The sequence below is a fragment of the Apus apus genome, chromosome 3, assembly GCF_020740795.1.
Source record: "Apus apus isolate bApuApu2 chromosome 3, bApuApu2.pri.cur, whole genome shotgun sequence".
NCBI classification, from domain to species: Eukaryota; Metazoa; Chordata; class Aves; order Apodiformes; family Apodidae; genus Apus; species Apus apus.
In genome coordinates this window covers 63,271,528-63,559,885 of record NC_067284.1, presented here as the reverse complement: position 1 = coordinate 63,559,885, position 288,358 = coordinate 63,271,528, and the positions used below count along the sequence as shown (strand labels likewise).

Below are 288,358 nucleotides of genomic sequence, written 5' to 3'. Positions count from 1 at the left end.
GTCTTGAAGGAACTGGCTGATGCAGTTGCCAAGCCACTCTCCATGATATCTGAAAACTCATGGCAGTCAGGTGAAGTCCCTAGTGACCAGAAAAAGGGAAACATTATGCCCGTTTTTAAAAAGGGTAGAAAGGAGGACCATGGGAACTACCAACTTTTCAGCCTCACTTATGTGCCTGGGAAGATCCTGGAACAGATGCTTCTAGAAGACAAGGAGGACAGGGAGGTGATTCAGTACAGCCATCATGGCTTTACCAGGGGCAAATCCTGCCTGACCAACCTAGTGTCTTTCTACAATGAAGTGACTGCATCAGTGGGCAAGGGAACACCTGTGGATGTCATCTGTCTGGACTTCTGACATGGCCCCCATAACATCCTTCTCTCTAAGTTGAAGAGATATGGGTTTGTAGGGTAGATTGTGGAGTGGGTAGGGAATTGGTTGCATGAGGGTAGTGGTCAATGGCTTGATGTCCAGATGGAAAACGGTGACAAATGGTGTTCCTCAGAAGTCCATACTGGGACCAGTGTTGTTTAATACCTTCACACCCTCAGCAAGTTTACTGATGACACCAAGCTGGGTGGTGCAGTCAATATGCCAGAGGGACGGGATACCATCCTGAGGGACATGGGCAAGTTGGAGAAGTGGGCCTAGGTGAACCTCATGAGGTTCAGCAAGGCCAAGTGCAGGGTCCTGCACCTGGGCAACCAGAGATATCAATACAGGCTTGGGGAAGACATGCTAGACAGCAGCCTTGTGGAAAAAGACCTGGTAGTACTAGTGGATAAAAAGCTGGTCATGAGCCACCCATGTGCAATTGCAGCCCAGAAGGCCAACTCCATCCTGGGCTGTGTCAAGAGAAGTGTGGCCAGCAGATCGAGAGAGCTGCTTCTGCCCATCTACTGTGCCCTGGTGAGACCCCACCTGGAGTGCTGCATCCAGCTCTGGAGCCCCCAACACAAGAAGGATGTGAACTTGTTGGACTGTGTTGAAAGGAGGGGAATGAAAATGATCAGAGGGCTGAAGCACCTCTCTTATGAAGACAGGCTGAGGGAACTGGGGTTGCTCAGCCTGAAGAAGAGAAGGCTACAGGGGGACCTTATAGTGACCTTCCAATATCTGAAAAGGACCTATAAGAAGGCTGGGAAGACATGTTCACAAGGACGTGTAATGACAGGACAAGGGATAATGGTTTTAAGCTAGAAAAGGGTAGATTTAGATTGGACATTAGGGAGAAGTACTTAAATATGAGGGTTTTGGATCAGTGGAACAGGTTGCCTAGAGGTGGTGGAGGCCCCATCCCTGGAGACAAGGTCAGGCTTGATGGGGCTCTGAGTAGTCTGGTCCTTTTGGAGATGTCCCTGCTTATTGTAGGGGTGTTGGACTAGAGGACCTTTAGCGGTCCCTTCCAACCCAAGACAATATATGATTCTATGACACTATGATTCTTTACCCTAAAACTTCTGGTGGCCCAGCTCCCACCACACTGTAGCTCTGTGAACAATTCCACAGGCTCCCTAATACACCTCTTTCTCCCTCGTCTACTCCATTGTATGCTGCTTCCTTTCACAGCATCACTCAGCCATGGGATTTATCCCACTCACTCTCTGTAATGCTAATGTTTTTGATTGCACATAAAAATGCTCAGGTCCTGCTGCAAGAGGCAATGAAATTTATGGGGGGGGGGGCAGAAATAGCATTTCTGGAACAAACTCTAAACAAGCTATCTACTCTAGGAGTTCAAAATAGGGTTTTTAGGAGCCAGAACATTTTTGAGCCATATGATCTCTAGAGGTCCCTTCCAAGTCTGACAATTCTCTGCTCCTGATTTTACTCCACGAAACCTCCTATAAAACAGTACATAAGGTGCTTTCTTCCTTTTTATGTTTCCCTACCTGTATTGTTTAAGCCATTCACATTCTTTTCTTCACTAATGAGCAGATTTGTCAAAATTACATTGACAAGTAATTTTAATTTCAGTAAGAGGTTGTTTTATTAAATTAAACCTTACTTTCCACTCCATTTTAACCCTGAAAAATGTGAGAAGCAAAAGCTTTAAAACCCTCATTGTCCTTCCATCTGACGTAACCAAAAACAGCAGTGATTTAGAAAAAAATATATATTGAGACAAACTAGGTAAGCAACTGTTAACTTTTAAAGGAAAAAAAGAGCTAAAGGTGTTAAAGCTGATGCTTGGTGTAACTACCTTTGCCCTCCTTTCCCATAATTATTTTATCTTATTTTAAATTAACTCCCCCTTACATGTGTTCACACCTGATGTCAGCCTCTAGGCACACTTCCCCAGGAGCATACAAGGACTGCCAGTTACAAAGCTTTGGGTATAAAGCATTAGTAACACATTCATTTTAAAAGAAAAAGGTGGTGCTTGTCTTGGAGGAGGTGGTCTTTAGTTCCCATGGTGTCTCATCAACAGAACCAGTGAGGTTTGCTGCCACCTCAAAGGAGACACCGCACACCTCAGACCACCAAGGTCACAACTACATTTTCAAAGGTAATTTCAAAGTACCTTTTCAGCATCCTCCTGCAAGTCTTGGTGCCACCAACAGTACTGACACAGCACCTCTCCTCTGCTGTACCAAGTGGACCTTCCATGCCTCTTCCCTCAGCAAATTTTACAGCTAATAACAGTGTTTCTAGGAAAGAAAAAGGATAAACCGAAATGGAAATGCTATGGAGTAAAGGATAGCAGGGTGAACACAGGCACTCAACCAGGAGTCTCTGAGTCCCTGTAGCACTCCTGGGACAGCACAGCCCTGTCGTCCTTGTTCCTGAGCAGGGAGCTTCAGTAGGGGTCACAGGCTGGGCCTGCTGTCAGTAAATCCTTGCATTAACTGCATTGTAGGACCCTAGGTTAGGAGATTCTGGAGCACTCACTAGTACCTGCTGAGCCTGGACAGATTTTTTTAAGCTCTATCTGGTGGGCAAATAAGCTGCTTCTGGGCCACGACCACTCACTTCCTTTTGTCAACAGTTACTGCTCTCATGAGAAAAAGAGATTATTAAGTGTGACTGTCTTCATTAATGTTTGCTTCTACTGTGAAAAACTCAGTTTATAAAGAGAAAAACACTGCTGGCTAGGATTATTTCCTGCACATCTCTTTCTATTTCCACATATTTCAGTTACAGAGAAGTGTTTACTTTCACAGGTCCCAGACGACTGAGACAACAGTCCTAAAAAACAGCATGTATTTACAATCAACACTCCTGGGACTCGAAGTACCCTGGTGATAGCAATCATCAAGCAATTCATTAGCAACTTCTAGGCAGAAATGGAACAAACACACAATTCCTACAAGTCCACTGCGGTTGCTACTGTGCATAACCACCGTGGAGTACCTCAGCTCCATTTCTTCAGTCATTACCCATGGGGTTCTTTCTGCTTGGAAAAGTGGAAGAAGTTATAAATTGCACCCCCAACTGCACACGTTTCCTCAATGGAAACCTTACCTAGCTGTTCCCCAGCAAGATGGACAAGAAGTAAATTAAATATAACAGGAGCTCATAACAAAGGATTCAGCAACTCTTTGAATTTGTCCTTGTCCTCACATTTAAAAAAGAATAAACATTACACATGAAAAGATTCCATGGTCCAATGAAAGGCAGGAGGCTATAATACATGGCTCCAGTTAAATTCATGATGGATTTCATTTGTTCATCCCCCTGACAGGCATTGGAATAATTTTTCAATGTGTTGTCTGTCAGATTTTTATACTTCAGAAACAACAGAGGTCTATTAATTGAACTAAGGAACAAGACAGTCCCAGCCATTTTGTCTATGCACCCAGCTAATGACAGAAGCAAAAAGAAAATATCTAGTTAAGTGTCTTTGTCTGCAAGCTGGATGCAAACCAAAGACATTAATAGCTCTCTTTAAGACAGACATATGGACTAAAGCCCAAGATTGTATCTCTGTAATTGTCACTACAATAGGTTTCTAGTCACTGAAATATTTGTCCCAGTTTAACAAGGTCCCTACTGTCACTATTTTTTTGCTCAAGTTAAATTCTGCACTCTCCATTTCTGATTTGAAAAGAAACAATCCTAATAGTGTTACTATGGCCATTTCAATATTAGTGTTCCTCTTTATCCTTTTTATTACATTTGAGCTAATTTATTACAAGAAAATAGTATTTCTCCATCTCACAACCATCCACTTGCAATAGCAATTGAATGGCATTAATTCCTGTATCAACTTACTTCATTTAATGCTGAGCAAAAATGGTTTCCTAACAAGCAAATCTCCTCCTTCTTAGGTTATATTTAGTAATTATAATTATCAAAATGCATTTTTATTTTTTAAATTCCTGAAGATGCAGGCTTAGCCCATTTTAGAATTGTCATAGCGAATCATTTTATAAAGGAAGATATTATCCCTATTGTACAAGCGATGGGGTAGCTGTGGCACAAAGAGATGAAGTATGTCACCCCTGGAACTGAAAATAGGAATCAAAACCAGCTCTGTGGACTTATGCAGTACTATACCCCATGATGTAATGTAGATACTTAATGGACTAAACTGCTAAAGATGCTTGCTATACCATGTAAAAGCCTATCAGTTTGCAAAGGCTTCTACTGGCAGCTCTGCAAAAAGAACAGATTCCGCTACAATTTTGCTTGAGCTCACACAGGGTGGACACCCTCCTGGAAAAAAAAGAGGATGCTTTGCTCTTACTCGCTCACTAAATGACACACAGCTGTTTACTGTCCATGGTATCTACATTTCTCAGAGGAGACAGACTGCCTAATATGCAGATATGTACTCATACATGAACAGTGGTGATGAGTCACATAATGAAATTTTACTTGTCTAACCTAATTGAATCCATCCCAGACAGTCATAACACTAAAAAAAAAAAAAAAAAAAAAAAGGAGGAATTTCAGAGCCTCTGTTCCCTTTCCCTTTTTCGTAAAACGCTTAGCTCTGAACATAATACACCAGGGCAATATTTGAATGCTACAGTGCACAGATGCAGTCACACAGAAAATTAGAACTGCTAAAAAAAAAAAAAAAAGCTAGTACATAGCTGCGTCAGTACCAGCTCAACAGTGGAAAAGTACCTCATCTGCTCAGCCTCCTTTCTTTGTACTCTGTCGGTGACGTCAGTCAGCCACTAATGAAAGCCCAATTAGCATATCACCTTGTGTGTTTGAATGTACAAGTGAGGCAGCTGATGAGTCTCTTCTGAGATTTTAAATAACCACCAAAGCTGAGCCAGAGCTGCTGCTTGGTAGGAAAGATTTAGCTTCATAACATACTCAGTTCCCTATGCAACACAAACAAACAAATGTGCCAACGGAAGCAAAAAACTCCAACCCAGAACAGATGCATTTCTCTGAGGAAAGGAACACAAACCAGCTTTGATTTTGAACAGCATTCATTTGGCCTTTATTCCAGAATAAAGGTTTTAATTCCTAACTGAGTTTGTAAACTACATTGACTATTGGCTCAAAAAAATCAGGGTACAGACCTTGGTTACCTTTAGGAAAGCCAACACCCTTGCTAATTCCCTGGCAATTTTTCAAATGACAGTGACTGAGAAAGCAAACAGCCATGGAACAGAAAGTGCATCTTTCTGCTGTAAAAGAGCACACTGCTGTCACCCAATATAGAAAAGAAAGGTAATTCACAGAGCATTTAACTTCAGACATTGACTGACGGTTTTGGTGGGGACTTAGTTAGGGGTCTATCACTCCCCATGGTCTACGTTTAGCCACCAGGGCCCAAGAAAGGATAGCAATGTAGGACTCTTCCCCCACCCTTCTTCCCTGAGCACCTGCACCCAGCTATTTGTGCACAGATGTGAGTGCCACCATCCAGGGAGCCACAAGTCATTTTCAGTACAGCGATGTATCAATAATTGGCACCAGATTTCAGTCCTGATCGAAATGAACAGTGGGGAAGGAGGTGAGAGGTGAGGTCAAAGAGATACCCACTGAGGCAATGTAATATTGACAGAAAAGAGTGAAAAAATTGAAAGGCCTAAACCTGCAGCAAGGAGTTCTCTATTTAGACTCCCTCTCTGTACATGGCCTGAAAGAAGGACCAGAGGCTGCTGCCAGACCTTATAGGAATCCTAAAGGGCACCACTGTTTTGCATCATTTGGGGGCTAGAAACTAGAAAATCTGTCTTTGTCAAGTCTGGAAAGCACAAGCATTGTGCAGTGCTCTGAACATCAATCCTGACCTAGATAAAGACTATCTAAAAGTACCAGGAATTCAAGCCCAGCTGTACTTCCTTGGAGTCTCTGTTAAAGTCACAAGGCTACTTAGGAGGTTCAACTCGTTTTGTAAAGTGCTAGTGCTGATCATTCAGCTGAAATGGACAGCTTCTGTGGAAATCAAATTCCAAACACAACAGAATATACTAAGAGAAACCCTTCAATTCCCCTACACCCGCAAAGAGCTTCTGCTGAGTCTTCCTGTCTGACCATGTCAGTCTTTGGACACAAAACAATCTGTAACCATCAGTGAATGCTTCACAAGCAGGGAGAACTAGAGCAGTTTTAAAAAAGGTTATGTGCCAAATCAGAATCATAGAAGTCCAGGTTGGAAGGGACCTCAAGGATCACCTGGACCAAGCTTTCTTGGTAAAAAGCAGTCTGGACAAGATGACCCAGCATCTTGCTCAGCTAAGTCTTTAAAGTGTCCAATGCTGGGGAATCCAGCACTTCCCTGGGAAGAGTATTTCATTGGCTGATTGTTCTTGTGGTAAAAATTTTCATCTTCTGTCCAATCAGAATCTCTCCAGGAGTAACTTTGACATGCTAAATGACCTCATGTCATTAACTGATTTTTAGCCTCAATCCACACTCTTCCTCATAGTCAATCACCTCAACAGATGCCAGGTTTTGCAGGAAAAAAAAAAAAAAAAAAAAGGCAAAATGCTAATAAGTCAAACAGAAAGATGATACAGCATTTTTATGGTTCTGCAAACCTTTTAATGGCCAAACACTACAGCAGTAATATTTATAGGTAATTCATTGTGGGACAATGGGAATCATGTTCAAGGTGCCTTTTCTTAGCATCATCTTGTATTTTCTTGCTGGGGGTGGGGAAACTACCAGTTAGTGAGAATTAAAGAGCAGGCCCCATTCCAGAGTGCAAAAGAAGAACATAGACTCGATATTGTGGCCCATTCCAAGTGGGGATTTATCTTCTAAGGGATCTATGGAAAAAGAGGCACTACTGAAAAAAACTTTAAAACCGGAGCGAGCTACTTCTTGCCATATTATATATTTCATCTCATCACTTTCACAACAGATATGATTTTGCTAATTATGTCTAATGATTTTTTATGGTAGAAGTTTTCCAGAAGATTTTACAATTATTCTCACAGCACTGAAAATAACTGATCATGTTGATCTAAGCACATATTTAAACTTTGTAGTAAAGAGGGCACAAATACATTTAAAAAAAAAATTCACAGATCAACAGACATGTTTTGTTTTCAGTTCTGCAAAAAAACAAATCTTTGTTTTCTTTTGAAAACTTCCTTCCACTGCACCATAAAGTAAAGCAGGCCAGAAATATGAGTTGAGCTGACCCATTTTAGCATTCAATAAACTCAGAAAAAAAACCACAAAACAAACAACACACAAAAATCAGAAAAGGAATACCAGCTGCATAAACAACAAAGAGTAATGTTGACATCTAATGCTATTTATTTGAATACTTGAGATAGCTTCCAAGATCAGCATTTTTAAACAATCAGTAATTTAGAATACAGGAGTGTCTCCTTATAGTATTCCAACAGTGGAGAGGAAATTAATAGATCAGTTTGCAAATCAGTTCTGCCAAAATGTTATTTGAACACAGCAGCAACTGCAACTCGATTGGATTTTTGGAAAAGTTTTCTTCCCAAACATCCTTACAGTCTCAAAATCCACCAGAAATACCTAGACAAGAGCAAAAGCAACATCAATAATACAACTGAGACAAACATCAATAGATTTACTCCCCAGTGATTTAGAACTTCAAAAGAGGTTTAGAAGTGTTTTTGTCCATTTCCAAGTCATTAACACCTGCACAGAGTGGGAGTGAAGTGCTACCACATCCAAAGGGAATGGTTTATATTGACTTTCCTTATGCATCAGTGGCTCCAACTAAACTTCCAGAATGTGTCATGTTTGCCTGTCCCTAATATGCCCTGCTACAACACATAGCCAGCTATATCCTCCCTTATTCTACAGGGGAAAAATTATTTCCAATACAGCCTTTAGTTCCACCCAAGTAAAGTGAAAAGAGAAATTAGCTTCTCCCTTCAAAATTGACTACTTGATTTGCAAGCTGTAATGGACAGTTCCTGCTTCCCCTTCCTGGGGGCTGGATAATGCATCTGCACACATTATATCTATGAATCTGTAAGTACTCACTTCTCACAGACCACTACTTAAAATTAGTAATCTGAATCAATAATATGGACACAACTGATTATTTGCTTCCAGTGGTTGCCCTTGTCACCTTACAGGGTACTTCATTTCTAAAATCATAGTGTTCCTTCTTTGCTTCCAGAGAAAACACTTATTCCATATCATCTTGCCTCCACAAAGTTATTTTTCAATTTTCTTCAGTAAGTGCTATGCCTGCAGGAATGTCTGATTATCCATAAAATGTCTTCTGACAGCTCAGATTCATTTCTAAATTACCACATTTAAAATTTTCATGTGCACAGGGCAATTAATTTTATGAATGACTGCCAGCAACATTTCACTAAATCTGAATGAATTTTTAAAGGATTCTAATTGCCACTTAGATACCCCTATAACTCGTTTTAAAGGTTTTAATTTCTTCTAGTCATAGAGTTACCTGTGTTCAACGCAAATGTGTTCCCCTTCACATTTTATCTCACTGAAAATCATTCAGATCAGAAACAAAGAAATATTAAACTGGCGGTGCTACATAAGCAGTTGAACTGCACAGTAGAAATAATTTATAGCCAGTCTTGAGCATGAATAATTATCTGTAACCCTCATTCGGAGCCCTTTCATCAAGTTATATTATTCATTTGGATTTTGGCAGGAGAAAATTAATTAATGCAGACTTGACAGATACCTAAAAAAAACCCTAATTTTTTCAAGTAGTTGAGTCAAATTAAAACTTTCATATGTCCAGTAAAAGAAAAAGGGGAGGTGCAAAGGATTCTTTTTTACCCCTGAAATAAAAAAGAAAACCAAACACAGATATAAATAAGTGTTCAGAGAGAACAGGTGAGCTTTTAATTACACCACTAAGATGGGTTTGAGCTCTGACATCTTCCAGTGGAGTGTCATCAGGAAATCTAATTAACACAGTCATATTTTTTATGGCAAGGTTGTTAATGCAAGTGATAAACAAGATCAGAAATAAACTAATCATTGATTAACTCCTCCAATAAACTCCAGCTAGACTGATGTTTCTCTCTGAAGTGCCACATTTTGTGTCACATTCTTCATCCAAGTATTTGCCCACTTCGGAGATTTTTTTATTTCTCTTTCCATTACCCGTGTGCCCTATTAGTTTGTAGAGAGGCATCAAATCAACTGCTCCCTTGAAAGCCAGCTGGATTAGTGCTCCTTTATTTCTCTTATCTAGAAAGTCAAAGATCATATTAACAGGAAAGAAACAAGAACTTACATCTATAGTGCCTTCTGAAAGCTGTCCTGAATTTGGTCTTGGTTTTGTCACTGGCTGACTGCAGAAATGTGGGCCATTCAGTGACCTTCCCATTTCTCTGCTTCAATTTTTATCTGGGAGGGAGTGGGGGAAAAGGTGGCATATCCACTTCCATAAAGATTTTGAAATCTGCAGATTAATGTTCTGCAAGTAATTTTTAAGCAATATTAATCTTCTGCAACAGCAACCTCTTTCACTGTGACCTTCAACAAAGGCCAGAACCTCTGAGGGATGGTTGCCAGCAGTAACTTACACTTCAGTATTTAACCTTGCACAGGATTCAAGAGGGGTTTTCATCTGCATTCAACTCTAATTAGCAGCTCTCTTAAAGCTGCATTAGATAACTTTATTCCAACATTAAATATCAGCCTTCAATACTCTTCCCTGTGTGTTACTGTCCAAAATAAACAGCTACAGCTGAAGACTTTCTTGAAAAAGGCAATTCCAGCAAAACCTGCCATCTGTGAGAAACACTCCGTTGTAACAGAGACAATGACAGGTCAAACCTAGTTGAAGCTAAGCCAAGGGAGCAGTAAACTGCCAATGCTATTCCCTGCTTCCCAGTGACATTCGTCTCCATGCAGCTCTCTGATCTCCAGAGATTTACCCCAACTTCCAGAATCTGTACTCCAGCCAGGATCTTCACCACCATCTTTCCAGGTCTCCTTCTTTTCAAGACCACTAAATAGCGGTTCTTTTTGTGAAGCCACCTTTTGGGCTTCCCAAGCATCTAGTTTTCCCAAGAAACACAACATGTGATCAGCCTCCTCATTTTCGGTTCTTTCTCAGGCCTCTTATTAATTGGGGGATTTGGGATGTGCCACTACTTTTGAGTTCACATCAAAATTTACAAGTGGGCCATACTAATCACAACTAGCAAGTTGCAGGCTCCTGCTGTAGATTTCAAAAGCTTGGTATCAGACACATGAAACACATGCACACCCAAATTATCTGCCAGCTGCGTATATATGCTCACAGTTCAAGTTATTTTTTCACCTAAGACACAGACAAGTGTGCCAGCCATGCTGAGACAAACTGAAATCTGCAGATCATTTCTACATAAGAGCCATCTCTCCCAAGAGACAAACACGGTACGAAACTAAGTAATGTGTCATCCTCTAGTCTCAGTTCACTCCCCACACATGTTCTGGAATCAGTTCAAAAGAAAGTGAATTGCCTTCACCCAATACACTGAGGACCTTGGATGGAGTTCTCTACTGAGAACAACCGGAGCAGGCCCCTGTCTCGGGCTGTCATACTGCTTGTGCTTTTTTCTGGCCTGTTCAAAGTGCAGCCACAGCAAAGTACTGGCATGGCAGCACAAAACCATAAGCCCCAATTAATCTTGATTTTTCACATCTCATTAGGAAAGAAGCAATTAAAAATATCATAAGAATATTTCCAAGTAGATTTTTTTAAAGTTTTGAGGCTGGTTAAATGTTTTTTTCAAAGCTGACAATGGTTATTCTTAATAGCTCAGGGTAGGAAGATTTGATGGCTTATGTAAGACCAAATTACATAGTCAGAAAAAACAAGAAATGCTTTAGGCTTTCTACAGGATCTATTTTGTTCTAGCTAGATCAGTGGACCTAATAAAACTTTATCTGCCTCATATCCTTAGGCTATCGAAGCTATAAGAACACTATATTTTTAATAGCTTAGCATCTTACCAACACTGAGAATCTGACTTCATGAATGTGTTTCCTTTTAGAAAGGAGATATAAACAGAGGGAACCTGGAAGCTCTTTAAAAGACTTTAAGGAAGCTCTTAAGAAGACTTAATATGCCATTTATACTTCAGGAAAGATATTTTTTTCCCTGGGACCTCAGGGTGACCAAATAGTATTGTTTGAAATAAGTGCAATTTTGAAGTTCTCAAACATGACAATAATATAGCTGGTTTAACTGTTTTTCCCCATGAGATTAGAAGAGTTAATCCGTTGAGTTTATAAGTAACAGAAATTCTGTTAACACACAAATAACTGCATATTATATGCACACTCAGAGAAGAGTCCACTTTTCCAGCTTCCGACTGTCACCATCCCAGCAGTACAATAGCCAAGCAGCTCTCTGAATATAATTCACCTCCTTGAGACTGGGGATATACCATCCTACCTAGTTTGCAGGACAGACATTTACGCAGAGAGATGACTCTTCAGCGGAGAGACACCTGATGTTTACGGAACTACTGTAATTTGAACTTCATTCACCTGTGCCCTGTGCTGATGGTTCTCTGTACTGAACAGTCCCTCCTGTGGGATGGATCATTATTCTCCATGGTTCAGTTCAGCAGGCCCGGTTCCTACACTGGTGACAGAACTATTACCCATCACATTATCAGCACTCTGTTCATGAAGAACTGAAGAAGCAATCTTCAGAACTAAAATCCCCCAAACATAGCCATATATATCATGGACAGTCTCAGCTGATGGCCTTGACACTAGGACAAACAAGACACTACATTAACAAAGTTGAAAAAAAAAATTATCCTCCGTTCAGCAATGCACTGTTATCTCCTTTTTTTAAATAGCACATCCCTGTCTTTTTAATTACATCAGGCAGGATGTGAACAGATGCTTACTGCACCCAGCAGCCCAATGATTCAGGCAAACTTTTAGTTATTAGCAAATCCTTTAGATAGTTGGTTCAGGCAAACAAGATGTGCAGATTCCCCCACATGATTAACCGCTGGGTTTGCACAAGCTTGGCTCATTGACCACAGCTGTTGGGAGATATAAATGTCCTCAGCTGACAGCCCTGTTCTCAATTTCATCATTATTTTGGGTTGAAAACAAAAATGTCAGCATTCACTGACATATTGTCTGGAGTTAGGGCAAAATAACCCAAATCAGAAGGTAAGGTATTCCTGCACAAAATTAATCACAGGTTCCAATTATTCAAATCATGAAAAAAAAAAAAAGCAGAGAACAAGATACTGGTTACAGTGATACCCAGACTGCAGTTCTCAAGATAAATCTGATGGATTTATGTGCTGCTTACAGACATCTCAGTTACGAGGCCTGGCTCTGTAAAAACCTCCTAAGGAAACAAAATCCACACAGATTTTCAATTATATACAAACAGCATGTGAATTCCATTTCTTCAATAATTAATCCTAAGTCCCCAGCAGTTTCTACTGTTGTGTCCATTTCTAGCTTTTACAAGCACTTTAGCAGTCTCTGCTTCCAGAGCTGTCACACAACACATCCATTGGCTACTGCTGTGAAAACATCTCCAGTTTCACATCTTCAGGAAGGAAGATCCTCCAACAATCTTGTGCTACAATATGCAAGTGCCACTTGACAGCCTCTCCAGCACAAAGTAGGCACAGTTCTAGAAAATCAGAACTCGCCTTGTAATTTTTCATCTCTCATTATGTCTGTGTCCATTCCTGCCACATCTTTTACTCTGTGTTATGGTTTGGGCCTAACGCGACAAAAAAGAACCAGCCCCATGGCTGGTCACTCAACTCCCCCCCTCACACACACACTTTGGCCTGAGGAGGACAAAGCACAACAGCACAGAAACAGCCACATGGCTGCTCGGTCAACTTTCTCACCCACCCACATACACACACTCTGGGATGGGGAGGACAAAGCCCAACTAGAAGCACATGGGTCAAGACAAAAGACAAGGAGGGTTTTTCACCGATTAAGGTCCCAGACAAAACAGACTCAACTTGGGGAAAAATAATAATTTTAATTTCACACTCATCAAACACACACAGGACACAGACAACACACAGAGCAGGGCTTGCATATGTTACCCCACCCCTCCCTTCTTTCCAGGCCCAAATCACTTTGTTCCCAGTTTCTCTCCCTCCTTCCCCCCAGCGGCACAGGGGGACAGGGGATGGGGTTTAGAGTCAGTTCACAGGCTGGTGCTTCCTGCTTCTTCCTCCTCCTGCTGCTGCTTCCCCATGGGGTCCCTCCCATGGGAGAGTCCTCCATGAACCTCTCCTTCATGAGTCCTTCCCACGAGGTCTGGAGCTGCTCCAGCCTGGGCTTCTCACAGAGTCACTGGCTGCTTCGGGAACAAAATCCCCTGGCACAAGGGTCTTCCAAAGCTGCGTAATCAGAGTCCATTGGCTACAAATCCGAGTCCGCTGTCCACAAAATCCAAGTCCACTGGCCAAGTTCAACCCTCCTGGTGCCTTCAGGGAATGTTCCACCACATTCCTCCATGAGTGCAGAGGGACAGCCTGACATCTCACTATAGGTTGCAGGGAAACTTCTGCTTGGGCACCTTCCTCCCCTTCTTCCTCACCAACCACCAGGATCTTCACCCCAGCACTGCCTTTCATCTCTCCAGCTCAGCTCTCCTTCTCTTCTTCCTAACTGCTTGCTCTGCTCAGGTCTTATCTCAGTTCTTTCATATGTCAATTGCTGAGGAGCATTTATTGTCCCTCTAATGGCTCCTTGGCTGGGTTTGGAGCAGGGGGAGCTTCTCAGCTTCTTACAGGAGCCACTCCTGGGGCCCTTCCTCCAATACCAAAAATCTCACCAAACCAAACCAGCACACTCTGTCTTTTCCCTCTACAGCCTCTGATCTCTGATATGGGGAAAACAAGTTGCAGGATCAGGCCCTAAGAATGGTAGCACAATCATAGAATGCCAGACTGAAAGATTATCTAAGACATCTCTTCCAATAGGCATAGTAAATAGGCTTTAGATCAGCTTGAGGAGCCAAGGAGTGCAGAAACCCCTTCCCTCAAAATATATACTTGCAATCTAACATTTTGGTAAAAATGTCATCTGAGATTTTGCTCCAATCAAGTATAAAGTCCCATGGCCTTAAAGGCATTTGTGAGTCACTTAAGCTAAAGAGTCTGTGTAGTTCAGTTCATGGAAGAATAAACATTTGCTCCTGTTAATGAAAAGAAAGGAAAGGGCAGGAGTGTAAGTGGGAAGAAAACCTCTTTCCTACGAGACAATCACTCTAGTGACAGGAGTAAAAGACAAAACTCTATTGCTAGTCAGCCTCTCAAAAAAAATTAAAAAAAAATTATCTTGCATATGCAAATACAGAGACTGGCAGTCACTTTTCAGATTAGCAGATTGCAGGATCACTACACCCACTTATCAATTAGCCTTCAAATTTTCCAGGTCCCAGGAAACCAGAGCACAGAGTTATCATCAGTGCCCAGCACTAATACAGCGTTTCAACACCGAATATTTAACAGGAGAAATTATATAAATAATTATAAGAACGCTACACATTGTTAGCCTTGCTAAAATAAACAGCAATATATGCTATCCTATTTGAATACAAAGACTTGGAATTTTGTTGTTGTTTTTTTTTTTTCTGGTGCTATTTTCCCCTCTTAATGACCCTGAGGTCAGGTGGGAATGGAGAAAAAGAACCTTCTAAGATGCTAAATCTACAGGAGCTGAAGATGCTGAGCACTCCACAGAGTGCAGACAAATGACAATAAAATAAACTCAGACCGAGTTACTGTATTTTTTGGATTTTCACCACAAAAGCCTCTGCATTTTCACCACAAAGCCTGTGCAAAGGCATACAAGGATTTGCTCCTGAAAAATCCCAGAATTTGCAGTGTAACAACTCAGTCCCAGACAAACCTCACTGTGCTAAGTCCTATACAAATACAGAAGAAATAGTTCCCATCTCAAAAAAGAACTGGATACACGAATACGACATACAGAAAGGGAAGGAATTAAGTCTGTATTGGCAGGATGCAGTGGCCTGGCTTGACCACTGGAGACACCAGTGAAGAAAGAAAGTTTTAAGGAAGGTTATGAAGGGACGTTTACAAACAGCTTCTCCCAAACATCAGTGTTAGCATGAGTCTGACCACCAAGATGGGGATGGTGAGTGAAGTCCAGCCTAAGTGTACAGCAATCCTGTCATCTCAGTAATGAATGAGAGAGGAAAGATGAGTGGTATTAGGCTAGGATGGGCCTTCGAATTGAAGGTGAACAATCTAATGTTTAACCCAATGGGCAGTGCAGGGAGAAACACAAAGATAGAAGTAACATAGCCAAAGGGACAGACTAGGAATGTTTGTTTGACAGCAAAACTTAAATGAAGAAAACAGGGAGGAAAAAAAAAAAAAAAAGGGCCAAAGAATGTAAATAACCAATAATTATGGAGCTGTGTGGTTCGGTAGGACTGTGCTGGAGATAATGCGCAGACAGAACCACGGCTTAGATGCAGAGCTGTCTTGTTTGTCACACTCAGGCTGAGCAGAAGTCATTCTGCTTACAAATCTAGCTGACAAAGAGAAAGAAGCACAGGGATCAAACCTAAAGCAGGACTCAGGCTGAAGAGCTGAAGATAAAAAGCTCCACATAAATAAAGTTCAACTTGAGGTAGTGATGCCTTGTATCCCTGGTAGGGTGACCAAAACTGCAGTTTCAATAGACAAAGATGAGTGCAGAGGTAGGTCTGTGAAATCAGAAAACTCACTACTTCTGGAATTTTGGGGGTTTTTGCCACATACAGCAATAAAAGAGAAAGTGGGAGAGAGCAAACAACTATGGGACTTACCCACAAATGCAGAGTGTGTGGCAGAAGAATAATTCGCTCACACTGTCCTGTAACTAAAGAACAGAAATCTTCAGTAAAGATGGAAATGTGTCCAAGCAACAGCATCTCTGCACAACCGAAAAGCACTAACCCAGAAGCAAACAAGGTTTGAAATGTTTTTGTTTATCAGCTTTGACCACAGCATCATTCCTGAGAAAAAGATGAGTATGTTAAGAATCTGAATCTAGCCACCTCTTCCCTAGTTATGTTCCCAGCCAGCAGCAGAGAGAAGATGGTCACACAGACACTATCACAGAAGCTCTGCACCATTTGCTGCAGAATGGCAATTCTCGGTAGCCGGAGATCCCTGAAGCAGTAGGATGTTTTGTCTGCCATGCATCACTAGCATCCTGAGAGTCTGGGCTAAACTTCGCCCAGCTGTCTCGCTCTGAACACCTCCACAGCCCCAGGGCATCCAAAACCAGACACAATCATGTTGGTAGAGAAAGTGAAAAGCACTAAATGAAACAGTTTTAATTGATCCTGTAACCAATGTGAGTGCTATTAGAGAGAGTTGCACATTGGGAAGACCCAGGGAACTACAGGCCGGTCAGTCTCACCTCTGTGCATGGCAAGGTCATGGAGCAGATCCTCCTGGAAAGTCTGCTAAGGCACATGGAAAATAAGAAGGTGATTGGTGACAGCCAACATGGCTTCACTAAGGGCAAGTCATGCCTAACCAATCTGGTGGCCTTCTACAACAAGGCTACAGAGATGGTGGATGGTGGCAGAGCAACTGATGTCATCTACCTTGATTTGTGCAAGGCCTTTGACACTGTCCTACATGACATCCTGGTCTCCAAACTGACAAGGCATGGATTTGACAGATGGACCACTCAGTGGATAAGAAATTGGCTGGATGGCTGCACCCAGAGAGTTGTGGTCAACGGCTCAATGTCCAAATGGAGGCAGGTGACGAGTGGTGTCCCTCAGGGGTCGGTATTGGGACCAGTGCTGTTCAACATCTTTGTTGGAGACATGGACAGTGGGATTGAGTGTATCCTCAGCAAGTTTGCTGATGATACCAAGCTGTGTGGTGTGGTTGACACCCAAGCAAGAAGGGATGCCATCCAGAGGGACCTTGACAGGCTGGAGAGGTGGCCCAGTGCCAACCTCATGAAGTTCAACAAGGCCAAGTGCAAGGTCCTGCACCTGGGTCAGCACAAATACAGGCTGTGGGGAGAATGGCTGGAGAGCAGTCCTGAGGAGAAGGACTTGGAGGTGGTAGTTTATGAGAAGCTCAACATGAGCCACCAGTGTGTGATGGAGCCAGAGAGCCAACTGCATCCTGGGCTGCATCAAAAGAAGTGTGGCCAGCAGGGCCAGGGAGTTGATTCTGCCCCTCTACTCTGCTCTGGTCAGACCCCACCTGGAATGCTGTGTACAGTTCTGGTACCCTCAGCACAAGAAAGATACAGACCTGCTGGAGACGGTCCAGAGAAGGGCCACCAAGATGATCAAAGGCCTGGAGCACCTCTGCTATGAAGACAGGCTGAGAGGATTGGTGCTGTTCAGCCTAGAAAAGAGAAGGCTCTGGGGAGACCTTGTAGCAGCCTTCCAGTGCTTGAAAGGGGCCTACAGGAAAGCTGGGGAGGGGCTTTTCATCAGAGAAGATAGTGATAGGACAAGGGGTAATGGTTTTAAACTGAGAGAGGGGAGATTTAGGTTGGATATTAGGAAGAAATTCTTCACTATAAGGGTGGTGAGGAACTGGAATGGGGTGCCCAGGGAGGTTGTTGATGCCCCATCCCTGGAGGTTTTTAAGGCCAAGTTGGATGAGGTTTTGTGCAACCTGATCTAGTGGTTGGGTTCCCTGCTCATGGCAGGGGGGTTGGAACTTGATGATCTTTAAGGTCCCTTCCAACTTTAATGATTCTATGATTCTGTGATTGGTCTTCGGTATTTATATGGGCTGTTGTATTTGATAATTGTTTTATAAATGGTTTCCATCAGTATGTATGACTCACTGATTACAGGGAAGGCTATTTCACTGCATCAGGCTATTTCCCATAATATATTCCCTATAAATTACCTTCTTGTGAGATATAGGAGTTTTTCCCCTTTCCCTTTTTTTTACAAAAATGAAGTTTTAAAGTGTATCATCAACTTGTGACATTCGTCAAGACACACCTACAAAGATATTCTTAAGCTAAGGGTTAAAAAAAATTAGAAGTAGACAGTTATGAGGAAGAGCAGCCTTCACAGTTATCCAAAAGGTTGTATGTTAATCACCAGCTGGAATCAACAGAGATCTGTCACACACATATTTTCAACTCATTGTAACACTACCTAGAAAGCTGTTTCTCCAATGCTGTATGATTCCTCAGCTTCCACTGTAGTAAGTCCTTAGCGACATATGCTCATGATATTTTAGTAATTTTGTGTTATTAAATATTTTCATTATTTCAAGCTCAGTAAGAATTAATGACCTACTCAGTTTCAGTCTCAGGATTTCTGAATTTGCAATTTCTTACTGAGTTTGGAGTCCTGAGTCACCCAGTGCTCCAAATAATGTCAAAGAATAAACATTTAAGATCTTTTTGCACACATATTTATTACAGATTATAAAACATACTAGGACCTTGTGCTCAGGAGAAAAGAACTGCTTGTCTAACACTACCAAGAGAAAAACCTACGTTGCCCAGGCTAAACTAGACATGAAAATAAATTTATCTTGAATGGGTAGATGCTCTGCTCTCAGGGTTATACACAAGACAGAGCTCAAAGTGGGCAAACGGCAACTTAATTTTCTCAGGTAATCACACTCAGGCAGTGAATAGTAGGTTTTTCAGATATGTGTTTATCTTCTTATCTCAGCCTGCACTGGGAAATGAACTTTGTATTTTCTTCCCTTTTTTTTTTTTTTTTTTTTTTTTTATATTCTTCTGTATGGCCATAGTGAAGAGATTTCAAGATAGATCTCACAAAAGGATCGTATGAAGGCATGACAGCCTTGAAGCTATCTGCATTTATGCATCAACATTTAATCTGAGTAAATGTCAAGACTTTTTTTTCTTGCCTCCATGGCAGATAGGTCCAAAACACCAGTATGCAAGTTCAGATATGGATTCACTGCTTGAATTTAATCATCATCTTTATTTCTTTTACTGTTCCAAAGAACTCGCTATTCCAGAAGGAGGATGTCATGACTATTTTTGGTGGTAACAGTATGAAATTCTGTCATTTTTGGTTTCTTATACTCTATTCACATATCTAATGTCGGAGTGCCATAGAGTAGTGCCCTGAGTGCTGGCATGATGGTCATTGTCATGAGCTGGTTTATCCCTCCTTCACTTTCTATGGGAAAGGATCATGCAGAATAGAGTGCACTGCTCAGGAGAGCAGTCTTCAAAGTGGAAGGAGACAGTCTTGCTCGCAAATCAGTTGAAGCAGAATAATATGCATGTATTTTAAAGCACGCTGCTATACTAATAACAGAATCACAAAAAAAGTGCAGCTGGGAACAACCTCAAGAGATCCTATAATCCACAATCTGTCCCAAGGAAGATTCAGCTGCACCTTTGTCCTTTCTGACAAAGCTTTGTCTAATAAGTGTTCATTGTCTTCCAATAGTCCCACACTGCCTCTTCATGCAGTATCTGCTTGCTCCATTTCCTTGGTTATCTAGTAGCTGTCCTAAATCTTTCTTATTGCAGATTAACCCCACTGATTTAGAGAAGAGATTATTGCTTTCTTCTTCTGAGAGTGTATTTCCTCATTACATGGATGGCTCATACTCTCCCTTCATCCCTTTCTCAACAGATGTCTGGATAGCTCGAATACTCCAACCCTATGATTCAGAGGATTTTCATCATTGTTCAAAAAACTCAAGTCTCCTTCTGTCTCATCTGTCTGACAGTGTGGTGAACTGGAGTAGGTCCTCATCACAAAGTTGTCCATACCCATGAGTCTAACTCCGTTCATATTTTGGATTTCAAAGCTAGTATACAAAGTGTTGATAAAAGGAGAAAACCATACTCTTTTGTCACATCTCAATTCTCTGAGCAAGTGATGTTCCCTTCTAGCCCAATTGAAATATTTAAAAAGACCTCCCAAGAGGTCTCAGTTAGGCAGGTAAGTCATAATGCTGTTTATCATATATCAAAACTTCCAGTGCCTTTTATTTATTCCCTCATTTCTGTATAGTCTTCATCTAAGAGACTATTTTTTGTAGACATTATTCCTAGGGTATGACATACTAATAGAAATTTTCCCTTGGGATCTTCAAACTTCCATCTTTTAAAGAGCCTTCATTTTATGTGACTTGGTTCAGAGAAAGACAAAGGTTTAAAAGTTCTGCCTTGGTAAAACATGCTCACCTCCAGCCCACCCTACATAAGCAGTAAGTTATAAAAAGCCTAACTTACAGACAGTATTTTTGTCCACCTGTTCAATGTCATTATAACATTAACACTGCTGTTGAAAGGCAGGTGTTGCCAGCAATAGGCTAAGTGGAGACATTAATGTGACAGTTTATTAATCAATTCCATCTCACAGTCACTAATGTAACAAAAAGAAGCATAAATAAATGCCTGATCTGTTAAAGTAATATATAGCCTTCACACTGAGACACAGGCCTACGTTACAACTTCTTGGCAGTTTTAGCTCAGGCTGCTAACACTTTGGAGGATAATGTACTAGCTAAATGCATTAATGGCCTAAGTTTGATTCTGTTTGCATTTGATTTTCAGTGAAGTTCAGTACTTTTGAAAGGCGCTGGATCAATAGTGCTGGTTTTGAGCATATTTATCTTAAACTTTCCCCTGTGGCCTTAACCAGCTCTCAGCTGCTAAAAAAGGATCCAGCTTAGCTGGTACTTAGCAATTACTAGTTTTTCAACTTCTGAGGACCATCTCTAATTAAAAAATAATGTGAAAGGCACGAGGCATGAGAGAGCCTGTTGACGACAGAGAAAGCTTCCAAAGTAATTGCTGAGCTTGCATCTTGCAATATTTTCAGCTCTGCCCCGTGGCCCCAGCTATCCATCCTCGCTCCTGTGCTGCCCCTTCCCTTGGGCTGACAGAAGAGCTTGTGCCTGCACGTGGGGAACCAGAGGGGCGAACTGCATTAAAACAAACCTGTTCATCGCACTCACACTGCCACAAGGCAGGGGCGTGCGTGGGAAGGAATGATGGGGAGGAGTCCAGATGTTTCCTTCAGTACTTGTGCTGGCTTCCTCCCTGGTTAAAGCACTTGTGAAACACTAATGCCCATTTACTGCCTAAAAGCAGACAGGATTAATCCAGATTACCCTCATTTTTTCCTCTCTTGTACATAGACTGAAAAGGAATGGAACTGTTCGGCTTGGACATTTTCGCATGGGGTGAAAGAGAACTCAACAAGATAAAGCCTGTCACATTCCTTATAATTGCATACAGATGTTCCAGATTAAAGACTAATATTTACTAAAATACTTTCAAAGTTGCATCAGAGGTACTCAGAGTGTGTTAAAAATAAGCACATGCAAAATATTACATTTAGCTGGGAGCCAGATTCCTTCACCAAAACTACAGTTTCTTTGCTAGTATTATGAGACAAATCAATCCCCTTCATGTGAACACCTCTGCACTCTGGGACTGGTTTTATCTGAAACTGTGTTTGGCCAAAGGATTGCTACCCTCCAGTGACCACATACAAAAAGTTCACTGCATGATCCGTTTATTACAGGAAAAATGCAATAAACTGTGATTAAATTTAGTAGGCTCAGACGAGATTGTCTGCTTGTTCAATGGAACAAACTCTCAGCCTCATTCACAGAGATCCAAAATTCTCCCACTACACACACCATATGGCCTCAGCAATTTGTTAATAAATATTTGTTTCCTCTAATAATGATAAGTAACAATGATAATAATAAAACAGCACATGTGGTTCTGGTAAGAATGAGCTAAATAGGATGGCCTTAAATTCCTATATGATTAAGAAACCATCATATGACAAATCCAGCAGAATCAAGTATCTGCCTGAAAACCAGGGAAAAGTGCTTGATTTACAGCTCTAAGTGGATGTCTGCCATGATTTTTACATGCTTTGCTATCTTGGCTGACCTCTCCCAGACTTACTTTCTGCACACCAACAGATTTCACATGTTTTTAAATATGTTGACAACTGGGAATTCATAAATAATATATCTCCACTGAAATATAACTGCCATGTCTAAGCAGTTCCGGCTCCAGGCTTCATCTGCAGCAAATGCCAGACAGCCGAAGTTTATAGCAGCTCTCCCCATTCTGCAGCTACACTATTAAAATTACTCCACTTGTACTCAGCCACCCAGACATAGACAGCTCAAGGTAATTGTACCTAAACACAAGTATGAAATCTTGTCTCTTGTCAGGAAAAGTTACAGTCATGCATGACAAATTTAGGTAGGTAAAACCGCAGAAAAAAGTCCATCAGATAAAGTGTGTAAATGAACACCTTATTTCAAAAACCAAATATGAACGTGTCAAATTTCTGCGTGCTTTGTCAATAGATGTCTTCAGTGTCAGTCATGTCCATCACAGAGGAATGTCAAACAGTATTCATGGACTGGAATGTCACTTCACTCCTGCAACCCAGGTCATGTTTCCTTCACTCCTTACACAATATTATAGGGAAAGCAAATCACAGATGTATCACTTTCAAAGGGACTACTGATTTTCAGTTTGGGTGTTAAAATACAAAAGTCTGGCCTGCTGGCAATCCCTTTGTTCTTTCTTGCCTCTCTAATTGCCTGAACTGCTCTCCTGGATCAGAAATTCTAGGAACAACAGGATTTGCTCTAGACTCCAAAATTGCAATTGTAGTCTTCAATATGAAAAAGAAATAAGAAATAACGAACATAGAGAAAACAAAACACAAAACTCCACAAAACCACAGCCCAAAAAAGCCCACAACACAACCTACAATATCAGCCACTAGAGCATACCCCGAAATTCCTTATCTACACATTTCTTAAATGCATCCACCACCTCCCTGGGCAGGCTGTTCCAGTGCCTGACCACTGTCTCAGTAAAGAAATTATTCCTAATATCCAATCTAAACCTCCCCTGCTGCAACTTCAGGCCATTTCCTCTGGTCCTGTCATTATTCACTTGGGGAAAGAGGCCACCACCCACCTCCCTACAACCTTTCAGGTAATTACACAGAGCAATGAAGTCTCCCCTCAGCCTCCTCTTCTTCCAACTAAACAACCCTAGTTCCCTCAGCCGCTCCTCGTATGACTTGTTCTCTAGACCCTTCATATATACATATATATATATGAATCTTCACAGAGGCAAGTACACATTAATAGGTATTTTGGTTTTCTGACCATCTTCTCTAATCTATTTTCATTATTTTTTTCTATTTTTTTTCTACTTTTCCTGAGCATCTACACTAAAGACACAGTAAGCTGCTTGGGACACCTCAAAAGGTTTATCCAGCAATGACCAGTCACAGACTGTCTGATGCTAAAAACCTCTTCCTCTGCCTTACATGCCCCCTCCCGCCCCCCCCCAAATCATCAGAAGCTACCATGTTCTGCCTGATTACAAGCATAAGGCACCATCTGAGACAGTGACTGAGACCAGACTCCCTTGTAACTCATCCCAGATTTAACAGATTTGCAAATACAAAAAAGTTCCATCTCTCTGCCCCATAAAACACATGACTTAGCTCACAGGAGGAAAGCTGCTCAAAATGCTAAAACACTGCCCTTCTAACAGCCACATGAAGTAAGACTTCTAAGTATGCATGAAAATCTTATCACCTTAAGAATCTCAGATGCTCAGAGCAATATCTAAACTTACTTAAAATATTCCATGTAGTTACCCACACACAGGTGATTTATATCTGTCCTAAAAGTTTTTAAAATACTTTTTAAAAAGTTAAATGCAGCCAGCCAGGTGCCTTCACATGCAAGAGCCTTGTATTCTGTGGGTGTGAGAACCACAGAAGGCATCCAAGACCTTGGCACAGAGAAAGGGAGTCCTGTTACTCTCTTCAAATGTACAGTCCTCGAAATGAGAGATGGGAAAGTCCCCGTCCATCTCCCAGTCTAACAAGGATTATTCCCCTGGGTTTATACATCCATCACTTTCCAATTAATCAAGTGATTAATGCTTCTACCTCATGTGCTGGGAAAGTATCTGTTGGTGTAATGAAACTCACAGGTACACAAATTTCCTACTTGCTCAGCCAATGTTTCCTTTCTTTTGTCTCTTTCCATTACTCCTGAACATTACTCTCCAAACATCTTCTTCTGTGAGAATTTGTAGACTCCCCTTCTATGCCTTCTAAACATGACATTTGCATTTCTAATTAATCACGTGGTTCTTTCCTACTTTTATTGTTGTACTTTGGCCATTTTAATCTTCCCTTGCTATTACCAATGATGTGATCTCCAAATCCAGCCAGGGTGGAAATGGGGTGGAGAAAACTTTGTAAGAAAAAGGAGAAAAATAGTCCCCAGGTTGCTGGTTCCCAGCCAGGGTGAATTATGCTGCCTTCTGAGAACTTTGCAATGAAAGAATACATTCTTCTAAGCCTCAGAAAAATCCTAGCTAACAGACACTGAGAGACACAGTCAGTGACCATCTCTCAAATGTCTCTCTCTCTTCAAGGGTCTTCTGTCTGCTGCATGCTTATGCTCCAGGTAAAGAAGAAGCTGCTTCCAGCACCTGCTCTCAGCCTCTTGAATCCTTCCCAAAGTACCACTGGACTGGCTTTAATGTTCCCCAGAAGACTGTATCTGAGCAATTCAAGATACCTTTTCCACAGGTTCACCGAGACATTTGGTCTACAGCAATCTTAGTGTGCTGGCTCTACAACAGCCTTTGTCCTGGCTTAACTACACTGGCATTGTGATAGAATTTGGCTACAGCACAAGGGCTATAGCATCTCAGCCCTTTCTTGCTAATGACAACTTCTCTCTCCTGTGGTTTGTCCTTTCATCCTGCTCCAGGAAGAACCATGATACAGGAGGCAGCCTTGTTTTGGTAGAGCTAATGGTCTTGTTTCTTTTAATGTGCCTCTTGTCATGGATATGTATGAGTCAAGGAAATGTATGTTGGACTAGGGAGCAAGCTGGTTTGTAAGAGTTATGCAGACAATCAGGGACGTCATCAGATGGAGGGTTAGCATAGACCTGTGAAATCCAAGGCAAGGCCAGACACAGGGAGTGAGTGACAAGACACGCACTCTTCTAGGCTCACAGGCTGGCAGAGTTCACTTTGAGCGCTCTCTTTCCTGTGGAGAGCTGGGACAACTCATGATGATGTATGAATGGCCCAGCACTAGTGCAGACACATCCACCTACTCCACTGAGCTAAGGACAGCTCAGATGGTGCAACCATGTGACTGGCCGAGTGCAGTTAAGTGCTTGCTCATCCCCTATGCAGGCACTGGGAACTGTAATGGCTCTTTGTGAGACATTTTCCAGATACTGCCTGACTCTTCCACAGAGTAGGCAGCTCTTACTAACATTTTAATAAACTGAGTCAATAACTGCAGCAAAAGCCTCAATGCTGATATAGTGCTAAGCTGAAAAGGGACAGGGAACAGCACTTGTCTGGAGGGAAACATGTATGAAGTTTTTATAAACTACTGCATTCCACAGAATAACATTTTTCTTCTTTTTTTAATATAGGTAAACATTTAAACTTTTTTAATCTGTTCTTCATATGCAAATCTCTTGCTTCTTCTCTTTATTGCTTCTTCTGTTTTCTCTCTGTTTTCAGGCTTAAATTCTTCTGTAAAGAAAATAACTGGTGGGTTTTTTTTAAGATAGAGTGGTCCAATTCTACGGGAGGCTATTCTAGAAGTGTAGAAAGGAGGACACCAAACCATTTAAAAGTATTAAAAGCTGAGATCTAGACTTGTACCTGCAAGGCTCCCTATCAAACTATGAAACAATTTCGCCTATTGCTCAGACTATCAAACATCTCCTCTCTGTAGCATCTCCTCTCTTCAGGTTACAGAAATCATCAGAATCAGACACAGCTGTAAATTTAGAAGATTTCCATTAATATCTCCATGTAAGTGGTAGCAGAGTTCAAACTCTCTGAAGCAACAACTAAAAAACCTAAAAAGAACATCCCTCGTACCAAAAATGTCGCTTTCTAAGTGCACATAGTGAAAAATGCTTCAGAAAAAGTAGCAGTAAATGTGACATCTAATAAGGTAACTCCTCCTTCAGGTAAACAGTTTTGAAAAATTCATGCTGTTCAACATGTTGAGTATTTTCCTTGCACTTCATAACACTGTGATAAAATTCGTTTTTGACAAAAGCAAAGGCATCCTTTGAAGAAATTCACTCCTTCCTCCAGGAATAAAACCTAGCATCCACAGGTGTGTCTATGGTGGATTTTCACCATCAGAGACTGGTAACTATTTGCCCTGAAATGGAATTCTGACTTGGAGGTTTGAGTTTAAAAAAAGGCTTTCCTCTCTGCAACAAAAAGTGGACAAATATAAATACATGCAATTTACCGAAGCAATGTACAGCAATGCTTATTGCATTTTACTTTCACATAAGCTAGTTATTGTGCTAGGGCCAAAAGGGAAAGATAGATTGAAGACCTCTGAAAGTATCAATGACAACGATAAAAAATACCACAGCTAATGGTGATGAAAACGTCATATTAAAAAAAAAAAAAAAAGAAAAAGAAAAAAAAAAGGAACAACAAAACCAAATGTTTTCACTAAAGCAATGTCGTAATTTTCTTTTTTATTGACAGCTTACCAGAACTGGGTCCAAATCCAATTCTGGTTTTATTTGAGTGCTTTTTAATGATAAGGAGCAACTGCTAAAACAATGTAATATAAAAGACATTCATATTCATTACTGTTGGGTTACTGCCAAACTCAGATCCAGTTTTGGACTCCAAACGTGCCAAAGTTACACAAAGTGAGTGTTGTTTTTTCTATTCATTCTAATTTTAATAAAATTATTCCTAACTTCTATTCTGTTTCTGGCTTCTGCTGGGAAGTGGAAAAATATATCTCAAAATAGGCATATGCTGTACCGTCCATTTATGCACTTCAACAGGAAGGGAAAATACTAAACTCTGCAATGTGCAACAGGCCCATGAGTCAGAACTGCAACTGGAACCTGAATTTTGTACTTCCGGAGCTTTAGCTATTTTAAACCTGCAACCTTAACATTGAGTTGGCATGAGATTTTTCATTTCTAATATATAACAAGTGCTCAGTACTCAAACACAACTCTATTTTCAGAAACTGTATAAGGAAGCAAAAGCTTTCCTGTAGCTTTGCTACCACTACCTACCCGTATTTGTTTTGAGGGCAGCTAAGTAAGAGATGTCTGACCAGTGGAGTAGCCATGCACTGCAAAATGAAGAAAGCAGGTGAGAAGGTAAGAAAACGAGGCTTCAGGCTTGTCTTCTAATTTAATAAATACTTCCATGAAAGTCTGTCTCTCTCACCTTTTCTTCTCCTTTCACCTTTTGTTTGCTTTTGGAAAGAGAACAAACAGGCCCTCTTCTCCTCAGGGGCTCTGTATTGGCCTCCTCGTGAAGTAAAACCCATCTTTTGCATAGGAGACCCTTTTCAGCTGGGGCTTTTGCTCTCAGCCCTTCTTGACCTACGCTGCAGCAGCATGACAGCCATGCCATGCCCATGCCTGGCCACGTAGCCCACTGATCTGGACCCTAACACTACTCTGCACACTTGATTTCCCAGGTTAACCTTGCACATGCCTTGCCACTGTGGACACGGCCGGAAATCTGTGTCTGACCCCAGTTACTGTTCTGACCTAATCCTGGCCCTGACTTGCTGGCTGACTCCTTGGAGCTCAATCCACAGACCTGCCTCAACACTGTACTCATCCACCAGTCTGGGCTCCTGCCTGACCTTGGCTGTGATCACTGGGCCTCTCAGCTTGCATCATAGCAACGCTGGAGGGCTGCACCCCTGCTAGCATGGATCCCTGCATCTACCAGCCATGTCACTGTGCTTCCCCTGCTGCTCTCTTGCACTGTTTATGGCCCTGTATGGCAGTCCCATGGCTTTCCATCAGAGTTCTGACCCCAGATAACCCCATAAAATGTACAGGGTCTAACATGATCTCACCAAAACAGCAATGTGGCTCAGGAGTTGTCTCTTCACCCATTAGTATTTTCCCAGGGATTCACTTTCTCTCCATGTAATGAGAAAGGAGGAATAATGCAGCTGTGGCAAACAAGACTGTCAGATCTCTTCTTCACCTAAATTACCACTGCACTGATATCTAGAGCTGAAAATCTCTCCTTTCCTGTCTAGAACACTGCAAGTTCTCTTTTCTACTACTGTTGCTTAATAGGTTCCCTAAATGGGCAAACTAACTATAAGTACAGATGATAAAAACACATTCAGCAAGAACACCTCATATGACTTCCCTCTCCCTGTTGGCATTACAACAACAATATGCAGTGTTTTGAGGACTAAAAACAATTAATCAAAAATCCCAAGCACATTCATTTCACATCTCATTTCCATAATGCATTCATAGTTTTTAAGCAAGATCACATCAGTAGCCGATTACAATCCACTTTAAGACACCAGTAGGGCACACTCTTCAAAACCAAAGAGGAAAAACTCTTACTTTTCAAATATATGTTTCTCACTAGACCCCTAACTACACCAGACTAGGGTAAGAGGCATGAGCAGTCAGAAGGCAAGGCAACCAGTATCTCATGACATGCAGCAGACACTCATCCCTGTTTGCTGGGATCCTTTACATCCACCAAAATGGTGTCTAGCTGACAAGGATTGCAAAGAGGCAACAATGACCTAAACAACTGGGACTGTTGCAAATCCATCTAGGACCTCCCTTCTGAGACATCTGTTGGCATACTGAAACATGGATTATTTGTAAGGAGCTGGCAGTGTCCACGGTGCTACACAGGCTGTAGGAAAATCTAAACAAACTGATACAAGTTAGCATAAAAGCTATTGTATTGTATTGCATTGCATTGCATTGTATTGCATTGTATTGTATTGTATTGGCTGAAAATTGGTCCCAAAGATTTTGTTACCAAAACGACCAAAGGAAGCTAATTCTTCTACTACCATAGGAATGAATAAGATAGAGCTCTTTTTGAAGTCTCAACTTAATAAACATTTTCATTTTAGGGTTTATGAATTATTTGGACCTCTCCATAATGAGCTGAATTATATCTGCCTTAACCCTTATTTCTTTTCTGACAATTTCTCCAGGCATACTAAGCAAAGTAAGACATTTGGTGCTCTAAGTGGGCACAAACAACCCCATGGCTAAAGCACTACCAGCATTGGTCTGTATCAAATTTCTCCATGTTCTTTCAGACACACATAGCTGACAGGATGCTTGTTTAAACACACTTTGCAGTGATAAAGTGTAGAGATGCGGCTCTGAAATCATGGCAACAAACCCAGGCTACCCCTAGGACAGGTGTTTCTGCTCATTGGTTCTGCTGCAATGGAGAAAGAGGAGGCTGGATTCCTCTAACTGGCTGTACTTAGAGCTGTCAATACAGATACTGCTCCCCAGGTACAGTTCTCAGGGATGCCTACCCCACAGAATAAGCTGCCAGGACTAACAGATGTGTCCATGACTATTCTTTCTCCCGTCTCTAACACTGACCAATACAGGAATCAATTCTGCATGTTCAACAGCACTAAAATTCAGCCAAGTAAACAGGGTAATTCTTCAACTTCTGCATTGCACGAGAGAGGAGCAAAAGGCAGAGGAAGACAAGGGAGGCCAAATCTTGGCTTTATAAAATATACATGGGATTCTTAAAGTTCATAGCACACCCTGTTTTGAAACAATCACCATTCATTCTTCCACAAAGTCAACTGTGCAACTGAGTTTCAAGGAGTTACCCTTGAATTTTCCATGAGTTCACAGGAAACTCACATCTGGAGACAGGAACAGAAAAGACTGGACTGGTTGTCCCGTAAGCATTATCTGATCTAAATGTATGTCTTTGTAAGGCACTGCCACTGCCTTTGGCAGGACCTGAACAGAACAGCAAAGAATCCAGCAACAGGTCTAAAACAAACCATCTTTAGGCCAGCTGAGAGTTCTGTGGGAGCTGTGTGAGAGTTTTGGAAGGACATTCCCCATTTCAGCTAGAAAGGACATACTCCCACTATCCTGGATAAAGAACAAGGGAAAAAATATTTATAAATGAGTGACACTTCAGTCACTTGCATGCTTATTTCTGTGGGAGAAAGCAATTAGACCCTTGATATTTAGGTCAGCAAGCCATTTCCTCCTTCTTTCACTTGAGTCAATGCATTGTAAGTATTCCAGCAATCTCCTCATGAGGTTAAGGAAAAAACTACAAAATCTAGTACTTGGAACAAAAATACAGGAAAATACTAGAAGTAAAATTGTTCATGGGTCTAAGTGGAAAATTACAAGTTTTTCATCCTTCCAGTCCAGCAATGTGTCTAACTACTTACTGTACTTACACAAACAAAATTATAAACAAGAAAATAGAGAGGCTGTCAGAGTAGCACAGTAACTGCTAGGAAACTGTTTCAAGCGGTGGATATCCTTTGCTATAGTGTTTACACCTTGGACAAGCAGCTTTGCTGTAGAGAAGGGCATGAACAATATGCTCGCAGGCCACAGGAGAGCACCCTTACATAGTCCTTAACCTGCTGGGAAAGGTCTGTGCTAATTAATGTGGGGTAAAGGGAGAGACAACTATCATCCCTTGCTGTGAAGGGGAAAATCACTGTTTGGGTAAGGCCAATATGTGCATTAATGAAGCATCAAGGCTATTAAAACAAAAAAAGTTGTCTGGAACATCAGCTCATCTTGCAGGCTGTTCCTGTAATCCAGTAGGAAACCTAGAGCAACTTTGAGGTGCCTTTACATGATATCCCTCAGCTATGGGATTGCAACAGATGAGTTTTCACTCCCTTATGTCCATGACATGCAGATGTCTAGATCTCTATAATGAGAGGGGTTCAATGTACCACTTAATCAGGTTAGTGCTGATACTTCACATTCAGACAGGATGTTCTACTCAGAGACCCACACCACACTGCATTAACATGAAGTGCAGAACCCCCCCACATGCCTCTGTAATGGAAAATTCCTTTTATCGCACAAAACTATATGGGCCTGAGTGAAGGAAAACCCAGTTATAAATAATTCACCCAAATAATGAAGCAATCTTAAGACCCAAGTAGAATGCTTCATGTGCAGTTCTTTTAATGAAAAGTGGTCTCTTTTTTCTTTTCTTTGCAACTCAGAGGCTTTTCTTCTTAAAGCAATGCCATACTTTCTGTCAAAATGCCCCCAGAAAATTCTTGACAGCCAGATTATTTTCTTAACCAACAAAAATGCTAAATATTTTGAAGGAAATGGTCCACATAAACAAAATCTTTGGCTGACTTTCCTGAAAACCTTTGAAGAACGTGTTTGCTCTCTAGCTCATCCAATTAAGGAATGGTGGGCAGCTCAGTAAAGTATCCTTTCCTTCCTCTCTCCAGCTTCCCACCCCTGTTATTGCTGCACTGGGACACACAGCAACTCCTTAGTTCTATGCTGAGCTGGCCAAACTCAGAGGAAATCAAAGTGTAGCTGGAATGCCTCCATGCTGCTTTTTGACATGACTGGACAGACAGCAAAGCTTGCCTCTAATATATTCAAATTCGGGTTCTGTGACACTGAGGTTCATAGACCCTTGCAACGCACCAATGAAATAATATAAGCATTTTAAAGAACTGAGACCCACTTCAGCCTTCACACACTGCTCCAGCAATACAGCAGCAGCTACAGAGAAGCACAGGGCCTGCATATATTTGTACAGTGCAACCATTTCTGTCCTTGGCACAGGGGCAATGTCAGGGATGAAAGTGTGACTGAGGCACTCTGTGCTCCAGAAACAGAAGCAGCTGGGTAAAGTGTCTGCAAGAGCACCCACGGGGGCTGCTCTAATTTAAACTGGCCCCTGAGCAGCTGAGAAGCTGAGGAATAGAAGCAGAGATGGCCTCAAGCCACTGTTGTACTCTCTTCCTAAAACTGCACCTTCTGAAGCACAGGAGAAAATAACAGCAGATTGTAAGTGAGCCAGGAATGAAGCTGGGCAGAACAAGTCTCTTCACTCAACAATTATTTTAGCCAGCCACCAAAAACACCCCAGAATTGCAGCCCTGCTGCCAGCTAGCATTGATTGCTGTGTCACCTAAATAAGGATGAGGAAGATGGAAATGGCTCAGCTTTTGATCATGTTTATCCCAGCTCTAGTACTGAATAATGTAATTTCACTTCCACAGCATTGCTTTTGAATTACCCCTAGGAAGCCAGGAGCAGTCAGCCCCTCTTAGCATGGAGAACTGATAAAAATTTGCGTTTTGAACTTGGGATAATCCCAGATGGTCAGAGCAATCACTTTGGGACTCTTCCTAATCAGAAGAGGGTTAAAGGGGTAACAAGCAAAGAACTGTACTGTCTTACAATTAATGAATCTTACTCAAGCACAGTGCACTGACAGCAGATTGTATTGGTTGCATAAATGAAACTCTCTTCCCTAATGCCATATGCTCTCGGGGGGAAGAGCTGGGAAAGGGGTAAAAGGTGCAGGGGGGGAATGGGGCAAAGGGGAAGGAAAAAAGCAAATATCCCACAGCATGGTCACCATACAGAAGATGAAGCAGGAAGCTAGGAAGTCTCCCATGTCCCACACAAGCTGTAAGATGGCCTCCTGGACACTCAGCCCAGCCAGTGAAAAACTTTGGCAAAGGTGGAGGGGAGAAAAGCATTCCCTTCTGCCACTGCTGGATGCTCTACATCTGACAGTGGGGCACAAGTTCTAGCTTAACAGAGTTAATTTCCCATTTGGACTCAATTATTTCATATCTAAGAATTGGGAGAAACGGGATGGCCTCCAGATAGGTCTCCAGGCACAATTCGGGTTTGAGGATGTGGAGAGTTCAGGATTTTATATCAGTGGAGAGTTCAGAATTTTATTTTAAACAAAATCAAAGTTAGGCTTCACCATCCCTGGAGGCATTCAAAAGGCATAGCACTTCAGGACATGCTCTAGTGGGCATGGTGGTTTGTTCTGGGTTGACAGTCGGACTCTGTGATCTTAGAAGTCTTTTCCAACCATGATGATTTTGTGATTCTCCTGTAAATTTAAATGTGATTCTCTGAAGATTCAGGCCTGTAGGGCCTTCTGTGATCCACAGCATTTCTGGAGAATACCAGGTATTCTTGGGCCTAATTATTGACAGCTTCTAGCACACAAATAGATCTCTACTCTCCAAATAATTTTAAATAGGAATGCTTGGTTTATTGGACAAAAATAATCTTGAAAACCGAGTCTGCAGTGGCCGCAGTATGCCACTGAAATAACTGCCTCTCTTTCCTTTTGTTGGTCAGTGTTGGTCACCCTGCTTGCCCTTGCCAACACTGAAGACAGATCACTACAAAGGAGGATGAAAACCTAGTGCTCAGCTTTCCCATATGGAAAGCCAGTATCCTCAGCCCTCCGGGCTGGCCAGCACAAGGCACATCAACCTCATGATGAGAGGGCATTAATAACTTCCCCATTGAAAGATAAGCTTTTCTGAGCCCACCACACACCACATCTGCACAGTTGACCTGGGAACAAAAGGGGCCTTGTGGCACCAGAACTTCCCCCGGGAATCTCTTAGGAAGTTATTTACAGAGTTCCTCTGTGTCAGGGAAAGAGAGTGAGCACACAGGAACCAGCAGGCATGAAACCAGCACTAAAGTGGCTTTCATGCAGCTGATATGGTCCTCAGTGAAAGTCACCTTCTCCTACATGAGTATTTCTCTGTACATCCTCCTGTTGCTACCATGAAGTTAACCATATTCTTTGCTCACATGGGTGTTGCAAGAGGATGTGCATCAAAGCTTCTAAGTGCTGTTCATACTTACTACTGGTAATCGAGTAAATATGTTTTAACTACCTAAAAGACAAAAAGAATTTGTTTTCAAAGCAGAGTGGGTTTTGTAGATTTAGAATAACAAATAAAAAACCTACTAAAATAACAATGCAAATGTTTACAGTTTGGACTTGTAAGGGGGTAACTAGTAACTTTTGCAAAGACAAGAAAGGCAAGAAAGTTGTATTTTTAGCCTGATTAATCAAAACTAATGAGCTCCTAACACCTTATGTTTCTCTCAATCAGCATACTGTCAGCAGTGACACTATACTAGCCTTTCCTCATCAAAGAGCAGCCCAGGGGCCATCTAATGACATTCCAGTGTGAGTGACTCAGAGTTACTCCATAAAGTAAAGCTTGCCTAAATTTCCAGACCAGATGGTGGAACTGTGAGACAATCAGTCAGATGGCTCTGAAATGTTTAATGCAATTAAGGATATGCAACCTGTAAATGCCCTGAGCTCAGGCAATTTGTCCACAGATTTCTGTAAAGCTTTCAGAAACATATCTGCACAGTCTTCTTCTGAACAAGCTTAATGATTTCTTAGCCAACAGCAAGGGAATTGGCCATTAAAGAAAGTAAACCAAACCCATTGCTAACGCCTTCTCACCCCTGTAATAGGCAAGATATCAAAGGAACAGAATATCAATTGCTGACAAACACCATGAAATATGATCAGTTTCTCAACAGCAAACACACTGTGCATATACTACTTTTCACCCAAGCAATGGAAACATAATTCTCTCTACAATCCTCAAAGACTTGGAATTATACCTATTGTGAAGATAGAAAAACTGAGACACACGACTACATTGCTTATCTCCATCCAGGAGATGGTGGGAGAACAACACATACTGGGCCTTCCTGTCTTTTCCTCTTTACTCCCCCTTTTCTCCCTTTCTTTGCTTTCCATCTGCACCACCATCAGCCTAACGAAGCAGCTCCCAAACCCTTAACAATTTCCCAAGCTCAGGCAGACAGCTTGTCTTTGATACCAGGAGAGACAGAGGACTCTCACTGGAGAGCACAAGCTCAAGCTTCTCACTTCCAAAGAGCAGAGCTGAGTGAAGAGTGACTGTGAACAGAACCACACCAATACATGGTCCTAACTACTCTGTTATCAAGCATCACACCAAAAAGGAGTATCTCAGTACCAGTAACAGAAGTATCTAGTAGCAACCATCCCATATGCAACACCTCTCTACTGTGGAGTGAAGGCAGGGACTTACTGCCCAAAGCATATGCACACAGAAACAGGAGGAAAGGAAATGGATGGAGGAGAAGCAAAATGAGGCTGAGCTGCTGCAGCAAAAAGCTAAAAAGGGCAAGAGGGAGAGGATCACACCACCTTAGTAGAGTAAGTCAAATCCACTCCAGGCAAAGGATTCATCCTGTTTGATCCTCAAACATAAATACATTAAGAGCTTGACAGTGCTTACCAATAACTTGAGGTACACTGTAGATAAAGTAGTGAAAATCCAAAATATTCAATTTAAAGAAATATAACTGTGTTAGATCTGGAAGACACAGTTCATAATTGCATGGCTACAACTGAAACTGATGAGTGCCAAGGGTCATAAGCTGTGGTTCCATGACTACTTTAAGCCAACGTAACGACAAGCCACTGCCAAAAAACAATTCTCCCATTTCCCAGTCCTGTCATTCTTTCCCATTCTCATCAGCAGCTGGGAACTGCATTAAGCTGTATTGGCTTATGAATGCTTGTGCCAACACTGGCAGTAGGATTGGAGAAGCAGAGGTGGGAGTAAAAGACTGGAAGTGACTGTGGTGTTGTCATCCCAAAATAAATTAATCTGCCTTTAAAAGATACGTGACTTCTTTTCCTACCCCTCACACTGACCTCGCGGCCCACAGCTCTGACTCTTTCTGCCAAAATGGTGCATGCCACACTGCTTCAGCCAAGCCATCCCATTTGCTCATGTCCTCACCATGGTTGCGCAGAGTAAACCACAGAGACCTTCCTGTTTGGTTCCACCCAACCTGAACTGGTCTCCTAAGAGGGCCTCTGTTTCTAATGGCTGTTACATGGATCCATTCAGGAGAGGAATAGGTGTCTTTCTCCCTCTCCAGTCTGGATACCCTCTCACCCAGTGTGTCCCATTCCTGAGCCATTTTTTCCATAGCTGAGACCTGAGCATTTAGGGGGTTAGAGATATTGTCCACATACTGCCTTAGCTGGTTAGAAAATACATCAACAGCTGGTGGTGTTTCGCCATCTCCTGCAAAGACCCTTCCTCCCCAAATGGTGGAGTACATAGGAGGAGCACACTGTGCAAGCTTCTTTAACATCATCTCACTGCATGGCAGCTCATCAGGGCCTTCAGGTGTGTCCCCATTACCATAGCTGACCTCCTAGACTGCCAGCTCTCTCAGATAAGCAATCCCTCTATCTACAGTGTCCCATCTACTGGGTCAGCATTCCATGTCCTCTCTGTGGGGATATCAGCTTTTGACAGCCATTAAAAAGTGGTGCCAGAGACTATGAGTACCGTCTTTCCTCCCAGTCATCTTATTGATGCCTGAATCTCTGGCTATCGATCCCAACTGCCAGCCTTCCTGCCCTCCAGGTCTATCCCATCAGCTCCCAAGTCATAACACCGCAACAGCCATGAAATCAGTGGCTCATCCTCCCTACGAGTATAACTCTTTCTTATGCCCCTTAACTCTTTCACGGACATAGACATAACAATTATCTCAGGGTCTGAGTCGCTATCGTGTTGTTCCTGCCTCAGCCCGACCCTCTCTGTGCCCAACGTCTGCCCCTTCCCCTGTGTTCGAGTTCTCATCACTAACGTGGTGGTCGGACTTCTTTAGATGTTTCCTCCTAGTTGTCACAGGAGCGACCCAGACCAGTTTGGGCTGGGGGGGGTTGGTACTGCTCGTTACCGCGGGCACCGCCGGAGCAGCCCCGCAGGCGGCTGCAGCTAGCAGCCATGTTCCTGTACCAGTTTTTAACTACACCCCACCCCTGGTAGACATTCAGGCACACCGATACTACCAAAAACAAGTAACAAAAAACATTCCCGGAGCTTCCAGACTCTGGCATGGTGAAATTGCCAGAGAAAGGAATGGAGTAATTTTCCGAGACACTAGAGAAAAGAACATGAATTCTGCATGACAGCAAAAATCATAAAATGGCTCCTGAACGCCTTAAGCCGATCTGCAGCCCTACTCCACCAAGCAGCAAGTAATGCTTGACCACAGTAAAGAAGTAAGAAACCAGGTACACACAACAAAAAACCCAGAATCTCCATCACAACGAAAGCCATGCCTACGTGAAAAATCATCTCTCTAAATCCACATGAGAATCGCCATTTCAAAATAAATGTTCATTTTTCAGTTTCAATTTCCAAACTTACAAACATTCAAAATAAAACCTAGATCTCATGCCCCATGCTGGGCACCAATTATTCTGTCTTGGTTTAAATATTAAAAGGTGAATCCCAAAAAAACCAAAGGACAGAACTGATCTCTGTTATCCCCCTCCTCCTCTACCCTCCCAAGGGGAGACAGAAGGGGAATAAGGAAGAGAGACTTAAACTTTGGAAATTGAAACTAGAAACAAATTTACTACAACACAAGGTAAAAGAGTAGAACGTGGGGGAAGGACAGGTAAGTATTTATATACAAAACCAATCTCGATGATGGCAGGGATATGGGAAGGGCAGGGCCTTTTCCAGGGCATGTGGGAAACCGAAGGAATCAGCAGCTGCCTTGGCAGTGAGAAAGGAGCAGAAAGGGAGACAGGCCCGGCTCCGGACTCTCCGGGCTTTTACAGATTGTGACAGGAAGTGTGCAGGAATACTGACCCCTTCCAGTCTTCCAGGGTCCTAAGGACCCTCTCTATAGGTGCTCCACATTCTCACTTCTCTGCCAAAAGAACCTACACACTCAGGTCCACTCTCAACCTGTCATACTCCCTCTGCCCTCAAGTTCATGAAAAACACTTTCCCTTGGCAGCTGCTTCAGGTAAATTCTAGCCTACAGATGCTTTGATAAACAGCCTGTAATATTAGAAAGATGTATGTAATTAGGTTGCGTAACTGGTAATGCTGAGGTAGATTAATCATAGAATGGTTTGAGTTGGAAGGGACCTTAAAGATCATCTAGTTCCACCCCTCCTACATGGACAGCAACACCTCCCACTAGATCAGGTTGCTCAAAGCCCCATCTAGCCTGCACTTGAACACTTCCAGGGATGAGGCATCCACAACTTCCCTGGGCAGCCTGTGCCAGTATCTCACCACCCTCACACTAAAGAATTTCTTCCTAATGTCTAAGCTAAATCTCCCCTCCTCCACTTTTAATCCATTACTCCTTGTCCTTTCACTAAAAACTCTTGTTAAAAGTTCTCCCCAGCTTTCTTGTAGGCCCCCTTCAGGTACTGGAAGGCCACTATGAGGTCTCCTCAGAGCCTTCTCTTCTTCAGGCTGAATAACCCGTTCTCTCAGCCTTTCTTCACAGGAGAGGTGCTCCAGCCCTCTGATCATCTTCATGGCTCTCCTCTGGACTTTCTCCAGGAGTCCCATGTTCTTCTTATGTTGGGGGCTCCAGAATTGGACAGAGTACTCCAGGTGGGGTCTCACATGAGCTGAGTAAAGGAGGGGAGAATGACTTCCCTCAGCCTTCTGGCCACACTTCTTTTGATGCAGCCCAGGACATGGTTGGCTTTCTAGGCTGCAAGCACACATTGCTGGCTCACATTGAGCTTCTCATTCACCATCACCCCCAAGTCCTTCTCCTCAAGGCTGTTTTCAATCCATTCTCCACCTAGCCTGTATTTGTGCTTGGGATTGCCCCAGAACCTTGCACTCGGCCTGGTTGAGCTTCATGCAGTTTGCACGAGCCCACTTCTCAAGCCTGTCCAGGTCCCTCTGGTACATTTCCATAACATTTTCTTACTGCTATTATTCAGCAGAACTACTGATGAAAGTCAGTGGGATGAAGAAAATAAATAGTGAAAGGCAAATAAAGTCTTCATGCATTGTGCCATGGTCTTTCCTTCAAAGACAGAGAGCAACCTGCAACATGCTGAGCTTCATACTGAATGTGACCCAGTGGATTAGCTGTCTGGCCCAGGCTAGAGTGTCAGAGAAAGGCAGCTGGGAAAAGACTTATTTGGCCCCTGTGAGTAGTATGTAGGTTGGCAAATCACTTCATCCTGCTCTAAATCTGCAAGGTGAGACATTTTGGCTGACAAAGATATCTCCTGTATTTTCTTTTTGATAGCAACTCTGGACACACAGTCAAATGTGCAGTTTTACATATTCCAACTCAGATGGTTTCAGATTATGTCCTTTCCTGCACAACAAGGTCATTTTCAAATTCAGTGTATAATTGAGATCTCATAATTTCATTGGGCAATTGCAGATAAGAGCTCTGAAAAGGTCTCACTTTCTTGCTTCTGCTTCTGAGGCAAAAATGAAAACCAGAGAGGAGCACTCAATTAAGATTTTGCAGATGGGATCACCTACAGTCTTCTCTGTTGGTACTGATCACAGCTTATAAATTCAGACAAAAAGAACTGGTGGACATGCACTCTTGCAAGCACTGTTCCAGCCTCTGAGGCTGTATTTGTGTACTATGTACCAGAAGATCTACACATCATTCCAGCCTGGGCCACAACACACTGATCCATAGAAATAATATCAGTCTCATTGATACTCCCTTTTCCAAACAATGCTTAAAGAGAACATGAGCTTCAGGCTTCCTTCTATTGCACCACAAGAGATGCTAAAATGGAAACTAGGAGAATGAGCCTGGAGAAGGCATTTAAGGGAATAATCCTAGGTCAGAAGGGTAAGATAAAGATTTTCAGGCTCTTCCAATTCATCAACACTGTGGTCAGGGCCCAAGGGATTTTCATCTACGTAATCTTTAAATTTATTAGACTGGCAAGTTTGCAGGTTTTTTTCTCTTGGCTAAAGTGTATTTGTAAAATGAGAATTATTACAACTATGGTGGGAAAAAAGTGGTCCCTTACTTCTTCCCCCAGATACACAGAGGACACTACATGCACATGGCAGCAGCCAGTAGCTGGTGTCATTGATCTTTCTTAAACTGTCCCCCAGCAGGTCAGGTGGAAAGGGTCACTCTGGGGTTTCTTCAGCTGAAGTTGGATTGATCAGGTCTTGCTGAACTAAATGTTTCTGTAAGTGCTTCTGTAAACAAACTAATTAACAAACCCCTTCTATACTGTATTTAGTTTACAAATTTAACAGTGGCATTTGCACCAACTAAATCAGACTGGATCAAGCACATCTACCTCTGCTACAGTATCTAGTGGAGAAAGCATATTACAGTTCTTTTTGTTCACAGTTTTTTATCCTTTCTGTCAAATACAGCATCCCTCTGTGACAAAGATTTATAGAAAAAGGGGGTCATCGCAGACCAAGGAAGCGTAAATTAAAACGGAAGAGATATTTGGAGTTTAGTTTAAACCAAGATTCATGTTGTACAATTATCACTGTAAATTCTGGAGTTCAGAGGAGACAGCAACATGCTATTACTTCTCACTAAGCATGTCAGAGTGATTTAGAACAAATGACCATTGGTTCAGCTAGAAACAACAACTTGGTATTTAAATTACCTTGACTTGCTGCTTTAAACATGAGATCTGACAATCCACCTTCCAGTCTGCAACTCTTAATTCTCATGAGGAAATACAGCAAGATCTGAGATTTTCAACATGATATCTGTAAAAACATCTCTTTGCAGGAACTGCTGAGGAACATTCACTGGGGAAAGAAAAAGGAGAAATTAATACCAAAGAACAGAAAGTCTCTTTGCATTGATTTATTCTCCAGTTCACATTCTTAGGCACCAAATTATCCATCTTCCATATAGAATGATGTATTTATTATTATCTGTTTTCCAGACATCCCACAATATACATCAAGAATTATCCTTACAGAGAACTTTTAGTACAAGGATATATCTAAGGAGATGGGTACAAGCAAACCTTTCTTCCTCAGCTTAAGGACAATGGGGGTCTCTATTCTTCTTTCACAGACATGTCCAAGGACACCAAATATTAAACATGTATGTGAGGCATAAAAATGGTTTAGGTCTGACTGTGTGCTCCCCACACTAATGCAAAAGCATCTGGTGGACTGGATATTAAACTAGTGCTTCTGCATTACCACTGCTTCTTTTTCTACTCTCCAAAGGACTTCTTCTGGGAAGAATCAAAAAAAGTTTAATTCACTTGTCCTATAAAACCACAATAGCAGAGTCAGTCTTTAAAAACATTCCTCTTTTTAGTGTTGTTTCCTTCATATGGTATTTGTTTATTTACTTGCTTACCATAAACAGGAATGGATCAATTTTTATTTTCCTGAAGATGTGACCATTTTTTTCCAGAACTGTTTGAAATTTCCCAAGCGTAATCTCTCACACCATATTAATGGGCACTAATGCCTTCAACCTCGAAGCAATTCTGCTTCAACTGCAGAACTAAATTAAAAGTTAATTAACATGTTTTTACAGAAAAACAGCAATACACCACTGGCCAGATTTATTCCACTGCCAGAATTGCTTCCACCAGAAGAACAGCCAATTAAGTGAAAGGTAACTGTAATTTTCAGCAAGTTTTTGCCTAGCATTGCACTGATGGAAAGGTCAGCAGGGCCAGGTCCTTTGTAGGTAAGGCATCTCATCCTTTCTTTTGGCATTTTTCTGGAACACTGATACAGAGCTGTTCCACTATGCGGAGGAAATGCCAGCAGGAAATCAATAATGCCTCATAAACACACCCACAACACAATCCCACAATCCAGCAATGTCTTACCTGGGAGACTAAGAACATTTCATAGATAAGCTGCTAAATTATTCACTACTTTGTAAGGTAAGATGTGTTTGATAGCCTAGAATGTATAATGCCACTATAAGACCCAACAAATACCAGGCAAAGACTATTACATGTAATCTGTATTTGAATTGCCCTGCTGATAAGGAATGTGGTCTTAACATGCTGGGTTTCATACTCTGGGTCACAGCAGATGACCCGACTCTGTTTCACAGCCTGTATTTTAGTGAACGAAGTGACCCTTTGTTCCTCTTCTCACTCTCAGTGGGATGACTGTGGAGAAGAAAGAGAGAAAGAGAGAAAGAGAGAAAGAGAGAAAGAGAGAGAAAGAGAGAGAGAGAGAGAGAGAGAGAAAGAAAGAAAGAAAGAAAGAAAGAAAGAAAGAAAGAAAGAAAGAAAGAAAGAAAGAAAGAAAGAAAGAAAGAAAGAAAGAAAGAAAGAAAGAAAGAAAGAAAGAAAGAAAGAAAGAAAGAAAGAAAGAAAGAACAACAAACAGTGCAACAACAAACAAGGCTTCCTGAAGAGCAGCAACACATCATGTATCTCAAATGAAGATATACTAGAAGGCACAAAAAAGGACTGTGGAGTGGTACGAGCCAGACATTTCAGCACACTTCTGAATGCCACTGGAAGTTAATATTTTAAATATTAAATATTTTGCTGATTTGAGATCTAAACAGGCTCCGATTCATATACATAAACTGCTCACAGAATCAGAATCATATGGGTTGGAATGGACCTCTAAAGGTCACCTAGCCCAACCCCCTCTGCAATGAGCAAGGACATCTTCAGCTAGATTGGGTTGCTCATCACCTCCTTTCAATCCCACTGGACATTTAAGTCCTGTGTTTACCAACATAACATGTGGACTGATTTGATCATTTATTTGGCAGAAGTGCCTCTGCATCCTGACCTTGATCACTTCCTGCTTCTGACTAGACAGAAATATTGACCCAGTATTTCCACAGGGGTTGAATCAGTTCCACTTCACATTGCAGAAATCATGGGCTTGATAAATCCACTGCCCTTCTGCCAGACCAGGCTGGAGGTTACAAACAAGTAATTTCTAAATATGCTCACCTAATAGCAAAGTAAATTGTGATGAGTATTTCTCAACACACTAAAAGCATTAATACATCAGTTACCCAAGCGAATTAAGATGATTAAGGTATCTTCTCTACCCTGTAGCAGGTTGAAACATCCTTCAATTAAATTTTCGTTAGGAGAAGAATTACTAGGCATGTACAAGCTTTGAAAGAGATCTGTCATGTACTAAGAGCAGCTGCTGATATTTATGCCCTACAGAAATGCTCACTGGGAGTTTGATTACAATAGTCTGGTGTTCTGATTTGAGAATTACACTCGAGAACAATTTACCCCCTTATGCAGATGCAATCTAACCTCCTCAGTCCTGTTTCACATTATCAGTGGTGCTTTTAAAGCTTTTGGGCACATTTGATCATAAAGTCAGCTTGACAATTCTGCTTGAGGGGATTTGCCAAAGCCATTAAAGTGCAGATTGGATGCCAGTGTCTGAAGAATATTAGAATCACCTGCATTAGTCTTCATTAGCTAGCAGGACCTCAGTGGTAGACACATCTGCACTATCATATAGTCAGTTAACTTAAAAGGGAAAAGCATCAAACAAAAAACTTTACACAAAGCTTAATCCAAACCCTCAAGATTCAAAACATTTTCATGCATTCTCTTCCCATTCATTTTCAGCTCTGCGTGACGCACCACATTTGGGAAAGGCGAAGAAAACAGCACTCTCAGTATTTCCAACCCAATCAAAAGCAGGAAAAATTGTGAAGGAGACACAAACTCAATCACAAAGCTGAACTGTGGGTCCAAGCTTACTCAAAAGCTTACTTCCTTCAGAAGGAAAAGGATTTTGAAACAGTCAATTACTCACCACTTTGAAAACTTGACAATACTTCTCCAGCAAGAGCGTACTATGAAAGAGTAGCACCTGCCTAAAAGGTGAAGGGGGTGAGATTTTCCATGCTCAGTGGGCAGGCTTATGGAAATTGTGTCAGAAGAGGAGCTGATCACTCAGTAGCTTACCTTCAAACCTTTTAAAAATGTGGTTCAGAAAAGCTTTACAGCAGCAACTTTGGAAGAAGGTGGTTCTATCAATTGCTAGCTTAAGGCTGGGAGCAGAATGACAGCTTCCCAGCATTCAGGACCGGTCACTTCTCAGATTTTTTTCTGGCTCATTTCTATCAGATCTGAGAAAAGGACAGTCAACTGATTTACTATTCTAAAACAAAGGCGTTGTTAGATTTTATGCAGTGAGGCTGCAGTATATCTACATACTAGTTGCTATTCTCGTTCACCTCATAAATCATAGATATTCATAACTTGGTGTACATAGGATCCTCAGCAGTTTGGCAGCTGAAGACAACAGAACTAGAGTACAGAGAACTGCAGCTGCCTGCACAATCCATGTTCAAAACCTCAACCAGCAATGGAAACCAAGGGCCTGGATTGCAGGGGAGGGCTTCAATACAACACAAAAAGTCACAAGTGTAAAAGTATATCGAAACCTTCCATCCAAGGTTTTTTTCATTTCAGTTTGTTCTGTGGCACATGTTGGTCCAGTCCAATAACTGGTGGGCTGGTCTTGGCTGGGATACTGTTAATTTTCTTCATAGTAGCCAGTATAGTGCTGTGCTTTGGATTTAGTATTAGAACAACGTTGATAACACACTGATGTTTTAGTTGAGGCAAAGTAGTTCTTACACTAGTCAAGGAATTTTCAGCTTCTCATTTGCTGCCAGTGAGAAGCTGGGAGGGGACAAAGCCAGGACAACTGACCCCAGCTGACCAAAGGGATATTCCATACCATATGATATCACGCTCAGCATATAAAGCTTGGGGAAGAAGGAAGACTGGGGACATGTCCAGAGTGATGGTGCTTTGTCTTCCCAAGTAACTGTTACGTGTGATGGAGCCTGGCTGCCCTGGAGATGGCTGAACACCTGCCTGCCGATGGGAAGCAGTGAATGAATTCCTTGCTTTGCTTTGCTTCTGTGTGCAGCTTTTGCTGTCTTTATCTCAACTCCTGAGTTTTCTCACTTTCACTCTTCTGATTCTCTCTCCCATCCCATTGCAGGGGGGGAGCAAGCAGCTGTGTGGGGCATAGTTGCCAGCTGGGGTTAAACCATGACAATCTGGGAAGATGAATGTATTATCCTGAGAGAGAATAGCAGAGCTGCTGAGCTACACATTTCATTCACAGAACAACTGATAGACCTGTATTTAGACAGAACCATGCAAGTCCATCCAGCTTAACTCTAAAAACAGAGAAGAGAATCTTTAAATTCCCATTCTCATTTGGTGTTCAGGGACCAACAACCCTACCTGGGGGGTCCAACACCTGCTCCCAGTCAGTTCTCCAGAGCACATTTCTGCTTTAGCAGGAACATCCCAGGCTGGTAATCCCAGGGTGGTGACGAGAGGTCTTCAAACAACCTGAGCACAAAGCATGACTCTCCCCAGGCACACGAGGAAATGGGGACAGGATATTCCAAGCTAGCTGTACAGAAGAATAACACATGGCCACTTCTGTGACGCTAACCCACAAACTGTTGTCTCTAGCAGCAAACATACTGCAAAATCAGAAACAGAGCTGGGAACAAAACCAGATTTTCAGTTCATTTACTTCTCCCAGGAGGAAAAAATACAAATCACCTAGCTCCAGTTATCACGGCCAGTCCTTAAGCAACGGTTGGGTTTTCACAGTATATATATATCATTTATTATACATGCATTTTTCCTCCATCTACCTTAAGAGATCTCCATACCAAAGAACAATTTGTTCCTCAATCAGCATAGAGACTGTCTGCCTTTGGGACTCAGATGTGTTTCTCAGGAAAGGAAATGTGAGCACTTGAGCTAGTTGAGCAACCTGCTAGTTGTGACAGGTCTTTCATTTTACCTTTCCCAGTAACTGGAAACCAGAGCAGACCCACACAGTTGTGTCTTGCTTGGGTAGCTACATCCTTGGTTGAGCCAAATATTCAAACCCTTGCAAACAGACCATGGCTGACACAACCACCTCCCATCTACAACAGTGCTGGCCACATTGGGACACATTCCCATTTCCTACTGAGTCGTAAGAGGAACTTAGTACCTACAGACTTAGAGCTACTAGGAAGAAACCATCACAAAAAAGTTAATTTAAAACAAGGATTCTTATCTTATTAAGAAGATTTCTTCCCTGTGTCTAAAAACAGCAACAAAAAATTAACCCGTTCATATTTCTTTTCAGAGGCAGGGAGTTTGGGACAATCTTGTTACTACATATTTATTCCATTACAGCCAACTTGAAATACTTTGAGTCTATTTTTACACTGATAATAACAAGATTTTGCATTTATAGAACATGCAACAAATTAATGCATCTGCCACCCCTTTAGTAGGCTGGGAGGGAAGTGCTGGACAGCTATGGAAACAGGGCACAGAGTTAAGCAGCAGAGTCCATAAGGGACACTGGATCTCCTGGTTCTTCTGCCTCATGCTCATTCCTGAATTGTCTGTTTTCCAAAAATTTTTAAAGGCTTGCTTGGAAAATGTGATCAGTACAGCTTTAGCTTGGTTTTCCTTGGAAAAAGGTTCATGTAACCACAGTGGTTGCCAATCTCTCTCCCAAGTAACTTTCAAATCTGTTAACTGGTTTCAGCCAAATTTGAGAGGATTAAAGGCCTCAAAGATAGTCCTGTATTCCTGCACTTTTTGGAAAACCACAGTTTAACAGAGGCCTTCAAGCTCTCCCTCTGGAGATGGAGAACACAGCTGCTCTACACTCTGCTTGGCAGCACAAACTCACATGCGTGTGTACATATGAGACATATACAGGTTTTGTGACAGATCAACCAGCACATGCACAGCTATGGGTCAGCTGTTTCCTGCTACATGGACTTCTACAGGGGACATGAGAGGACAAGAAGCTGGGTGATGACAGCAGACAGCTTTCAATGGGCTGTGTCTTTTGGGCAGCTGAGGGGCCAGGGCTCAGGGGCACCATGCAGCCACGCTTCCTCTGCAGGGAGCGCTGGGTAGGTTCAATGCAGCTGGGAGGGTGAAAAGCACACACAGCTTCAGAGGACAGAGCATGCAGCTTCACTGGTCAGAACGCAGCGAGACATGTGGATGTTACAGCACTTTCTTCACCCACCCACTCAAAGACAGGCAGTACCTCCAGTGGCTCCAGAAGGTTTGGAAACCCTCGTGCTGTCCCAGTGAGGTGAAGCGCTGGGTGATCTCTCTCTGTTCTTCCCCAGGAATGTCAGAGTCTTCACAGCAAAGGCCAGGCATGGTCCAGTCCTTTTCTGCACTTTGAAGAACACTGTTCTTCAGGTAAGACACAGGCCTCCTGAATGTTTTCAACAAGGAGGAGATCTTTTTGATAGCAGCACAAATAGACACAACTTATTTTTAACCCAGAGCAGGAAAGAAGATACTTTATAGCTCTTTCTCCACCTAAATAACTGTCAGGAAAACATCTTTCACTTGCAGCCAGTTCACCTTGATTTTTCAAACCTGTGGGGATAACCAGCTTCCTTATTATCACAATCAGAAACACTTTACTATATTGAATAGTTTCAAATCTGATCTGGAACAGAGAAATAACTTTGAAGCAAATAAAATTAGATTACTCTCTTCTTGTTTCAGGAAGATCAAATCATAAAGTATCAGAAGGCAATATTTCTTCTGCTTGGATCCCTCACATTAAGAAAAATACATAAGATGCATGTTAGCTTTAAGAAAAAAAAATATTTCATGTTCCACAAGAGAGCACAATGAAGCAGCAACAGAACTGTTACTCTGGAGTATGAATTGAGGATAGTGATGACTTCTCCACAGGATAGTACTAACGCTCAAATATGAGTGATGAGCAAAACAACAACCATTACATGAGCTGGCCTATAAGCAACTTGCAATCCGTGTAATAAGCCCAGTTTTACATTTCCTTTGTGTGCTATATCACCTTTCTGAAGGGAAAAAAAAAAAAAAAAGAGAGAGAGAACTGAGTTTTCATAGACACATTAATCCCTGGCTCCTCTTTAGAGCTGCACAAAACTCTGTTAAAAAGGCAAGGAATTTTTTTTGCATGTGATAATGGTTGTTTGTCCAAAAAATATTGAGACTTCCAAAGTAATTTTGAAAGGTCGCTATATCTGTTGCAAGTTTGAATTTCTTTCCTAGGGAAAGCACAGTGCCAGACAAGGGGAAGGGTGCACACCAGTATCTCATGCTAGGATGGATGAGGAATGCAAGCAGCGCACAAGCTCAAACTTGGAAACAGCCTTCACAGTACCTTATCCAGCCTCTGTTATAAATTGTAATGTTGGTGGAAAAAAACACAGCAGGTTATTTTTGGTCATTTTTTATCTAGCTCATGTTTTGTATCCAATGCTTCAAGGCCAAGTCGATCATTCCTGTGTTATTTGAAGAACAATGTATTTTAAAACGATCTTTTTGGGTCAAAACTGCAGAACAATAGGACACTTCCTCCGGTGTATCTCAATCAAACAGGACTTAAAGCTTCACATGCAGAAGCGAACGCAGGTCACAACCACATGCTGAAATCCTTCAATGCCTAAAATACCCCAAGGACCAGGTCAAAAGCCACCCAAATTCAGCAGGAAGTGTTCCCCTGATTTTAATAACTTTTTACTCAAAAAAACCTTTGCATTTGTACGAGATAGAGTAATCCATCAGCACTTGCCAGTTAAAATTAATACATTCAACTCACACACCTTTAGGTTACTACAGAATTTCTTTAAGAAACAAACCCAACAGTGCTGGACCTGTCAAAAAATTAAAACCCACAGAACATCCTGTTTCATAAACAGATTGGAGCTGGGCTGCAAGTCCTTTCTTACAGGGGCTGACAAGGAAAGGCAAGCATGCCAGTTTTGCTGATCTGTCCCAGGTGCACCAGGCTGCCCCCAGGCCACAGAAAATCAGATGAGAAGACAACAAAGGTAGGCAAGCCACCACAACCTGTTAGAAGACACGCCACATCTGCAGAGGATACTGTCACTGCTATTTATTCCCTACTGCTGCACCCCAAGGCTGGGAGTGGGTTTGTGCGACAAAGAACTGAATCCTGCAAAACACCAGTAAAACGGAATTCAGCGGGGAACTGGATGGCAATCTGGGAAAGGGGTTTGGAAAAGTGGATGCTGTGGGATGAGAGAATTTCTAGGGATAATTAATGAACCAGCTGTCTGAAGAGTCATTCCTTTAGTTTACTTCTCCTATTAGCATTCGAATGTAAGATAAAGCCATAAGATCACATGGCATACACACGAGATTAGCTCACAGCTCTTAATGAGAAGGTTGTAAATTCACAGCAACACAGCTGACATCCGTGGAGCGACAGCAGCTTTACGCACTGTTACACACATATTTGCTCAGCAGGGCTGTTAGGGACAGTCAGGGAGCTAATCAGGAAAAACTAAGTAATTTTTTAGTAAAAGCCCTGGTCCAGACCCTGTGCAAGTCTACATCTATTCTTACACTAGCCACCCTATTTTTTAACTTGATGCCTATCCTTGGTGTAGACAAGGTCTAGGATACATCTTTCAAAACCTGCTCCTGAGCTTTCCTCAGGAAGGAGAAAGTTTTCTGCGTGCTGCTCCCAATAACCTTCAGCATTCCTCCCTACCTCAGGGGTTGAAAGTATATATGAAAGAAAAAGCCAAATGTGTTTGCAAAGGCCATCCTGCCTGCTTGCTTGCTTTCACAGGGCTTGTATTAAACAGCTGCCATTAGCCCTCCACTTTTATCAGCATTAATTCACTGGGTCAGATTAAAATAATGCACTCTTGGGAAAGCCCTGATTTAGCAAGGGGGACACACAACATAAATTTAATCTTATTGCAAATCAGCATAAATTTTATAGAGCATATATAAATGTGAATCTTTACATGTCTGGCACATCTTTAAAGGTAAATCGTCCTACAGATTTATTTTCTTAAAAAAAACCCTCTATGTGGTAAAAATTCGCTCTTTTCAGCATTTGAAGTCTGTTAAAATAGTTTCTTAATCTTTTCACACAGTACTTAGGTTCCACCTAGTGGTTTTCAGCAGCAACAAACAAAAGACCAGACCTGTTTTATTGCCTAAGTGCTTAAGTTTCAAAATCTGTGTGTTTACTTGCAGAAATAGTCAGTCTTCTTTAAACAGATAATTTATCTTGCCATGTCCCTAAAAATTCCCTCGGTCCTCTGACAGGAGTTTTCCAGCTACAGTGACTCTAGTTCAAACATCTAAAGCAAAAGGGTATTAAATTCAACAAAATCTTATTCCTATGCAAACAAGACTGAGAGAATGGGCTGGCTAAGAGCACCAGCAGTTTGCAGGCAGGAGCTTTGGAGGTGCTGCTGCGCCTGCTAAATAAAGCAGCTGTTGTGTCCCTCCCCAGCCAGGTCTCGGCATCTGATCACTAGCAGCACAGAGTCGGTACCAAACTCATGCCCAGCAAGATGTGTCTCACTTAACTGCTGACATGTTCAGCATTGACTCCCTTCACAGTGAACTGAGGAACAAGGATTTCTAGACCATTCAGGTAACTTATTTTAGAGGTGTACCTTCAGGTGAGATGAACTGCATCTTTTAAGTGTCTTATTTCCTCATTTCCCTTACAAAGAGAAGCTAGAGCTTGATACCTCCATCACACATCTAGAATCCCACCCAGAGTATCTAAATAGGACTGTCTGCTACACAGCATTTGGAGTGTAGCCCACCTTGCAGTGAACTCTAAGCAGACAGCAAAAGGAGTCTGGAAGCAGGGCTACCACAGCAGTTACAGACTTTGCACCTAGATTTTTTAAAAATACAATGACAATACTACCACAAAAATAATTGAATTCAACACTGTTCTGGAGTATGTCTCACCAGGCTGCTCAAGTCTGTTAGACTGATGAAGGTAGGTTTGTCTTACAATAGGGAAAGTGTAAGACAGTTCTGCACCTGCCTAGTTTAAAGTTACAAACCAAGCTATGCTTATAATTTCAGTTCCTCAGGACATTATCAGAACACTCACCATAGACATTTTACCCCTCTTTAGAAGAGCTTTACCAACTCTATAGTGTCACTATCATCAAAGGGAAGTAAAAAAAAAACCATCAAAGAAATGTGAAGCTTCACAAATTTATCAGCTGTCACATTAGAGGTCAAAAGCAGGTATTTTAAAGTAATTTTAGTGTCTCACATAAACAACAAGACAGAGTTCACCAGAACTGGTCTCATTTGTCTGCAGAGATCACATCCATTTAAAGGGAAGGTGAAACAAAACCAAAAAAGAAAAGAAAAAAAAGGAAGTTGACCCAGTTTATGATTTGTGGGGTGTGGGATGGATAAAAGATCTTTAATTCCTTAATGCAGCTTTTTCTGTCTATTCTCATTTCAAGGAGCTTTGCTTTTGGTCATAGACAGTTTGACACTTACACCCAGCAAATCATGTCTGCTTTTCTAGAATGTGACTCCAGCATGCAGCAGAACTGCTCAGATTTATTACTCCATAATGGTGTCTCTCAGTTTCCTCTCCGCAGAGTTTACCTTTTCACCTTCACCTAAATTTTGATGGAGGAGAGCTGCATGCAATGTTGTCCCAAAAGCAGGGTCTGTTACCAGTGTGCAAGAAACCAATCCACACACAGAGTCAAGATACTTGCTTTAATATCCAGCTCTGCACAGAAGAAGGAGCAGGGTGGTATTCCACACAGCAAGCTCAGCTTCCTGAAACACAAGTGCTACTTTTATACCCAAAAATGTGAGAAAGAACTTTATCTCCAACATTATTCTATCACTGGCACACACGATTGGTCAACTAATCCCTCACTTCCATTTGAAGAGTCAATGCTCAGGAATTTCACTGCACATGCTCGAAGAGTAAGGGGCTTGTTGTTAGTAGGGGTCCCTCTAGCCTGTCAGCGTGTACCTTAGTATGCTAATGGCTCATTCCTATATTAATATGGTGATTTCAATTACTCAGTGTGGTTTTCCCCCAGTGCTCAAGGCTGTAACCAAGGTAAGCTGTGGCGAGTGCTCCTTTCCATCCCTTCCATCTGTCCAGCAGGTGTCCTGCAGGCCTGTCTCGAGGCTGGGCTGGTGACCTCTTGGGGAGTGTTTTTCTCTAACTGGAATCTGCTTGTGTCCAGTTCTTACTGTTTCACTGTTATCTAGGCCCTGTTTTTATTCTGCATGTCCCTTATGTTCTCTTTTATGTGTTGTTTCCCCAAACGTGGTTTTCCCCCAAATTTTACTTATTTCAATTAACAACTGACATGAGCAACTGACTGGCTCTTTAATGCAGAGAAAAGGAGAAAATCTTCAGTAGTTCCAAAACTCCTTGCTCAGTAAAGATGAAGAGAGAAACTAAGGCTACACAACGACTGTCTCGCCCGTGGGTTTGTATCCTCATCAACCTAGACCTGTGGTTTATTCGCAAGATAATTAAACCCGGTTTTCTGTAACAGTTGTTTTACGAAACCTGAGATTGACGACGCCAAGTTGTTTGTGATCTCACCAATTCAATCGACTCCTTTTCCTTCTCTCGCGCCGCACAGCCCCGCACGCCGCACAGCACCGCACGCGGCACAGCCCCGCACGCGGCACAGCACCGCACACTGCACAGCCCCGCACGCCGCGCAGAACCGCACGCGGCACAGCCCCGCACGCGGCTCAGCCCGCGATGCCGCACAGAACTGCACGCCACACAGCGCCGCACGCGGCACAGCCCCGCACGCGGAACAGCACCGCACGCCGCACAGAACCGCACGCGGCACAGCCCTGCACACCGCACAGAACCGCACGCGGCACAGCCCCGCACGCCGCACAGCCCCGCACGCCGCACAGCCCCGCACGCGGCACTGCCTTCCCTCCCAAAACCTGAGATCCGCCCCCCCACGTGGCACAGCCGCTCCCTCCTGCCCCGCGCGTCAGGGGCGCTGCCGGACGGGTGGGCGCGGGGCCGCAGGGCAATGACCGCCCAAGTCGTCGCGCCACACGCCTCAGCCGGCAGCGAAACGCCGCCGCGGCAGCTCCAGGCTGAGCTTGCGGCAGGCGCGCCCGCCGGCTGAGGGCGGCGGGGAGGCAGCCTCGGGGACGTTCAGGCAACGCCGGACAGGCGGGGCTCGGGATTCACGCACGCTTCCACCGCGGGCAGGGCTCCGCCAGGCAGGAGAGAGGCGCGGGGCGGTGCCAGGGGCCCGGCCTGCCCGCCCTGTGCTGCCGGGCGCGGGGGAAACCCCTGCTGAGGCTTCCTCGGCGTCTCCCCCGCTCGCCCTGGCGGCGGGTCCCGGCAGCGGGGCGGGCTGAAGGGCAGAGCGCCTCGACAGGAGCGGTACTGATAGGTGGCTCCATAGCTCAGTGGTTAGAGCACTGGTCTTGTAAACCAGGGGTCGCGAGTTCGATCCTCGCTGGGGCCTTCTCGGCTTTTCTTGGGGCGTGTTTTGTTTTGTTTTTTTTTCTTTCCTTGCCAGGACCAAGCCGGGAGTTTCGCTCCGCAGCTGCGGAGGGAACGGCGAGCAGCTCAGCCAGGCTGGGTGGGCGGTTCCCCGCGGGCTGAGGTGCCGCGGCAGCAGGTGGTACCGCGTGCCTCCCGCAACGCCGCGTCCGGGGGGCGGCGGGGACGGGGGTGACGGCGGCAGCGCCACGTCCCGGCGTGTGCCCGGGGTCCCTGCGAGGCCTGGCTCAGCTCCCACCTCGGTCAGGCAGCCCCCCGGCCCCTCCCTGCGGCTCCCTGCCGAAGGGAATTCCAGCGTGCGGGAAAGAGCACCGCCAGGCCGGCGGAGACCCCCGCACCCCTCCGGCTCAGCTCCAAATGCTCCCGGGGAAGAGGAGAGGCCCGGCCAGGGAGAGCTGCAGCCACTCACCAGCCCCTACCTGCTACAGCCAGCGGGTGCCTTCGGGCAGGAGCCAGGTGGTTCCATCCAAGTGTTCAGCTGTAACTGGGAGTCTTGAGGGTCTTGCTTTAATTTTGTTTGGGGTTTTTTTTTTTTAAGATTTACTGAACGTTTCCAACCCTTATGGAATCCTTGGGAGCCTTCAGGTGATTCATCCCTTGAAAAAATACTGCTTAAAACAAAAAACACCTTAATTTCACTGTCTGGAAGACAACTACTCTTAAAATACACTTTTCACTGCATTTCAGTTAAAGGACAAAAAAAACTACAAGAGAGGGGTGAGGTCATTGACATGTCTGTTTCATACTATTAGATAAAAGATGGAAGTCCTGAAGGCTGGAGGCACTTGGATTTATTATTTTACAGGGATACCCAGCCAAATTGTACCAGTGAATGTCCATCAGAGAGACTCGCATAACTACTTATGTCAGAAAAGGGCATCACAGCAGAATTTGCCAAGAAAGTTAATATTAGGAGGCTGTTAAAGTTTAATAACATCTATACAGAAACAGCTAACACTGACAATGGAGGCACATGTGGGAGCACTGGCATAACAAGTCAGCTGATTATTTTTTATTTGGTCATTATTCAAAACATTTGTTTCACCATTTTATAAGTGACTTGCTTATTCTGGGACATCTCTGAGCTTCAAAAGCTGCTTCTTAATCTACTCTCCTTCCTCTTCTCCAGTTTTTCCTAGTGCTTCTTTCTTTGGAGGAAGTTTCTTGCTTCTGGTTAGGTGGAAGCTCTTATTTTTTTACAAAGGTGGTGCTGGTGTAGCTGTGGAAATATGTGCAATCTTCTCTTCCTGCTTTGGCTTGTGAGGTCTAGCCTCAGCTTTGTTTTTCTGTCTTCTTTTATCAGACAGAGCTGTTTTCACTGTTGATGCTTTTATTTTCATGGATAGGGTCTTTTTTGCTTTCTTAGAAGAAACTGTTGGGATGGCTGCAGTGGGGGTAGAAGAATTTTTCGGAGGCCGGGTTGTTGAAGGTGCGTTAAGCAGCTCAAGAACGGTCTCTGAGAAAAGTAATTTAACATGTTTCAGCAAACCTACTTTAAGGCAAAAGATTAATTCAGAGATATCACTGATAGAAACCCTTATTAGAGCCACCGCTGATTTTCTGAAAGAAACAATACACCTTATATAAACCTCTTCCATCAAAAGAGCCTTGGGTTTCTTGGAAATAAAATGTGCTTAATTTTAGAAATGGTGAATATATATTTAAGGAAAACAAATCCAGACAGAACATGGTGGGAAGTTGCACACTTCTTTAGCAGACTTAATAAGAAGAAATTTTCACGTTACGCTAATATCTGGACATCCCAGATGAGATAATCTGAACTTGCTAAACACTGTTTCTGCTCAATAACAGGATGTAACCCCTGCCCTAGCTGCATGAGACATAGGACAGAAAAAGGCCAGGAGAAAGAAAGATTGACTCCCCTAGATTTACAGAGAAAGGATTATTTGACTCAAGGGGCTCATCGCAGAGCCTGGGATGAGCACTCATAACTTCCCAGGCCAAATCCAATGCCTGAATCAAAGCCATCAGGTCACTTGTAATGGCCGTTTACACTATCACTTGGCAATGCTTAGAAAATTTAAAAGAAAAGAAAAAAGAAAATCAGAGACTGGGTTTAAGAAAAGGCATGGAATCTAGCAGATGACAGAAGCACACATTCAACACGATAATCTAACTTCCAGATTGCTCCTGTTCAATGCTTTTGCTTTTATGCTTGCTAAGTATTTCAATCACATGCCTGTAAGAGGGTTATATGTTTTCCTTCTCAGTAAAACTAAAGCTTAACAACTTACTTGCACGTGGAACAAATGGTATCTGTTTACTCTTTGTTTTCAACAAACAGGCTTGTATTTGCACTTCCCTGGTGGAACTGTCCTTGAAAAACAGAAAGCCATATGCAGATATCTGAGAGACTGTTAAGGAAACTTACTTATTCCAGAGACACATAAATTCTCCATTGTTGTTTGCCTCTGCTGGAAGAGGCATGAAAGGACTTCAGGCACCTTGAGGGCAACATAGGTGGGATTTAATAATCTAACTCAGGCTGCAAGCCATAAAATACCTGACTAAACAGCACTTATAGCAGGAAGGCTGTGGTTTATCACCATTTTGGTCAACTTTCTGCCCTCAGGCAGTCTGAACTGTCTTTTGTGGAGAATAGCCATGGGAAAAGAAAAAGGGCCTCCTCTATCTGTAAAGAAGTAGACAAAACAATATAAGAGCAGCTAAAGGCCAGGGCTTGCTGTGAGCAGCACTGTGAATGTTGACAAAAATCAGAACACTGGTGTGTGGTTGGCTACATCCTGGGAGCCCAAGGTCTGTGTTTGTGCCAAGGAGCAGGTGTGAGTGCTGTTTACACTCTGTGTACCTGGTTGCTTATTCTCATTTCCCACTGTAAAAGTATAAAAGGGAGCATTTTCTCATAATAAACAATTTCATTGCTTCTCACCCTACAGTCTGTGTCTTAACCACCACAGTCTTTATCCAACATGGGTAGCTGGTATGTTTGTGTGGGATGCTAGCCAGCATTGTAGCCCACCACTGAATTCAAGGGTGCTGAATTGGTGTGTTCAGCTGTACATCCTGCCATGGAGGCACAGCACAGCACTATTTCTACAAGCCTAGTCGATACTTCTACAAGTCTGGTTGCACTTCAGACTATAAGTCACTTTGGGTTGTCCTCACCAATACTAGCTCCTGCATCCCACCTTGAAGTGGAGGAGTCTCATTCGTGCACATAAGGGTTATCAGTGGCAGTGCTTTCCACTTGCTCCTGGTGCAGCATGAGGGTCTCTGTGCCTGCAGCAGAATATTCCCACACAGTCCCATGGAAGTTAGTCAGACCTTCCAAGGGCGCTGCTTCAGGCACAACATAGGGCTGCAGCAAGAGGGGTGAGAAAAGGCAGGACTAGGCAAGGAGGGAGGAAGCTACAACTGCAAAGAAGATACATCTGTATTCCTCTCCCTCTGTTCCCTGACAACTTCCCCACAGTACAAAAGCACCCCAATAAAAGCACATTTCCCCTGAGATAAAGCTGTCATGTTAAGTGGCAGGAAGGAAGTACAAAGAAGAGAACAGACTTGTGTTTTCTGTTCCCCACAAAGGAAACTGCTGTAGGACAACTAAGAACAGGCTATTTCAGTCTGGCATGCTTGACAACATGGAGCAAAGCATGACCTAAGGCATCACATTTTCTTGTGATCAGCGTTCTCCTTCAGACACGGGCAAGAGCCAAGTGCTTCCTCCACACCATTTCAATTAAAAAAAAAAAAAAGTTACTGAATTAGGCTGAAGGCAATGCTTGTGGGAGGGTTTTGGGGGTCAATGTGGGGTTTTTTTCCTCTCTAACAGCATTTTCTAAGACCTCTTCCCTCTGTTTCTGACTGCGAGGATTTGGTGCCAATACAGGCAGGGGCACGCCAGCTGCTCTGCCTGTGTCCAAGAGCACTGCTAGAGAGGCAAGCTGAAATGGGGACACGAGGCACTGCTGCCATCCATTTTGCAGGGAGGTTCCTAGGGAAGTTTGAGTTTCCCTCAGGTGGACAGCAGTGGCCCTGCCAAGGTTGTGGAGCAGGTGTTTGCGTGTCTTGCTGCCCTTGCCCGCATGCTTGCTGGAGTGCACGCAGGCAGCAGGGAGGATCTGGGCTGGACAGACTGGGACTGCACACACCAGAGAAGCCAGTTATTCCAGCTATGACTCACAGTGGAATGGAAACAGAACAATCCTATACACGGCATTAAAATGCAAAGGAGAAAGGAAACATCTCCACTCATACAATCAAGACAGGGCCAGAGTACACAGAATTATTCTGGTTAGAAAATACCTCTGAGATCATTGGGTCCAGCCATAACTTAACTCTACTGACTCTAGTGCTAAACTGTATTCCTAAACACCACATCTGCACATCTTTTAAATGCTTCCAGAGGTGGTGACTCAACCACCTCCCTGGGCAGACTATTCCAGTGTTTAATTATCCTTTCAGTGAAGAAGTTTCTTCTAATATCCAATCTAAACCATGCCTGGCACAACTTGAGACGACTTCCTCTTGTTCTATTGCTGGTTACTTGGGGGAAGAGACCCACACCCACCTGGCCACACCCTCCCTCAGGCAGCTGTAGAGAGCCAGGTCTCCCTCCTCAGCCTCCTTTCTCCAGGCTGAACTCCCCCTGCTCCCTCAGCCTCTTCTCGTAGGACTTGTGCTCTAGATTCTTCACCATGCTCCAGCCCCTCAATGTCCTTCTTGCAGTGAGGGTCCCAGAACTGAAAACAGTGCTCAGGATGCAGCCTCACCAGTGCCAAGCACAGGGAAACAATCACTTCCCTGGTCCTGCTGGCCATGCTATTTCTGATACAAGCCTGGAGGCTGCTGGCCTTCATGGCACACTGCTGGCTCATATTCAGTACAACCCAGGATCCTGAGGTGTTAGGACTCACTGCTCCTTTGCCAGGCAAGCTCAGCCTCCAGAAGAGCAGTTGGTACTTTGCACACCTGGACAAGCTTGCAAAGCACTTGTGCAAGCAGACAAGGACAAAGCTGAGCAGAGCAGTGTCCTGGATAAGGTAAACAAGGGGAATAAGAATTCCAAAGAGCCAAGGGATTAAGTGCCTGGTCCTGCTCTAGAAGTGACGGATATGAATCTCTGAAAGCACAGGGAAGAGCTGGCTGCTTCCCCGAAAGCCCTTCTGAGCAGTGAAACCATCACACTCCTGGCAGGGGCTTGCTGCCCCTTGTGGAGTCATCACAACATGATGCAACACTGCCCACCAGACTTCTTCAGGTAGGCAGCCTTCCTGAAAGGCTCCTGCAGGCTACTTGGGAAGCAGAAAGCTGCATTTCTCCTTTTACAGTGAGAAAGAGAAGAGGATTTGTCATCTTTATGGTCTTCATGGCACATTAAGGTGTGGTGTAGGCACTGCAGGGTCCTTTTTTTTGTGAAACAGGGCATGCTTGAACTCTCAATGTTTATGTTGGCTCACAAATACTTTTTTTTTTTTTTTTTTTTAAGTTGAAACTGTTACACTTTCTTCAGCCACAGTTAATGCAGTTTAAAAGCTTCCTGGCAGACAATAAGCTGTTAAGGAATCTCCTCAATAGTTAGAGCAAGTAAATGACTCAAGTTCCCATTCCCATCACCTTGGCACAGAGCTTGAGTTAACTATCTAACTTTAGATTTAACTTCCCAGGAAAACATAACTTGTTTTCCTCATTTTGTTAGTGTCCAAAATCTTAGCAACAGCACAGACACATTAGTATTGTACCTACTTTACAGGGTGATTTGAAACTCACATAATGCTTTTTAGCAAGACCCAAAAGCTTGAGAGGGGAAAAATTACATAAGCATGCTTATTATTGTAAAAGCAGGCTTTAGTAGGGGTAACTGCGTAATGGGTTCAAAAAATATCCTCAGGTTCAGGCTCCAACTACTGTTTGAACACTGCATCATCCACTATGACTGCTGCAGTCACCAAACCCAGTTTCCTCTGCATAACCTCCAGCACAGGACTCATCAACATACCAGGTAGGTGGGAGAGGGGGAAAGAAAAAATAATTTTAAAAAATGTCCATTTTTTACTGAAAGAACAGCTAACTGAATAAGCTGGTTTTTCACAACATACCACTACTACTCTGAGCTCCCCAGAGGTGTGAAATAATGCTGGTTTTGCTAGATCAGAGTGACCACTCATAATTTAGGTTTATCAATAAGCACCTACACCCCTTTCTAGAAATTTGTTTTGTTCAAAAGAGAAAAGCTAGAAATATTGTTTTGTCTATAATTTCTTCTGAGCCTAATCTTTACATTCCAAGTTCCATACAAATGTTTTCAATAGAAGTACTTGTTACCAGCAGCAGTTTATCTGAAGTCCTGCCGTACATAGCAGAAATAAGCACTTGGCACAATTGTGATCATATACATGCATCTGATTTTGGTATTTGATGTGGCACTAAGTACATGACAACATTTCACTGGTAGTGACTACATACTGTCAGGATACTGTGGGGGTGGCAAAATGGAGATGTAATAGTTGTTCATCCCTTTCACGTGAGCTCATCAGTAACAATTTGATCCAGCAAAGTGACAGAACTAAAGCAAAACCATTTGGTAGATCTTTTCTCCTCCACTAATTCAACAACCAAATAACATTTGCCAGAGAACCCAATCTTATTTCCACAGTTGTCACTAACTTGAACAAGAAGAGCAATAAAAGAACTGCAACTTCCACCCCAAGGATTTAAACTGCAATCTTACTCTAAAATATATGAAAAGCATAAAAGCTTATTACTTTGAAAATATATAAGAAAATATATGGGGTGTGTTTGTTTTTTTGCTACAACATACACTTACAACAAATGCAAAATTAAATTATGGCCTGCAGAATGAGAAATCAAAGAGGAAACACACGTTTATACTGTTTTTCCTACCTACAACATGTAGAAAAATCTTCATAACACCAGTATCAGTGGTTCTGCTAGGGAATGTAATACATGCCCTTTCGGCTTTACCAATCGTAAAATAACAGACAACCCTGATGCTACATTTTTTCAGCCCTAGTGCTAACAGGGTGTGTCCCCATCCCAAGGAGATGCCAGAATTCTGCCAGCATCCAAAAAAGTGGAAACATTTTGGCACACAGATATTATTTTAGGGCTAAAGATATATTAAAGAGAACAGCTTTATACGTTGTTAGTAAGACTAAGAGTGTCTTTTGGCAGGCAGTAAGTTAGCTTTGCATGACAAACAGTTGTTAAAAAGGCAGGTCAGACAGGGGAGACAGGGTGGGGGTGTTGCCCTCTGTGTCAAAGACCAGCTGGAGTGCATGGACCTCTCCCTAGGGATGGATAAGGAGCCAACAGAGAGCTTATGGGTTAAAATTAAGGGGAAGAAAGGCCAAGGCGACATCACAGTGGGGGTTTGCTACAGGCTGCCTGAGCAGGGGGATAACACAGACAGAAAGGAGCAGCTTCACATTCACATGCCACGGTCCTCATGGGAGACTTCAACCACCCTGACATCTGTTGGAAGAACAATTCTGCTAAATGCAAGCAATCCAGGAAGTTCCTAGAGTGCAAGGATGACAACTTCCTTTTCCAAGTAATTGAGGAACCAACAAGGAGAGGTGTATGCTAGACCTTGTCCTCACCAACAAGGAAGGGCTGGTGAGGGATGCTAAGCTCAAGAGCAGCCTTGGTTGTAGTGACCATGAAATGGTGGAGTTCAAGATCCTTAGGGCAGCAAGGAGGGCTCACAGCAAGCTTAGTATCCTTGACTTCAGGAGGGCAGATTTCCGCCTTTTCAGGGATCTGCTTGAGAGAGTTTCTTGGGATAACGTCCTGGAGGGAAGAGGGCCCCATGAAAGCTGGCTGATACCTAAGGATCACCTTCTCCAGGCCCAAGAGCACTGCATCCCATCTAAGAGAAAGTCAGGTAAAAACTCCAGGAGGCCAGTGTGGATGACCAAGCAGCTGCTAGAAAAGCTGAAACTTAAGAAGGAAGCCCACAGAGGGTGGAAGCTAGGGCAGGTACCCTGGGAGGGTTACAGAGAAGTTGTCCAAGCAGCAAGGGATCAGGTTAGGAGAGCCAAATCCCTGCCAGAATTAAATCACACCAGGGATGTTAAGAACAATAAGAAAAGCTTCTTTAGGTATGCTGGGGAGAAAAGGACAACCAAGGAGAGTGCAGGCCCTCTCCTGAAGGAAACAGGTGAGGTAGCAACACAGAATATTGAGAAGGCTGAGGTCCTCAATGATTTCTTTGCTTCAGTCTTCTCTGGCAAGTGCTCCAACCTCAACACAAAGGCCACAGAAGGTGAAAGCAGGGACTGGGAGAATGAATTACCCCCCACCATAGGTGCAGAGCAGGTTTGTGACCATCTAAAGAACCTGAAGGTGCATAAATCTATGGGACCTGATGGGATTGACCCACAGGTCCTGAGGGAGCTGGTGGATGCAGTTGCTAAGCCTCTGTCCATCATATTTGAGAGGTCATGGCAGTCTGGTGAGATTTCTGCTGATTGGAAAAAAAAAAAGGGAACATAGCCCCTGTTTTTAAAAAGGGGGAAAAAGGAAGCCCCAGGGAACTACAGGCCAGTCAGTCTCACCTCTGTGTGTGGCAAGGTCATGGAACAGATCCTCCTTGAAACTCTGCTAAGGCACATGGAAAATAAAGAGGCTGACAGCCAACGTGGCTTCATTAAGGGCAAGTCATGCCTGACCCATCTGGTGGCCTTCTACAACAAGGCTACAGAGATGGTGGATGGTGGCAGAGCAACTGACGTCATCTACCTGGGTTTGTGCAAGGTGTCTGACACTGTTGTACATGACATCCTGGTCTCCAAACTGACAAGGCATGGATTTGACAGATGGACCACTCAGTGGATAAGAAATTGGCTGGATGGCTGCACCCAGAGAGTTGTGGTCAATGGCTCAGTGTCCAAATGGAGGCAAGTGACAAGTGGTGTCCCTCAGGGGTCAGTATTGGGACCGGTGCTGTTCAACATCTTTTTATTGGAGACATGGACAGTGGGATTGAGTGTAACCTCAGCAAGTTTGCTGATGATACCAAGCTGTGTGGTGTGGTTGACACCCAAGAGGGAAGGGACGCCATCCAGAGGGACCTTGACAGGCTGGAGAGGGGGGCCAGTGCCAACCTCATAAAGTTCAACAAGGCCAAGTGCAGGGTCCTGCACCTGGGTCGGTACAACCCCAGGCACAAATACAGGCTGGGGGGAGAATGGCTGGAGAGCAGCCCTGAGGAGAAGGACCTGGGGGGCCAGTTGATGAGAAGGTTGACATGAGCTGCCAGTGTGCGCTGGAGCCCAGAGAGCCAACTGCATCCTGGGCTGCATCTAAAGAAGTGTGGCCAGCAGGGCCAGGGAGGTGATTCTGCCCCTCTAGTCTGCTCTGGTCAGACCCCACCTGGAATGCTGTGTACAGTTCTGGTACCCTCAGCACAGGAAAGATAGACACCTGTTGGAAAGGGTCCAGAGAAGGGCCACCAAGATGATCAAAGGCCTGGAGCATCTCTGCTATGAAGACAGGCTGAGAGAGTTGGGGCTGTTCAGCCTAGAGAAGAGAAGGCTCTGGGGAGACCTTGTAGCAGCCTTCCAGTGCTTGAAAGGGGCCTACAGGAAAGCTGGGGAGGGGCTTTTCATCAGAGAAGATAATGATAGGACAAGGGGTAATGGTTTTAAAGAGAGAGAGGGGAGATTTAGGTTAGATATTAGGAAGAATTCTTCACTATAAGGGTGGTGAGGAACTAGAATAGGTTGCCCAGGGGGGTTGTTGATGCCCCATCCCTGGATGTTTTTAAGGCCAGGTTGGACGAGGTTTTGTGTAACCTGATCTAGTGGTAGGGGTCCCTGCTCATGGCAGGGGGGTTGGAACTTGATGATCTTTAAGGTCCCTTCCAACCTTAATGATCTTATGATTCTACCCTCTAATTACAGGGAGGGGAGAAGCTCAGGAAGAACACTGCCTTTGGTCTTTTCCATGAGCCAAGTGGACAGTGGGCAGACAGCACTGATGAAAACACAGTGATAAAAGCCTCAGGACCCTGAAGCAGCTGTTTGAATCCACTGCCTATTAAATTTTGTTCTACTTTAACAGCCACACCATTTGGAGCATCCTCAGCAGGAACACAATCAAAACATCCTTCATGGGGTCCAGGGGTCCAAACAGCCTTGTAATTGCCATATAATTTTATCTTGTAGAATTTTTAGTCTAGCACCTAGCAGCTGCAAGCAGAAAATAAATATTGATCTGGAACTCTTCCCTTCATTATGAGAAAATTAGCAGAGCAGCAGGATTCCCATCATCATCCAAGTTGGACAATGTTTCAGAAATAGCTACTGCTGGCAAATGTCAGTATATGTTGCCAGATACCACAGTGATGCACCTTACACAAAACACTTCCCCAAAATGCACACTGAGGATTAGGTACCATTTCTCTGTCAGCCCACTTTCCCCCTGCTCTCTTTCCACAGCAATACAGCCAACTACAAGAGACTATCAGAACCACAGCTGACACCCAAGTCGGGCCAAAGCAAAGGATACAGATAATATTTTTCTGCCCTACCTGACACAGGATATCTTTGATATAAATTCGACACAGTTTATGCCCCTGGGGATCAATGTAATCCATGATGATCCAGTATTTTGCTGCGATGCTGTTGTCCCTTTTCTGGTCACAGCAGCCAAAATTTTCATAGGCAGAGAAGAATTCCAAGCGAAAAGCAGGATGGAAAGGTGGCCCATAGTCCAGACACTGAGGACGCCCCAGCACACTGCCTATCAGGCACAACAAGAAGAGACACATGGGCAAGAAAACTTGAGAGCTGCTGCTGCTCTTTCCAGTGTATGGCCAAATATTCACATCCTTCAGTGTAGGTTTCTTGAGGTCAGATGTATAGAAATCCTGGATGACTTTGTAGTATGGTTCATTTAATCCTCTCTACTTCATTAATTGCCAGCTACAGAGCTCAGCATTCACTCAGGTTTGCTTACATTCCCCCTGCCTTTGTCTCTCTCTGAAGTTTACTACTTGGCAGGACAGAAACCCTCCAGGCTGCCTCTTTGGTATTTCACACATCGCATCGCTGAACCCTCCCCCTCTGGACATTCTCACGGCCCTTAGCAGCACTCACAAATCTAATCCCTACATTTTAGTTTCAGTTGGCTGAGGAATCCTTCACCAAGAAATATGAGTAACACAAATATGAGATGATACCTATATAAAGAACTCAATAATCTCTCCCATTTACAAAACACAAGTTAATAATTTTCAGTTCCTAACTACCATTTTACTCAGCTTTTAAAATGCATCAAACTTGAATATGGTTTCACAAAGACTGAACAGAAGTCATAAAATACAAACATATTAAGGCAGCAGTTACTCATAGGCACAAGTAATTTCAGGACAAAAAGTTTTAGAGATATTGCTGTTACCCACAGAACTAGGTATACAACTAGATAGCTCTCCTCTCCACAAATCCTAGGAGAAACTATTACGGCTAATGCACAGATACCCTGTCTGCTGCTTCTAGCAGCTTCCTACATAGCAGAGAGTGGGGAAAGGGAAGCTGCAGGGAGAAGCTCACACACAGGGGCACCTTCACTAATGCGAAACTCTTCCCCCTCTCCTCACACACCACCATTTACTCCCAGGATTCATCTGTATGTAGCTCATGGAGAAGTCAAAGCTCTCAGACCTAGCTTCTCAACACAGCAACCAGTGTGACATGACAGCTGAGAATATTCTGTGATCATGGATCTCCCCAGGGTCTTTATTAGGAAATGGTTGTAAACAACCTCTGAGTTTTTAACCTTCACCTGTTTTGCTGTGGTTCTAACTTGAGGCACCTTGACTCTCCAAGCAGCATGCCAATTATCCTGTCTCTGCTGAGACTTAAATGAACTGCAAATGGACCAATCACAAGATTCAGCACTGTGAGGCAAAAAAACATTTTAAATCCAAGTATTTAAACCTGTTCAAGTATCAGCTTATCTCAGCCATTGCTGTGATATTTTGTAGACACTCACTGAAATTAAGGCCTACTTTGGTGTCCTGGCAATTGTCTTATTTTGAAACCACAATAGCCACCAAGGGTGAGGATATTTATGTAGTCTTCATTTGTATCCTCAGCCTACGAGTTACCTATGCTTTTAATTCCTCCAGCATTACTGACATCTTTGGGGTAACTAACACTATTCACCATTAAGAGAACGTAAACACCTCTGTCCCTTTCCTCAGATGCCACTTGCAGATAAAAACTCAGAATGTTTACCCATGTGCAGGATGGCCCTTCCTGGTTACTCCATACTTTGAGTAGGAGGCAACAACACTCCTTACTGCTCCCTGTGGAAGGCACACAAGATAGAATAGCTTTGCTCTCATTTGAGCAAGGAGAGAAAGCATAACCTCCCACAGAGCTCACTGCTCACAATACACAAGGACTCTTTGCAGTGAGTAAACAGTCTTTTTTCTTCAGCCAACATACCACCTCCAGCATTCCTTAAATTTCCATTTACCACTGCAGATAAGAACATCAATTACAGAAAGCCCGGACGAATAGTAAATCCAAACCAGTACACATCAACCCTCTGATTCTGCAGGGACTACTCCAGTGATAAGGGAAATGCACTTGTTTAGTGCTGACAATATGCTTGCACTGCTCTGAAAGCCAAGGCGAGTCCTGCCAAAGCTTCCAGCATGAGACAGCTGCTCAGAATACAGAGAACCTGGTGGGGGAAAAAAGGGAGTAAGAACACATGGGGTTGACCTGGTTTAAAAAGCAGCTGACATTTCATTAGCTTGCTTTGCTTGAACTTTAATAAGACCTTAAAACAGGAAAGCACAAGCAGGAATATAAAAAAAACCTGAGTGGAATGGGGAAAGAAGAGGCTAGACACAAAAAGATTTGTAATTTTGTGTTGTTATTATGTTAGGTTTTAATATGAAAAATATAAAGTGCTCTTCTCCACTTCAGTGTTCAAGTGCAGAGGGATGACACAGTCCATAGCCAGAAGACATGGATTCCCTGAACAAGTTCCTTGCCTCTGCATAAAGGAGATCAGCAAAGAAGAGACGAGCTATTTGTTTCACAGAAGGAAAAAAAGAAATAAAAACCTTACAGACGTTTTGCACACAGGATGAAGATGCCAAGTCATAAGAAAATAAAATCTAGACCACAGAACTCAGAGGCAAAGCAGAATATTCAAATACACTGGGAGTTATATTCAAAGTACAATACACAAGTTTCAAAACACAGTATGCACCAAGTAACTTCCACAGGAAATTCCACTCAGGACTTGTGCCCTACAGGTTTGTCATAGGTGTAAGTACTATGGTGTCAGGAAATAGCCAGTTTCTTGCACGACATGAAGGAGCAATCAATGCTTGAGATAGTTACATGAAAGATGGGGCTGTGCTGCTCTTCTGCTTGCAGATGGCAGCATGGTAGTCCTAGCACCAGGGCAGAACATGATGCCTGGCGGCAACTCTGCTTCCAGAGGTCTTAGGAGAAAGCTGTGAGCACAATGGATTAACAGATCTTTCAAAGACATCAGAGCTCCTCTTTGTTCTTCTTACCTCCACCCCAACCTTTGCTGCTTTGTTTCACATTTCTTCCTCAATGAAGTGATGGTTTCTCAGCTGCTGAAATGCAAACATATCCCACAGGAAGCTAGGGTGACAGAAGGAAAATTATTTGGGAATTCTCAACAAGCAGCAAGGGCTCTAGCACTCAATTTTCACTCTGTTTTGCGTTAGATTATATAAAAGCTCCTCTGCACCCCCCCAAAGGAGCACAGAGAGACAATGGAAGTGGGAAGCTCAAATAATACCCTGCTGGGATGCTCCCAAGCCCATCACAGGAGAGGAACCAGCCCATCAAAGGCCCATCTTTGCAAATCCTGAAGAGCAAGAGGGGCACAATGGCAGGCAGGAAGCCAAAATAAGGACTCCAGGGAAGGCTCACCCTCTCCAATTGCCTCTAAGGGCTGTCCCAGGACAGCCTTAGCTCCATTGTCCCATCAAGATGAGTCACTGGGGGCAACTTTCTTACCACCTTTCAGACTAAGGGGAGGTTGTTTCCCAGAGGTGTGGGACATCTTGTGGAACACAGGGGAAGAGCATTTTGAAACCTCACAATAGTCATAACTCAGTTGAAGATCTCCAATCAAAAAAATTTACTATTACAGCAGCATTCTTAGGGAGTCAGAACTAAACCAGTACACAGGCTGAGAACGACAATTCCCTTTTTTCATGATAAAATGTACAATTACAGCAAGTAGCTCACTTAATAATTAGGACACCTTAAGGCACATATCACAAGACCCAGATTAACCCAGACCAAATTTCCAGATAAACACTCAGCTTTAAAAGCACAGCTGTACTTAGCTATATACTACCATGCTAAAGACATCTTTATTTCATTTCCAGAGGTAGTGCAAGCAGTTCATCCAGCAGAATTCTACAGACTTGTCATTAAAACAGAACTAGTATTTGGAAATAATTTTCTTGTTGTTTTCAAGCAAACTGGAAAGCTAGTTTGTGACAACATTTGCTTTCCAAACACAGAACAGTGTATATTTCAACTCACAGGCAAGGCTGCAAAAAGATTCTAGAAAGTCTCTTCCACAGGGTAGAGAAGTTTTCAGTAGTTCTGTGCCTTTGCTCTCTCAAAGCACTGCAACACCAATTTCCCTCTCCAGCCACACAGCTGCAGCAACCTTTCACTGTCTTACCAATGATGTGAAAACTATCCCTCAGATGGACACACAACCCATAAGTATCACATGTGGGAAACTGCCTTTGGATATGTTGAAGTGCATAAACTATTTGAATAAGCCACAGTAGTTCTTCACATCCTATAATTTTTCTCAATATGCAATGCAAAAAATGTATTCAAGATGTACTTGAAATCACTGCTATTTGCATTTCACACAGAAATATAGGACTAACATTAAAGAAATTCCTCAACCTCATCAGTTGATTTATATTAATTTTATTATAAAATAAATACAAACCAAAGTGTTTTTACAAAAATACTTTTAGAAGTCTAGTACTGAGTTGATAGGGCTTGCCTGGACATTTTAGAATAGCACCAATACAGAAGATAAGTTTCACAGACAATTAAAAATACAGCAAGAACCTTATGGGCACCTTCTAATTAAGGTTGTACAGAACAGTCTGAAGCACCAGAGATTCTCAGGTAGACAGGATTATGCTTATTCACAAATTTCTTCAGTAGCTGAAACCTTTTCACCTGAGCTTTGCAGCCTTGGTGTGATACATACTTAAAGTACTTGCAATCTGAGGACAAAAAAATAAAAAAGAAAAAAAAAGAAAAAAAAAGTATTGTAACTTATACCACCATACAAGGAAACAGAAAAGGATAGAAAATTATTTCACTGTTTAAATAACAGGCAAACATCTAAAAAAGTTTTCAGTAATGAAAGGTAATAAAATATTCCAAGACATGCAACACTAGAGACATAACTGCAGCATCAAATAATCTATCCTCAGCTGATCCTTAAAACATTCTACATGTATGTAACTGTACAGCATATTGCAAAATATTCTCTTTTGGTTTTACTTCTCTAATAGATTAGAAAGTAAAATTTCAAGAAGTAAAATTTCAAAAAGCCTTGATTTCGTACATAAACTTTGTGTGTTGGACGAGAGGTTCATGTTAACCCTAATACACACAGAAACTTAAAGAAAATTAGAGCTGGAACAATTTTATTAGCCATCTGAAAATAAAAGCTAGGAAACATTTGATAAAAACTTACTGCAAGCAAAAAAAAGAGACCTTTAATATGAGAAAGTTTTATCAAGTCCAGAAGATAAATTTATAGAAAAGCTGACAAAGAACAAGTTGCCTTTCAACCAAAGTCTGAACTGGCACACAAGCCATGGTCTCCATGCCATAGACTCATTCTCAGTTTTGCAGCTGCTGCTTGGCCTGACACTCTACTTGCTTTTGGCAGCATTTCAAAGAATACTACTGAAGAGATCACGATCTTCACCTTCTTACCAAACTGCTGATGGTTTTCACTCAAGACCCCATCCCCCCTTCTCCTTCCTGTATTACAAAACTCCCATGGTCCTTAAGGATCAGCTGCTCCCCAGTATTTGCTGATACACTGCCTAGACCGGCATCCAGCAAGCAAACTCTCTGCAGCCCTCTCAAGATTCACTCAGAAGCATGTTGTGCATATTTGAAATTGTGGTTTGAAGGTTAAGCAAGATAAATAGTATTGTGACTGCTTAACAAGGCCAGATAAAACAGAACTCTAGGCCAGAATATGACAAGTTATGCAAAATATGCCTCACTGTCAAATATCAAACAATTTAAATGTTTTTTCTCATATGCAGCTTCAAAGAAAACAACCTTTACTAGAAGGTAAATTGGGGCTAGAACTAGACATTATTTCTGTTCTATGCAGTAAAGAGGAAAGAACATTTAGTATTACCTTTTCCTAGCAAGATTCCAGCCACCAGAGCTTTTTCATATGAAAGGCTTTCATTTTCCTTCCAATTCCTTTTTGCCAAGTAACGGCTAAAATGGAAGACTGGCCACCAGTCCTTTCTGGAGTTCCACTCTTGCTTGATCCAGTCAAGATGCTTCTCAGACCTGGAAAAAGTTACAAAAAAGCTTAAATTGAGATGAAGAGATGCTTAGAAGGCACTGAATTTTATGATCACCTTGCTAGAAGTCTCAAATTGCTAGCATAGACACACTAAGCTTACACTGCAAGACTGAAACACTAATCTAAACAGAAATAACCTTTTTTTTTTAATCCCTGGCAACACTAGTGAGGCAGAAGGTAAACTCCAACAGTCTTATTCAGACTTGGCAATAATAGGCTATGCTGTGAAATGAAGCAGGCCTTTCACTTGTGTGCCAGCTTGTCAATAATAATAAGAAAGTTCCCTCATGCTTGCCGACAAATTAGTAGTATGAAGGGGCTTGGTTTTAGAAAAGGTTTGTGTTACTCTATGCATACTAGAAAACTAACTTATCCCACATACTTATTCCAATAACTGTTATGCAATAAAGACCTTAAATCAAGCACTTCAGAAACAGAAACCACCTACAACAGGGAAGTGATCTTCCCATAAAATGACCAGTGTATTTCAAGATACTCTGACGTTGTCTTCAAATACAAGGCAAAGTTAGAGTATCATACCATTCTTACTGACTCTACACAATGACACCGCTAGGTTTAACCTACTAGCTTCTGGACCTTAGCAGCAGATGTTGTGTAGGTGGAGGTGGCAATTAAACAGCAAAATAGGTCACATTAAGTACTGAATTATTTACTGTAAATATAAATAAAGCCTTAAGAAATACAACAGTCTCTCTGTTGGGCAAAATAAAGTCTAGACATTAGAGGCCTTCAGGGCACAGACTGCCTGGAACAGCTCCTTCTGAAATCAGAGGCCATGTCTGTCACTGTTGGCAAAGTCACATCAATCCCCGGGCATGTTGGCTCAGCTTTTAAGATGACACTGGCTGCATTCTGTAACATTTACAAACGTCACAAAACACACCAGTCTGTACAGTACCAGTCATGCCCCTATTGCAGCCCAGAGGTTCTCAAACCAACTTTCAAATAATGTAGTAACAGAGCAGAACAGACTCAACAACTGTTCCCCTGCCATCAAAAGAGGGGGGTTAGTGATGGGCAGCAACTGCTACCATAACATCTAAACAATTCTTTGTGCATAAGCATGTCACCTGTTAAAAACAAACAAACAAAACCAACTTTTTTCAGGTGATGACAAAAATGGAAATTTGGAATCCCCCTCAATACTTATTTCTTCTTTTCTCCAATGAAAGCACACATAGTAGGCCAGATGACTTCTGTTCACCAGCAGGAAAGACAAAGGCTACAAAGGGTAACAATTGCCCAGAGGTGTAGACTTGACACATTTGTTTTTAGCACATTGTACCAGGGATACATACATTACAATTTGTTTCATCTGTCTTGCCAAACAGCTCCACGCCTTCACATTTTCCTTCCAGCCAGCATAATCCAAGGCTGCAAAAATAACTTCAAGCCCCAGTCGACGTTTTTTTCTTTTCTCTGGAAAAAGATTAGGCTGTTAATGAATTACTTATATCAGGCTGAACTCAATAGTAAGTAACAAGTGAAATGCAGTTCTCCATCCTGCCTTCCCAAACGTTGCTGCCTTCCCTATTACTTAAGGTTCCCTCCACTTCCTTCTGCCCCTTCCAGGAGATAAAGTTAAGGAATGATTACTGGCTCTAGAGCACAACTCATACCAGAGACACAATTGTCCCTGTTACCACCCTGCTCAAAAACTGCTGGCTCAAGAGGCACACACAGGACTGCTCACCTAGCCCACACCACCTTGCTGTACAGTAACTGCTGATTCCAAAGCTCCCTAATTGGTGCTTCCAGTGGGCACTGCTGTTCCACATGCTCTTCCCATAGGAAGGGCACACCATGCACCTCTGGAACACTTCAAATCCTGACATGCCACCAAAAATATCAAGTCTGGCACTGGTATGAACAAATCAGACATTTCACATCAGTAGTTATCATCAGCAGAGTTCTTAAAACAACATTTGACCTACCACAGTAGGTAAATGTGGGAAAAGTTTGAGTATTAATTTTATTAAAAATCAGATTGTCCTCATTAGATATGAAAAGCTAAGCAAATGTGTCATGAATGAACAGAAAAAAAAAAAAAAGAAAGAAAAGAAAAAAATATACTTTGGCCAGGAGGGTTTTTTTTTTTCCACTTCCAAAGAGAAAAAGTAGCAAACAGAGCAATCTTGAATCAATGACATTTTACCAGTCTGCTGACTTGCTGGAACATACCAGGTCACAAAAAGAGAGACAGCTTGGAATGCAATTGATCAGCATAGAAAAACAGTCTCCAAATTGGAAGACTTTTCTACCACCTTGAAAATTTCCTTGAAGAGGCGGAAGACATTCTTTGATCAATAACAATGAATGATCTATCTCAATTCATTCAGAAGAGAAAGAAGAAATAAACAAACCAGAGACTTCAAAAAGCAAATTAAAACCCTGGCATTTAGAGTACCTCAAACAATAAGTTATTTTTAAGATCCTGGCTGTACCTTATGATGGTTTGCGTGTGAAAAACACATTTGTTCATAGAAGTTTGTAAATGCCTGCTCACACATCCAACCTAAAGATTCCTAAAGATTGGAAAGTTGGGGTTTGTATTAGTTGTTTTTTTTTTTTAACAAAATTACTTTGGAAAGCAGAAAGAAGGCTGCAGAATAATTTCAGAATATTGTTCTAGATTAACATAAAGGAAAAGAGCAAAGATATTTAAAGACTTACTTGATTTTTGAAGCATGGTATTAAAATCTATCATTAGTTCATGAGAAGGAACAATATCATGCAAGATCTGAAAAATAAAAATAAACCCACAAAACTCAGATACATTATTTTAATATTAAAACTTTTGAAGACTTCCACTTGATCAAGAGAAGCACAGACTTTAGAGTTTTGGGTGGTTTAGTTAGGAAAATTACACAATCTGGCACCTTAAAGAATTAATATCTAGGTCAATTTTGCACATCTGTGACACTAATCTGTGACACAATAGATGAGATACCTTGATGGCTGCTAAAAAACACTACGTGTGACAAATACAACACTCTCAAGTAACAGCCTAAACCCATATCCAGAGTTTGCTTTTAAGAAGACACTAATGTCCTTCCTAGGCCAGTTCTAGCTCCCCTGTCTACTACTCTGTGCATTCGATCATGGTCTCTGGACCTATCAGACCAGTACTTTGATTTGTCACAAACTTGTAAGAGAATAATTGATAAAACTACGGCTAAAAAGCACTGAAAAGATGGAATTTTATGCATATATGTTACAGTTTAGAAGTCTAAACTGTACTGAAGCTGCTGGAAAACACCTGCCCTAATGAAAGGATGTCATTGCCATCAAGTGGCAAAACAGACTGCAAAACATTGTTTGGAAGAAGGTACCAAGATCAATGAGCAAAGGCAAGGAAAGCAGGAATTTAAAAGCTATACAAAAGCTTAATACAGAAAGGCCTTGTCCACCAACAGCCAGCAGGAATTAATTTCTGTTTTAGCTTAAATGCAGAGCCCATAGAAAACAAGCAGAGAAACTAACTGTTAGATGGAATCAATATGGGAAAGAGCAATCAGCTAATAATTTATTCAATATTGTAAAGATCAAACTGTAGAAGAAATCAATGCGTGTTATGTACCAGACAGCTGCTACAGATTTGTGCAATGACATAAACACGTTCTCTGAGACTGTTTACTGACTTCAGTAAGATGTACACACATCAGTTAAAGGCAAAAAAAGAATTCAAAGATACAATTCAAAGGATGCTGGTTGCTCCAACCATTAGCATCCCTCCCACTAACTTTCCTCTAGCCCTCTACTTCCCAGAAAGAATGTGATAGGGTAAACAATGTAACAGGAGTTCAAATGAATCAAACTGTCAAGACCACCATGAAACATGAATGACCACAGACTGTATCTTCTTTATAATATACCTTGAGCGCAGTTGTGAGTGATTTCTTAGATGCACCTTGTCTCTTCAGGAACTGGTAGAGGTAAACATGAGCATTGGGATTAGCAGGAAACTTTGAGTTGTAGGCATATTCATTTAACACTTGGCGGGCTTCGTTATGGTCTCCATAGAACTCCAACAACTAAAAGAAGTTAAGCCTGTCATTAGTTTGCCACATATTAGCAATCATAATCTTACAACTAATTTTGGGTTATCACAGAACTACTCAATAGCACAGTCTGTACCTACGAGTGCAGCATATCGGATAAGACTAACAGTAGCATATTTTCATTTTACTGGCTACTGTTTTGTTACACATACACAAACACTCACACATGTATGTTGCTACAGGAGAAAATTCCTTTAACACTTACTTGTCAAACAATTACCAGCATTTTCTCACTGGAAAGAGGCACTGAAGCAGCTTGTCATGTCTTTAAAGAGACAACTCAGTGAGAGCTTAGCAGCATTTACAAAAAGTAAATAATTTCAAAGAGACCTTATTATTAACTTTTTAAAAATTATAAATTCTAAGTGGATATTAAAAAAAATAATAAATCAAACAACACAACACAGAGGGACTGCAATGTTGGTGTATTTAACATTTAGTGCATCCAGAAAAATGCTGCCCTGCCAAAAAGAGAAAAACTTGCTTTCAGGAATTTAAAAAAAGCAGCTGTGTTCCAATTTTTGCACTAGCACCATGAAAACAAAACATGCAAGCTGTTTGTCTATTTCTTTTTCTTGGCAATTCACAGATAAAGTCCTTTTTGTACTCTGTGCAGGCTCTGCAACTCTACTGGGTGTATACTGTGCTCTAAATCAAAGCTAGTGAGACGCATATAAAGATGCGTTGCCTTTCAAATACTTTGTTGTCACCCACCCACCCACATAAAGCTGAAGAAAGACATATTAAAAAAATTAGACAAGGAAACACAAAGGGAAGATAATCTATAAAACGTGCCCTTACATCCACATAGCATTTCACAAAGAGATCCCAGACTCCAGGTATTTTAATAATCTCCTTTAAGTTCACCGCTGCCTTCCGAAAACAACTGTGCATCTCCTGTTCAATAGACAAGTCTTCAAATCCATCCAGCCCTACCAAAACGTGAAAGAAAGCCACAAATTTAGCTTTGCTAATAAAAAAAGATGTTGAAGGAATGCTGCGCTTAAGAGGTAATCACATTTTGCTATACAAGGATTCCAGAGAGCTTTTAGAAAAGCGGCTTCAGTTTCCTCAGTATTGGAATAAGACATTTTCACTGCTTTTCATTCAAATTTCTTATCAACCAATTTCAACTCATGGGGCATGACAGACAGTACTATCCCAAGGCAAGGCATTACCAGCACAAGGTTCATCAATCAAATTTAATATTTAGTCTTCACAGAAACAAGGAAAGACCCACTGTAACTTATAACGCACAGCCAGCAAGTATATGCAGAACTAGAAGCAAGACCAAAGTAGCAACTTATGTATCTTCAAAGAAACTTAGATCCAAACACAAGTGTTGGGGGTTTTTGCTAGCACTCAAAATTCTAGCAGCAGTCAAGCACTTACATCCCCAAAAGGAAGCCCCTGCTTCCTTGAAGTGAATACCTTCATTCAATTTTTTAGGTAATGCTGCCTGGATATAAAAAATATGACTGGAAGGGGTGGAAGTTTCAGAATACTTCAAGATACTACAAAGAAGAGCAACTCAAGTGTGCCATTTTGGTACCACCATCATTGCTGATACTGAATTATGTACCATTGATAACATCACAGTTTTACATCTCCTATTTCTCTCTAGTGCCTTTACATACAAAAGAGCAACCTGCATGGAAAAGGTGTCATTGCAAACCATGGTGTCTGCACGAGCAAGCAGGCTGAAGTTTACAGCTTGATACAACACTAGGACTTACCATGCTCTAATAGGATGTTCTTCTGCTTAGACCAGCTATAGTAGTCCAACAGCCCCCTGTAAGCTTGAATCAGCTTCATTTCTTTATCCTGAATGGCTGTTTGCTCTCCATACCTCCAGCTTTCTGCCAGGGACAGGTTTTGGTAAGCATCGTCTATTAGTCCATTGCAAAGGAGGTGAAAGGCATGCTCTAAACAAACCTGCAATTCAAACAGTCCATACGACAGCATTTCACATCATACACGGAGAGAATCTCAGCAATACAGTAAAGCTCTACACAGATGTGCAGGGAAAGAAGAGACTCACCACTGACGTGCACATAAAATATTGCAAAAACGGTTAGTAGAGTATTTTAATTAGAATACCCTTTTACACATATTCTTTTATCCAAATAGCACCCTTACAAGGAATTTTGGAGAAAAATGCATCCATGGGAGAATACAAGTGTCACTGGGGACAGAGAAATGAGCCAAGAACCTAAGATGTTTTTTTTTCTGTATGAATATGCTGGAGAAACAACAGTAATCAAAAGACATCTGATATATAAAGACAAATCCCTGGGAAGGGAACTTGCTTGTGATTAAAAGTGCTGCACCTATTTAAAATCACACAGATATGACCTAAGGAAATCCAGTTGGGTTACATTTGCTGATTGATTTGGCTACCCATCTGCAGAACACCTGAAAGAGGGATGTCCTACCACCCTATCATGTTGATTAGGAACTGAATAGAGGTCTGAACTCTCAGTTAGCTCCAGTAAACTCTTATCTAGAACTTCCACTGATATATATGCCACAGAATGAAAGACAGAAGCATTGTGACGAGTGAGAAACAGTCAAGGAAACCTTAACAGTATAGGTTTGAATAAGCCACCACATAAAAAGAACTAGAGCCGAGTGACAGGGGTCCACAGTATAAGTCCCACTGTTTTATATACAGATTAGCTGCTTGGAAAGTGATCAGATAATGATGGCAAAATTCAAGTACAACTACTTAGTCAGTAGCACAGTGGCCAAGTTAAGGAGCAGAAAAAAAACAGGGCAGCTGTTAACATGTAATTACACGTTACTGGGGCATGCACGAAAAATAATTGAATGGTTTCAAATTAAAATATTAACCAAAGGATTTAGGTACTTTTAAGAACTGATAATACACATCTGTGATAACATATATAGGCCAAATGTGTTGTGGCTAGATATAAAATAACCCTTAAAATGCCATGTAAGATGTACTAACTTTTTTTACACTATTTTCAGCAATACACTTCAAGAGAGAGCAATTCAGAAATTAATACTCAACTTTAGGTAAACATGTGGAAAATCAAGATTGCATCAAGTACACTCACCTTCAAATACCTTTTTACTCCCAAAGTTTTCATCTGTTCTATGAAGGAGTTGAACTCTCTCATGCTGCCACGGGAATGATGGCACAGAATTTCAGTTCCTGTTCTCCAAATAATCTATCAATGGGGAGAAAGAGAATTAAAAATAACCTTAGTACCAAAATGGCAGCAGTCACCATATATACAGTCTTCTCAAACTTTTAGTTACTGTAGCATATAAATAAAATGTACATTTGAATAGGAAATAAAAATTAATACTAAGTGTTGTCTACTGCTATAGTTACCTACATGCTCATCTAGTAGCATTTTTACAATCATTCAGTGGATGCTTCATAATTGCTCATTACAAATGAGCAATCATCAAAAGCTTCATCAAAGCTTATGCAAATTGCATTTGTCAGAAGGTTTCCCTTCCCATTACTGAGAACAACTATTTTCCTTTTATATGCTTCCACTGAGAAACAAGGTATATATAATTCTATGACCTAGGCAGTAAAGATTACTTCCAACTAGATGTACCTTCCCATCTACGTGCACTTGTTTTCCAGGTCTGCCTACACAACATAACCAAACATCCCAGCAGTTTAGCCATATTCAAGTGCTCTACTTTATTTAAGAACTCTGATCTTTTTCCTCCAGCTTCTATCTCAGCACCTCAGGGTTTTTTTTAACTGTTGGAAGAGCTGGTCAACACCTAAATAAACCACTGACTTTCAAACAGATTCTGGCTGATGGCATGCCATAGCAAGCACACTTACTGCTTTTCCATTTTAGAAGACTACATTAAGACAACTTTTCATAGATATGTTTCTGATGAAATTAACTTACACCAAGCCAAGATTTAATCTGTTGTGTCAGGGGCCCATGTAAAAACAAAACAAAACAACTCCAACAAAACCCCACAAAACCAGCCTGCAAGCCCAGAGGATTTTTCAGAAGCACTGAGCACTCTGTCAGGAAAAAGGTCAGACAGCACTGCACATTCTCAGCACCCCTGAAAGGGAGATCTTAGCAGTTTTCAAGCTCCAGCAAGATTGGTTACATCCCCAGCAGAGGCACGTCTGTGCAGCACAGACTTCTGGCAAGTAATTGGACAGCATGCTGCCTTGAGAAACAAAGAAGCTATTAACGTTTGTGAAAGCTGCCTAATTTTTCAGGTCTTACCCAAAAATTAAATTAAAAAATTAATTAAAAAAAATCAAGCCTATGATTAGTTAAGACACATGTTGGTCCTGGTGTATTATAGATGCTTCTTGCAATAGTTTTTTCAACTGCAAAAGAACTCTGATAAGGGACACTGGCTTACCTCTGAAGGACTCACGCATTCTCTAGAAAAGTCTTTCTCTAGTGACTCAACATAGAAGGTCAGAAACTCTGCCGCTCTTTTCCACTGCTTCTGTAGCATGGCATCCTGAATGTAACTTAAACACACCTCCTTGCTCTTCCTGAAATTTAACTTGTGTTCTTGTGAAGATGCTAAAGAAACAAACAAAAATGATCAACCAAGCCCACAACTCTAACAGCCCTAACAATCTGCCTAGCATTTCAGTATCTCTCTTATATGATCTCTCGCAGACACTACAGAAAGGGATCTTAAGCTACATGGTTTTGAAATTAAATGTACTTACTAGTCTGCAGGGAAAAAAAAAGACTATGGCAAAAACTGGAAATATAATACGAAATGGGATTTTCCACAATCAGCAGACAGCTGCAGACACTTGAAATACTGAAGAGCCAAACATTACATACTAATGTCTTACAGGAATTAGAAGACCATGGTGCTTTGATAACTTCACAATACATTTTGCTATATTTTGGAGATCACTGTCTTCCCTTACTAATCATCATCTAAGTCTGTGACCCCACAGTGCTGAAGATTTGCACACACGCCATTCCAGCACCAAAGTCTAAGCACTTCCAACTAAAATCAAAGACAAATTTAGAAAATTATTCTCTTCTGTGTACAAGACTGGAAAGGGGTAACTCACCCTTTTTACATGGATACTCATTACACTCTTGTCACAGCACAAAACTGAAGCCTCATTTCAACATCTGTTTAAACCTCAGGGCCATGTGTCATGGTCTAACACACCTCTACAACAATGGTCAAGCCATAAGAACCTTGTAGGAAGGACTCACAAAGCTCACCAAGCCACCTCCTACCTGGATGCTCTAGGCGAAGCAGTAATTTAAACACTGGTTTGAAACAGCTTTATTACAGTGCATTCTATGAAGTTACCTCTAGGTCTAGTCTTATTTCTAACCTTACGGGTTCCAAGTACTAAGAAAATAAAACGCCCAGTGAACACCACAAGATTAAATATGCCAAGAAGCGTGGCTACTGCGGGTTAAGTCCTACTGAGCAAGTTGCTTGAGAAGTCACCTGGCACGGGCAGAACCGATGTAAAGTGCTTCACGACAAAGACACTCTGTAGCAAAAAACTCCTCCAGAGTCTTCTGCGGTCACCTGCATCCACAAACCCTTTTGCTACCAGTCATCGGCCTTTATGTTACGAGCGGGAACGCCGCAGTGAGGGGGGCCGGGAGCGGCTCTGAGGGGAACGGGAGCCCCAGCGACCCCTCGGCGGGAAAGCTCGGGGGCGGAGGGGCCGGGCTCCCCGGGGCCGAGGGGCCGGGCTCCCCGGGGCCGAGCTCCCCGGGGCCGAGGGGAAAGGGGGCGGCGGAGCGGGGAGAGCCGCGGCGGGAGGGCAGGGGCCGCGCCTGGCGCCGGGCAGCTGCGGCCTTACCGGGTCGGTAGAGGTGCGGCGGCAGCACGGGCAGGTGCAGGCCCGGCAGGAGGCCGCTGCTCCTCGCCTGCGCGGCCCGGGTCTTGGCCGCCGCCTCCTCCTCCTCCTCCAGGAAGCTGTCCATGGCGCGGAGGGCGGCCCGTCACACCCGCCTCCCGGCCCGGCTGCAGCGGCCAGCGGCCATCCGTCACCCCGGGAGGGAAGGCCCCGCTGCGGGCAGCCCCGGGCAGCCCCGAGCAGCCTCAGGCCGCTCCACGCCGACCCCCGGCAGCCGAGCCCAGCCGAGCCTGGCAGCCCACCCGGACACCGGCCTCGCGGGGAGGGCCGGCGCGCAGTGCGCATGCGCCACTCCCGGCAGGCGCGCGCGCCCTGAGGCAGGCGGGGCCGCTCCGGCCACGACGGGAGAGGCGAGGAGACCACCGCGCATGCGCGCTGGGGCGGCGGGGCTGGGTCGGGCGCCGGGCTCGGAGGGGCTGGGCTGGGCTGGGCTGGGCGCGCCCGGCTTGGCTCGGGAAGGGAGTCGTTCCCCCCAGGTGCTCAGCGCTCTGGCTGCGGGGGCTGGGCAGAGAGCAGTGCAGGCCTCTGGGGAGAGGCTGCTGGGGTGCTGCCGGGTCAGGCGCTGCTGGGCTGGACGGCTGGCGAAGCTGGGCTCGCTCCCATCCGAAGTTAATGTAAAAAAAACGGATCCGTCTTCAGCCGAGGGCTGGAGCAGGGCCGCGGGTAGCAGGATGCACGCGTGAGGTGAGCTCTGGCAATGGCAGTGTGACGGGAAGCAGGGGGGCCGGAGCTTTCCGAGCCCCCCGGCCAAGGAGGCGCAGCGGGCGGCTCGGGAGCCGGTTCGTCAGCGCGGGCGGCTGCTGCGGGCCGGGAGTGCTCGCCTTCCTGTGCCTCTGGATGCTGGGAAGCGAGAGCTGCTGGCCGAGGGTGAAGCGGAAGGGACCAGGAGGAGCCTGGCAGGCAGGCTGGGTGTGTTCAGGAGTGTGGCAGGCAGAGGTTTAACTCTACATGTAGCCCAATCAGAGCGTGACTGTAGAACCACGAGTACTGCCTAAAAATGTTAATTAACTGGGTTCTCTGGTCACTTGTTCCATTAGCTCTATTGGTCCACTTTTTCCATTAGCTCTATTGGTCCTTTTCTGTTGGTTTGTTATTTTGAACGCCATGTTCTACAGAAAACAAAATATTCCAAATCAAAATCTTATTCACTGTAGGGCAATAGCACTGCTGCAGAGGACATGGCCTCTAGGAATCTATGTGCCTCAACCACATAATCTGGTTTGTACAAATTTTGCTGGAACTTATTTCTTTAAATCACTTCTGGCAACTGACTTTGCAATGGAGTGGCTTGGTATGTGTAAAGTCCAGTTTTCTGAGTAAGAATTTACAGGGTTTTTTCAGAACAGCTCTGCCGTGTGACAGTGAGTAAATAATAAACTGGCTCAGATTAAAGGTTCACGTAAGCCAGTATCCTGGTTCAGCTGTGATCAATGAGTGTCAAGGGACTGCTGCTACAAGGCAGAATGGTTGTTAGTAGCATCTAAACATTTAACCTCAGTATCACACCTTAATATGACATTTAATACATCTATGTGAGGGTAACAAAAGTCTCCCTTTTTTGTTTTTTTAATCCTGTGTTCTTCCAATACATGATCAGCATTTCAATTCATAAGTATTCTATATTATTGATAGTTAGCTTACTTGACTAACTTGCCAATAAACTGTCATACAACACCACATCTTTTACGATGTCATCATCTTTGTCTGTCCTTTATAAATTGTACCTGGTATGACTGTCACATGGATCACTGGTGTTCCCCAAGTGCGGTGTCACTTCCTACAATATTTCTGCTCTTTTTTTTTGCATCAGTACCCTAATCTCACTATTCAGTTTACCCCGCTTTGTTAAAGTTTGCCTAGAAGCACATTTATATTTGACTTGTTATTTTTATCTTCCTGTGTCACACGTGGATGAGTCTTTGCTGCTTCTTAGGTAAATTTAGCCAACCGATCTTGTTAATGGGTGTTAGTTATTAAATAGGTAGATACTTTAGTGCAGCAGAGATGAAAGAACTGCTTTGTAAAAGTAGACACATAGAGAAATGTTCAGTTCCTCATGTACAGAGGGACTAGTCTCATAGTTGAATACATCTGTTTCCAAGATTGGGGTTTAAGACTGAAGGAAATTTTGATTAAACTATCTAAATTGAATGCAGTGAAATATTTCTCTGTCACATATTGGGGAAAGCTGGGCATGTTATTACTACAAAATTGTAGGGAATGCTGTATAGTTGCAGCGGTAAACTCGTGTAAATGTATTGACTGAGCTACTTTTTACTGCACAATAAAGGCAATGACTTACGCAAGACATACCTGATCTTGTTTCTCTTCACATCTCCTTTTCTTGCCCTTCTCTTTATCACCACAGGCACCATTACCTTTTATCTTGGTTTATCAATAAAGATAAGCTTACTAACCTCTTACTGATGGGAAATTACTGAACAGCTCTGTCTTCACAAGCAAGTGGATCTAAAGATTAGTCTGGGAATTAAGCCACAAGAAATGCTGATGTCAAGGGGAAAAAAAAATCACTTGTCTTTAATTTGTGAAGTCATTTTAAAACATGACTTGAATATATTTACTTCCATATTGTAAATTGTGATAAAATTCACCTCTAAATTTTATGAGTTAGGCTTTCTTAGAACTTTGTATCAGCCAATATCAGAAATGTGGGTATCACCTCATTTTACAGGATGTGAAATACAAAAGTGTCAACAAAATTCCAGGGATGGAAGGGCTGTCAGCAATGCTGCAGTACTGCACTGGACCTGGAGGACATGTGTGGGCACTGGGTGAACAGATCTTGTGTTCCTGGAGCTGGGGGATGTTTCCTGAAGATCAGGATGGACCGGGCTGTAAGAAATGGCAGGACGTTCAAGTGTGTTTGGCCAAGAGTATTTGGAGTATGTTTTCCTTGATGGTTTTTACGTCTTAATGACTGTGCCCTAACTTTAATAGAAGAGGTACCAAAGCCACTCTTAGCAGCACTAAGGAAGATACCTCTTTCTGCCTTGATGCTCTTTCATAACATGATTAAAATATTAAACTGCTCTCCATGAGGGATGAAAACGATACGCTTACATATTTTTCGGAGATTACAACTAAGCTTGGATCTCGGGCCCTGTACAATGGGACTGTGGAAATGAGGATATGTAGAACAAAAATCAATAATCATGAGGATATGGTAAGAACACGAGCAGTGCCTCTAATGCAATTAGTAGCAGTGACTGGTAACTCTTGTGATGGGAGTTGTAGGATCAGCTCCTATCATAGTTGCAGAACAAGTTCCAAATAGCTAGAAAGTTCTTGCAAATATATAATTTAAAAGGGCTCTTAAAAAGGGCTCAGCTGTCCAGAGTTGTCCTTTGATGTGCACAGATAAAGCAGAATCCCCCACCTTGTTTTGCCAGTTCGTTTTGGGAGCGGCTTTAGAATTTGCCCCTTGGAAAGTGATTTATTTTTTTTACCCCCATTTGATGAACCAGCAAGAAGACTCTATATCCCTATCCCTCCTTGGCCTCCTCTTTTGCTCCCCTTCTCCTGGCTGTGCTGAACGAACCACGCGGGTTCTGAAAAGAGGAAGGAGAAGTTGCGCTCGCTTTTCTCCGGTACGTCGCCGTTGGGACTTCTGCCAGTTTAGATCTCTGCAGCGGTGGAAGCGGTGTGGATGCGAGGAAGAGGCGCCCGTGGGCGCCGGCGAGAGGTGCGAGCGGCACATCTTCCGGCTGGCGGGCAGACCCTGGCGGGCAGAGCGCGGCAGCGAGGGGCAGCTGCGGCGGCGGCGGGGCGAGCGCGGGCGGGCGGGCTGGGGAGCGGCGGGGGGCAGACCCTCGTTTGCCTGCGCTCTCCCCGGCGGGACCGCGGGTGGGCGAGCGCATCCCCGCCTGACCGCAGGGTTAACCGCAAGGCTCTCGGCAGCTCCCGGGGACGTGACCCGCTCGCTCGGCGGCGACTTCTCTGGAGCAGAGAGAGGGGCTTCTCGGTGGGGCGGTGGGGAGGGCAGCGAGGTGGGTGTTTGGGTCTGTTGCGTTCTCACCCCTTGACCCTGGGGGGCCCACAGGGGGGATGACACCTCTCCCGCACGGTGGGCAGATGGCGGGGCCGCTCTCGTTCCCTCAGCGATCCTCTGCTGGAGAAAACCGCCCTTGACAGGCACGAATAAGGGTCAGGACCGTTCCTCTCCCCCCTCCAGAGAGGGGAGAGCTCCCTGCGAGGAAGAAGCCAGAAACACCGCCGGCCTTTTCCCTGCCGCTAGCGGGCGAGGGTCCCGCCTCGGCGAGGGCGGGATCGGGATGCCTCTGGGAGGGAGGGAGGGAGAGAGGGAGGGTCCGGCCGCTGCCCTCCCCCCGAGGGCGGCGGGGCCGGGCCGGTCCCTCCCCCGCCACATCGCCCTCCCGCCGCCGCTTGCTGACGTGTCTGCGCCCTCCCCGCCGCCGGCGCCCGCCAACATGGCCGCAGCCCCGCCGCCGGACCCCCGGCTGCTCCTGGCCCTGCTGCTGCTCCTGCCCCCGCCGCCCTCCCGCCTCTGCGCCGCCGCCGGGCCCGACCTGGGCCGCCGCTTCGCCGAGCGCAAGCGCTGCGCCGACCCCGAGTGCAGCAGTGAGTGGGGCTGCGGGGCCCGGGGGGGGGCGATGCGGGGCCCGGGGGGGAGGGGCGATGCGGGGCCCGGCGCTCGGCACGGCCGGGAGGCCGCCCCGCCGGTGGGGACGGGGCGGGACGGGGACGCCGTGTGCCTGGCGGGGCGGAGGGGGCACTTCCCAACGCACCCCCGCCTCCGGCACGGAAATTCGGGAGAATGGGGGAAATGGCCAGGCGGCGCCGGCGCGCGGCGTTCCTCTCCTCTCCCACCAAGTTTTCTGATCGCCGCTCCTGCTCCGTTTTATTTTTATTTATTTTTTTTTGCCTGAAAAGCCTTCCCGTAAGAAACGCGCTATCTGGGGGGGGAGGTGTTAATGCGCTGAGTAATGTCGGGGCTGATGCGTTAGGGCACAGATGTCATCCTTCAGCGTCTAATTTAATATTAATAATTAGCTTCACTTCTAAAATGTCATTTTGAAGTACGTTGTCAAGCGCTTGTCTCGATCAGTGAGGTGTTTTGGTTTTTTTGTTGGTTTGGTTTGGTTTGTTTGGGTTTTTTTAATTAAAATAACATTTTGGTTACACTTTCAGTGAAGTTCTTATCTGTTGACCTAATCTGGAAAACAGGAGACGGGTGCACGAAGGGGAGATCTTCTTTTCTGCCCCTTAGCAAAGACTCCTTTTGTAACGCTGTTTTATTTTTCATTTTTGAAGTAATACTCCGCTTTTTCTGTTTTATCTGGACAGTGTTAATGTGCCGAGGGAAGGCAACACAGGATTTTAAAGGCCCAGACTGTCGTTTTGTAAATTTTAAGAAGGGAGAAGCAGTGTATGTGTATTACAAGCTAACAGGAAAAACAGTCGAGCTCTGGGCTGGAAGTGTAAGTACTGTAATGCATTTGTTCTGCTTGCTCTTATTGGCACTTTCTGTTGGTAATTTATTTTTTTTTTCTTCCTGTTGCCTTGTAGGACACTGCTTAGGATTTTGAACATAGCTAAATAACATAATGAATGCATTTTTTTTGTCTTGAGACCGGTGTGCAGCGGGATGTGGTTTGACCGAACCTAAAGCATTAAGTGCTGTGAAAAATGGGCAATGCTAATGTATGCTAAAAACTGTTTGCAAACCTCCCATGGCAGCACTGTAAGTGATGGCCCATGAGCCTGCCTGGAAGCTGAGCCTCCCTCCCCATGTAAGGAGGCTTAAGCCTGGGCTTATGGTTTACCCCTGATGTGCCCTCATCCTGCTTTCTCTGTAATCCTGCTAACGGTTGTTCCATGTACCTGTTTTAATCACATTTTTCTTCCTGATATTCAGCTGCTGTCCTCTCCTTTTTATCTAGGCAGCATGCAGAGTTGGAGGGGGAAAAAAGTAGTAAAGCTAAAAAATAATTAAGGTAAATTTGATTTTTAAAAGGTCTGTCCCTTAGCTTTAGTAACACGTTGCAGCAGTTTGCAGAGTAGTGGCCTTGTCTGGGTCATTGTCTCCTTTGGGCAATCAAGAGAGGGTTAATGAGAGAGGAGGGTTCCTATGCTTGCAGTTATTTCATAGAAAACTTTTCTCAGCTTTTATGATAATCACATTTGCCTGACTGAACGCAGAACCAAGATAGCCTGGAGGAACAGCAATTTTGTGGACTTGCCTTGAAAATGCTGGCAGTTTGGAGGTTGCTTAGACTTTGTTCCTGTTGCCCTATTCCCCATGTTTCCACTACATACCTTTTTGTGCCTGAATAATTTACTTCATCCTCCTTTCTTGTGCTGGTCTTCTGTAAGGGATTGCTGTGTAGTAACAGTTGCCTGTGACTGTGGTTGGGGCTGCCTGAAACTGCACCTGGGTGTCAGTTTTGGGACTAGTGGTTTAGTGAAAAGCAGGGTGTATCACTTTCTCTAACCTGTTCAGGCTGGGTGTGGACTGCCCAGGCTCTCAGCAGGAGCCGAATCCAATTAAAATAATACAGAAGAGAGCAGAAAGTTGCAGCACGTGGTTAAAGAGGAGTTTATAATTGTATCATGCTGGTAATTCCCTTTTGACATGTACTGTACCATAAATAATCTGGTTAATTAGCCATAGAGGTTTCCAGGACTGCCAGTTCTTGAGACACAAAGTAGCAGCATGCAGCCAGTTTTGCATCTTCTAACAAGGTGTAACACAGGCTACAAGATCAGACAGCAGGCTTAAGGTAATTGCTGAGTTAATATTCACTTTAACTATTCACTGATAGGAAGCTCATGCAACAGTTAGGTGTGTCTCCAAGTTAAAAGGATGTTTGCTTTGAGTTTAACAAGTAAAAGCTGAAGTTGGCAGGTTAAAAGAATTGCGAAGCTCCTTTTTGTTGTCAGTTTTTAAGTGCGTTACACTGTTTTCTAGGTTCCTTTTAGGGCAGTGATGACTGACTCATTTCTTTCAGTTGGTGGCTATAATATTTGTTTGGTTTTTTCCCCCCCAGTTTGGTCGACTGCTTCTGCACTAGTCTTAACACTGCAACAACCTGCAGCGGGATCCAAGTGCCTACCCGTGTGTGTTGAGTAGGGCACTGTCACGTCTGACCCGTCCCCGCCTGGCTGGTAGCGCTGCAGCCTCTCCCATGCCAGGTTTCACTGGGTAGCTTGATTTATGCAGACCAGCCGTGCCTGCTGAGTGCAGGCTCGGAGCTAGGGGAAGGCTGTTGCTTGCTAAGTGAAAACAGACTACCTAGCAAGGTCGGGGATCAAACAGATGCCAATGGAAGGCATGTTACCTTCTGCCGCAGCCGTTTTGGGATCTCTGTGTGACTTAACGCGTGCTCTTCCGTGTCACTTGATCTCATGCATCTGCCCTACTGTCCTTCCACTACCCAAAGTTTTGGGTGAAAGTATTTACCACGGCATAATGTAAACTATGAAATCAAGGGATAACTGGCATTGTGCTCCTCAGATGAGGGCAGAGGAGAGGGGAATGTGTGTATGAGGGGCTTCAACTACTGCAGCCTGGGGCTTCTTTCAAACAAGTTGTGAATACAGGTTCTGATCCTGAAATCGATTTTGAGGAGCCATGAGAAGTACAGAAGTGTTTCTGACCTGAAGGGAGATGATCTGATCAGAAAGGAGCTTTTTGCCAAGGCTGAAAAATTTACAGCAGTTGGTTCTGGGCTTTATTTGCCTTTGCTTTTTTAATTCACTCTGCTATTTTCAAGCACTCTGATTTTTTGTTGTGGTTTTGGTGTTTGTTTTTTTTTTTCCCCTTTGGCCTATGCCAGCAAACATGCTATATTTTAATGAAATATCTCCTTTATTTTATTATCCCAGTCTTGTGTGCTTTATGGCTTGCAGAATTCCCATTGAGCTCAGCGAGTATTTTGCATGTGAAAAAATTCTGGAACCCAGCTACCCAGCTTCTGTATGTTATATGGGATGCATTTTTTAGCAGACCTGTCTAAACCTCATAAATTAAATAAAGCCAAATGCTTGGATGATATTCTATGATCATTATTTACTACGGGTTTTTATTTTATGAATTTCACTAATATGTCAGTTCCAGGAAAATACTTGATTTTTTTTTTTTCCAAAGTCAAGAGGTGGGGCACATCAGATACTCTCATTGTCCGGTGCACTCTGTCCTGCTCTAAATTAGTCTCTTCAGCATCTAGCTCACACTGTTTACACCATCAAGTGGTGTGATGTAGACTTTCCTTTTATGCATTTCTCCTCCACTCTGCTGTCATCTTTAGCAGGGTCCAGAATTCCAAAACTACTTTAAATAATTCAAGTCAAGGCTGCTGCTCTTTAACAAAACAATTCAGCAAAGGCACTTTAAATTCTTGCCGTAGATGATTGCTATTTTATTTTATGGCAAAAGGCTGAACTTTTTCCTTTGGTTCAAGGTTGAGGAAACTTTTATTTCTGACCTCACAGCACAAGAAGTGGACTTGGCTGCAGATTTTGAGTTTTTTGGGTCATCAGGTTTTGTTGTTGTTTTAAAATCTTTACACAGGGTAATACAAAGGAAGACAGGAGGGGTATATTTAAGGTAAGACAGGTTGTGCCTGGAGGATCCAGAAGATCAGTGAACTTTTTCCTGTTGTTTCTGTTCTCTTAATGATGCCATAGTTCAGAAAGGGCAGACCAAAGTAACTCTTCTTTAACCAGTTTTCTTCAGTTTTAAGTACCTGTGATGCCTGTGCTTTAGGAATGTGGGCTTTAAGATTAAAAACATGTGAATGTTTTGTTTCCCAGTGGTCTGTTTTCTCTTACTGAGGTAGGTGGTGTGAAACCTGGTTCTGTGGTTGGTGAACCTGCTACAGCTGGCTGCCACAGGTGGGCACTGCTGGGAACAGATGCTGTACACACAGCTGCATGTTTTGCCCACCCATAGCATTTTGGCTGGGAAGGGAGTGGAAATGAAGGATGCACATTTTTTTCTCCCTTATTTACTTGGCATTCATAATGCCTGCCCTCTATCGTGTCTGTGGAGAATGAAGAATGTTTCCTCATTTTGCACAATGGGGCATTATTTTCCCTGTACAAGAGAGGACTTGTAGGGAGAGCAGCAGAAGAAATTTTGGGCATGCAGATTCCATATGGCTCATAAACCACATCAGTGGCAAACTGGTTCACTGCAGAGGACTTGTATGGCCAGTAGCTGGGATTATACTAAATGAGCTTCAAAATGAGATGCCTAATTATAATGGTAGTCACAGAGATTAGTCTGTAGGGAGATGACTTTGAAGCTTTGGCTTTTGTTTTCAGGAAGATAACTTAAAACTGGAATATAGGTTTGTGGAGAGAAACAAGCCAATTTAGAATAAAACTGTAGTATACTGCACAAGAACAAGCTTTTGATTTGACTTGTTTAGTTTCTCATTCCCAGTAATGCACAATAATAAACCTGCATAAATCATCTCTTTTCCATAAGAAAGTATCTCTGCATGTTTACAAAAGGTGGGGAGGCAATGGCCAATAGAAGTGGTTGTTTTTTTAAATATATGTGTAACTAGTTTCAGAGATGTCAACTATGGAAGGTAAGATTTGAATGAGAAAGTTAATAAAGGAAGCTCTATAATGAATTAGTGCTTACTTTGCTTGCATAACAAAAAAAAAACAAAACAAGGTATTAGTACATATAAGTTACTGGGTAGAATTTTTCTTTTTTTCTATACTATTGTAAATCCAGAAAACTTCAGCCCAAGTGAAACCTATTTTGGTGATATCACTGTTACAATACATATTCCTACATATGTTTTACACATCACTGGTTTCCTTTTCAGTTTGATCTTTAACTGAGTCCTCTTTCCAAGCAAACTCTTCAAGAAAATTGGCAATTGCCATATTCCTCCTATAACAAACATTGAAGAAATTACCAACATTTGGTTTTGTGGTTTGGTTTTTTTCCCTGGATAATTTGGTTGTCTAGGAACTCTGTATCTTTCTAGGTGTGTTCACCAGGCTCTAATTGCTTGGAATATCTAATCTGTGTTAGTGATAGCATGCTATCAATATTGGCTTCTTGACAGTTGTTGTCAGAACTCTCAAGTGAGAGCATTGCTCTGCTCTGTTAGATCTTATCTGGTGAATGATACAACAGATTCTTGTCTTCCACTGTTTGCATTGGCTTAGCATGTTGGCTTGCTTGAAAATAGCCATCTGTAACTAATTTTTGTTTTTATTAGTCACTGAAGAACAAAAATGCATTTGCAGAGGGGGGTGTATTTTCCACACAGGTTTTAAAATAGATCATTACCCCAGGTACAATTTTGCATTTTCCTAAAATCTGCTTTTTTTTTTTTTTTTTCTGCCTGAAGCCACAAAGTGAGCATGTTTCAGGCTATAATATTGTGCATGGATGTGAATTATTAGTCAAAGATCCTCTTCTGCTTACTACTTGAGAAAACACTTGAGACGTATGTGTTGCCAGGGAGAGCTCTCTATAGCAGTTACAGCATATGAGCCAGAGTGCTTGGGATTCACCCTCAGCTCTCCCAATACTTTGTTGTACATCAGGCTTTAAAACACCAACAATAAAACTTAGCAACTTCACAAAGGTGTTGTGAAATGTAAGTATAAAACTTCAAGGAAAACTCTTCCATACACAAGGTATTGCTAATCTTTTTATTCCCTGTGTTAAACTTTAGAAATACTTGAGTTTGAAATTTGTTACTAGTGTCTGTAATTAGGATTTTAACATAGTCACATGATTTCAAAAGCTTCTTTTTGTTCACTTGTGCTTGTGTTTTGGCAGGTTGGAAGTGATTTTGGATATTTTCCAAAGGATTTACTTGAAATAAATCATAATTATTCCAATGAGGAGCTAGAGTTACCAACAGATGTAAGTCTTGTGTGTTTTTCTTTGTTTGTTTGTTTGTTTTAAATTGAGCTGCTTACTGTTTCTTACCTTAGCATTCAAAAACATTCCTGAGGAGGAGAATGGGAATATCAGACACCCTTAGTTACCTTTGTTAGTAAGCAGCTACATATCTGCAGAGATGCAAGTATGTATCAGGAGGTGGAATGTTTGTGCAGATGTGTATGTGGATGGGTATGCAAGCATCAGCCCAAAAGTGGGGCGTTGCTTTTTTTTTTCCTGAATATTCTGGTTTTCTTCTAAAAAAATCTGTGTGGATTGAGCCTTAGAAATGCTGCTTACTGGCTGGCACATGGGCTCTTTGGTATGTATTCAGCATTCTTTCTTTTCCGTAGCTTTTGGAATTTAAAGTATTATCAGAAAAAAAACAAACCCTGAAATACCTGTAGCCTGTTGATTCTGGAATTGGTCTTGCAGCCCCTACACACATAAATGGCTTTCATGCAGTAATAGCTAGTAACTCCAGAGTTATGTAAATAAGGCCTGTTTGTGGAGGCAGCTTGAGACCCTTATGAAATGGTATTGAGTGGCTGGCACAGCTGCTTTAATTTATTTTTCAGGGATTGTGTGACAGGCAGCTCCTGCTTGAGGGACTTGATCATTTGAGGAGAGACCAGCTGAAAGAGAGTGGGAAAAACAAGCTTAGTGACACTTGTTTTCTTCTCACTGGCATTCAGCAATATGCTTGTTCTTGATTCAGGATGTATGTGATGAGTAAAGTATGATACTCTCAACTCCATTGCTGACTTCCAGTTCGTACCTCACTAGGAGGTCTTTGACAAGGCTAACCCGTGAGCTTTTTATTTAGGTTTTTAAGAGTTCTTGGGCAAAACTTCCACTGATTTCAAAGGCAGTTTTCATTAAGGACTCAAGGGATTAATTCTGCATGATTAATATAATTTACTTTGCTGCTGCACCTTTCTCTAACCAACCAAATGAATTTGGTCTCATCGCTGTAGTAAAGAAAATATTTTGACTACCTACTGTATTTCATTTCAGGAAACAGACTTTGTTTGCTTTGATGACGGAAGAGATGATTTTGATAATTACAATGTAGATGAACTTTTGAAGTCATTGCAAGTGACAATATCAAATGAAGAGGCAACTGAATCAAGTGATCCGAGGGCAAAAACAGCAGAAGGAATTAAAAGGGATGAGGAGACTGAAGAGGTTGATACAGTAAAGTCCCTTGATACTTTGAAGACAGACAATCTTAAGTTAAGTACAGGGGAAGACAAGGAAGCCCTTGCCATGCCAGAGGAAGCAGACAGTTCTCTTACAGGAGGAACTGAAAATATTGGGGGAGACTCCAGTGTCAATAGTCATAAAGAAAACTCTCAGGGAGATCAAATTGCACATGAGCACTTGAAAGGAATGCTACATGGGAAACTAAAAGGGCTAGAAAGTGAAATTACCAAAAACACTAGTATTCCTCAGGGTGAAACCAGTGAACTTGACAAAGAGAATGAAGAAGTCAATGCCTATACACTTTTAAACAGAGAGCTCTCTGTGAACTTGAAAACAAAATTTGGCTCAACTGCTGATGCTGTTGTATCAGATGATGAAGTGACTCGCCTTGTTACATCACTGGAAGATGATTTTAATGAAGATTTGAGCATGAATGCTTATGATGCAGAGGAGGAGCCAGACTTTGTGGATCAGCCTGAAGAAATCCCTTTGCTGTCTTTTACAGCAGAGGAAAAAATTACATCCCCAGTGGATTTAGAAAACGATGAAAACTATAATATTGAGCCACAAAATCATGAACCTGATGAATATGCAAAAGGTGCTACAGAGCTAAATAACCAAAGAGATGATAAGGAAGAAACTGATTCAGATGCATTAATTCTTAAGGGTGCCTTCAGTAACAGCAAGAAGTCAGGTGACAGTGTGGATAGGTCTGAACCTAAACCAACAGAAGAGAAACAGGATGAGGTGATGCTAATTAGTAAAAGAGAAGCACCGGCAACAACTCAACTTGAGGAACTCTCTGAAGAACTCCTTAGGAAGCAACCTGAAGGTACAGGTGATCTAGGTTCAAAATTAAAACCAAACAAATCTGAACACTTAAAAGAGCAGCTCACAGCTGATGGAACTGAGTCACATACCGAAGAGCTGAAGAGTACAGCTGTGTCTGATCCTCATGTTTTGCCTAGTCCAGGAGATCATCTGGAGTCAAAATCATTATTTAAAAGCAAGCAAGATGCTTTAAAACCACCTGTTGGTGATGTCAACAGAATTCCAGAAGGAGTGCCACTTTCTCAAAATGAGGAAAGTGAGAATAAATTTGAGGATGATATCTTGGAAACTGATGTAAAGCATAAAAAGTTATGGGAGAAAACAAAAAAGGAAGGAAGAACTGAGAACAAGCCTTCTGTTGATGTTCCAGCCAAACCAGTGGAAGAGGTAAAAAATGCATTTCAGAGTGACTTAGGAGATACTGACCTCTTGAAAGAGAAACTGAAGCATGGAATACCCGCTGTGGAGAGAGAAATTCTAAGACATGAAGATGATTTAAAACAAACCGGGGAGACCAATCATGAAAATCAAAAAACCACCTCTCTTAAACAAGAACCTGACATTAAAAGGGGAAACAGGAAAGAAACCCCTACAGGGGAGGGAGACCCAAGCCATAGTGTAGCTGTCATGCAGCCTAGGCCATGGGAAAATGAGACTAAGTATTCAGAGGCAGATGTGAAAGAAGAGCTTTCAAGAAATCTTGGCAAGATGACAATACTTGAAGAGAGCATTGAGAAGAGTTCCCCTGAAGAAAAATCAAAAAGCATTACACAGAATACTAATACAGAGAATCTTACTCAGCAAAGAACTGCTCGTACTGAGGATGCAGATTCTGACAGAAATCTTGGCACAAATGTATCTAAAGAAAAAATGCAAAGACCGGAATTGCAATCTGAAGAGCCTGATGCTGAAGACATCCCTGACCTGAAACAAACAGAGGAAGAGCTCCTAGAAGATGAGAATGCTGCAAGTGCAAAGCTTTCACAAGCAAAGGCTGCAAATGTACAGGGCAATATGCTAAACGTTAAAAGGACAAACACTGAATTAGACATACCAAGTGAAGCTGTTTCAGTAACTGCAAATCCTACTTACGAAACAGAAGAGGAAACAAACTCATTTTCTAAGGAGGCTAAGAAAGCAATCAGCATGCAAGATGTAAGCAAGACAGGGAACAAAGAGGTTGATGCACAAGTGAGTGAAGATGCTAAATTGCATGAGATGGAACATGTCATGGAAGATGATGATGAGTCTTCTGAAGCTGAGGAGCCATCAGCTGTGGAAGAACATGATTTCCAATCTCCTAACATGGAAGACAACAATGACTTTAACCAAAGGAAAGATCATCTCCCAGAGGGCATTTCACAGAAAGACTTGAAAGAGATGCAAAATTTAGAGCATACAAGAAATGACCACCAGCAATCTGCAAATTTCCCCAGCCCTGTTGACAGCTCCACAGCCACAAATGACACTGTCACAGACTTCGGTGAGTCTGTGCAGCAGCTCACAATAATGAGACATTTTCTTGATGAAAAGCGTGTAATACGGCTACAAAAGTACCTCGGGTTTCAAAATGTGGTTAGGATAGAGGCCATGTTCCATGACATGAAGGTAGAGATGGAGCTGGCTCAGAAGGCAAGCCATAATAATGAAGATATAGAAAAAGCCTTGGACCAGATACTTGAGTTTTCAGAATCAAGCGTTATGGATGTTGTGGGAAAAGTCCTGGATTCCAGAGTGGCAGAAAATAAAGAGGAGGTGGTGAAAGAGATGGATTTGTATGATGAGGAGAGCGCACTGATGGATGATATTCAAGAATTAATATATTCTTTAAGGAGTCAATATTCATCTGCTAGTGAGAGTGTTCCACTTGCATCTATTCCAGAACAGGAAGATGATGACCTGCGTGTTCAAGGTAGGATGTTAAACCATTTAAGAAATAAATGAAACACAAGTAAAACACTATCCCAAACAACACTATGTAACCTAGAGAAGCTTTAAGAAGAGGGTGAGGGAGCAGAATTGAGAAGGACTCTGTAGAATCTGCTGGGATTTTACTTATTTGTAATGTATTATTATTTTTTTTTTGCATTTTGATGGGTGTCCCAGGCACAAATCCTGAGAGTAAGTGTTGAGCTCAGATTGTTCTTATGGGCCAGGTTCTGCCCAAGAAAGTGGAGGTCATGTCTATACCTTCCCCTCTCAAGAAATAGGGATTCACATATACCAATATACTGAATTTTCTAGAGGGTTTAGAGCAGTCTTTTTTTCTGAAGTAGATAGCACCTAATTATGAGAGATCCAGTGATTAATGCAAAGTTCTGGCACCAAATCTATGCACTTAAAATCTCTGCTGTCCCTATCATCTTATTTTTGCCTGCATTTATAAATGAGTGGTTAAGTAGAAATGCTGAACAAACAGATCTCTTGATGAAGAAAGAACAAGCAGTAGACTCTGCTGTAAACTTGCTGTTTTTTCTAATTAATGTGCAATATGTTAAGATAGGGTCTTAGCAAGCCTCCTTTTACCAGTAGGACATGTTAAGGATGTCATGAATTATGAAAGTGTTTCACCTTGTGAGATTTCATTGCAAGGTCAGTCATTGATATCTTGCATAAAATCTGTATAAACATTTACTTAGATGTTACTGAAAGTTGATGGAGAATGTCTTGGAAGCGATACATATACTCAGGTGTTTAAAAAGTATGAAGCTTTGGCAAATGTAGTATTTCACTGGAGACAGCTGCAGGTAAGAAATACACATTAGTTCAGTGCTTAATTCATTGTTTCACTGTCTGCCATAGATGGTGCAGAAGAGGCTGAATATGATGGAATTTTCATCAGAAACCCAAATGCCATTGATGAAAGCAATCAGGAATTTCAGCAGCTTGAAGATAAGAGGCCAGAACAGCCTATTGCAGAGGAGGAAAAGGCTGTTAATGTTCCACCTGAGCATGAAGAGGCCAACTTCTCAGATAAAAGAGAAGCTGAAGAAGGGTATGATAGTGAAAGCGGATCACTGCTGGAAGATACTTCCTTTGGCTCAGTTGATTCAGGACAGAGTGCCAGGGAAGATACTACTGCAGGTAACCTTTTGAAATTTTGTTCATCTGCTGTTAGAGGAGCCTGGTTGAATGATTTTTAGGCTTTTCACTAACATTTTCATTTTATGTTGCTGAATGGTTTACGCTAGTGGGTAAGAGTCCCTCTAGTGGCCGTGTTGTTTTGCTACCACTCATCTCAGCAGAGCTGCTTTTTTTGCCACCTTTTTGCTCTATAGAAATAAGAAGAGCTCTCCAGTAAGTGGTGTATGTAGAGCTCTGTGCTTGGGCTGGTGGACTGTGTCTCAGGATGGTAGTGGACGGAGGGCAGAAATCACTGGCAGTGTGTCTTCAGCTCCAGTTTCCTCCACTTTGCAGGGGGCCTGACAGTCTAACCATTAGGCTATAGAATCATGTGCTCTCCCTTCTCACTCTTTTTAACCTGTGACTCTGCGCTATATTACCTTCCAGGAAAGCAGTGGAGTGTAGCTTCTCTCAGGCAATTCAGTAATTTCTGGCTGGAGAAGTGTTTGAGTGTTCTGCTGAGGCCTTCTCCCTCGGGAGCAAGTGTGCTGGCTTGTTATTATGCCACGGAGGGATCCTTTTACTGTCATCTTCCTCAGCTCTGTTTTGGCACGAGACTGGTGCTATGATCAGTTTTGCTGCCCTGCATTCACCTTTGATTATGCTTAATAAATCCAGCTTCACTGAGCATTTAGACAAAATTCGGGTACACCTTGCTTAGCTTTTGTATGCTGCTGAGGTAGTCTATCATCCCCATAGCCATGCACTTCAGAGCAGCATCTAAGTTCTGAGGAAGCTATGTTGAATGTAAAGATACTTACTGAATTTTAAGTGGCTGGGTGGATTACTTACGTGCTTAAGCAATTGGATGTTCAGTTGTATTTTAGACCATCTTCCACTCCTTCTTGTTAACTTCAGATTAATGGTGGTTAAATGCTGTTTGCCAGGAATTCTTATGAAGACTGCTAGAAGTGCTGAGAAGAAATGGAGCAGACATTTGTAGAATCACTGGTCACAGAAGCAGTTTCAGAGTTTAACAACAGCAGGTGGTTATTTGAATCTTAAACTGAACTCATAGCAACAGTAGCAGTGAGAGACAGAGGCAGGCTTCCTATCGGGTAGAAGTAAAGGTGGTTTAAAGCTTACGCTGTACTAACAGCATTGTGAAATTAGAAGATGTAGGGTTGTAAATTCAGAGTTGAAGAGCGTGTGCTCTTTGTTGACTCGCTGCTGAAGGAGTTATATATACATGCTGTCTGAGGCAGACTTGACATCTGTGTCCCTTTTTGTGGTACCTTTTCTAAAGCAGCCTGAAGAAGTTAACTAGGTGGATAGATGATGGTAGGGCAGTAGATGTGGTTTATTTTGATTTCAGTAAAGCATTTGACACTGTCTCCCACAGCATCCTCATAGATAAATTGCAGAAGTGTGCTCTTGATAATCAGGTAGTGAGGTGGATCATGAACTGGTTGAAAGGAAGAAGTCAGAGAGTTGTGGTCAATAGGACAGAGTCTAGTTGGAGGTCTGTGACTAGTGGAGTCCCTTAGGAGTCGGTGCTGGGACTGGTACTATTCAATATTTTCATCAATTTTCAGCAAGTTTGCTGATGACACTGAACTGGGAGGAGTGGCTGACACACCAGAAGGTTGTGCTGCCATTCAGTGAGACCTGGACAGGCTGGAGAGTTGGGCAGGGAGAAACTTGATGAAATTCAACAAGGGCGAGTGTAGAGTCTTGCATCTGGGGAAGAACAACCCCATGTACCACTACAGGTTGGGGGCTGACCTGCTGGAGAGCAGTGCAGGAGAAAGGGACCTGGGGGTCCTGGTGGACAGGAGGATGACCATGAGCCAGCAATGTGCCCTTGTGGCTAAGAAGGCCAATGACATCCTGGGGTGCATTAGAAAGGGTGTGGTTAGTAGGTCAGGGGAGGTTCTCCTCCCCCTCTATTCTGCATTGGTGAGGCCGCATCTGGAATATTGTGTCCAGTTCTGGGCCCCTCAGTTCAGGAAGGACAGGGAACTGCTGGAAAGAGTCCAGCGCAGAGCCACAAAGATGATTAAGGGAGTGAAACATCTCCCATATGAGGAAAGGCTGAGGGAGCTGGGTCTCCTTAGCTTGGAGGAGACTGAGGGGTGACCTCATCAGTGTTTATGAATATGTGAATGGCGAGTGTCAGGAGGATGGAGCCAAGTTTTTTTCAGTGATGACCAGTGATAGGACAAGAGGCAATGGGTGTAAATTGGAGCATAGGAGGTTCCATGTGAGTATCAGGAAGAACTTTTCCTGTGAGAGTGACAGAGCACTGGAACAGGCTGCCCAGAGAGGTTGTGGAGTCTCCTTTGCTGGAGACATTCAAAACCTGTCTGGACAAGTTCCTGTGTGATGTGCTCTAGGTGACCCTGCTCTGGCAGGGGGGTTGGACTAGATGATCTTTTGAGGTCCCTTCCAACCCCTAGGATTCCGTGATTCTGTAGTATCACTATCCTTACTTAAGGGCTTTTGCCTCGTTCTTCAACGCCCTGGAGAAGCGGGGGCTGTAACCTGAAATCTCGCCCAAGAGGCTGCCAGAACCGCGCCGCGGGGGCACAGAGGCGGTACCCGCGTTGCAGCCCTCCTGTCAGCAGGCCCCGCTGCCGACGCCTGCGGCCCCTCGGTGAGGTGGCACCTCTCTCTCTCTCTCTCTCTCTCTCTCTCTCTCTCTCTCCCTCCAGACCCGGACGAGAGCGGCGGGCAGCCGGCAGGACGGGCGGCGGCGGCGGCAGAGACCCCCTCAGGGCGAGAAGGCCCGTGCGAGGCGGGCCCGGCGGGGCGGGAGCTGCTGCGGCGGGTGAGTCCCCGCGGCGGCTGCGCAGGCGGGCGGCGGCGCGCAGCGATGACGCGGGGCGGGGCGGGGGTGACTCCGGGCTGACGTGTGCCTGGAAGTTGCCCGGTGCCGCCATGGAGCCCGCGGGCGGCGGGGCGTCCCTCCTGCAGCCCCCGGGGCGGCGGCCGCTGCAGCAGGTGCGCGGCGGGAGGGGCGGGGGGGGTGGGGGGAGGGGGTGGCGCGCGCGCCGCCTGTCTCCGCCCGGCGCCGCCGGCCGTTGGGAGCCGTTAACGGCCGCCGGCGGTGGGAGGCGGCGGAGGGGCTTGCCCGAGCCCCCGCTGACACCCGCCGCGCCCCGAGGAAGGCGGGCCGGGCCGGCTGTGGCTCCGTGCCGCCGAGGCGGGGGTTGCCCCCCCCGCCCCCCGTTGCACGCCTGCTGCGCTCCCTTGGCGAAGGGGCTGTGTTCCCCCGCCCCGCGATGCGGGGCAATGCCGCCGTGGCGGAGGCGTCCGCGGGCGGGGATCGCTGCCTGCCCTCTTGCCGCTCCCCGGCGCTTGCGGGGCGACGGTGCCTGCGGAAAGACCCGCTCGCCCCTTGGTTGGCCTTCACCAAGCGGCGGGTGCACCCTCGTTTGCGGTTGGTTGCAGCCAGGGGGAAGGCGGCAGTTTCTGCGTGTCCTTCGCAGCTTGTTTGCCGAGCACCGTGTCTGTACCAGGTACTTGCACCCTTGTCAGGCAGCTGCTGCTCTCTGGCCCTCAGAGACACGTATGACGAGACACATGACATATGACCCTGTGACCAGGGTGACAGCTGGGAAAAGGTCTGAGGTGTGTGTACTGGATTGTTAAGAACATCCAGATGTAAAGCTTCAGGGCTTTTTCTTTATTTTTCCATCCTTGCAGCTTTGTTTGGGAAAGGATCAAATAACTGCTAGTGCTGGGTAACACAAAATGTGTGTATCCACTTATTTTGGTGCAGCTGTTACTTACCAGCATATTGTTACTGTCAGTTGTCTGCTGGATACTCAGGCTTTTGAGTTGAAAGGCAAGCATCAAGCTGCCCCTGTGCTTTTCTTCATTTTCAGCTTTATTTATAGAAAAATGACAAGAAAGCTCTAGGTGGTTCTCTGGTTTTATGAGAGGAATTTGGCAGGCTGCTTGTTTTGCCTGAGTACTCAATGTAAACGTATTCATAGTTGTCAATGTTGTTGGCTTTCAGTTGGTTGCTACTCTGCCTGAGGAAATTCGTCCTGGGCCAGATTTCCATGGACTTCCATGGGAGCCTGTTATTATCACTGCCTTAGTGGGAATTGCCACTCTTGCTATAATTTTCTGGAGAACCTGCCTTTCAGTGAGTATACCTCATGCTTGCAAGCCTGCTGATATTTCACATAATGTGCAGTCTTTTGTATGGTTAAACTGTTTCAGCATTGCTGGGGTCAAGGCAATATGTAGTCTTTGGTGTTTTTACTTTTTTTGTTTAGAGCATTAATGTGAACTAAATGCTGGGCTTAACAGCTAAAGTAGGCTGGAATTTTTTTAAAGCTAAGACATGTTTCCTTTAAGCTATTAATTTAAGATTTTTTAGTAGGGGGCAGTTTTGAAAGAAAAATGGGGGAGTATGATGTAAATCAAGAAGGCCAAGGGAAGGGTCAGCATATCTTTGAAATTAGAAGCCTTCCCTGTGCTTAAGCCTGTTGATGACTATCTCCAAAACAAGCAGCTAATCCTCCGCCCTTTATAATGTCCAGCTGCTTGTAGGTGCCACATTTAGAAACCTAAACATTTGATCTTTATTCTCGTTGGAGAGTGCCTTCCCCACTCTGCTCCTCACTTTACATTTGTCTTTCTTTTTCCTACATGGATAATTTTCTGTGCAAGAAAAATACCATCACCAGCTCTCAAGTACACCAGTGTATCTCCTTGGAAATTGATAGATGAAAATAAATTAGGACAGTTTATTTTGCAGCTGTCCAGTTCAGTGATGATATGCTCTGGAAGCCTGTGAAATGTTTTTTGCTCAACAGAAATAAATTAAAACTAAGTATCTGTAACAATACTGGTACTTTTTGCCTTGGTTAGTTTTGATGTTGGGTTCACTATGTCACTTTCAAAAGCAAAATAATGTTACTTTAACAGCATAGAAAGAATTTTAAGAATTTCAGAAATGGTGTTAATTTTGAAATGAGCAGCTGCCATGTAAACATACATTGCTTTAAAAGGATCATAAATGAGATGCACCTGGTTTTTGTGTTTGTGACTTCCTAACTCTTTGATGCAAAATGGCTTTATTTTCTTTGCAAGTTAGTGCTGTCCTTCTGCTGACTGAGTAAACACACTTTTACTAAGGCTCCAGGACAGAGCATTAATCTTGAAGCTTTTATTAGAAAACAGCTTAAGCTTCTTTGTAGTGTTATTCAACACTCAAGTTGGCAGCAATAGTTGTGTTTTCTGTATGCTTCTTTAATCTGCTTATAAGTGATGAAAATAATACCATTTTTTACTTAACACTTTTTATGGCTAATTTTTTTTTTCCTCTTTAGGTAAAGAGTAGAATATATCAAGGTAAGTTTCTCTGTGCTTTTCAGTGTACTTGATGCTTAGGCATGTAAAAGTTGTGATGATTGTTTTCAAAGTATTCATCTTCACTGTCTTTCAAGGAAAGTGCTAAGTCTAAAGTTATGGTTAAGGTTATGGTGTAAGGTTCAGGTGATACTTGAATCTGAGGATTTTGGTTTTACTTTTGATAATGCTTTTATTAGAAGAAACGATGCAGCTTGCACCTTCAAATTAAGAGGAAAGGAAAAGCTCCATCTTGTTTGGCATAAATGTAATCCATTGGTTTACTGGTATGATGGTAGTGAGGCAGTTTCTTTTTCATTTTTTGACTAGCAGTGGATCTGCGTTTGTTTGTTGCTTCTCAAAAAAACCCAGTACCTAGATCCTCTTGCCTTTTTGGATTGAGGGGAGCCTGAAACTGCCTGCTGTGCAGCTGCAAAGAGACCTTCTAAACATAGGCCTAAATACATAGGTATTCCTGTGGCTAGCACACGGATTTTTACAAGAGCATTTCTCCACCTTCAAGTATATAAAATGTACTGAATGGAAAAGAAATAGAATTGGGTAATTGCTGAAATTCATAATTGAATACAAACCAAAAATATAAAATTGTTTTCACGTGAACTCTGCCTCTTTCTTCCTCACAAACTGTACTACTTATCCGTCATTCCTCTCTAGTTTCTTTGTAGTTATATTGCAGTTTCCTTCTATAAAATTAATGCAGAATTGATGACCTAAAAAAAAAATATCTTAGATCTATGAGGTGATTTCTGGACTGCAAATCAATTACTGTTCTAGCAGGGGGAAAAACATTACTTAGCAGCCCACCCTAAAAAAAAGAGGAGCATAGGTCTATTTTTTTCCCCAAAACTATTCTTCTGTATGATAATGTGTAGAAGCTATGAAAGCTAAGAACAAATAGATATTCTTCAAACATGATAAAGATTGTTTTGTTATTAAAATCTTTATCCAAAATAGAGGAATACTAACAGTGACAAAAATACTTTAAAAGATAGATTACATTTTGAGTCCCAAAGATAAAATCTGTTATCCACTCCTTATGACAGTAGTAAAACTGGAAACCAAGCTAATGCAGGGATTCCTGCCCTGCTGAAACTGCTGAGGACTATTTTATACCTTGGCAGTCACTTGTTTGCTCTCCTCTACCCAGAGTGTGAAGGGCTGGAGACCTTCTGGCCCAGGAGCCCTCACGTGGGAGGGGAGGGAGGAACAGCAGTTGCCATTGCACTCTGGGATGCAGTTGGAACAACCGGTGCTTCCTGTTTGTGCTGCAGAATTTGCTATGAGGCCAGTGAGGCTTGGGGTGTTTAAACACAGGGGTGGTTTAGGACTTGAAAAAGAACAATTGCATGTTCTTTAATTTGCAATAAAATACTTTAAGCAATGATTTTCATTGAACCCTAAGGGTTGGTTGGCAGCTTGTTTAGGTTGAGAAACAAAGGCATGCCTAAAGAACTGTTGCTCAGTCACAGCCCTTTTGAGGTCTGTTAGAGAGTGGTGCAGTTCCTTGAGGCTTACTGATACTGTCTGCTGCTCCCTGTAGGTCTTTCAGAGCTTTCATCGTATTATTCTTGCTGACCAAACATTCAGTTTCAAAACAGCAGAAAGAGGTGGTTGTTAGGGAAGGTGTTGCATCTCCCTGAGTGTCACAGCAGCAGTCTGAAACTGCTCTGACATCCTTGCTGCCAATTCTTCCTTTGAACATACCTTATCTCTGTGTAGCCAGTATTTTGTTGTGTGTTCTGTGACCAGCTTCTGTGAAGTGGATGCAAGAGCTTTGTGCCAGCGTTCAGTGCTTTACTGTCTTGTTTTCAATCCAGACTTTAAATGAAAGCTGGAGATATGTAGACTCCTGTGGCTCAGTGCCAGGGAATTGACTCTATCCTGGTCGATGCTTTAGTCCTTACTTGAAAAATCTTCCCTGAAGTGGTAGTAATGACGGCTCTGATATTTTTTCCCTCCCCTGGCATATGAAGTACAGTTACTGTAAGCTTTTTTATTTCTTCCTAGTGACTGAAAAGCAACTCGCTGAAAAGATTAAAAACCTTCTGCAAGAAAAAACAGAAATCTTAGAAAAGATATCAGAATATGATCAAAAGGTATTGTTCTAGTTTCTCATCCTTTGCTTCCTAATTTTTTGTTATTGGTTTAATGACACAAAGCTAATATACTTTTCTGTTTTTACTGAATATTATGTTGACAGTTTCCTCAGTTCTGTTCGGTTGTTTCTCTGTTTAGATAAAGGAAGCAAAGGAATCTGTGAAAGTGGCCCAAGAACAAAAAGACATTCTCTGTGATGAAACTGCAGGGCTGAAGGTAAGAAACAGTTTACTCTCTTCTGAAAGCAAAGACATCAGTAAAATAACTTGCTTTAGTTTGTCTTTTACTCTTTTCTTGTTTGTTTTAGGACACCGTCAAAGAACTGGAAGAATCAAATCGTCAGCTAGATGACAAAGTAAAAAATCTGCACACATTGCTTCAAACAGAGAGAAAAAAGAATGAGAAGAAACAAAACAAGGTAAGAACAATCACACTCATATCTTGTATTTTTAAATATATATATATGTGTATATATATATATATATCCTTTACTTAGTGTGCCCTAAAAGCTGGTCACAACCAGATGGGTAAACAGATAGAGGTAGAGCAAACAAGATTAATCACCTCAAAAAGAGAACCAAACTTAAGGTTCATCCCAAGCTCAAGGGGGAGAATCTGTTGAATGTTTTGGGCTTTTTGGGGGTAAGATCTTGATGGACTTGTGTAGTTGTGTGCTTTTGCACACAGATGTATTCAAGCAATGGCGTAGTCTAATACCTCCTAGCCAGAGTCAGGAAGTTTCTTAACAATCTGAGCAGAAGGTTTCAGGTTGGCAAGAGTTGTTTTCTTGTACTTGGAGGAAGCATCTAGTCCTATAGTAAGTGTGAAATTCTCTAAGTTGCCTCTCTTTCTTGTTTTCTGGAGGTATTTGTTTTTTCTTTCCCTTCTTTTTAAAGCTTGATTTTCTGTAGTAATGTTAAGCTCCAACAAGTTGTGATCAAAGGTTATCGCTAATGACAGCAGCACGTGTTACTTTCATTCTAGACTATGCAGGTGTACAGGGAACTTTCTCAGCCACAAACAGACAGGGTCACAGGGAGGTTGGTTCTAATGTGCTGTGCATTTCTATTCCCTGCCTTGCTCGTAAGTCAGGGCTGTGTTGCTGCTAGTCTACTGGCTGCTTTAAATGGAAAGCTCTTGGAGTTTTTACTTTTAGGCTTCCAAATTATAAAGGTAAAACATGTACTCAGACTAAGGCATGTACCAGGCTAATACAAAATCACTGCTCATCTTATTCTTAATATAGATCTCTGAAACCCAGAAGTCCTTGGAGAAGCTTCAAGAAGTTATCAATGTACATTCTGCAGAGCTGTCAGAGGTAAAACATTATCCACACCTTCTCAACAGTCACAGGTTCTTTTACCAGGAAAATTAATATTTAGGATGTAATAGAAAATGCTAGCTTGGCAGATTGCAAGTTTTTTGTGCATATATATCTTTTTCTTTTCCATTTTACCAGGTAATACATAGCTCTTGCTCTATTACAGTTTGCCTTTGTTTGTTTTTTAATACATAGGTGCAGATAGCGCTTAATGAAGCTAAGCTAAGTGAAGAAAAGGTGAAATCTGAGCTTCATCATGTGCAGGAAGAGAATGCTAGGCTGAAAAAGAGCAAGGAGCAAGTAAGTTCTGCTCAGGCCAGGCAACTTGGTTTGTCTTGAACAAAACATCGGGGCTTTGTTCCTAGTTTCTTGAGTATAACTTCAGCATGTCTGTTTTCTTAATGTGTAATCCTACATTTCCTATTATTAAGATAAAATTCAAATCTTGTGTCTGCCTGCGCAGTTTGTGCAGGTGAGCCATATGTCTTCTGTATGGAGGCTTTTTCAGTGATTCAGTTTTTGTCAGCAGTTCCACAGAAAGCCTGTGCTGATTGGGAGATTGTTACTTGGGATCAGGACTGAAGAAGTCATGGTGAAGAATTGCCAAACAGCAGTTCTGAATCTAAACTAAAAGGGGAAGACCTTTAGCTATGCAATGCTATGAGAATTATTTTGCAAATTATTGTAAATGTCTCTGTATATGAAGTAGATGGCCCTTAAAGAAAGATGATTTGATTACCTCTGGACTGCAACTAGTCCCTCATATTTTGAAGGGTGTGAGCATTTGGGTTCTTATGTAGGGATATTAGCTGAGAAAGCATCAAATTTGTAAAATCACCTAATAAACTGCAGAAGAATTTCCCATATCCAGCTCTACCAATGGACTAGTGATTAGTGTGATAACTGAAGATTACACTTTATTTGTGACCTGTGGTGATCAGTTATCACCACAGCTGGCAGTAAAATAGACTTTGTTACATGTACCCTGTAGTAAAAATAAAACAACTCATCATCTTGCCTTGGTTCTTCATACAGCTGCTAAAAGAAGCTGAAGGTTGGAGTGAGAGGCACAATGAGCTCAGTGAGCAGATCAAACTGTATCAGAGGTCTCAGAAGGACATAGAAGAGGCACTTGCCTACAAGGAAAATGAAATTGAAGTAGGTTCTTTATAACAAGCTTGCTTAAATTATTACACATAATAAAATACTTTTAAATAGTTCACAAAATGCAGAGCAAGTCTCCTTCAGTGACCCTTTGATTTCATTGCTAGGTTTTAACTAACTGCATTATGCAGCTGAAGCAGCTTGACATGGATTCAGCATCTGAGGCCAGGAAGGATGGTGAGGGGTGTGAATGGAGCACAGGAGATGATCTGGCAAATGGAGAGTTGCCAGGTACAGTAACCTTACCTGCTGGCTGATGCCCCCGGTGGCTGAAGCACGTGCAGTGGTATGTTCGTGTCATATAGGCAACAAGGGGAATCCATGCATGTAGCTGCCTGTAGGTTAAGAGGCTGCAAGCTTTAGTCCTCAAGCACATAACGTCTCCTAACTGAAGGGAGAAACCATTGAAAAAGCTGGTAATTTCTTTTAGGTTAACTTTTAGATATATTGTAAGTACAAGGACATAGTTTTAAAGATTGCATATAGAGGTTAGTAATTAAGAACATTCTGAAAAGTGAGAATCTCATCTTTGTTTTGTGCTACCTTTATTTTCAATATGATTTGTTTTAATTAGTATTGTGCTTAGTTCCTATAGATAACTAATTTAGGTAGTCAGGTCTTTTAAATCTTAAACACCAAAGTAGATGTTTTCAAAACTGCTCAAGCAGTTTGTCACTCTTAATGTTGCACATGTGGTTTTGGTTTTCATTGTGGGTTCCCCCACCCCTCCATAACCATGCAGTATTATATGCAGAAATTGCCACTTTTTGATTCTCAGATACTATGTCCAGTGACAGATACTGCATTCATGTTTATATTAGTGTGGTGGCTAGAGGAAGTGACAAGAAGGAATGAATGCCTTTTAGAATAAATATAATAGTTCTGTTGTGCTGGTCAGGGAATTGCTATTGTGCTTTGCTCCTCAGCACCCCCCCCCCTTTCTTTTTTTTTTTTTTTTTTTGACCATGTGAGGAGACCTATTTTAAGTTGAAGTGTAGGGTACCTGTAGAGTCCAGGGAAACTTTGTTAAGAAACAAGGAAAAATAAATACATGTTTCTCTTCTAGATAATGAGAGTGAGAAGATGAAGACTCAGATTAAGCAGATGATGGATGTCTCCAGGGTATGCTGCACAAGATATCTTAATAAATGCAGCCATGTTACTGCTGTGCCTAAGATCATAAACTTTTTGCTCCTCTTTTCAGGTAAAAACTATGTTATCCATAGTTGAAGAAGACAGAAATCTTCTGCAGTCCAAACTGAGCGATGAAGTAACAGCAAGACATGAGCTGGAAGGTAGGCTTAGCAGAAGAATTGTTTAGGGAGAAGTGCTGTTTGTGGTTTAAAAAGAAACAGCATTTAAGTGGCATAATGGTTTTTATTGCAACTTCATTGAACTTCCTCCCCTACCTTTGCTTCTCCAACAGAGCAAATAAAAAAACTAGAACACGACTCCTGTTCGCTTGAGTCAGCCAAGGCTCGGCTGGAAAATGAATGCAAAACGCTACAGCAGAAAGTGGAGATTCTTGGTGAGCTTTACCAGCAGAAGGAGATGGCACTCCAGAAGTAAGCCTTCCACACATAGTATATTATTTTGTGGGCAGTACTCAAATGCTCTTTGCTCATAAGGATCCAATAACTTGAAGATGTATTTGGTGGTAACTACTGTTTCAGTACGGTTGAAGCTAGTACCCTTTTTTTACTTTTTCCCCTTGTCCAGAGATTCTAAAAAGGTTGTCACTTTGCACACACAATATTGCCTTCTACTATTAAAAAACAAATGAACAACAACTTTTAGAGAGGGGAGATGGGTGGCTTGATCTTTAAGTTCTGTGGTTGCTGCATCACATTTCTGAAATGTCAAGGAGAATATAGCAGCCATTAAGATTTGTTTTGATTACTCTGAGCTTATTTTAGTGAGTGTAATTCTCATAATGTAGGAACTTAGTATTTTTGCCTTCTGAGCTTGCATTCTCAAAGGGCTAAATTTAAGGCCAAGTTAATGGTGGCAATTGAGATAAATTAATTGCTAGCAGTGAAGAGCTAGTTGCGTAACTTGCTCATTCCTCATTTATTTACTTACTGAAACGTCTGTGATAACATCTCAATTTTGTGGGGAAAATTTAAGATAGGATTCAGGGACATCTTCAGCTAAATTCTGTAGGAAAGCTGAAATTGTGGTGGAGAAGCAATTGGAAGTTCTATGGTTCAAGTGTGTATGTCAGAGAAGATGCAGGGTTGGAGCAAGGTGAGGAGTTGAGGCTGTACAGCAGTAGTGAAACTGTCTGACCTCGTAACATGAGGATCCAGGTGTAGTAAACTTGTAATGGGGAAGTGATGGATTGCCCAACTTGTAAGGAAGACTTCATGTTGACCTCTGAAGGATTTCTATTCTTTCTAAAATTTTTAGGAAGTTACACTGCCTGTTAAGTTTTTTTTATTTGACTGAAGGACTTCCTCCAACATTTTTTTCAGGAGAACTGTTTCTACATGTAGCCAAGGGAATAGCCCGTTCAACATAATCCATTAGCAATAATTATCTTACTAATAGTTTAATGGTTCCAGTTTTGTATAATGTAGGAACACATTATGGACCTCTTAAATATTTGCAGAAGAATGTCAAAAATGAAGACAATGAACCATGAAGTTATAAGAAGACTGTGGAAATTGGTCATGTAATAAATTGGTATTGAGAATACTTGGGGGAAAAAAGCTTCTTTTGTCATGGTTGATGACTATTGAATGTGTTTGTTATCTGGGCTCTAAATTTCACCTTTTTCACTACACATTCAATTATTTTCACTTGGTTAGATGGCAGTTCTGCACATTGCCTTGTTTATGCCTTTGTAAATCTGGATTACCCTTGGTAGCATTGGTAAGTAAACTACAAGATCTGAAGAGCTGAACAGTCTGCTATGTTAGGTTCTGACAAATCTTTAGATGTTGACAGAACTTTCCAGTCAGTTCTGCATCCTAAAGTTTTGAGGTTTTATATACAAAGGTCATGTCTATTAGTTTCAAAAGACAGTATTTCTGTCCCTTTAAAAAAAACCCACAAAACACAAAACAAAACCTCTCCGTTCTCTGTTTCTATTCTCATGCATATTGTAGATTCTGATATTACTGTTGTTAGCTGGGGAACACCTTGAATTTGGGTTCTAGTAGATGTAGAATGGTGGAATACATGGTGCTTTTTTTTTTCTTTTCTATGCAGAAAACTAACTCAGGAGGAGTATGAGCGTCAGGAGAAGGAGCAGAAATTGTCTGCTGCAGATGAAAAAGCCGTGCTGGCCATCGAGGAAGTGAAAGTTTACAAGTAACTTCAGTTTCTGAAGACTGTTGTTTCCCTTTGTTTCAGTTGTAGAAAATTAATTTAAACCTCTCTCCTTCCCCTTTTTCATTTTGTATAGGCAAAGAATCCAAGATATGGAAGAAGAATTGCAAAAAACAGAGAGATCTTACAAAAACCAGGTATACTTACTGCTTGCTGGTTATTGCATTACCTTTTACTGCATCATTGCAATGCTCTGTAGTGAAATTGGAAATACTAGTAGTTGGACAAAGTAAACTAAAGTGCTTCTTTAATTCTCAGATTGCTGCTCATGAGAAAAAGGCACACGACAATTGGGTAAGAATGTTCTTTTTCTGATGCAAACAGTTTGTGCTTGGCTTGAGGTTGGTGCAGTTAATGCAGTTGGCAAAATTTTCCCTAATAGCTTATTGCCCGCTCTGCCGAGAGAGCTCTGGCTGAAGAAAAAAGAGAAGCAGCGAACCTGAGACAAAAGTAAGTAATCCATGTTTATTGCTCTCTGCATATGCTGTGTGTTACCTGGGAGAGAGGGAGCTTCAAGGTGCTAGAATCTGCAGCACATACTTGAGTTACTGATTTTAAACTACTGATAAACTGTATTGGTGGTTAAAACAAGATTTCCTGGTGAAAACTGTAACATTTTACAATGCAGTTGGCCTTGTTTCATTATAACAAACACAACTCGCAGGCATTATTTAAATAATGAAAAATCCTTTATTTTTGAAAATTAGATTAATGGAAGTAAACCAAAAAATCGTGATGCTTCAAAGACCATTGATTGTAAAGCCAACTCCAGGCAGACCCAGTCACCAAATCCCACCACGACGAGGTAAAGGCAACTGCTCCTCTGAAAATGTTGGTCTTAAGAGTCAGTATACCTTAATAAAATAAGGCTGTGCTAAACCGTAGAAAAGTAAATTGAGTGGCTTTTCTTCCTTGTTATAGGGCCCTTAAGCAGAGATGGCTCTTTTGGCCCATCGCCTGTGAGTGGAGGAAATCCATCACCCACACAGATGATAGAGGTTCCTGCTCGGCCCCTTTCTGCTCCTCGAAGGGAAGGCTCAAGAGGTGAATTTGGTAAGCAGCAAAGCTTCCCTTCTGTGATAATTCTACTACAAACACAATTATGCTACAAACAGAAGAAAGCTTATCTCTGATCTTGGTTCTGTGATAATTCTACTACAAACACAATTATGCTACAAACAGAAGAAAGCTTATCTCTGATCTTGGTTCTAGCAATGGTATTAAATATTGATACCTGCTTTATTAATATGCAGGTGAGTGGTTGTATTTATAAACAAACAAAACAACCTCAGGCATGTATTGATTAGTCTCTGGGGTTCTTGTTTCCCTTAAGGTGCAGTGGTAGATGGCCCACCGGCTCCACGAAGGCCACCAGAGCTACCTGGAAGGATGTCTGTTCCTGGTAAGTTGTGTAGCCTGCAACCAACTACAACTTAATTATTCTTTCATTCAGAAGTGTAATTTACAAACCATGTTCCTTACCCTAAGCATGGTAAGGCATGCATTCATGGTGCTCTTTACAGATCTTGGACCTGCTGTAGTGTCCCTGACCAATAGTGGGCCAAGAACCTCCTCCCCTTCCACAGCAGTGGATGGAGTGGTAAGTTGAAAAAACCCCAACCTTCAGGAAGTGTTTCTGATACGTGATTCACTGTACTTCCTGCTGCTTCTTTAACTGTATCATATTCTGTCTTGTCTACATCCTATCACTATTTATTTACTGTCCAAAAAAATAAAAGCAACCCTCTCCCAAAGAGCCTGAAGCCCCCTGTGTAGCTACTGATTCACCCTCATCTCTTGAGTCTGCTACAGTGAGTATGAGGCTGAATATGGTGTTATGCTGCTTTGATGGAGAGGAGTGACAGGCTTGGTGTTCTGAACTGCTGGGTAACAAAATGCTCTGCGAAACTAACCAAGGGCTTATATCTCTGTCTCAAAAGGTTTCTTTAATGGTGTACAGTTGCTTTCTGTTTTTTATGGAGTTGAGGAAATGAGATCTTTCTTGTTAAGGACTGCAGGCAAATACTTCGGAGTGACTACAGCAATAATCCTAAAAAGCTGACTTACCTGTGGTATTCAACCACAATTCCCTATGCAATTCCAAATGCCTGGCCCTTTACCAAAGGCATGCCTACCCAGAAAACTTCAAAAGGGATTGAACTTTCCTTTAGCACAGCTTTAGCTAAAGAAAACTTGTAATCTCAAAAGGTACATTAAGTACTCACTCCCAGGTAGTGCAAGCAGTGTTCTGGGTGAAGGCACAGTGATGGTGCAGTAACTCTCCCTATTTTCTACTTGGTTAATGTGTTTTGGGGTGTGTTGTTTGGGTTGGTTTTTTTTCCCCCCTCTTTTCCACCGCTTGGCCTTTGGGTGAGTGGTTGGAGTGTTTAGCAGTGTTGGTATTTCTCTGATGCACTGAGCAGCACGTTGAAGTATAACCTAATCTTGCATAGGCTAATGCTAGTCCCAAAGGCCCACCTTCATTCCCTGGAACACCTATCATGACCTCTCCAGTGATGGGACCTCCACCTCCGCCACCAGTTCACTATGGACCACCTCCAGCTCCTCTCCGTGGGCACTTTGGGCCTCGACTTCTTCCTGTGCCCTTAGGTACAGTTGCGTTGCCGTGTGCTGAAACTTAACTTTACCCACTGTGCTTCTTAGAAGCCTCCTGCAGAACTGAGATGTGCCATCCATTAGCACACAGCTTCCCCAAGCTGCATGGGGTCTGGTTGTCCTGCTTTCACTAAGCTTGGACAGGTGGCTTTTCTCAAGTCTCCTTAGTACTGAAGCATTTTTCCTTGCTGCGTCTCACATAGAAACCAGCAGCCAAAAGTCATTAGAATATAATTCATGCCCTGTGAAGTCTGCATGTGACAGTGATCCACCCCAGAGCTGCTCCAAAAAAGGAATGAGTCGGGAGCCTTCACTGTTTAGGTTAAAGCAAGATGTCATTTAACTCTTGTGTTTTCTTCTAGTTCGTGGTGCTCCCCTGCCACCTCCAGCTGCAAGGGATTTCTTACCTGGCCCACCCTTAGGAATGAGAGATCTGCCTCCTGGCCCACTGCCCCCTCCTCCTGATCCAAGAGGCTATGCACGTGGGCACCCTCCTTTCCGACCCCTAGGTCCTCCTGGCCCAAGAGATTATCCCCCAGGCCCACGGCTACCCCCGCCTGGTTCAAGAGACTATATACCTTCTCCTAACAGAGACTTGCCTCCATCAGGACCTAGAGACTTCCCTGCAGGCCCTCCACCGGCAGACTCCAAGGACTACACACAGCCTCCAGCGCAGAAACCCTGACTGCAGCCTCTGGTCAGCAGCTCACTGGAATGGACTCTAGCGCACTTCCTGCAGTCAGGATTTTAGGAGATGGCTCTCTGAAGCCATTCCTCTCATTTCAGTATATTTCAGCTTTTGCAGGATTAATTTTTATCCGATTGCTACAGACATCTTTTGTGCATTTATGATCACCTTAAACTCATCCATCCTCTTGGGCTGCAAAAAACTTTTTGTGATGGACTTGAACCTACTCTAAACGTGCAATAGAAAGGAAGTACCTGTGTGGCTAGTTTTAATTAAATGTAGCCTCTGTAACCAGTTGGTGAATGAACTAATTTCATGAAAAATGTAAATCAAATCATTTCCTGTGGAAATAATTTTTAAGTAAAATGCTATCCTACCTGCCTTCTCCATCACATCATTATGCTGCAGTTTCTGTAGGCAAGGGGTTTACATGAGGACTGGGAGGTGTGGTTTTGTTTGGGTTTTTTTTTTTAAAGAAAAGATGTCTGGTCAGAGATTCAGAAGCACAAATGACACTGTATTCAAAGGAAAGTTGTAATAAAAGGCAAAATTCCTTTTGCTAAACTGAAGGCTTTGTTTCAGTGCCATTTTTTGTTCAGAAAGGATGTCTGTTCAGTAATTTACCCAGAGAATGCTACAGCTATGACCAAATTCAGGAACTGAATTAAGGCTGAGTAAGTGCTGCTGCAAGATTAATGACTGGGTTACCCTCCTGCCTGTTACGGATTTGCTTCATGAAGTGAGGACAATTGGGATAAAGCTCTCTTCAGCTGAAGGCCAGTACACAGCTGGAAACCTTGATGAAGCTGTGTAGTTTGGAAATACGGGTGGATGCTCCAGGATTCTAGAAGCTGAGAAATTCCATAATTGCTTTCAAAGACCAGCTTTCAGCATGAAGCAAGGTTTCAGAGCCAGGTTTTCATCTTGCTCTGTATGTAAGACTGATTCAACCTCCTTAGCTGTTGGGCTGTATTTCTACAGCCTTTTTCACTTAAGTTTTAAAATAAATAAATAAATTCCATTAAGTGGAGTTGGTATATGCAAACCATATTAACATGCATTGCGTTACCTCAGTTTGCATACACAGAACACTGGATAGTTTTAATAACACACCCCACACTCGCTGGAGTTCAAGAAAGTCCCTGAATGTTAGTGCAAGGATGAAAATGTAGTATTTGGCATAACAGGCCACTCACTTGTGGCTGGACACTAATGGTTTTTCAGAAGGGCTCTGTACAAATGTAAGCCTTAGGGAGGGAAAAATGAAAAAAAAAAAAAAAGGGAAACAAATAGGAATAATAATAAAAAAACCCTACTGCAAGGCCATTACAGCTTTACTGCCAGAGTACAAGCAGCCATTAAACTTGAGGTGTTACATTCTTACAGTACAAGTATTAAGCTTTAGATTTAAGATGAAAGACAAGACAGAACATCACTAAAGCATAAAACAATACAGGAGCTTGTGCTGTGGGGACCAGTAGTCCTTTGAGGGAAAGACAGTTTACAGGAAAAAACATGAAGAATTGAAGCAACTTTAAAAATGGTATTTCACACTCTACAGACATTAAGTCACAATTACTTAAATACAAAGCTCTACTTGTGTATTTAACAAAAATACTTCCAAGTTGACATTTCATATAACTGGAGTTAATACAGACATGTACAAGCTGGGGAAGAGTTAAGATAAGCAGCTGAAACAAGGGGCTTGCAATTCAAGTGGAAGTGTTTGCGTAGTGGCTAATGACACAGATGTTGATGCACATTTGGGGTTCTCCAGGTTCAGGCTCTTCCCTTCCCCAAGGCCAAGCTTTGTGATGGTCAGTGTCTCCTCCTGGCCCACCCCAGCCAGCATTAGTAACTGAAACCTCCCTCTGGGAGCAGCCAGACTGGAAGGGGACACACACCTAACTGCAGTGCTTGGCACTAACCCAGGAGGTGCAGGAGGAGGTGGCAGAGCCCCAGCCCTGTCCCTTGCCAAGGCAGGCTGCTTGCCTTACACAGCTGCCTGGTGCTACAGCTTCTCAAATGGTCAGCAGGAGACCTGAGCCAGCCAGGGCCCAAAGGCAGAGAACACAGCTGTGGACCAGGCTGAGGTTTATTTGCAGCCATAGACTAATGCTTTGCTCCATCCTTCTGCAGAGTTCAAAGGATTGTTTTTTTATTTAATGGTTCCCTCTTGTCTGGTATCCAGAATGCTGCATTCAGAGGTATTTCCATAACTCACAGGGCTCTCTTTTCAGGGCTTGATATTCAATATATCAGATATAATACCATTAGGGTATTGTAAAGACCCGTAAACAGGAAAATTCAATTGCACTTTTTTTTTCCTCCTCCAACCAGTACTGGAATTTGAGGAAGTGTTGCTGACTTTTATCATAACACCTAAATAATGTCATCCCTAGTTATACCAGAACAGAGAGAAGGCAAGAAGATTAGGACATTCAAAAATAGCTTTTTATCCTAATCAATATGGTAAAGGCAAAAATGCTGAACGCCTGCCTCTAGGCAGACAAGTATCACGAGGAAAAGTTAACATCCCTGCCTTTAAAGCATAATGTAACATCTTGGGGTTACATGACAGAAAAGAGGAATTGCCTCCAGACTGTTCAAAATAAACCTAATATTTAACACTTTTTTGGGCACTGGGTCTTCTGTTAGCATAACATATTGTATTCAGGCACTAGCAAGATATGCAAGAAGTATATCAAACCTTAAAATATTGTATTAAATATCCACACACAGATATTAAAGATCTGACTGAGTTCTACTTCTGTCCCTTTATTAGGTTAAAAGGTGAATGCAAGTGTGTCATAATAAGCCAATGTCCTGCAGCTTATTACACACCAAATCAAAAATATAGAAAATAAATGATAATCCTACTTACATAAAAAGGTAACTTTTAGAGTAAGTTTCCAGACTTGCACAAAATATGCAGAAAACTGCATACAAGCAGTTTCCGTAAGAACAGCAGTTTTATGTAAAGGGTGGGTCAACCTGCCAGCCAGGTCGACTTTACTAAAAGCTCTGGAAAACTGACACTAGAACACTGAGCAGCTGGTCCTGCTGTCACTGAAACAATGGTGGTGAAATGACATGAGGATGAAGCCCTAGAGAAAAGCCTCTCTCAATCCCCCACCCACCTTTGCAAATCACTCTGTAACAAGATACAGAAAAATTAGCTCTATTAGGGAGCAACACTGATGTAAAGGATCGAATATATATATTGTATCCAAAACTCAGTACTAGTGGATCAGGCAAGGCTGTAAAAATCATAGTTCAGTGTTCTCATCTGCAGTTGTCCTGGTCCGACCAAAGCAGAACAGCTGACTGAGGAGCTCTTCTGTGGCCACCCCACTTGACCCATCAACTTCCTCTCTCTCTCTCTCTTTACATCACTTGCAGCACCTCAAGCTCCTTCCTGCCCCACCTCATATTTTTTCAGCTCTTCTGCCACCCAACCTGCTACAAAGGACTCAGAAATGCAAATGAGAGGAACTACAACAGCACAGCAAGTGTAAACAGTAGGCCTGCCACTTCTTTATTGCTACAGGTTTGGCAAAGGGGCAGTCTCCATCCTTGGGTGGAGTTTGAGGCAAAAGTATAGTAATGGTTAAGAGAAAAAGTGATGAATGGCAAAATTAGGAAAAGCAGCCAACATATTTTAGAAAAACCTGTTATCTGGAAGGTACTGAAAAGACTTGCACTCAAACGGTGGCGGGCTTGCCTCTGACTCTGAAGTAGTGCTGTGCAGTGTGTGATGGTCCCGTCTGACCTACTGGCATGAATACAGTCGCGTTCCTGCCCCTAGAAGGCTAAGGCTACTACACACAGCTACCACGACTGGTGGTTCAGTTCACAGAAGTCTCACAACTGGGGTCATTCCTTGTGCAATGTTTGATGGAGGTGAAGGTAAAGTGGTTTCTTGGTCAAGAGTTGCAGTTTCTTCCTTTTAAAGTCAGTGGGTTTTTTGTACCTGTAACCACAAGAAAGTAAGTTAGTACAAGCACAAATGGCTGTGTAGGAAGATGAAAGCATATCAGAAAGTGTGTCCTGTACAGTCTTATTACTGTAATCTTTTAAATACATCTGACAAGACTTACCGGAAGCAACAATAATGAGTAGATTTACCAGAAGAAATGCAAACTATTATCTTCTCTGGATTATTATGTTAACAAAACAAAGATTTCAATTTTGAAATTAATGTAAGGAGAATTCCCACTATAATACTCTGGATGGCAGGAGATGCAGTATCAATTACTCTTTATTTCAGAAGTACTCCAGCTAGCACAGACTAAGCACTCTTCCCAGACATGCTCAGAACTGTAGGGTTCCTCCTCTTCCTGGAAGAAACCCTCAAAACCCTCACTCAGCCCTTCAGCCACACAGGAAGGGCAGGATGCACATCAAAACCACAGCAGCATAACTGGCTAATCTATTTGTTTGTTTACATGGAGCAGGTAGAAAACCCAACCCCCCAACAATGCTTTGAAATGTTATAAAATTCAATGCAAATCACTATCCCATGTCTAAAATTAGATGTCCTTACCAAAGTTACATACTGAAGGATCGTGAGAGTTGATTTTGTTTTTAAATTACAGCTGATCTGGCATTCAAGGTAAGGTCAACATTAAATTCTCCCACACAAAATCTGTTAACTTAATTAAAAATTTACTTAAAACACCAGCATTTTCTTTGGAAATAATTTGAGAAGGGTCTCTAGCAACTTTATTTGCCTCAAAGCACTGTATCTTTCCTTCTTTACTAAAAGGAAAACATTCCTTATGAAAGCAAGTAAGTCCAAGAAATTTTACTTGATGCAACAAGCCACACACTGTAACTTAAGTCTTGTTAATTTCCTCTGGCATTGGCACCTATACTGGCAATTCACTTACAGTTCTATAACGATTGCCCCAGGTTTAATTTCATCCATCTCCATGAAAGCAAAGCACTTGGTGCTAGTAAACCTCTTCTTAGGCTTGTAGTGTTTGAATTCAAAAAAAATAGCTGCACCTAGGGTGGAAAATTATTTACATAAAGTTAGCAATTGTAGACAATAGTTACCTGAAAACTTATCTGCCATTAAGATGCTCTACACATACTGCAGTGAATTATCAAGAGAATCACAGAATCATAGTTTGGTCTGGGTTGGAAGAGACCTTAAAGATCATCAAGTTCCAGCCCCCCTGCATGGGCAGGGACACCTCCTACTGGACCAGGTTGCTCAAAGCGACATCCACCCTCTCCTTGAACACTTCCAGGGATGGGGCTTCCACAGCTTCCCTGGGCAACCTGTGCCAGTGTCTCACCACCCTCGCAAGAAAGAGTTTCTTCCTAATGTCTAACCTAAATCTGTCCTCTTCCAGTTTAAAGCCATTACCCCTCATTCTCTCACTGTACACCCTTGTAAAAAAACCCTCCCCAGCTTTCCTGTAGCTGCTTCGGGTACTGGAAGGCCAGTGTAAGTTCTCCCTGAAGCTTTCTCTTCTCCAGGCTGAACAACCCCAACTCTCTAAGCCTGTCTTCATAGGAGAGTGGCTCCAGCCCTCTGATATCTCTGTGGCCCTCCTCTGCACTTACTCCAACAGGTCTATGTCAATTATGTTATTTACTCAAAAGCTACACCATGTTCTTACAGTGCTCATCACACAAGTGTACTCTTCACTCAGCTATTCATACCCAGGTAACAGTTTGTCCAATGACTAAGAGGGTGATAAAGCTGCTCAATACCCATGTAGCAGAGCAGACTGCTGTGTTTTTATCTCTTTTCATTCCTCCCTTGTCTGCAAGTCATCATAATGACCAATTTGAAATAGGATGCAAAGGTCTATTTTTATCCATGTCTGGATCTTGAGCCCTGCAGCAGCAGCTCAGGCATGGACATTTTATTAGATATGGGGCAGCCTAGTGTCTGCACTCTCAAAGCTCCTGGGCCCTATTTCGGGTCTCTGATACTACATACCTTTTGTTAGTTTTTCAACGTGTTTCTGAATCTCAATATCCACATTAAAATGGACATACATGTCCTCCTTCCTCAAAGCCACAGGAGTATCTTGCACAGGAGTCAGATCGATCCCATTCAAATCTGCAGAAAAGAAACAGCATGCAAATGGCAGAAGCTTCTCAGACTTTAAGGTCCTGTTCTAAGAAATTTACGCATCACTCCTAATGCTGCACACCTGGATTTTTGCCCTAAGCTTAAAAAAAAGGGGCAAGCATGTCCATTCACAGTCAGCAAATATTTTTTGTTGCAACGTGAAAGTAGGTAAAGTTCTGACAATATTTAAGATAAAAAATTGAAACTATCCCTCTTGATTTTTAAGGGAACACGTTTTTCTGTTGCCAGCAAGGGATTCCACTCCCTCGGCAAACAGGACTCCAGCAGGGCTTCAGCTCTTCAGTTAAACCAGCAGAATGGGATGCACATCAAAGGCTGCCCTCCAGTGAAGGTCTGTGGGCCACAGGTGGCATGGCTCATACAAGCTGTATATGCCCTGCTTTGCTGCCTAGACTCAATGTGCATTTTTCCTCTTGGTTTTTCCACAGGCAGAGGCATGGTAGGGCCATGGGCTGGACTCCAGCTGTAAGAGCCAGCCACTGGTTGTGCTGCTCAGGCACAAGCCTCCACAGATGACATCATCTCTCACTAAGCCTCCACTGTTCACATGAGTACATTTCTCCTCTTACTCTTCCTCCTCTCATTAGTGATCCCCTTCCCTCAGCTGGAGCGAAGTTGCTAATGATGTGGCCAAGATTAGTCCATAGTATCTGCATTATGCCTGGGCTACAGGCTGAGGCTGGGGTCCTGGAGCACAACTAATGCCTTTCATCCAGGAAGCAGGCTGGGACCACCAATGCTGTATCAGGAACAAACCTCTCTCCAAACCTGCTGAAGAGCAACCTGGTATAGAATCAAGACAGCCTACTACGTGTCTTCAGACACTTAATAAGGACAAAATGACTTCTCAGTGTTGCTTTCCTCATAAAAATACTGAGAAGTGAAGTATAAAAAAGTCACCATTATCAGACTATAGCAATATCAGACCATCAGGCAATAGCCTGCCCACACACATTTTTGATCCTACCTTCTACATCATTACTTGGCAGCTACCATTTATAGGAGCTTGCAAACAGGGAGCCACTTGTGACCAGAAAGACTTGTTGGGAAAGTAAGCCTAGCAATATACAGTCTCCCTTATCTCCAGAAAGTAAATGAGAGCTAGCTCTGAAGGTAAGCAACAGTTTTAACAATATGAAGTAATTACTTCAGTGGCAAGGAACAATGAATATTTGCTTTACAAGTTCTGGTAAGTTCAAGGATCCAGTGTTAGAACCCTATCAGGACTGGTACTTTCCTGTTGGCCAAGAGAAACTCAGCATTAAAGAATTGAATTTGATTAAACCCACATCCATCCAGCTAGTCCCACCACTGAAGTCCCCTGTCCCTCAGCTTTCTGGCATACTGGAGGCAAAGCTGGATCCACTACAGCTAGAGAAATGGAGCCCAAAGAATAGTTACTTAATCTAGAATGCAAACCTAAGATAAGAACATAAACAAAGAAATACTGCACGTTTCCAGAACTGGAAAAACAAAAAGGAAGTTGCATCAGCTGGGGAAAATAGAAGTCATGCTCCAGCTTCCCCCTCAACCAGGTGAAGTTCTCAAAGGTCAAGAGAGAAGCAGAAGGTTTCACCATTGGAAAAAATAATCACAGGAAGCAGGGTTAGATACAGCTTTCTAGTTATATATTTGAGAATATCACTGGGATTCTAGTGACATTCAATACTGTGACTTACTTCTGCCAAAGAACGTGTCTGGTGGAGGAAGCACTTGATCTAACAAGTGTTCTATCCCTATGTTTGATACGTCCTCTTTAGGACACATACAAGGTTGCCATCACAACTGAAAATAATTAGACGCTCTTGGCTCGGTTACAAATTTTTATATGATAAACAAAAAAATCATATACCTCAAAAGACTGTAGAGATAAGCAGAAGTCAAGCAAGGCAGCTTAAGGGTAAGCAATTCTGACTACAGGGGCTTCTTGCTAAGAAACACAAAATGGAGGAGAGGCAGATGCTCCCACTAGAAAGAGTGTGAATATCAAAATTATCTCTGCCTCAAGCAAGACCTATCAACCCTGTTGACATCCACAACAGTGATAAATCCTAGAGTTGCCTATCCTGAACTGACACAGAGAGAGGTTCTTTCAGATTCATGGAGGCTCTCCAAGGAGAGGGGCAGCAGTTAGCCCACCAGACTTTGGCCGAAATATTTCACTGCCAAGGCTATCACATATTTTGTATTTTATATCACTTGCAAACTTTGCTACTCAGCTTCATACTCAATCCTCTAAATGTTAAGCTTCAGTAAGAAGTTTTTTTTTTACTAAAAAATCATTTTAATGACAGGGCAAGAATGGAGCCAGCAGGCTGTGGTTCACTGTCTCCAGAAAGCTCAGAGACCAGTATACATTGGGGAGTACCAGCAATCCAAACAGATCTGTACTTCTGAGTCAGCTGAAGATGCTGGAATGGGGAAGCACAGTCTGCCAAGTCACTGACAGCCAGCTCCCAGCATGGGGAAAGCATCCCAAAGCGCTCAGACAAGCATGTCTCCTGCAGTGTTTCACCTCCCAGTATCTCTCAAACACAGAATTATTCCACATTTGATTAAAGCAGAAACCTTATGTCTACAAAAGGAAATTCAAGTACCAATACATATTTTTCCCAGCAGGCTGAAAAAAATCAAGAAAAATTTCAGAAAATGCACTCTTGCCAAACCTGAGGAGCTACGAACAGAAATCATTACCCTTTACACTGACTGTGATGTAAGGATCAATGCACTGCCCAGCATCTTTCAGACCAATTTTCTCTATGTTGATTGTGAGTAATGTCATCCCGGGTTCAGATGGCAATCTGGGTAACAAAGTACCTGAAAAGAGTAAAGCATGTTATTAACCCTTTGTGTCATCTTATAGCCCATCACCTCTCATGTAAGATGTTGTTCTTAGGGGTTTCAAAGTTCAAGGATTCATATCCCAAATAGTGCACAGCACTACAGGAACGTCTGTGAGCACAGACACATCATTTGACAGATTTCAAAGCCAACACCAAAAAAACCCAGGATTGCCTCAAGTCAAATGAATTAATAATAAAAAAAAATATTACCATGAGAACAGAGAGCAGCTTTGATTAAAGCATTCTTTCTTGCTCTTATGTAGAATAATGCATTTGTGGAACTTGCTTTATATTATTTTTAAGGATTAGATTTGGGAGGCTGGATTCAATCTGTAGTTGCAGAAGTTCAGACACTTAATCAGGACTCCCATTCCATTGAACATGACTTGGCTTCATGTTGAACATTTTGACTGGGAGAATAATGAGGAAAACGGTGTTTTTGCAAATCCCACTGCACATAAGGAAATGAGATGAGAGATTCTGAATTGTCTAAGTTTTACTGGCCTCTACTTGAAGGAAAAAAAAAAAATGGCATTCACATCCTCCAAGTTCTCTACTGCCTTAAGGAAGGGGTTCCCACCTCTGCATCATGAACATTTATCATCAAAACTTCATGGTCAGTGTAAATTAATCTTCGCAGTGCTAAGGAAGACAGTGCAGCTGGCATGAAATCCAAACTGTTCAAACTCACTAAAAGTAATGAGATTCTGTCATCAACAACAGAGTAGGCTTTTTCATGCTGATTTTAGTGAGAACTAGTAGGCTTCAAGCCTCTTTCCAGTATTAGATGAATAAGCACCAAGAGAGAAAATGCTTAGACTCATGAGGCAAGTTTGATTTCAAGTTTTGGTTTTCTAATAAAAAAGTAAGTTATCCCAAGGTTTGAGATCTAAACAAAGTAATAGTTTCCTTTGGCAAGTCCAATATGGTTTTTCATTGATACTTTTTTTCCTTCTTGATCTGCTTGATGAGCTGGAGACCAAGGGGTTTTTGTCCTATTAGAGAGACTGGCTTTGCAAGAGGGGAGCATGTATTCTGCTCTTAGAACTAGTGTCACAGCTTCAGTAAGATTTAATGAGCCCTCTTACACCCAGTCCCTCTTTCAGGATGATCAAAAAAACTTGAATTTACACCTATGATGCATTATGTTTCTGTATTTCCTGTCTTGGCTGTTAGCAGGCTCATGATCTCCAAGGTACCAGGGTGGTAGACACTTCACAACATATCATAACACATTTTGACCCACCCTTCCAGCATTCTGAAGTAATGAGGCAGGCTTCTGACCATGGTATGAGAAATGTTAAAAAGCAAACTTACTAGAGAGCACTCATTTCTGCAAAGCAGTATCCAGGCTTTAGTTATCTTGCTGTCTCTTTTGAACACATGTTCAAAGACAGTGTTCTTATTTCAATCGAAATGAAGGCAGATGAAAGCCCATCTTCTCACAAAACTTAGACATCTTTTAGTTGTCTCCCAAAAGCAGCATTCCCCACCCCAGATCCAAGAACAACTGTAACCTTCAGTTTTCCTATCCATCACTCAAAAGGATTATCTGAAAGATGCACCAGACTGGCATTTATTATTAAAACAGTGGCGTAAGAAAAATTACTCTGTTCTTGAAAAACGCATGAAATGGCAAAGTTGGAATGAACAGAAAAGCCAAGCTAACTTCCAGCAGGTAAGAGCACAGTAGGACAGCTGGTCTCCATGGAACACGGTTTCCTTTCTGCCTCAGCAGAAGCAACAGCCAAAGACAGCAAGGGACTAAAGCAATTGACTGTAACCTTTCCCATGTGAGCCACAACCACAAGTAGGTCTTTGACTGAAACCTCTGTAATCATGGCACGCAGGAGCCATGAGCTGACAGAAACCTCTCTATGGGAGAACTTTCCTAGGGCTGGGCATCACACTGCCAGTCCACGACCATGGCTTGGGCCCATCAGCCTTCAGCAGGCTCACACTGAGGCTCTTCATGAGAAAACTGCCAGCCATTTCCAACAAAACCACGGGGCCTCATTGCCAGAGGGGAAAGGGAGCATCTAGAGATGAAATAAGTGTCATCCTGCAAACGCATCTGAGATATACAAAGGTGAGCCAACCCAACAGCTGACTGCCACCGAGGCAGAGGAGTTCCATCTCTCCATTCCAAAACCCCTATTCAGAGAAAGGAAGAAAAGTGACATATCTCCCGCTGGGCTGACACATGGAAATGGTTCACAGAAGAATCCACTGCCAGCACAACACTGGAATAAAGAAATATATGATCAGGAGAAACCTTTGCTGTTAGAGACAGTAAGCCACTGGTCAGTTCAGCTCTTTGTGAAAGATTTCCCATAAAATGTGTATTCCACTAGAGGAGATCTAGCTACACCTACCTTTGGTTACACTGCAAGTCAGAACATCTTTATTAGCATGGTAGAACTTCTAGAGAACTATGTAAGATGCATCAACAAACACAACCTTGCTTTTTTTCTGGTACTGAAGGCAAATGAAGATCACCAGAGATTGTATTTTGAGGGTTGAAACTAAGAGATGAATGAAGAACACCACAGCTCTATGATCAAAGAAATAACTGTATATACTGAAAGGTTATCATACCTTCATTGGCTCCTGGGTTAGATGAATGGTGCAATGTGATAACGATGAAGCCATGCATGTAGAAGACAAGACCATGATCAGTTAGACAATAGTTATGCACTATGGATTAAAGGCATATAGAAGCAAAGAGTGCAACACAGTTCTATCAATTCAATATGGGAAGTCCACTTTACTCATAAAGATCACCCCTGAAGACTGCAAACTGCTATTGTTTAAGCCTCATCACCCAGACAAAGAGCAACAGACCAACCTCCAATCAGTTAAGGAACACCATTCCAATTTATATTCAATGGGGAAACAAGGTCTGTGTGCCAGTAGTACAAAAACCACCTCAGAGGTTTTAGATTATTGTAGCTACGTGGAATTTTACCTATGGCAAAAAAACCCCAACAATCTGAGAAGTCAGATATGCAGTTTATTAAGTAGATGACAATGTAAAATATCAGCAAGTTCAGGAGTTGCTCTCACCTCCTCTTAAAAGCATGGTCTTACTGAGGAATAATTCTGTAATAAAGTATATGCCCCAAATCTCATCTACTTATTTTAAAAGTATTTAACTGTAAACTCAGTTTATTATCAACCTAGATTCTTCTTGAGCACACACACACAGCATCTGTGTCCACTCTGTGCATACATCTCTAATGGGTTCCAAAAGGGTAACTGTTGGCACTATATTAATCTTAGAATCATCAAGGTTAGAAAAGACCTTCAAGAATGGTCATGGCCTTAATGATTTGCCACCATACCAAGAGCTACTCAAGGTCTCTCAGCTGTACTTTGGACAAACAGAATGCATCTTCATAAATGGATTTATCATAGTAACAAAGAATAAGGTAGTAAATGTCAGCAACAAAATATCACAATATGTTATAGTCTGTTTGTGAGCTCAGCATAACAACTGTAGACTGTATATATCTACATCAGTACAGCCTGCAGGGATCATGTTACATAGCAGGCACTGGCTCATATCTAAGGACAGAGATGAGTTTTCTCCAAGCATAAGTAATGCAACACCCTGGCTCTTTTGACCATGATTCTAGTACTAGTTTCCCTGCTTATCTCCTTCCTGAAATAGGAAGTTTGCCAACCTGCTCTGAAACTAGAAGCTAGTTTCTTCTACAAAGACACCACACCAGGATCCAAAAGAACATCTGTTTTGACATCCTGCTCCTTTACCCAGTAAATTGTCAAAAGCTGAAGTTACATGAAGACCTTCTCTACAATCTGTTGGTTTATCCTGTTCTACAAGTGCTTTCATATGGACAAGGACTTAAGCTATCTAAACCGAAGCTACCTCTGTTTATCCTCTCAGAGTTTGGTGCTTCAGCCTAAGCCATTGTCTCACCAGAGGATGCAACACAAAAATATGCAGCAACAACTTACCATATCTCCAGCAGGGTTGGATACGCCTTGCAGGAGAAACATTGCCACAATTTATATCTGAATGTGTCTGAAACACTTCTCATAGTACACTTAAGAAAGTGCATGGAATGAAAATACTGAGTCTGAACAAGGAATTAAGGCTAATTATTTGAGGTAGGTGGTACTACCCTTACAGGTAATCCATACAACTCTTTTGCAGTAAGATACTGTCTGCTGAGAAAAAAAAGTCCAGTGGCCACCTTTGGGGTTTTCCAATACAGCATTAGAGTTTATATTAGCCTGTTGCTCCTTACTCAGACTTTTCAACTCACAGGTGTAGAAAGGGGCTTCTCAGAGACAGAACTCCCACATGCTACACAGACTAGCATGGCAAGGCTAGTGACACTACCTGGAACTCTAGCAGGAAAAGAGTCTGGAGACCCTGCTCCAGCTCCTCCTTCTTCATCATCCTCCTCAAACTCCAAATGTTCCTCTTCTCCAGGTGCTAAAATTTTCCTATAAAATACAAGAAAGAAGAATGCTTTCAACTCACAAGTCAGCATCTAAGAGCATGGGCAATATGCTTTAATGTTATTTCATACTCCTTACTAACTTTACCACCTTTACCTATAGAGTCTGACAGAGATTGCAGGTGCTCAGTCCGATAGAAAGCAGAGAGTCAAAAAACAAGATACAGTATTGGCTATTGCTGAGAGATGTAGGGATGTACCAAGTCCTGATTTTACCAAAAGCATGGGCTTGATCTGTAGTGGTAACTAGACAAACGGAATTCACAAGTTCTTCTATTAAACAATTTACCAAAAGCTGTACAGCAAGTATGTGGCTCTAGAAATTCTAGTGTTTCAGCTGTGCACCAGTTCCCAGACTATGCTACTTTTCAGGTACATATCCATACATAAAGTGACCCAGTTCTCTCTTACCTGACTGGGACAGGCTGAACATCAAAGGGGAAATCCTTATTATAAGTGAGGATATTCTTTAAGACTGCAGAGAGAGGAAAAAATTAAGAACTCATATCTATAAACAAGCATTAATTCTACTACTTTGCACACCTATGTCCATTCTCCCAACTCCTTCACACACACAAATAATATTTTTTAAATATTCAGATCATACAAAAAAACCAACAAAACCTAAAGCCTTCTCTCATATTTTAAGCACCAGTAGAGTCCTGATCAGAGCTATATCACTATAACATTCAGACCCGCTAACTGCAACTCCACAACATCACCACCACCACCCTTACACAAACTGGGAAGATAAACATGGCAATGTAAACTAATAGCTACAGTCCCAGGGGTAATGGTAACAATCTTTGGTGTCCAAGCACTCTAGTAACACAGCTGAGCTGAGATTTCCTGCTTCTACAGGCATGTGTTTGGTGTTTTGGTTGTTTTGGGTTTGTTGTGTTTGGGCTTTTTTGGTGGGGAGTTTTGTTTGTGTATTTGCTTGTTTATTCTCAGATGTCCAGGCAGACTGGCAAAATTCAGAAGAGATACAGTGCAACATCTGAGCATCAAGCCCCTGAGACACCCAGTATACTCTCCAGCATTTGGTGGAGAATGGCTTTGCCACTTGTATTGGAAACTTACGGAAGTTTTAGTTGTTATTTCCAAAAGCATTTACAAATAAAATCAAAGCTTCCAAAAGCATCTGAAAGAAGTAAGCACGGTGGCTAAGAGGCCTGCAGGGAGAGGCCCTCTGCTACTAGGCAATGAGTATCCCAGATTGGGTAGGGGGAGAGAAGGTAGAAAACCCAAGTTCTCTCACTGAGCTTCACTTTGCAATAGCAAAGTGCACCCATTTTGGAAATCTCCCCCTTAGGACTACTGAATGAGAATAAAACTGTTTTAAAACAGTGTTAAGATTACACAAATACCCAGATTTACTTAAATACCAGTTATGTTTAAGGAATTACTGCCAGGCCTCTCTGCCTCTGCATACTACAATTCAGCCAGTGCAGTAGGACAGTTTCCTTGTCTGTCTTCATATCCACATCCTTCAGCATGGGCTCCATCATTAACTTACCAGACACCACCTGAATGCTACACTGAATAAACAATCCATCAGGAAAACTACAGAGAAACCAAAATAACTTTACAGTCTTTGCTCATTCTAATATTTTTCTTTTTTTTTTCTGATTTCTGAACCAGCCTCAAAGATGTCAGGTACTGCCTGATTCCAGCTGGACACAACACATAAATACACAGAAAGCATTTAATTGCTTTCAGTCAGAGGTAGGGCAGATACAGCTGATGCCAAGTCTCCCTCTCTCTGTGGAGACTACTGCTCAGAGGGATCAGTAACACACATCTCAATATAGCAACAAAGAATCACAGCCATTTCCCAACAGAAAAACAGCTGATTAATAGCAGTTAACCTTCCAGCGCAGCTGAGGTTCAGGAAAATAAGGGGGTTTTTAATCGATCTTAGAATTCCCCAGCTCTTGTAGAGTTTCATCAGACTGGAGACAGAAAGTGAAACTGTCCCAGGCAGAAAAATCTCAGTAAAGCGGTATCTCTTAAAGCTCATAGGCACATTATATAGAAGCAAAAGAAATTACAATAATTTTCCTCCCATCTTCGGAAGGTTGGTAAGCATTAGATTCCTCTCCCTAGCAAACAGCTTCTCCTACTTTGTGAATTAACATTCCCTCAAAAAAAACCCAACCAACCAAAAAACGCGACTAACAATAAATCTCAGCCATCACTAGAGGGCACAAAATACTCCACCGATAGGAGCTCAGGAAGAAGGCAAGCAGTTTTTACAGAGCCTCAAATGTTGATGCTGCCTGGAGTCAGAGCTGAGCCAACACCCTCCTCCTGTCACCGAGCTGCAGCCATGCACTAGGGGTGGGCACTGGACCTGGCAGCTGTGGATCAGGTGTTTAAAAGGCCTTCTTCAACTCTGTCTCATCACCAACAGGAAATAATTTTCCATGGTTGCAATGTGGGGATTTAACTAAATGTCCTTTACACCTCATCAGGGTAAGAAGTCGATCTGCAGCACTCAGCCTGGTGACATGCTTACTCAAAGCACTAAGAAAAAGGAAAGCAGTAAACCAGCAATGCAACAATCCTTTGAGGGAAAGGAAACTCCTCTTTACACTCATCACAAGTGCAGAGTTTCAGTTGATTTAAATAAAAATAACCAAGTCACAGAAAAAAACCCCAACAGGTTAGTTACAATGAACAGGAATCTCCCCAGCAATACTGCATAAGAGACCCAAGATTTAAGAGGTTGGTTTTGTGCTTTTTTAGCTTTTGTTTTGTTTTTAAAAACACACATCACCTCTGGGAGAAAGAGCACTTCCCCTCTGTAATGCTGCTGATGAGAAGACGATGCATGGAAAGTTCTCCACCTCTGTAACTAATGGGCAGACCCCAGCATTGTTGCCTGCATTTACATTGGCTTTCCAACAGAAATATTTTTTAAATACTGTTCTGGAGACTCTTGTGCAGAAGCTGCCTTTTCTTTTGATGCCTGACAAAGTCCCGTTGATTTTACCAGCAGCTGGCTCTCTCTTCAAGAGCAGAACAACATGAGCAGTAAGACCAGTATGCAGTAACTTGGTAAAGATCACTGTCTAGCTAGTTTTTTAGTGGCAGCCTATGATACCTGTACCAATTTATTTCTTTTTTTTAAATAGACAGCACAAAATAACTCTGGTATCAGGCTCCCCTGTACAACCCAGTACCTACTTCTCTTACAATACATACACACTGAATTTAAAACTAGTTGCTTAGTTGTTAGAATTATCACACACAGACACAGAAGCCTATGCATTTGTAATGTGTATTACAACATCAGTACAAGCATTCACAAGAAAAGGGTTTGTGAGATCCAGTGTTAGCAATGATTTCACATAGTGTAGTTTCAAAAGAACTGAATGTATGTACGAACACTCCTGTAGCATTATTCTAGCACAAAATATTCAGTGACAAATCCTATAAATAAACAAAACTGGCCAACTGCTTCATTTCCCAAGCAGCATGAAGTGCAAGCATAAGCAGGAAAAGTTAGAACTTGACAACACAAGGGGAAAAAAAAAGTTAAATGTAAGGGCCTTGGTTGTTATAACAACAGCCAAAGCAAATTTCTCAGCCATTTTGATGGCTTCAGGCACAAAAGTAATTAAAACAAGCCAAATGGTGTGAATAGCTCTTTTCGTTCCACCCTAAGAGAATGGCTTGACCTAACAAACGAATCACTTCTTTGCATTGCCGGCCAAGATTTTTTCTTAGCTTTCTGTGTGGTAGAACACAAGAGAAAATCGACAACGTGCAAATTTAAAGACTTCACAGTGTATTTTAAGAAATGGCTGGTGTTGGTCTGATTAAGATTTACTCTATGCAATATACACTTAAAAACCACAAAATAAAGGCACAATTCAGAGAGAAAAACACCAAAACAGTCCAAGTGAAACAGCAGCATTAAGAACATCACTGTTCAATTGTTGTTGCAGAAGCACCCGTTCTTCTCCAAGGAAAATAACTCAGTGTCTTTGAAAACTGATGGCCACACACTCTTCCTCAGTTCTAAGACAGTTGCTTTTGATGAGGTGTGGGCTGAATGCACTTCACACTGTTGAGCAGTTTGACAGCTAGAAATCAATTCTCTGATGAAGGGCAAGCATAAGCAAAAGAACTGCTGCACCATGACTGAAATTTTTCCCTTTAAGAAAAGGAGGCATTTCAAGGGATGCTTTTACATCTGACTAAACCATTCAATAGTAACTTCTTTTGATTCATAGAACAGTTTGATCAATTAAAGCATGACTCCTCCCCCTCCTCCATCATTCAGTCACTCACAGAGCATTTGCACAATGGAGTCTAAAATCCAGAGTCATTAAATGATGACATTTTAAATACTCTGTAAACAGACAGCAGAAGTATCTATACAAAATAAGCACAAATCAGGGGATGCAGAAGCCAGAAATGCAATAAACAGATTGAGAAAGACCTCAACACAGTTAAACTCTTTCTTGAGTTATGGTCTTCAAGGACCTAGTAGTCTTGCAACATTCCTGCACTTTCCATTTTCAAGGAAGAGTTTAAGAGCATTTGGTAGAGACACTGGGAAGCTCAATTCAATGCCCTGCTTATTGACGAGCTTGCTTGTAGGATTCTGTGCCAGTTACTTAGAGAACAGGAGTGCAGACAAGCTTAACTTATTAATGAAGTGGAAACATTTGCCTGTCCACTATGCTTATCCCCAATAACCCCTTTAAATGATACAGGAGCAAAATAAAAGCAACTTTTGCCAGCATGAAAGAAGTTCTTCTACTTCTCCTGTTCCCCAAGAATAGCAAAAATGCTAGCATTCAGGGTAACACTGCTTACATGTGGAAGCTCTGATCATAAGGATGCTTTGAGAATAAAGCAGACAGTGTTACGGGAAACAAAATGGAGCAGATAAATAGATACTTCCTACATTAAAGTTTTTTCTGGATTGACATACCAAGAACTGACCCAGGATCAGCTGGGAAAAAACAACTTCACACAAAACCCTTCAAAGACTGACTCACATCCTCACTTAGACTCTTAACTTTGTTAGTCTGGTAGCATTACATTGGTAGGCGACAGGTGATTGGCTACTGTGAGGACAAGTTAAATATTTTCAGAAGAAAAAATACATTTCATGCTGCAAGGAGGAACACCACGAAGTGTTGAAATTCAGTTCAAATAAGAAATATGCGTGTAAATTTTCCAGCTGATTATATACTGTACTACCAATAGTTTAAATTACTATATTGTGCAAAGATTAGCAGCACCCAAAGAATTACTTATTTGAGAATAAAGATCAAAACATTATCTGAAACATTAGGACTACTATACTTTGAAGTGACCCACATTACGTTCCTTAATACACATAAGGTTTTGTCTGTGTGGCAACAAATATTTGGAAGAACAACTGACATTGCTGTCAAACCACATTGTCGCCAGTCAGTATTCAAGATGCTGTCATATTTTCCACTGTAATGATAAATGTCACTCACTTAAAAGACAAAGATTCTACTTACTTGGTTCCAACTTCTTCAGATCCTCAAGCTTAAATTCATCCTGTGATTGGTTGGACTAGGACATTACAAAAGAAGAGTTAGAACTTAGTGTGCACCTTCCCCTCAGACCGAGCTACCATATCTTAGAATAAGCATGCAAGGTGCTTCCTTTCTTCAAGTATACCAATTTACTTCAAAGCTACATCCTAGAAAGACCCAAACAAAATCTCTCCAACAGAGGAGGAGGTTCACAGGAGGGGCAGAAAGTAAATTACTTCTCACTTATTGACAACAAACATCCCACATTCCAAGCTTTAATCTAAGTTAAATATTTTTAATGCAACTTGTTAAAACATTACAAAACAAAGAACATTAGACAGAGGGACTTGTTTTAATTCTTCCACAATCAAGTTAATCTGGATCCAGATCAGCTGTAAGACTGCACTGCAAAGTAATGCTCCAAGAGGATCATTCACAGTTCAAAACACGCATCCAACTTGTAACACTGGCAGAAATTACATTGTACAAGTGGAGCCTGACAAAATACTGACCTAAGAGCTCACTGGAAATGGAAGAGAGATTCCCATCTCTCCTTTCTCCAACTCTTCTGATGCAGTTTCCTTATCTGGCTGTAGTACATGTCTGCTTTTTAGTAAACCTGTTTGACTTACTAACTCAACAGAAGTTTTACATTTTTTATTCTGAAGTAGTTCACCAACAGTCTGGCAAGCTGAACTAGCCTATTCTGAGATGACAAGTGGCAGAAGTGGCATAAGAAAAGTGGTATAAATAAGAGGACTGACCCTGAGCACCCTCTTTTAGGCAAAGCACCAGGTCTTACCTATTTCATCATTGCACCCTTGGCATTTCTTAAGATTACCCATTGTTTTCACTATTTCCTTAAGGAAATTTCCTTAAGTGTTTTTTTTCTTGATTTTTGCCCAAGTGTCAACAAGGACCTTCTGCAAGACTACAGGAGAGTAAAGCAGCTCTAGCCATACTGTTAGAACAACAGGAAAATATGATCACACTAACTGCTTTAATATCTGCTAAGAAACCACAAAACTGCAGTAACTAAAACACTTGCCCAGGTGAAGTTGCTGAGCAGTTCTAGAACCCTCACACAAGGTTATAAAATCTCCACCTACACTTTAGGACATCTTCTTTCACTTCCCTTTTGTTTTGGGGATGATTGTGCAGAGATACAAAGAAATGCACTTCCATGACATCTACCTTCAGTCCAAAAAAAAGTCGAAAGAGTAAGCTTCTAAATCATTATTTTCATACACTTGCCTAAACTACTGCCAGTTTTCATGACAGCTGCAAAGTAATTTTTATTCTACTCAGATATTCTTCCTCATGCTCTATCACTAATTTGTGAAGCAGCTGATTTACTGCAGGGTCAATCTAGGGATTGTTTAACCCTTGCACTTCGGTTAGGAAGACAAACTAATCAGTTCTGAAGGAGGGAAATGAGGAAAAGAACCACAGACAAAAAACCTGCGGTTACACTCCTGTGCAAGCCCTAATACATGCTTATATAAGCAACTGAAGGTTTTTAAGGCAGCCACCTGGGGCATCATGTTGACAACCTGGGAAGTCCAAGTGTTCAAAGGTTTTTCACCTTGTTTTCAGAAGTCTTGGCTATGACTGAAGACACTAAATTAGCTTTAAAAAGCTCTACAGTTGCCTTTCACTGAATTATGAAGTCACATAGGAAAAAAAGGGCTATACCTGTAAAGCTGCACTTCTCAGTTCCAAGCATGTTGCAATTTTAGCTATGGTTTTCTGAAAGACAAAAAAAACAACCAAAACTTCATTCAGTACTGAAACGGTATTATTCCATATTCACATTTAAAAAAATATATAATAAAACCAACTGTTTTTTCTTGTAAAGATTTCAGACCAATTATACAGTACCAGATCATTCAGCATAAAAAGCTCTTTTATACACAAACAAGATCTTCTGAAAGTGCAACAGATGAAACAGACATCTGCCACTTAACTCTCCTCCCACACCTCATCAACACAGATTGGGGTCATTCATTCAGCAGGAACTCTAATAATACCTACAATCATTTATAAACTCAACTGCTCTGAAGTGATAGGGGAGAGAAAGAAAAAACAAAATCTAAGCCAAACAGCATATCGCCTTCTGAGAACTTCAGTGTTTTGTTCAAATTTGCCCTTTCAGAAGTCATGCCCACGGTTCCTCTATTAGGCTTACACTCCCAGCAGACCACGACAGCCCTCCTCACACATTACAGAAGCCCAGTACCTCAGCACTGAAGAATCACCATCTGCTTTTGTGGGTTTTGGTGGGAGAGGAAGTATAAAGGTGGATTACTTCTCTAACTTTCTATTTTTGTAACTTTAAGACATTTAAACTGTGAGTGAAGCATGAAATACTCTTAGATTCAAACTTGTCAGTTATCTAAAACATCCTGAGCAGAATTGTGTAGTAGTATCTCATTTTTATTTAAAAATGTAGAAGAAAGGCAAGTGCATTATTACTAATCTCACTTTGAAGATGGTGCTACTTGAGCTTTCACGCCCCACAAAGTAAGAAGCTCCAGCAATAGTCACACTTGTTTCTATTACTACCAACTGAAAATATCAAGAGGAATTCAGACTTCTGTAACTGACATCAAATGGACACAACCACAGGGGGTATTTTACATTGCTTGACCATCACGAGTTTGTTCATTAACTAAGATGTTTCAGTGAAAAAACCCTAAGTTTATCTACAGGAGTAAGAGGCAAAAATAATGAAAAATGCTCTTTGAAACATGTATAGGGTAAGAAAAATAGAAACAACAAAGCCATAAAGAAAAGCGGGTTATTTTTAAAGTAAGATTTCCCCTCAGAAGGAAGATAAAAGTTGAAATACGCACCTGTAACTCATTGTCTCATTTTAAACCAGGCAATATAAAAGCAGCTCCCCCCAAGTGGGGTGCAAGGGGAGGTAAAGATTTCCTAGAGCACAACTATAGCATCAAAGAGATTCAAGAGTATGGGCATCTGGCAATTTATATAGTATCAGTCAAAAGCCAAAATTTCCCTTTAAAAGAAGGTTACACTTTAGGGCTCCAGGAGGTTTGCAGCAGCAGATAAAAACTATGCGTGCGTTCACAGCTACCTTCCCCAGTCATCTGCTTCGACCCTCCTGCAGTCAGAACTGCTTCTCCATCACCTCCTGGGCCACCACTAGTTTCTTCAATAGGCTGAGCTAAAAGCTAAGCAACTCCAGTTTGAGCTCACCTTGCACCACACTAAAAGTTGAAGAAGTTCAGGAACTGAATCATAAGCAGATCAGACATCAATACCTCAAGTGCAGAGCCAACAGCTGGAGCCTGTAAAAGCCTCAGATACCTGATTTTCATCTGCCACCACAGGCTCATCAGAGCTGTTTTCCCCAGCTGGTATCTCCTCTCACTTTGAACACTGTGTTACAACGTGGCATTAGCGCAGACTTTACATCCTCATAGTTTATATTAGTGTCCATTGCATGGTGGTCTTCAGGATTTTTAAGCACCTTCCAGGAAAGCAGTGAGTGATGCGTCTTAGCACAGGACACACATTGTTCTCTTCTCTGCCTAGGATACAGTGTGCAGCAGTGTGCTGCTTGGGAATTTTAATATAGAGCAACATGGACCATATGGTTGCAGACAATATGGCAGAGTAAAAATACCACAGCTCCATTTCTGTGGAGGTTCACTCTGTAGATGAGGTTCAGCTCCCCCAGATAAATTCTGCTACATAACAGAGATCCATTACTGGCTCTCCAGCATAGGTTGGAAAGCCACTGATTTTTTAAAAAGAAAGTAGTACATCCAGTTCTGGATTAATTTTGACACCTTCAGACCCACACTGCACACATGGGTGTTGTGGATTTACATGTACCTTCAAGCTAGATGGGAGGAGACCAGCTAGTACTACAGAAGCAGATTCTCAGTCCCTAGGGTGAGAATGCACTACATCTGTCCAACCAGCTGCAGTGTAACACAGGAATTAGTTTTTATATTTGCAAACGTCTGGAAAGATACATTTGCAAAGAGGAAGGTGTGAAGTAATGGGCAAAAGAAAGGAACCCAGAGGTTCACTAGGGAAGGGAGGGGAAATCTCTGAATTTTGGCTACAGATCTAACATTTGCAAAAACCTGGCTATTCTGATGGTTTGGGTGTTGACTGGTGAGCAAAGAGCATGCCTGTTCTGTGTTACATCAAAACCCCTCCAACTGTGCCACAGGAAGGGGGCTACAACCTCACAGGGTGCCAGCAAACAGTCTAGGTGCCCCACCACAGAATCATAACATGTAAATAGACTTCACATGGCTCTTACCCTCCCAGTCTCACATGCAGAGCTTTAAGCCCACACTGTAAATGAGGTCTCAAGAAGTACTGCTCATCCCCTGTCTTCTTTGTTGATTAACCAATAAACTCAGCAACACCCCTGCTCCCAGTCCTGCAGATTCATAACTCTGTACTCTTATGGCTGCCTGAACTAGGTACTTCTTAAAAGGACGAACAGCAATACAAAATGTGTGTCCTCTGGCTCCTGGGGGCTAAAGGGCAATAATGGCTCTAGAAACAGATGAATTGAAGAGTCTGTGAATCCTAAAATAGTAAAAAACAGGTTTTATATGGAATCTATTGAAATATGGCAAGCTCCCAGCAGGCATTATTCATAACTATTTTTTTAAGGGACCACACCCAACCCAAAAGTTAAAAATGCAGCTAAACACTGCTATCATTTTCAGCTGCAACTGTCCCATGCAAAGGCTCCTTTTTGCAGCAGGGAAAACATTCTGCACTGAATTAGAGAGACTGAAGACATAATTAACTTCACTAGTTTAAAATAGTTAAGATTCAGCTTCATGAAAACTCGTGATTAGAAAGGGAAAAAGTCAGTTGATCTCATAGTCAAGGTTTCTTCAGTGCCGTTGTATGAGTAATGACTGTGCTAACTGTAATGCAGTCAAAGATGTTTGCATAAATATCGAGCCAAAGCAGAGTTTGGCTTTAAAGAGAGATCCAGGCTGTTAGAGACAAATAGTTTAATGAATCATGCTAAGACTGTTCAACAGTGCTCTTATTTCAGCAAGTTACTATTGCATTAAAAAAGCATAATTTTCTAATGCTGCAGAAAACTCAGCCTCGCACATAGTTACATGAGAAGCAACAAATGTGGTTAGAAGAGAGGTTTAAAGGTCAAAAGTTACTGCACAGAAAACTGGGTAAGAGTAACAGTAGCTGGAAGCAAGCTGACAACCACAGCCAAACCTAACTGGAATAATTAATGTAGCAAAACACTGTGGTTGATCATGAACGAAGATGGTATTTGTAGAGAATGAAGGCAAAATAAAGAACTGCAGGATGCAGATGTTAAGACTGAGGTAGATCCATCAGTAATTTCATCTGTTAGTATTCCATATACGCAACTTCTAGGTGATGAAATTGTTGTACAGCCTCCTAAAAGCTGCTGCAGGGTGACTAGATTTAAACACAAATGATTGGTTGTTTACAGTACTCATCTGGCAGAGAAATTCTTCAACAAAGTTCGCAACCACTAATGAAGATTCCAGCACTATCAATTATCCAAGTCAACACGGTCCCCAGGGACTAAAACTCCAGAATTATGCCCAGCAGTAGATATGAGACAACAGCACCCTAGAAGCTGAAAATCCAGGAATGAACAGCAAATTCTGGAGACTAGTCTGCTTCATCAAGGAAAGTGGCATAAAATGTCTCAAAACAGACTCTTCAGATCAATAGCAAAAAGGCAAGATAAGGCTATCTCAAAATCTGAATTCTTACCACAAACAATTAATTTACTATGGGACAAATGAAAATGGTCTCACAGTACACCAAGGAAAGAAACTGTTCATATCTGTCGAGTGTTGTTAGATTAACAGATTATATTATTACATTAGCAAATGACACCATATCTGCACTGTAACACCACCTGTGATGCTTGAAAGAAACCCAAATAAGTTAAAAAGTTTATACAGACAGATGGGGCTGAGGATTTGAACCTAAGTCTAGTCCTTCTACTGTAGCTGTAAAGCTAGTAGTTCCACCCTGGTACAGAGGAATCACTGACAAAATTAATCTCCACAGAGTAAGAAATTACGACAGCCTCATAGTAATTATCAGCAGCATGTATGATCCTTCAGAAAACAGCTAACTGTAAATCTATGCGACTGAAACAAGGGTAGATGAAGCAACTGGAAATTGTAATTATATTCACAGCCTTGCCTTCTCCAATCTATGAAATTCTTTGCACAGGCTTTGTCAGTAATATCAGATAAGTAAACCTTGAAGTTTACACACTGTTATACATTCAGAAAAATAAAGAGGTGGCTCCTGTAAAACATACAGCAACTCAAAAAGACAAGATATTAAGGGGAAGAGACCTTCTGGAACAGGATGAAACAGCATGCTGGTGGATGCATTGGCAGAAAATTAGTTGAGCAAAAGTAGCTGTTTTGGTATGTAGATTTTCTGGAGGGTGACAAGAGAGACGATACACTTTTATTTAATCAACGTGCTTGAAAACCCAGAAGCATGCTGAACTCTACTCCTACATGCCAACTGAATGATACTAGCAATGACAGTAATTGGTCAAGATCAGATTATACTGCCCAAGCTTCTGCAAAAATAGGGAAGACCAGAAAGCAAGGAGCTTATCAGAAGAAAAGATTTGGTTGTACATTTTAAAGTGCTTCTTTCAAAGCAATAGCAAGACTTTCATTTTTGTTGTGACTAGCATTCCTCGTGGTAGAAGAGCAGAAGAAAATGTTCTCTCAACAAAACGCTGGGGAATTCGGCACCAACATTTGATAACCGGATTCAAAGTTTCAGTGCACCAGCCCCTTACTGATTTGCAAAAAAACCAGTAAGTGGTATAAACATCAACCTCTTCTGTCAGTTATAGCAGCTTTACAAACAGGTATTGCTCTGCAAGGATCCAAAACACCCACTCTTTTTTTTTTTCTTTTTTTGTCTTTCAGAAGACCGTTGCCTTAAGACATGATCACAGTTGTGCATCTCACATCTGAGGTCAGTTATCTCTGCTTCCTGAGCCCCCCAGGCCTTCCCTTATGGCTGACCTCACTCTCTTCCGCAAACTGGTCCAAGGTCCTTTCCACAAGATTCAGGGAACATCTGGAAGCAAAGCCCTGTGTGGTTCTGGTTCCCATACTCACAGTAGATTATGCCTCCAGAAATGAGATTAACAGCTTTGTCTTCATGAAGTAACTGTATTTTCAAAAGTATCCACAGAGGGGATATACGCAGTAAAGATGACTATAGCTCAGAATGATGGAGAAAGCTACCAGCAAGGGATAGGGAGCAGAAGCAATCAAAGAGTAAACAGTTGTCCAACATTAACAAGGCTACGAGCCAGGAAAAGTGGACCCAGTCTTTCTCCAAGATTATGATGTAGTTCAAGATAAGCAGGAATCTTATCTTCTTCTTTGCAGAGATAAAAAGAAAATGGAAGGCAGGCTCTTTGCTTTTCTTACTGGTACATGTTGAGAAAAAAGTTACAAACCACTGTCAGATTCTATGTAAAGGTGTATTCCTTTGTAGTGAGTTTCTTTAAACACATCAAGTTAATCTCCAGTTTCTGTAGTCAGGACCTGTTTTCAGGACCAACATTTCAAAACACAGTTTACATTAGTCTAGCACCCTATTGCCATTAAGTGGGATTCTGGGCTAGCAAATGTCAACCTTCAGGCAATGTCATAGCTCAAACAAGTGATCTTATGACTTGGAAATCTGGAAATACAAGGGTTCTGTAATTTAGTATTCCTAAGAAAAAACATGCCTTTAAACAGGACACAAAAATTCACACATGAATATGATGTTGAGACAGGAAACAGTCTTTTCAACTAAGGGGAGGGAGGCTGGAGTAAAGTAATTTCAATATTTTGAAAGATCATAAACAAATACTATTCTAAGAGACTAGCTGGGAGTACTCTGCCAGGACTCTTACCATGCAGGTGTTACATGGTAAGCTAACATCCTCCTCACACACCCTCAGTGTCTGCAGTTCAAGATATTTTGTGTTCAGACTTCACAGCATATATTGTGCTTAAGTTGTATAAGAAGTTATCAAAAGGTCACCCAAAAAAAGAAACACTCAGGTTATGAAGGACTCTGGCCAGCATCCACGACATTCAATAATGCACAGCAGAGCATCTGTCATATCCAATGACAGCAACTGTTTTAGCCATGCTGGGCTCTGTTTGTTTGTGTATATTGAGGTGCTTAAAAAGGTCTCATAAGACTCTGGTCTGCAAGATACCAAGAACTGTAATACACATCAACAACTACAAGTCAAGCTCCTTGACAGAGAAAACAGCAATACTCACCTTTTGATCTTCAGTGAATTCTGAGTTGTTGTGCTGAGACTGAGCCTCTTTTTGTAGATGCCTTGCTAATCTGGATGGGGGGGAAAGAAAATTGTACTATGGGAACACAACACAGAAACACACATATCCCCTGTCAGCCAAAAGGTCCACAGACTGCTGCTCCAAATAGGTGCTGGGTTGTGGGTTGCTTTTTTTTTTAACAAAGATGTCTATAACCATAGTAGGCCATACTTAAAAAAAAAACAACAACACAACAGAAGATGGACAAAGTATGCAACTGCATGGAGCAGGACAGACTACTATCAGCAAGGGAAAACAAGTAAGAAGATCTTTCTATGCAACAGTGCCTTTTAAAAGCACTTACCTTTTTCCTTTCTTCATCCCCTTATAACAACAAACCATACCCCCTATGAAGACCCACTGAGGTACAAGCCCACATGCATTTCACAGGGAGAGTTTGAGGCAAGGTGGGTTGCCAGGATGTGTGGGTGCAGCCAGGCTGTGGCTTGGCCCAGGCTGCCAGGGTGTATCAGCTCACATTTGTGCCTGTCAGCATCCCATGCAGAGCAGAAACCCACCCCTAGTCACCACAGAGACAGGAACACCAAGGGGTTTGGAAAGGACTAGTAAGCAAACCCCTTGAGAAAATGAAAGGAAGCAAGAGAGAGAAGTGATGGGAAAAGTTACAGTTTCCACCCAGGAAGGAAGGAGAACATTAACCAAGCAAAATCACTGAGCAATTGTTGCCATTCCCTGGAAATGTATCTATTTTTTTTTAAAGCAGAGGGGGAGGGGGAACAGGGGATTGAGGGGAAACCCAGGGTTAACAGCAGTACTGAATGAACAAGGGCAAATTTTTGCTGCAAGCTTGCTGCACTTCTAGGAGGAACATAAAGACCCGAGATGTAGGTCCCCTGGGACACAGGAGGCAAATAATTGTGTTTTACATCAGCTGCCATTAAATCCATGGACTGAACTTGCTTAGACTTCGGAAAACCTTTCTCAGAGTCAGCACACACTCACTGTAACGCTCTTCTCCCCATCCTCCCTGTGTTGATCAGTACTGCCAACATCAGCAGCACTTGGACAACTGCAGTGACACATTTCTTCATCCCAGCTCAGGGTGCCATTTGAGAAGGCTACAGCGTAAAGCCAGACTGTTATGTCTCTGCAGAGTTACCAGTAGGTATCTCAACCTGTGTTCTGTGCTTCTTATTTGCAGCTTCTGGCCTATAGATTGAATTAGTAATTTAAACCAGCTGTATCTACAAGAAGCAGATATAGCACACTGAAAGGTTCTGCTCCTCCCAAGGAAACATCTCCCTGTAATGCTTTAATCTCCTCTTCCCTTTCTCCTCCCCTCTCGAATCACAGAGTCCATCCACTGACGACTTTTCTATTCAGTAGAAACTCACTGATGAAGCTTGCAAGAACAGCTTACAACACTACTACCCAAGAAGAGCTTTCTTAGAAAGGCATCACACTGCTCCAAAGTCAGAATAAAGCAAGAGTGCTGAGACCACTGCTGTTCTTGTCAGACACAAATTGACGCTGAGAGGAAGAGAACAAAAGTTATGCTTTGACTCTCAAACTGGACTGTCTGCAAACATTTAGGGACCTTACTTCTCAACGAAGCGAGCTCAGAATGAAAAGTCTGAAGAGTTTTCATTCTGAAGAAACATCATTACAGGAAACTGACTGCTGAGACTGCCAAGACCATTTAGAGCATTAGGATACTACTGGACTGGTAAATGTCCTCATAAAGGCAGTTTTTTAAAGTATCTTCTTTTACTTTCTGATGATCGCTTTTTTCTTCTGAGATACAGATGTGGAAAAGAACTTCTTTTCATCCCTGTGCCAAGGTTTGTAGTAACAGCTTGCCCTGCTCTAAAGACCACCAGCAAACTGCAAATAACTGAACTTGCATCATCCTGTCTGCTGAGTGAATGAAACAATGAGACTATAGCATCTCATGACTTTGCTGTGCCCGGCCAGCAGTCTAGTTATTCTGAATGGCAACTGAACTGGTAGCTACAGTGATTACAGCCCATAAATTGAATAGTGCTGAACAGTGCTAGATCATGTCTCGGAGAGCATCTGTTCATTCACTTTCTCTTGGGCAACAAGTGCTCTAGACTTCTTCCAGAAAATTCACCATAAAAAATTTAGCCAGCGATCGATACCCACGTTACAGGGAAATCGCGTTCACCTTCCAGGTGAACAGAGCACTAGAGGAGAGCGCTTCTAAAGCTGCCAGGTGTCTTTTAAAGATACCATCAACAAGCGCCCTACATACAGAGCCAACACTCGTCTGACCCCAGGACTCCCGGTCCGTGCGGTCCCCCCCGCAGCCAGCCTCCCCGGGGCTGCGCCAGCTGCTGCCCTCCCGCCTCGGGTTCATCACGGATGACACACATAAGCATGTGATGGACCCAGTTTTCACCACGATGGTGTTTTTTTTTAGGTTTTTTAAGGGCGTTTTTTTTCCCGGTCAGCCTAACGCCTCGGCAGCCGGGTCCCCCCCAGCCCCACGAGCACGGCGCCCCGCGGGCAGGGGACGGGGGCCTCCGGGACACCGGTTCTCCAGGCCGTGGGGCTCCACCAGCCGGCTGCCCCGCTGGCCCAGGCCCGGGGGGGCCCTGCCGCTGCACCCCGGCCGGCTGCCCCCTCGCCACAGGGATGTGCCGGTTCCCGGCCGGGCGCCCGAAACCCTCGGCGGTCTTTGCTTGGGCGGCTCCCGGCGATCCCCGGGCCCCGCCTCGCCTCAGGGGACGCCCCGACCCACAGCCCCACGCCTTGCGTAAGGGCTGGGGAGCCGGGGCCCCGGAGGTACGAGGGGCCGCGGCCTAGGCCCGGCGGAGCGGAGAGCCCCCCTGCCCCGCCCCGCCCGCCGCCGCTGCCCCCCAGATCCCGGCCGCTCGCCGCGGGGCTCGGGGGCCGTGCCAGGGACCGTCGGGGCAGCGGCGGGGGGCCGCCCGCCCCCCCCCGCCGCACTCACATCTGGTACTCGTCGATCGCCTCCACCAGCTGCCCCCAGGAGTCGAAGTCGGTGCCCTTCCTGAAGCTGGCGCCCCAGCGCTGCAGGAGGCTCCGGGCCGCCTCCGACATAGCCCCAGCACTAGGGCACCATGCTCACCCCGGGCCGGGGCACCGCGCCGCTCAGCCGCCGCCAGCCCCGCTCCCGCCGCCCGGCCCGGCCCGGCCCAGCCCCAGCCCCGCTCCCGCCGCCCGGCCCGGCCCGGCCCCGCCGCTGCCACAGCCCCAGCCCCAGCGCCCAGCGCCGCCCAGCGAGGGAGGCTGCGCCGGCCGCGCCCTCCCGCCCGCGCCATCGCTACCGAGGCAGCGGCGCCCGCCGGCGGCCGCAGCGGGAGCTGCCACTTCCGCCCCGGTGCGTGTCATGGCGGCGGGCGCGGGGCTCTGACGGGCGAGCCGCTCTCCGGCTCCGCGGGGTCGCGGCGCTGCCGGGGCCGCTCCGCTCCTTCCTGCCCCCCGCGCCGGGCCGCGCCGCTGCGGGCGGCGGCTCCCAGGTACGCGGCGGCGTCACGGTGCAGCGCTGCAGAGCGTTCACCCGCCCGGGAGCGCCGGTGCCGCCGTCCCTTCCCCCCGCCCCGCCTGTTGTTGCGGGTTCCCTACCGGGGCCCGGCCGCGGGGCTGGCGGCGGCCTGAGGGCAGCGGGCGGAGGGAGGAAGGGGAAGGCGGCGGGATGGGGACGGCGGCGCGGGGCGATAGCGCCGGCTCTCGGCGGGCGCCGGCTGCGGCGGGGCCGTGACGCAGCGCCGGGCAGCCGGGCCGGGCCGGGCCGCGCCGCCAGCCGGGGCCTTCCCGGGAGGCCTCCCCTGTGTGCCCGAGCGGCTGGGCTGGGGGAGCCGGGCGGCGGGGCTGGGGGAGCCGGGCGGCGCCGCAGCTGCTGCCGGAGGGGCCGCAGGGCGGGCCGGGTGTGGGTGGCTGTCCGCGCCGGGCAGGCGGGCGGCACCGGGCCTGGGCCGGAGGCGGGCAGCACCGGGCCGGCTCCCGCCGAGCCGCGCGGCCTGCGCCCTGTCGGGTGCGGGCCGCAGAGGCGGCTCGGAGACGGAGGGTCTCCGGTGAGGTGCCTGTCGGCCTGCCCCTGCCCCTCAGCCGTGCCACGGCACCTCCCTTCCGCGCAGGTGGGCGGAGATGTCGCGACAGGGGCTGACACGATAGGCGAGCGGCGACCTGCTCGGTCGGGAGGAGCTGGGCGGCGGCGGGGCATCGCTGCGGGGCACATCCCCTCTCGTTCAGCAGAGCTGCGGGGTGCTTTGTGCGGGTGAAGTTACATCTTCCAGCGGGGTAGCGAGATGCCGAGGCTGGCAGGTCTCGGGAGGTTTCTGGGCCGAGGCCCTGGGGGGAGCAGGGCCAGCCCCGAGGTCGGGCCAGCTGCCTCGGGGAGGGGGGTCTTGAGAGCCCTTGGGGATGTAGAGCGCACAGGCTCTTTGGGCACCTTGTTCCTCAGTTTTGACTGCCTGCACGGTGAAGAAGTTTCTCCTTTACCCGGTACAGAACTTCCTCGTTTCAACCTGTGCCCATTATGTTTCGTCTTCCCGCTGCGCACCGCGGCTGAGAGCTTGTAAAAACATCTCCTTGGAATGCTTAGGCCATATATGTTGTCTGAAATTGAGGTGGGAGGAAAAAGATGGTCTGTTCTAGCTGTAATCTGCCAGACTTCTTGACGTGATACAATATAACAGGGTCAATGAATTGAGGTACACTTGTAACCGATGTGGGAAATACCTCAGGAGGTAACAACTGGTGTGGTTTTTTTTTCCCATTAAAAACGTGTACAGCAATATAGAACAAAGAAGGCTATAGCTTTTTATCCTACTTAAAACAATTTCTTGGAAAACGTGTATTTCAACAGAGTGAAATTCTCAAGCTAAGCACGTGGACAATGAAGACAAGGCCTATGAAAACTTGGTGTTTCAAATAGGAAAAAAAAATCTTCGCTAATTATATATACAGCCTTGCAAATGAATTTATTTTCCAGTTGTTTACATTTGGAATATATTTTTATCAGTGTGACATACCCAGTACCTCCTACAGCTGTTAATTTCTCTCCACACCTTAGATTTGCTGAAGAGTACTACAGAAAGAAAATGACCCACTGGTTTCATCGCAACCCTTTGAAGGCTACAGCTCCCGTTTCATTCAATTTTTATGGGGTAGCTACCACTCCAGCTGCAACGAAGGTTTGCAAGTAAGTGTAATTGTGATTCAGTTCACTCTCACTCACAATTTGGAGGACTTCTGTGAAAGTACTGGTTACTCTTCAGTTTTTGTTCTGAGGGTGACTAGAAATGTGTAGGCTGAGAGATAATAAGACACTGGTAACACTGAACATTTAGTTACAAAGAATGAATTATCTAGTTTGCAAGTCTCTGAGTGTACAGCAAGGCCTCTTATAATAATGCAGAGGCAAACGACCAAACATTTAATTGTCTTTCTGATGACTGTGCATTCTTCTTAAAGTAATTTTTACAAGTAAGCAAGGCATGAATGTTCTATTGTAGACAGGAATACAGTGAAAAGAGATCTCAGCTTATTTTGCAGATCTATTCTTATCTCTTCATATGCTCATCCCATTCTGATGTTGAAGAATGTTCCTGCTTATTGCTTCTCTTCCCTCCCCCTGCACCCAACCTCTTGGTAAATAAAGGCATAATTATTTTAGTTTGTGTTAGAATAATAGAGTGATAATGCATACTGATTTATCCGTCACTGTCTGTCCAAAGTTGATTGTACTTCAAGCTGTAGAGTCTCAATTGTATGTATGCAGAGGAGAAAGGAAGATTTTTCTATATTTATTGGCATCTTCCTCATAAAGTCCTTGCTTTTCAGATAGTGAAATTGAATGCTTAGCTTCATTTTTTTTAGCCAAAAGGGTGGTGTTGTATACATAGGTGCGTGGTTTCTTTATAGTACATTTTGGGTGGAATTTATTAGATTACTTTTTTTTCCCCACTCTGTACAGTGATTTGAGATTATCTCGAACACGACTGTTGGAGTTGTTTACAGACTCAAGTTGTAATCCAGAAATGATGAAAAATGCAACTGACTTGTACTTCTCACTCTTGCAAGGTAGGAACATTTATTAGCAATGCTACTGATACATTGAGAGGTGTATCACTTGAGGTTGAGTAACACTTCTCAGAATGTGTATTGTGCTGATCTTCTGTAAAGAACCTTTGAAGTTCGCGGGAAGGAGAGTATCTTCATGGGTACTCTTTTTGGTACTAGTCGTGAGTACTCACCAGGCCCTTTCTCCAAGTTTCAGTGTCCTTTGTGACTTTGCCAGTACTAAGTGTTGGCAGTCCTCTCTTCTTGCTCTTAGCCTCATTCTGTTTCCTGCTGGAGGAGAAAATGTTTATTTATCTGTTAGATTGTGGTGAATTGCTCCTTAAGTATAAATTGAGTTAATTAGTTGATAGAAGACACTTTAGACAAACCAGAACTTTACACCAATGCTAAGATAATAGACTTGCTGGAAGTTTACACTTCTGCTGCTGTTTGTCTTAGGCACATATGTAGGTGGTAATTAGTATAATACCTACATCTTCAGTAGATGGTCACCTATGATGACACATTCTTTTGAAACCTTCCTGCCAATATTTTGATAACTTTCTTAGCAGTCAGGTGTTCAGACAAGTTTCTTAGGCCTGAGTGTTCAGGAATCAGTCAGTTCATGGAAACTGTGATCTTTCAGTCTGTAGTGAAGCAGCTCAGGTTGGTGTAGTTCCCTTGGTTCCTGGGAGGCTGTAAGCTAAATGTGACATGCTTGATTAAGATAACAGTCCATGTTGCTGCAGATAAGATTTGGAGAGTTTCTTCAGGAAGACATCATGCTTGGTCACTAAAATCTTTTGCATGCAAAAGGAACAAGTATTTTCTGTCTTTATAAGCATGTGACAGCACCTAGACCTATAGCCCCAATAGCTGCTGTTGAAAGTTGTGAGTTTTTGAAGTCTATAAGACCTGATCAGACCAAGGCCTGGATTGCTCCTCCCTGAAAAATTCCTTGGGCCTGTATATGCTAGGATTTCAACATCCTATAGCATGAGCTTCATCCCACTGACTGCTGCTTTGTGGGCTGCCAGATATTAAGAATTAATTTCCTGTAGCCCTGGAGACAAAGGAGATGATGACTTGTTGACTCCATGCTTACAAGCCCTTTCCCCTCTCCCTGTTGACCAAGCATCTTTTCCTGGAAATGCCGGTTGCCAGTATGGTGTCAGGGACAGTCACTCATCTCAAGCAGCCTCATCCATCCTGCACCTGGGTCAATTCAAATCCCAACTAGTCACCATAAGGAACATGCAAATATCTGCAAGGTTTTCCCTGAGCAATCAAGACTCATAGGGTTGCGTTGGTAACCGGTTAGGCACAGAGTTTCTTGTAGTAGCCAGTTCGGGTTTTTGCACATCGTGTTCTCAAGATACTGAGGAATAAAAGCCTCAGGAAGAAACATATGTTTTTGACTGGTACAGCAAGAAACATCCTTTAATCTATATCTGTATTTTCATTGATGTCTGTTCTTTCATTACTTATTTCTGTTTCTTACTTCGAGATTGCCTGTCGTTACATTTTTTTATTCTATAGGTTTCATCCTTTCACTGGATGACTCTTCCCAAGAATGCAAGTTGAGATACATACAGAATTTCAAGTGGACAGACACATTACAAGGACAAGTTCCAAGGTGCTTATGCTTTTATCATTACAGGGTCTGCAGTTGTTTTCTTCTGGTCTGTTACATATATGCACATGTGCCAACACAGGTGTGAAGGAGAACTTAGAAGTGTAGCAAAATGTTGAACATAAAGTTGTTTCCAAAAATTCGTTGCTTTGCATTTTTGGTAATTGCTGTTCTGCATGAAGTGTTCTGAAGCACGTCTTGCCTTTATGTAAAGGTGTGATAACACATGATAATGGTAGAAGGATCCATTGTGTCTTAGTTGATCGACAAACTGCATCTACACTTGGCTAGAGCAGTGCAAAGAAGAACTTTGGGAGCATTGGTGAATAGAAGTTGATAACACAGGTCACTACAGTTTAAAACGTTTTTGTTTGGCTCTATTGCCTGACCAGTATCTTCAGAATTTTTTTTGAGCACAAATGTTGCTGAAAATTCGTTTTTGTCCTTGTCCTCAGAAGCTCTTAGTACTCATACTCCTGGTACAAACAAACAAGGGTTCTGTTTTAAGTAGAAATATGGATCTGTAACCTTCTGGATTATTCAATTATCTTTTGCTGTTGTAGGTAATTGTGTTGTATAGCCACCCTTAAAAATTTGTCAAGCTCTATCTAGAAGTGCTCAACTTCTTCAAAGCTTTTATTCCTCTTGGAAAACAATTGGTTGATTAGGAGTGTCTTCTAATTTTCTCAAAGTCATACAAACTTGTACTTTTGACAACATTATTCTTGCCACTTCCACCTTTCTTTTTAAAATTTACTAGTTCCTAAGCTGTATTGAGCTTGTGATTGCAAGTTCAGTCTTTGCAATTCCATGTTTTAAGCTTCTGAATTTGCCTGCCTTTTGCACATGCTGTTTGACTGCAGTTACATAAATACTTGCAATAACATTAATTTGAGGGAGATGTAATAGACTGTGACTTATTAACTTAATGGCTACAACTTTAAAGTAGACATTCCAGAGCAAGGCTTTCCACAAAATGTGCAATTTAAGGGAAAAAAAAAAAAAAGGCAAAAATGTCAGCCACACCCAAAGCTAAATAAATACCAAGTTACTATTTTAAAATAAAAGTTGCCAAATGGGAAGGGTAGGCATCTGAATGTGGGAAATTATAATTCTGAACTCCTAAGGGGAGTATGTAAAAACTGAAGTTTCTTTTAGGCAGCTTAGCAAGCAAGAGGTTCTGTATTGGAAATGGTTGAAAAATATTTTATGGAGAGAAATGTTGATTTATGCTATGTGAACTATAACCAGAGAAGGCTTGTCAGAAGAAAAAGGAAAGCATTGAATTGCTGAGGGGGGACTTTGTCTGTCTTTCTTTAGTGCCCAGCAGGATGCAGTGTTTGAACTGATTTCTATGGGATTTAATGTAGCTCTGTGGTACACAAAATATGCATCAAGACTCGCTGGAAAAGAAGAGTAAGTGTGTTTCTTTTCTTAGTCATTCCGTTATAGTAATATCCCACCAAAAAATTAGCAGGTTCTGGGTTTTGACTGCTGTAGCAGCAGGAGTTTAAGGAGGCAGCGGACCTTCTTTCATGTGCTGTAATGTCCAAATGCACTTCAGTCTCTTCTTGCATCCATGAACATAGTGTACTAGTACCCTGTGACTGTGGTGTGAAGTGTCAGTGGTGAAAAAATCGTTAATCAGTCCTGCTCTAAATGTCCAGGTGCAAATTTGAAATTCTCAAAATCATGGATGTGCTGGCTTTTAGCCTTAGAGATTTCTAAAGCTTTAGCTTTTGACACTGAGGTTACTTTTTGCTTGGAAGTCATTGGAAGGTCTTATGTTACTTTTTTCAGGTGAGTTCATTTGATTATTTAATCAGTGGACACTGCAAGAAACTTCTCTGCCATGACTGTAGCACAGCAGTGGGACATGTTACTTAGAGACTTAGAGACTCTTCATTCTTGAAGGATTCAAGATTAATCTAGACAAAGCCATAACTGACCTAATCTGCTGTGTTCAGTAGTCCTTCTCCAAAGCAGGAGGTGGGACTAAATGACAGCTAGATGTCCTTTCTAAACGAACTTTCATTGATTCATTCTGTATTCTTAGTATAACAGAAGATGAAGCAAAAGATGTTCACAGAAGCCTGAAGATAGCAGCTGGGATTTTTAAACACTTGAAGGTAGAAAAACTGTCTTTGCTATCTGTTCTTTACATTGTCTCTAAGTACTTGAAATTTTGTCTTAGAAAAAACTTCACTTTTCTGACAAGGTCACGGAATAAAAAAATACCTCAGACTATCTGAATGATAAAAAAGAAGGTTATTAATATGTTGTGCTACCACTCATTTTCTGCTGCTCTTTCCCAGTGGCAGTGGAAGAGTAATCTGTCTGTCCAGCAGCACATGCAACAGTGCAGCCAGCAGTCTTGGGACCCCTCAAGTCAGTGTCCCATCCATTTAGGAATAAAGGACTTGCTTTGCATTGGCAGCAGTGGTATTAAGCCAAAACTAACTTTGAGACTTGCTTTGTACTTAGGAAAGTCACATTCCGAAATTGATTACACCTGTAGAAAAGGGAAGAGATTTAGAAGCTCGACTTATAGACTCTTACATCATACAGTGCCAAGCTGAAGCTCAAGAAGGTATCTTCAAATATGCGTTTGTTGGGGATTGTAAAAGACAGCCTTTGTGGGTTACTTTGTTGTCTCATGAAGTCTACTTGGCAGCAGTGCCATTTTTTTTTCTTCTTCTGAAGTATTGTGGCTTAGTGGGGTGGGTTTCTTTTAAAGAAACTTAAGTTACAATTATAGGAGGAAAATGCCAAAAATCAGTCTGATACTGCAAATGTAACCACTTTGGAAGAACTTTTCTGTGATGTTCCTCCCCTGCTTTGGCTGGTTTTGGTTTTTGTTTGTTGCTTTTTATTATTTCATGCAGTCTCTTCACCAGCATGCTTGCCTAGCATAAATTCCCAGTTCCTTTACTTTAAAATATTTGTGGCTTCTGTTTACTAGCTAGTCTTCAGACTAACCATCCTTCAGCTTTTCTGTTAATTTGGAATAATTCTATCCAAGAAACAATCTGTCTTTATTCTGCAGTTTGCTTGACTGCACAACACTTGTTTTCTGCTCATGCAGGGGTTTTAAAATGCTAAATGCCTCTGCTGATTTGATGTGACATTTCCAATTAAACTTTAATACTGTGGTGTGGAAAATTTTTTTCAGTGACAATTGCTCGGGCTATTGAGCTGAAACACAATCCAGGACTAATAGCTGCTCTTGCTTATGAAACAGCTAACTTCTACCAAAAAGCTGGTAAGTGTCTTGTTTTGCATCCTTAGTGATCTGGTTTATGCATTCTTGCCAGCAGACATACTTCACCCACCCATCAATTGTGATATTAACACTGTTTCTCAGTGGATATGCTTTCTATATTTAGCACATTTAAGGTTTCAGTTATCAGTGTCAGATACATTTTGATAAGACCTTTTGGTTTTGTGGGACTCTTTTTCTGTAGCTAATGTTTGGAAATGTTAGTGGGGGGAGACAGAAGGCAGAGTAATGTCTTGACAATATGTAATAGCAGCAAACAAATGGCTCGATGTGAATTGAGTGTGTTTCAACTGCCTTTGGGCAGCAGATTATGATGCAGACCGTAAAATGTGTAGCAGGTTAATTATGAACATCCTTCCCGATGAGTAAGCTGATCTATGGGCTTGCTGAGGCAATTGGGAAAAGTGAAAAAATATGGGAGTCAACATGAGAGATGGAGTATTCTAACATATATAGGCTTTTCTAGGTCCCTACTTGAAATCAGCAACAAGCTTTGAAATGCTGCCTAAAAATACTTATGAAAATTAGCCTTCCAAACTCAGTGGGCAGCAGTTTCAGAGATTCTAAGGACAGCTGCATGATAGCTCAATGAACTGCATATTTTTTGATTTTTCTCATAGTTTCTCTGTTCCTTTGCAGAAGTAATTTATGTCACTTGTTTCTATCTACTGTATTGTTAAGATCTGTTGCTAAATTGAAGAACTCTGGTCTTCAAGTGTGTGTGAGAATTTCCTTTTTGGAAATGTCGTAAAGAATAACTTTACGTATGTGTTCATAGATAAAACTCTATCCAGTTTGGATCCAACCTATGCAGGTAAATGGAGGAAGTACTTAAACTTGAAGACCTGTTTCTATATGGCCTATGTAAGTACTTCAGTTGACATCAGTCACAGTTTTTAATGTTGTCTAAAGGGCTGGATAGGGAATGAGGGCTAAGTATTGCCTTGACCCTTTTTCCATGTGTGAAAAGAGGCTGTGCATTGCTAGTGCCATTTGAAGTTTGAGCCAGTTGAAATTACTGCAATGTGTAATTTGTTGTAATTACCTATCATTAAGTGAAGTGATTCAGATTGAGCATAATGCTTGTCTTCCACTGTCTGTCACAGTCTGATTCTAGGAGTAATCAAGAGCTGATCATCTTTTCCAAGGCCTTGAATGAAACTGCATCAAGTAATGTTAGGTGCCATTCCAAGTGCTGTCCCTTTTTGCGTGGCTGATCTCTTAGTGTGCAATGACACTCTTGGGATCATCAGCTGCTCAGTTTGCTGTTCATTTCTTGTAGCCTGCCACAGCCTGCAATCTGACTCTTTCATACTGCAAAAAAGGCCCAAACTAAACAGTTAACACAATTGTCTTTCTCTTTCTATAAACCTGTAGGAAAAAGTTGCTTGGGTTATTAGTGAGTTTGAGTGGTGACAGAGGGTCAGAGCTGTGGTACATTTTTTTAAATTTGTGTAATATGGGCAAGGGTAGATTTAGGCAACACTTGCTGCACTGTAAGAACAGACATTAAAGGAAGGTAGGCAGGGGTTCATGGGATAGTTCCTTTACCTATGGCATTTAGTATATAAACTCAGCAACTCAGAAAAGAGACCATTCATTTCTCACTGGAATGCAGTACTTTCTTCAAACTTAAATTTGAAGGAATGGGGCTTTGCAGGGTGGAAAAGTTACTTTGTCTATGGCAAAGTGTCTCAAGCAGCCAAATGCCTTATCTCTTCTTGGATTCTGTGATTTGCGTTGCAGGTTTGGATTTTGAGTGCTCAGGTAGTTCTAGTTTTATGAGTCCTTGCTCTGTAAACTTGACTGGGGTTCATCCTCATGCTATGATGGGGCTTAATACTGCATGTTGATACAGTGAGAGAGAAAGGTTTGAACTAGACTATATTGTTCTGGTAAAACAGCCTTCATGAGGCTCAGTTACTCTTGGCTACATTTGAGACAGCTTGCTTCATACCTAGTGTGTATCTGCATTGTTCATGGAGTGGTACTTTGACTTGCATTCCCAAATTGCCAGCTATCTGCAGGGAATGGCAGCTTCAAAGAGGTGCAACTCTGATATAAGGAACAGCAGAAGGAATTGGTGCAGGAAGTGCCCAGTGACATTGGTAATGATTTTGTCCTCTCCCATTAGGCATACTGTTACCATGGTCAGACTTTACTGGCAAGTGATAAATGCGGGGAAGCAATCAGATCTCTGCAGGAATCAGAAAAATGTAAGTGTGATTCAGACTGGATTAGAGGGTCTGATGATGACATGCTTGGTTTGTTTTGCTGTATTGTGTTTATTTGGTTTTCCATAAACATCCAGCACACTTTTGAATAGAGACAGTATTACTTGTTTTGTCTTGTCAAAGACTGTCTTTCATAACAGAGCTGCAGAAAATTTCGTTTTCACTTCGCAGCCTTTTAAAGATTGGCTTTACACTGCTTGCAATATGGTGTAAAAATCAATTGTCCAGTCATCATGTTTTCTGGTCTGGATGGTAAGTTACAGCAGCCTTTTCTGCTTTGGTGGTTGCTCTATCTTACATTGAATAGTAAATCTAGACTTTTTTTGTTTGTTTTTAAACGGGTTTCAGTGACTTATTTGCTTTCTATTCATTTGAAAGGTAGATGAAGGGAAGATTGCAGTAGTTCAGGGTCTTCTGCCCATCCTTCTCTCTTCAAAGCTATTGCTAGTCCAATGGCCTGCACTGCATAACTTTACCACAATGTATAAAAATTGCTCAAATCATCAAATGGAAAACTGTTAGTACTAATTTTAAAAATAAATAGGATTTATTAAGAATAAACTAAGTTGGAAGACTTACAAGAACAATTACATTAAACTGAATAGTGTGGGTTTTAGTGTGCTTGCTGTTCAGAGAAGAGTGCCCCTTTTCCCACTCCATATTAAGTGGTGTTTATTTTTGGACATCAACTCTTCATAGATACCTTCATACTCACACTTTTTCCTACCATGTGGTACAGTTCTTAAGCTTACTGTTGCATTTTGCCCCACATGTGCTTTTCTGCATCTTCCTACTCAAAAAAAATTTTTTTTTTTTCCTGTTCCTAGTCACTTTTGCAGTAAATCTTGGCTGGAAGTGCTGCTTTTGAGCTAGTTTAGTTTTGTTTCTAAGAAACAAGAAGACTGCATGGATTCTGGTATCTCCTAAAACTGAAGCACTGTAGCTCAGAACCGTGATTTGACAGACTCGTATAAACGATTTTTATAACATTTCTTTCTTGCAAAGTTTTTGCCAAGGCTGAAGCACTGTGCAAAGAATATGGAGAAACCAAAGGGCCTGGGACTACTGCCAAGCCTTCTGGACATCTCTTCTTCAGGAAATTAGGAAGTTTGATTAAGAACACCCTAGAAAAATGCCAGCGAGAGAATGGATTCATGTAAGCAATTAGTGGTTGGTACAGTACTCTATATGAACTGTTAATACCTCATTTGCTTTTATTTCTAGATGGGATGGTGAATTTTACACTCTGGTTCTTATGTTCCTCTTGGCCATGCAATGTAACTTAGGAAATCACAAATTTCTCTTTAATTTTCTCATAGTAGATTTGCTATGGCTCTGTGCTGTCACCCTCCCCGTTTCTTATGGCAGTTCAGTAAGGCAGGTTGGACTGACCTGCTGAAGAGGTTAAGCACTTTTCTTCCTTAATTCCTCAGCCACTTTGTTCCTTTTCCTGCAGGAAGAGGAAGTCCTGCAGAGGCTGCTGTTTCTCTAATGCCCTCTTTCCAGCTGCTGGGATCTAGTAGACAGAAGAGGACACAGGTGGAATGCTTTGCTAGCGGGGAGATCAAAACACAGTTGTGCCTTCAGTGAACGTGTTTAGGGTGCTAGGAGCATTACCAGTCTAATTAATATTTCAAACAGGAATTTCTGTTAGTTAATGCCCCTTCCAAAAGAAGTTTGGGAGCAGTTTAAAATAGCAACATTAGTTTGGCTTTAGAATTTCTTTTGCTCATATCTAGCTCCCCTCCCCTTATGATTTAGCTAGTTCCCTTTTTATGATATTTTAAGACCTTCATAATAGGGAAATTGACTAAAGAAACAGGATTGTTAAGTACATCAAGATGAACTGCAAATAGGAAGGGAAATCCTCTACTCTGCTTTGGTACCAATAACCACTATCCTGGCTTACAACAGGATACAGGAGATGTCAACAAATCCATGTCGCTGTAGAAGCAGACTTTGAAAGAGAAACCAGATAATCGGTAACTGTTTTGGGAGATGTGCCTGCTACAGGGTTCTGCTGCAGCACAGGTAGTAAGGTAGTGTGTGTCAGTATTGGTCAGTTTTCAGCTCTTGTTGGTTTGCCAAGGGTGGATTTATACCCTCATTCCATCTTTGTGTTGTAGCAAGTCTTTGTGGGTGCTGCAGTGTCTTTTGCTGTTAAGCACTATGGCAGATCAAGACTGATTTAGGAAAAGAAATGTCTCTTTCATCTTTCTGGGGAAGCATTTTAATGCCTTGTTTGGATTTTAAAGGTCTTTTTGGACAAAATAAGCTATTCTCATTGAAGCACTGGGACTAATGGTTATTGAGTAGGAAAAAAAACCAGCCCACCTAGCTATTAGGGAATCAATAATATCAAAAAGAATTGCTTGTGCTCTTTGAAGCTTACTGACAGAATGGGTGTTGGGCAGTGCCTTAATGAAATGGAAGAGGACAGCAGTGATTGCCACTGTAAAATCCTAGATTGTTTTTCTTTAGAATTGCAAATGAGACTTGCAGAGAGAGTGCACTGGGTTTTCAATATATCGCTGTATTCTATTACAGCTATTTTCAGAAGGTGCCAACAGAGGCTCCCCAGCTGGAACTGAAAGCAAACTATGGCTTAGTAGAGCCTGTTCCTTTTGAATTTCCTGCCTTGAGTGCACATTGGACTCCTGAAACACTTGCTGCATTTGATCTCACCAAGAGGCCAAAGGATGACACTGTAAGATAATCATATGTGTTGTTCTTTCCCATTAGCTTTATTCTATGTGTAACAAAGAGTTACTGTTCTGCTCTTCTGTAACACTCCCCAGCTCAGAGAGGACAGAGATACGAGGCTACCACCTGAGCTCACGTTTCTACTGTGCCAGGAGACAAGTCTCTGCCACACTGTCAGCATCTGCCAATTAGGAGTCCCTTTTTTTTTTTCTTTATTCTTTCTTTTTTTCCCCTTTTTTTTCTGAAATAAAGAACATTTGGCTTTTCCCCTTTGCTTGAGGCTTGCTCAAATTCTTCAGCCTTAAAGAGATTAGACCATTAGATTAGAATATGTAAAGTTAGCCATGCATAAATGCTGTGCAGACACAGTGGTTTGTACTTGGTGGTATTTAGTTTTTTTTTCTTGTTCACAGGCTAAACCAAAACCAGATGAAGAAGTAAAACCTCTGAAGGAACCAGATATAAAGCCTCAAAAAGACAGTGGATGTCAGATTTCTTAAATGCCATAAGTGCTTCAAATTAACTTTAAAGCTGTGTTAGTTGGACCTTGGTGCTTTAGTTCTGTTCTCCGTTTTTCTAATTCTTCTTTTTTATTTTAGAAGACTAATTTAATTTTGTTAGTATGCATCTATCTTGCTTGAGAATGTGCTGGATTTCTAGGAGTTTATTTGTATATGACTCATTTTTGGGTTTAGTGGGATATCATAGAATGAGTGGGCTTAAATGTTCCTATTGTGCCTCTAGAGAGTTTCTTTTTGTGGGTTTAGTTTCTACCCACAAATAGCAAAGAAAGTATCATGATTGTAACTGTTAAGGATTTTTCCGTTAAGTAGTATGCTATATAATGTCAACTTCTGCAAACAAAAGTTTGTTTCAACTGTTATATTTATTCAGGCTTAACACTCTGTTGTGTTCCAATTCACTTAATTGTAGCAAGCAAAGAAAATCTGGGGTTTGTTTGTTACACTCCTATGATATTTCACAATACTTTCACAGAACCTGAAAAACCGTATGTTCTGCATAATTGGAACACAATTTATATTATTCTGAAGCCATTAGCCTCTATTCTTTCCGCTGTAGATTAGGGTTCCTCTATCAGAATTTGTAGGAAGATATTTTAGCTTGTCTGTCCTTCCAATAAAATCCTTTAATGTCAAAGTATATATGCAAGTGATGCAGCAAGTAATGTGAAAGTGCTTAAAAGTAATGCATCACGGTGTCATTAATTTGAAATTTTTTGAATCTTAAAAGGTTTGGTAAGTTTAAAAGCTGCAGACAGTTAAAATCTCATGTTGTCATGAGTAAGGTAATGGAATTGTAACCAGGATGCTGTGTTTCCATCTGGGAAGTGTCTATAAGAAGCTGTTAGGAGAACAGAGAGGATAGGTGAGCTGAAGAGCTAAGATTTGCTTACTCTGCCTCCTTTACGGATCACGATGCAGCTAACTCAGTTTCATAATAATGATTTAGTTAATCATCGTTGTTCAGATGCCTGTGTGTTAATATGTATATATCTCAACCTAATTAATTTTCCTTCTATGCAGACTAGATTCCATTTCCCTCCTCCCTTCATTTTCCCTTCCATCTGCTACACACTGTGGCACAGACTTACCCTTGTCTGCTAGTGCATGTGTGGGTGCTAGGACTAATTTTCTGTTGGGCTTTGGACCATAGAAATATTTCAGTATATGGATATCTTCAAATAAAATGCACAGATTGTGACTAAATAATTCCCAAACAACTTCTTAGGAAAAGTTGTTTTATGGACAGTTCTTAATTCTTTGGACACTTTCTTGAACCAAGTGGTTTGTTTGAATCAAGTTCACTGTAAATAGTTTTGGACATAACCAAGTGGATTGTGTCAGATTACGGAATTATTTAAGCCTAGCTGTGTAACCTCTTATGCCATAGCTGTTTCAGTAAGTATGATGTTGTAGTTTAAAAACAGATTAATGGAACAAACTAATTCATTCAACATGTGTTGCTTTTCAAGACAAACTTCGTTTATTCATAGTTAAAATCCTATGGCAAACATTGCATAGTTTTGCCCGAAAATAAGAAACCTGAGACTGTTTTGTTTGCAAAGTATAGGGAGCTGAGAGTCAACGATCAGTTTTCTCTTTGGTTTTGTTAGATAGTAGCAAAAATTATTGTAAATAATATGTAGATTAACTGTCCAATATGCTTAAGAGTATGGCTGAACTGACTGGGTGTTTCAGTTAATCTGTAAACCTAGCAGCCATGTTTCTTCTGTTATTTCCTTTAGTAATTTTTACAAATGAAGTATTTTGAATGGTGACTTTTTAATACTCTAATGCTGCAAGAGCCTGTTTTTGTGGCCTCTGTCTGGTTTTAGAGGCTCTCATGGCTAAACCTGCAATTCTTGTTGGTGTAAATAGTCTTTACAAATTTGTGCTGAGTCTGAACTAGGACAAAACTGCAGCTAAATAAAATATAGAGTGCTGGGTCCTCTATTTTGTGCTTTTAAAATTGTATTGATTGTCTTTAATCTACTATAAAACAAACCATTAAGCTCTTTACAAGATTTCTATTTAAATACTTTCCTCCATGTATTTAAATATACTTCCTCCATGTTTTGTGTTTCTGGGTTTGCAGCAGTTAATCTCCGTCCAGCATGTGACACTCCTAGCACTGAGTGGCTAAATTTGGCCCTTGAATGCTGATGTCTGCCTCCCACTGGATTTGGTAGAGGAGTTTTGCCTGTCAGCCTAAGGATGGTCATTTAAATGTTCAGCATGGATGTGTGGTGTGTCTCTAATTATGGTATTGGTGAATAGTATAAACAAGAAAACAGATACCTTTATCTGTGTAGAATATAGCCAGCTTTGCACTTTAGAAACTTCTGATTTCTTTCAATTTCAGTACAATAACATATGGTTGTAAATACTTCTTCCTGTCATTTTAATTTTGTTGCACTGATTTCAGTACTGTGCTATTGGTAAGATTTTTTAATGGGAAACACTACTAAAATGTATTTTAAATTATCTGTGTACAGAACAAACTCATGAAGCGTATCTCTACCTTTAGTATTGGGGGAACATGAGAGGGGGCAGTAATTAATCTGCTTTCCATGTCAGTTTGGAAAAATGACAAGTTTCTGTCTGCTGGCTGAGGCATGAGAACATTTCATCTCATCCCTGCACCTGGTATCTAAACTGAAGTTTCAGCATTAACATAAATCCTATTAATTCCTATTAATTATCCCTAAAAAAAATAATCTGTCTGGAAAGATCATTGCAGAATTATAAGTGGTGCTTTTTTTACTGTAACTGGCCCAGTTGAATGAGGAATAAAGTGCAGGGAGTACGACTGACATGGAAAAGCCCCTGCAGTGGGTACCTGTCTCCAGATTTTGAGTGCAGTACAAAGGCCTTTCCACCATGACTATTGGTTTCACTCACATCTTTCCCCACTGGTGATGCTCTCAAATTCAAAAAATGTCTTATGGTAACTGAGGGGGCCCTTGATCAGCTTTTAATATGGGAAGGCCTACCTCTTTTTTGTGTGATCTTCATGGATTACAAACTTCTTTAAGCCATTCTGTACTCTGAATAATCAAATATGAATGGAATCAGCTCTGATGGGATTAACCAAGCAGCCTTATTTTGTGAAGACAGTCACCATGCAATATTAAGCTTCATAGTCTGAAAATCTGTATATAACCATGAGTTTCAGAACACAATTTAAAATAAACAATCTTAATATATCAGTTTGTCTTTCATCATTTAAAATTTTAAGTATATAAGCAAGAAAAAGGGTGTCTCTTGAATGTTACTTTAATGAAATGTAATAATTACAGAGAATACTTTACCCTTACAGTATCCCCAAAAGACGACTTAAATGAGCAAGATACCAAGGTGAATTGGGTGCATGTGGAAGTAGTAGCTACATTGAAGGACTTCAGGTCATGGGAGGAGGAAGAGAGAAAGTGGAATTTCCAAACTTGCATTTAAAAAAAACAACCAGTAATCAAGTATGATTTTGTAATATTATAGAAACCTCCAGTGCTTGTAAATGTCTGTGACATTGTAGGATATTCTGTGTACTATGCCAGGGGTTTATTTGGAAGTGCAGATTGCTGGCCACTTCTCTATGTTGCCAGTAGGTGGCAAGTAGATTTGTAGGAAGCAGAGTTTTTTTCAGAGTTATGGTTAACTCAGTTTTTTCTGTAAATACACACTAATGCCTTTTAGCATCTCAGGCTTTAGCACAGTTCCTAGAAGAAAAAAATAGTCTCTATCGGACTCTGATGTCTATTTCATTCTGAAATAAGTCTTTTTCTCTCAGCAAGATACTTTTGAAAACACCTGCAGAAAAGGTGTTTTCATTCATGTATATTGTGACTCAAGTAAAAGTATCTGTAAATGATTCTATAATATTTGTTCTCCTTCCTAGTGTTTTAAAGCATTTCAATTTCTATTTAGTCCTTAGAGAAGAAGAATAGTTTGGCTGTCTAGAAAGATATTCTACTTAATTTTGATAATACCAAATAATGTTATAGGAATATAAAATCTTACTGTGTGGTTTTTTTTTTTTTTCTAGTGCCTTGCAGGTGGCTTTTCATGCCTTCACTTATAGGTGACAAGGGGGAAAAACAGATTTTTATGCTTTATTGCTTTTCTTATTTTCTTGCATACTTGAGTAAGAAGTGAAGTTGTCACCAATGGTGGTGATGCATCATTGGGGCTTTCCTGGAAAGTCCATTCATGATCACAGTTTCTTTGTCCTGCACCTATCAGGATTTCTGCCAATTACTCCCCATCATGGAGGTTTCCACTGAGCTTATCAGGGCTGTCTCAGGACTGTAGCTAAGGAGGTATCCTTCTTTCCCAGTATGTTTGTTTATCAGGACACCTTTGTGGTGGCTCCCTTCAATCTGTAAATTCCTCTCATAAAATAGGGTTTCAGTTCCCCTGATCACCCTGGATTCCTTATTTGCATATTTGATTCCTGTTTCCTGATCCTTGAAAACCAGACTTGTGTCTAATATTCCAGATGGCGCCTCACTAGCACAGCATGTTAAGTCTTCCCTATCTGAACCAGACACACATCTTCTGGTGTATCCAAGAGTCATTGTTTTGGTTGGAAAAGACCTTTAAGATCATCAAATCCAACTGTTAACCTACATTGGTCTGTCAGAGCCATGTCGTGGTCTCTAATAATTTCGCTTCATGCCTGTCACCGTTTGACTCGGGTTCGACAGCAACGCTCTCGATCCCCTCCCCCTGTCCCCCGGGTAGGGAAGGAGAGAGAGAAAAAGAGAGAGACTTGGCTGGATTGAAAACTAAACTACACAGCTTTAAGTAAACACAAAAGAAAATATATACGATTATATACAAATGTGTTCAGAAATGTACAAAAGCCTCTCGTCTCCCCCCACCCACAGCACTCTCCTTAGCTGTGAACGGTCCTGAAAAGTTCCGGAGCTGCCGGAGAGAGCGGAGAGTGATGAGGGTCAGGAGAGCTCGAGCCTGGGGGTCAACGGTGATGGATGGATTAAGTCCTCCCCAGATGCTGGCCATGGATGGAAGAAGCAGGAAGGAAGTTGTCTTCTGTGATCTCTGACCTTCTTCTGAGCTTACATAGATACATGGAATGGAGTATCTCTGGCCAATTTTGCTGTCTGTCTAACTCAGCCTCCTATGGGGGGGGAGGGGTCATAGATCTCTTGGTAGTGCCTGAGCTGGCAGAGCAAAGATGTGACCTTGAAGACCCAGCAGTTAGAAAACATTCCAGCTGTTATCAGCCCAAGCTGGGACACTTTGCTACTAGTTAAAAGAAAGCTTACTGAAGGAAAAAAAGATCAATAAAAGGAAAAGTGGCTTCATCCTGGCTCAAACCAGGACAATGCCTCAAATCTTTCTGTCTGTCTTTTCGAAAGAATGACTCACCTTCCATTTACAGTGTCATTTTTGATAGCCCCTAGATGCAAGATTGCATTTGCTCTGCTGAATTGCCTTAAAATCTTAGTCAGGTACCTTCTTTGTGGTACCTGGATCCTCTGCTGATAGTACTTCCCCAATTTTGATCCTCAGCAATTAAGTCAGTACCTTCCCCCCGCCCCTGAAAAATATCACAGAATCATTGGAGTTGGAAGGGACCTCTAGAGATCATCTAGTCCAACTCCCCTACTAAAGCAGGCTTCCCTACAGCACATTACTCAGGACTGCATCCAGGTGAGTCTTGAATATCTCCAGCGAAGGGGACTTCACCACCTCCCTGGGCAGCCTGTTCCAGTGCTCTCTCACCCTCATAGTAAATTAAGTTTTCCCTCATGTTCAGATGGAACTTTCTGTGTCCCAGTTTATGCCCCTTGCCCCTTGTCCTATATGGCTGGGCGCTACTGAAAGACTCTGGCTCTATCCTCCTTCCACCCAACCTTTAGATACTTGTAGGCATTAACAAGGTCTCCCCACAGCCTTGTCTGCTGCAGGCTAGAGTCCCACTTCTCTCCGCCTTTCCTCTTAAGAGAGATGCTCCAGTATAGTATTACCTAGAAAGGTTGGACCACGTGATCCTTGAGGTCCCTTCCAACTTGGCATTCTATGATTCAGTCCCCCAGTCATCTTTGTTGCCCTCCACTGGACTCTCTCTCGTGGTTCCCTGTCTCTCTTTAACTGGGGAGCCCAGAACTGGATGCATCATTCCAGATGTGGCCTCACCAGGGCAGAATAAAGGGGGAGGATGACCTCCCTTGACCCACTGGCCACACTCTTCTTAGTGCCTCCCAAGATACCATTGGCCTTCTTGGCCACAAGCAGACAATGCTGGCTCATGGTTAATTTATTGTCTACCAGGACTCCAAGATCCTTCTCTTCAGAGCTGCTTTCCAGCAGGTCAGCTTGTAACCTATACTGATGCATGCGGTTGTTCTGCACAACAAATAAAACACAATGCATAACAGCACCAAAACAAGAGCACTCTTGAATGTATAAAAAAATTCCCGCACTACTGTAGTGAAGTTATGGCCACTAAGGGTCAGCAGAGCTTTTATTTTCTTGCAGTTTTGTGGTTCTTGGTCAATTGCATGAAGTCAGTACAGGCAGCAGGTCCTCTACATGGCTGCGTAATAAATGTTATGCACCCAGGAGCAGTATTGCAGCTTTAAATGGGAAGAGGTGTAACAAGTTACATCTTTTATGCCAGGTTATGCTGAACAGGACATCTCTGTAATTACTTATGTGGTGACATCCAGGAGCCCATGCATGCTCTGTGACCATGTGAGCAGCTGCCCTTCCATAAAGGTCACTGCCAAGGCCATGGAGCAGGAGCACTGACAAACTCTAACAGGCTCTTGCCCTGTGTCCCAGCCAACTGCCTTGTAGGAAACAAGTGGTATAATGCTGTGTATGCCAGTGTAGGGTTACTCTGAGGTAATGTACTGGGTTTACATAGCAAGGATTTGATAGTGGGGAGATGACAAGGGTGGAGTCTGTGAGAAGACGTCAGAAGCTGACCCCATGTGGGACAGAGCCTGCTCCAGACAGCCCCAAGACAGATCCACAGCTGGCAAAGCTGAGCTCATCAGCTAGCCTCCTCATGGCCGTGGCTCAATGAAAGGCCATGAGGTGGGCACATGAGGCATTCTGCAGCTGGAAAAGTAAACCAAAGTCTTTTCTGCTTCTCAGACTGCCCCATCAGCAAGCAGGCTGAGGGTGCACAAGAGGTTGAGAGGGGACACAGCAGGGACATCTGACCCCCACTGACCAAAGGGTATCCCACACCATATGGCACCATGCTCAGCAATAGGCCTGGGGGTGCAGGTTGGCAGGGTCTGACCTTGTGTGGGGCCTGGCTGGACATCTGTTGGATGGTGGTGAGCAACTGGGGTTTTTTTTGCATCACATTTTCTTATTTTTGTGGGGTTTTTTCATTCTTTTATTTATATTTTTATTTTATTTTTTTTTTAATTAAATTGTCTTTATCTTAACCCACACGTTTTTGCACTTTTACCCTGCCGGTTCTCTCCCCCATCCGACAGGGCTAGGGAGTGAGTGAGTGGCTTTGTGGTGCTTAGCTGTCATCTAGGGTTAAATCACAACAGTCCCCAGTTAAATCGTAACAGTAATGTCCACGCACGCGACATCTGAACGATGGGACACAATCAGCATCCACTGAGCATCTGCAGATTAGGAGTGCAGCAGCATATGGGAGGATTAGCCATGGATGTTTAGAAGAAATCACGAGTATGACAAGAAATCCCTGTGCAGGAAAACATCAGTATTGAAAACATAAAGGCAGAAATATAAAAGGTATTTACAAAGACAGCCAGGTGAGCCTTCCAACAGCCATGTTAAATACAACGCAACTGACAGTGGCATGAACCCTCCATCCAGAGATCTCAGGCAAAGCTGTTAATTCTTGGGAGAAAACACTGTCCTTGTTGTCTTGTTTGGTTTGACAAACTGGCAAGCAGTACACAGGTGAAGCATCTCCAAGACTTGTGTCTTTCTCAAGTGAGATCCCTGTATAGCTGTTGCCTATGTTAACTATCCCAGCAAAATATGCTGGTTATGGTGGGATTATTGAAAGCAAATAACCTATCAGCTGAGTCTAGCCACTGTGAGATCAATTAAAACAGGCTATGGGCTTTCTTCTTTGCAAACTGGCAGATCATTTCATACTGTAAGCTGAATGGTACAGGACTGTGTATAGTGCAACTTCATGAACAAGCTTGTCTTTATGCTCAAAATTAAACCTTTCTCCTTGTTTCTGCTCTGTAGTCCACACTCTCCTGGAGGCTGTATCGCCATTTTGGGGCAGTTTGAATTGCAATCACTTAATTTCTTAGTAATGTAAGGTTTACTCCTTTTTTTTTTTTTTTTAAATTATTTATTAACTTACTTAAAAAATGGATTAACTGGAATGCAATCACTATTGAAGCAGCAAAGCTGGTACTGTGCTGTTTTTTTCTCCTTCTTTTAATACTTGCTGGGATTGTCTTGAGGGATTATCAACAAGGTTAAAAACACTTGATTATTTTTTAAATTAGGTTGGTTTTATTTGAGTCAGATAATATGAACACTATCAACTAGATTGCTTGGTATCCACTGATTGATCTTTTCCAAAGGACACAATTTACAATGCTTAAGAGGCAGCTCTCTTTGCTTTTGGACATCTAAAGGCAGCCTTAGTGCAAGAAAAAGAGGAGTTTGAAAATAATTGAAAAAACTAATTATCACACAGGTTGTTAACAACCAGGGTGCGATATGTTATGCATGTTATTAATTTTGTGCTACCTACACAGTTAGTCCAGCATGGCAGAAAGCACTTGTAGAAGAATCAGAATAGGATGATTCTAAGTATGGATGGACCATTTTGTCTGCCTTCTTGCCCCAAGAGAGACTGAGTAATTCTTGACAGCCTTCTCAAATGTATTTTTAAAGACTTCTAGTAATGGTTATTGCATCAGCTTATCAGGTAACTGGTTGTAGTGCTTTTGAATCCTTTCACTAGTAGAGCTTTTCTTTCACGTAGATCATGCTGCTTGCATTTCAAGTTCCTCTCTTGTCCTATCTGCAGATTATCCTTTTGTCTTCATGACTTTTTCCTGTGTTTGACTGTTACCGTGTCTCCCCTTAGCTTTCCCATCTCTAGACTAAACACCACCATCCCTTTGCATCTTTCTGCTTTAGTCTTAGTTTCCAAGATATTTAATAGTCCTTGTTGCTGGCCTCTGGACTTTCTCTAATTTGTCCACGTGCTTTTCAAATGTTGTCATGTCCAAAACAGACCAGAAGCCTCTAGCTGAGGCTCACCAAAACAGAGCAGTGCATATCTGCTATGGAAGCAGCTGTTCCCCGTCTTGTCTAAGTGCGGATCTCTGAAATTATTTCCTTACATCCTGGGTTTTTTTTCAGAGTATTTATTTTACAGACATTGTTTTTAATTGTATGCTTATTTTCCAGGTTACTCTCAGTTGTTTGCAAAAATATATTTCCAGATAACCTATTGCATCAACCCATTCACTAATTAAAATACCAAGTGTCAATGTTCAAGGCAGAGCCCTGTTCTGCATATCCCTCTGTGCTGACAGTGAAATATTGGTAACTAATCCCTATATACTTATTAGTAACTAATCCCTATATAGTCTTTCTCAGAGAAGGACCATTTCTAAGAAAAATCAGACCTGTGGCTTTTTTTTTGAAGCAGTATAAAGCTACTTGCTGCCATGCTGTCTCACATGATCTGTGCTTCTTGCTGCCAGTGATTTTTTGAAATGAACATATCTCCATCTATAGCATTATGGCAGATGCTTAAATTAATCTTTAATTAGTAATGATTATAAATTAAATTACTATAAACAATATATTAATATTAATAAAAGCATATATGTGAATTATTAGTGTATTAGGTATTAAATAGAAGTGAAAAATAATTATGTTGCAGTTCAATATAAAAAAGTAACTTAAGACAGTGATATTAGCTATGCAAAAAAAGTACAAATAGCTATATGGAATCTCAGCTCAGTCCTCTGTCCTTATGCAGCATGATAGACTTTAATTACAGGGTCATGCACCATTTTTTCCAGAGGACTTGATGCATAGGATATATATTAATTCAAGAGAGCATTGTCTGTTTTCAGTGTATTTCACATATCTGGGCAGCCCATCCTCCTTTATTTTCTGTGCAACATCAAAAAGTAGTACCAAACAAGGGACTTGTTCATCTCCTCCTGCGTTCTTGAGGAGTGGTGTCAGACAAGCATCTGAATGTTCTGCAAATGTATTTTTTTTAACAATACAAATACAAGAGTCAAGATTATCAGCAGCCAGCTTACCTTAGAGTATCCAGCTAGAAATGCCAGGGGACATCTAGCATGTCACACTGTGGGTAGTGCTCCTGTTGTGTGCATCTGTAGTGACTATGAATAGTCAACACTCCTGCCAAAGAATGCCAAGTGTTTCAATGTGGAGCCCAGCAAGCACACATCATGCAGCTATGAACTGCCAAAACTAACACAGGGATTGAATAGGGGCTGTAGGGCAGAAGCTGCCATGGTGTCTAACTGTGTCACCTCTCAGCTGCCCTCATTACAAAACCATCTGTTCTTCCTTCTCACTCTTCTGTCTTCTGTTTCATTCACATCTCCCAAGCTCTCCGTGATGGGTGGTGGGGTCCTACAGACAACAGCTCTCCTCACCTCACAGCCCTGACTGGCTCCAAAGGCAGTCCTCCAAAGGTCCTCTTCTCCAGCTGATAAGGAGGCATGAGTCACTGGGGAAAAATTATCTAGGATCACAGTATATGTCATCCCTTTTCCATTATCCAACATAGGTAGGGGATTTAATGAAAAAAAATGTAATTAAGAGACCTCCAAACCATGTGTCCTAACTTTGAAATACTGACTTTGACACTCAGCTTTCTTATAACTAAGTTCACTTTGAAGTAGCCTTTTCAAAAACAAAACAAACCCCCCAGTAATTCCGTAGCTTGCCCTATGTTCCTTTCACACAAAAATCTTCTTTGGAGCATATATATTTGGATCCTGAGCAAATGTCCAGAGACATAGCAAAAGCTGAACTGGGCACTGCCTCTGTCGAGCCTCAGGACTCTGAAATGCTCTGGTTCCTCTGTGATTTACAGCAGTGAAGCAAAAAAAAGAATTGTTTTAAGGTGGACTAGAGGAAAAACATGACTCTACTCCTACCTATGTTTTCAAACCTTTGGCAGTCCTTTTCTTCCTTGCAAGGGACAAAACTAAACTAACGGGAGATCATGGTGCAAATGTAGAGAGGGTGTAAGGACCAGTGAAGCACGAGAAACTGGCGCAGGGGTAGTAACTGAGGCCATAAAGAAAAAGGGTCATAGCAATGACTGCTGCCAAGAACATTGTCTCAGACAGCTGACAGCAGGACTGCGTTGGCTGAGGTTTACAGAGCAGTGCTGTGTCTGAAAAGGTGGGGCCTGAAAGTTGGATCGATGAGTTTATTTTCTTCAGCAACTGCCCAAATATAAAAGATGTCAATTTCTTAACCCCTCTGAAGAGCAAGGCAGCCACACGTAAAGAGGTGTAAGTGGTAATTGTTCTGAGATCATGTAATGAATTAAACCAAGGTGAATTTGTTTAACTGAAACATAGTCTGCAAGAAATTTTTTAAACAGGGAATGGAGTAAGTGAGTTATGGGTGTCCCAGAAATGCTGGCCAGATGTTCAGAAAAAGTTGTAAAGGCTGGATTGTGAAGGTTTCTCAAGCAAGAAAAATATTTTCCCTAAGGAAATTAATTGTGCCCTGCGCCATCTCATCTGCTGATCCTTTATGTTCGTGGGTATGATCACTCCACAAAATTTTCTGCCGTCATGTACAATGCTTATTGCAAAAAGTTCTTTCATAGAGGAGAGTGTTCCAGTTATTATTTGTCTTTTGTGTGTTTTCAGCTTGTGAATCCCTTGGAAGAAAACTTGCCACACTGTCTGGACTCAAAGAACCCAGAGAGATACAAATACGCAGTAGAGGAATGCTACAGGTCACCGAACCAGATAACAAAGATCTGTATCTTGCTTAGGATAATGGAGAGGATGTGCTCCCTTAGGCTTTATTTAGCTCTGCTGTCACGCTTTAAACCACAAAAGCTGATTTCAGCCCTGAACAATCTACTGTTGCACCAAATTTGTCTCTGTAATCCTTTTTTTCCACTGTTTTACTTCAAGCTATTTCAAAGCTTTAGTAAAGCTGAGTGTGATTATTAGTTTATACGTCCTATTTACATGCAGAGGTCCTCAGTACTATATGTTACGAAGTTACTGCATTTAAATTGGGTTTTGACTGTAAATAATACTTGAAAGTGAACAAACAAGAAGCCAAGACAAACTTAGGAGTTTTATTCCCCAGATTGACAAGGTGGAGGTGCATGGCCAGATTGTTCACTTCAGTATCACTTCTGGTAGAAGAATCAGAAAACTTTGCAGACAAATATTGACCCCAGTTTTAGGGCCAAAGTCAGGGTATTATGTTAGAAGTACCTCCTGAGGAAAAAAACTCAAGAAATAGAGGAGCACCTTGGAAAACTTTGTCTAATCATATAGGACTGTTGGGAATGTGATATAAAACCCCTCCCAAAAAAAAAATAATTCTAAAATGTTTTTCTGTCATCAGCTCACTGTAAGTCTCTAAAGTGTGTTACTCTGTTGCAACACTCCTGATTTTATTAGTGGTCTTGGCTCTTGAGTAATCCAGCTGAATAATGTATCATAGCTGAAATGAATTACTAACTCCTGCCAGGAAGAAAATAACCTGCCCTGCTTTGTTATGCTGAGACTGGTTATTGAGGGCCATGACAATGGTTATTGTACCAGATGTTTAGCTGATCCAAGATACACCCCAGTGTTTCTTGAGGAACCACTGCATAGATGATCAACCAGGTGAAATTTTGTATCTAAGGATTGATGAAAATTGTGGTGAAGTCGAGATTTTATAACAAAAAAGTCTACAGGAAAGATGGGATTTTTTTTTAAAAAAAGTGGGAATAGGAGATTTTGAACTCTGTCGTTTTAAGCTCACTTCACATTGCTGCAGACTGCTGATCAATGCAGGGCCCCCAAACTTTGTTGAAGCTCTGAGTCTGTATTTCAAATCCTAGTTTGATAGTTTTACATATAATTTTAATTTTAGACCTCAATAGGTGTGAGCTTTTGCAATTTAGGTGTGAAACAACTTTCCAGATGGCCTGAAATGCCAGCTTGTGCCAGTTTGCTCTTTAAAGTGAATGTCTACTTTGAAAATGGGGATTGTAAAAGTGGTAGTTTGGGTTTACAAATTTTAGGTGAGTTATAACTGAATTTTAAAAGGGGACCTCAGCCTCTCAGCAAATTCTTAGATCTTCCACTTCAGCTTGATTCTCGTTCATCAAATGCTATTAATCGCTCTTGGTAAATGTTTTAAATTTGAAACTTCAATACACAAACCTATTTAATCACATTTTATCAGACTTGCATAGGGAAGGGAATAACTTGAGAGTAAACGGGTAAACAGAGGACCCTGCTTGAAACAAGAGCCAGAGGTAAGCACAGCTCACTCATCCTGCTCTAACACTGACTTCTTGCAGCTTTTTGCTGCTAAAGAAAAACTGGTCCATTTCTAAAACATAACAACAGGTTTGTGGATAGTGTTTCCACATCGTTGCTTTTCAAGATTTATTTTAACTATGTTTTTTGGCTTTTGGTATTGCAAATGTCTTATTAATACTTCACCACGTAAGCTACAGCTATAAATCAGCCATATGTGATGGAGCCTCTATGCTCAAGGTTAACTAGAAGCACTGGGACAACTATCATTTTTAAGTGCTCCTAAGAGAAGACACCAAAATTAGTTACCCTTTATCTAATTAATGTTTTACTATTTTGATTTCAGGAACATGGAGATGTGGAAGGAGCTCTGAGAGAAATGCCACGTACTCTTTGAGTGAAAAAGCCAACCTGGGGTACAGAGTGTTGAAGACAGTTAAGGACACAGTGAGTTTCTCTCAAAGTGCTTTTGCAAATATTAATCAAGTTTCATAATGTGACTCAAAAAGTGTCTCAACTGCTAAATACTGAATGTTGCCGTTCCAATATATCTCTTATTAAAGTAACTGATAGGCTATGAATAAATTGTTATCAGGCCATGGCATAACACATCTCTTCCCTTTGCCCAGCACAGCAAGATTAAAATTTTGTTCAGCAGAGAAAAAGGCAACACAACCACTGGAGAGAAAAAGGAATTTTGTGAGAAAGCAAATGGCCTCTGTAACATCTACTGCTTTATTTAAGTTCAGGAGATAGCTGGAACTTCTGTCATCTGGCTCCCATTTAACTGAAACTCTTAATTTCTGATGCATGGATTTTGTGTATGTTTTAGCCTATCACCTCTGAATATGAAAAGCTAACTGCTTGGGGCAATACAGTGCAATTCAACATCTTGGTACACCCAAATCAGCCTACAAAGCCCTCTTTTGTTCTGGGCAGCTGCAGATTTTTTTTCCTGGGCATCAGAGTAACAGAATGAAAAACAAGAATAGCAGCTTTAGCTGACTGAAAATATGTAAAATTTACTGTTTAAAATATTCAGCAAAGCAAGTAGCTGAACACTAATAATAATTAGTTCTTGCTCTCCAGATTTCTGGGGTTTTTTTTTGCAAACTAAAATAGTGGTCGGTATTTATAAGAAAGTAAATGGGCTTTATAGATCAGCCAAGCCAATAAAAGAACAATATACTTACCCTAGTTGATGTGTTACTTCAGTAATCTTCTTGTGAGATAATGAATATAGTCCTAAGCCACTCTTGCACTTTTTGATTACTTGTATGCATGAAGAAAGTGAGAACAACATTTGGAAGATTGGATTATGGAAACTACTATGCAAGATGAGTTTTCTGGACAATACCTTTGAAGAGATCTCTAAATTATGCTTTGTCCTGACAGATACATGGTATTTGAGAAACAGCACGTCACAAATTTGGTTTTGCCTAAGTCTGTGTTGTTTCTGGCTGGCTAAATGGAATAAACAAAATTTGCAGTTGCTGGATAATGGGTTTTGAGTTGAAAATGCAAATCAGTGCTTCCCTGTTGCATGTGCTAACTTTTTTCCCCCCTTTTTTTAGACTGATTGTAATGGTTTAGAGCATGAGGATTTTTTACAAGAGTAGTATTTCCCCCAAAAAGCTGTTTTCTTTCTGAACTAGTGAAAACCAAATCTCAGAAATACAGTCACTGAAAGCAGATGTTTCATTCATCTACATGCAAATCACTACTATAAACCACTCTTGAATCTTGCAGGGAAGATTGGAAGTGATACAACCTCCAAGCAAAACTGGGAGCTCAGCCTATTTCTGCATAACAAGTGCTGTAAGTGATTGAAAGCCATTAATTTTCCATCACTTTCTCACAGGCTGTGAGTGTCTTATTTCCTTGGCATTTCTGTTTCTTCCTTATTTCAGAATTGGAGAGTTGAATTCTTCACCTTTCAAGTCCTGCTGTATAAGCCAGTGGTAAGCATCAATAAATGCTCCAGATAAGATGGCACACTCCCCAGGCCTGTCTGCACTGCTGGATGAAATACTGAAACTTAAATTATTTCCATTACACAGAACTGTTTTCTTATGATAATTCTGCTGCATATTAAGTCCTGGGATTTGATAAAGTAATGCTGTGGTCAAACCAGTGGAATTTATTCCCATTAGTATTTCTCTCATCTGTTTTCTTTCTTTGGGTGGTGTTGTGCTTGGGTTTTGTTTTGTTTAGTTTTTAAATTTGTCTTCTCTTCAGAATCCTACGCCCACTGGAAAGACAGCTTACAGCTATGCTGTTCCTTGTTCCCATTCTGAATCACATCTTTGTAACATCTTATTAACACATCTTATTAACACGTGGTTTAGAGGCTGGTGCCACCAACAGAATTTTGGGTTATTTGATCACAGGGAGGTTTACATGGCACCGGGTCTACTGGCAACAGATGGGATTCAGCTCTCTCAAAGGGGAAAAAGGATCCTCGTGCATGAATTGGCAGGGCTCATATAAAGGGCTTTAACTAGACTCAAAGGGGAAGGGGATAGGGATGGGCTGACTGGAGAGGAGCCTGGCAGGCTGGTGCTTGCAGGGCACTGTGCTAGTAAGTCCCTTCTGTCTCAGTGGAGGTGGGGGAGTTGGATCCATGCAGCAGCAAAAATGCAAGGGTCATTGACAGGTTAGTAATTGTGGAAGCAGGTGAGAATGGGCAGCTAAGTATTAGGGCTCCTCCACCTCAGAAGGTGGCAGGATCATTATCCCAGCTGAAGTGTGTCTACATTGATGCATGCAGTGTGGGCAAGAAATGGGAGGAGCTGCAAGCCGTTGTACAGCAAGAAGACTGTGATATAGTTGTCAACACAGAACTGTGGTGGGAAGACTCTCACAACTGGAGTGCTGCAGTTGATGGCTACCAGCTTTTCAGAAGGGATAGGCAAGGAAGGAGAGGTGGTTGAGTGGCCCTCTATGTTAGGGAGAGATTTGAATGCCTAGAACTTAACAGTGTAAATGACAGTGTTGAGTGTTTATGGGTAAGAATCAAGGGGAAGGCCAATAAGGCAGATATCATGGTGGAAGTTAGTTACAGAGGTGCCAGGCAGGATGAAGAGGCTGATTAAATATTCTATAAGCAGTTGGCAGAAGTCTCTCGTGGGGGACTTCAACTTCCCAGATGTCTGCTGGAAATAAAACTCAGCAGAGAGGGAACAGTCCCATAGGCTCTGGGAGTGTGTGGAAGACAACTTCCTGATGCAGCTGGTGAGGGAGCCAGCCGGAGAGTGCCCTGCTGGACCTGCTGCTTGTTAACAGAGAGGGTCTTGTGGGGAATGTAAAAGTTGGAAGTTGTCTTGGGCAGAGTGATGAGTTCTCAATTCTTGGAGAAGTAAGGGCAGAGCCAGCAGAACTGCCACCTTGAACTTCCAGAAGGCAGGCATTAACTCGTTCAGTAGCCTGATTGCCAGAATCTCTTGGGAATCTGTTCTGAAGGGTAGAGGGATCTAGGAAGGCTGAACACTCTACAAGAAGGAAGTCTTGAAGGTACAGGAGCAGGCCATCCCCATGTGCTGTGAGGTAAGCCGGTGGCAGAGAAGACCAGCCTGGTTGAGCAGGGAGCTCTGGCTGGTGCTCAGGGAGAAAAAGAATCCATGGCCTTTGAAGGAAGGGGCAGGCCACTCATGAGGACTACAGAAGTGCTGTGAGGCTGTGCAAGGAGGGAATTAAACAATCCAGAGTCTGGCTAGAAATTAATCTTGGCTCCATCATAAAGGACAACAAGAAAAGCTTCCGTAAATATATAAACAACAAAAGAAAGACCAGAGTGACCCTCCATCCCCTATTAGATGCAGGAGGAAACAAATTGATGAAGAATGAGAAGGCTGAGGTGTCTAATGGCTTGTAGTCAGCCATTTCTGTCACGGTAAGATACACTGGAGGCTCCATTTCCACTCTCTTCAGCTTTTTGCAGATTGAAGCCCTTTGTTCCTTCTTGTTTGTACCTGACATCTATGTTGGTGAGTTGGGAGTAAAAGTGAGATCTGGAGGGAATCTTTTGGTGAAGGGTGCCTGTGGTGAACCTGCTCCATCAGCTCAGCTGGGTTCCACTTGTTGCAGAATGAAATGGAGTTGTTTGCTTTACCTACTTTTGGAAAGCACTGAAAGGAGGTTTTTCCTCTTTCTGTGGCATCACTTTCTTATATTTTGTCATCCATAAGCAATCATGACTATATGCAAACTACTGCTGATAATTAAAGAATAAGCCCATGGGGCCACAGCTTAACTGCTTCCCTTTTTCATCCCAGGACTGTTGCTGATGTCTCTGATACCTGGTCTGGTGTGGCAGCAGTTCTATACGTGCCTCCAAAAGAGGCAGCTGAGCTATGATCAGTCCACCTCATTCCTGTGTTCCAGCAGCTTTAATTGAGGATCAAGTCCTGTTTTGCCAGGTGCTGCATGGATATGAAATAAAATATGGTCTTCACCAGCAAGAATCTACTTTTAGTTCGCCAGAGATGATAGCAGGCTGTGTGCTGTGAGTGAACGGGCAGCACTGGCACCTCCCTGTGAGCTGGTGAGGACAAGGCAGGTGTGAAACAGAGGCAAGTCTTCCATGCCACATGGCTTCCCCAAGCTACAAAGTTCAAAACCTCTGTGACCCATCTGATTTTGGACTTATGTGGGGAAGAAAAGAACAGTTTCCCACAGGTAGTCTTCTGCAGCTTAGGGGATATCAGGTAATTTCTGGCACTTTGTACCCCTGCTCACAGACAGGTATTTTCTAGTTGTTGACAAAAAGAAAGAAAAATAAATTCTGGATCCCTGTGTATGTCCTTGTTAAGCATTTAAATGTCTCTTCTAGAAGAGAACTAGCTGCTCTTCAATCAAACCTGCAAAGAGGGGTTCTACCATGACATAATAAGAAGTGTGCGCTAAGTGCTTTGACAAAACCCATGTGTGTTCTGAAATGGAATTTTATTTACTGTGATGTTATGAAAGTGCAAAATAAATAGAGAAACTCAGAAGGGCTGGTAGGATGTGGGTGGGTGAATAAATCAGCTTTGATGCTAATGTCAGTCGATGATAATTTCTACCCTTTGAAGAAAGTGTGATAAACACAGCTGCCAGAAGTGTGATCTGAACTTGCTCTAATTAAATTAAATTTTCACTGGAATGAAAGCAGCTCGGCACCTTTGCTTTGTTTCCTTTCCTTTCTAGCTGGACTAGTTCAGAGAATAATGACTTTCCAGTTCTTTCATGACCAGGTTGGGAGGGTAAGGTTTGTTAAATATATATAATGGTCTGAGTATGCACAGACCTATTGTATTCAATTCTGTATGCATATTCCTTTTGTTGTATTTGCTACTCAGGATTTGGATCTTAATTTAGAATCTGAGATCTTTGAAGGGGAATTAATCTGTACTGGCCACTAAACTCTTTATAGAAATATGGGGAGATTTTAGTCCTCCATGTTTGTCTCTTAAGTGAATGTACACATTAATAGTAAAAGATTGACAAGTATCTTTCAATGGTTATGAACAATTCAACTGCTGATCGTGGACTGGGGATGAGAATAAGAAGAGAGACATCAAGGGAGAAAAGAGAAGAATCTGAAGACAGACTATCTCTGGGTAGTCCATCCTTTTTTGTCTCCACTTTGTTACAAAAACCACCTTGCTCCTTTGTGGAGAAGGATTGAAAGATCTGTCACTCCAAGCTTTTGCAATGTAACTTTTCAAGTAAATTTTTGATTGCTCTTTGATTTGGTTGGCTACTTCTTTTCGGGGGAACTGAAAATTAAGCAGGGTCATAGATTATTTTAGAGGGGTGGTTGGTGCGTTGGGCTTTTTTTGGTGTTCACTATTTTCTGAAGCAATCTAATTAGTTAAAGAGAACAGCGTAGCCAGAAGTAAATGACAGATATCTCTCTGATTCGTGTTACTTATTTTAAATAATGTAAGAAATAGCTGTGTTAAATTCCATAAATAAAAATATGAATATATATAATAAAAATATTTTATTACTTTTCAAATATACCTTTGTGCCACATATATCTTAGTGCCATCTATCAATTTCCAAGACGTGCTAATTATAGTAAATCGACCTGATGAGAAATCCCGACAGCTACAGCATCTCTTCCAAGTGTGAACACTAGATGGCACTGAAAGACAGGAGCTGTGGCATGGGAAGACCGGTATTTAAATTTCTCGAAGTTGGTGTGCTTAAGTGGAGGATCCCTGAAGCACAAATGATACCCTGTAGGTCTATTTTGTGAATAAAGGGAAGGTGTCACAGGAATTACAGAAAGCATATTACACGACTGAGTAGTCGCTTGAGCTGATAGAAGAAATCCACACTGTTAGAGACTAAGTGGTAGAGTATGATGTTATCAGGTGTGGCAGCAGAGTGCTGAGGTGCTGGAGCTTTTCCTCTTCCACTTGCTCATGCTGCTTCACAGAATGGAAATCTCCTCTAAAATTCTTATCCTCTCTCCGACTCACAGCTGTGCTCCTTGAGTGCCAGACTTTGTTGACAGAGTTAAAAACATCAGCTTCCCCAGCACTTCATGCTCTGGTCTGACCAAACACAAACGCTCGGGCTGATACAGGGGAAAGGCTGCTGGCGTTAAGGATAAGGTCTGAGTCAGAAGTCAGGATTATAGTGAGCTGTAGTGAAAACTTTATTGAGTGAACTCTAGAGGAACGAATCAGAAGGCAGGGAGTTGGTGTCTCTGACTCAGGCTGCAAACTGCCCGACCTGGGCTGCTTCACGTGCTTTGGAGTGACTTCTAGAGAGCCAGTTACCCGCGTGGCGGGATGAAAGTGTAACAGCCTGTATCATGTGCAGGGGATCACTGCAGATTATCCAATGTTTTATCCTGGTCTTAAAAATGATGGTGGTGAACTTTTATTCCAACTGCAAAAGCAAGTGCTCAAAGGCTAGGAGACTTCATGTCTCTGAGTAACAACCCAACTCTGTTTCAGCCCGTTCACGCACCCTCGTGTAGGAGGCAGCTGTCCTTTTGGGACATAAAGGGTAGGCAACAATGTCATTAAAAACCAAAGCATACGCGCAAGGTGACATCGTTACGGCTGTGGCAAGCGCTCCGCAGGATTTCATCACTGGGTTTGCCCACCTAGATGAAATTATTGTCTAACTTTATACCGTTCACTGTTAACACTCCCTCAGACGGCCCAGGAGGGCCTGTGGCGGAGCAGGGAGCCGGGCCCGCACCGCTCTGCCCCGCTCCCGCACCGCTCTGCCCCGCTCCCGCACCGCTCCCCGCCGCTCCCCCGGGCTGCCCGCCCGGCCGCGGCCTCCTCCCCACGTCCTCCCTGCCGAGAGACCCGCGTTTCATCTCACCGCTGAGTTACTCCCCGGGGAAAAAACAAAAATACCCCACACAAAACCAGAACCAGAACCAAACCCAACAAAACCAAAAGAAAAAACCCCACCTCAAACCAAACCAAAGCCGCCACGAAACCAAACCTACGATTTTACTGCCGTGAGCGTTACGCTCGCCTTATTTTCCTCCCTGTCACTTCTCTCACACCGAAGAGAATCGTGCCAACCCGAGGCGCGATTCCGTTCGGGTCCCTTCCCACGACCACCCGCATCAGGCTGCCCCTCCTCGGGGACTTTGACAGACCCCGCCGCCCCCGCCGCGGGGACCCACCTGCAGGGGCGGCCGGGCCCTCCCGGCCACGCTCCCAATGGCCGCGGGCAGGAGCCGCCCCGCCCCGCCGGCCGCGCTCAAGATGGCGCCCGCCCCGCCGCCTCCCCCGGCCCCTTTCCCGCCCTCCCGGCCGGGACTTCCGGAGGGAGAGGGCGTCCGTCCCATGGTAACTGCGCCACGGCGGAGACGCCGCCGCCGCCGCCGCGGGGGCCGCTCGCTTCCTGCCGCCAACCGCGCCACAGCAGCGGGCAGCGCCTCCGCGGGCCCGCTGCCCGCAGCCGCCAGGTACGCGCTGCCGCCGCCGCCGTGCGGGCCAGCCAGCCAGCCAGCGGCTTTCCCCGCCCGCCCGCCCCCGGTCGTGAGGTGAGAGGAGCCCGGCGAGGCGGGCCCCGCGGGGCGGTCTTTCCGCGCCGCTGCCGTGTGCGGCCCCCGCGGCGGGAGGGCGGTACCGGCCGCGCCGAGCCGGAGCCGGCTCCGGCGGGCAGCCCGGCGCGCGGGGCCGCGGGGCGGGGGGCAGCCCTGACACCGCGCGTCTGCCGGGACGGCGCCCCCCGCCTCCAGCCCCCCGGGGCTGCCGGGCGCGCCGCGGACCCGCCCGGTCCCCGTGCGAGGGGTGACCCCCCCCCGGCCCGCGCTTTGGGGCAGGTCGGGCCGGCGGGCGAGGCGGCGGCCCCTGCTCCGGCAGCCGCTGTCGCGGGGCGAGTCGCCCGCCGGGCCGGGGTGGCTCCTGCGGGAGCGGGGGGCTCCGCGGGGCCCGTGCCCCGCGTCCCTCGGCGGGGAGGGGGCTGCGGGGTGCGGGCGGCCGTGGCTGTCCCCTGGGCGGCTGGGCAGCCCGCCGTGCCCGTGGGTCTTCCCAGCCTTCTGTTAGAGCGTTATGTAAAAGTTAATATATCTTTTTTTAAAAAAAATTTTTTTTTTACGTTCACTTTTGAATTTTGTGTTTGCTGTAGTGGGAGCTGGGGCCCTTTTCTTTCGTTTTTAAAAAAGGTGGTCAGGCACCTAACTTTTTTCATTACCGACTGGAGTATGGTCCAGCCTTTCGTGTGCTTTTTGGTCATTGTTCAGACATAGGCTGCTTGTAGCTGTCTAGTTTAGTTGTTGGCGGCGGAGTCTCGGTGAGAACAGACGGTCTACAGGCAGGGGTTTCTGAAGGGTGCTCGTAGAACACCCTTTGGCCTGGGGGAATTAGGGTACGGTAACTCCTGACTTCTGTCTCCCCAGCCGGAGTTCTCATAAGCTGCTTAAGCTTTGCTTCCAGTGGAGCTCTGGCAGGTACTGGAGATGTATCGGAGAGAGCGTTAAGGCAGAAGTCTCTCCAGGAATGGGTACATAGCATGCCCATGTGCACAAGCCTCTTCAGATCCAGTGCAAGTAACTGGTGACAGTGATGGTGTCTCCAGCCACTGTGACTAGCTGTCACTGTGCCCTGCTTACGAGGGTGGGTTAGCTCCCGTGTGCTCCCAGATTAGCTCAGATGGTGGTTTCTTTCCATCTTTCTCCTAATAGAGGAGGAGATGGTATTAGAAGTTGAATTGAAAACGATCTTGTGAGGAGTGCAATGGAACATCCCATCTGCTTTTTCAGCCTCTAGGTAAGATTTCACAAAATGATATTTTTCGGTGGTTGATGGTTCATATTGTGTGTCGGGAAATGAGAGCCCTCTCTTCTCAACAGAGGTATGAAGAGCTGTAGTTACTCAAAGTGACTCTGTAGTGAGTGTGTATTTTCAGTGAACAAAAACGGTCTAATCAGAATTTCAGGTAACTTGTAGAGTATTTGGCTTAGGCAAACCTGTAAAATAGTAGCAAACGCTTAGGATAAGGCGTGCAGATTGACAATGGGCTTGTGCATGTGCTCAGCTTTGAAGGTGCTGATTGGTGGAGTTGCAGGTGCAAGAAAGCAGTTGGCACAGATAGCGACTGGGAAGAAGGCGGGATTTCTTAACTGGGCAGAGGGATAAGAGTCTGAAGCAAACAGCTTACAGTGATGGAGGTGAAAGATATAGTGTGAAACAGCCAAGGAGGGGGTGGTGTAACAGTTTTCCAAGCAGGGAAATTTTTATTAAGAAAATAAAAATACTTTCACAGCAGCATTTATGAACTCTTGTGGCAAATACTTATGTTTGTAATCACCAAATTGTTGACCCTAAAAATAATGCCATAAAAGACATAAAGACATAACATACTATGAATTATTATAACATTCACCAGTCATATTTATTTTACATATCTTTACATTTTACTCTGAATTTAAGATAAGTATAAATTGTCCTTCTGTAGTTTTTCAGTAGCTCCCAGAAACTGCATCTAGTTTTGGGATGCTGCTGTGTTGATCACTGAATGTTCAGGTGAACTGAAATACAAATTAAAGAAGCAAACAAATATCCAGGGCCTTTTTTCCTTAAGTAATTATCTTTAAATGCTAAGCTTAAAACAACAAAACACAACAGCCTTTGATTCTCATATTCTTTTCAGGAATAGAACAGTTGAACTACATAGTAATTGTAGTATAAGATATTTTGGAAGTCATTAAATAGAAAGAAAAATAAAATTCTGCAGAAAGATTTATTTCCTCCATTACAGCAAAGTGAGTAATATCCTGTAGTAATATGATAGCCTAGTTTGAAGACACAGTTGTTTTGAGATTAGAAGCTTAAATGTGTACGTCAGTAAAAAGCAGATGGATGTTGTAACTTGGACCTGATGCTGTAGTGGTGCAAAATATGGAAGACTGCATTAGGATTTGAGACTTAGTAACTTCTGTTCTGAAGGGTAAAGGGGTCCAGGGAGGCTGGATGTTCTTCAAGAAGAAAGTCTTGAAGGCACAGGAGCAGGCCATTCCCATGTGCTGTAAGGTGAGCCAGTGGCGTAGAAGACCAGCCTGGCTGAACAGGGAGCTCTGGCTGGTGCTCAGGGAAAAAAGAGAGAATCCATGGCCGTTGGAGGAAGGGGCAGGCCACTCATGAGGACTACAGAAATGCTGTGAGGCTGTGCAAGGAGGGAATTAAACAATCCAGAGTCTGGCTAGAAATTAATCTTGGCTCCATCATAAAGGACAACAAGAAAAGCTTCCGTAAATATATAAACAACAAAAGAAAGACCAGAGTGACCCTCCATCCCCTCTTAGATGCAGGAGGAAACAAATTGATGAAGAATGAGGAGAAGGCTGAGGTGTCTAATGACTTCTTTGCCTCAGCCTTAGCAACAGGTCCAGTTATATGGAGTGAATCCATATAACTGGATGGGATGCACCCAAGAGTGCTGAAAGAGTTGGTGGGGATGCTCACCAGGCCACTTTCCATCATTTACCAGCAGATTGGAAGTCAGCCAATGTAAACCTCGTAAGTAGGGATGGAAGGATAATCTAGGAAACTCTAGGCCTGTTAGTCTGACTTGAGTGTCAGGGAAGCTGGTGAAACAGATCATCCTGAAGACCATGATGTGGTACATGCAGAAGAACCAGGTGATCAGGCCCAGTCAGCATGGGTTCATGAAGGGCAGGTCCTGTTTGACTAATCTGATCTCCTTCTATGACAGGATGACCTGCTTATTGGATGAGGGAGGGGCTGTGGATGTTGTCTCCCTTGACTTCAGCAAGGCCTTTGACAAGGTTTCCCACAGCATTCTCCTAGAGAAGCTGGCTGCCTGTGGCTTGGATGTGCCCACGCTTTGCTGGATAAATGACTGGTTGGACAGCCAGGTCCAAAGAGCTGTGTTCAGTGGAGTTCAATCCAGTTGGTGGCCGGTCACGAGTGGTGTTCCCCAGGGCTCAGTGCTGGGGCTGCTCCTGTTTCACATCTTTATTAATGACTTGGATGAGGGGATAGAGTGCACCCTCAGTGAGTTTGCAGAGGACACTAAGGTGGGTGGGAGTGTTGATCTGCTTGAGGGCAGGGAGGCTCTGCAGAGGGATCTGGACAGGCTTGATCAAGGCCAATGGCATGAGTTTCAAGAAGGCCAATGCTGGGTCCTGCGCTTTGGCCACATTAACCCCTGGCAGTGCTACAGGCTTGGGAAGGAGTTGCTGGAGAGCTGCCCAGCAGGAAGAGGGACCTGGGGGTGCTGATTGACAGGCAGTTGAACATGAGCCAGCAGTGTGCCCAGGTGGCCAAGAAGGCCAACACCATCCTGGCCTGCATCAGGAATAGTGTGACCAGCAGGATCAGGGAGGTGATCCTGCCCCTCTACTCAGCCTTGGTGAGGCTGCACCTCAAGCTCTGTGTGCAGTTTTGGGCATCACAGTGTAAGAAGGACATAGAGGTGCTGGAGAAGGGGCAGAGAAGGGCAGTGGGACTGATTAGGGGTCTGGAGAACTGGCCTTATGAGGAGAGGCTGAGAGAGCTGGGGCTGTTCAGCCTGGAGAAGAGGAAGCTGAGGGGGGAGACCTCATTGCTGTCTACAAGTACCTGAGAGGAGGTTGTGGTGAGGTGGTTGTTGGCCTCTTCTCCCTAGTCACTAATGACAGAACAAGAGGACATGGGGTCAGGTTGTGCCAGGGGAGGTTCAAATTGGATATTAGGAAAAATTTCTTCACAGAAGGAGTGTTGAAGCATTGGAACAGGCTGCCCAGGGAGGCGGTGGAGGCACCATCCCTGGAGGCATTAAAAAAATGGTTAGACACTGTGCTTGGGGAGACGGTTTGGTGGTCATGGGGGTTGCAGGGTGGGCAGTTGGACTCAATCACCTTAAAGGTCTTTTCCATCTCGTCTGATTCTATGGTAACTTAGAAGGGTGGGATTTTGTCTGTTTTTTGGGGATTTTCTAGATGTAGACAGTAAAATTCAAGCATTGAATTTTCAATTTTTTTTAACTTGCTTTTGAACTCCTCATTGCAATGGTGTTCAGATTGTGTGCAAGAGGCATAATGCAGTAAGTAAGGTTGCAGTGGTGACTGTTTGCCTTCATGGAACCTGTGAGAGAGTGGTGTCAGTGCTGGGCTTTCCTATGTATAGAGGAACCTTTGGTTCCATTTGATTCCCTCCTCTTGCTTACTAATACATGAGAGTCATGTCTTCAGGATAAAGCATCTTCTCTTTTTTAGCAGACAGGCTTACAACATTGCTGATAAAGTATGTTTTTTCTCTTCATGTGATATATATTTTTTTTCTTCTTTCCAAGTCTGCTACCATTGCAGATTCCCAGCTCTGTTGGAGAATGGCATATGAAGCTGTTTTTGACCTTTCAGAGAATTACTGTAGCAGGAACTAAAGACATTGATGGAGGAGCGCGGTCCCAAGGGGCCTTGAGAAGAAAGAGATGGAATTCAGATTAGCAGCCTCCAAAAAATTTTACCATAAGAGAGGTGAAAAATAAGGCTATAAAAGAACAAAGGTAAAACGAACATGTGAAAACACTTAGTTCTCATAATGTTACCCTTTCCCACGAGGAGGCTTTATGAATGGCTTTCATAGTAATGCGTCTCATATGTTGACCATAGATTTGAGCAGTAAGCTTTACTTTTCCTCTGAGCCTTTAACAGAGATGGTTGATTTATTGGGTTTGATAGAAGTATAGAATTCCTTTCCAACTTTAAAATACATAATAAGCATCTTGGATAATTAACAACCCTACAACTGTCTCTCTTTAAGGTGATCAGTGAATGGCATTAATTTGGTTTGGTAACTGTGGACTGTTTTCTTGTTTGGTGACCATATCCTATTTGGCACATGGGCCAAAATGAGAGGAGCTGTACAGATACCCTCAAGAGGGATATGGTAGGGTGCCACGCTGGCTGACCTTAGTGGTGCAGAGCCCAGAGTGGTGGTCACAGTGTGGTCAGCTTACAAAAGCTGTGAGTGAAACACTCTTTCTGCCCTCCCTGTGCTTATTCCATCTTTATCCTTAGTGGCAGAGGTGAAAAACTTGCGTTCTGGTAGGTGGGTGTAGGCAACATATGACTGAAAATAACATCACCTTTCTGTATTCAGGTCTCTGGAGAAATATTTTGCTGTGTATCTTAATCTATAGCATTGCTTTTGTAGAAACAAACATAACATGATAAAACCATTCTTGTGCTGTCTGTAATAACAACATAACTCTTGTGTCAGGTTGCACAAATTAACAAGAATTGCTATATAGCAATAACTATTAGCAGGCAGATACAGTCTTTGTCTCCCATTGTTTATGAACCTGACATGCAGATAAAACGGGAAAGAGATAGCTTGGGCTCTAATAGGAAATGTTGCCCTTGTGACCTGAAAAAACTTTTATGTTTCTGAGTGAAGCATGCATGCTCATCAATAATGCTTTCTTATGCAGAGCCATAGTGTTTAGAAATTACACTTTTTTTTTTTAGTCCTGGATTTTCAAGAATCTCTGAAACCCCTTGAGCTTTAATTCTTTATGTTCTGTGTTTATATAACCGAGGTAGGTTGAGGGCTGAGGGCCTTGTTTTAGACTTCTTATTTTTCTATATGCCATTGCTATTCTTGCAGGCAATAAGACATGCCGTTGTAGCTGTACCAAGGAATAAATCTCAAAGGCAGTAAGGTTTATTGCCACAAGTAATATTGTGCTTGCAGCTTGCTTTTGACAAGTACCTCATTTGCCATTTTCCTCAGTGTTTGAAGAGAGTATCAATGAGCAGTGCTTCAGGTTTGAGTGTTTAAGTACAGCATCATCATCTTCCTGTGACTTGTACCTGTCTGATCAGTGAGTATGCTTTAAAAATATTTTAGACATAAAATAACTAACCTAAGAAATTGGTTCTTTCAATGTATATCTTTTTAAGCTACTTCACCTATGTCATATTTAATTGTATGTGTGACATAAGAATTTTTCTGTTTTAGCTTAGGAAAGATGCCTTTGCCACTGGTATGTGTTCAAGCTGTCTTCTGTGAAGTGTTTGTGATTAAATATTTATACTCAGGATAGAGCATCAGTAGTGACATTTGAGAAGACGTATTATGTAAACACAAAATCCATTCTACCTGGAACGTGAGTGGAATGATACAGCTCAGGTAGCACTTGTGCTTCAGGGCAGTGCTGGAATGAAAGCTGGGGTTTTGGGATTTGGGTTGGGTTTTTTTGTGTGCTTGTTGTTTTGTGGTTTTTTTGTTTTCTTTTGCAAGGCCTCATCTGTGGTCTTTAGATTTTTGCATTTTCCAGTTGGTTGGAAGACATGGTGGGTGCTTGATACCTATATACTTGAACTGAAATGCTGCTAGACTTGATGTGAATTTATAAGACTTAGGAATTTTTTCTCCTTTCCATTTGTTGAAAGTAGTTACTATGATCAGCAATGCAGCTGTTAGGATCCATTTCTAAAGGTAAAAATATTTAATATTGAAAAGTCCTTGTAGTGCAGCAGTTCTTGAAGTTGCATAAAAACCGGGTAATGTGGAGGTATCTTTGGGTGGGAGAAAGTAAGAGGGGGATTTTGAGAAATAAGTCATAAATTAGAGATTACTGCAGTAATGATGTTTTGGGCTTAGAAAATTACAGAGTACTATGCCACATAGTTTGAATATGTAAGTAAGTTAAAATATTTTATTTAATACATATGGTGTTCAAAGTAATTACATAAAGCTTAAGGGAATTTTTTAGTCTTGGAATAAACTTTACCCCTGTCTTAAACATATGTTCTCACTTATTGTTGATAGCTTCTTTAATACCATAAAAAAATACAGCAGGTATTGCAAGAATTCAGTAACTTAATCTTAACCCTTTGAAGTTAAATCATGTGAAATATATGTCATGCTGATACCTTTATGAAAACGTAATGGAATTAAAACCAAATTAATTATTAAAACTGAAAGAATATCACTAGTATAGTTTAGAACTCCCTTCTGTGACAGTAAAGTCTAAGATCCTCAAGTTTTTTTGAGCCTGAATTAGTCATCATGTGTTTTCTTTGATGGTGAAAATTTACAAAATTAAAAAGGAGGATGTGTATGAAGGGGTTTTGAGCATAATATCTGTAAATGTATCATTGTGTAATAATGTGAAATGTAGGACAGCTAATGAAAGTAGTGTTGTGGTTGACTGTGTTGACTAGTTTTATGTGTAACTGCTTAACTGTTATATCAGTAAACTGTTTCTTCTTAATCTGCTGTCAAGCAAAGCTGGTTAAAGATCTGCTGTAAACTCAGTACTTTGGCAACTTGTTCTCCATTAAAAAATGGTAGAGATGTCATTAGTGGGAAAACAATTACTTGCTTTGTAAGTAAAGCTGTTGAGTTATGACCAAGTATGTTGATTTGCCTGGCCAGCACAAACTCCAGACAATTTTATTTTTTTTCCTTGACCTTTTCACAAGAGGGTTACATTGCTGTTTGTTGTTGCCTTGGATATGGTTGAGTTCTACAAGCTGAACTGCTTTCTGGGGAAACTGAGAGGTTTTAAAAGTATTTATTCACAAATAAATTTTGATCACTGCTGTGTGATGGTGAGTGGATGGAGGGGACAGGGGTTGTCCCTCTCTTCTTAGCTTTTCAAAATTTATTTTGTAAAGCTCTTTAACGTCTCTTTTTCATGGCTTTACCAGTAATGTTAAAGTGATTATTGTCTTTCAGAAACGTATACATTTCTTTTTTTTTCTTCTATGATTTAGGCAGGAGAAACTAGCATCTGTTTGCTTTTGCCAAACTTTTAAAATTAAATTTTTCTCTAACCCCCAAAGGTGACTTGAATATGCTGTTGAGTTCCTTGCAGCATTTAGAACTTAGACTGCTAAAGCTGTAAAACCCACAAACTGAAGCTGTAATAATGGGATTATGAGATACTGAGGCTTCTTCCTACTTTTTAGGTCCAACCGTATTTTGAGAGAGCTCCCCCTTTGTCTGCCCTACTTTTCAGTATTGCCCCCTTGATTTTCAGGGAAGGGTCTGGTGGGAACTGCCTTAGTGTCAGAAATTTTGACTTAAAATTTAGTAAGCTAGTATTATACTGCTTTGCTTTTCAAGGCTTAGTGCCTGCTCTTTTGTCAACCGTGTTAAGAGGATATTCTGTGGTATCTTGTTTACCTTTGCTGGAGACTTGGATTCGTATTTTTGTTACAATTTTTCTCTATTGTATTACAGCTCTAAGCAGAACAACTGGGACAGAGTAGAAACCAGACATACACTAAATGAAAAGGCTGAACAAAGTAAAATATTTTGGTAGTTCTTAAGATGTAGTTACCTCTTGTGTATGAGCTGCCTCTGGGTAGTCTTCCTTGGTTTACTATTTCATGTAATACAACACAGGCAGAAACAAGCATTTGAAAGTATGGAGAAGGACAGGTGGGGGTGGTGGGAATTGATTCAGTAACTTTGTTCCAGTACTAGAATTTCTTCTTTCTCACAGTTACCTTCTTTCAGATAATTTAACTTGTATAGTCTAGCTTCCTGAGAGTCTGTCTATAATTAACAATATCAAGTGGTTCTAGTTGTAGATGTGGCTGTCACATGCAGCATCTGTGCTCTTAACTGTGGGTGATGTTCTAGGTTGAGATGACAGCAGTTGTTGGAAAATACATATCAGAACTTCCTACTGCAGCATGCAAGCCCTGTAGCGTGATCTTTCTTTCTGCTTGTGTTCATGCTATAAGACTATATAATTTGCAAAGCCAGCAGAAAACTACTTGCTTAGGGTAGCTTGCTGGTTAGCAAGCTGAATGAGCTCAACACGTGGTCAGATGTACACCAGCGTGGTTGGTACAGCTCAACCAGAACAGGAGGTAAGAGACGTCATTTATCAGTTAGTTTCTGTCTGTAACACAGAACTTTTCCAAGTTCATCAAACTGGACTAATGATAAATTAAATGTGAGATTCTGCTGGATGTTTACTACGTTAGGTTGCAGACAACTAATAAAAGAGCTGAGTAATAAAAATATTCAAAGAATCAGTTGGTTGCAACCTTTTAGGAAAAGGTTTGGACGAACTTTCTTTCAGAAAAATATTTGAATTTTCATACTTTCATTAAACTAATGATTTCTTTCCATAAAATTGGTTAAGAGCTTATACTGGCTGAGGGCTCTGAAACTGAGACAGTTATTTAACAATTTTAGAATAAAGATTAGAAGGTAAAGATAGTTAAATAATAAATACATGATAAAAAAGGCATTCTACTGTACACATATAAGTAAGCTGTTTACTTTAGTGTGTTCCTCTCTAGAGGGAGATTTTTCTACAGGACTGTCTCTTTGTGTCTGTTCAGGCATGTTTGCTATTAAAGGCATTCTCTTATACATACTACATTTAAGGTAGTGTACTTTTAGAGTAGTTTATATGATGGCAAGAAGAATAAGGGGTTGGTCTGCTACTGAGTAAAGAAATGTAACATGATGCTGAGAAAACTGTTAAGCGTGCTAATTTGAAAAGCTGATGAAATTCAAGCAAGCTTATTTTGCTTCACTTGATTTCTGGTATCGGAACATATCACTTTCTATGTAGACAAATAAAGCTCTCTAAAGAGGAGGAGAAGCCAAACCAACATCTGTGTCTGAGAGGGGCAAGTGGAGAAGAGCCACTTGAGAATTAGAGACAACTTGGAAAAACACTGCAATAAATAGAAACTATTTGGTAAGCTTTTCAAGGAAAAAGTACAAAAGTGTTAAATCTAAATGTGGATTTTCTCAAAACAAAATTCACAAGTAGTCAAATTTCATTACATTGTATCCAGTCTTGTTTGGGAGGAACAAATATGTTCTTAGTTTAATGAGCTAATAATCTAATTATTTTGTTTGTATGAAAAGCAAGGAAGTGTTAAGTTAAATACAGTAAGGTTAGTGAAAAACTTGAAATAATTTTGTGGATCACTGTCAGACCAGAGGATGTCTAGACTGAATGCTGTCTGCAGGGTTCTGTCACTAATTTTGACTTAAATGAAACTTTAAGGCTATACAGTAGTAGCAGCAGATGGTACCAAGCTAGTGATTGTTTCAAGTGTGTTGGAAAACGTAGTTAGGGTTCAGAATTATTTTAAGAAAGGGGAAAAGCAGTCTGGGGAAGAATATGGCTTTTGGTTAAGGACAGGGCTCAATATCCTCCGTTTTTTAATCATCTCTGTACCAGTAGACAATGGGGAAGAAGAATGAGTTTTGTGCAGGAGATCTAGGAATGTTGCGGTTAAAAAACTGGGTGCAATTCTGTTAACATAGGTGTTGCAAACATAAGCAGGATAACTTTCCATAAATCATGTCACTGTCCTTTATTCTAGGCTTAAACATTCCACCTCAGAAAAAGCTAAGAGTACTTTGAGAACATGTAGAGGAAAGTAAAGAGAATAAATTCTTGAAAATATAATTATATTATTCACAGAAAGATTTAGAGCTTTTCCCTCAAGGAACAGAAGACTACAGGGAGAAGGAAGAGTTGTCTTCAGGTGAGAAATAAGAAGAGAGGGGAGAGTGTTTTTCATTCTAGCCATTCTGATGACAGAACCACTGGTAATGTGCTTAAATTGCAACAAAGATGGTGTAAATGGACTCTAAAAAAAACCTGTGAACCATTGAGACATATTGCTTGGGAAGACTGTGGTATTTTCAGTTTTGAAGTGACTAGTGAAGTCACAGATTAACTATGTTTAGATCATGCTTTTCTCCTCCAGTCCAGAGAGTGTGTATTAGCCGGTTTATTGACCTGGTTTTCAACCATTATTTTATAGCATCAGAAAATCCTATCAGAATTTCTAGAAAGCAGGGCATACAAATTAAAAATGTATCAAAGTAGTTAACAGCATTGTGTCAGTGGGTAATCGCTTTCTTATTTTGTGTTAATGCATCTGTAACAAAATCACACATGTACTCTCTCATTTCTACTCCCTGCTCTTGATAGAAGTTATACTGCATTGAGAGGGCTAAAATAATTATATACATTTTCTGGCTCACTTTCATTTTGTGACTGTAAACATCTTCCAGTTGATCCTCTAAGCATATACTGGTGGCTGCAAACTTCCAGAATCATCTTTCTTCCCCAGCTTCAATAAAAATTGTTCTGGGGACAAGGGAGAAATTAGACTCTTCAAACTCCATGGTAAGTTTGAGATCAGAATCTCAGATTTTAGACTACTTTGCTCAGTATTCTGAGTTAGAATTAAGGTGTAAAATAAAACATTCCCTCATTAGTAGATACCAGTCTTTATCTTGCATGCCTTTTTTCCTAAAACTGGCAATTAAGACACATGAATAAGAGGCAGTGTAGTCTGGTAGCAGGAACTTGAGCCTGGGAGACAGAACTGTCAGCATCTTAATCTTAGATATGATGTTGAGTTACGATTTGCTGAAGGGCATGTTTAATTCCTGGTCTTGTTTTCCACACACAGACTGTAATGCTGTAACAATTAATTTTTGTCTGTAGCTACAGCGATTAAAACATTCGGCATTAAAAGTTAGTCAGGAAGCCCAGGTTTTGAATTAATGGATTCTTAGGTTGTGCTTGACTCCTGCTGCAGTATCTTCAGGTTAAAGAGCGACCATTTAAATTGTTGGTAGGTTAAAAATACAGTAGAACATATAGTGGTATTTTCTCTAGTCTTTGTATGTGGAAAATGCTGCCTCTTACTTTCTTCTTTTGCTTTTTTTCCTCTCCACTAGAGTTGAATGATAGCTCCTTTCTCAAATACTTCAGATGTACGGGTTAGTTGTTTGGCTTGTTTATGATTGATAAGCGTAGAGAAAGCTTACAAGATTTCAATTTTATTGGAATCCCAGTTCTGTTTACTATCTAGTCTTTCTAAGTGAGAAGGATCCATTGCTATAAACTGATTTGACTTAGAGCATTGTTATAACAATACTCCTATGGATTTATTTTTTAAGTTCCTTAAGAGGCATGGGCCAATGCTGGTATGATCTTATTCATTCTGGTTTGACAAACCAGCAGTGTTGAAGAGTGAGGAGGTGTGTGGGGTCTTTAGGGCAATTAAATACTTTTTCTAAAACTGGTAGTATCAGACTGAAATCCTTGCAGGGTTGTTGTTTTTTTTTTTTTCTGCAGGTGAGGGTTTTAAGCTAGGTCTCCACCAACGTTTACATTTAAATTTTTTGTTAGTGTCACAGGGTTTATAGTTTCTTCAGTGAATTTGTGAAAGAAATGGCATAATTTTTTTAAATGTTATGTTGAATTCTGGTTTCCACAGCACAAGCTGCCATGGATATGTCAGGTTCTTAATGTTTGTTTACAGAGGAATGAGGTAGAGGAGGTTTCTGGCTATTTTCGAATGAATGATCTGCATCTGAATGATGCTGTTTTCATTGGGAGCTAACTGGCTAGTGAATGTAAGCTACTGTTTGCTTTGAAAATTAAGTTCACTTTGGAACAAGCTAATGTGGAAACGTTCATGTGTATATCTTTACTTTGCACTAGCTTGTCAGTTGTTCAGGTTCCTTTTTTTCCCTCTGCAGTAAAATGAGCCTACTGATTTTTTGTGCCCTGCAGTACTTTGGAGCACTGTCAATCAGCATTAAAGTGGGTAGACAACACACATGCATTGTTGTAGTGCCCAGGACCTGAAGAATGCAACATTGCCGCGGTAAAATCTGCTGTATTTCATGCATCTTCATGAAACAAGGAAAGGTCCTAGACTTTCTGTGATCAGGGGGAAGGAAATAGTGAATTTTGACTGGCTGAGAGCTGGCAAAACAAGGAAATTAAGCCTTACAACGCCTGCATGCATAGATCCAGGAGAGGCTACTTGCATAATGCAATGCTTTAAGTATGTTTCTGTTCAGTTTTCAGTCTTCTAAACCATCTGCATTGCTCCTTCCTAACTACAGATTTACTCTTCTCCTTTTCCAAAATAAAGATCATGAAGATAAATGCGTTTATAGAAGATCTCAAATCTTGATTCAGAAATACGAACTGCTGACTTTCAAGCCCATGCAAGCTACCTGCACAGCACACTAGACTCAGCTGTTAAGTAACTACTAGGAAAAGTACACAATCGAAGCAGAAGTCAAACATTAACTTGCTCCTTTCCCAGGTCAAACTGAAAGAGGCATGGGCAGGCACATTTGAAATCTGAAGAAAATGAGCTCTACCTTTGTTATAGGGAAGATAGAGGTAGACTAAATACTGCTTATGTTTCATTCTAAGCTATGAAATCCTTAAGGATAAGGTGAACAACTGCTGCAGGACACATGGTTAGTTTTTTAGTCAAATAAGCCAAAAGTCAAGATGCATGATAGTGGAAAAGAATGAAAAGGTGAATATCCTCCTGTCGAAAGGATGAATAAGGAGACAAAACATCTATTAAAGTAGCAGCTCTGTAAAAGATAGATGACCACTTTTAATGGGGCAAAAGAAAATGTTAAATGGTTTTCTTGGTAAAATTGAGCCTTGTGAACGTGCCAAGGTAAACTTAATTCTGTCTCTTTCTGCTTCATAATCAAAAGACGGGTTCCTGGAGTGGGGAAGAAGCCAGGGCCTGATCTTCTATCTGAAAATCTTTGTGTAGCACAGTGCTGTGTATCAATCACTTCTCATACTAGCTCGACTGTCAATCTTCTTTTAAAGTTCTCTCATATGTAAAGCTTATTAAAGGCATTTTGACAAAATTGTGGTAGTCTTATACCTTGTGTGTTCGACAGACCTGAAGTGTGTCTACAAAGGAGTGTCTTGTGTATTTTAAAATGTGTAAATAAAATACCCTCAATGTGCTAATTTTAGTGCAGTACATCTAAGCTGAGTTTCCAAATGGAGGTAAGAAGATGTTCCGTGGGTTTGGTATCCGTAGCTGTAGCCAGAGAGGTGTCTTTGTGAAATGATAGGTACAGAGATGTGTTACAAACTACAGATGTTCATCAAAGAAGAATTCTTTGATTGCTTTTATAAATGTAGTGCAAATTATCTCCTGTGATTCATCCAAGATAAATACCACTTAGCAGCCACCACCATTAAACATTTCTACTTTCCATTCAGAATCTGAAATGTGTTCTGTACTTTCTACACCTGTTTGGAGATACAGTTTAGTTGTGTCCTCCCTTAATGACTAAACATCTAGTCATGAGTATGTGTCAGGGAGGGAACATTTATCGCAGAACAGTGAGGCACACTGTAGTCTAGTTTTCTTTGACAAAAGTGCAATGCCTTTGGGAAGAAAGTTGGCAGAAGAGGCTAGTATCAGATGTTTAGAATTAAAGGGAGTTGTGAGAATTGTCACTGGAGTTGCTGAGAAACAGTTTTCTAGCTTTGAGTTTGGAGTCCTGATAAGGGGTGGATGTCCTTGCTGGCTCTATTGTAGCCCATATATACCACAAATGTGCAAATTCAGCAGGATTTTTATAAAATGACGATGCTTGGGGATGAATGCCTTTTGCAGCCTATGCTTATTTTGTTATATTAGATGCTGCCTCAATACAAAGGTGTCTCTCTGCTGTTAATCACCAGCGACCAAATGCTCTTGGCAGTTGAAGCCCACTTTCGAAGTAGATTGTCTGGTAAAAGACTTCTAATTTTCTTGCCTGTCTGTTTTTTGTATTTGGAAATTGTGCTGTAAACAGAAAAGCTGTTTGGGCTAGTGACAGAAGACGAAAATCCTCGGTGCTATATACATCTGCTGGGTTAGGCTTAAAACCTGAGGTTCCCCTGGTGTGCAGATGGGATGTGGGAGTCTCCTGAGAGCTCATGATTTGCACTTCTATGCTGCTTTGTGCAAACAGTACTTGGTAGTGGGAACTTCTTTCTGACTGTGTTGTGGCAGAGATTTGTTATTCTTGATCTCTGGGGGGTATTGCTTGTTTGATCCACGTGTTTTCTATTAATCTTCTGTGCTGAATGCCTGAAATAAATTAAGATAGGTATGCTTAGTTTAATAAATGAAGGCATTCTTTATCTATTTGAAATTTCAAAAGAGGACCTCTTTGCTGTTTACTGCTATGTATGTAGACTGCCAGTTCATACGGAGAAATGGCATTTTTAGCGCTAATTTCTTGAAGGGTGTCGTTAAATTCATACAGCTCAGTTTTTTCTCTTGTATAATTATTTTATGTGGATAAACACTGTCTTGATTCCCTCTTAAAGTGGTGAAGAACAGGTGTGTGAATTTACAAAAGAGGAATAAGAGCTTTTTCTTACCATACTCTTTCTTTCATATTTAAATAGTTGAACTATTTAGTCATGTTGGCTTTTGCTTGTAGACATAGTTTAGCTGAAACTTTGAGAGAGAATTCTTTGCTTCTCGTACTCTTGATGTGATATCCATCATCTATAAACTTCAAATTTGTGCCTTGGATGTTTTTTGTTGGGTTGGGTGTGGTTGGGTTTTTTTTGTGAAACAGAAGTGTAGTAAAGTATTCTGTTTTTCTTTTATTACTCCTTTTTTCTGCTTTTAGGATTAACAGGAAAACATTTATCAGGTATTTAATACTAGAGTTCTATTTTCTGAATTCTAAAAAAGGAACCTCTTAAATACACAAAATGAATGTGATGTTTTTGTGAAACTCTGAAATAAGCGTATAAAAAGTTGCTATTTTCAATATATTGATACACTACCAAGAAGGACTCCTTCACCAGGGTAGTTCTATGTAGTTTTCAAACCGTGGGAAGAATGTCCATGTTCATAAGTGAACTTTGTACTTTCAAATAAAGTGGCAATGTGTTTAGAATTTATGTTATGAAGCCTACTTCCTGGGTGATCAATAGTCTATAACCTTTAACTTCTATCTCTGTGTTAGTGTTTACATATTTTAAGGAATAAACAATTTTTTAACAACTGAATCTCAACTTTTCCTTTTGGGTTGGAATTACGCACTTGGTATTTGTTGCCTTTTGAGCAGGTTAATTTTTCTGTTTTATACAGAAAAATTCCTGGCTAAGTTGCATGAATGTCCATGTTAGGGATGAGTGCTGGAAATCCCTCTGCTAGGGATTTCTTAAGTATGTACAAGTCTGGAAGTGCACAGAAGGCTTGCTCTCTCCTGTCCTGTAACAGTTGTCACACACTGACTCTGGCATTCTTGCAGACAAAGGAACTGTTAACTTTTGGGCTATAGTGGTCTTGAAGACAATACTGTGAAACGCAAAGGGATGTTATTATTGTATATATTATAATGAGTCATATTTAGAAAAAGACTGTCTCACCTCAAACCTACATAGCTGCTGTTAATTTTTTTCCCCCGGATATTTTAGACTTTTTAGCAGCTGTCATTAATCATGCAGTTGAACAGTTTGAATGCTAGTTGGAAACAGGTGGTGCATGCTCTAAATATCTTGAGATACAGATGATGATCAACAATGTTGTCATTGAAAAAGTAGATATTTGTATCAGCCTATGTTGATTTTCTTTTAGCAGAACTTTGATATTCTTTGCTGTGGAGAAGTAGATACAAAGCATTCTAAAACAAATTTAGAGGTAAAATGTTGCTGAAACATCAGTTAATTATAGATTGCTAAGCCTGTACAAATCAGCCTAGAATTTACTGGCTTAATTGTAGAGGGTATGGATTAAACCAGGAGCAGAATGTTATGACTTGTAGCTGAAAGACAGCTTTGTAGGAATAATTTCATTTAGTATTTATACAGTTCCCACCCAGCATATGCCTATGTTCTCTGACTGTGGCACATGTATTAATTCAAAGATACACTTGCACAAGACAGTGAAAACTTTTACAGATATTTTAGGAAGGCTTAAACTCCAGATGGGATCTGTTATTGTGTAAAAACATCCAGTTTGCAATAGCTTATCCTGTAGCATAGCAGTAGTTTCAAGTCTTAAATCTTCTTGCAAATTGAATCTTGTAAACTTGCAGCTAGAAGTGCAGTTTTGGGTGCACTGTAATTGAAGACTTCAAAGAACAAAAATAAGATTGAGGCAATTAATTTGGCCTCCTTAATTAAATCTATGGCTGAAACACTCCTATAATTAAATCTTCTTAAAGTATTATCCATATCTCTGTATCATGTGGTACTGACTAATCTATTCAGTTGGGTAAATGAAGGTTGATTTAGACCTTTCTCATAAGCAAGATCCCTAGACCATTAGACTAGCTAAAATAAATTTGGGCATTTGGTTTTCATTAGTGTTGTAACTCAAACAAAAACACTTTAATGAGTGATCCCAGAGTATTTTGAAGTTTGTGCAACTTTGTTGGGAAGGTATTTAAGCTGTAGTATCAGTTGCAAGTTGGCCATAGGCCAGTTTTTTGAAGCTGTTTCAAAGCAAGATGTTGGGTTTTCAGAATATTATGAAACAAGAAAACTTTGAGAAAGGAGAAGCAGTAGTTAAGGTAAAATTTGTACTGGTGAAGTTACCTGCTAAAAGGAGACAGTGACATTCATGCTGTACTACAGGTTGCTGCTTTGTTACAGTGCTTTTTGTTATTTGAAATGAGATACAATTTTGAACTTTATTATTTGTACTAATAAAGAAAACTACCCTAGGAGTCAGTGCAATTTTTAGATGGGTTTTTGTCTCTTAAACTTGCACAAAATGGGATCCTGCTTCTAAGGGAATGAACTTGTATGTTGCTTACAAGATCTCATTTTAAAAATACTTCTGGAAAAAAAATTTGAGTTGGTCTTGGGAGAGAATGTCAAGAAAATCTGATTAAAATTAGCAAATGAACTCGGCTTTGACAAATAAAATATTAATCCATAGCTTTATATTCATGGGAGAAGCTAGAGACTATTGAAGTGCTGTAAGATGAGAATGGCTTATTGTTTATCATGCCATAGTCACAGTGTCTCATGGAAAACCTGCTTAAGTTGTTGAAATGGAGCATCAAAGCAAAAAGTTGTTGAAAGGGAAGCATCAAGCATCCAGAAACTGGATATCCACAGTTTTTGTGTCCAAACTGGATTCTTGTGCTTGCTGCTTGGCCTGGGTACACAGAGCACCAATGGTGGTGTTCACCAGAGTAATCTTAGATTTTACTGTATCTATTGTGTGGTTTGTTTTTTTTTTTCCCTTGTAGGTGCTTTGGGGCTAGGTGGCAATTAGACCAGATTTCTTCATTTAGGTTATTAGAAATTGCTGAAAAACCCCACAAGTGCTCATGTGGAATTATTGAATTGTCTGACTGAACAGGTGTGGATTTTGATGGGTTTGTCTGCACAGTATAATGGTAGTTATACAGTGATTTAGCTCTAACTGATGAAAACAGTGTTCCTACAGAAATCCACCTGTCATAGGCACAAAGCAATAATCTGAGAGTGGCTGAAAGGGTGGCTCCTGAGAGTTTAATCCTGATTTTGCAATCAGTATGTTTAGACTGGATATTATATTTTGACCTTTTAGGAATAATGTTTTTATGTAGAATGTGTATAGCCAACTTGAACGTAAATACATTGTTACTGTATCTTTTGTGAATATTATGTTGTTGCATGTCCTGTTATTTCCATTTATGCTATCTTGTGTAAAACATAATTTTTTTCACTGTGTACAATATATACTTTTTTCCACTGGCTTTCTAATTATTCTGTAACTTCCTTTAGTAAGTTTTGAACAGCAATTTAGCATTTTACAACATAAATATTACCCAAAGTGGTAGAATGGTCCTTTGTCTTTTTAGACAACACAGCGCACATCATGGAAGTTTTATGAACTTGCTGTTCTTCTGGGAAGCGTCTGAAGGGCAGGATGCCTTTTTCTTTTCTCTGGTATTCTGTCTCTGGGGTATTTCTTTTGTGTTTTCACTGTTGGGATGTTCTAGCTGAATTGTCTTATCTGCTAAAGCTTATAGGGAATAACTGCAGTTCTGACACTGAATTAAAGGAATGGCCTATTTCTTATATCTGTGCAGTGCTCAAAAGATCGTGTACTTACACCTCTGTGTTCTGCAAATAGAAATGATGTAACAGATGCAAATGCATGTTTACCTTGGTACCATTAGCTACAGGTTAGAAGTCAAATACCATATTCACATTTATTTAACTTCTTTTTGCTAGGCCATGTAATAGTTATCTGACCATAAGATTGTAATTAGAGATAAATATTTTTACTATCTGCTGTTGTTAAACTGAAGATGCCTTGCCTGAGCTGAAGGTTTTTGATAGTACTAGTTGTGTGTTGTTCAAAGCATGAGAAAAATTTGAGTACTGAAGGACTGCATAGTTTGTCAGATTCCAGTGTAAGGAAGATAACACCATTTTGTGATAGTTAAATGCTATAAACTCATATAATTTTTTCTGTGCTTTGAAAGTACTTCAGCCAGATTTATTTTTATATATCTAGATCTGTTCTAGTAGTCAATAGAGGTTTTTTTAAAAGTATTTTTAAAAGATTAATTTAAACCTTTATTTCTTGATAATATCTAGTTGAGACTTACTAAACAGAATCACAGAATGTTACGGGGTTGGAAGGGACCTCTGGAGATCAAGTCCAACCCCCCTGCCAGAGCAGAACCAGCACAGAATCTAGGGCAGGTTTAGTAGTGACTGGAAGTAAGTATTAACTTGGTGCTCTTATTAACATGAAAAGAAACATCAGATCTACCCTAAGGCATGGAAAGTGCTGTGGTAGGTAGTTGGTAGAAACTGTCTGCTGGGGCAGTGTTGGCTTAATAGTTCAAGAGAGAGCTGATGGTGGGCAACTTTAGCTGTTTAAATGGTTGAAGGACCTAGTTAGTGCTAGTCATCCAGGATCCCTTTAGAATAAATGAAGAGACACTTGCACCTTAAAGTAATTCTCCCAGACAGCATTAAGAGAGATGTTTCAGCAAGCACGTACATGCTTCCTGTTCTGGGGTTGAATTGGCTAAGCCAATGCCATACATAGCCTTGCCTCTGCACCACTTCTGTCATGTCTCAGGTCCACCTTTGAGGCAGCTTGGCTTGCCAGCTGGGGAGCCAGTGTGTGGATGTCCAGGGGAGAATAGTTTTCTGTGATCTTTGCCAATAGAAGCAGCTCAATTCAGGAACTGAAGAGCACCAGGGCTGGTGAGGCAGGAATGAAGCTGGAGTATTGTAAGGAATCTTACCACCTTAGAGAGGATGAAGTTATTTGTTACGGTTTGAACCAGAGACAAGAAAAGCTTAACATCTTAAGCAGCAGATTTTTGTCTCTTTTCCAATAGCCTTTCCATTGGCATTAATAGTATGAGCAGCTAAATGTTCTTGTCAACCATAAAAATTTGTAGTGCACTGAAATCTTGCTGTATTACATGTTTAGCATTGTCGCAGTGAATTCTAAAGGCTGTTTGATTTCAAAAGATATCAAGGTGCCAAATTGAGGTTTTTATTGAATGTTGTCTTGTCATGAGAGGGCAACTTGCTTTACTTGTGTTGTATTTTGCTTCACTGTTAGGCTGCAACCAGGAACAATTTTCTTTCTAATGAGACTCCTGAGCATGGAGCTCCAGAAAGAGCAACATCATCTGGTTGTAATAAGGCTTTGCTCTTTTTCTCCTGCTTTATGATTTCCATATGCCAAACGCTTGGTGGCTTCATCTTGCTCGTAGTACATGAGATGTGTGGAAGACAATGAAGATGATGTATGCAAAAGCATGAGACTCAGGCACCTGAGGAGGAAACAATATAAGGCAGGAATATAACATGCAAGTCTCATGCATGTGTGAGACTTATTAACTCTTTGAGACAATGAAGATAGAAATTCCCAATTCTGACAAACTTCTCTGTGCAGTTATTCTGCATATAGTTTTTTGTATGGTGCACTCCTTTGCAATGTAAAGTATTTCTGTAACTTCAATGTCTTTTGATTTAGATAGGGTTTTTTTCCTTCTCATCTTCTGGGTAAGTATTAGAGTCAGAATGACAAGAGTGTTGCATTACTAGGTAGAGTTGAGATGGATGTTAAATGGAAATTCTGTGATTAGGTATCAGTTTTTGATTCTAACAGGGAAGAAAAAAAACAGAGGCTTAGAGAAAGATGCTGCAACACTGGCAAGAACTTTCCTTTAATAGAAGAACCTGAGGAATCAATCGATGATGAAGAGGTCTCAGGTTGCAGTTGCATTAAAGATGCATTTTACCAGTATAGTGGTTAACTCTGATTAAATTAGCCATTAGTATTTCTAAAGAACAGGAAGTAGAAGAGTTTAATGAATTAGATTTAAAAGGCAATGAAGTAAATGAGATTTTTTTGCACAGAATCTTTTAATTATTTTGATTATTTTTCTTTAATGATTGTCATATCTGACCAGGTAATGACTCTGTTACAATGAAGGCAGAACAATTAAATGAGTTAAAATATAGTGAAAAGATAAATACATTCTACTGTGGAAACGAAAACTTAATGAATGTCCATGTACCTTTGTGGGTGGGATGGAAGTTGAGCAGAAGCTGTGGAGGATGAGGTCCTGCAGTAGAGGATGGTGTGCCTTTAAGATTGTATCAGTGCCTGACTTAAACATTGATCACGTCCTTGGAAGCAAAACAATTTCTTTGTGATTCATGGATTTGTTGAGTTGGGTGTTTTCCTTGTTCTGTTTACCTTGTTGCTTAAGTGATGGAGTGATGCCTGGAGATAATTATAGGAATAGTCATTTAAAATTTAGAATTAAACATTTTTTCATTTGACAAAAGGAATTAACAGCTCTCTGGGTGAAGGCACTGGCACAGTTTCTCTATAGAAATGGAAAGCGTATAGGTTTTTTAGATGACAACATGGAATAAACTTGCAAGTAAAACTTATATGTATGTGCTTTCCTGTTTCCCATGTTCACATCCAGTTAATGTTAAAGGGACAGTGGCTAAATAGCAGGCTAGAAATATTTACCTTCTACATTTCCAAGCAAAGCAGTACAATAGTATCTACAAATCAGAAATCTTGTCTTGCTGATCTGACAGCTTTCTGTGCTTGGGCAGGTTTTTCTGAGTAGCAATTTTCATTTGTGGCTCTCTTGCTGTTTGCATCCCAGTCCAGTGAAAGGACAAGAGGCAATGGGCACCAATTAAATACAATGAATTCCGTTTAAACTTAAGGAAAAAAGGCTTTTTACTGTGAAGATAATTGAACACTGGAACAGGTTGTCCAGAGAAGCTGACTGTACCCATTAGTGTGTGTTCTTCCTATACGCCATGGGAGTTTTGGTCATTGCAAAGCAGTATTATGACAGGGAAAAGGTTGTCCGGCACTAACCACAGATGGATTATTAGAGGCACGGTGTGTTTGGAAATCAGAAAATTTGGCTATATGGTTGCAGATTTAATGTTGCAGACATAAGGCCTCTGCCATATCTGAAACTTATCTTAAAAATTTATCACGGATTCCAAATGTGAAACTTCAATCAAACAGTAAAAAAACTTCCATTATTATGCACTTATGGTTTACAGAACTTCTAGGTTCTGTACTGCCCATACTGTGGCAGTCAAACTTTTCTCTGAAGGATCAAGTATGTTGTCATTTTTTAAGACTGAGAAATCCATTATCTTGTGGATTGATTCAGCACAATCATTCCTATATTTCAGTCACAGAAATAGAAATACCTACAGTTGTATGTACATCAGTGTATAATACTGTAGCTAGTTTCTGCAAGAGAAATGACTTTATGCTCCTCAGAAAGCAGTAACACCTTTTCTAATCTGTAAATAAGTATGTTTCAGTACCATGGCTAATGATTTCTTGGAACTTGATAAATGTTGGAGAGGTGTATGTAATTTCTGTACCAATTTACATGCAGTTTTTCTTACTATAAGTTGTACGCTGGCCTAAAAACACGCAAAGAAAATGAACCCATCTCTCAAATCCTCAATGAAACGGACTTCTGGCCATCTTCTGGAGCAAGGACATTCTTAATTTTCTTTCCTATGAAGCATTCACTTTCAACAGTCCACTGCTGCCATCAAAGACATTAGAGAAACAAATTTTTAACATGACTAACCTGAGACATTAGCAGAGATTTAAGTTAAAAATTTATTAAGCATTCTTAGTTCATGGAAAGTAGAGCAACTCAGCAGTGATACACCAATTGGTCTGCCTTGAAGTTTTGGAGTGGGAGTGCTGGAATGCCAGATTTATGCCTCCACCCTGACTTTTCTGTTACTTTTCTGAGAGTGTGTACTGCACTTTTTCAACAAAAGGTCATGAGTAGGAACATAGTCCTCTGCTGTTCTTGAGTGCTCAGAGGCCAAGTGGAAAGAGTAGAGTGATAAACTGCTTTCCCTCTTTCCATTACCTCATCCTTACACCACCTCATTTTTTTAGTGTAAGCCACTGTTGCAGACACAATGTATTCTTTTTTTACCTACTCTTACAGTGACTTGAGGGGCAAATTACATGTTTTCATGATTTAGTGCAAGAGCCCTGCATTTTGCTCATGCTGTGCTTTAAAATGAAAGTGTGCACTTGGAGTGTTGTTGCGTAGCTTAACTACAGGAGATGGTGATATTTGTATTAGTCTTAATTTCTCAAAGCTGTATAAGTGTCTTTTTATAGCTTGTTACGGGCTCAGGGGGGGTTGACAAACCATTTTCACTATTTTCTATCCCATCCAGCTTTGCTGCAGTGTGTAAGGCTGCAATCAGTCTGGGGAATGGAACAGAATTTCTCTAATGCATTTCAGCTCTGAGGTATTTAGTGGCAACAGCTGCTTCCATCTGTGTACATGTGCAGGAAGAGATGTTCAGCTGAAAAGGCAGCATTCTTTTTTTACTGTGGTGTGCATAAGGCTAGCGTATGTTCTTAGTTTGCAAATCCGCAGAAAAAGGCACATTTTTTTGAAGCTTGTTGAACAAAATATGACTGAAAAATAGTGTATATGTTTGTATTCTAAAACAAACAAAACCAAAAAAACCATCCTGAATCTTGTTGCAGTCATTGGAAGACATTGGTCATCTATCAAAATTACTTTATTTTGTAAAAGGCAGCTATATTATTTTCCTTTCTATGTATTACATCCTGAAGTGGAATACTGCCTTCTGTGTAGGTCTTCTGAGAGGGAGCCAGGACTTTTTGGTTTGCTCTCCCAGTTCTGACAGCACACCTAGAATTTATTTGCAACAGGCTGATGTCATCTCAGGCCAAGTTTCAATTCACTGACTCTGTGCGTCTCAGTGCGTAAAATGTATTTTCAATGCAGATCTGTCTGTTTGGGCATTGGTATATAGTAATCATAAATTCAGAATTGCAGATTGGTTTGTTTAAAAAATACCCCAACAAATAAAACAGCAAGTGGAAGAGTAAGAAGTCTATTTTGGTATAAAGACAAATTAATTTCCCCTTGTCTGTCTAAAAAAATCTGGATCTTATAGCTGTAAGTTCTTATTGCCAAAATAATGGTCCATTGTCCTACTGCTTCTGTGAGCCGCTGTTTTGCAGTATCAGCTAACTTGAAGTTCAGCAGCCAATTCTTTTCTCCAGTACTGTGGCTTAAAAACTTGCTTTACCTGTGTTTGCGGGCTGAAGGGAAGGAATGGTTTCTGATGCAGAAGCTGGACTTACAAACTGGATAAAGTTAATATATTGACAACTCAGCTTTTTTGGAGAGGAGTTGTGATTTGGAAATCATTTGAGGGAGCTGGTGACCATGAAGGAAGAGTTTATTAGGAACAATCAATACTCACGGTGATCCAAGCAATGCAATATATGAATAGCATGGAGAAATGTTTTCTCTTTGTCTCCAAAATCTTGGTATTTGAAGGTAGAAAATTATCAGGCAGAAGAAAGCAGCTGAGGTGTTGGTACACATGATAAATCAACATAAGAAGTATCATCTGTGATGTGAGTTGGAGGAGGGACATCAGACACACTGCATAATTCAAACAGAATGAGTTAATGTGCAGAATTATCTAAGGTCAGCTAGAGAGAAGACAAACTGGATTTGCAGTACCCTGCAGTCTTCACAGAAAGATTAGGAATTATGGCATGACTAATGTTTAAAACTATTCTAATTACCTTAAGGTATTTGGAGCCAACGGCTACGTTCTGCTGCTTGGAAATAAATATTTGTATGTGGGCATAAATAATGTTAACTGAAAAAATGAAAATCAGGCCTACTTAAATATTCTGTCAGTCTGTTGTTATTACATTTCTTGTAGGGATTTTTAAAAATTTGTATTTTATTTAAATGTTGTTTGAAGTACTGACTTTGCCTTTCTTCAATACTGTATTTTCCAGTACAGACACGTCCCGCTTTGAAGTGGTCTATAACTAATTACCTTGTTGAAATTCCGAGCAGAGCTCCACTTAGAAATTTACACTGAGATTCCTTCCTGCCCTTGTGACACTAATTGGTTCAGACTCTTTTTCATTTTCAGTCCAACTACAACTATTGTATTTTTAAGAAAAATTTCATTTCATAGAAAAATGTTTAGAAAGTGTTAGTTGGCATGTTACTCTGATACTAAGAAACTTTGTTCTGATCTAGTTCTCTTAAGTATCCATTGCAGATATGTGATCTTGGCAAATGGACACAAATAGTTTGTAGTAGTTAATTTTCCACCTCAAGCAAAGAACACGTAAGCATGAGATCATGCTTCTGACATAAATCAAGTTTTAAGAGTATTAGAAATCTGCCATCAGCTAGCAGGCAAATATTTACCTTCTGATTATTTAAATCATACAGATTTGATTGTCTTTTGATTACTGAGTAAGGTACCTTAAAGATCATAGACTTCCACCCCTCCTACATGGGCAGGGACACCTCCCACTAGACCAAGTTGCTCAAAGCCCAATCCAGCCTGGCCTTGAACACTTCAGGGAAGGGCACATCCACAACTTCCCTGGACAACCTGTTCCAGTGTTTCACCATCCTCTCAGTAAAGAATTCCTTCCTAATGTCTAACCTAAATCCACCCTCTTCCAGTTTAAAGCCATTCCCTCTCATCCTATCATTACATGCCCTTGTGAAAAGCCTGTCCCCAGCTTTCCTGTAGTCCCTTCAGGTACTGGAAGGCTGCTCTGAGGTCTCCGTAGAGCCTTTTCTTTTCCAGGCTGAACAATCCCAGCTCTCTCAGCCTGTCTTAATATGAGTGGTGCTCCAGCCCTCTGATCATCTCTGTGGCACTCCTCTGGTCTTTCTCCAGGGGCTCCATGTCCTTATGTTGGGGGCTTCAGAGTTGGACACAGTACTCCAGATGGGGTCTCACAAGACTGGACTAGAGGGGCAGAATCACCTCTGTGGCCCTGCTGGCCATGCTTCTTTTGATGCAGCGCAGGACATGGTTGGCTTTCTAGGCTACAAGTGCACATTGCCAGCTCATGCTGAGCTTCTTGTCAACCAACACCCCAAGTCCTTTTCCTCAGGGCTGTTCTCAATCCATTCTCCATCCCTCCTGTAATTGTACTTAGGATTGACCTGACCCAGGTTCAGGACCTTGCACTTTGCCTTCTTGAACTTCATTAGGTTGGCATGGCCCCACCTCTGAAGCCTGTCAGGGTCTCTCTGCATGGCATTGCATCCCTCCAGCATGTTGACCATACCACACAGCTTGGCGTTGTCAGCAAACTTGCCAGGGGTGCACTTGATTCCACTGTCTGCATCACCAACTAAGATGATGGAAAGCAGCTTTACAACTTTACCTGCCAGTTCTCTCAGGTCCCATGGACTTAGGCACTTTCAAATTCTTTAAATGGTTTCAAATGCCTACAGTGCCTTTTGCCTTCTGCGTCTTCAATGATGTGACTAAAATGTGTGTGGTGTGAACCAGATGGGACTTGGACCCACAGTCCCTAGCCCTGGGGGCTGATGCTTTATCCATTAGTCCACTGCGTTATCCTAACATACAGAGAGTAGGTGCTGTCCTCTTTCAATTAACTTTTTTTGAGACTTGAAAATTTTTGCTTAAAGATGCTGTAGGTAAAAATAAATCCATATCAATTACCTTTTAGAAAGAAGGGGGATGTAATTATGTACCTACTGATCCTGTTATGTAAAAGTTGCATCTTGGTCTAAAAGTACGAAGTTAAACATAGTTCTGACAAGAAGTCATCATCTAGGAAAAGGAGAGGTTAGATTTTAATAGTGCTAAACAAAGTAGAAGAATGGGTTATCAGTGAAGCAGCACAAAAGGAAAGAGTCTGTGTCAACCTGTTTTGATAGAAGCATTTGCAGAAAAATTTTAAGGAATCAAAAGATAATAGGCTACTACTAGTTGACTCCCTGGATGACAGAGGGTAAAGTTACTTGTAGCTCTATGTTTGGCTCAAAAATAGCAAAAGAAAGTGGGACTTTCCTGTTGAAACTCCAGTGATATGACTGATCTGAGGTGAATAATCAACAAAGTATCTTAATGCAATGACTACATGCTTTAACTTTCCTGCATTCAGAGAAAATCTGTGCTGTTTCTAGGTAATGGAAGTTATTGTTGCATCTGTTGCTTTTAAATGACTTCTCCAAGACAGTAGTTTTCTTTCATAACCTACATGACTTGCAGCTTCATCCCCACTGCAGTCAGTGTCACCAGCCACTGTACATCTGTCCCAGTAGTTTGGGGATCCCACACGTGTTTTACTACTGTTAGTCCTGATGCAATCTTTTCTACAAGATGTAGAAAGTTGAAGGTAGGTGAACATAGTAGCAATGTTCAGCAGGCAGGCAAATTTTGCTTCTGCCAGCCTGTTCAGGTCACGAGTTCAGTTCATGCTATTGATAATAGAGAGAACATGTTACAAGTAGGAGAATGGGGACAAGATCTTCTCTTAGGTGTGTGCTGAAAACCATCCAATACAGGACACGCAGCTAGCCTAGCTGGGTTGTGTGGAAATCACAGATATCCTTTGTTTTTACATTTTTGGAGACAAAATGTGTAGATAATTGGTAATTTGACTTAACAAATTTATATGCACTCATACTTCTGTGTTATTCTGAGAGTTAATTAAAAATTTTGTTTCTCTTCCTTCCCCCCCGGTGTGAGGGGGAAAGGGAGGAAGAATCTGCCCTGACAAAGGAATTTCTAAAACTCATCTTAAGCTTTTCCTGTGCAAAAAGCATAATCAGTCAAGAGTGGGCAAAGTTCATGCTAACACAAACAAGATGCTGAACTTGTATGCAGAATGTTGCATGCGACAGCAGCCATTTCAACACATGCACACAAACAGTGAATCAACAGTGCCTAGACAGCAGACAGTGGCAGTGTCACAAAATGTCTTAAAACTGCATGTCGTACAGTAAGGCTTATGATTTAGAGGTCTTAGTGTTTTAAGGCTATTTCTAGTGCACAGTAAGCATGCACAGGTTTGCAGACTGATATGGTCAAGGTGCTTGTCATGCTAACTTTTCGTAGAACGGTGAACTTCCATGTACAGCAGTTGAGAGATACAACTTTGCTCCATATTCAGACTTAGCTTTCCATTTTGGAGATTAGGTGTATTTGCATGTATCTCTGTGCTACCTCTGTCTCTTGGTATGCTGGATTTGTTCTGCCTGTCATTTTTAATGTAAAACAGCTAAATACTCTAATGTTTCTGCTTGCATGGAATCCATTTTGGATTGCCTGGGATGTAGGAAGGAAGGGAAGCATGGTATAATAACCTTCTGTGCTTCAGTCTTTAAAGACCAGCCCTCATGAATCCCAGACGCTGGATGTAAGAGATAAGGCTTGAAGGAAGGAAGTCTGGTCAAAGAGAACTGGGTTAGAGATCAGTTGGATAAACTGAATATATACAAATCCATGGGTCCTGATGGGATGCATCCATGAGTGTTGAGAGAGATGGCTGATGATGTTGCTTTACCACTCTCCATCATTTTAGAAAGATCATGGCAAACAGGAGAGGTGCCTGAAGACTGGAGGAAAGCCAGTGTCACTCCAGTCTTCAAAAAGGGCAAGAAGAATGATCCAGGAAACTACAGACCAGTCAGCCTCACCTCTATCCTTGGAAAACAGATGGAGCAGCTCGTTCTGGAGGTAATCTATAAGCACGTGGGAGAGAGGAAGGTTATCAGGAGTAGCCAGCATGGATTTACCAAGGGGAAGTCATGTTTGACTAACCTAATAGCCTTTTATCATGGTGTGGCTGAACAGGTGGATGCAGGGAGACCAGTGGATGTAGTCTACCTTGACCTTAGCAAGGCTTTTGACACTGTCTTCCAGAACATCCGCATGAGCAAGATCAGGAAGTGTGGGGTAGAAGAATGGACAGGGAGATGGACTGAGAACTGGCTAAACAGTAGAGCCCAAAGAGTGGTGATCAGTGGTGAAGAGTCCAGCTGGAGACCTGTAACTAGTGGAGTTCCCCAGAATCAGTGCTGGGTCCAGTCTTGTTCAACATCTTCATCAATGACCTGGATGAGGGGACAGAGTATATCCTCGGCAAGTTTGCTGATGATACAAATCTGGGAAGATTGGCTGATTCATAGGAAGGCTGTGGGGCCATTCAGTGAGGTTTGGACAGACAGGAGAGCTGGGCAAAGAGGAACCTAATGGGGTTCAACACAAATAAATGTAGAGTCCTGCACGTGGGGAGGAGTAACAACATGCACCAGTACAGGTTAGGAGTCAACCTGCTAGAAAGCAGCTCTGTGGAGAAGGCCCTGGAGTCCTGGTGGACAAGTTATACATGGGGCATCCATGTGGCCTAGAAGTCCAATGGTATCCAGGGGTGCATGAAGACAAGTGTGTCCAGCAGGTTGAGTGAGATTCTCCTCCTCCTCCTCTACTCTGCCCTAGTGAGACCACATGGGCTCCACAGTTCAAGAGGGACAGGGATTTACTTGGGAGGGTCCGATGGGGGACTATGAGGATGATTAAGGGACTGGGGCTGTTTAGTCTAGAGAAGACTGAGAGAGGATCTTATTAATGTATATAAATATCTGAAGGGTGGGTGTCAAGAAGGAGTGGTCAATCTCTTTTCAGTAATGCCGTGTGATAGGATGAGGGGCAGTGGATGTGAGCTAGAGCACAGGAAGTTTGACCTCAACATGAGAGAGTTTGTTTACTGTGAGCGTTACAGAGCACTGGAACACGCTGCCCAGAGAGATTGTGGAGTCTCCTTCTCTGGAGGCTTTCAAGAACTGTCTGGATGCGTTCCTGAGTGACCTGCCCTAGATTCTATTGTGGGCCCTGCTCTGGCAGGGGGTTTGAACTCGATCTCCAGAGGTCCCTTCCAACCCTTAGTGTTCTGCAGTTTTGTGATTCTGTGGCAGTGAATGCCTGATGATCTTAATACTGGCCAATGATGGTACTGATTGAACCAGCAAAATCCTTCCACAAATAATGTGATTTTTCTCAAATTGATAACTAAGTTCAGCTTTTTACCTGGGACAGGCTGCTTTGGGGATTTTTACCTCTTTTGGTTTTTTCCTTTAAAGGAGGTAAGGAGGTTTTTAAACATTACTCCCAGCCCATATCTTGGCCAGATCCTTGGGTTCAAACTTGATGATGTTCAGCCTCACTGCTTTCTTGTAATATTACTTTGGTTCCTAGGTCAGTTCACCCTCTGCAAATCTTTTAATTCAAAATGTCAAAAGAAAGGATTTACTTTCAAATGCACAGCATTTCCAGCAATGCTGGATATTTGACTGAGACCTTCATGGTAAGGGCAGGTGGAGGTCCTGCTTTGTCATGTGTTGTTTTAGTTTTTGTCTGATCTGAATCTCTACCTAGTTCCAACTTACTCTTGTCCTGTATTTGGTCAGTTTTGGCTTACCAGTTCTGGTTTGTTTCCTGCTGACCTCCAATCACAGATTCCCAGTGGATGTCTGAGCTTCTGGCCAGCAAGCCACATTTTGAATGCTGAAAGGTGATTACTAACTTTGTGTCTATTTTGTTCTGTACAGGCACTAATGTGGGGAATGTTGTGGAACCAGGCTCTGGGATATGAAAGTGATCATGTGCAAATGGTGGCAGTAGTTGGACTAAAACCCTCTAATTGCCTAAATATAGTGAGAACAGGCCTGTAGTTAAACACTAATTCCTTCCTTCACAAGAGTCTGCAGCATAGCCCCATTCAGTTCCCTCAATATTTAAGATTTTTCTTATGTCGAATCAGCAGTGCTCTATTCATCTATGTAACTGTTGTTGTTTGGATTTTTTCTACCTGCCTGAGACTATTGCTTTAAAAAATATTTTAAAATTGGACACTTTCTATGGTACTTTAAGACAATGTGTTTTTTATGTCATGAATAGTTAAAAAAATTGCTTCTATTATCAGTAATAATATTGGTATACACGTACTGGCATTTCTTCTGTGGTGAATACACTTTTATAAAGATACTTTAAAGGAGTGTTCTGAAAAACAGCTAAACATTTAACTGCTTCATTTTTTCCTAATTTTGCTGTTGGAAATGCAAAATATGTAGATACCCAAATTATATTCCAGCATGACCTACTAGCAAGCAAGAGGATTTCTGCTTCAGTGCTGCAGTTCATTAAAGAGTTGTAAACAAAATGCTGCAAAAGTGTATTGTGGGCATGTGACGAGAGATTTCTGATAACCTCAAGGCTTGCCCCCAAGTGATTTTATTAATACTGAATAATCTGGGGGAGATCATAGGGTTTCTTTGAGTTTTGCCCTTGGAGGTTGCAGTTTTTACAGCTTGGAACAGCTATTAGTAACAATTGCTCTTGGAGTGTAATTTAAAAAGCCCCAGGAAATGTGTTCCTGTTTTTCTTTCTGTTGGAGTTAAAACTGACAACTCCTCTTCCTTTAGCCCCTGTTTCAGTGTGCCACTCTTCCTGGAAACCTGTTTGGAATGTTACAATGAAGCTTTTCACTTGCTTGAAGGACATCAAATATAACGCATGAGCCTGCTTCCCAGCAGAGACTTCATTCTGCGTGCAGTCAGCTGTTTCTCATGAGTCACACTGTTGGCTGGGTGAGGAAGGAAAGGGTTGCTTTGTGCAGGCTCTGGAAAGTTCATTATTTTAATTCCTCTGTATTGGGAAAGCTTCTGTTACAGTCATCAGCTCATTTTGTGTTCAAGGTAGCTAATACAGAGCCAGAAGATGACATCTTTTCAAGTTGTTAGTGGCAGTTGAAGCCTTGATTAAAATTTAGACTGTAGAAAATCTGGCCATAAAGTGTCATGTTTTGTGGTGATGGATGGAAGAAAAAGTGCAGTAAGTATTTGCATGTTTTCTTGTGAACATATTCTCTTTTTTATCTAGCTTGAAGTTATTTTTTTTCTTCAGTTTCTCTTGAAGAGTAACTCAGAGCTGTGTTTCAAATTACTTTTCTCTTTATGCAGCGCCTTTCAGAGTGGCATTATCCTGCCTAGAACTGGGCCACCTCTTTGGAAGTTTGTTTTCTCCTTCTGTTCTATTTTGCCATCACTCTCCAGAGTTGACATCGTACAGTCTGTGTTGGAGAGTGCAAGATTCCTGAGAGTATCAGCCATTAACTGTTTTGAAAGACTTGTATCTGTGGCCTGTTGTCTGGATGTTGCCTATAATATATACAGAACTGTTAGTAATATATATGTACACATTTCCCATTTTAAGACTGTTACTTTCTATGCAAATTAACCTTGGCTGTTCTTTAAAGCTGCTTTTCATCTTAAGGTAGGCATGCTTACCTTGCTGTTCAACGTTAGTAGCATGTTTCTTTGTCACTTATCCACATGACACCATTTTAGCTTTCTGCTTTGGCTAGCTGCCTTATCTCTGCTTTTAAGTCAGATTTGGCTAAAGAATATCCTTTTAAAACCAGATAGATAGGAAAGCACATAATTTTGATACAATACAAGTTTTAAGAAGTTTGATCCAGTCTTCAGTAGTATTTAACCTTTGGTTACTGCAGTTAGGGGATTATGAAATGTTCAAATATTTTTTTTTCAGCTTTTTAACATTTTCTGAAAACTACACAGAAAGCTGTGTTACTTAATGCATCAAACAAGTTATATTTGGAAATATTTTCCATTCTTTGGTATCTGCTAAGTTTAATAATATCAGTCACATTATAACCCTGAAAAGTTGTAATATTAATTATAGCTGCTTAGTATTATTTTCATTAGAAAAATGACAAAAATCCAGTAATGCTGTTGGGAAACATGGTGGGTTTTTTTCCCTCATAGTTTTGATAAGAAAAACTAACTTCTATAGCTTGTTCATGAACTAGATAAATTGAAAATTCCTATTTGATTTTTTTTTTCCTGCTGGTTTTCTTCACTTACCTGTCATTGTTCTTCAGACACTGAAAGATAACAATAATACTTTCATTTCTGATTTCAGACAAAGGCAAGTATAAGTTAAGCAATGTGTTGTATTTACATCTCAGGACCAGGCCATAGGAAATGTAACGTTTGCTCTATTAAATATAGCATATATAGTATGGCTGTTGATGGCATTTAGGCTTGTTCTCCTCTTTCATATTCTAGTTAAAAGAATGTAAGGTCAGTCTTTTAAAATCTTTTAAGTACTGTTAGAAACATTAAAGTGTGTGTGAAGTATTTCCAAATTATAGTTAGCGATGCACATCACACCTTGGCTGACCTGCTTTGTAAATTGGCTTTTTGATACTTGCAGAATGTAGATAATCAAAGGAGACAGAGCATTTAAAGTGTTTCATGGTGATCAGTTGTTTTGAATACTGGTATCTTGACCAACCACAGATTGATTGCAGATGTGGTTGGGTAGTGTACCTTTATCCTTTTAGTAAGTGTATAAGGCAGACTTCTTACTGTTCAGCTCTGAGTTTTAAATGGTAGGGGTAAAGAGTTTTTTTGTTTTTTATTTATCATCTTATGACTTCTAAAGCAGCTTTTATAAGTATTAAAAAAATAAAGGAAAATAAGTAGTTACTATTTGCTAGTATCCACTGTAACTTTTAAAGTTCTGTTTTCAAGGGTTAAAAGTTCTAGGACTGGTTTTCAGTATTTTCTTATAGAAATACAGGATCTTTGGTGATAAATATCTAGTGTTTGTTCAGTGGTATTTTAGCAGTTTGAAGTAGTTGACTGGGCTGATCTGAAATTGATGAAGTGTAACTGTATTGGAACTTACCAGTTGAGTAAAAATCTCTTAGTAGGGGTTTTCTGAAATCTTCTCATGGTGAAGTCAGTCTGTAAAACAAAATTATTTTAATTACAACTTTGAATATTACAGTTTCTCACTAATCTTATGAACAAAATTTCTGATTTAATCTTCCACCTATTTCCCTTTGGAGGTTAAATAGCTTTGAAATAATCTTAGCCCAAATTGGAGAAGTCAAGGCATGCCTCATCAGTGAGCTTTACGGTGCCTGACACAACGGAGTTGTGGGAGGTCAAATGCAGTGCAGGTCACCGCAGTGATTAAAAGGTGAAACTGTTTAATGGAGTCTGTAGAACCTGTGTGCCTACAGAAACTTTTTGGTTATATGTTAAAACTGTCCTGTACATCTAAACTTTTTGCAATGATAAATGGTGTTTATGCAGGTAGATACTGTACGCAGTAAGATTGCCAACAAGACAGATGGAGATTTCTCCTTTATCTGACTGCTTCTAGAAATTAATCTTCCAAGCTTCTGGTTCTGCTGGTTTGTAAGATTTTGTAATTAGGAAATAAATATCAAAATAGAAGCAAGAGAAAGAGAAGAAGCAAAGGTCCAGGTAAAGGAAAGAGAAATGATGCTGTACCTGGAGCATAAGGAGAGATGGTTATTGACAGACTGGTAGAGCTGTGTGAAATGGGTTTGGTAGCAACAACCACACTTTTGAAATACATTTTTTTCTGGTTTTATAGAAATTATGATTTGTTCATAATTATTTTGCTGCCATAGACTGAAAAGCACGTTTTGGCAACCTCTGCTTTCTTTTTTTCTGATTTGCCCATGTTGTATTCTGAGTTGGATATTGAGGAAATGTAGCGCCTCAATGTGCAGAAAACTGGTTTTACTTGAAGTGTCGTTATATTCCTCTGTCAATTACTGCATACACTTGTACAGATTCCTAAGGAATTCTGGAATATATGGAGATGGTGATCTCACTTAGATTCTTATCACCCAAGTTTTCAGCAGCTGTAAGGGGGGGCGTGGGGAATCCAACTTTATCAGATGGAATATACACACAAAGAAATATTTGTTAACAGAAGAGGCTCAGCGCTCAGAAATACTTTCTGGAAGGATTTTCTTCCAATTAGTGTAATTTAACAACTTTAAAATAAAGAATATTATAATATGTTGATAATTTTATTCACGGCTTCAGCAAAGATTGCATGATCAATGGATTTAGCAGGTTTTAATTAGCCCTGTCCTGTTTCAACAGGATGAGTCAATGCCTTACCAACAGATTTCAGTTAAGGGGAATTTAACTTGATGTGTGCTTACAAAAAGAAAAGGAAAACTGCTTTTGTCTCAGATTATGCCATAGTATCTTCTAAGTTTACATCTCCTTTAGATTTAATGTAGCTTAATTTGTTAGACTATGGGTTTGGTTTAATAAATAAATAGGATATGAAGCATTTCTCATGTAGATCATTTAGCTGAATGTGTGATATTAGCAAAGACCAAGCTGGCTTACCCCTTTGGTAACGGTGGCTAAACTGTCCCCTCAGAGCCTCCAAAACATTCACTAACCAAAGAGTTGTTTTCCTGTTTTGTGCTGTTTAATGCTTGCATTTTGTTTGTCTTCCCTTAGGGTTTTTGATTAAGCATTTACTTTTACTGAATCCTTGCCTGTAATGACAATTTAATTTTTTGGAAGTTAAATTGAAGTGGTATATACAATAAAATAACACATAGATGCAATTTAATCACATCTACACTTTATGAAAAATGTAAATCTGTTCTCTAAGGAATGTTTATTAATACCTTTCATGTTTATCATTGTACATGAGGAAGGTATACATAATTCCTCTTAGATTTATTAAAGATTACTTTACCCAGTCATTAATAAAGTGTCCCTTAAATCTTCTTCCCTCCCATGAAACCGTGAGAATTTCTGTACTGCTCGGGGTCTGTGCAATTCATCAGCACTATAAAAGAAGCCTGGCTCCTTCCATTTTAGGAATCTGGGAAGGGTAAATATTTAGGAGTGCTGGCATAACAATAGGGGAAGTAGAAGGAAATTAAAGTTTCGGATGAGACCAGTGCTGAGACACATTTGGCTTAAACTGTGGGTGGAAAAAAAGAGGCTTTTTAGTAAATTGGTGGAAGATTACAATTTTCATTTTTGGATTAAGGAATAAGTGGAACTATTTTATGTAGAATAAACTACCTAGCTTCACAGACAAGTCTCAGCTTTGAAAAGGTAGACTTTTTAGTTCTTGTTTAGCATTTTTTGCTTTTTATATCAGACTATAGTATGTTGTTCAGTTACTTTCTGACTGGTTGCTGGAACCAGTATTTCACTGAGCAAAGACTAGCATTGTTAAGTGAACAAGTCTTTTTATGGAAGACTACTGCTGATATGACAACTTGAAGGTAGAGCTTATAGGCTGTAGGGTGAATGAATATATGAAGTAGACTGAAATTAAGATCATGGCATAGGAATTTATTCCATTATAGAAAACCTGGTATTCAAGTTGCAAAGTATTTTGCTCTATAAAAGACTTCTATTAGAATCTCGGAGAATTTCCAGCAGAATTCCTAACAGCTGTTAGATATTGAGCAGAACAATTTGTCTGTCCTCAGAACAGCAAAAAAAAAAAAATCATTATCTTGATTAATTCATTTCAGGTTGAATAACTCTTTGGATATTAAAACCAGTTTTCCTGGTGTATTTCGCTTATCTTTGGGAGATTTTTGGCACTCTATTCAAATACTGAAGTGTGTATGTTCTAAAGTCTGAAGTCAGTTTCTGCCAAAATTTACTCTGTGACTTACGAGCCTATATAAAGACCATTACAGTAACTTAAGCTGATACTTGGCTTGTGTTTATGCAAGACAATTCCAAATAGTCCTTTAATTTTGAGCAGTGCTACATTTTTCAGAAACATCATATATAGAGTTGGCTGAAGATAGCTGTACTTTGCAAAGAATTTCAATGTTTTGAAATTTGATTATTTTTTTTAAATCCAATTTAAAAGTTAAACCAAAAAAATCTGTGTTTCTTTGTAGAAGGAAATAAAGAATATCTCCAGGGCATTTATCTCCACAGGTAGGAGACCCTGCTGAGTAGCCTTATCTGAAGCCCCAGAGCTCTTAGCTCTCACTCAGCTTGCTCTAAGTTCTGTGGGTCATCATAAAAGGCAGATTTCCAGTTTGTTCTGTTGGAAAGTTTTCAAGCTTTACCATCACGTTTTAATAGTATTTTTTTTCATTACCCTTCATATAATTCTGATTTTTATGGTTTCCAGATGGTAGATAATTCAGTGCAGACCCTGTGACAGTTTGTTGAATTTTGGATTTCCTAATGACTTGAAGGCTAGCAGAAGTTGCTCTTCAAATTTAGATGCCAGTTGCTGCAAGGGGAGCTAGGCCCACAGAACTTTGGAACTATAGTGAAATATATTAGTATTAGTGAAATACAGGGTATTAGAAGATAGTGTAATTTAGACCACTCCAGGACTTCAGTGTATATTTTCTTACAAATTTATCAGTAATTTGCATATCTATTTATATGGATATTTGTTATCTTGATGTTTTATTTGTGGGATGACCAAATACTTTAATATTTAAGTTCCTGTTCCCCCTTAGCTGAATCTTACTGAGAGTGGTCTGCAAATTCTGCAAAATGGAGCAATTCGAGTAAATTCTTATGGTTATTTATTCTACCTAGAATGGTCATGTATTCTACCCAGACATCTGAGGAACTAAACCCCGTGCCAGGAGGTAGTTGAACAATGTTGATCTTCCTCTTTACCACAGTGAGAGAAACTGGCCCAGCAGAGAAAAGGTTATCTGCCTCCTTGTTTAGAGGCAGATGTGCCCTGCATAAAAGGTGATACTGAATCCTACAGTTGGTAAATCAAGTACTTTTCCAGCCTTTTGTACTCATCTGTTACTGGGTATCTCTATTTAGTGCATGAGTTGTAATAGTTGTTAAAACAAAACCTCTTAAAATAGTAAGCAGAAAAAAATTACAAAAGGAACTGTATTTATAGTAAACTGGTTTTAGACCATGAAATCTGCAATCTATGGTAGTTTAGTCTCTTAATGATAAGTTAATATTAATCTACTTCAGTTTCAGAGTCCATATGACAGCTGTTGAATTTTGGTCACAGTTCCACCAAACTCATGATGAGGGTTAGTGGGATTCAATTATGTTCTCATAATAGCTTTCTACTAGTAAAATAAATCATAACAGACTATGTTTTAAATCTATTTAAAGTGGAACTTTGAGAACTTTAGTTCCTGTTAAATATTAATGAACATGGCTCCATTGTGACAGTGAGGTGACACTCATTTTAGTGTGAGATTTACCAGGACTGTTTTGTGGGACGTTGTATTTCATCGAATCATAGAATGGTTTGAGTTGGAAGGGACCTTAAAGATCATCTAGTTCCAACCACCCTGCATGGACAAGGACACCTTACACTAAACCAGGTTGCTCAAAGCCCTATCCAATGTGACCATTTTCTTCCCCAGTAATTCAGCTATAGCACCATTTAACCCATCAGTTCCTTTTGAACTATCAGAATTGAAGATGTTTATTTTACACTGTTTAAAAATGGGGTTTCAAAATACCTTTAGCTAGGATAGTGTTGTCATTTCTAGAAGTTTTTCTGACAAAGTAGATCAGAAGTTAGGAGGGACAAGAGAAATGAAGGCACTCATTGCATGGGGAAGGATAGAGAGCTTGGTATTAACACGTGCAGCACTCCAGCCTCTTGCAGTCCAAGCATCAAGGTGTGCTGATGTGTTGTAGAGCAGAGGCTGTGCCAGGTGCTCTTTCTACCAGTGCTCCAAGTGTCTTAAGTTTCACTGCGATAGCAATAAAGAAATATCTCTGAATACCTTGCAATCCTTCGTTGTCATTGCTGGGCAACTGCATGATGATTCCAAGAAAAATATGTGAATTTTGTGCCAAACTCTATCTGAAGGATTTCCAGCTCATGTTTCTCGGCAAGTAGTGGAGACTTAACTATTTAGCTAATCAGCTGTTTACTAGAGTAGGATCAAGGGCTTCCTAGGAACGGAAAATTTACAGGACCAGAGTGAGGGAGAACACAAGCAAGACAGCCAGGACTTTATAATCTAATTCTGATGTCACTTACCTGGGAAGGGAAGAAGCAGGCTATACTTCAAGTTCTGTATATGTATTTTCCATGAAACAGTGCACAGAGTTTATTAGCAGTCTTGGAAACTTAACAGAACTAAGCATAGCCTGTAAAGTGGTGGATTGAACAATTTCTGTCTAAAGTCTTTTATAAGTAATAGAGTGAAGCTTTAAAATGGCAGTAGTAAATATAGAATGAAAGTAAGATTTTGTGCATGTGCTTTCTTGTTTGTTTCCAGATTCTTGATATTTGCAAAGCTGATTTAATAACAAAATTTGCGTTGTGAAAGCTTCTGTTTAATCCTGTTTTAGGCCTCTGTTTAATCTGATTTTAAACATGCTGATTAAGCTACAGTTTGTGTACTTGCCAAAGAAATTATTCTTGATTTATGTCATAGTTTTAAGAGAAATAAGCATATTGAAAAGCAATAGAAATTCTGCATCCACATCTGTGGGTATATAATGTTGATGTAATAGTGGTGCATGCCAGTGCTCATGTACTTTCCAGTTTATAACTTCAAACTGAAGAAAATGCAAATGTATTGTTCTTCAGTGCATGACTAAGTTAAGGTACTAAACCAGATTCTTTATTATGTTACTTCTTAATTTTGGTTTAAAAAACTGGCTTGTTGCTTGCTAAATTTACAATGGCAGTTTTAGGTTTCTAGGAAGCTCTAGTGACCCCTGTTAAAAAGGTAATTCAGTGAACCTGTCACTAATAATTTCATTCTGCAGCTAATAATAGTGGGTTGAATCCCAAAATTATGAGCTGGGCCCCCCCTTCCCTAAGGGAAGTATTTCTTTCCATCTTTAAATGTAAGGAGGGTGAGCATAGTAAATTTAACAGGACCTGGCTGTTCTTTTATTTTTTTAACTCTATGAGGCTTTTGCTAAGCAATATGAAGAAATCAGTACATCGCAGTATAATTTTTCTTGAGTTACCTACCTCTGAAGGCACACACGTGTTTCATCCATGACATTTTAATGGAATACAGCTTTGGTTGCTGTCACTCCTGTGTCTACCTGCAGCCTTGCAAGCTAGCACACAATGGCTGATATGTTTTAGACATGTTTTTTGTACAAGAGAAGTCTGACTGTTTTGGTCATACTCTGATAATCTGAAGAGGATCAAATGTTTCTGCTCAGTGTTTACAGTAGTCATGCAAATAGGACAGTAATGCAGTACTTCTGAAGAAAGACTTAGAAGGTAATGATGTTGAATCATTGATGTCAGCTCTGAAAGAAAAATTGCAGTCTTTCAACAAGAAGGCAAGAAACTTGGGAAGAACCCTTCAATGGCTTTACCAATTGTAACCAACTAATTTTAGTATTGAATTGGAATGCTAAGTTCTCCATTTTGTCCTAGTGGAAGAAATTCCTGCATGTGAGAGACTGGAGCTTTAGTTTGTAAGCATTTCAAAGGTAACCCTTTGTTTCTAATGTGATTTTTTTTTTGTGATAAATTGAAACTAGTTCAGCAATAACTTGTTTTATAGAAAACTAAAAACCAGAAATTATGCATCATACTTATCTATTCTATTTGCAGTTCTACTTTTTAAAGTTGTATTCTGTGTGCTGCATGCTTATTCTTAAGCAAAATTTTTAGAAGTTTCTATTTAGTGCTAAATATGAACTGTAAAAGTTATTACTTTTACAGTATATGCCATAATATACACAAATGGACCTAAATCACTGCCACTGGAAGAAGCTCATCTCCCCATTCCTCCTGGTTATTCTTGCTTGTCGTGGCCTATTGGAATTAAAACTCATCTATGGGGCGGAGGTGTGTGGATGAGTGTCTTAGCACATGTTGACATGATAGAAACTTGCTTCAAAATTATCACCTAGCTTTGAAATTCCTTATCTTCTGACCTCAGGCTGAGCATTCTAGGTTTCTTTCTCTCCCTTCTTCCCTCCACCCTTCCTCTTGAAAGGCACCTTGCCAGTAACCAAGGAGCTCAGGGTCACCTATTTCTATTCACCATACACAAATACTGCTGGTCCTGCCAGACATCTCGTACTCGATTCTATTGGAAAGACAGGAAGAACAGATATTGCAGATATTGCAGTGTTTTCCAATGCCTGGCAATAACTTTGTATGCATTTGGCTTTGAGTACTGTAACCAGATCCAAATTGATACCTTTTGTTCACTTTGGGGAAAAATATGTAGTGAATATGTCATGCAAACATGAAGAAAAAGTCATCCAAAATTGATTGGGATGCTTTCTTCAAGGTTAGATTATGTTTTTCTTTGTCTCTAAAGCAAACTCTTTGGGAAGGATTTTCTTTTGCAGGTAGTTTTGTGCGTAAGTTGTTTCAGAAAGGGTATATGCAGAGATGAGTATCTTTTGACTAATGGAGCAGTCTTTCCATGGTTGCTCTTTTACTTTTGGTAGTTGGTTGGACCTTGAGTTCTGCTGTGGAAGGTCAGTAACTTATGTATGCATTGCTCATATTAAAATAGTATCTGGCTAGTAACTGTTACGTACTGTAGACTAAACAAGGCTGTTCTGTTAAATAAGACTTAAAATACTAAAAACTATTCAGGTTTTAATATCGGCACATTGCTATAAAGATTCAGTGGCTTGGCAGTAAACCGTTTTCTTAGTTTTATTAAAATTAGCAGTGCTCGTGCCCTGGAACAGGTACATGGCCCAATTACGTGAACTGAAATGGAGCTGCAAGGGGACCAAACTTTGCTCCTAGCCACAGAATGTCTGTTCAGCTGCTGCTGCCACGGGACTGCCACAAGTCTTCAGCAGCTGCTGGATGCCTGTTTCCATGTCTGATACAGAGGTGGTTTACTGGTGCTGACTTCGTACAGCTGTGGTACTGCTGGCATACACCCAGTCACTCTTCTCCGCCAGGATATAAAAAAATCTCTGCATGGTTGTACTCTGTAATGACCAAATGTGGCTAGTATTCTCTCCATTCCCATACTCTGGCTTCCTGTGAGGGGAAAACTGGTATCAGTCCTGCTGCTTCTCAGTCCCGGAGTGCTTAATGATCCTCAAATCCTGGGGACAGAAATAAACTGTACTCCTAAATATGTTTCAGCACCTGATCCTCTTCAGATTTCTGAATTCTTATGTGAGGAAAGTTAACCTGAAACTACAGTTCACTTAACCAGTGGAGAACCAAATCCTATTCCAGTGAGTCTTCTAGAAACAGAGCATGTATTGTACATATAAAATGGGTTGCCTGTAGTAATGGGAAAAGGCAGTATTGTCCGACTCAACTGGCTGCATAACTCACAGACTGTAGCAGAAGAAATCTAATTGATGTCTGATCTTGAATTCAATCTTTAAATAGCTATCCAAATGTACTTACTGAATGTAAATCTCAGGTAGTATCATCGAGTTTGAAAAGCCTTCAAATAGATGATCTTAGACATTTGGTCAATATTGGACATCTTCAATATAAAAATTTGGTTTGTTAAATGGACCTAATGCAGAGAAATAATATAACTAGGTTTTTAATAAAACTGTAATGTGATTTCTGTATACCCTGTGTTTTTCCAAAGGGTTTTTTTTATTTGAGAATTAATCTGGAAGGTGTACAGTTGCAGTTTTGTATTGACAGAAATACAGCTCAGAACTGTGGGGCTCCAGGGAATCAATATGCACTGCTGGAAGTGCCAAAATCAGATATAGGGGAATATTACATAACTGTTTCATAATTTAGATTTGTTTCAAGGATTTTAATTTAGAGTAGCAGGAAAAACAGACGTCTCTCAAACTTCAGTGAACAGCTTTGGAAATGAGGTGACTTGTGTGTGATAGGCGATGACTGTAGTTTCCTCTAAACAGTGTGAACTCACAGGGTCCCAGGGAAATCTGACGTCTCCTTCTAAAGCTATGGAGATTGGTGCTCTGAAAGGTCTTGTTCTTCATTTATCTGGGAATTGAGAAATTCCCAGGCTCACATCTGTTTGCTAAGAGACAGCTAGAAAAGACTGACTTCCCATTGCAGGAGCTGTGTTTGGGTAACCCTCTGGCAGGCAAGCAGCCTAGAGAGCAAACACTGAGTTTGTGCTCAAATAGCATTTTCTCTTGCCTTGTCTGTCAGGCAAGAGTTAGTGTGTTGGTAAAATTCCCATCAAATAAAAGCTCCTCTGTGGGCTTTAGCAATGCTTGTTTATTCCAAACACTTGGATTTTATTTTTTTTTTTTTTTCCTGAATCAAAAAAGATCCACTTTAGTGCTTATTTCTCTTTCCTAATGAGGAAAGGTGAAGGTGTGATGTGGGTTGTGCGCAAAAGCAGGGGACCCGTTTCAGGCATTATTTGAAGGTTTAGGCAGTTAATTTTGAAAATCCTGTAGAAAAATGTATAATTAAAAGCTGGTAGGGGATTTCTCTTCTGTTACTTGAACTAAGCCAAGGGAACAGCATGCTATGAAGGTTAAACTTGAAATAAGTAGAAGAAATGTTTCATAACTCCAGTTGTCACCTAATTTGCTCTTAAATGAATAGGAAGAATCTTCTACTTTAGCTGTGGAAGTGGAATTAACAACATGTATAATTTTCTAATATCTGTAACAAAAATGTTTATTTTGCACATTGTGCACATATGGTGATACTTGCAAAGTTGCAGTAAATGTTGATGTTACATTTTTAGTTTCCCTGAATTTAAGTGCAAAAAAAATGGTCTTTATCTTAAAACACTGAGATATCAATTACTTTAAAATTAATCCTTTACATTTCAAGACTTTGCTGTTTCCTGCAGTAAGAGTATGAATCTGAAAAAGTGACTTCCCGTTGTTTCTGTAGCTGAAATAGAAACAGTGGTAGTTGTGTTTTCTGAACTGCTGGATGCGTTCCTCCAAATAATGGGAGAAATTCTTTATTTCTTTTATTAAAGACAATTTAATTTTAATACGGTAGTTACTGCAACAGTATTGGTAATGTGCATTTTTCCTGTCATTTAGAAAAAAGTTATGCTGCCATAGTCGTTTTCATTAACATCAGGGTGGTGGTTGTAATTTAAATACTGGTGTCGTACAAGTGGTGGAATTACTGCTTTTTATGTCACTTGTTTATTTTATGTTCGGATAAAACATTCTGTTTTTCTCTCTGGTCAGTCTGGACTGTTTTACAAGTGACATTATACACATGCACATATACACTTATGTGTAGTTAGTTCATAGTGGAAAAGGTACACCTGTGAGAAAGGAATGTGAATGAGAAAATGTAACTGTGTAAACATGTTTATGCAGCTGCATTTTAATGTAACATTGGAGCACTTTGTTTAGAGAACGAAACTGTTACAACTGAAGACAAGCTATTAAAAAATCCTTCAAAAAGTTCTGAGCTGTAGATAATCAAAAGTATAGAACTTCAGTTCTGCTTCTAGATTTATTTGTACTTTTAAAAAGTTTTCTTCATATTAGCATCTGAAAACTATTTGAGATGCTAATGAAACTGTCTTAAACTTTCCATATTAAAGCCTATTTGCAGAGTATTAAACCTGATTTTTTCTGTTTTTCATTATTAATGCGTAGCCTTTTTTAGTAATGTAAATAATTGCTTACAATGTGGGGAATTTTTTTAACTTGGTAGCTTTTCAAGCCTCTTATGTGATGTGGGACTTGAATGCCTGTGGAGCCGCAGATATGCATTCAATCTAGAGTGCATGTGGTTTGGATACATACAAAATAAAAGATTTACCTCTATTAGATCTTCACTGAAAAATCATTAAATTGATGTTAGTATTTCTGTTCTGTAAGTAGACAAGACAGTCATATTTCAGAAAACTCAACCTTCACATGACCTGGTTTAAAACCTCATGATCTCAGTGAAAAAAACTAGAAAAGTACTACTACAGTGTCTTGTTTCAGTTGAGGGGTGGGGGAGAAAAAAATACTGGAAAACATCACTATCATACTTTGAGAGCTTTTTGTAAAAATCAATAAAGGAAATAGCTTAGAATCCTGCTATATTTGTTTGCCGTATCATACTGAACTGACTCTCTTAATTACACTAGGGACTGAGAACACATTGTTCTATGCACTTCAGGGACAATGAAAGACCCTTTTTATCACCCCGGAAACTTATTTCTGTGCTTAGGCTTCCAGTGTTATTTGATATAACCTTAAACTGTCGAGTTTCTGGAATATTAAAAGAATGTGTTGGTATCTGCTTTACTAAATGTAGTGTGTAGAGTTTAAATTTCCCAATTGCAAGCCAGAGTCCTTTTTTTATCTAAAAAAACCACAACAAACAAACAGAGAATGATCTGCAATCATATCTAACATTTCTCCTGTCACTAGTGCTGGAGAAGACTGCTTTGCAAGACTTGAAAGATTGTTCAACCTCTGTATTCACTTAATTCTCAGCCTTCTTAAGGATATCAATTATGAAAGATTTGTGATGAAGTCTGAGTGAGTGGATACCGGAGAAGGACAGCCAATTTATTTCATGTCATCTATTGATTAGACAATGTTTCATCCTGGTGGAGCTAGCAGTCTGAAAATGGAAGCTCAATACTTCAGGCTTCAGCCATAGGTATATGATAATACTGGATCAGTTTTGCTTATATTATTTATATTAAGGTGAGTTCCCTTCACCCCTTGGGGAAAAAAAAAATATGGAGGCGGCTGTGGAAGAATGTCAGTGTAAGTGTTTTAAGTTTTTATATTTAATAGCTAGTATTTAATCAACTTCCTTAATAGGTAGTATTTAATCAACTTCCTTTCTACTTCCTTTTCATTAACTTCTGTGTCTTAATGAAATAAAACCACAGATCTAAGTGTAGGTTTCTCATTGCTGTGTGCTTCTGTTTTTATCTTTTCCAATACTCTCACTTCTAGATGGGTAACACAGGTAGTGATTTAACTCTGCTGTGTTCAGAGGCTGCCAAGGGTTCATTTTAAGAGTTTTCGTCTCGGGGGTGATGCCTTCTTAACACAGCTGTTCTGTTTTCAGGTTCAGTTTAGGTCTAGGAGCAGATGACTCAAGTTTGTGTAGCTGCAGTCTCAGGTAGGTCAGTTTGTGTCTTTGTCTTGTATTTCTGGATGCTGGAGCACCTGGGAGCACCATGTAGGCAGTAGGATATCTCTGCAGAATTGTCAGGTGTGACAATCGGTAGCAATCTTGTAATCTCTGATGGATGAAGCTGACTCCATCCAATTAGCCTTCTCAGTACTGTGCTCCTGGTATGTCCCACGTACTGCTACAATATGAATGAGCCCAATATATGCCCTGTGTGACTCAGTCTTACCTCAAGTGTTGCACAAAAATATACTTTAGTAGGAAGAGTAGTAAATAAATGGTTAGTCCCTACTGTATTTCTCCCACCACATTGTTTTAAATGGCATTTGGTAAATTGCCTATTGCAAGTACTGTACTATAGCATCTGAGATGCAATTGAGAATATTGTGTCCAATAAAAAAACACGAGTCAGGAAATTCTGTAGGTGCATAGGAATTGTAATAAAAATTCAGTGTAGCTCTAATAAAATACTTGCAGAGTACGTGTGCCATGTACAGAACTCATTCTGTCATTTTAACCTTTAATTAGCTCTTCTATTCAATTTTTCCGTATTCTGCGCAGTTCATTAGCAATTAAGCAGAATTTCTGCACCACCTCTGGTGCTCTCTCGCCTTCAGGAATTTCAAAATCCTCTGCACTTTTTCCCTAGCACTTGCATAGTCCTTCAGCATCAATTTGTCCTCAGAGCACCCAAAGATGTTCTCTTATTAACATCCAACACTGTCAAAGTCCTTTAGATTCTTCTAAATCTGACTCTTTCATTAAAAGGCAGTGCTCTGACAAGAAGAATCTGTGAATAATATCATATTAAGCTCAGAGAGGCAGGTGAAGGCATCCAGCGAAGAAAATGTGGTACAGAGAGTAGCTGCAGTTACAGCTTGGTAGCAACTCCTGATCAGGGGCAGCCAAAACTAGCAGAAGTGGCTGACACTTGATGTCATTGCTTGGTATCTTCAGTTTAGGAAAGGTTATGGCAGCAGCTCTCTGGATCTTGTTTGAATAGAGGGGTTGGTCAAACTTCATACACTGCAACACAGTACGTTAGCTGTACTTCGTAAGTATAAGCTTCATTTTCTAGGCTTATCTTACGTATTATACAAACTATAATTCATTTGAATCTCTAATATAGAATCATAGAATCATTAAGGTTGGAAGTGACCTCAGAGATCATCAAGTCCCAACCCTCCTGCCATGAGCAAGGACCCCTACCGCTAGATCAGGTTACACAAAACCTCATCCAACCTGGCCTTAAAAACCTCTAGGGATGGGGCATCAACAACCTCCCTGGGCAACCTATTCCAGTTCCTCACCACCCTTATAGTGAAGAATTTCTTCCTAATATCTAACCCAAATCTCCCCTCTCTGTTTAAAACCATTGCCCCTTGTCCTATCACTATCTTCTCTGATGAAAAGCCCCTCCCCAGCTTTCCTGTAGGCCTCCTTTAAGTACTAGAAGGCTGCTATAAGGTCTCCCTGGAGCCTTCTCTAGTCTGAACAGCCCCAATTTTCTCAGCCTGTCTTCATAGCAGAGGTGCTCCAGGCCTTTGATCATCTTGGTGGCCCTTCTCTGGACCCTTTCCAACAGGTGTATATCTTTCTTGTGCTGAGGACACCAGAACTGTACACAGCATTCCAGGTGGGGTCTGACCAGAGCAGAGTAGAGGGGCAGAATCACCTCCCTGGCCCTGCTGGCCACACTTCTTTCGATGCAGCCCAGGATGCAGTTGGCTCTCTGGGCTCCAGTGCACACTGGTGGCTCACGTTGAGCTTCTCATCCACTACCACCCCCAAGTCCTTCTCCTCAGGGCTGCTCTCCAGCCATTCTACCCCCAGCCTGTATTTATGCCTAGGGTTGTGCCGACCCAGGTGCAGGACATTGCACTTGGCCTTGTTGAACTTCATGAGGTTGGCACTGGCCCACCTCTCCAGCCTGTCAAGGTCCCTCTGGATGGCGTCTTTTCCCACTTGGGTGTCAACCACACCACACAGCTTGGTATCATCAGCAAACCTGCTGAAGTTACACTCAATCCCACTGTCCATGTCTCCAATAAAAAGATGTTGAACAGCACTGGTCCCAATACTGACCCCTGAGGGACACCACTCGTCACCTGCTTCCATTTGGACACTGAGCCATTGAGCACAACTCTCTGGGTGCAGCCATCCAGCCAGTTTCTTATCCACTGAGTGGTCCATCTGTCAAATCCATGCCTTGTCAGTTTGGAGACCAGGATGTCATGTACAACAGTGTCAGACACCTTGCACAAACCCAGGTAGATGACATCACTTGCTCTGCCACCATCCACCATCTCTGTAGCCTTGCTGTAGAAGGCCACCAGATGGGTCAGGCATGACTTGCCCTTCGTGAAGCCATGTTGGCTGTCACCAATCACCTCTTTATTTTCCACGTGCCTTAGCAGACTTTCCAGGAGGATCTGCTCCGTGACCTTGCCACGCACAGAGGTGAGACTGACCGACCTGTAGTTCCCTGGGGCTTCCTTTTTCCCCCTTTTCAAAAACAGGGGCTATGTTCCCTCTTTCCAATCATCGGGAACCTCACCAGACTGCCATGACCTCTCAGATATGATGGACAGAGGCTTAGCAACTGCATCCACCAGCTCCTTCAGGACCTGTGGGTGAATCCCATCAGGTCCCATAGATTTATGCACCTTCAGGTTCTTTAGATGGTCACAAACTTGCTCTGCTCCTACGGTGGGAGGTAATTCATTCTCCCAGTCCCTGCTTTCACCTTCTGTGGCCTTTGTGTTGAGGTTGGAGCACTTGCCAGAGAAGACTGAAGCAAAGAAATCATTGAGGACCTCAGCCTTCTCAATATTCTGTGTTGCTATCTCATTCGTTTCCTTCAGGAGAGGGCCTACATTTTCCTTGGTTGTCCTTTTCTCCCCAACATACCTAAAGAAGCTTTTCTTATTGTTCTTAACATCCCTGGTGAGATTTAATTCTAGCAGGGATTTGGCTCTCATCATAACAGTATTTATTTTTTTTCTGAAGGATTGTGTATGGAGTTCTGGAAACTATTAGTGTGTTTACTACTACCTGATTTTATTAAATGTACCATGAAAAATGTTATTTTTTAATCTCAGTTAAAAAGCCACTGTTTGTGTTAAGTTATGCTAAGAGACGGTTTGCCCATTTTTCGAAGTTTAAAGAATTTTTCTTTGGTCAGAACATGCATAGTACTTTTGTTTGTGAGGGCAGCATGTCTACCTTCAAGGGCTTGAAGTTAAAATTCTTTAAGGAATCATGAAACTTAAAAATAATAACTTTCAAGGTGGAAGAATAGTAAAATTGTATTATGTTAATTTTCTCTTAAATGCATAGTAAACCTATGAGAGTTCATTTTATTTATGGCAAATTCTCTCACTTGTAAAATGTGTTGATCGATAGGTAGGTGGAACTTCCTGGTGGATCAAGTATTGTATTGACATAAACCAAGGCTGAATTAGTAAGGCAGATGTCCTGCAGATCCTCTGCATATATGCATTTCCACGTGGTGGATGGAGCAGAGGGTTACTCATTTATCTTCTCGAGGCTTTCACAAATCACATTTGACATTCCTGATTTACCTTGAATCAGTTTAAATTCTTAGATCCTTTTCCACCTTCCCCAGTTTTCCTGTACCTGCACTCCATATGCTGCAGAGCTCAATTGTCTTTCCTAATTACTTACAAAATGTCAACATCTGTCTGATATTGCTGGAGATGAACAGTGGGGCGAGTAGCAACGTTGAAAGTTGAATATTGTGCAAAAGGGGATTTACAAGGGTTTGTGATGGAGATGTCAAAACCAGGAGCATTTAAGGCTCTTTGGGATAGGGCATAGCCTGGGCGAAAGGCTTCTAAGGACTCCCAGTGCTGAGTTTGCCTTTCAGATACTGTAAAGGCAATAACTGACCGCAAGACTGTAATTCAAATATATGATTCAGTATTTAAATCCAATTTGCACAGCATTATTTTATTAAACATATGCACATACATTATACACTGACTTTACGATTGTCCTTGGGAACAAAGTGTCTGCAGTATGTTGATGTGTTAAGATAGAGTAACACTGTTTTATGCAATACATATAATCTAAGAGCTTTAATAGATTGTAGTTAATTGGATTTTTAGAGTACTTTTCCTCCTAGATATCAAAGCAGTGAGCAGATATTAGGTGCCTGTTGTCCCTTCTTTGAGGTGGTTAGCAAATACAAGTGATACAATGATACCTGCAAAGAGCTAATATGCAGTAGTATTTACATATTTAAGAAAACTTTTATTAGTAGATAGGTTCTTCAAAAATACAGTTTTATGATTTTGGAAAAGGAGCTTTGAGATTATTCTTGAGATGCTTCTGGTCATGTGTATTTCAGATATTCAGAAAGTGAATACTGTATTGTTTTTGAATTACAACATTAACTGGTTTGTAGTATTGCTGGTTTGTTCAAGAAATATATCTGAGTTTCTTCAGTAAGACCTGTCCTGGATCATTAGCACTGAATGACTGGACATTGGATGGAAGGCAAGTTTTCTGCTAGGGAATCTATTATTGTTAGAAAAATGGTGTTTTACACAGGATGCTGATGGTGTGTGGGAGGTGGAGACAGGACAGCTGATGGCCAGTGAAATTTTCCAGTTGAAGCTAAGTAAGAAAGGCAAGGAACATTGGTTTAAATAAAAAAGTTTCCCTTAGAAGTGGGGAAGCAGCACAGTCTCTGACCACCTGTTAAAGACCAGATCCAATGAGCACAGAGAGCTGCCTGGCATAAACGCTTGGACCAGAATTAGGATGCCTAATTCTAAGGTCACACTGAGGGAAGCTGAGCCCCAGTGTTTCCTTTGGCAGGATTTTTTTGCCTTAGAAAGAGCAAAGATACTTGTGGATAAGAAATTCCTTTTGCTACAGCCAGCTCAAATTGACCCCAAAGTTGGAGCTCCAGCATTTCAGGAGAGGGGAAGGAGAGCTTCTAAAATGCCAGCTCCAGGTGGATTGTGACCTGCTTTGGAGTGACTGGGGATGGGTTTATAAGATCTCCACCCAGGAGATCGCCAATTCTGAGGTTTGCATCTGAGATACCCAGAGCTAAGGAAAAACCAGGGGTCACATCCCAAAACATGAGGTGTGTGAGGTTTGCTAGTTGGACCATACCCTGGAAGAGCAGGTTGAGACCAGCTTGTGGCATTTCCTACTGTGGTATTTTTTAAAGTTCTTTGTAACACAGATCTGTAAATTTAGTACAGTTTCGATACTTTAACATTGAGCTCTTTCTAAACACATGACCTGCTGCTTCCCTCTTGAGGTCTAGGAATTGAAGCTTTCAATATCCCCAGAATTTGGCAATTTTAAAAATTTTATTTTTTTTTTTTTTCCATTTTGACTTGAAAGTGACCAGGCTCTTCTGTGTTCATGGAGTTTTCAGCTTTTTACATGAATAGTCTGGAATAATTCAGTTAGTGTTTTTCAAGTCTTTTTTAAAAGATACGTATCTGAGGCATAGTGGAGATGTTCACTTGTGGAATACCAGGTCCTCAAGTGCTCAGGTGTGAAGGAAGGTCAAGAAAAGGCATTTGAGGTACAAATACTTTAAGATCTTTCTGGGGAAAAGCTCTGATTTCCTAAATCATTTTTTTTGTTGGTGTTGGAAGTGTCAGAGATCAGTAGCTACATGGAGATATTTTCTAAGACCTGCCTGACAACCAAACGATTAAGTAAGAGCCTTGGGGCTGGGGGGACAAGACCTACTGCCGGGAGCTAATGAGGACTAAAGTGAGATTGAGAATCACTCCAAAGGACACTCGGTGCCCTGGTTTCAGCGTCCCGCCTTCCGCAGCTCTTTCCATTTCGGAAATGCTGGTGGGAAGGTGATGTCCCTTGCACGTCCTCCCCGGACGCAGGTGCCGGGGCTCGCTCGGGTCCCTCCGCCCCGGGGGCGCGGGCGGACCAGGCAGCAGAGCGCGGCTCTCGCCTGCGGGTCCGCCTGAACCCAACCAGCCCCAAGTGGGGCTGGAACCGAGGGCGGGGAGCGGCCGCCGGGTTCCCGCAGCAGCAGCAGCAGCAGCTGCAGCAGCAGCAGCAGCAGCAGCAGCAGCAGGGAGGAGCCGGCAGCAGGACCTGCTGGCGGGAGGGGCGGGCCCGGCTGCCCGGAGCCCCGCAGCAGCGGCTGGGGCGGGCCGGGTCGGGCCCGGCGCTCTCCGCTCGGGGCATTGCTGGCATTGCGGGGCATACCTGGAGGAAGAGAGGGCTACCGCCTCCTCCGTCTCGGGTCTGGTGAGTATTAAGGGGTGTGTAATGCTGGATTGCTCCAAACCTGGCCGTGTATTCCCTTAGCGTATCTTAGGTTACAGCTGGAACAGTTCAGGCATTCAGGAGGAGTGAGGATAGAGGTTTAACTAAGGCTGTTAGGTACCTTTAGTTTACTTACACAGAAATGCCACTCTGTAATGCGAGTAGGCTTCTGGGCTTGTAAAAGACTGCAGCGGGGTAGAAGTTCTGGAGAGCTTCGCACAGGAGCCTTCTGACGCTGAAGCGCTGGGTGGGGAAGAAAAACAACATCTCTGCCCCGACTGCACCCCGGACGCGAGGTACAGCTGTTTCAGCAGATGCGCTAGAAGTGGCCTCCGCGCCTGGGCGTTTGACCTTCACAGCGCGGCTCCGTTAACGGGAGATGTAAGAAAAAGGTACACTTGGGAAATGGAGCAGGAGGGCTGGGAGGGGAATCAGTTTTAGCGTGTTTAGCTTTCAGAGAAAATGCTGGTGGGACTGCTGGTGTAAAACTTTTGCTTTGGATTTTTGTAGCTAAATGCAAAAAATACTCTGTGCTTACCAAATAGGTGTGACTGCTGGTGTATACCTACTTCACGTGCCCTGGTGTACTCGCCGAGTGTTTTGCTTGTGTAGTATTCAGTATTTGTAAAATTAGCTTAGTGCTGCTATTCAAATAAGAAGAAAAAATGCTGAATGCTGTTATTACTAACAGATTCTTTAGAGATGTTCAAACACAGTCTTTAAATTTGGACAGGGAAAAAAAAAATCTGCTTCTAAACAGATGGTTTCTTAACCTTTTACATAATACAGCCAGGGTAATCTCATAGCATAGCTGGAGCTGTGTCCTAAAGAGTATTGCTTTTGTGTCCCTTTACAGCTGTAATAATTGAAATGTTAATCCCACAGCATGAGGAAGTTAAAAACCTGTGGAACTTTCAATTCAAGTAATGCCTTTTACATCCAGAAAGGGACATACTATGTTTTTTGCCCCTCTTTTGAAGAAGAATTAAAACTGTGCAATTACAAAAATTTAAATATCTTTCATATGGTAATGGAAGTCAGTAAGTTGTGCAAACAAAATTGTGCGATGACAGTGTTGAAGTTGTAGTCAATATTTGGGGTTGTTTTTAACAGTTTCCATGGTCTTAAACTGTGCCAAAGTATACCTGCTTTCCAGAACTATGTACATTTTTTTCTTGAAGTAATATGTTGTGTTACAGTAATTTTTGTTTGCAGCTGTATCTCTCTCCAAAATTTTGAGTGTTTTAAGTTTTTTGGGGTTTTCCCAAGACGCTGCTTTTCCTATTTCCCATATGTATATATACTTAAGTTATTTTTTTTAATAAAACGTTAAGATTACCTAAAACTTTTGGAGGCGAATTTGCAGGGCTTCTTGTTGTTTCTACCTATAGCTTAATTACATTTATTGTGAATTCTGACTTTAAAAACACTTTGTAGTTAAAGCACTGCAGTTGATTTCTTTAGTCAAAGCCCTGCAAATGATCTTGATTACTGTTCGTGCTGGGAGAAGTAACTTTAGCTTAAAGGCAAAGCAAAATCTATTTCTGAAGTTCTGGAGAATACTTTCTTTTCCACCCCTAGCAATCTTTTCTAGCTCACTCACTCCACAGCTGTGGCTGGTGGGTCCATTTGTGTGCCAGCCTGGCAACACTGCTGCTGCCCATTGTAGCATGAGCTATGATCCCGGCGCGGTGACATCTGGAAACTCCCTGTCACAGGAATTGCAATTCCTCAGCCAGCCTGCGCCGTGGGAAATGAACTCGTGGTGTTTCAGGTTCAAGATGGGGCAGCTTATCATCTTCTCCGGCTGTGGAGAGGGATAGAAGGGCTAGGCTGGCTCTTGAAATCCTTGCTACAAAATGGAGGAGGAGAAATTTCCCTTCTGAAAATGTCTTCTGCTTCATAGTTGTCTTCTGACTACTACTGTGTGGTATAAGTATTTTGATTGCTAAAAATCTGCTTGTTAACAGGGAGACATTAACAGAAAATGCTGATTTATAGACTGTGCAGAAAATAAACTGACCATAATTGCACTTCTCAAAAATAGGAGCTACATTGTACCAATCTTCAAAGTGAAACTGTTGCATTAGTAAGTCACCTCAACTAATGTGCTAATAAAGTAAGAATTAGAGAATCTACTTGAAGATGAAATATATACTTCTAATATATACTTTAAAAAAAGTGGAAAGGACAGGGGAGGCTTGTTCTAAGTAAGCACCTTATTTTGTATAGTAAAAGCTTTTTATGGAAGCCCTAGTGGTTAACAGCTGAAATGGCAAAGCAAGAATCAGGGTATTGAGAGAAACCAAGCACCACATATGAACACATAGGAGTAAGAGCTAGAGAATTTGAAAAATGTTTCGCTGAGAGCCAAAATGGAGATCAACAACCATAAAACATTGAAAAGCTGCTTGACTTGCTAAAGACCATTGCAATGATAGATAACTAGATGTCTCCCATAAAACCCAGGATCAAACACCAGGCACCACCTGTTACTCCTGTGAACACTGAGAAAAAGCAAAGATGCAAAGAATTTTGCTCATGTGAAGGAGGAGAGAACCCTCCCTAAGAGTGGCTGTGTGCTGGCTGGCACAGCAAACCAAGTCAGGAGGGGATTTAGCAGAGTTTACAGAATGAGACCATACAACCCATGTGCCATGTTAAGAAACTTCAGTATATTAAGGGACTATTGAGTCGGTTACAGTACTTCATCTGGAAGGAGACTTGATAGGTAGCACTGGTAATTGTTAAGTGTTCCTTATTTCAGATGTCATCTTCATTTCAGAACTGTGAGGCTTTGTAGCTGACAGGTATGCGAGATCCAGAAAATCTGGACTGGTTCAGCTGGCTGAGTGGCACAGTGCTGACTACAGCTGAAAGGCTTTAGATAACTTTTAAATTTGAGTTTTGTCCTACCTTAAATTGAAGTCTTATAACTAGCTTATCCCACTGCAAGGTACAGATTTTTGGGGTTGTGGGTTTTTTGTTTTTTTCCTTATGTGGTTAAAATAACCCTCAACACTTAGCTGTTTTCTGTTTTCTTCTAAAGATCTATAAGTTGTCTGTACTAATATGCTAGGTTATACTAAATTTCTACTACATCATTCCCTCTTGAATTTGCACTTCGTTCATTCTCAATTGCAGGCATTATGAGTCCAGATGGGATTTGTTGAACTAATGTTTTTTTAAGTCTGTCTTTTTCTAAAAGCAACAACAAAAAAACAAAACCCCAAGAAACTTTGAAGCAAAGAAAAATTCTTTCAGTTGCAGCCAAAGGAACAGGTGAACTTAATCCAAGTCTAAAAAGGACATGCTAGTTAGGGAACACCAAATCCTACATAGTTTGTGTGGTACAGCTTTATTTTATGTCCTGAAGGGCTTGCAATGCAGATGGCAAATGTCTGCTGGGTGAGATGTGTTCATTGTTAGCTCCACAAATAATAGAGGAATTACTCCATAAAACTGTTACTAAATAATGTTGCCTCTGCAGATTGTGGTGCTTTCCAGATATGACACTCTTCCAAGTTGTAGTTTTGAACTGCATGGCTGAAGTGCTTTCTTAGTGGTTACTGTTACCAAGCATGCAGTAACTAAAGATAATTCTGGTTTTCTTTCCTTAGTGATCCAGCTCGCATAATTTCTAAGTAGATATTAATGTTTAAAATATTGTGCGTCCAGCTAGAGAGGCAGATACCTACATGTGATGTATTGAACATGTAGGTTAACACTTTTAAAAATGGCCTTTAAACTTCGGTTAAGTAGGGCTATCTATATTAAAACTTGTATTATTTACAACCTCATTATTCAGAATACCTGTCTGTTGCTTTAAAACCTTCAGGTATAAATTTTAATTGGTCTGAAAAAATCTACTCGGTTGGAGAATACTAAGTCCTAAAGCATTCTGGGGAGTTCGATAAAAATAAACTTTCAGCATTGAAGGAATTCAGAAGTGTCAAAGACTGTATTTTTAAAAATTACTGTTTAGATTTTTTTCATGATGGACAGGTTCTTTGTTTTCCCAAGTCCATATGATGTTAAAATCTTACTGTGCTTTTACTTGTTGCATTTAACTTGTCGGTTTGTGCATCCTTTAAAGGAGAGATTATCAGATAACTGTTTCCTTGCCATTACATCGCATAGTAAGTTCCCAGCCACTGCCATTGTGGCAGGGGAGACAACATATATAGAGATAATTCTTGTAAGAACGTATCTTGCTACGATAGCTTGAAGTGAAGTTTTGTTGTCAGTGGAGTTGCAGTTGCTTATATAGACTGTGACACAAATTAAGTACCACCGTACATAAATTTTCATACTCTCAAATATGAGTGAAACAAAACTTGGATAACATCTGGCTTGTCAGTTGACATCAAGTATCTTACATTTATCTAAAAAAAAGGTACCCATCCAAATGAAAAAACAGAGCCCAGCTCATGTTCTGGATAACTGTTTTGAGTCCTGGTTCCTCTTATCTGTGATTGAATAAAATACTTTATCAGTTGGCTACCTGAAGCATGCAAAGTCCTCTTGTTACTTGAGTATGGCATTGAAGGAGCTTCAAAGTAAGCAGGTGCTTCTGTTGCCTTGCTCAAAGACTGTGAAAATGGACAAATCTCAGTTTCTCAAGGCTTAGGAAGAAAGAAAGAATCAGCTTGATCTATTAAATTTTTTATAGATTGAAGTAGTTAATGAATAGCTTGTTCCAATGAGAACAAAGGCAGAATCCAGTGTTGTGGTACTGTGGTACGTATTTTTTGGCTTTTCTTTGAATTTACTGGTTTCTAAAGAGTCTTTATGAAGATTGTGTTTAAACTGAAAGGCATGCAGGTAAATATTACATCTGTTGGAAAAAAATAAATTATCTTTGATCATATTAAATGGAGGATGCTGGGCTGTAATTCCTGTGTCAGCGTTCATGAGGAAGGTCCCAAGCCTGTGTGTCTGTGCTGGGATTGCCATGCTTCCGCGGGTGTGAGTTAGCTCACATCTCTGTCTGGCACGTGTGCTTTGTGCCTAAATGCGTGTTTTCCTTTGTAAACTGATTTGAAACAGCTACTAAAAGTTACGTCCTGTTATCTCAATTGCTGCATGCTGCAAATGTCCTGGGTTTAAAGCAAAACGATGGTGCCTCTGCCTTACTTAAGGGCTAGATATTTGCAGTATCTCCATACTTTATTTCCAGCTACAGTAATAGTCAGCAGAACAGTAACTTTGATCAGTGTACAGCAGTTTCAGATGATGATAAGGATGTGTCAAACTAAGTTAGAAACAAACACAACAATGTCACGATTCAGCCTTTCTCTTACATGAGTGAATGTGAAAATAAGCAGCCAGAAATTCCTAAAATGCTGCCAGACAACTCCAGAGGAGCTCTGTCTGCCTTGACGTCCAGCCCTTGCTCTGTCCACTTCAGCAGGCTTTGAAGCTGCCTCTGGTGCGAGAGAAACCCAGACTGTTCAAACACAGCAGTATTTCACATCATGGGTATATATCTCTTCAGCCTGAAACGAAGTTTAGTCAGCCACTTGAATTTACTCTCTGTATTCAGCAGAGAGTCCTCCATGGGTTTGGCTCACCTGGGCCAGGGGAGGGGGTACCCGGCAGGAATGTGTGGAATTGGAAGCTGGAAAAAATATGCTCTTTGAGCAGCATATTCTCCTGTTCTGAGCAGTTATCTAAATGAAAGCGACTTCCCAGGGCATCTGGCTCTGCACATGATCTAGAGCAAATAGCAGAGGATTAATTTTCGTTTCAGAAGTGAAGGATTTAGCTATGTCTAGGGGAGGTGCTGTGCGGGGGGGCTGCAGGGGCTAGCATTCCACTCTGCAAAGCACTTTCTTCTCAGAATTAGCATTCAGGCAGTTAAATAGCTCAGCTGGCTGGTCAGATTTAGCTCTCTGAGCACTCAGCAAAGGTATCAGGGAGGAAAAGGAGTTAGAAACTTCCTTGCTTATCTGTCTTAATCTGTATGTTGTGTCTTTCTGCAAAGTTCACTATCTGTGATGCAAGCCTTGCAATTTGGACTTGGAATGTTGTTGATTAAATTTAGTATCAAAATGGCAACATTAAGATTGCCAAAGCAGTTGTAATTAACTTATTCTGTTTAAGTAAGTGTTGATTTATTCTTCTAAATAGTATATTATTAGTTTCCTTACTTCCTTATTCTCTTTCCTCCTCCCTCTTCCCCGTGTAACTTGGGAAACAAATTCTTATCCAAGTGTGATATCTGATCTGTTGTGTTATTTATCAAAATACTCATCTCCAATTTATTTTCAAAGCTTATTAAAACCTTATTATAGCTAACATGGGGAAATTGGCTGCAATGGGTGCCTCAGATAAGTTTTTGTTTTGAGCTAAGCTCCTCAGTCACCTTTCCAGTGTTAACAGTTTTCACTTACTTACATTTTGCTTGTAAAAGACTACTTTAGAATAAAGTCTTTAATATCCTTTCTTTACAGCACAATGCATTTCTTAGCTGCCTTTGGAATATGTGTCACTCAGAAGCATGAGCTTCTCAATCAGCAGTAATTAGAGTCCTGGAGTTACCTTTTATTTTAAGCTTGGGAAAAGCATGTGGTTGTGTTCCGTGTTAGAAGCAGAGTAATTTAGGTTGGAAAAGACCACTGAGTCCAACCATCCACCCAACATTGCCAATTCCACCACTAAACCATGCCCCCTTTATCTAAATTTCTTTTAAACACCTCCAGGGTATATTTTTAGTATTTGTAGCAGTTCATTTTGAGCTTCTACTGAAGACCTAGGCTGTCATCCCGAAATTTTGACAGATGTCTGCCAAAGTGGCTTGCTTTATTTAAATCAGACATTTAAAAACAATGTCTTAAAAATACAAATATGCCTCATTTTCAGTAGAAATTTGAGATAGGAAAGTAAGTTACTGAAATCAGCACATTCAAGATTATTAAACAAGTCTCTACTGTGTGTTTCTGTCTACTGTTGGTTTTCAAAGCAGAAGAGCAAATTGCAATGCAAGGTGTGGTGGTTACACAGTTTATACTGTCTCATAAGTAGTGGCTTATACTAAGTCCATTTCTTAGCTGTGATAGGGAGACTGTCCAATGTCTATTCATTCTACTTACATTTTGGTTTAATCATTGAGCATTTAATTTCACTCAACTTTCTGTTGAACGAGTGAAGGTTCTTCAAAACGAAACATTCCTAACAGTGTGTGTGTGACTTCTTTCTGTTCTCCTGTGTTGTGAAAGATGAGAGAGGAGCTTTACTCATTTTGATCTAATGTTATTCCTGAGCATCTGAAAACACTGCAGCTTTCTAACCTTTGCTTTATTTGTTTCTCCAGGAATATCGTGTATCCATCAAGAAGTTGGAGCATGGCTATGAGCAATGTCAGTGACTCTGTGGTTCTGAGCAATGGCAGCATCTTGTCTACTGCTACTGGCCCAGGTATCATTGCAGCTAGAGATGAAGATGTTGCAGTCCAGCAACTCCCATCCAAGGAAACACCAAGAACAAAAGCAAGTCCAAATGGCTGCCTGCAGCTTAATGGTACAATCAAACCATCCTTTCTGCCTTTAGACAACCAAAGAACTCAGCAGATGTTGTCGCAATGCTGCCACCCTTGTCCATACCACCATTCTTTAAGTAGCCATAATAACAAACAAGAATGTCATTCGGTGGTTGGCAGCTCAGCACCATCTCCTATGACTTCGTGCTGCATGCCGCCACATACTGAGTATTCTGCATCTATTTGCCAAAAACACGCCCCCATATATCAGCCTGCCTGCTGTCTTCAGCCCTCCCCATCTTTCTGCCTTCACCATCAGTGGCCTGACCATTTTCAGCATCAGCCGGTGCAGCAACATATAGCCAGGATAAGGTAAGCAGATTGCATTATTTGTTAGTTCTCATTATGGGTAAGCTTTTTCATAACTGTTGCGTTTTCTTACAAAAGCACAAGAACAAAAAGGAAGATGAGCCAAATTTCTTCCAAAGTGTTTTTACAAGGTAACCTTTGATGCATTAGCATTGTTGGGTTTTGGGTTTTTTTTGAAGAAACCAAGTCAGGGAACTCGTTTACAAGACGTAGTGTATGAAACAAACCAGTACAGAGATAGCTAAGAAAACACTGAAAGAACTGGTATGTCTGCATAGTCTAATAAAAATCCATACCTCCTCTAAAAAGTGCATTGAAAAATGCTTTCAACAATTCTATCTGTAAGTGTCTTTTGGTCAGGTCAGCTGATTCAGTGAGTTGCCCCCATGTCTTTTCAGTGTATTTGTCTGTTAAACTTCAGAGGTGTACTTGGGCTGAAAAATTTTGCATTGTTCCAAGTTGTGATACTTCCTGTCCTTCACTTCAAACAAACTTGCCTCTTTATATCTGTTAGCTTTGGAGTTCCAGTGACAGAAGTCAACAACAACCACAAAGAAAATCTTCTACAGCCTGCTGATCCAGGGCAAATTTAGTCAGACCAAGAGGCAATTTGTGAAAATCAAATTCTCCACTGCAGTAAGACACTTCATAGCTTTTTTTGCAAGGTTGCTTATTTTGAGTTGCCATTGAGCCAAACTGGATGAATTTGCACTGGGGTAGTAAAAGCTACCCTTCTCCCTGCTTTCCAACATCTGCATCCTTGCTCAAAAACTACAGGTATTTCTCAGTTAGTTATAATGATTTTGTCTGGGTGAAATGCATGAACTAATTTTAAACTTCTGAGAATATCAGACTAGGACAAATATGTAATGTGGAAAAAAAAAGTGAATAAAGCTTTTTTCCTTAAGGTAAAAGATGAAAATAAGGATAATAATACGAAGTGCAAATTGCCTTTCCCCTGCCAGTTATTCCTTTTACAAATGGAAAAAATCTTAGTTGTTGGAGCTGCTTACAATCAGGAATGCTTTTTCCACCCTATACTTCTTTAGATGTTGGGTAAAGATTAAAACTTCAATGTAGTTTTATATGCAGAGGTATGCCAGAGGTTGAGCCATTACAGAATCAGTCAGTCATACTTTTCAAACTGTCAAAATGGGTGCACTAGTTTCACTGCTTTTCTCTCTCACATGCGGCAGGACTGTTAAACTTCATCTGTATTCCATAGTCTTGAGGAGGGGAACAAATGTGATCCACAGTCTGTGTTTCTTTTCTTAGTCTAGAAAAAAAGAACAGTAGAAAGTTCTTCCAGATATGGTAAAATAATTTTTTCCATAGCACTTCACAAATACGAAGACTGTGTTTGAACTGTTCTGATTTAGATCTCGAGCTACAAAGGTTTCTTGATTCTTGCGCTTCCTCCCTATGGTGTATATTTGTACGTAAATGTATGTAAATTATTTATAATGATTTATGATAAATGTTTGTTTTACTGCTAGCAGTCAAAATAAGGATACAATTTGACCTTTAAAGCACCTGTACTTATTAACTCCACTATATGTATTAGCATACTCTACCCCTACTAAGTGGTTACGGTTTCATTTCTGGATTTCATTTGAGCTAACGCAACTGAATTTTCTCAGCAAGAAGATTCAGTTGCACTTGCAATATGCCTTGTAGGTTACAAATTAAGTGAGTCCATCTTCTAAAAGCCACCTAGCTTCTGGGTTGCTGTTACCTGTTCTTTTAGCTCTAAACATGTGGTAAATAGGACTCAGGTCACATGCTGTGTTGGGAAAGCTGGACTTCTAATGCTTTTTAAACTCCTTAAACTGGCTGTGACTGCATTAATAGTTAATGCGTATGTCAATGCATATCACTTGTGTTATTAGCATGGAACCAAAGACTTCTTTTCTCTCTGAATATTCTACAAGGTATGTCTAGATGTTACAGTATATAGGTGGTAAAAACAAGGAGCAACTGGATGCAACCTTGCAGCTGGATGAACACATACTCAGGAAGAAGCAAACTGTCTCATTGGTAATTCCTTTACAATGCTAAAGAGGTGAATAAATGTGTATTCATTTTTTACATGCTCAAATAGCTTTCTCTTAAGCAGAAGAGTAACACTTATTTAAGTGATATTTTTACATTATCTCAGTTCCACACCCTAATCTTACTATATTTTGAGCCTATAATCTGCACAATAGCTTTTTCTGCAGATGCTTTTCTTACAAGGCTATTGGAAATCATCCAGCTTTAAAATATACATGTTTTTACAGGGTTATTAAAAATGCAGGCTTTCATATGATACATTAATTAAATTCAGTGTGTGTTCAAACTAGCTTTCATTTTGGTTTTTTGTAGGTTAAAAATTGCATTCAGATATTTTTCTAGTAAGTTTAAGGGGGGGTAAAACATTAGATAGATAGAGGGGGGCAAACACGCTTTGCGAACTGTATTGCTGATGCTTACAGCTCTGGGCAGGTAAGCAATTGTTTCAGCATGACAGGTTTTGAAGCCCAAGGCTTAATGTTTGTCAGTGACCTAATATTAAAGGAATGTGGTTCTGGTATATGACTGCAGATTGGAGCATATAAAGAAGACAGATGGAAACAATGCCACACTTGTCCTCTTGAGGCTGTCTTGATCTGAAGTTTTGTTGGGTATTCAGCTTTGAAGCTTAAACTAAATTACTTGGAAATATCATCTATACACTGTAACTTAAACGTCTAGGCAACTGGTGATTTTTTTATATTGGTGGAAAAGGCTTGTAGCATAAAATAAAATATTTTTAGTGGTTTGCAGAGTGATTGGTGGCCAAATATCTATTGTAAAATTAGGTACAATAGGTCAGCTGCTGGTTGTAATGATGCTCATGATTTTTAGGTATTTTTTGAAAGTTGGACCATCTTGAGCGAAGTTTTTTGTGTTGTGAACATATTTAAGATGTATTTCATTCCAACATGTTTATATCTTTCTTTTTAGTGGGCATAATACCTTGATGGCACAAACACTCCCTGGGAAATTCCAGCCATCTCTCCATATCTGAATGCAATTCTCTGGGGATTTGATTTGCATAGAAATGAATGGTTTCTAAACTTACCTGTTTGGAGCATGGTATGATTAGTCCTTCCCCTTAGGTACTATTGGGAGATTTTTTTTCCACCCTGACTCATTGGAGAGCTCTTCTTGAAGTAACCCTTTTAGACTGAATGCACTTACATGTCTCAAGAAACCTGTTTGGGCTTAGAGCCAGTGGGAAGGTGGGTAGTTCTTGCCCCTCCTTTGCTGCTATCTGTTTTTGTAATCATCTGCAACCTTCAGCAAGCAGACAGTAGAAATGAGGAAGAGGAACCAAGTAAAACTGTTAATTTAAGAAGTGGAAGAAGCAGGAAGACTGGTGCTTGACAGCTGGAAGCAGCAAGTTAGGAATCAATAGGAAAGAGTAAAACCATGCAGCCCAGGGGCATGGTTAGTGTAATGAAAGGAGAGAAAATAAATAATGAAGAGTTGCATATTCTGGCAGAACTAAAAACTACAGTAAAGAAATGTAAAACCAGGAAAATCTTAAGGTTGTTCCTGGTATCCCTCAAAATCTGTTATTTATATAGGAAGGAATATATGTGTGTAAATAGGAGCAGAAGAGAAAGAATGTGCAGACATCATTCAGTAAGTGGTCTCAGGGTTGTGGAAAGTGTGGGGTTACAGTACTGTGTGTGGATGTTGTCTCTGATATGCAAGTGGATTCCTTCTCTGACTTGTATATGAACTTTTTAATGGGAAAACACCAGTTAAAAGCTACCTGTATCCTTGCTAATCTTGATGCCAACCCCTTTGGAATCTCTGCCAGTTTAGAAAACTTGGGTCGATGATCTTACAAAAAGAGGTGGGGGGAAGTAGAAATCAGGGAGCTGCAAAAGAACCAGTGGTTCACTCACAGGGAAACTGCTCCAGACTGCCAGTGTGTGTAGTACTTGCACTTCTGCAATATTGAACAAATTGATTCATACAGGTACTCTATACTCAGTGTAGACCTGCTTTATATCACCTACCATTATTTACATCTGGAGACTATACTGTTAATGCTTTTTGCTAAAGTAAAGAGAATTGTTCTGAAAAGCATCTGAATTCTCTCGGGTAAAAAAGACAGGATAAAAGGACGTGTGGGATGATCTCGGTGCGATCATGCAGCTGTTTCAAGCCTACAGTGCAAAAATGAAATCAGTTTAAAGCCTCACAGAAACATTAGTTTGGCTAAGATGAAAGACTGGCACATATGTAAATCACTCTTCATCCCCCATCAGCCTAGGCTGGACGTTTTAGCTCCTCAAGCTTAGTTTGTTTGAATTGCTGGATTCAAAGTGTTCGCTTGGTAGACCAATTTATATTCTAAGCAAGACAAAAACCATAGTACTTCAGAGTCAGGAAACTGGTAAAGCATTAGTATCTTCAGGCTTACCGTATGTCTTCCTCTCAGTTAGATTTAAGCCTTCATTTGAACTGTTTTGGCATTGCAGATTTATGTGACCGTTCTGGGATTCTGGGTTCTGCTGTATCTCAGAGAGTTCCATGCCACACAGTTCAAACAGTATTGCAGACATACTTACACTTCAATTAATACTTTAAACAGGAGATCTATAAAAATGAAAAAGCTGTGAAGTGAGGATAGAACATAGCTTCCTCTTACCCATTTTATATTTTCCTTCTAGTTACTTGGCATAAAGATTGGAACCACAAAGAAATAGCTCTTGTTTTGTCAAAAAGCATGGGAATGTTTGCCAAATACCAATCTTAATAAAAAGACTGTGTTATGAAACAGCTCTCTGCTTGATTCCAGGAAAAGGATAATTGTTATCTAGTACATTCTGTCTGGCTTACAGAACTGGTTGTATGTATACATACAGTATTTTCAAATAGTCTCATTTCGGCAACATTCACCGTTCACAATAACTCCTACCTGGAGTTTTTTAAACAAAGTATTTTCCACCTATCTATATATTTTCCATTTTGAAAATTGTTCACTTGTGCTGTATTTGATGCATTAAAAGATATTTTTGAGCTTTTTATATTAAATGTATACTCATGGTTTTTGTACAAAACGCATACTGTGTCCTGCATGTTGGTGATTTGTATGGAAACAATGCAAATTCTAGCTCTGTTCTTAGTTAAGCCATTTATTCCCTGCTAAAATAGGAATTTTTTTTATCCAGTGTTATCCTAGAATGAAGAGGCTGGAGACAGATGGGAACCACAAACTAGATGTTGCCTTTTATGTCTCAGCATTAGCAGCCTGGTGGTGTACTTGGGGATTTTAATGTCGTTGAGAAAAAGAAAGGGAGTGTGTTGCAGTCTTATGCATCCTTCTGAATCTGAGTCTAAATGTGGAATTCTCTGTTGTACATGCGTGGAAGAGGAGCTCTTCCTGCAAACAAACAAACTGGTTCTTTTTCTTTCTCTGAAATAACTTTTCATGGCAGTCAAGAATTTGAGCTGTGCTCTCTCGATTTTGCTTATTTTATTAATTTTCAATTTTTAGTCTTACTTTATCCATGATTATAAGAGTTTTATTCTGGTTTTATTAATTTACTCTTCCCATGTTAATTATTGTGTGTTGTTGGCTATGCAGACAACATGCTGCACTTTTTATTAGTCTTGCACAAAGTTGAAAGCAAAGGATTGACACACAGAGGCCAGAATACAAATAAAAAATGCCATTTTTAATTCAGTGGCTGATCAAATTAAAAATAACATGCCTAGAAAAATATTGAGTATGCTAAAAAAAAAAAAATAATACCTCATTCATTAGGAAGTTCCAAAGGATTGTTGGAGACTTTTAATTGTACTAGTTGAGCATTAGTGTTTGTCTAGATTCAGATTGCTTTGAAGCAAACATTTTTGCAATAGAAAGAAGACACTTAGAAGGTTCCTGGTCTGGTCTGAGTGCAGCTGAGTACCAGCCTGGCCATGTTTTGACCTTGTATTTCTGCACTTACAAACTCCAGGTTCTGTATGTGATAGAAGATGGATTTCCTGTGCCCTGTATCCCTCACCTTTCCTTGAACAACAGAAGAGCTAATACGTAACTAGCAATCTGCTGGGCCTTTGAACTGAAGTCTTCAGAAGACATAAAGCTGGTAATGTGAGGGAAATAGTAAAAAACACAGGTCCTTTATTTTATACTAAGTTGACTGGAAAACTAGCATCAGCTGTGTTCATTATTGAGAAGGACTAATAGGTACGCTTTTTGAGATGAGTTTTACATACATATATTTAGAAAAAAAATAGTGGCAAAACAGCCAAACAATGGCAATTTGTTGGGATGCTTTGACCATATGTAGTTCTCATGCAATTTTAATTGTGGGTTGTGATGAGGTTCTAATGTGAAACAAGACAATCTTAGACAACAAAGAGCAAAAGTTTAAATGTGGCCAGTGACCTGATTTTCAGCAGTCTTAAATAGAATTTGAAAGATTTAGGTATTCCTACTTATTGAAAGTTTTAAGTCTTCCTTATGATGGGGGAAAGTGCCTAATAACAAACATCGACTTTGGAAAGCTCTTTGGAAGTTGCTGTAGTTCTCTCTGTCTCCTGCTCCTTCCAAAAGCACTTGTCCTTCCTCCTGGATGATATTTCAAGGTTGCCTTCATGTCCCTAGTAATAACTAGGAGATGTGCATGCTTTTAAGTAGCCAGTGGTACTTGAACGGTAAAAGAAAACAAAAATCCCAAACACAATGCAACAGAGAGATACACAGGGTGCCTGAGCAATTTGGCATTAATTTTGCTACACTAAGATTGCTATGAGATTTCTACCCAGGTTGTCTGTCAAATAAAGAAATCTCTTGAAGCCTTGACTATCAATGTGAAATGTAAATGAGATGGTACCGCTAACAGATCAGTAGAAATCCTAAGCTACCAGTATTGATCATATTTCAGGAAGCCTGGCCTCTCTATTTGGAAGTCAGCTTTTTAAAAAATAAAATACGTAGATTAATGTACTGAGCTGGAAAAGCTTACATGCATCCCATGTCCCACTTCTCCAGTATTTTTTTGTGGTGTTAATGGGATAAATTCTTGCTTTACATTTCCAGTTTGTAGGATATTTAGTTCATTCAGTCAAGTGGATGAACTTCTGCTAAATTTTTGCTCAATAGTTTTGATTATAGTAAATCTCTTTTATAGTCTGTTTAATCTTGCAGTGCTTTTTTGAGTTGTAGCTACAATACTGAAAACCTCTGAACATTCAGTAAATACTCCCTTTTTCACTTGCTTCTTACTGAGCAAACAAAAGACATTTCATCTCAGGAGATACAGAACATGATGTTGCATTATATATATACAGCTTTCTTATCTATGTTAGCATAAGCTAAAGAGCCTTCTTTGTGTAATAATTTAGTAAGTCCTTTTAAACATTTAAATTGTGTTGAATATACATTTGGTTTATACAATTCAAAACTTATGACAGTCTAAGTGACTAAAATCACAGACATTGGAACAGCAGCTCAACACCAAAATGTATGCTTGAAGTTAAATACTTCACTAAATTTGGAGCAAAATTACTTAAGTTACAGTGTTTTAATTTGTTGCAAGAGGTGAAACATCGAGGAAGATAAAAACCAGGCTTTATCCCTGTAGAGTCACTCTGGTAAGTTGGAGGAATTGTAAGAGCTGGTATGTAGTCTATAATCAAAAAAGCTCTCTGGTCAAAGGAGGTTTTCTGAGAGCAAAACTGAACCCCCTGGTGACTTATATTCACAAATCCCTACATCTGCACAGGAAGGAAGACTGAAGCATGTACCAGTCGAAGCGAGATATATAACAGTCTAAAGTTTCCCTACTCCAGAGTCAAACTTACATATGCTTAATGTCAATCAATAATGCCTGTAAGAACTTGGATTTCAGCTTTCCTTGATAAGTACCTTGATAGAAATAGATGCTCTTGTACATGTCTTTCATTCTCTTTCATATAATGGGATGGAGTTTTTCTTGTGTGTATGTTGTGATTTCTTGGGTCATGTTAATTTCCTGTCTGTCAGAGAAATACAAGATGTGACCATGACCTTGTGTTTCTCCATTCAACTGGGAAATGTAATAAGAACAGCTTTGAAATGAAATATTTCTAAGGAAGGAATTTTTTGCCAGTAAAAATGCTGAAAAGTACTCTCATCATCATTTAAATCCCAAAACATATCTGTTAATTTCACTGTAATTACTGAGAAAAGAAAAAAGACTAATGGTTTTAGACTTGTGAAGGATCTTTAATATTAGTCTGCTCCAAATTAGCTGTTGGCTTGTTTTCAAATAATGATTCATGGTGGTATTTTACTAAGCTTTTTTTATTGTCTTGAATAGTTCAGGACTTTTGTTCAACTTGCCAAGCAGAACTATATGCAGTCCTGCCCTTAGTGCTTCAGAAGTGAAAGGAATATATGTATGTATAGCTTCAATTAAACCTTGTGGAGAAGAATATATTTTAAATTATGTATAAACTTTGCCATGTAAAGCTGGGACAATCCAATTTAAGTATGTTTGTCAGTTTTCTTATTGACAGTTTGAGAACTGTGCTTAGAAGTGCTTATGCTCATTGGAGAAAAGTTGAGGGAAAGAAGGATATAAGAAAAATATTTGTAGGGTGTATACTACTTGGTTCCCTCACACACTGTCAGATTTTCCAACAGAGAAGATTATTTAATTCTATTCAAGAGCCAGGTAGATGCTATTAAAGAAAGAGCCAGCTTTTCTAGCAGTTGATAACATTTACTTAGTTTGTTGGAAATGAACAAGGGAAGGCATTAGAAGTCAGTAAATGCAAAAATGAGGTTCTAGGGAACTTTAAAACTGAAAACTTTGTAAGTAAACCCTGGGCTCCCACATCTGTACCGTCTGTGTGGAGCAGTGAGGAAAAGGGGGAAGGGGGTGAAGCCAAACCCCAGACCTTGTAGATGTTTATAGGAACATTTAAATTTCAAGTAATTTATATGCTCAAAACTTACAGAAGTTATAATTTTAGTGTATAATGAATCATATTGCAGTACTAAATTTATATAACTTCTAAATGAAAACACATGTATAGGATGTCAACATTTGACATTGACTATTTCCTGTCTCTGTTGACTTGATGAAAACATAATTTCCTGTTACATATTGACATGAGCTGGCAGTGTATGATGGGGAGATACCAAAATTATCTATTACTTTTTCAAAGTAGGTTAATAAAGTTTAATATTGATTTCATAGCAGAAATAAAGTGAGCCAAACCTTGGCTTAGTTAAGTATATTGGGCAGAGAACAACCTTTATAAAGCTTGGCATCTCAACTATAAAGATGTGAATTTGACATATATAATACAGTTGCCAAATAGCATAATTGATTTTTGGTCTCTCTACTACAAAGACTTTCATTTTGCTTTATTTTATGCATAAGAATAATCTTAGCAGAAATAATTCATAAAAATAAGGTTAAGCAAAGCCACGAATTGAGATTTCACACTTTTTAATGGGGTGAATTAGCAGTTAGTTTCAGATCATCTCGCCCTGATAATTTAGAAATAAAAAGATAAAATCTTTTTTGATTGTTCCTTGACATTTTATGTGGGAGAGAACAAGGAATTCTCTGCATTTTTCTTGCTTTCAATAAAACCTTAGAAAAACAATTAAAAATAAAAAAATTGAATTCTCTGTCATCTTTACAACATCATTCTGCTGTGAGTTGTCCTGTTCTTCCTTTATACATGCAAATAAGTAAAGTTAGAACAGACAAATACCATAAACTCTGCATATTTGAAAAACATCTACAGAGTGTTCATTATTAGAATCAAGGGAAAACTCTACACATCATAACAAAGTATTAAATAGGAGGCTTGTAAAAAGTTTTTTAACAACTTAATCTGTTGGATTTGTCTGAGTGATTGTCAAAAATGATAAAGCACTTAGGTGTTATACCCGATACATCACGCAGCAAAAGCTAGCGTGATGTGTAAGAGCAATTCAAATGGTTCTCTTGGGTCTGTGGTGTTCTGAAAACATGAGGCTTTTCTTCCTCTACCAGGATTTAGTTTTTATTGTATGTTCTCATGGAAGGTGTACAATATTATGCATATCCCATTCTATCCTGCAGGGATTTAGCTTATCCTTGAGTGTAATAATGGCAAAAAGCTATGTGTTACCGCTTCTTGTAATCAGATCTACCAACAAAGGGAATAGCTTCCCTCTGGCAAAGTAAAGCATTGAGGTTAAACACCTCGGAGTCCTTTGACAGGAGTGTCTTTATATTGATTTTTTTTTCAGTAAGTACAGCTATTTACTGTAACTTAATATTTTTTACTCAAGTGAATCTTTATGTGAAAGGCAAGAGTGCAAAATTAGCTTTTCTGTTATTGACTTTTTAATGATTAAAATTTAGGTATTGCTATGTTTAGACACCTAGGGTATACAAGGTGCTTCAGAAAGAAGACATAGGTTGTGTCCTAAAGAGTACACTATAGCACAAATATGTGTGGTTTTATTGGTGTCATGTTATTTGTATCAAGACAAATAATACATCCCTTTTATGAACACCTGCATCAGGAAAGTAGAATTAAAAGTACTTGAAAACAGTCAGTGTTTGGTCCATTACTGCTAGAAACTGAAAATATTCCAGATCTACTGCCATGTCTACAATTTTCATTTATTCTGGTCTCCACTCTGCTGGAGCAGCTGTTGTGGGATTGCTTCTGCTGCTGTGTTATCTGCAGTACTATCAGTGATCATGTACAGCCCTGTAACTCTGTGATAAATAGCTGTAAGCTCTACATTTATTTGCCAAATTCTGTGCAGTGCAGCACCAAAATGAAGGGGACCAGCCACCTGACTAGTTAGTTTTCTCTGAATGATTGTTTGGAAAATTGGGCTCTTCCTAATCTGTCAAGTTTCTGTCAGTGATAATTTCCATGCTATGCTAGTGCCTGGGTTTGAGCCCTGAAATTATGGTTCACCATCACTGTTCATCTTCAAATGTCACCAAGCATGGATCTCAGCTGAATTTGCTGAGGGATTACATTTATCAGCAGTCAGAATGTTTTCGTCTGAGACCAGTTTCCACAATGAAGTAGGAAATGTGGTTGCAAAGACTGGTGCACATATTTTTGCAATGTTTCTGGTCCATTCATACAAAACTGCTTGGGGACATGCTGTGGTCTGAAGAGCAGCAGTGCTTCATCAATCAGTGCTGGGACATGGTATCTTTCTGCCAGGGCTGGGAGCTGGCTTAGCTCCAGCAAAGCACCAGAATCAGCTGGATACTGCTACTGGGAGCACAGCTGCTGACTCTCAGGAATGAAACAGAGGAGACACACCTTTACTTTTAGTTTCAGATTTACCTGTGATGCTCTTAGTTGTTGCCTTACACATGAGAATAAGGTGCAACAATCCCAGGGAGTGCCTCTGTGCTGTCCTGTGTCAGGGCTTGTAGCTTCACAGGCAGAGGTCAGAAGCCTTTCTACATCTGATTTCCAATCTCTACATCTGCACACTGTGAAACAGAAATGCAATTGCATCTGAGTGTTATGAAATAACTCAGAAGTCAAATGTTCAGCCAGGAAAATATGCAGTCATAATAGAAATTCAGAATGTTTTAGGAAGGCATTGCTTGGATAAATTAATACAAAAGTATAATCACTTTTTAAGTGATCTGTTTTGTTTAAAGTTACTATCAGTGTAGGCAGGAATGTGGATGTTGAAAATCATATTAGTATCTTTCAACCTTTCAGGTTATTGATAGACACGGACATTTTTTTGAAGTGCGGGTTGCTCCACAACAAGTAGAGAACTCCCATTTATTTATGCTTGAAAACACAGCCTATTTTCCTAATTTTCTGTTTCATGGTTTTGCACCTGCCCAGGAAGCAGCTAGCATTGATTCCTTGTGGCGTGAGTCAAAGGTGGTTACTTAAATTAATGCTTTTCTCACGATAGAGATTTGCAAAGAAAGACTGCAAAAGAATGTCTTGGAATATCTAGATACTTTCATTGTCCTCTGACACATTCAGGTTTGTATTCCCCTGTTGTGCATTAGATTAATGAAACAAATGCACTGCAAAAACAGCAAGCCATCCATAATTTTATTATTTAGTGTTAAATTAATCAGGAATGGTCTGGAGGAATCAGGAATGCGGAGGAATATTCTTGAGAAAAATTGTTTTGTGCCATGTAATGTCCAGGTAATGTTAAGTTTATAGAACTAGATGTAAGGATATTTATTATTTCAAAAAGCATGCTCTTCATTGTGGTTCTTAAAATTAGGACCAACCTCCTCTTTCTGTTAGACTCAAGCTATTTTCTTAACTTCTATGAGAAAACACACTCAGTGCTGTAACTGAAAGGAAACTTTGGCTTTACTGACAATCTGAAGGAAGAATGTGGCCATGTGGCATGGTGTGTTCCCCTTCTAAAGAACTAGACATTTTCTTTCTCAGACTGAAAAATATGTATAACAATAGTATTTTTATTATGCATGTGAACTGTCCCAGTCAAGTTGGTATGTGCTCAAAGGCAGTAATGTTTTGTATTGCCTGACAGGTCAAAATATTGGTAGGAATGCTGTGATTAAGTGCATATTTTGACTGGAGTGGTGAACATTAGAGCTGTAGTAGTCCAGTCCAAACTGGTGCCCTGGTTTGTCTTCCTGGTACTTCTAATATTTCCTACAGTAAGCTTCTGCATATTATAGCAATACTTTTTCCCCCTCCTTTTCACCATGTTGCACAGCAGGATGCTGGTCCACTGAATCCATTTCATGTGAGAAATGTCTGGGGTTTTTAACGGTTCTTCATGTAGTTTCTAATTGTGTGGTGCTCAGTCTAAACTCACCATTAGGAAAGGACAGGATGAAGCAAACCATCTGTTGAATAAGGGCTGAGACTTGAGTAAATTGTGATAGAGTAGAACTTGTTCTTTTGTTCCCCCTTTCCTTCTCTCCCTTTGGTGCATAATATGTATTAGATGTTAATCAGTGACTGTCATTTATATAATAACTTGGTTGTGCTGGTTCAGTCACAAACAACTGTGATTGTCACGTTCCACTATCACACTTGTGAGAACTAAGTACAGAGGTAATTCAATACACAGATCAGCGTGGGTTTTGTCCCAGCACAATTACGGAATTCACAATTTTTTTCTCATGAAAACTGATAAGGATTTTTTTTTTTCTGTCTAGATTCCTTTTTTGGAGGTTAGTGGCATTTTTTAAACTGGCTAAATGGAAGTATAATTCTTCAAAAATTAGACACAGTAGTGTTAACTAAGTGGGAAAGACCTGGTTTTGCCATGCATTTCTGTATTTTAGAGCATAACTAAATTTTTGGGGCATAGTTCTCAGGGATAGCTTTTCCTATTGACCAATATAATAGAGTCATCACAACAGCTGCAAGGGATTGGTTACACTGCTGGAATTCACCCGAGTGTACACAAGGTTTTTTAATGCATGCTTTTTGAAACAAAACAATTTGATAGCAGGTGTGACCTTTAACCCTCCCTAACTTTGAAGAACTTCATCATCATCATTTGTTCAGTACTGAATATATTTTGCAGGTGGAGGAAACAGAGGGAAATGTAGTTTGGTTTTGATGGGAAGGGAGAGGATAAGGAAGGGTTGTGCTAGTATTTTTACCTCTTTTGTGTAAACCAAATTAACATCAGTTAATTTTTGAAAGTTCTGTTAAGAAAATCTGTTTTGACATATGGTTACCAATGAAAGCCAGTACATTTTTGAGGGATTTAAAACTTGCATGTCTCCTAAGATGTGGCATGCAGAAGGGACTGGGAAATCTTTGGAAAGGGTGAATATACAAGAAGATACATTGAGAAGGTGCCTGCATTGCCCCTAGAACAGTATCAATTACACATCGGTCCTTTCCAGCAAATGTTTGTCTTTCCAGCTCTTTGAGGACCTCAGATGATTCTGTGGCAGTTCCGCACCTCACTGTCCAAGCAAACCCTTGTATTTGGGGGATTGTATAGTGACGGCTCTCTAGATGAACCAGCTAACCCTCTACAGAGTCGTGGAGATCACTGTAATAATTGTCTAGGGATACAGAAGGCAACTTTATCTGCTGACGTGAACTTGAATTGTCATAGAAGCCTTTATATAGTGAGTATAAATGCAGATTACAACAGCCTGTGTAAGTAGTTGTCCTTGGATGGCTACTGGTTGTGGTAAATAGTTGTATGGTACTGTTCCTCATGGTGAGGTCCATTATGGCACAGATAAAAACAGAACTCACTTTCATAAGTGACTGAACATATGTGGAAATACAGATCTTTACAAATAGAAGTTATAAATACACGTTTGAATCCTAATATTAACATTAAATATGCACATATATATTTTTCATTAGTCAGTAAACCCAAGAGTGAGTGCAGCAATTACAAAAAACTGTTACCTGATTTGGTAGCTTTGGCCCCTTTTTCACATAGGCATGGAAGCAGGCATTCAGTTTGCACTCTGTTGGTGCTGAATTAGTCCTTGAAAGGGCTTATCTGTTAAAGCATTTCTCTTCATACAGAGGCACATTGCTACTAACTTCAAATTCAGATTAATGAATTCTGTCTTCAGTTCCTAGTTCCTTGTCATCCGCTCTAACCTTAGTTTAGAAAAGTTGACTTTGTGGTTGAGTCTGTGGGTGGTGAGAAGTCCCTTGATACTGCCACAGCTTCTTTTCAGTCTCAGGCAACTTGCTATTGCAAAGTCATTTCGTAACTTGGTTCATTTGGCTTTCTGTACATACTGACTGCTGAGGAGTCTGTTGTTCCTGTGGTGGTACCAACATTTTTTGGCATTAGTTCTGAAATTGAGTATGGTCACTACCTCTGAAAGTCAGGTTGTTGCATCTTGGACTACAAACTGAAGGTTGGTGATATTTCATAAATTTAATCTTAATTTTTGTTGCTGGATTTAACAGAAAATCCTTGTCTGTACATCCCCTTAATCCTTGAGTTACTGCAACTGCAGACTGGTTATTCTGCTTTTCTCCCACCTTTCTCCAGCTTCCTCATGGCTGCAAGAAGCAAATTGTACTACTGTGTACTACCTACAGGCATGTCCCAGTTAGCAGTTCTACTGCTTTGCCAGGTTGGAGCATTTCTGGAGAGCAGTGAATTACAGCTGATAGAAATTTGCTTTTACACAATTCCAATTTCTTTTAACAGTTAAATTAAAATGTATTTATATTTCTTGAGGAAACAGATATATTAGCTTTATATTTCTTGATGGAATGTTCCATCATAGTTACATTTATGTGCTATATTGCTTGAGACACATCTGAATGCAGATGAAAATAGGGCTTAGCATCAGTGTTCGTCTTTGCTAGTTTAATTTTTCTTCCAGCCTCCCTGCAGAGGAAGGGAATAACAGGAATGGTCATATTTATGTCACTCTGTGCTGCTAATTACATTTTCATCACCATTTTTTCATCATGTTGACAGGTTGCCCAGAGAAGTTGTGGATGCCCCCTCCCTAGAAGTGTTCAAGGCCAGGTTGGATGGGGCTCTGAGCAACCTGGTCTAGTGGGAGGTGTCCCTGTCCATGCAGGTCCATCTTGAAGGTCTCTTCCAATGCAAACCATTCAGTGATTCTATGTTTATTAGCAGTGCTTTGAACATCTGTCTGAAGTGGTCTGTTACAGCATTAAGAGCTGGTTTGCAGTGGATTATACCTGTTATTTGGTGTAATGAAGCATGGTGTTTCTTAGGCTCATTTCTATATGGATTATTTTCCCTTTACCTTTAAAATTCCCCAGAGTCAGAAATAGATACAGTCTTAAGCAGTACTTGCACCTGGATGATGATGCCAGAAGTTTTTGGTTCCCCTGAACTAGAGTTTCAACCCACTATGTTGAACTTTATCCTTTGAAGGACAAAAAATATCATTAGTGAGCACTGAATTAAGCTTTAGACTTTTTTGAAATCTCAGAGGAGTCCAGAGTTTGAGTTGTTCATCTGGTGGCGTGAAAGCATGCAAATCTTTCCTCTTTTGGAAACCTCAATGTAGAAATGCTAAGTGATCTATTTTATGCAAGCAGCTGTTTCTTAATTAATTGTTTTCTATACTTTTTAAAAGAAGTAGTATTAAATATGTCCTAGGTGGTAAAAGCAAAACAAATCTGTAACTTGCCTCATGTTCATGGACAAGGAATTCTTGCAAGGACTGACAGATTCTTCATGGGGAGTTTTTTTTAAGTGAAGTTTGTGGCAAACTTCACGATCCAGTAGCTAAAAAAATTAAATGCTCCCTGAACAGCAGCAGATATTAATAATTTGCTTTGGGTTTGCAATCTCCTCATCAAAGTCATACTGTTTGTATTAGATTTTTAACAAATAACAAAAATGTGCATAGAAAAGTTTATATAGGTATCTTCTGTCATTCTATTTTGTTCTTTATGACAAGGCAGTATTTATGTCCAAAACCATTTTTTGTAGAGGAATTATGAGAGACAATCAAGAAGGTTCATTAATTGCAGTGTCAAAATGTGGTGTTTTGGTTGTTCGTTCTCATCATATGCAACCTTTTTTTTTTCATGGTTTTCAGTGGTATTGAATTTCTATCCTGTTAGTTGATTTGGTCTTTTGTTAAAAACTGGAAAAGCCTCTTTAATAATAATTCCAAAAATCAACTGCATAAAATTCCACTTTTGAAAACCCAGCTGTCTGTAGCTGTAATTACTCTCTGAATTACTTGTTTGCAAAGTCTCAATTGAACATGATTGTATGCCTTTTAAAAAAATTCATATTCTAAAATATCTGATTTTTATAATTTAGCCACTTATACATGTATGCCAAGAATTAAGCAAATTGGCAAGTGCATGTATATGTCATATATTTTCAATTACTCTCTGTTTTCCTTCCATCCAGGCCAGCCAGACCATTCAAGTTACCAAAAAGGTAAGATCTAATACTGTCATGTAGGATATTTGCAGGATCATAAAGGCAGTAGATAAGATGATGGGAAAACTGTTATTCCCCACACAATGCAGGGGAGTAAGGAATGTTCAAGGAAAATAGTAGAGAATTAAATTAAAAGAGATTTTGGAACAAAAAAAGGAAAGTGTTTCTTTATGCATTGGGTAGTCAGTTTCTGAAACTGCCACAGGAGATCATGGAGGCAGATAGCAGCAGGAAGTTCAAGCAACATTTTGAGGAATTCATTTACAATGGGTCCTTAAAAAAAGTCTGAAAAAAGGAGCCAGGGACAAGCTCTTTTACATCCCAAATCACTTGGAATCCTGCAGGAGCAGGAAAGGGATAGACCACAGATGGTGGCCAAATTCTTGTGGTCCCCCTAAGTAGTCTTTCTATTGATATCTTCTTTTGGAGACAGCATACTGGGCCAGAATTTTAAAATCTATGCAGATTTCAGTGTTCCTTTTTGGCAATTTTTTTATGGCTTTTTTTACTACAATCCATGCTATTCTCTGTGTGTGTGCTTTCTGCACAAGCATAAAACTCCTGTGACTCAGTAATACGGCTTATTCTGAGAAGCAGCTCAGTTATATCATTAATAATGATAAAAGAAACTGACAGAAAAGTTCAGAAATATCATCATAATGATTTTTAGTCCTTCCTAAAATCAGAAACCCCACACAGTCAAGAACACTAGGTTTGGACTGCATATGCTCTGAAGAGTGCCAGGATCAGAGAAAACAACAGAGCAACTTACCTGAAACTGTTACAATTTATGTTCAGTAAAGAACCGTGCCTGTTTGCTGATTATCTGCTTTGAGTTATATAAATCTTTTTTTTAATATTAATTCAGCCACACAAATATCTATTGCTTATAGCAGTATGGAAACTATAGATGGTATGTTTCTGTGTTTATGTGATCTGATACTAGTGATGAATAGGAAAAAACCTTTGGTTATAATTTTTATTACTTCAGAGCAAATGTCTGTAATAGCTAGTCAGTCTGGCACTTGATGTTTGTAAAAACATTTATTCCTATAAATAGGAAAATTCTATTAGGTCATTTACTTCCCTTCAGTTCTACTTTGTACAATTGCTCATTTGGCAAGCTGCCCCTTTGTGCTTCACTTTCATAAAAACTTAGACTCAATATTGCTTTTCAAGCTTTAGCTAATTAACCTCTTGTGTGAGTGAGAATGTAAGAATTACCCCATGTTTACTTAATGGGCAGTGCGCACTGCTGCTGATTTTACAGTTAGAAAACTGGGAAGCAGCTGTGGGAGTGAGGAGCTGGGCATTACCTCCTTTCTTAGAAATGAGACAGAAAATTTCTGTAGAGCAAATAATTGGATTGATTAGATAATGAGTTGCTCTGAAACTGAGAAAGAACTATAATATTTTAAGACTAAAAATTAAAGTAAGAAGAGTGCATTGCTAGAAACTTTCATGTTGTGTTGCATGTAAGTTGAGGAGAAAATAAGAGTGTAGATCTTCTTGATCAATATTTAGTGTGTACAGAGACTACTCATATAGAATTATTCATAACCCATAATTTTCCTAATGGCTTTTAAAACTTTGTGGGACTTTTTGCTTTCAACATTAGCAATGTCACCCTCAAAACATAAACTTTATTAATTCAAGTCTTTACTGTAAGAAAAATTGCTAAAAACTTTAGATTTCTGGGTTTCATTTCATTTTCTGATACTTTTCTGTCAATTCAACAAAAAAAAACAAAAACACTTTATAAAATGATAAACATTCAGTTTCCTTACAAAAATTCTTGCACTCTTAAAATTCAGAATTAACTAGGAGTTAAAATCCAAGGGTATGTGTTTTCTATCCATGCATGATAGCTGGCTTAATTTCCTGAAGGAAAAGGTCAGTGTTCTAACATGGCACTTTAGATAAGTGTAGATTAATTTTGTGTTTAACTTTAATTTTTGTGACATCCTTTTCTCTGTTCCTCTCCTGTAGCTATGCTGCACTGATAGCTGACTGGCCCGTGGTGGTCCTGGGCATGTGTACTGTGTTAATAGTGGTGTGTGCGCTTGTTGGAATATTAGTTCCAGATCTTCCAGATTTCTCTGATCCATTGCTGGTAGGTAAATTTTAATCAATTGTACCATCAAGGAAGTACTTTTGGTTTGCTGGTTTTCCAGTGGTACCAGTAAACAGCAGATGCAAGTGCAGCAGTTGATACATTCCGCTTAAACTGAGGAATGCCCAGGAGGTTTCCTATACTATGAATCTATTTGGGAATTGATTTCCAGAGAGATTCAGTTGGTAGTAGGGTTGCAGAAGCAAGTTCTGTCTAATGAATCCACAAAAGAAATGAGGTGGTAAATTAGCCTTTTAATTCGCTACTAAAAAAACAAAACAACAACAACAAAAAGCACCACAAACAAACAAAAAAAGCACAAACCAAAACCAAGCTCAAGAAGTATTACATCTTGACATTGGAGCAGCTAACAGTGATACAAAGATGCAGTTATCCACTAGTTTAAATTCGTTCTGCATTTTGCTGTTGAAAGCTCCTGTGTCCTTCAACAGAACTGCTGTGCATTGAATAGTGTAAATTCATCCCAGTTTTAAGCGTACAATTTAAGTCAACACTGACCATAAGTTCTAAATCAGATTTCAAAGAGTGAGGGTCAGGTACTGTTAAGGCAAAGGGTATTTTAAGTGCCTTCTGGGCATGAAATTATATACGTATTGAAAGTCTGAAAGTAATTTTTATCAGATTCTATTAAATACTGTGCTTGTTTCTTACTTTTTGTGAGATATATTACCCATGAGTAGCTTTCAGGACTTTTATTGAAAACACTGTATTTTAATTATTATGCTCAAAAAAAAGGTACTGTTCCTGTAAGTTACTGTTGTTTATATGTTGGTAGCATATATATACATACCCATATGTAATGGATATTTCTTGAAAATGGCCAAGTTATTAAAATTGTTTCACAGTTACTTTCAAAATTATTTGAAGATTTGCCTTATGTTTGGAGAAATGGAGGAAATATACTTGAGAGTTTTTTAATCATGTTTAATCAGTGGAGAATGGGATACAGAAAAGGACTTTGTAGAACACCCTTGCTCTGAAAACTAAGTGTTGAACATTTGATAGACTAAATCATTATCACTCCTCAGTGGGAGGAGTAGTATGTGTGAGAATTCTTAATCCCTTGTCACTCTATACCATTGGTCATTATTTTGTCTGACCTGCCATAAAGCATTAAACCTTTCCAAGAAAATTCCCGGAGAAACTATGCTTCATAATGAAAGCTGTCCATCACTTTCCTGTTTGACCTAAAGAATGAAAAGTATTAATGGAATTCTGCAATACTCTGTCTTAGGGTTTTGAACCAAGAGGGACAGCCATAGGACAGAGGTTGGTCACATGGAACAACATGGTGAAAAACACAGGGTACAAAGCAACACTTGCAAACTATCCTTTCAAATATGCAGATGAGCAAGCTAAAAGGTATGTATTAAAGATATATTTTATTGTTTTGTTTGGGGTTTTTTTTGTACATAGCACTTGCTCCAGTATCCTCTGAAGTTAATGTATATACTGCCACTGCTCTCATACAAATATTTGATTTGGTCTTTCACAATTCTTAAGGCCTTTCACATAGAACTATGTATTTCTTATCACAAGCTCTTTAGAAGAATGTATCATTTTAGTGATCTCTTTGAATTGTAGGTATTTTCAGTAGTGGTCTCAGTGTAGTTTACTTTGATGTCTCTAAGGAGTAAAAATTCAATAACATTTCAGGTTTTGAATACCAAAGTCACATTGGTAAAAATGTATGTTTTTTCAGTTTTAAGATCTGTTAACTTGCGTGACTTGTTTGGATACTCCTTTTAACAATCTGTTTGCTAAGGTAAGGTGAAGCTATCTATTCTGTTTTAGTCATCAAGATGACAGATGGTCAGATGATCACTACGAAAGAGAGAAGAGGCAAGCAGAGTGGAACTTCCACAAGGATACGTTTTTCTGTGATATTCCGAGTAAGTCAAGACATTATGAAAGGCAAGCTAAAAGCTTCTGCCTGTTGAATGAATTATTTCCAAGCTCTTCTGTACATTGTATGCCTTCTTAGGGAAAAATTTTTTTGCTTCCTTATATTCATGGTAAGCACCTTCTTTCTGTCTTTGAAAAAACTAGGCTAAAAAGTTGTGCTCTATTGGTTCTTCCTGAGGAGTAACTGTACTTACTTTAAAGTGCTTCCTTTAAGCAGTTCTGTTTCCTTTGAAGATTTTTGTTAGTTATTGGTAATGCCAGTCATTAGAAGAGCAGTGTTCTGTACATCGCTACAGAGGTAGCACCTAATTCATGCTAGGGAAACAGCTGTGTTTCATCTGTTCTATCAGCTTAACTTTAAAAAACCTAAATTGAAACACTTTTTCTGTATATGTCGTAGAAGACACCCACAGGTCATATCTTTAAGGGGTTTGTTTTAGAAAAAAAAAAACAAAACACAAAAAAACCCTACACACACACACACAAAAACCCAAACCCAAACAAAATAACCCCCCTCAAAAGAATATATTTTTTTAAAAAAATCCCACCTTAAGGTACTGAAGGTTTATGAAGCTAAGTTTAAGTAGAGGATAAAAAGACAATTCTTTATTGACTTTTTACTTGGCATACTGCATAACTTTGATAAGACCTGTTCTGGCAGAGAGCATACATTAGCAGACATAGATCTTGATTTATTCATACAATGACTTGGGCTCTTTTGCAGTTACTTCAATATGTGAGGACTGATAACAGAGCACAAAAACATCATTGTGAAATTACTTGTTTATATTATTTGATCTGAGACAGGAATAACCAGTAGAAGTGGGGTGAAAAACAATTTTTAAAATGTTCTTATTATGGTATGTTCTTACATCTAAGTGAAAGGATGTGAGCAAGGTTGTAATTTCTGCTCCTGTGAGCAGAACCAAAGTAGCCTGAGCAGAACAAAACAGTTTATTTCCTTTTGACCCATGTTTGTCATTCCCGGTATCTTTATTTGTCTGCTCCAGGATCAGCAGATTTCAGTTTCCTTGATATTTTAAGCACAATCAGAAGTCATAAAGCACTACCTCTGAGTCTTTTCATTACAGTTTTGTAAAAGGCAAAAATTCTGTACTTTCACAGCAGTGGGAAAAAAATCAGCATTTTGGTTTTTAGAATATTATAATTAATGAGGTAATGTTTCTTAAACCAAAGTACCATATTGTGTTATCCAGCATCCTGTATTTGTGTTTATGTGTATGTTTCCCTTGTTAACTATGCAAAAAGATCTTACTGCCACTTGGTAATTATTTCCTTTCCTATAATCCATCTTGGAATAAATGTGATTTAATTTGTAATTTAAGCTGTCTAAACTGTGGAATTCTTAAAAATGGCCTCAAGGATATAACATCAATTTCCACTGCAGGCATTTGCTTCGAAAGCAAAAACATTCTTGCAGAAACGGCTTCATAATTATTATTTATATTCCCACATGACTTACTAACAGCCTTTGATTACTATTATCTGTGTACTGTCATTATGCTGTGCCAAGAATTTCGTAGTTTGCTGATTAGATCTTTTGATTTTTGTTTGTCTTATTTCAGAAGATAGTTTGCTTGAATAGAAGTCTGTAGAGCTTCTAAGTGGTATATAATATTGAAGATGCCATGTTTACTATAAGCACTTTAAGGAAACTGATACTCTGATACTTTCATGTGCAGAGTCTTAGAAATAAATAGCACATCTTGGAAAGTAGGTGGATTCCCATGACCTGGCAGAGATTTCATCTGTGTCATTTGAATGGTGAGATTTTGCCTCAGTCTTTGATACTAGATATACCCAAATAATCTATAAAATCCCCCTCCTGTAATTTCAGGTGGTCGCTATTCACGAGTGGTGTTTACATCAACAGAAGGAGAGAATTTATGGAATTTGAATGCAATTAAGTCAATGTGCAATATAGATAACTTAAGGGTAAGTAAAGATGGCATTTAATTTATTTAACTTGCGTGTATGAAGCATGTATTTGAAACTTTGTTTTGGTGCCCATTGCCACCCAGTAGCATATTAGACGACTTCATTTTGTTCGCATCCTTTTTGAATCATCAGTCAGGATGCAGACAAAGTTAAAAAACAACTTTAAATTATATAGGGGAATCTGTTTGGTTTTGCTACCAATACCATCCAGAATGGGGTACAGGAGTGTTGCTTTAGAAGTTTTTATGCAGAAAGGACTATCTTAATTTTTGCTGTGAGTTTCCTCTTGGAGTATTATTCTATGCATTTTTTTCTCCTTGTTTTCCAGCAAATATTTCCACTTTTCTTGCTTTTTCGCCTTCAGGTAACGCTGCTGCAACTTCATAGTATAAGCAGTTTTCTCTGACAGGCAATGGGTTGTTCAGATTTTTTTGTCTTGTTTTGAGGTGGTTTTTTTTACATCATAAGAGAATAGGTTGACAGATGGACACTAAAGGAATATAGATAAAATAACTGGAAATGTAGTCCAATGAATTAAATGTGGATAGTGATACTTTTAGAGTAATGCTTATTTTCTTAAGCTGAGAAAATGAAAGAAGACATTTTGACCATTTCTGCCTGGCCCCTTTGTAATTTTTTCTTTGCTTTCCTTGTATTCAGGGCCTTGCATAGTCAAAATAATCATAGTAATAACCAGCTTCAGAGGCTCCCATAGCTTCTTTTACATGTGCACCCTGATTGAAATTGATATCTAGTTTCAACTGATGGAAGTTAACTGACAAAGGCTAAAATAAATTAGGTGGTACATTTGTAAAATATAAGCTTATCACCTGCTGAATTGAACTCCTTTGAACTGCTACATAACCATGATTTTTTGTGTACTATTGACTGGGTATGGAAATAAAGCAATATGCTTTTTTATATTAATAATGATCCTTTTATTTCCAGTTTATTCCAAAGGAATAATTACTCCAAAATGAAAATAATCATTAACAATTACCCTCATATTTTACCACATTTATTTAATGAGTGGTATTTTCATAATTAGATTTGTTTATCATTGCTTCTTAGACAACTGTATTAATTTAGCAAATTCCCAAACTGTTTTCCATAAGCTTGCATTTGCTTTCTTAAAATGTTGAGCTGTAATGAAACAGTGTATTGTGAATCTCCCTTGGCAGTCTGCTGACGTGCATTTTGTCCTTGTTGGCTTCTGTTGATTTAAGTGGTTTTTGTCTTCACATGCTCACGAGATGTTCCTCGTTTCCCCATCAGAGATTATTGCACTGACAGGTTGGCTTATGTGATTACCCTTTATCAGAATGAGCCAGGTGAGCTAAGTACAGTATTTAAACTAACCCAGGTCAGTTTTGAATGAACTGGGCTAGGAAGTTAATCATATCCCAGTTAAATCAGGAGATACAGTGGATATCTCTGGAGATATAGATACCCTTTTATAAGGGTAAAAATTAAGAGTTAGGGAGGAGATGCTGATCTGTATGTTTAACTGTAGAAGCTTAGTCACATAGACAGCTGATGCAGGTAAACCCCGGGTAGTATAGGTCATAGCAAAGCAATGCAGCCTGAATGAAAAAAGAAAAATATTTCCTTGTAATGGAATAAAGACTGTTAATTACCTTTGAATAGTAATATTTTAAAATTATTGCATTACTCCTGAGGAATCTTTGATAATGTGTGGTTTTAAATGCTACTTTATTTTCTGAGGGAAGGATGAGACTTGTTCAAAAAGCAAGCACCACACAGTTTGCATCCATAAAAATAGTTTTTCTTTTGAAATAAGAACACTTAAAAATTAAATTATGGCTACTTCAGCTACACCCAGAGTTGTATAGGTATTTGTAAAGAATATTGTTGCATATAATGTTTCTATGGATCTTCTTTGTAATTTAGGCATTTACTTAAGAATATAGTAATTGGATGATCTTAGCTGAGCAGAACAACAGTGCATCATGATAGCACATTGGGTTTTAGCTATTTAATATACAAAACAAATCGATGTGGTTAGGTTTTGCAGTTATTGCTGGTCTATATCTGTAAATTTCTAATAAAAATTTGATATTCAGGGCTTAGAAAGGGCTGAAGTTGTTGTTTTGGTTTTTTTTAAGATGCTTCTTACTTACAAATAACGTGTCTAAACTATTCAAACACTTTCTAAACATTTCTAAGCACTTCTAACACTTTCTAGAAGTGCTGTGATATTGCCTCACTTCCGGGTGTTAAGTTCCACTGGCAGCCAGTCCCCAGAGAGGATGCTGACTTGCACTGCAGCTATCACAAGAAATTGATGACTTCAGTGACCTTCTGGTCTTGCAGACTCTTCTCTGGGTGTAGTTCTTTTAGTTGTTGGATCAATGCTTGTTTAGGGCCACAATTCTGTTGAAATAAGTGGCAAAGCTTTCTGTATGCAGAGTCAGGAAAACCAGACACTTTTCTGGAAATGCAAATCTTAGAATTTATATTTTTCTGATTACAAGCAGGATTTCAGCACCAACTAATATTTGCTTTAGTATGAGCTAACAGTATATTCCCTATGTGTTAATTGTATTCCCATCTGCTTGTAACTACTTTAACTATATGTTTTACTGACACTTAGGGGTTCCATCCTGCAGCTGCTCAGCATATGGTAGTCTTTTAATCTTAATAGAAACATAATATACAAAATAGCTGTAGGAGGTGGTCTAATTTTTTACTACTTGGATAAGAAAACCCCTTTCTTTCACTTGTTAATTGTGGAATGTTTTCCCTATAAACTGTAAACAGTTATTTACAGTCTTTGAAGTTTATAAAATAATTTCCTCAGACTGCTTCAACAAAGCTGTGCATTTGTGATTCTCCATCACTGTATAGATTAATTTGGGACAAATCTGTCCTCAGATACAGCATGTGTGTGGGTTGCACAGCTTAGTTTCCTTACTTGTTCCAAAATAAATGAAAATATTGCCAGTAGCTTACCAAATCTGGCAACAACAAAATGGCCTTTTCAATTTATTTGGATCACCAACAAAGCCCAATGTTACAATATATTAATTTTTAACCAAGTATTTTAATGAGCTATCCGCAGCTAAATTTTCGGTTTTAATTTCTAATTTCCAGCTGCCAGTTCATGTTACTGTATCTTTGGCAACAGTTACTTTACCAGTGAATGTTTATGGCCTGCAACAAGTGTTGAAGAATAGCATATGAACCTCATTGTCCCATCTTGAACTTGAATACATAGAGAAGACAATACAATCCTTTCTTCCCAATTTGCCTGCTATATCCTCATAAGATTAACCTGGAGACATGCCATGAAAAATGCAGATATGCTATTCCAGTGCTTCCTTTTATTTAGTAGGTTGTTCAGTTTTTCCTGAGCTTGCATGTGTAAGTGTATTTATCTGGAAACAGTCAAATCCTGTTTCTTTGGAATGCTAGTTTCTTACTGTTCAGAAACTGTTTGACAAATTTAGGTTCATATTAAAGCTTTTGTAACTACCATGAGAATTCCCAAGTGCAGGATTTTTGTCTACAGCATAAAGAATTACTAATAATAAACCTGTGCAATTTTGCTAAAAACAAACAAACACAAACAAACAAAAACAACCAACAACAAACCACAACAAAAAACAACCACCAAACCCCCCCAAAACCAAACCAAAACAAAAAACCAAAACAAAGTGGTATGTTTCACATCACCTAAATTTAAAACATGTATGGATAATGTTTCAGGGCCCAATCCTGTAAGTATGTGTAAAGCCATTAATAAATGGCTTTTTTAATGTGGCCATAGTAATATGTGTTCATTCTATGTAACTTGATTAAGACTGAAATTTTACATATGTGTAGCTATTTGAAGGATTGATTCTGATTTGTCACACAGAACAGGGCAGAAGTTCTGACTTAGAAGACTTATATTCTCTGTGCCCTATTGGGTCTTCCCAACTTAGGAAGGATTCGCTGATCTAACCTTGTTACTTAAGAGTTTCAGTTCTATTTTTATAGAAATTTTGCCTGTGGTGATTACACTGATCATGGCAATTTAGTTAGGTCGTGCTCTTACTGGCTTCAGCTACATCTGGAATATACTTGAAATGAAGGAAGAGTATTCACATAAGGGATTAACACTTCTTAGCTAAGGAGATTCCTTAACCAAATGTTATAATTGCTATAAATTTTAAAATGCTCTGGGAAGAGTTCCTAGGCTTTGGGCAGTCACTTGAGCTGATGGCAGCAGTGCTCCCCCATGACCCAGTTCTGTCCCCTGTCTGAACTTGGCACTCATGCCTGCTTGTCCCCCAACTTCTCTGGCCTTGCATTTTCTTTGCTCCATTTGCTCCATTGCTGCGTTTTCCTTTGCTCCTGAGTCAACACTTGGCACTTAGTCCTTACGGTGAGTGCAGCATTCAAAGGCATGATTGCAGCAGGGCTTATTTTGGGGTGCTTTATGCCACAGCAGAATTTTCTTGTGCTTGTGCCTCAGAAATTCTGCATGTCTTAGGGACAGACAGTGCCTGGGTGGCAGGCTGACCTGGTTGGGGGAAATGTTTGCCAGCTGCACAAGAGCTAAAAACGACTCATAAAGTGAGGGTTGTAGAAGAGAGGTCAGATGATGGAAGATATCGTAAAGCTGTCAAATCCTTTCTTTCTGGATGGTATGTCCCTTCCTCTCCTAGGAACTTCAGTATGTTATTCCAGGCAGAATGGAACTTCATTGATGTATGGCGTAGTGTTTCTTTTCAGGACTACAGTATAAGATAATAGAAGAGAGTTTACAGTCCTCAGTCTGGAAAATAGAATTACAATATTTTTCATGCTTCTGCCAATTTTATGCTGCTGTGATAAATCAGTTTATTGAGTAACTGCTTGCTTAGTCTGCTGCATGTAAGAGGATCCTGATCAAAACCAATGTGTGTGAAAATAAGAATTTAAAATCTTAACACGAAAGGATCGTAAGCCAAATTTTCATCATTTGGAGATTTTTTTGTGTGTGTGAATGTTTGTAATAATTCATACTATTACTTTAAATTGGATTTTTGCCCTGCCTGTCTTTATACAGATTAGATCCCATTCCCAGTTTGGCGATCTCTGCCAGAGAGCCACTGCTGCTTCGTGCTGTCCCAGCTGGACACTAGGCAACTATATTGCTATTCTGAACAACAGGTCATCGTGTCAAAAAATTGTCGAACGGGATGTCTCTCACACCTTAAAGCTGCTTCGCACATGTGCCAAATACTACTACAATGGAACCCTGGGGCCGGACTGCTGGGATATGAATGCCAAAAGGAAGGACCAGCTCAAGTGTACAAATGTGCCTCGCAAGTGTACCAAGTACAATGCTGTTTACCAGATCCTTCACTATCTAGTGGACAAGGATTTTCTAAGCCCAAAGACAGCTGACTATGTCTTACCAGCTTTAAAATACAGCATGCTTTTCTCTCCAACAGAGAAAGGGGAAAGCATGATGAGTATTTATCTAGATAACTTTGAGAACTGGAATGCTTCTGATGGTGTAACAACCGTCACAGGGATTGAGTTTGGAATAAAACATAGATTGTTTCAGGATTACCTGTTGATGGATACTGTGTATCCTGCCATAGCCATTGTAATTGTTTTATTAGTTATGTGCGTATACACAAAATCCATGTTTATCACGCTGATGACTATGTTTGCAATAATTAGTTCCTTGATTATTTCTTATTTTCTTTATCGGGTAGTATTTAATTTTGAGTTCTTTCCGTTCATGAATCTCACTGCATTGATTATTCTTGTTGGGATTGGAGCAGATGATGCTTTTGTCCTATGTGATGTTTGGAACTACACAAAATTTGATAAACCTCATGCTGGAACCTCCGAGACAGTGACCATCACATTGCAGCACGCTGCTCTTTCCATGTTCGTCACGAGTTTTACTACCGCTGCTGCCTTCTATGCTAATTATGTCAGCAATATCACAGCAATCAGGTGTTTTGGTGTTTATGCTGGCACTGCTATTTTGGTGAATTATGTTTTGATGGTTACATGGCTACCTGCTGTAGTTGTGTTGCACGAACGATATCTTCTCAATATTTTCAGTTGCTTTAAGAAACCTCAGCAGAGAGCATACAATAACAAAAGCTGCTGGACAGTGTTGTGCCAAATGTTCCACAAGATTATTTTTGCAGTTTCGGAAGCATCCAGGATATTTTTTGAAAAGGTTTTGCCATGCATTGTTATCAAATTCCGATATATTTGGCTTTTCTGGTTCCTTGCCTTAACAATCGGTGGAGCATATATTGTGTGTGTAAATCCAAAGATGAAATTGCCATCACTGGAGCTCTCTGAGTTTCAGGTATTTAGGTCTTCTCACCCGTTTGAACGATATGATGCAGAATACAAAAAGCTCTTTATGTTTGAACGTGTCCATCATGGAGAAGAGCTCCACATGCCAATTACAGTAATCTGGGGTGTCACACCTGAGGATAATGGTGATCCTTTAAACCCAAAAAGTAAAGGAAGGTTGCAACTAGATAGCAGTTTTAATATTGCTAGCCCAGCTTCACAGGTTTGGATTTTGCGTTTCTGTCAGAAGTTAAGAAATCAAACATTTTATTACCAGACTGAAGAACAAGACTTCACAAGCTGCTTTATTGAAACGTTTAAGCAGTGGATGGAAAATCAAGACTGTGATGAGCCATCTCTTTACCCCTGCTGCAGCCACTGGAGCTTTCCATACAAGCAAGAAGTTTTTGAATTATGTATCAAGAGAGCTATAATGGAGCTAGAAAGAAGCACAGGGTACCATTTAGATAGTAAAACCCCAGGCCCTCGCTTTGACCTAAATGACACCATCAGGGCAGTGGTGTTGGAGTTCCAAAGCACCTACCTCTTCACTTTAGCTTATGAGAAAATGCATCAGTTCTACAAAGAGGTGGACTCATGGATTTCAAGTGAACTTAGCTCTGCTCCTGAAGGTCTTAGCAATGGTTGGTTTGTGAGTAACCTTGAATTTTATGATCTTCAGGACAGTCTTTCTGATGGTACTCTGATTGCCATGGGTCTTTCAGTTGCTGTTGCATTTAGCGTAATGCTTCTTACAACTTGGAATATAATTATAAGCCTTTATGCAATAGTTTCAATAGCAGGAACTATTTTTGTCACTGTAGGCTCTCTGGTCCTTCTTGGATGGGAGCTGAATGTGTTAGAATCTGTCACTATTTCAGTGGCTGTTGGCTTATCTGTAGACTTTGCTGTGCATTATGGAGTGGCTTATCGCTTAGCCCCTGACCCTGACCGAGAGGGAAAAGTTATTTTTTCTTTAAGCCGTATGGGTTCTGCCATTGCAATGGCTGCACTGACTACGTTTGTAGCTGGAGCAATGATGATGCCCTCTACCGTGCTGGCATACACACAGCTTGGCACTTTTATGATGCTTATAATGTGCATTAGTTGGGCTTTTGCAACGTTCTTCTTCCAGTGCATGTGCCGATGCCTTGGACCCCAGGGCACTTGTGGCCAGATCCCGCTACCAAAAAAACTGCAGTGTAACGCCTTCTCTCAGACCTTTTCAGGAGCCCAGGGAGGCAGAGGTCAAAATAAATCGCATCCCATTAGCAAATATCAGCTGGACTCCAGAAGTCAAAAACCAGAAATGGAGCATGAGCACTATGAGCTCGAGCCCCTGGCATCACAAACTGCTATCTGTAACCCGGCAGAGAAAGTGACGTATGAAGAAACTCCTATCTGCTCAGAGCTCTTCAGCAATAGGCCCCAAAACACATGTGTGCCTGTGCATACAGCCTATAACAGTGAAGTGAGAAAAAGCATTAAAAATGTTGCTAGTTCAGCTATGCTACAGACCTCTCTTGACCAACACACCATATGCCCGATTTTCTCTCAGAACAGGCAGTGTAGCTGTCCTGATGCATACAAGCAAGTGGCAGTGAAGTGGAGTCCGCACTCATGTCAACAGTTGAACGATACTTTCTGTTACCAGTGTTCTCCTTCACCAGGAACTGTCCAGATCCAAAGCTCTGTACCTCCCATAAATGCTTTGCAGCAAGCTGCTGAAGGTTACGTGCACCCAGTCCAGCATGTCCTCCACTGTGGTTGCCTTCAGGGAAGGCTCAAAAGAACCATGACACAGAACTCCCTGCCTAAAAATTTTTTCCTGCAGTCCATGCAACAGTTTCAGACACATCAAATGATAAATAGGACAGATTCACATGCTCATCAAAACCCAGAGGAAAACATAAGAACTGTCCCAAAGGTGATGAGCTCCTCACAGTTTCTCTGCCGAAACACACGACCTGTAGTAGTGAATTGCTCTGAATGTGAGAAGAGTGTATCAAATGACCAAAAGGGATTCTGTCAGCAGACGGACAGCTGTGCTGAAAAGGGTGGTACAGAAGCAAATGGGGTTGAAAGCAAGAAAGCCTCTTTGTCAAAGCAGAGAAAGAGAGCTGAGAGCAAGCTAGATCAGCATTCTTTGCAGCATGATCGGGTTTTGAAGGCTGACCAAAATGATAAAAAACATCTGCTGAATAGGTCAGTGAGAGAGGCTCTCTATGAGGGTTGCCATGAAAACTCACACTGTTGTGGCAAGGCTATCACAGTGAAGTGCAATTCTGTTGACTGTCAAATGCCAAACGTCGAAGCCAATGTGCCTCCTATGTTAATGCGCCCAGAGCTTTCCAATGAAAGTTTGTTAATAAAAACACTATAATAAATCTTTAATTTGGCAATCCTGTGTCGTTCTTTTGAAAGTTTAAAGCACTAAAGAGGAAAGTCCTGAATAAATATTAATTATAATTTGCGTTTTGGAATTAAAAATTTATTTTAAAGAGCAGTAACATTTATACATTTCATAAAGCCATTACGTGTAGCAAAACCTGATGTTGTCCAGAATTTTTTTCTTTTTTGCTGTAACTCATAAGACGGGTAATGTTTAATTTAGTTTTTGTTCTAGGCCATTAGAGATTGAATTCTCCTTATAAATCATCTCAAGAAATAAAATATTATGACGAAACTCTCCCTTCTCTGGAGCAAGGGCTTGTGAGATTGATAACATTTGGAGTGTACTGAGATTACCATGTTTTCTGAGTACATCATTCATGTTTATCTTTGATGTGCTTGTGCATGCCTTGAAATGGCAGCAGAACTGTAACTGTGTTCATTCAGGGTTGTACAAAAGACCAGCTCTGCAAGGCAGCCTGTTTTGGGATATTTTTAACTATTTGTCCTAACAAAATCTGAAGAAAAACTCTTGGAGATCAACAACACTGGCTGTGTATCTATGTATCTAGCGCAGTAAAACAGTTAAATTGCCCTTTCTGGCAGTTTAAACTTTACCATTAAATACCAAAGAAGCAAAAGTAAGTGAACATTATTTTCTTCTCAGTGATTACAAGATAAGTGTAATTCATGTGTATGACATATGTATGTGTATGAAATCAGGAGTTACAAAGTTGGGCATGAAGTGCCTTGCAGTACAGAACTTTTTCCCGCAAAGTATGAAAATTAGAAGTAAATCTACTGTGGAGAAAGGCATCATTAATGCACATGTTCTGGACTTACTGTCAATAGTATCAGATCAAGTCAATTCAAAAGGCTGAAATACATAAAATATTATACTCTCATTTTTCTTACACAGCAAAGTTCCAAAATGTATCTACAGTGCTGAACCAAAACCATGTAACCAAAACACTGGATTTCAGGCACTGTGTTTGTGTAACTACAGGGATAGGCCAAATCACAGGTATGGTCTGGTCGTGGGAGAGCTTGCAGGTCTTGTCATTCAGGGGGAGTGGATTTGAGCTGGAATTGTGTAGTATGTCATAAGTGATAAGAACCTTAATGACAAATGTGCCTTCCTCTAATCTCTTGGTTTTGCTGATTATGTTGATTTACTATACATAGATAACAGAAGATAGATTTCATGGACTGATGTGGTATCATGTACTTGGTGTGTTACAAATCACTGGAGGAAAAGTCTGGCTTTTTCTGTTCTAATGTTCATGTAGAGGATTAGCATCATATGACAAAATGCTTTGGTTTGTCTGGGAGTAGTTTATGCTAGTGCTTATATATCCTACTGTCTGGAACAGAGTAAGGTTGAAATCTACAGAAAAAGCTTAAATGGTTTTACATGGTTTCAAAAGAGTAACATTCTTTTTTAGATATAAAATAAAGCTCATATTTATTTCTTTTAAAGTTCATAATCCCATTTAGAGCCAGATTCTTTCAAAGTGATTGTAATGAAAGCAATTCAGGGATTTTCTGTGCACTGTAGAAGCCATTAATTATAAAGAGCTAAGACTTGCACTATTGCAATATGAAGAGATTAAAAGGAGTAAGACAGAGGCTGGGCTGTTGCTGTTGTTCAGCTTGCTTTCTGGCCGCTGCACCTGCTTGAGTTCAGTTTCTGTGAGGGGTGTATGTAGCACACTAAGCAATAAATTGTCCCTCAAATAATAGCAATGTTATAATAGTTTAATTGGCTTGCAGTCAGACCTTGCCAAAGAAGTGTGTAATGCTTATGTATTGCCTGTCACATCAGCTGTCCTTCACAGCTGTGCCTTTGAGGCACAGGCCTTACAACAGGTCCCCAGCTAACCCATCTACAGAACATAGGACATTTTGTGCTGGTAAGCTCAGAACTGAGTTTTTTTTCTAAGCCAGTTTTCATGACTGCGTTCTATATAAGGGAACTCCTGACTGTTTATATTCATAGCGGTGTTTATAATGGTGAGGTAAGTGATAAAGGTTAATGGTGTATTTTCGTTAAGATTTATAAAGGCTTAAAGGCTGATACAGTAAAAAGAAAACAAAGGGCAGATAAGGAGTTGTGATTCAGTGTACTCCTAGAAAATATTAAAATGAGCTATTATACTTGGCTAGCCAACAGTATTACTGTTGTATCTGCTTTTCATGACTTTACCATTGTCTTCCTGCTAACTTATTTATTCTTTCCTGATCTCTTAGCTGGACAAGGAGCAATGACTGAAATAGATACACTTAGTGTTTATGTGTGTAGCACCTCATCTTTGTGTGTGCAGCATCTGTCAATTCATGCATAGACTCTAAAATCCAAGCCAGTGCCACTCTTGGAGAGTGGAAGAGATTCGGAGTTTGTTCCAGTGACAGTTAAAGGTTGATGAGACTATGCATTACCCTATCCCCAGAAAACTTGTGAGAGAAAAAAATTAAATATTAATAATTAAGATTTTACAGGCTACTAGAAGCAAGTGAGGAGACATGGGATCCTCTTCCCCTCCAGGAACTCTTAACAAGGACTACTCTGTCCTGAGACATTTTCCTAATAGTTGCCAATGATTGCCAAGTCCCAAGAGAAGCTAATGAGCTTAGAATACTGTTAATTTTCATTAACTGTTTTGCTGTCACTGAGGTCATCCCTTGCCTTGTGATTGCATAGTGAAACTGGATGTGTGTGTGCCATACTGACCAAATGTGGTGCTTCTCTTGTAGGCTGCCCTGACATCGACTCTGGCTAGTACTTCTGCTGTGAAGTGACAGGGTCCTTTAGAAGGTGTGGAACTTAATTTCTGTGGAGAATCCATGCTGGACTATTTACCAGATTGGGCAGGGTGTTTGGTAATTGCTCTGGCAGTGATGACACACGTATAGCTTGGATCATGATAGGTAAGCTTTCTGCCCTTTTAGAATCTAGGAAGTACTTGTTACCTGAACATGCAGCAAGTCTTTAAAGTGACATCTCTGATTATGCAAGGGAGGACATCTGGGATGACAATGATCTGTTTGTGGCACTGAAGTTGCCAATATACTTCCTGGAAATGGGACTTGCATCTGAGACCAACTCTCAAATTCACTTTGGGGAAAAAGATTATATTTAACATATTAGACAACTTAGTTGTCTGTCCTTAAGGACTGTGTTTTTCAGATTACAGTCACATTTATCATGTGGGTAATACAGTGATTAGTTTAACAAAATATTATGTGATCATTTACAGTAAGTTCTTTAAAATACTACATCATGCTCCATATATAATTACTCTGAATGTAGCTACCTGATACAAAGTCTGGTAGATGAGTAGGTAGGTGATACAGTAATGTAAAAGGGTTTTTTTAAGTTACTACTTCATTGATTGTGTTTTAAATAACTTAAAATCCATCTTTTTACAATCACCTGCAATCACTTCAATTTGATCTTTTTTTAACTAATATGGGAAAATTGGTTTCAAGTGCTTTGGGTTAGGAACACCTCTAATTTTGCCAGGTGGAACCCTGGCAGTCAGTCCCAGAGAGCTCTAAAAATATAGGTTGACAAAAAACGAAAATTTTAGCACTGCAAGTAATGTCAAATGTGATCAAATTTTAATATATAGAGAATGTTTTATTACTTAATATAGGTAGCAGATGGGTGATTCAGGCCAAAATCACACTGACTTCATTGAATTGGACCTTAAATTTTTTCCACATGCTGGCAAGCTATATTAGATTTTACTTCTGCCGATAATATCTGAAGTGCCTATGCATACAGAATTTGATTTACGAAGGCAAGTTGGGACACCATCCTGCTAAGTACTGTGTAGTCCCAGAGTGTGAAACACTACTTTCCTCTGCAAAAAAAAATAAAATGCTCAGTCTGTATAAGAAAGGCAATAGCTTCTCTTTAGTTCCTCACAGATCTCCACAGACTCCTGCATTTGGATCCTATTTCAGAATTACTCTGGCTTTAATGTTGTTACCCTTTTACTGTTTATTCTGCATGTAGTAGCAGTTTGGCATCAGTCATTCCACCTCTATATATCTCACCAGTTCACTTGCTTTATCAGAATAAGGTCTCTGAGGTCTGGAGACCTTGTAAAATGCACAGCTTAGAGAGGCTGCAGATTTTAGGTACTACTGTGATAAAACTAGGTAGTCTTACATACCCAAGATTCTTGACTTTGCCTTTTGCCTTTACTTGGCAGATTGTATTCTGAGGGCTTTTCCTAAGATCTCCACTTTAGAAAGCTGCATAGACTCAGGTGTTTCCTGGAGACGTGATTTTTGGTTGATTCCTGAAATATTTAAAGGTAGTATGTCCAATTTGGATTCTGGTTTTTAGGTTTTGATAAATGTAATTGTACCTTCAAATGGATAGATATATTCCAGAGGAGCAGCTGAATGTTGCTTTAATTTAAGTTATCTTAGTTAAAAATGTGTGTTGAGTCTAGTTCCCAAACTGCTGAAGTTAATTAAAACTGATGCTGATTTGTGTTCTTAAAAGCAGCAGGGATAACACTTGTTCTCTTGCTGCAGGCTGGCCACAATTACGGTAGTGTTAGAAGTTGAACTCTTCCAGCAAGGAGTCTTTAGAGCAGATGGATGGCTTTGCTTTGAAGCCTAAACAAACTTTCTTAAACCCTTGTAAAGCCTTAACTAAAGTTATAGGTTCATCTTAATAGCAATTCTAACACCCTTCTCTGTGACTGAAGCAAGGAAGAGATTATTCATAACTGATTCTTTTGTAATGCTGGCTGTGTTACAGTGCCCAGATCCTCAGAAAACAGTATGACTGAAATATAAACTAAGTAATGTCAGATCCTTAAAAATTTTACCTAAACCATGTCTTCTGCATACAGTAATGTTTTAAAAATACTATTCAATAATAGCAAATGTCATAGTTTAAATTTTAAGATGGAAAGTGTATTGAGGTTATTATTGAGTTTATGTATATTTGAAGCCATTTTCAGGACAAATGATGGGCAAGTGAGGACAGCTTGGCTTGGGATAACTGATGAGGTGGCACATCTGGTTGTCTGCCCTCACCCAGTGCTAGCAGGAGGTCACCTGAAATCACCTTGTTGTAAACGGCAGCTTTCAGGAGCTGACAGAGGAGCAGCTGTGTACCTGCAGCGTGGGGGGAGCAGAGTACAAGGTTAGATACTCTCCTTCACTTTTTTTTTTTTTTTTACGGAAATAGCCTGTCTAGATACATACTTTTTAATCTATGTTTTTAAATTTATGTTCTAAGTATCTATTTTATAATATATTATAGTATTGTCCCAAATATTTTCCAAGTGCTCTGATACGGCTTGGCTGAACATCAGACCTTTTTCCTAATATATGCTCTTTTCAATCTGACAGAATTTGAACTAGTGGCTGTCATAGCAACAAAACTGTCCAAATCCCTCACTCCACCCTTTCTTCTGGCCTCTGTTCTAAGTTACTTTCCTGTCTCGTCTGGGCTTTTCTTAGATGCCCTAACAACTTGATTTCCAAATGTCACTCATTTGGACATTAATATACACTAAAGGTAACCAATTTTCCCTGTATTTCATGTATCAGAAAAATGCATGTGGCAGGCCTTGCTCTTCTCTTGTTGATACCCATTCTTCTTGAGTTCTTGAAATGTAGATTGTGTAGCTGTGTAGCATAATCTCTCTGGTCCTTTCTTATTAGAGAAGCTTTATTTACTTTTGAGGAGTATAATTTGTCAACTTTTTAACACTTCACAGTAGTATTAAGCTACTAAATAGGACAGAAATAGCACTTTGTTACACTGGTACTAGTTTGAATACTTATAGCTGTAGGTAGTGAAGTAATTTGAAGGTGTTTTATTTGGCATAGCACTGGCAGAGTGTAAACTCCACAAAGATGGGCATTATGAGTTTTTTAACATAAGTGACAGATAATGACTTGCTCTCATTTTCTTTTGTGTGGCATTATCTTCACACAAAGAAGTAAATCAGTAAGTATTAAGCAAAAATTGAAAATTAGTTGGATTACAGCGGCTTGCCAGGGGGCAACCTCTGCGACTTTCTCAATTCTATAAGGATTTTTTTAAACCACCGAGCTTAATATGTCCCAGATGAGCAACATGCTATTGTCAAATGAGAATTCAATATACTGTCCTCTGACATCTCTAGATGATATCATTTTTCAGAGAAGTTTGAATATGTGAAATAATGGCACTGGGGAAAGAAATCTTACCAAAATAATGTAACATTCAAGTGTTAGTCAATCTGGTATTTTCATCATTTGCAGCTGAGAAGCAATGTAGAACTTGAACTAATATGCTTTAACTGCGAGATACTCAAGCCTGTATGCAAGAATTCGAGGCAGCTACACAGGTGCACTGGATAACTTACCTTCAATTATCCTAGTTAAGACAGAGTGGAGGAGAGAGGGAGATTCCCTAAATCCTTATTTGCATTGAAATACTCTTGTACATGATACAGAGGGAGTAAATGTCTTGAAAATGTGTGTAGACCGTAGTGTTTGAGACAATAACTTTTAGAGTAATGAGCATGAAATAGAGTTGCAAACAGTAGCATGTAAAAGGTGACTGATGTGTAATTAGGGAATTTTAAAGTTTTATGCACTTAAATTTAGTGGTATTTTTAAAGGATGCATTCTATGAATGTGCAGTAAATTCTGGTACTTATTCTAGATGACCAGTAATTTAGTACACCCAAATAGTTTTTAGTCCTATAACTTTGGTATACTTCACTTGGTATCTATTAGGTTCACAGATACATGAGTGCAGTGAATTTGGCTGTCACCAGTCAAGACTTTGGATGGAGACTGAACTGTCTCCTGAATAAGCAGCTCAAAACCGAGACCATCTGTAAAAGCAGAATGTGAGTGTGCCTGTTTGGCTTATGCCAGATACTGTTTTGTTATGGGCAATGGAGGAGAGAAGTTGAACTGTACTTTTGTTGGTTCCCTGAATACACATGCTGGTAACTTTGACCAGCATAGATGTTTCAAAATTCTAAAGACAAGTGAAATCCTTGTGATGCTGTGCACATGTAGCTGAAACTGTGTATATATATGCTTGGATTCTGTAGTGTTCCAAATACATACTTGGATTTTTGTAGCTAAGAAGTTACTGACGTTTCAACTGTTTAATTTTTCAGTTCATCCTGGTTAATTATTGTAATCTGTTTCTGTTTTGGCACTGCCAAGGAAATACTATACTCTATGTTTAATTTATTTTAAAGATATAAAATCTAGGCTAATATGTCCTAGTCTTAAACTCTTATAATTATAAACTGATGTTTAATGTTATCATTACTTCAGTATTTTTATAAATGGTTCAGCACAGTAGGGACATATAAACTCTATTTTAATTTCTTTCAAACTGCTTGAAACAGCTGGGGGAAAAAAAAAAGGCAAAATACTTGACCTATAATAGTAAAACAGAAGGCAGATGGACTTCATTACTAGCGAGTCTCTATACACATGCCTCATGTCTGGCTGCCTTTTTCACAACCCTCCTTTCAGGACTACCTCCACCTTTGTTGTGTCTTCAAGTTCTCCTTTCCAGCTCAGCTCAGTTGTCCTTGCAGTGTCCTGAAGGACAAGAGCTGGTTACCATACTGCAAGGGGCCAGTCAGTTCAGAGGGGCTGCAATTATGCCATCGTGTGCCTGCCTTTTAAGAATATGTTCCCAGACACAGAGCTTGAGTAAGACCTGCTGTTCTATCTCACCAAGTTCTCTGACCCTGAGGAAGTGATTGATCTCGAGCGGGAGAGCAGGTGCAGTGGCCTTCACAGCAGGGGGGCACTGGGCTGTGCGATCCCCAAGGATTAGTCTCCAGTCATAAGAATTCTCAGCAGTTTATCTGTCTGATATTAGGTCTAAATTTGCCTTTTTGTAGAGGGCCTTCTAGTGAGAAATGGACACGTGAGCAATCCAGCCTTTACTGAAAACATTTGGGCCCCCGAGCAAGGACGTTCCCATGGATACCAACTGAGAAAGTGAGCAGCAAAGTAAACAACCGGATGTGCCAAAGAAGGAGGTGAGGCGGAGAGTCATGATAAGCGTGTGTGTTGTTGGGCTAGGAACCAATCCCTGTTGAGGTCGTGGCAGGTTTTATGGCAACTGACCCATGACAAGAGTGGTTTGGGGCGTGTGCACAGCAAGGGGCTATATAAGAAAGGCTGGCACGTAAAATAAGTGGCATTCGCCTGATCATATTGATTCCTGTCTGTCTGTCCATGATGACCTGCCGCACCTTTTGTCCATTGTCATTGTGACACTCTGCAAGTTATTCCCCCAGCTTTGGGCAACAAAGAGCAGTTTCCTCCTGGTGCTTGCATTCCTCAAATCTTGTAGTGGCTGCTGCACGCAAAGAGGCCCTGCTGAGGAAGGAGCCCCTGTTGCTGGTGTACAGTCTTGTTGGAGTCCCTTGTCAGTGGAGGAGAGCTGGCTGGATTAATGTCTTCAAGTGGCCTTGTCTCAAACGTAGCTATTATTTACATTGTAACCTCCTCTGCTGCCTAGGAACTGGGAATGGGGCAGGGGCAGTGTGAGCTTCTGAGGTGGACTGCAAATCTAAGGGCTGTGGATTTAAACCTGTTTTGTCTTCTGACTATGCAAGAGTTCAATCATCCTGACATCTAACATTTGCTGTCTCACTCCTGTTCTTTGATACACTTTAGTCTGAAAAGCCTGATTGATGTGAAACAAACCCTGCTGGAGTCTTCAGCTTTCACACTTGCTCTGGTTTCACTATGTTGTATTTAAGATTAGGAAAGCAAAGATTCATGTCAGATGTTGTTACTGTTAATGTCTTCCCCCTTTGCTCTACCCAAGTCCATGCTGTCTGGAAATGGGTCCACCCTTCCTTAGGAAACCCAGACAGTGAGGAAGCCACAGTCTTTTCATGTTTGTACATTTAGGTGTGTCTGACTGAATGTAAATTTCCTCAAAGCTATCGCAGTTCTCAGATTGGTTTGTTTTTACTTCAGAGGATCTGAAGTTGTATCTCCATGTATTGAACTAGGGGCAACTCTTGTTTGTAACCTATGGGAGGTGAAATAGAGAAGAGAAACTGAAACTGTGTCAAAAGACTCCTCACTTTTTCCATTCCTTCTCTACAGGACAGTGGCTGATCTGTAACTGGTTATCTGATTTTGCCACATACTGAGTTAGTTCAGTAAAGTGAGATCTGAGAGCTCCAGCCTGCCTGGATATGAATGCAGCAGACAGTATGTGTAGCAGCACCTAGAGCTGACTGCTGCTGCTAAGAAGAAGCACGTGCATCCTGGGCAGAGGTGTCATGCCTGAAATCCCTCTGTTCTCAAGTAGATTGAAACCTGAAGCTGGAATAACATAGGAAATTTAAACAAGCACAGGAACAGGTGAAATATTTGTTTCCTCTTTGAGGTAGCAAGTTTGGCAAAGGGTCTCCTTTGCTTCCATGCATCTTTCTATTTGACCAGGCAAAGGAAAGTATTGACAGCCTTACCTGAGACCCTACTCCCTTTAGCTTCACCGAAGGACATGAGCTGGGACAAAACCAGCTTTGGCCTGGCTTATTTATCCTGCCTACTCAAGCTACCACACATAGCTCTGTGCTTTGCTGTGGTCTGCAATAGGAAATGAAGCCATCAGTCAGTGTTCACTTCTGTTGGAAGTTGTCCTATACAACAGTCTTTAGTAATTGCCTTTTAGGGCCAGAGCACCTCCTTATCTTGGTTACTGGTTACCTGTTTCATGAGGGAGTAGAATCAGTCATTACAGTAGTCCCTGGGCCCAGTGAAGCTAGCTCTTGTCTTCCATGTGCTTTAACCCAGTTAATTTTCTTGCTTACAGTCAGCCATCAGCTGTGTGCTGGCTTGGGAAAGCTTAATTCAGTTGACTAATCTATTGTTCCATTTGTTTGTGTAGGTTTTAACAGGAAAAGGCATGGGATTTAGTCTGTGGCAGCAGACAGCACTCACCCAGGACACCTGGTAATACTTCTTTGTGTGCAATATGCATATTAATCAAAAAGTTGTAAATCTTGTGTGCTTTTTGCAAACTAGTATACTGGATTTCCAGTTAAGAGTCTTTTAGTTTGTAAATATAGAGGCTAGGAAATACAGATGATTTCTTGTTCTTACAGATCAGCAGTTTTCTTGCACACCTCTGTATTTACACATAGGAGCCATAATTTGATTGCTTTAAAGGTTAGATATGGTTATAAGGGTTGAGACTGTTAAAAAAATAATAATAGTCTTGTTCTTACAGTGTTTACTTATGGTGTTTGAGCCAGCTGAAACTTTTAGACACATCAGCATACTTGAGGAAGCTCAGGTTTACATTGGTTTCTAAAAATGGAATCCTTCACTTCTGGTTTTCTAAGAAATTTTGGCCTTTCTTCCCTTACACAGAATCTGGCCACATTATGCCATTTAATTAATAAACTCCAGATTGTGTTACTGTGATTTGTTGTATCTAGAGCTGTGTTTTAAGATGATGAACAGATTTCAGACAGGATATGATTGCCTGCCTACTTTCCCCATGCTGCAGGCCACTAGCTGAGCCTGCGTTGTTCATGTGGCTCTGAGAGTGTGTATTGCTGTCTTTTTGAGTAATGGGCTTCAATGCATTTGAGTTGAGTTAGGAAGAACTGCCAGACTTAACAAAGGCAGTTTGACCTTGCAGGACAAGTGATTAGAACAATGGGAATTAAACAGTGTGTGCAGAACTGTAATATGTGTCCTTGATGGATATGCAGACAATATGATGTGTAGTAACTGTAGTACCTTAACAGACACTCGTTAATGTGTTGGCATGAATTGCAGCAAACAGCCAGATGTGGCTCATCTGCCAGCATCTCAAGAGGAAAGCCAAAATTCCTTTATTACGTTCATCTGGTTTGCTACCCTGTCTATTTTTTGTAGTCCTGTAGGAATTTTTGAGGCAAGTGAGTTGTCTGGTCAAGTGTTTTCTTTCCAGTGCTTCCAGTTGTGGCTGTTACAAAAAAGGTTTAAATGCTCATTGTGTTCCCATTGTAATTCCATTGAAGTGTTGTGTGGGCAAGGGTGGGGAAGCTATTTTTTCTTGAGCTCAGCTGGCAATCAGTTTATCCTCTTAAAGCATGACAGTTGATCTCTTTGGACATTTTTCATTAGCTGGTGTGATACTAGATACGATTCTTACTCATACAGATGTCTAATCCAGCTTTTGTTCTCTGAACTGGCTCTGCCACAGGATATCCGAGCTGAAGAGAGACGAGGAACAAAGAAGACCATGTACTGATGCTCCGTGACTGATGTTACAGGGAATGCATAACAGTAATTACAGGTTTTTCCTGCCCTACTTTCCGCTTCCTGTTGGTACTGAGGTTAAGGAGAATTTGAAATAATTCTTTGATATTATCTTTGGATAACAATTATTGATATTACGAACAATGAAGGCTTTAAACATGCAACGTACTGACATGCCATCAAGAAATGTTAAGTGTTGTTGCTGTGGTTGGTGGGAGGTCACACAAAATGCAGTGCAAACAATATCTGTTCAAGTGAGGCAGGAAGTCAAAACCTTCCTCGAGCCTTTATACTTCAAGAATTTGTTCTAAATTTTGCCAAGAGAGCAACTTGTCTAAGATAGCAGTTTCTGGAGTAAATCAAAGTCCTTGTTGCCCCTAGGGCCTCACTGAAATGCTCTTCTCAGGTATCAGCTGGATGAGAGATGAAAATAAGTGTCTAACTGATTGCTACTCTACCTGGTCTTTCCAGCAGCCTGGAGAGAATTAAAAGAATCACAGTCCTGGAATTTAACAACTGACAACAGAATGAGCATGGAGTTGTCAGAAATCTCAATATTTGGGAGGCCAGGCTTTAGATGAAAACTTCAGAACATGGCTGAACTAGAAATTCTTAAGGGAAACACAAAGACAAGAACTATAGCCATTTCAAGGAATACACCCTGTTTATCAGCCATGAAAATTACTGTCTTTAGCTGTGTCTGGCTGCAGATTGGCAGCAGCAAGTGCTAGTTTTATTGTGTTTGCCATTGAGCAAAGGACACTAGGCAGGAATAAGAGTGAGCCCTGTACTCCTGTAAAAGTTGTCTTTAAAAAGAGGAGCTGGAGAGAGAATAAGAAATAATCATGTCATGCTCTTTGTTTTCAGACTGATGTTGAGTGATACCTGCAGGTATCACTCCAGGTCTTTTGTTTGTTTAAGCTGTTATTACTACTATTTTATTCAAGTGCAGTCTGGAAAATCTTGAAATGTCAGAAATGCTTTGTAAAAGTCAGTGTGTTATTTTAGAGCTTCTGAAGTAGTGATGGTAGAAAAATTATCTTTAAAAATGTTTTATTTTTTAAGATATTTGCATACAGCATAAATACATAATTAATTCAAATGATTCATCAGCATTTCTACAGAGATATTCGGGTTTCTTTGTGGCTGCTTGACATTTTCTTCTTCCCTCTCTGTATCGTTTTATTTTTCCACTGAAAAAGCGAAAGAAGAAAAGTTATAAAAGAAATTAATCAAACAAAAAACGAGAAGAAAATGGAATATTTTTTAATCCTGGGTTTCATTTTTTTAGGAAGATGATTCTGACAATAAGATTTTAGCTGGAAATTAATATTTTAAGTGTTTCCTGAAATGGGGAAAAAAATGTTCCATCTGATAAAGACAGCTTGTTCTGTTTTAGAACTTTGATCTCTTTCCTGCCCCTGGCCTTTGTGCAGCTTTGTCTCCCCTCTGTATAAATCACAGGCTGGTCTTTTCACTCCAATTTGGGAAGAATGTCAGGTATGCCTGTGTCAAATTGCCCACATAACCTTCATTAAGTTGTCTTTGTGTGAAGTTGTCTAAGGTATCTGGTTTAGCCCTGTCACTTAAAGGTCTTTCTACTGACTTTTGCAGGTAGCTTGATTAAAATCAGTGTCTGCGCAGACTTCTCATCTCTGTGATTTGTGAGTCCCTTAAACAGAGACAACATATGAAATACAGCTCCAGTGAAGTCTGAATTGCTCTTAATTTTAGCACTGTAGGATTTGAAGAAAAATGCCTTTCTTTCTCCTGTATTGATGAACTTTCTATGTGGAGATGACTGGATCTTCAGAATCCTTCACCTTTTTTCCTTCTTTTCTCTTAGGAAAAGTTACATCCTTTCATGTGCTGGCATCTCCACTGCCTGTCAGAGACAACTCTTTGGTTTCATTGAGGTTATTTGGGTGTTCTTGAATCTCATAAAGATGTTCATACAGTGTTGTGCTGATTTCCCTTGCTGTATACCTTAATTTCTGTTTGCAATTTCCTTCTCTTCTAATATCAAATTAATCTATCCCACTGATACTTATTTCTCTGTCTTTGCTTATTTCCATGTTTCACACAAAAGCTGTTTCTGATATTCTGCTAAGCAAAGATACTTGGAAATTAAGGATAAGAATAACTGCAATGCAATGATTTTTTAAAATCTAAAGCATATCTCTCTCCCTATAAACAAAAGCCTTTACAAGTTGAAAAGAGGCAGGTCATCAAGACTGCACAGTGAAACAGCCATCACAGAAAACTGCTTGTATTCCCCACTGAGGTGTTTGGTGCATGCACCCAGCCCCTGGGCAAAAAATGCGTCTTTGGATTTGTCTTCTGTTGGAGCACAGATCGATATAATGAGTTGTGGAGTAGATTTTTTTTTTTATTCCCCAAAATTCCATAGTTGATTCCTTTTCACACCTCGGACCTTGCAGCTCTTCAAGATATCTATCTGGTGTTGTCATACTTCAAGATACATGTTAGCTTAGATTCATCCCATATGTCAGATATTGCTTGGCAATGAGATAGAAAACACTGGGCTGGAGTATGACTTCTTCCACATGATGCTAATGCTGTATAAAAAGAAATTATAAATGCTAAACATCTTCCATGACTTAACTGATCTCCCATCATCCTGTGAATCCACTTTGTCCTAAGTCAGCTGTATATGTGCTTGGCTTTTTGGAAGTAGCTTTGGTTGTCTCCATGTGCAAATGGAGTGGAAGTCACAGAAGCCACTCATGTATAATCCAAAACCAAATACTCAAAACTCAAAGAATTTTGCCTTTAAAGTGTCCTTGATCGATTACCCAGTTCTTCCTGTTCCCATAATAGCTTCTCTGATTCTTTCTCCAAAAAATGAAATCACATTATGAAATTGCATTAGTGTGCACTGAGAGAGTACCAGTTATCTGATCTTACATTTTATGTATTGATTGAAAAGCTGAGAGATGAGAAAGTCATAATTTATAACACTATGGTGAAAAACTGAGAAACAGATGAGGCAAGGTCACAAAATATGAACAGTAAATGGGAGCTGAGTGCACTCCATTCCTGTGAAGCACGAGTCTGACAGGGCTGCTCTGTGATGGTAAGGAAGGATATAAAGGCTTCTTATTCCCTAAACCAAGTTTGATTTTCTTAACTGTTTTATCTTTCTATGTTGTCTTACCAACCTATGGGGAACAAAACCTAGTGGTAGTAAGAATATGTAGTAATACCTAATCCAAGAACTTCTTATTTATAGGTTGTCAAAAATACTTCAGAAAGATCAAGAAACAGAGATGTCCCAGGGTTGTTCGAGGAGGGTGGGAGAGCCAGGACAGCGCCCAGCGCTCATGAACACGAGTCCAGCAGTCTGTCCTTTTGGCTGAATTGCCTCTAATCATGAGAGCAAGGAAGCATGATGTCAGGATTGTGATGTCTGCAGTTTGAAATAGCTGGGCAAGTTGTATTTAACTTGAACTGGTTAGTGTGGCATGTTTGGCTTTGTAAGCCTGCCAACCCTGGCCAGTAGGGAAAAGCACAGGGTATCTTTTAGGGGCAGAGTTTTTTAAAACAAGATTTTTGTTTTAATTGCTATTTACACGTTCCACCCTTTGCCCTTTTTGAGGGAGTTCTTGTTCTATTTTAAAAGCTGGGGCAGGAACTTGAGGCTAGAGATTGCAGCCAAATCAAACAGGAATCTTACCAACCTAATAGAGGGTTGGGTGATAATAAAGGCTATCTTCCCAAACATTTAAAGCTCTGTTCTTTCAAAGATACTCCCTTATCTGAAGCCTCTAGCTTCTCATGAGAGGGTATAAACATCTCCCTATGCAGCAGGGTACCCTTTGACATTAAGAGGAAAGTACAACTCAAGATAAATTGAAGAGGCTTTTATGTCTAATCTCAGTAAGCATTCAGAGACTGTGAATGTCTTTTTATCCTGAGTTGTTGAGGTTTGTTTTGGGTATTTTTGGCTGGGAACACATTTTGCTTGGAGTTTTATTACATCTATTTATTTATTTATTTATTGTAGGCTTTTTGTTTGTTGGTTGTTTTTTTTCTTTTAGTTGAACTGTCAGTGCAGTACTTTTTTAGTCAAGAATTGTGTGTTTCCTCGGCATCTTCAGTATATAAAACTAGTGCTGTTCACATGTCTTCTGAGCAGCCAGTTCTGCTAATATTTTAAGTCTCTGAATAATGTGGCTTGAGGGTAAACGTTTTCTGACTTAAACATTGTACGTTGCTCACAGGAACAAGTTTTGATGAAGTTTTTTTACAGTGGCAGAGGTTTCAATCTTGTCAATTCACTGCTATTCCTCATTAGAAGAGTTTTTTAAAGAGTTGGCAAAGTGTTAATTCTTTTTTCACAGGGGTTGGCATCCTGTCAGTGAATGGCTCATAGAAGGCCCACCTCACTTTCATACAAATGCATTAGTATATCCATGTGATTGCTGAAGGCAAGACACCTACAATCCCCCTGTAATAATAATCTCCTCTTCCAGGAGTGCTGGGCTCCGATGCACTCTCTTGGACCTGTTCACTGGTCCTTGTCTCATGTCCCTTCTCAGCCTTTGTATCCCAACCACCCTTCTGGCTGATGCAATGCAAATGGGGTCTCATTCAGAGCCTGGCATATGCAGCCCCATTTTTCTCCTAAAGGACTGATGCTGAAAGATGTCAGGTGCTTCCTGCCAGCCCAGGGCTGTACACTTTGCTTCTACTGCACTCCAGACTAGCTGGTGGGAAAGATACTGGAGTTGACCTTTCCATCCCAGGAGCAGTGCCAAAGGCCTTTCTCTTCTCATTGGGAGCAAATTAGAGCAAAAATAAAGACATTTTGGGATAAGATTTACTCCTGTGGCTTATCAGCAGTGGTAAGCATCAGTGGAAGCTTTACTCAAAGGCTGTGTCAAGCCTCCTGCTATCCCATGATTGAAAACTGTGATCTTCTCACATGTTCCTGGTACCCACCACACTGGCCCTCCACACTGGGTCTTCTCCCATGTTCCAGCCAACCGCCAACTACCTTATTTTCTTTCAAAAGGAAAACATCCCTTGAGGCTTATGAAGCGAACTTGGCTTTAGATAAAACACATGTATTCAACTACTGTGATTAACCTTCCATTTTAAAACCTCCATTTTCAGATCAGCTCCCTACAGGCTAATTTTTCTGTTTGCAGGAATGCTTGACTGATGCACAGATGCTCTGTCAGGATACTTTACCTATTCATTAAGTTTGATTAGATAGCATTTGCACTCTGCCATCTAAGGGTATGCCACTTTCTGATGTAATTAGTGTTTCTCCAATTAGGATAAATAGCTGTTTCATTACTTTTAAGTGGGTCATTAAAGTGCCATTCCTCTCTCATGCCTCTGGAGCTGACAAGGGTACTTCCACACTCCTTTTCACAAAGTCAAATCTAATTTCAGAAGGCTGATGGAGAAGGCAATGTACCAGGGCAGATATTGCTTGTGACTGCTGCTGAGAGCAGTTCCTGAGTAGTTGATTTTCCTGTGTACTTGCTACTCTGATTTACTGACGAGTGACTTTACAGAAGTACCTATTGGCTAAGGCATCTTTTCAAGAAGTTCCTGGAGGCATAAAAAACTGGGAATTATTTAAAATACATATTGATAAGCTGCTGTTATCATATAAGTTCCTGTTATGACTCTGGAAGTGTGGTGTTGTCACAGGGGAAACATAGAATACCAGGTTGGAAGGGACCTCAAGGATCATCTAGTCCAACCTTTTCAGGTATACTCTATATGAGATGGCTCAACACCATGTTAAGCTGAGACTCAAAGCTGTCCGATGTGGGGGAATCTACCACTTCCCTGGGGAGACTGTTCCAATGTTTGACTGTCCTCGTGGTGAAAAATTTACCTCGTGTGTCCAATCGGAATTTCCCCTGGAGCAACTTGTGCCCATTACTCCTTGTCTTTTCCATATGTCTCCTTGTAAATAGGGAGTCTGTGTCTTCTTGGTAGCCAGCTTTTAAGTACTGGAACATTGTAATGAGGTCTCCCCGAAGCCTTCTTTTCTCAAGGCTGAACAAACCCAGTTCTCTCAGCCTCTCCTCCTATGGCAGGTCCTTCAGTCCTCTGATCATCCTTGTGGCCCTTCTGGTGGCCCTTGTGGCAAGCAGAACCAGGGAAGTGATCGTCCCTCTGTACTTGGCATTGGTGAGGTCACACCTTGAATATTTTGTCCAGTTTTTGGGCACCTCAATACAGGAAGGACATTGAGGTGCTGGAGTGTGTCCAAAGAAGGGCAGTGAAGCTGGTGAAGGGCCTTGAGAACAACTCATGAGGAGCAGCTGAGGGAACATGGAGTGTTTAGTCTGAAGAAAAGGAGATTGAGGGGAGACCTCATCACCCTCTACCACTAGCTGAAAGCACATTGTAAAGGAGTAGGTGCTGGTCTCTTCTTACAAATAACTGGTGATAGAACAAGACAAAATGGCCTCAAGCTCTGCCAGGGGAGATTTAAACTGGACATTAGGAAGAACTTTTTCACTGAAAGTGTTGTCAGACATTGGAACATGTTGCCCAGGGAGGTGGTTGACTCACTGTCCCTGCATGTGTTTAAAAGTCATCTAGATGTAGAGCTTGGGGATATGGCTTAGTGCTGGACTTGGTAGAGTAGGGTTAGTGGTTGGACTTGATGATCTTGAAGGTCTTTTCCAACCAAAGTGATTCTGTGATTCTGATTCTCTGGACCCTCTCCAGCCTGTCTGCATCCTTTCTGTAGGCCAGGGACCAAAACTGAATGCTCCGCACCACTCCAGGTGTGGTCTGACAAGCACCGAGTAGAGCGGGATGATGATGCTGGTGATGCCCTTTTTGATGCAGCCCAGTGTCCTGTTGGCTTTCTTTGCCAGTGCAGCACACTGGTCACTCATGTTGAGCCTGTTTTCCACCAAGACCCCCAGGTCCCTTTCCTAAGGGTTGCTCTCCAGTCAGGTGGATTCCAGTCTGAGCTGTGCTCCTGGGTTATGTGTTCCCAGGT

General features: G+C 41.0%; 5 protein-coding genes, 1 long non-coding RNA gene and 1 other non-coding gene across 16 annotated transcripts; 5 read left to right on the top strand and 2 right to left on the bottom strand.

Moving 5' to 3' along the window:
- Positions 1 to 53,299: 53,299 nt before the first annotated feature.
- Positions 53,300 to 53,372, top strand: TRNAT-UGU (transfer RNA threonine (anticodon UGU)). The gene has a single exon. It is a non-coding gene; the product is annotated as a tRNA-Thr (tRNA).
- Positions 53,373 to 66,497: 13,125 nt separating this feature from the next.
- TAF1A (TATA-box binding protein associated factor, RNA polymerase I subunit A) lies at positions 66,498 to 80,165 on the bottom strand. Of its 2 annotated transcripts, none has more exons than XM_051614995.1 (10): positions 79,931 to 80,165; positions 78,490 to 78,659; positions 77,187 to 77,300; positions 75,843 to 76,041; positions 74,908 to 75,038; positions 73,921 to 74,079; positions 72,719 to 72,785; positions 71,344 to 71,464; positions 69,848 to 70,008; positions 66,498 to 68,684 (listed from the first exon to the last, which is right to left on the bottom strand). In XM_051614995.1, the coding sequence occupies exons 1-10, from the start codon at positions 80,052 to 80,054 to the stop codon at positions 68,542 to 68,544; spliced, it is 1,389 nt and encodes a 462-aa protein (XP_051470955.1). In that variant the 5' UTR covers positions 80,055 to 80,165; the 3' UTR covers positions 66,498 to 68,541. The 2 variants fall into 2 exon arrangements, with proteins under 2 accessions (XP_051470955.1, XP_051470956.1); XM_051614996.1 differs by lacking the exon at positions 79,931 to 80,165 and adding an exon at positions 79,567 to 79,637.
- Positions 80,166 to 84,390: 4,225 nt separating this feature from the next.
- Positions 84,391 to 113,163, top strand: MIA3 (MIA SH3 domain ER export factor 3). 2 transcript variants are annotated; one of them, XM_051615487.1, is made up of 29 exons: positions 84,391 to 84,586; positions 85,313 to 85,446; positions 90,783 to 90,869; positions 91,905 to 94,836; positions 95,727 to 96,008; positions 98,702 to 98,817; positions 100,012 to 100,143; positions 101,336 to 101,357; positions 103,383 to 103,471; positions 103,611 to 103,688; positions 103,780 to 103,890; positions 104,719 to 104,790; positions 104,989 to 105,093; positions 105,829 to 105,951; positions 106,065 to 106,188; positions 107,024 to 107,079; positions 107,162 to 107,252; positions 107,384 to 107,522; positions 109,171 to 109,272; positions 109,367 to 109,427; positions 109,549 to 109,584; positions 109,673 to 109,740; positions 109,998 to 110,095; positions 110,212 to 110,343; positions 110,624 to 110,692; positions 110,814 to 110,890; positions 111,030 to 111,101; positions 111,744 to 111,900; positions 112,269 to 113,163. In XM_051615487.1, exons 1-29 carry the CDS (start codon positions 84,436 to 84,438, stop codon positions 112,589 to 112,591), a joined length of 6,039 nt encoding a protein of 2,012 aa, XP_051471447.1. In that variant the 5' UTR covers positions 84,391 to 84,435; the 3' UTR covers positions 112,592 to 113,163. The 2 variants fall into 2 exon arrangements, with proteins under 2 accessions (XP_051471447.1, XP_051471448.1); XM_051615488.1 differs by lacking the exon at positions 111,030 to 111,101.
- Positions 113,164 to 115,339: 2,176 nt separating this feature from the next.
- On the bottom strand, positions 115,340 to 143,151 carry AIDA (axin interactor, dorsalization associated). 3 transcript variants are annotated; one of them, XM_051615492.1, is made up of 11 exons: positions 142,911 to 143,151; positions 139,913 to 139,982; positions 133,269 to 133,322; positions 131,556 to 131,610; positions 126,454 to 126,517; positions 125,922 to 126,028; positions 124,151 to 124,162; positions 121,404 to 121,526; positions 118,554 to 118,676; positions 117,487 to 117,604; positions 115,340 to 116,567 (listed from the first exon to the last, which is right to left on the bottom strand). In XM_051615492.1, the coding sequence occupies exons 1-11, from the start codon at positions 143,018 to 143,020 to the stop codon at positions 116,471 to 116,473; spliced, it is 933 nt and encodes a 310-aa protein (XP_051471452.1). In that variant the 5' UTR covers positions 143,021 to 143,151; the 3' UTR covers positions 115,340 to 116,470. The 3 variants fall into 3 exon arrangements, with proteins under 3 accessions (XP_051471452.1, XP_051471453.1, XP_051471454.1); XM_051615493.1 differs by lacking the exon at positions 124,151 to 124,162 and having other exon boundaries at positions 142,911 to 143,150; XM_051615494.1 differs by lacking the exons at positions 124,151 to 124,162; positions 125,922 to 126,028; positions 126,454 to 126,517.
- A 130-nt stretch (positions 143,152 to 143,281) lies between these two features.
- BROX (BRO1 domain and CAAX motif containing) lies at positions 143,282 to 159,564 on the top strand. 2 transcript variants are annotated; one of them, XM_051615489.1, is made up of 13 exons: positions 143,282 to 143,439; positions 144,996 to 145,124; positions 145,899 to 146,005; positions 147,524 to 147,620; positions 148,938 to 149,033; positions 149,674 to 149,746; positions 150,102 to 150,207; positions 150,790 to 150,879; positions 151,676 to 151,761; positions 153,032 to 153,113; positions 154,137 to 154,287; positions 155,679 to 155,838; positions 156,248 to 159,564. In XM_051615489.1, exons 2-13 carry the CDS (start codon positions 145,024 to 145,026, stop codon positions 156,332 to 156,334), a joined length of 1,236 nt encoding a protein of 411 aa, XP_051471449.1. In that variant the 5' UTR covers positions 143,282 to 143,439; positions 144,996 to 145,023; the 3' UTR covers positions 156,335 to 159,564. The 2 variants fall into 2 exon arrangements, with proteins under 2 accessions (XP_051471449.1, XP_051471451.1); XM_051615491.1 differs by lacking the exon at positions 143,282 to 143,439 and adding an exon at positions 143,973 to 144,057.
- A 6,598-nt stretch (positions 159,565 to 166,162) lies between these two features.
- LOC127383037 (uncharacterized) lies at positions 166,163 to 175,591 on the top strand. Of its 2 annotated transcripts, XR_007889095.1 has the most exons (4): positions 166,163 to 170,307; positions 171,610 to 171,678; positions 171,771 to 171,821; positions 174,135 to 175,591. It is a non-coding gene; the product is annotated as an uncharacterized LOC127383037 (long non-coding RNA). The 2 variants fall into 2 exon arrangements; XR_007889094.1 differs by having other exon boundaries at positions 171,771 to 175,591.
- Positions 175,592 to 177,820: 2,229 nt separating this feature from the next.
- Positions 177,821 to 270,081, top strand: DISP1 (dispatched RND transporter family member 1). 4 transcript variants are annotated; one of them, XM_051615211.1, is made up of 8 exons: positions 177,821 to 177,868; positions 237,923 to 238,459; positions 255,339 to 255,368; positions 257,361 to 257,484; positions 258,740 to 258,867; positions 259,300 to 259,397; positions 261,269 to 261,366; positions 266,426 to 270,081. In XM_051615211.1, the coding sequence occupies exons 2-8, from the start codon at positions 237,954 to 237,956 to the stop codon at positions 270,068 to 270,070; spliced, it is 4,629 nt and encodes a 1,542-aa protein (XP_051471171.1). In that variant the 5' UTR covers positions 177,821 to 177,868; positions 237,923 to 237,953; the 3' UTR covers positions 270,071 to 270,081. The 4 variants fall into 4 exon arrangements, with proteins under 4 accessions (XP_051471171.1, XP_051471168.1, XP_051471169.1 ...); XM_051615208.1 differs by lacking the exon at positions 177,821 to 177,868 and adding an exon at positions 210,277 to 210,315; XM_051615209.1 differs by lacking the exon at positions 177,821 to 177,868 and adding an exon at positions 230,543 to 230,589.
- The last annotated feature ends 18,277 nt before the right edge of the window (positions 270,082 to 288,358 follow it).

Bases quoted from the DNA above. Each gene is read 5' to 3' on its own strand.
- DISP1 (XM_051615208.1), top strand. The intron at 238,460-255,338 runs GTAAGCAGATTG...CCTTCCATCCAG, and splicing joins CAACATATAGCCAGGATAAG to GCCAGCCAGACCATTCAAGT. The intron at 255,369-257,360 runs GTAAGATCTAAT...CCTCTCCTGTAG, and splicing joins CCATTCAAGTTACCAAAAAG to CTATGCTGCACTGATAGCTG.
- MIA3 (XM_051615487.1), top strand. From the start codon at position 84,436: ATGGCCGCAGCCCCGCCGCCGGACCCCCGGCTGCTCCTGGCCCTGCTG. The intron at 85,447-90,782 runs GTAAGTACTGTA...GTGTTTTGGCAG, and splicing joins TCGAGCTCTGGGCTGGAAGT to GTTGGAAGTGATTTTGGATA. The intron at 105,094-105,828 runs GTAAGTTCTGCT...TTCTTCATACAG, and splicing joins TGAAAAAGAGCAAGGAGCAA to CTGCTAAAAGAAGCTGAAGG.
- AIDA (XM_051615492.1), bottom strand. From the start codon at position 143,020: ATGTCGGAGGCGGCCCGGAGCCTCCTGCAGCGCTGGGGCGCCAGCTTC. The intron at 139,983-142,910 runs GTGAGTGCGGCG...CCCCCCATCCAG, and splicing joins GCGATCGACGAGTACCAGAT to ATTAGCAAGGCATCTACAAA. The intron at 133,323-139,912 runs GTGAGTATTGCT...TTTGTCTTTCAG, and splicing joins AATTCACTGAAGATCAAAAG to AAAACCATAGCTAAAATTGC.
- BROX (XM_051615489.1), top strand. From the start codon at position 145,024: ATGACCCACTGGTTTCATCGCAACCCTTTGAAGGCTACAGCTCCCGTT. The intron at 147,621-148,937 runs GTGCTTATGCTT...GTCTTTCTTTAG, and splicing joins TTACAAGGACAAGTTCCAAG to TGCCCAGCAGGATGCAGTGT. The intron at 150,880-151,675 runs GTAAGTGTCTTG...ATGTGTTCATAG, and splicing joins TAACTTCTACCAAAAAGCTG to ATAAAACTCTATCCAGTTTG.
- TAF1A (XM_051614995.1), bottom strand. From the start codon at position 80,054: ATGGACAGCTTCCTGGAGGAGGAGGAGGAGGCGGCGGCCAAGACCCGG. The intron at 72,786-73,920 runs GTATATTATAAA...TTTATTTTTCAG, and splicing joins CACTCACAACTGCGCTCAAG to ATCTTGCATGATATTGTTCC. The intron at 71,465-72,718 runs GTAAGTCTTTAA...ATCTTTTTCCAG, and splicing joins TACCATGCTTCAAAAATCAA to AGAAAAGAAAAAAACGTCGA.